Below are 286,516 nucleotides of genomic sequence, written 5' to 3'. Positions count from 1 at the left end.
TCCTTTTGTGTCGTCCCTGGTCTACAAGTAACTGGCTTCATATGTATTAAATGTAATACACAAGCACACACACACATGGACGCATTCCTTGCACGAGGCCATTTCTAAATCTTCCCAGGGTAATTGAAGACTACTTTATTTCCATGCGCCGCCATATCAGTTTAGCTGTTTTGAGTTACACAATGAGTTTACCTTTGAAGTCCAAGGTCAACCATGGGGCAAGGAGCACTTTGCCGTGAAGCTGGAAACTTAAAGAAGTGTGAATAAAACTGCTCATGACCCTCTGAGCCTCTGTGACCGGGTTGAAGGATGTCAAATGCACACTCCTGTCAACAGGCCATTATGGCGGGCGCACCGCCCCCCAGCCTGCGGCGGGACCGGCGACACCGGACCATGGGGAGCCCGGGAAAGTCGGGGATCCCTGCCCTGGCACGGAGGTCTCTGCGGAGGGCACAGCCCGGGTGGATTTCACTCCCAGCCCATCTGCGCCCCCCAAGTGCGTTCTGCCAGATTAGAGAGGGGCGGGGATGGCCGGGTTCACGGACAGAAAGAGGCTGGGAAAGCCGGGCCTCTGACGGAAAGCCCAGAACACTCAGGCCTGCACGCTGGGCATGACCTGTCCCTGCCGCTGCGCCCTCGCTCCTTAATGTGAGCAAACGGCCTCCAGACAGACCCCCCGGGTGGCCTCGGAGAGCATTTCACGCAGCTTTTATCCAGCTTTACAGGCTCTCCGGAGCGGTTCACAAGTTCACGTCGATGACATCAGGAGAAGTTCGCAGGGTCAGGGTGCAGAGGGAAAGAGCACATGGAATGGAAGCTGTGGCTCCCCCCACTGAGAACCTCTCTGCGCCTCCAGGGACAAAGGGAAGTGCAGGGCGAGCTCTGCTGAGGAGCCTTCCCCTTTCCTCTCACGGGCCTCGGCGGAGGGAGGACAGAAATAGGAAAGTGGGCGAATACACACACACACACACACACACACAAGCAGGTGGCACAGGGGAGCGAAAATACTGCCCGGACTCGGTTAGCCTTGGGTGTGAAGCTGGAAGGAGAAGGCCCAGGGCCCCAGGGCCCCGAATGCCCTTTGCTGACGCCAACCTCCTCTCCTGGGAGAGCCATCCCTTCTCCAGGGGAGTGTGTGGCTTTGTGTCCGCCAGGCCGACATTTGGGTTCGGACACTCCCAGGTGTGCCCGTCCCCGCTCTGTGGATTCCTATGTCAACACGGGCACAATGGCCAGCGTCAAGGGAATGGAATTTACTGGCCAACCTCACTTTCCCACTTCACAAACACGAGAGCATCAGTGACATGCACACACTTACACTCTGTGGAGTACTTTTTGATCAAACCGAAATGCAGGCAGGCCTCTGAGTGACTCAGAACCTGAAGAACGATGCTGTGATGGACTTCAGTCCGGAAATGCCGCACAGAGGAGAAGTGGAGTCAGCCTCAGGCGATAAGACGGAAATTTCCATTTGGAGAGCGCACTAACTGTATGTAACGCTATCCTCTGAACAGAGAACTCCATTTCTACAGCATCTCCATTCCCAACTTTCAAAATTCAGAATGTGAGATGAAGCCTATGGCCCAGACACTAGCAATGAGCGGGTTCACGGGCAGAGGCGGGGCTCTGTCATAGCGACACTGCGCTGACTCTGGGATTTGCCCTGGGAAGGGCATGGATTGGATCGGAAATGATTTCACGTGGTCATAGAGCCCATGTCTGTACCTGGAGAGGCCCTCTCTCCTCAAAGCCTCATCCGCAGTTATAGAATGTAGGGCGTCATTGTCCAGGCTAGGCTTCTGTGAAATGTGGATGAATTCTATGAGTCCTTTAGCAATATATGTAAAAGTGTGTGTGTGTGTGTGTGTGTGTGTGTGTGTGTGTGTGTGTGTGAGTTTCTTTGTACAAAAAAACACACATAGCCTTTCTGAAGATTTTCAAGAAAATTTACCTTGAAACCAAAGGAAGGCCAAGTGGGTGTGTTTGCCGGGAGGCAGCATGGGCCAGCAGAGCTGAGTGCCTCCAAGGTGGTGAGAACTGTGTACCCTCGTCCCGGTCTACCACGAAGCAATCGTTTGACCTCAGGCAAGTTACCTAATCTCTTCGTGGCTCGGTTTTCTCAGCCATGAAATAGGTGGACTAATACCCTGCACCTGCCTGTCTGAGCTCATAGGGCCGTGGTGAGGATCATAGAAGAACATGTAAGGAAACGCTTTTCAGCAATGCGCGCTACAAATGCATGGATCATAGGGACCAGTTCCTCATGCTCCTTCCTGCACCCCCTTTCCTCTACCCCATCATAAACTCACTGTGAAAAGCCTGTCCTTGCTTACAGAGAATTCCCCATCTAGCACTAAATGGCACTGCCTTTCGCATGCCAAATTCAAATTTTATCACATTTCGAATTGCTTCACGATGGAGACTCTCAGTAGGCTCCGCCCTCCTCATCAATGACTGAGCCTCCTCGTCTCTTTTCTATTTAGTAAATGTCATCTGCCACCCAGGACCAGCTCCGGGCATTTCCCAGGTGAGTCCTCTCCAAGGCCACGCCCTCTCCACGTGCTTCCTCAGAGCCCTGTCTGGGATCTGTACTCTGGAGCTTACCAGGTTGTATACATTGGCATTAGTAGACGGTCAGTAGTCTTGTCTGAATTCCTCTCCAAATGAATCGCAACAATTGCAGAGGGCCACACAGGTAGTAACCACAAAGTAACGTGATTGTTGAATATGAAAACTAACATTAACTGCACATCTATGAAAAAATGTACATAAAATCTACTTCAATTTCAGCAGAAAACATAAAAGGTTTCTGCAGATTTGCTATGTGAGGTCAAATGCATATGCTACTAAATGGCAATTAGTTTTCCAATAGGCACCGTGAGTGCCTTATTTTAACTATATTTTAGTAACCTCTATAGCCAATTTGTGTTTTTCTTTTTCTAGGCAAAGTGGTTCCTTAAATTCATCAGGTGCACCTTACTTCTGAACGGGTCCTTCCTATTCCATATGTATATTTACTTTCGTTTGACGGCATTGTGTTCAGCCCTAGCACCAAAGCACCCGTTATACCTACTCAACACATTACATCCATTACAATGTAAATAAAAATCTATTCAAGGGCCTATCAAGCCTTTGAAACAAAACAAAAGGCAGATCACTTATATTGATCACTCAACCCACCTGAAGTTGTCTAGTAGGGCCTAATTATGATGTTGTTCTCTCCAAGGAATCTTTGGACTGGCGAGAGGAAATAGAGTAAAATTGCCTCAGTGGGAGCTGGCAGTGCTGAAAGCAATCCTCTGGTCACCCCCAGTCGTATGCTGCCTAAGGCCCTATCCAGGCCCCTCTACTCCTAGTCTGCTACAGGCCAAGGGGGGATGGGCAGTGTCTCCAGCAAGGCTAGACTTTTTATTCTCCCAATACCGAAAGCCTACTCAGGAACCAGACCACTCTGTAGCCATGCTGGACAGGAAAAGAGAGAAATATTTACACACACATGCTGTTTTTACCTGGGTATCTGGTGTCTTTGCTCATACTGTCTCTATTGCATGTTATTTGTGGAATAACAAGAATATCTGCTCCCATCCCATTACTTAGCATGAAGACAATCTTCATTTGACCAATCTAAGTATAAGTAGGAGTGGGAATTCATAATCATTTTTTTGTTGTTGTTGTTGCAGAAATACCAAGACCCAATACTACCAATTTAGAAAATATATCTCGATAATGAACATGTATAATTTTTTTCTAAATTCCATATTAAGGTTGATCAGAACATGTAATGTTAATATTATGTAGGTTACTCTTGTGTACATAGCATTGTTTTGTCATCATGCATTGAAAGCTTTGTGACTTCTCTCCCCCACCTCCCAATTAGTTTGTGAACCTCTGAAGAACACAGAACCTCTGAAGACCTCTGACAAGCTCAGAAAACTGTACAGGTTTTCTAGTCTTGCCTTTTTATATAGTATAGTTATGCATCCTCTGCAGCCTGAAAAAGCTATGGTTTCAAACCTAGTGGCAAAAGAGAAAAAAAAAAAAATCTTCTGATGATCTCTATCTCAATGTTATTTTATATCTTACAAGAAGTGGGATTGGAAAGGTAAGAATAGTAAATTCTGCCGAAACCGGTTTGGCTCATTGGATAGAGCATCGGCCTGCAGAATGAAAGGTGCCGGGTTTGATTACGGTCAAGGGCATGTACCTTGGTTGCGGGCACATCCCCAGTAGGGGGTGTGCAAGAGGCAGCTGGTTGATGATTCTCTCTCATTGACGTTTCTAACTCTCTATCCCTCTCAATTCCTCTCTGTGTAAAATCAATAAAATATATTAAAAAAAAAAGAATAGTAAATTGTGGGTGACCTTAAAATACTGGCAAATATTCTTAGGATTTATCCTGTCTAGAAATAGGTATTGCATATTTACCACAGAAGCATACATGATTGCTTCCTTCATGGAGCCTAAAATTGAGTGAAAGGTGAAGTAACCACATAAATAAATACAAAATTATAATTATGACAAATAAAGAAGAGGTATGTAGTCACATAAGAGCAAATAATAGAAATTTGACTTTCATCAGATGTTTGGAGAAAGCATCCTTAAGGAATTAACATTTGGGATGGTATCTGAAAGATGACCCATATTTACCTAAATAAAAAAGGGACTAAAAAGAGTTCATGGGCGGTGAAAAGACAAATAGGGTTAGAGAAAATAGACTAAAAACATGATTCAAGATGAATTTGTAAAATAGAGAAATAGGCCTTATACTTTGTGCCTTGTAGGTCAAACTTAGAATTTAGTGTTTATCCCAAGAGCTATAAGGACTTCAGTGAAAGGGAAAGATGGAGCACTGGGTGGGAGGGAGAAGAATAACTATATGAATAGATTTGACTTCAAAAGACTTTTTGAGTTGTATGTAAAGAATAGATTAAAGAAACAAAAGGCAAGAGTAAGTGAGGTAGACCAGTTACCTGGCTTTTGTAGAATATAAAAACCAGGAATAATTACAGTGTGCATTAGCATTCTATGTATTGCAGTGACATTGGAGAAAAATGAATAGATTTAAAATATACTTGGGTGACAAAGCCAACAGGAATTGTGAATGAATGGCTAGTCAATTCCATTTAAGGAGATGCTTTAAAAAGACCCAAGTTTCTGACTTGAGCTATATTTGTGTTTCATTTCCTGAGATAGAAAACATTGGAAGAGGAACCAGTTTTCAGGAGAAAAACCCTGAATTAGGAGGTATCCTATGTGAGTTTGAAGAGTCACTGAGAGTAGTAGCAGCACAGAAATAATGGTCTCTTAAGAAGATTAATGAAGCATTGGTTTGCTGGGTGAATTGGGTATGGTAATTATGGAAATAATAAAAGCAGATAGAAGACTGTTATAACAAGTAACCTATGCACCATATTTCAAACAGAAAGAGCAGACTAAATAAATAAGAAAAATTAATGGGGGGAAAATTCATTATAAATTAAAATGCGAATGCATTTAGCAGATGATTTGCAAAGGGGAAGTGGGAATGGACTATTTAGACAAAGATCAATTGAAAATTAATTCTTTCTTTTTCTTTGAAATAGAAATATCTCATGGAAGAAATGGGATTCTAAAGTGCTTTACTGGATAATAGCCAATTTAAATTTTAACAAATTAAAATGTAAAGAATATTTTAAACATAGGGTGTGGTTTGAAGGCCATGACAGAGAAAAACTCGACCAAGACAGTAAAATTTGTTTTTGTTGCTTCTACCTCCTAGGTTATCACTTACTCATCTTTCCTGTTCTCTTTCCCTTCTTCCTTTCCCTTACTAGTCACTTCTGATAGAGGAATGCTGCCTTATAACAAAACATGGTCGCCTGGGAACAGAAACAAACAAGATGTGTTTGTATGGTGTATCTGGTAAAGGTCCACGGAGTATTTGCTATTCTATGAAATTACAGGACGCTGTTTGATTTTAGAAAGAAACGTGTGACCTGTAGGAAACGTGTAGGAAAGGCATTCCTATCCGATTACAAATAACAGAACATGAGAAATTGCCTTTTCCTAACCTTTATGAGTCCGTGTGAAGTGGCGCTGCTCCAGCCCATGGCAGCCACATGTAGACATGGCAGCCACAGGTAGACATGGCAGCCACAGGTAGACATGGCAGCCACAGGTAGACATGGCAGCCACACGCAGACACGGCAGCCACACGCAGACACAGGGCAGGGCTGCTGTCACGGCGGGGATGCTGAAGGGGACAAGAAAGACAGAAAGAACGCGGTGCTTCGGACGTGGTTGTGACATCCAGTTTCTGAACTCTGGAATGTCTGATCTCCAACTTCCTTCGCTTGTGAGGGGAATCTCTTTCTTATTGTGTGACGCCATGCTGCTGCTTCTGAAAAAATCCTGATACAAAGAGATGAAATGGAAGAGGTGGGGTGATAAAAACTCTGCAATCCAGATTTTCAACAATTCCCAATTTCATGAAATGCTTTAAATAAAATTGAATCCTCAAATACATGACCAAAGATATATATTATGTGATTATTCAAAGTATTGTTGGATACTTAAAACCTCCCACTGTTTTATCTTTAAAAAAAATTAGGTCAACCTGCAATCATGTCAACATTGCAATTTTTAAATAAATAAATAAATAAATAAATAAATAAATAAATAAATAAAATAGGCCAGCCTGAAAATATTTCAATCTAAAATGTGTCAGGTTTTTGGAAAATGTGGTATTACAGATAGATAAATAAATGACTGGTTCATGTGGTTCCATTGGATTATGTTTTAGGACTACAGCGGCTAAGCAGGGGCTGTACACTGTTGGCCTGTTTCCGGGTATTGGAATTAAAGAGAATGAATCGCAGTGGGGAGAATTCACGTTTTGAGAAGCATGCCGTTGCATGAATATAACTCAGCTTCATTCCTCATATAAAAATGTTAAGACTTTCGAAACTAATTGAACAAAACAGCTTCTGTTTTTTAATAAGTATTGACATTTATGAATAAAAAGCAAAGCGTAATCATTAATGTACCTGTAGAATGTACTTTTAGTAACAGCAATGACATATGTCAATATATGTTTAATCCCTAACATGCTTTTTCTACAGAAGTTTAACTCTGCTGTTTAAAAATGGACTTTTCTGTCCTTTGAGTGAATTCTTTTCATTAAAGACAATGCTGCCCTTACCAGTTTGGCTCAGTGGATAGAGCATCAGCCTGCGGACTCAAGGGTTCCAGGTTCAATTCCAGCCAAGGGCATGTACCTTGGTTGTGGGCACATCCCCAGTAGGGTGTGTGCAGGAGGCTACTCTCATTATTGTTTCTAATACTCTCTCCCTCTCTCTTCCTCTCTGAAAAAAAAAAAATCAATAAAATATATATTTTTTTAAATAAAAGACAATCCTGTTCCAGCGTCACTGTGCCCATGGGCAAGCGCAGCCGGAAATCACATCCTGAAGCAAATGTGCCTTTTCTGTAAGGACAGCTGTCTGCAGTGCTTCTAGTGTTATTGAGTAGGACCCTGTGACTCAGAGAAAATGGTTACTTGCAAACAGATGACAAACCCGTGTCAGCTGAATGGAAGGACCCGGGGCGTTCCACGGTGGCGGGCCATGTCCCCGTCAGTAGACTCTTTGTGCCCTGCCCAGACCCCCTCGGGTCTGATCAGTGCGGTGCACAGCCGCTCAGAGCAGCAGCCCGGGTCCAAGGGCCTTCCCAGTGGGCCCAGCCTGTGTGCCCTGTGCAGGGCAGGACAGAGGTGCGGGGAAGGAATGTCCGTTAAGAGCGGCCCGCACCCAGGGGGCCACAGGAGTCGGCACTTAAGCACCTCAGAGGAGTAATCCTGGGACCACGCTCTGTGCAGATCACGGCCATCGGGGCAGAATTCAGGCCCAGGCTCCGCAATGGCCCTGGTTGGATCATTCACCTTCCTCGCCTCTCTTCCCCAATCACCTCCCAGCGTGTCCTGGGGTCCCCACCACAGAAACTATTTACAGCGGTTTCCTTCTCTCCTTGTGTGCGTCTGGGCAAGCCAACCAAAAGCGTCACATAATTTGGCCAGAAAGGAAGTCTAACTTGAAGTTTAAAGGATGGCCGTTAAGTGGATCAGCCTCTAAAACAGCCATTATGAGAAGAGACAAAAATGGAAGGAGGTTACTGGTGGGGAAGGAGGCACTGCAGCACTGGAGGGAAATTGAGCAAAAAATAAACTTCAACTGAATTTAAGAAAGAAAGCGTTCCAATGAGCAAGTCCTTTAGACAATGAGAGAAAATGCTCCTGGCACAGCGGTAGAAGTCCTATTGTTCGAGGCATTTAACTCTCCTGCAACAATGCGTTGTCAATGACAATGACAAATAGCCATGGATAGACGTGATAACCTAATAGGTCTGTTCTGGCTCTAATACCTATGATTGCATGATTCGATTCAAATACAGCCGTTTACCGTATCTCGAGTGCGTAATACACTTCAATTGTGAAGTGCTACAATTTCAATACTAATACGTTTGAAGTGACAGAGCTGTCACCTAAGTACCCAGTAGGGTTGTCTGAAATGCTGCAGAAAACAAGCCTTCCCTCGGTGGGTATGTTTATACACACCCCTGCCTCGCCAATGGCAGACTTTGTGCCCGTGAGCAGTTGTCACTCATTAACAAAGACCCACAGGAAGTTCTCTAAAAGCTGATGCGTGTGAAATTATGTCACAAAGAAGGAAAGGGGGCCTTGCTAGTTTCCTGCAAAATAATACTCGCCTGCACCGAACACACACTGATCCAGAGGGAGGCATGCAGATCACTGCCCTTTCAAGCGAAGTCTGTCTCCATCAACATCAAAGTCACTGAGCTGAGAAATCGACAGTGTCTAAATGATGTTGGGAATTTTGATGTTATGTCTCTATTTAGTGATACAACGCATATGGCTGGCTTCTGAAACATGGCAAGCATGTCAACCCCAGTTGAAGTATAGACAGAAAGTTTTCCAGCAATCCTATCTTTGATATTCAGTTCATATATTTTTGTGTGTTTTTTTCAGTTATGAAATATAATTCTTGAACTTACAGGTCGTCTCTTGATTACTAAGGAAGAGGAACAGAAAGGAACAGTGGCCAATGCCATGGCCTCCATTTCCATGCCTGGAGCTTTCTTTTAAGGAAGTAGGACCTCCCTGTGCCAATCAGGAGAAATGATGCCCATTGGCTAAGCAGCTTCTGAGAAGCAGGACAGAGAGAGATAGCACAGGCTCAGAGCAGTGCTTACCTACTAATGCCACCCGGTTTTCATGCTGCCCAGGTTCACTGCTCACATCCCAGAACACTGGAGAGGAATAACATTTAAATGTACCATGTTTCTCGGATCAATAGGTGTCTTTATCAACCCTTCAGTGGACTGAGATCTTTCACAGAAATGAACGAGGTAAGGGTCTCCGTTCAGTGGAGGAATGCTGGTTCGGACTTTGCTGAATGTGTTGTCCTGGCCCATTCACATGGGCAGGCAGATGTGAACAGTAGGCTCCATGTCCCCTTCGAAGGAAGGAAGGGCGGCAGCTGTGAAGTATGGCTGGGGTTTCCCTGACCGGTCTTTCCTAGAGAGGTGAGGCCCTTACCCCTCCCCGTGAATCCAGGGGAGCTGTGACTGAAGGCGTGAGAAGTGACGCTCCTATTTCTGCAGAAAGGTCAGAGCAGTGTGTTCACCTGCCATCACAATGGCTGGAACGCTCCCTCTTCCCGTCCGGAGACACCGAGCACAGAGTCTGACACCCTGAGGTCTCCATGCTGTGAGGAAGCCCAAGCCACAGCGAGAGGCCACATGGTAGGTGTTCAATCCCAGCTGTGGCCACGAGAATCATACACATACAGATGCTGGACATGGGAGCTGACAGATCTCTCAGTTATTCTAGCTTCCAGTCATGTGAGTCTGTCCAGCTTAGGCCCCAGATATTGTAACAAAGCATCTCTATTAGGCCCCGTCTGAATTCCTGACAGAAGAATAGTGAGCATAAAGAAATGATTGTTGTTTGATACCGCTAGATTTGAGGAAGTTAGCTATGCAGCAATAAAAAGAAATATTAAAAAAAAAAAAAAAAAAAAAAACAGGATTGGAAGAGAAATGGGAATCAGGGAAGAAGGGAGAAAACCAGAAAGAATGAAAGGGGAAAGAAAGAAGGAAGGAAGGAAGGAAAAAAGGAGAGTGAGGAGGGGAGGGACTAATGGAAGAGAAGAGGAAATGAAGAACGGGAGGAGGAAGAGGAGGAGCCTGTCTCTAAGTGAGATTAAGACAGGCTTCTTCATGTTTTGCCCAGATACACTCAGAATTTCTATCACCTGATTTAGTCTGGTCTTCTCAGAGAGAATTGTGTAACTATGGATTAATTGGCCCTAGCCAGTTGTGCTAAGTGGATAGAGCGTTGGCTCACAGACTGAAGGGTCCCAAATTCAATTCCGGTCAAGGGCAAGTACTTCAGTTACAGCTTAATCCTGAGCCCAGATCAGGGTGTGTGCTGGAGGAAACCAATCGATGTGTCTCTCTCACATGGATGTTTCTCTTTCTGTCTCTCCCCTTCCCTTCCACTCTCTCAAAAAATCAATAGAAAAATATTCTCGGGTGAGTTTTAACAAAAAATAAAAATAAATAAATAAATAAATAAATAAATAAATAAATAAAATAGATTAATTGATTAAACATGGATTCTAAGAAATGGGGGGAGCAGGAGAATTCCCTTTCTTTTAGGAAAATCTATATTGAAAAATGTATATTAATTATAGAGCAATTAAAAAAAGATGGTAGAACAACAACAAAAAAAAAAAATGAGGAAAGACAGCCACAAATTATTTCTTCTCTAAAAGACGCATCCTGGTTAAAACTTAAACTTCTCAGGAGGTTTGCACCGCTGGCCAGTGAGCCTGCACGCAGGACGTGTGACAGGAAACGTTTCTTCTGAGCAAGCCCATCAGCACACACTTAATTTGCCTAAAGACGCACGTGTCTAGATTTACCTTCCTCCTGCCAAAATATTTCTAGACCTCTGACATATTTTTTTTCATCACTAACTATTTCAAGCCATTGTAGGCCATAGTCATACAATTTTTCTTATAGGAAATTTCAAACATTTCAAGGAAGGGAGACTTGTGTGAACTCCCTACTACCCACCACCCATCTCTAAGAGTTATTAATGTTAGCCAGCCATTTCAGTTTTAACTCTCTTAAGGCAGTAGAATTTTTGAGTTTAAGAGAACCTTAGTTATAGTAAGTCACTTCTGATGACCCATTATTTAGGTGGGGTGGGGGGGGAGAGAAATACTGTAATCCTCTAAATTCAGGTTTTTCAACCATCTCTAACTCATGGTCACTTTGGAAGATTAAACAAACAAATAACAACTTATACCTACCTTCATACCTAATTGGAATGTTACTGGTATTTTAAAATAAATTTAACTTTAATCATAATAAAATAATGGTATAAAATATGCTACTTCAAACTGTGTGTAACTCTCCTTCCCAGATGCTCCTCACTTCATTCTTATGTTCTTTCCTGACAGCCGCTCACCTCCACTCCTACTTGCAATTGGGAATTACTATCCTAAACATTTATTTTAAATAGTTTTTAAAAATGAAATAACAACATTTTAATCCTCCCTGAATGGAAACTCCCAGTGGCTCCAAGAGGGATGAGAGTGGGCATCTGGAAATGTAGCTAGTCTGAGAACACAAGTCACATGACCAACCCACACTGGCATTTCTAGGGTTTTTAATTGTGAACCAGCATTTTAAAGTTCAATACACATTGCCGACATCAATCATTGTTCTTTTCTCAGTGAATCGTTTTTCCTCCCTGACTTGATTTTTGCATGAAACAAAAGATCAACTTGCAATCCCAGCCACAGGGGGGAAAAAATGAAATAATGTAGGATATTTCTTGACCAAAATAAATAAGGGTCAAGGGCAATTTATTCCACAAGAGTCTCCTGTAATTACTTGGAGCTTAAGTACCTCCTTGCTTCCCTTCAAAAGCGCTGGTGCTAGGATGACCTCTCGGGCGTGTGTGAAAGGGGCCGTGGCCTTCTTTTCGATAAGCTGGCCTTCTAAGCCGAGACTTGCCATTAAAGAGGAGATTGCAAAATGGGACTTTCCACATTCCCACAAATATGCCACTCAAAGGATTGGTTGAAAGTTTATAAACATTGAAATAAAAGTAGTGGTATACAAGCAAAGAAACTTTACTTCAGATTTCTTCCTATCAAATCAGACCTATGTTTGAAGATGGCTGACTATCAAGCATAAAACATTTGACAAATGTTTAGGGTGGAAAATTGTACCTTCCAATGGAGGTTGATTTGGAGGTCAAAATCACAACAATTAACTTCAATTTGCCCATAATGGTTTTTAGTGATATCTTTGATTCAGCACAATATCAAGGGATTTATAAGGTAACCCTTTTAGATCATCTACACTAATAAAAGAGTAAGATGCAAATTGACCATACCTTCATGATGCCCACCAGCCAATCAGGAGTGAGTATATAAATTAACCCAACAAAGATAGTGAGTTAATTTGCATACACAGGAGCTAAGTGGCTGTGGCTGGGGTGGGACACTTGTGTTGTTGCCAAGGCAACAATGCAGGTGTTCCACACCGCCCCAGCTGCTCTGGGCCTCTGGGCAGCAAGGGAAGGTGGAAAGGCGGTTCTGGGTCAGAGTGAAAAGGTGGCTCCAGCCAGAGTGAAGGCGGTGCCAGCAGCCAGGGAAAGGCAGGCCATTCTTACATCGGGCCTCTAGTGTAAAATAGTTTGGTCACTGTTCAAGTCTAAAGGGTTTTTATTACCTCAATAAAGTGCCTACTACCTTACAGTTTTCAATAGCTCTAATGCCTGACAATCTCCTAGGTGCAGTTTAAACTGAAGGGTACCATGTCAATTACTAATGGGAGCCAGGCCTTTGCTGCCTTAGTCTAAGCACAATGGAGAATCTAAATGGGAGGTCCAGCGAGGAACAGCAATGCATGCTCAGCTGAGGTGTGCTATTCCAGCATCCAAACTCTTTTTTTTTTTTTTTTCTTTTGGAGAACATTCTGTCTCTGGCCATGAGAAGGATTGGCCACAGAATCTATCTTCCCTTGTTCACAGAAAGCCAGGGCACCACAGTGATTTAACGTTGGCTAGCTGGATGGTTCCTTCCAGAATCCTGAACATAAGGGGAGATGAAGGAACTGTTAGAATTATTTTTAACATTGATCCTGGGAGAGGGTCTGCCAGCAACATCGATTATTTCTATCTAACTCATACGATAACAGCTCAGTTCATCTTATTTTAGAAAGAATTGGTGCATTCCCATGGACTAAATTTCATGAATTCTTCACCTAGATTCCATAATTTAATGGTACCCATGCTGTCTATACGTTCCTTCCGCATAGTTATATCAGTTACTAAGCCAGCAGTCTCAAAGTGTGATCTTGTGGCCCTTTGAGGGACCATCAGATCTTTCTATAATGTCTATAGTGTCAAAATTGTTGTCATAATAATAGTAAAGTATTATTTTCCTTTTTTTATTTGTATTCTCTCACAGAGGTACAATAGATTTTTTGCCAGTTTACAGAAGCATGTACAAATATCCTACAGTCTTCTATTAGTCAGACAGTACGAAGATTAGCATATATCTTTTTTAAGATTTTCTAATTAATTTTTAGAGAGAAAGGAAGAAAGAGGGGGAGAGAGAGAGGAACATCTGTGTGAGAAACATCCATCTGTTTCTCCCATATGCGCCCTGATCAGGGATCAAACCCACAACCTGGGCATGTGCCCTGACCCGGACTCCAGCTGGAGACCGTTAGGAATATGGGATGGCTCTCCAACCAACGAAGCCCCAGGGGCCGGAGCAAGAGGGGGCACTTTTACCTTTGATGTTTAAATTACCTAAAGTAACTTTAACATGGTCCATGTAAATTAAAGTTAAATATGGTCACTTGGCAAGAGGAATATGTTATCGGATGGCTCTTTCAAGTGATTACAAACTTATTTGTCAACTGGATTTGTAAGCGTTGTGCTTTGTGAATTGTCTTCTCCTCTGCCCAGGTAGGGACACTGTTTTACTGCTGAGTGCTTCATCAGCTAAAGCTGTCCCAGCTGGTCTTCGTAATCGCTAATGGCTTCCATTTTGGTATTTCCCCTCTGAATTTGGCTTACAGTTTTAGCATTATATTCATTTTCTACAAATATGATTAATTCCATTTCCCTTTATTTGCATTAATTTTATGTTGAGAATATAGTTTTCTTTACCAATATTAGTTTATAACCTCTATTTTCTTCCCATTTTGTTTTTTTGTATTTATTTTATATCTACTTCCATAATCCACTAGAATTCATATACTATGAGCTAGAAGACTACAAAGCCATTATGATTTTTCATTCAACTGGTTATTTCAGCAGCTTTATTAAACAATTGTTTCAATTACTTAACTACACACTTTGTGGTCATATATGCCAGTGCGAGGCTGTTCTCTTCTGAAGTATCTGTTCATTCAAACAGCAGTTGTGAAGTGTTTTCAATATTTTAGATTTCATAGCATATTTTGTATTACAGTAAAATCCCTTGTTTGTCCCACTTATCTGGAAGAGTCTTACTAATTTAGACATTCTTATAATTTTCAATTGGTTATCCATTACTACCCCAATCTTCTCCCAGATCCCAGACAATCCCCCCAAAAAAATCGTGTTGTGGTTTTGTTTTAAATCTCCAGATCTCAAGACATCCAAAGTTAATACGCTTACCTCCCTTTCTTTGTCAATTGAGAATGAACTGACTGACATCTTAAATATAGTCAGCCTTCCAAAATCTAAACCTAGCAAATATGTCTAGTGCATATTGCACAGGTTAGGGTCTTCATATGTTTGTTTGATTTAAACTAGATATTTAAGGAATTTAAATTGTGATATGAATATACAAGTAATGATTATTGATTGCCTAAAACACCCTAATTTACTGTATTCTTGCATATGTTATTTTAAGCAATCCTCATAAAACGGGAGTTTTTACCCTATTTTTTTTTTTTTATAAAGAAATAAGCTCTGAGGAATTAAATAACTTGTGGATATAACAGATAATTTACCAACCTGCAAAAATCACTAATTCTGACTTCAAACTTCATTTTCATAAAACACGGTGCGCTAAAGAGATGTTCAATTACAAAGCCTCCTCCTTCCTTCAAACAAGACCCTCCACCAAACACTCAGGTCCCATTGACCCGTCCGGCTCCTGTTTGACTGGAAATGGACCCGGGAGAGCGGGTGGGACTGCGCTCAGCTTACTGGACGCAAACACGGCGCCTGGAAAACCACACCAGCCGCAGCGGAAATGTCTGCCAGGCGGGAAGCACCATAGAAACCGCCTCTTTATTGCCGGTTGGAATTAAGTGTCACACCCTGATGGCCACTGTCCCCGGCCCAGCGATTTCATAAAAGACTCGTCTATCTGCTCATGATTAATTTGCTTTTAAGGTACCCCTGCCAGGTGGCATCGGGGGCATGGCAGAGGCCCTCCAGGACAACAGAGTGCGGGGGGCTGGCCAGTGTGAGCCACCGGTCCCCGGCAACGGGCCCCTGGTCAATTAAACCCCAACCGCCCTGCTCACTGAGCATCCAGCCGGGATGCCAAGCAAACAGCGGCCCATTAGGAACGGTTGCCAGCACTAAATGAATAAAACGCCCAAGGGGCCGCGGGCCAATCTGTGCGGGTGGCTGAGCCCGGCCGGGCTGCTGTGAGACACAGGAATGCGCTGGGGATGCCGCCTGTTGGGGGCCGCGGCCAGCCCGTCACTTAACGGCATCCTGCAGGCAGCTGGCACCCACGCCTCCGATGTTGACTCAGTGTTTACAAACCTGCCCCGGGTTCGGGCAAACAGCTTAGGCAAACACGGGGCCCATCTGGCTGCAGGCGGTGGGTGTCAGCGCCCACTCCCAGGCGGGGATCAGGTGGGAAGCAGGATTCAGGGGGCCGCTGGACTGCCCCTTGGCTTATTGGGGGGGGGGGGGGGGGGGGGGGGAGGAGTGGTCCGTGCTACAGACAGGCTGGGGTCTGGGGGCATGCAATCCCTCAGTGAGAGGTTGCCAGCCAGGACAGGAGCCCCGGCCCATGCCCTCCTGAGCAGAAGCCTGCGGGCAGACAGGGAGGGGGGGGCGGGGAAGTGGACCCGGGTGGGGGGAGACAGCCATATGCCCTCATGCTGCCACATTTGCCAGGCGGGACCCCAGGCAAACACGGAGAGGGGCTGACCTTCTGCACCGGCCGTAGCCAGGCAGAGCCTGATGGGCGTGGGGGACGGTGTGGAATTCAGGCAGTAAATTCCTCCCTCACCAGTCTGGCCCGGCTTCTCCAGGTGGCCGCCCTGCCATTCGCTGGTGGCTGTGCTGCCTGAGCCCAGGCCCTCGGCTGTGGGAGACCATGGCCCCTGGAGCAGGTCACCTTGTTACTCAAATACATGCTCCTGCCAGGCGTAAGCAAGAAAGTACAACTTGGGGTGCCGCCGGGCTTTAGGGGCTCCTTACAGAACCACCTCTCCCAGCGCATTAGGATTTCACTTCTCTCTCTGACCAGTTTTTCCACCTAAATTTAATTTGTCATTTATCATGCCCTGGATGCAAAGCATCCCATAAGAAGGTCCTATGTACTTACTGGAGAAACACACACAAATAAAACTCACGACTGGACCCGCACAGGTCACACCCGTGTTGTTGAAGGCTCAGCTGTACAGTTAACCACACAGACCCTCTCCGACCTCAGACGCCATCCCTGGTACTCAAAGAGGAGGAAACAGGGAATTAGGAAAGTAATGTTGTTCGAAAGTGCAGGTAGAAGGTAGGATTGCAGAGTCCAGACGCTTAGGCCACGGGCTGCCTGAGCTCAGTCTTCTCTCACCCCCCTCCCTGCTCCCCACAGATCTCCCTGAGCGAGCAGCGGCCGGCGGTGGAGGAGGTGGTGGTCTCGTGGTTAAACAGCTGGCCTCATCGTCTCTGAATGTAAGTCCTGACTCTGTCATAACAAATGTCTGTCAGTGACCTGGCTTTGGGCCTCAGTTTCCTCATCTCTGAAATGGGAGAGTCTTAGTATCAGCCGGCAGCTGCCAGGGAGAGTAAACCAGCCGATGTGCCTGAAGACCCCGTGTTGGCATGCAGGGAGCACCCAGGCGTGGGAGGCATCACCGTGTGTCTTCACAAAGCCATTTCTGATGGGCTTTGCTTACAACTGCACTCCTTAGATGAATACCCTCCTTTCGAAACCTTACTCCATGGGCAGTAGCAGACTCTCCCTTCGGAGGTGATTTGCATTTCCCTGTTCCCCTCCCGCAGGGAGCGTGGGTGCCGTACTCCCTGCCCCGGGTCAGGTCGGACCCTCCGCCCGGTTCCTTCACCTCCTCCTCCTCCAGGTGAAAGTGGTTCCACGCTCCCTCCCTGAACTCCCCTCCCCAGAGCGGCCTGCCCGCGGGGAGCACCCTCCTGGTGCCCGGCCTGCATGGCGGCCACCCGGCCTCCCCCTGCGCATGGGCTGCCTCTGCACCCTCCGGCCAAGGCACCCATCCAACAACCGAAACTCCAGAGGGAACCATTGAAGAGAGCAGTGTGAGCTTCTCCTGGAAGCCCAGTTCCCAAGGCTTCCTTCTCCCTTCGGGGCCCACAGCCCCCTCCTCTCCAGGCCAGCGCCTCCGGCCCAGCACCCGGCAGGTGTGGCCGCGGCTCCGGAGGGGGGACTCAGCTGCAGCCCAGCAGCCCCACAGGAGGGCACCCTGCTCAGTGGAGAGCTCCAGGCGGAGCAGCTCTGATGCCAGCAGGCAGGCCCCAGCGCTCCCTTAAAAGCGGGCATGAAGCAGCAAAGGCGTGGGTAGGGCAGGGCAGAGGGGGGGAGGGGGGAGAGCAGGCTCCTGACCCCCTCCCAGGCCTCTGCGCACACAGGCCCCACCTCCTGCTGCTTCTCCCGCACAGACACACGGCCACTGTGCTCCACTCAGTCTCAGCAACGCGGCGTGCACATTATACACACGTGAACGCACCCATGGCTCTGGTTTCCTCTAAATCACGTTGGTTAAGTCGCCGGGGTCAGAGCACAGATGCTGAGTCTGTCTAAAACGGCCTGGAAAGCAAAGCGCAGGCTCTAATCTGATGTCTGGGAGGCATTTTAAAAAATTGGATTGGGAGGGATTAGATTAGGTGAAATCCTCCGGATTTAAATGTGAAAGCTCCATTTGTGCTTCCCATCATCTCTGCTCTGGGAGCCATCAGGCGGGCGCGTCTTGGGGAGCTTTCCTTGTTATTAGATTTCAGGGCTTTTTTTTAGCATCTGCTTCCATGTTTGTAACGGAGAAGTCCTCGGAGACGGAGCTGAGTGGTCTTCGGAGCCAGTGCTCAGGGGCAGGATGGCGGAGATGCCTTCTGACCTGCAGTGGCTGTTATGTGTCTGCACACACGGAGCCGCACAGACACACGTGGGGGTCCGGACAATGAGTGTTTGAACCCAAAGGCAGTGAATGCTCCTAAGACCATGCATTTTGTGATGTTATCCCGGCTAGGAAATAAAACAAAAAGCCTGTACCCCAACTGGGCACGCTCATTGACTCCAAGCTCTACACTGAAAATACGCTATTTCCAAACTCCGGAGGCTCTGGACACAGACGGCGTGTTCTGCGGGGTTCCTGTCCATGGATCACGGACCAGAGCAGACAGTGGCCCTGCAGCTGTGCAGGGGCTGCAGGGCGGGGAGCAGACACATGAGCAATAAACGGTCCTGCTGCCGGTCGCTCTCTGAGTGCTTAATGATCACGTCCTGAATGCACACACGCAGGAAACCTGACTCTGACTGAGAGTCTCGTCCCCACTGCAGGTGGGTCACGTGTCTCAGCATTAATATAAACACACAGGATCAATTCTGTTCCTGGAACATGGGAGCTGTAAGATCTACGGCTTCTCCAACATATCCTGCCACCGTGCCTCCAAAGCCCTCAGGCTATCAATAAACTATTTTAAACTAAAAATAAAATATTTAACTGCATTTTTAAAACTGGACTCTGGCTGTCTTAGCCCAAGAACTGTCACTTGCCTCGTTGTCCCTGGTGTGGGGTTTGCTAGCCGCCAGGGGTGGGGCCACGGTGCTGCCTCGTCTGCAGACCGGAAGCAGCCGACCTCCTGACAGAAGCATCAGTAACGGGGACGCTGAGAACGGAAAGGCATTTGCTCTTTCAGAGGACGATAAAATCTATTTGGTTTTACTTTATAAGGTCTGTCCTGCCTTTGAGATTTTTGGTCAAACTCTTCCTATTCAATCTTTTCTTTTCAATTAAAAAAATTCATTGGTATGTCAATCAGTGAAACTTCGATTTTATATATATATATATATATATATATATATATATATATATGAGACAGAGTCTACTGCTTATTTTTTCTTTTCCATAAAATGTGTGCCGAGGGTAATGAAGTAGTGAATGAAGCAAGATTCTCTTTAAAGAGTTGTTCCCGCCACTGAATGGGAAAGAAGATACAGAATGACAGTGTCTCCGCTCCACAGCCCCTGACGTATGCATGTCCTGACCTCTCCTGGCTGCTACCGTCTCACACACACACACACACACACACACACACACACATGCACACACACCCATTTACACTCTGTGGGCCTTCTGATAAAATTCCACGATAAAACTTCTTGCCTTTTTAAAAACTCCAATCGGAATCTGATCGAGCACAATCCATCAATTACAGCAAAGGCATGGGCAACACAGCTTGTTTGTTAACCAGTACAACTGGATGGAGCCAGCAAAAGGTTGACTCTAGGGAGCCATATAACAAACAATCCAGTTTCTTCAACAAATAAATTGCTAGGGAGAAAGAGAAAGCAACAGGGGAGGCTGGGGGTGGGGAGGAGAGAAAGAGAGAGAGAGAACACCTATAGATAGAAGAAACTTAAAAGCTAAGTCAACCAATTGCACAGTAAGAACCTATCTCTGACACAGACACTGGAAACACAAGTCAGACGAGGTACAAGAGTGCTCTATTGCAGTCTACATCACAGAGCTCCAAGGGGTTTTCCCAGAAGTCCTCTTGCCTCTAGAAAAACAAAAATGGCGATGCGTTGGGTGGGGTCTCCAATACAGCCAAGGTCATCTTTGCCAGCTTCAGAGAACGGTACAGTAGCTCTAATGTGAGTGTGTGGTTGTTGCTTTCATAACCAAACCCTAACAACTTAGCAAACTTGAGCCAAAAGAAAGCATTATGCCAGCTACCAGTACTATTTCATCTAGATGCCAACGGTGCCCGCACATAGCTTACTTTTTGAGACAGCTGACCAGCCTTTCCTATGGTATAAGCTCTGTTATTTTACACTAATAGAAGGATGAGGATCTAATACTAAAAATGAGAGCAGGTTCTAACTCCTGAACAAAAATATATAAAACAGGAAGGGACAAGAAAGAAAACGAAAACACTGAATCTAAACTAAGCAAACATGAAAGCTTTAAGAAATACGCTGAAAAGAAAAATAAAGTATTAATCAGAAACAATCTGTACAAAATGCAAAAAGAGAAGTCTCACAACGAAAACAAGGGAAAGAATTCAGAGCAATGGGAAGCGAAATTCTCCAACACATTATGCTAAAATGTACTTATTTCATTCACAACTTGTATTTGTATTTTTTAATGCGTAAAAGGACCAGCAAGCAACACATTATGTTAAAAGATACTTATTTCTTGGTTACTTCTATTTAAAGAAGTAAGAGCCTTACTTGAGTTACAGATAGATCAAATGGGAATTTAAATTATTAAATTGTACTATTTTTTTTTTTAGCTCAGTGACATATAACTTAAAAAAAAAACAGGTAGAAGGACTGTAATGATTTTCAGTATTTTTTATTTCTAACAGGTTGAGTTTTAATACCAAACTCCCCAAATCCCTGCCTCCACCTATTCAAGGTCTTTGAATTTCTAACGAGTTATCACAGGGATGTACTTCTTGCATTTTTCCACAGTGAAACAAGACAATATTGTAAACTGATAAACATGCACGTTTAGTAAATGTTGTAATATAACCGATATGTCAGAATAAACTTCCTCTCCATCAGCATTAGAATCATCTGAGTGTGAGGGTGTTGTTAGCGTGAGCTTACACCCATCTATTAGCAAGTTAGAATGGGATTTTCCCAATAGCAATGCCACTCCGAAGGGGCATTTCAAGTCCCCTGGATGGGAAAACAGTAGGAACAACGTGTTCTCAGCCCCAAAAACTTTTTTTAAAATCCTCTCCCCTTGTCATCATCACAGCAGGCTGGCAGATGTTCTACCTAATACTGTGGGCTCTAAACGCCAGCAATGTTTTCTCGGCTTGAACTCTTTTATTTCTAGAAACTACATCAGAGCAACAAATGCAAAGCCCTTCTGAGCGGTCTCTCGGTATGAGATAGAAAACTGTTTTAAGACAGAACTGCCACTTTGCAAAAATTCTTATTCTCCCTTTGTTGGGGAAAGCCCCGAACGACTAAATTCAGGGTCAATTCCAAGAGCTGACGCGCAGCCTTATTCACGGTCCTTAGAGCTTTACTAGGAGACACGCACAGACAAAGGAAAGCAGCCCTCCCGGTGGTGGGGCCAGGAGAAACCCACCCCAAGCGGGACAGGGATCATGGTCAACCACATGGTGGGGAGCCATGTAGGCTGCCAGGGAGAACAGGGCCACCTCAGGAGCAGAGAACATGGGACAGGGATCACCCTGCGGTTCCTCAACCTCCCTCCTGGGGGGCCTTCCTCTTGGGCGGGATTGCCGCTTCGGAGCAGTCAGCCGAGCCTGAGGCTGCAGAGAGTTCTACAGTCACAGAGAGATAACTAGTCGAGTCCAACATTTCCCAGATGCCTTTGCTGCTGGAGCCATATTGTATCTACAGTGAGTCCATCCCCCCAACCCTAGCCAGTTTGGCTCAGTGGATAGAGCTTCATTCAGCTTATAAACTAAAGGGTCCCAGGTTTGATTCTAGCCAAGGGCACATGCTCTGGTTGCAGACTTGATGCCTCCATTAGGGGCATGCAGGAGGCAGCCAATCAATGATTCTCTCTCATCATTGATGTTTCGATCTCTCTATCTCTCTCCCTTCCCCTCCAAAATCAATAAAAAAAATATTTAAAAAAAAATAAAGTGAGTTCCCCTATTGTTCATAGATTAGCACAATTTTAACTCTTTGTTCTTATCCACATTAAAGATATTTTCATGTCCGTGTTTTAATTTCCTTTTAGTCAATATCAGCATTTTAATATTGTGATTTTTATTACCCTTTATAAATGCATACTACTTAATGATACTTTGTTATAGACAAACATTACTATACTAGAGGCCTGGTGCACAGGATCTGTGCACTGGTGGGAGGCATGGCCTGCAGGAATCAGCCTGCCATGGGAGCACTGCTAATCCTAGTCAGCCGGGCAGTGCTCCCACTGTGGAGCACACTGACCACTGGGGGTCAGCTCCTGAGTTGGGCATCTGCCCCCTGGTGGTTAGTGTGCATCATAGAGACTGGTTGATTGGTCATTCTGGTCGATCCACCATTCAGTCACTGGACTTTTATTATATAAGATTTCTCAGACATTTTCTGTACTCTTCTTCTTGCCTTCCAGAATGTTCTTATTTCTATTTATATAATGTCTAGGGTTGTTAGCAATTCTTTGTAGGAGGAATAAATAAAAGTATATTGACTCCATGTTCCTGAAAATAGAAGTCCCTGACAATATTTTCATAGCTAATATTTTATTGTATGGTATTTTAATAGCATATCAAGGCATTAACCAACCAACCCTTGTAGAATAGTAAAATTGTTTTGATCATTTCTTATACCATGGATAAATAACTGGTTGTTACCAATGATAATGGTGCAAAATAATGAAATACAGAGTTTTGAGACAAGGATCTCTGAATTTGAATCTTTGATCTACATAATAAGATATATGGCATTCATAAAATTCTTTAACACTTCTAGAACTCATTTTCCACACCTAATAGTAATAGCTGCCTAATATTGTTATAAATTCAATGTAACAATATAAGTGGACAGTGCCTTGTACACTAAGTAAGAGCCTTTATAATCTTAGCATATGTGTATCTTTTAAGCATACTTACATGAAATAATAAATTACTTCCTTCCAGAGTACTGATTGGTGCTTTGCTGTCTTGAAGTGGTAAAGAGGAATAAAAATTTTTTAAGCAGTATTTTCTTCTCCCAGTGCATTCTGGGACCAGGTTATGGAAAGCATCTGAATTGTTTAACAACCAAGGGTTACCACTGATGAACACACTGCAAGCTCAGAAAACACATTTGAAAGTATCTTATATTTTGTCCCATGACTCACTCCTTGACATTAATTCCTCTCTATAAGGGATTAATGTACTCAGGAATCAATATGCTTTCAGACGGATCCTACATCAATGAGTTTCTTTGCTGGTCAGTATTTTCATTATTAACAACTTATGTCAGCAATATTCCCTATTCGTCTAGTGAGCGGTATTTGAATTTATTCTCTCAGTTTAGTCCCGATAGTTGAGCATTACTTTAAAGGTCTTTTATAACTTGATTTACCAAGAAAGCAGATTAGAAATCCATATGAAGACTCAGAGGCTGAAAAGGGGAGCAGTTAGGAAGGCTGTGCTATTCAGCTCTGATTCCTAAACTCAGGGTGAATACGCTGTACCTCTTAAGGGCTAAATCCTGCAATACCCCCAGTTAGTCCACCCACAGTTATGTTTTAGTCTTTCTCATCATGATAGACTTCTGTTATCATTTTCCTTTTTGGATCCCATGTTTCAAAAAATTTGGCCATATTATAACCTGTTGTCTAATCAGTATTTAATTATTTTTTGAGCCAATCCAATGTTGTATGTTTGACATTCCATTGTTTTCATATAAGGCCTAAGAATGTATGTTCTAGCCCAGCCCTGGATTTATCCATGTCATTGACCTCTAAACAGAATCAGGATTTCCCAGAGACATGGCTGGTTCTAGGGCTAGTGCAGGGGAAGTATGAGATGATTCTAGAATATATGTTCATTCCAGAAAGTAAGGAATGGCTCAACAAATTAGGAGGTCAAATAAAAATGACACTGGAGTCAGTTTGAAAGTCTCCCCACATGCCAATTCTGGAACAATTAATTAAGCAAGAAATGAATGAGAAGAATGGATGATAATCCACCAATTTAAAAAGAATCTATGAATCTATACCAGAGTATATACATATATACACTGAGTGCCAGATTATTATGATCTCTGAACGCACCTTATAATCTGGCCACTCAGTGTATGTGTGTGTGTATGTGTGTATGTGTGTGTGTGTGTTATATGTATGTGTGTAATAATATATATATTAGAGGCCCAGTGCATGAATTCATGCAGGAGTGGGGTTCAGCCAGCCTAGCCAGGGGGAGGGGACATAGGCAGTTGGCTGGCCTGATTGCTGGTCGAACTCCTGGTGGAGGGGACAATTTGCATATTAGCCTTTTATTATGTAGGATAGACACTGAGTGGCCACATTATTATGCGTTCAGAGATCATAATTATCTGGCCACTCAGTGTGTGTGTGTGTGTGTGTGTGTGTGTGTGTGTGTGTAATATATATAAAGTTAGGGGAAATGTGTTAAAGTAGACTGCTACCTAATAAATATGGGGTAAATAATAGGTGTTATGGGCTGAATCATACACTCCCCCCAAAAAAAATCATCTTAAATCCCAAACCCTAACACGTAATCCAGATGTGAATGTATTTCAAAAGAGGACCTTTAAAGAGGTAATTCCATCAAAATAAGTTCATTAGGTGGGTCCTAATTCAGTATGACTGTTGTTTTTAAGAGACAGGATTAGAACACAGACCACACGGACAAAGGGACCATTATGTGACTCCATTGGAAGGCATTTGTCTGCAAGCCGAGGAGAGAGGCCTCAGGAAAAACCAGCTCTGCCTCTAGAACTGGGAGAAAGTATGTTTCTGTTGGTCAGGCCTCCCCTCCCCCCAGGTTGTGGCATTTTGTGGCATTCTGCCTTGAGAAACAAATGCAGTGGGTTTTATAAAATCACTGTTATACACACATTATAGCAATAATAGATTTCGCAAGAACTGTCAGTGGATGTGTTAGATTAAACTTTGATGGTGGGCACTATATTCCCGTGTGTTATTGTATGTCGTACACATTACTTATTAGTTACAAAGGAAGAAAGGGTCACTCGACAGTGGAGAGACCTGGCGGACACCTGAGCGACGTGGTCAGTGATGAGACAGATGGTGCGGGTGCCGCCGGACACGAGGCTCTGAGAAGGACCTGGTCAGTAGGCACTCTGCTGATAACTCGAGTTGGAGCAGAAGGAAATAACCAGATAAGCCTAAACTGAGGGTCACTGTTGAAAGACAACAGGCCTGTGCTCTCCTAAACTCAATGTCAGAGACATCTGAAATGGTCTTACAGATTAAAGGTTTAGCCTAGCATCTACAAAGAACATTTTGATGAATCAATAACAGATTTGAATTTGTGCATTAGATGATATATCAATGTTATAATTTCTGATATGATCATCATACAATGATCACATAAGAAAATGTCCTTCTTAAGAAATGCCTGCTTAATATTTAGGGGTAATGGGGCATAATGTCTATAATTGCTCTCAAATTGGTCAATAATAAGATATAACATCTCATTTTATATATAAAATATACAGAAATATGTAATTGATAAAATAATATCGCTGATGTAGAGGGAAGAGAAGCAAAAGAATGATCATTTAAATGAGGCAAAATTTTAGCAACTGGAGAGTCTATGCAAAATATATTTGTGATTTTATTGCATTGACTTGTAACTGTTCTGTATGCGTTCTCCTTTTTTTCTAAAGTACACACTTACAATAAGATATTTGAGTCTAATTGTTGGTTTTGTCATTTATGGTGTGACATGGGCAAGTTATTTAAATTATTTAAACCTCAAATTTCTAATCTGTAAAATAAAATAATATACTATTTCTACAGTATTGTTAGGATTAATTAGATACTACTAATAAACTTCTTATGATATCTATAATTGAATAGCCTCTCAAAAATATTAGGTGTTATTATGCCACCTTGGTATTAATCCATTATAAAATGTAACCCATCAACATTTTAAAGAAAAATTGCAGTTTCTTAAAAATTTTAGTAATTATTACATATACAAGCACCGAAGTATTCCCTTCATTCTAACTATATCATTTTATTCTGTTCTCTATTCAGAAATGTAAACTTACATAATCTCAACAAAACATGTACTATGATTTCGGAAGGCCTGGGTTTACCTCCAATGACATTCTAATGGATACAGTTCTCAAGGGAAGACCTGTACCTCAAAACCAAATGGAAGAGGGTGCTGACATAGCACTGCACAGAAATCTATGCCTGCTCCCAATGCTAGCCATGTGTGAATAATGCATTTATAAATGTAGCTGTAAAGTACTAAAATTAGTGTTCTTTCCTTTCATATAAATAACGTGTCATACTTATTCCAAGGATGTTTTTGAATTTAGTGGAGTTCGGCACATATATTTTAAAAGTGAGAATTCTTTCTCTGATTTAGACAACTCGCTTTGTATTTATAATATTCCCTTAAGTATTTTGATACCATTCATAATAATTTATGACTTTCATTTCTGCATTTGAAGCCTACTTCATTATTTTATACAGAGTAACTTTCAAATAAATGTAGATTATTTTATTTATTGTGTGCAATTGATCTAGTTTTAATGCTTTTTAGTTTTCCATTTATACAATGTTTTAAAAGCTAAGAAGCTACTTTGTATTAATTCACATTGTCTTTGAATATACACATGCAAATGATAAAATAATGCATATGTGTGTATGAGTGCATATGTGTGTACACACACACACACACACACACACACACACACACACACTGAGTGGCCAGATTATTATGATCTCTGAATGCATAACAATCTGTCCACTCAGTGTATATCCTATATAATAAAAAGCTAATATGCAAATTGTCCCCTCAACCAAGAATTTGACCAGCAGGCAGGCTGGCCAACCACCCATGTCCCCTCTCCCTGGCCAGGCTGGCCAGACTCACCCATGCACAAATTCATGCACCAGGCCTCTAATAATATTATATATATATATTAGAATGGTGCGTCAGGCATACCACTCTCTGAGGAGGGTTCTGCTCTCACACTTCCTTAGATGGTTGGCGAGAGGAAGCCATGTTCATCTTTCAGACAGCTAATGACGGCAGTGCAGGGTGGGAAAGCAGCAAAGCTGGCAACCAGTTAGATGAAGAAGCAGCGGCCAGGAGCATAAAGAGTTCCAGATAGCACTGACCTTTCAGTCTGAGGGTCTGTGATATGGTGGTTACACCAAACTCCGGATAGAAAAAGATGCTAACCCAAGAGACTAGTTATGGTCTAGAATAGGGGTGTCGAACTCAATCAGAGAAGGGGCCAAAATCTAAAATCCAGCCTAAATCGCGGGCCGAATGGTTTACTGAACAGTCATAAACTGTCATTGTGATGGAAACGCAGCGGAGTGCAGTGATGACAGCGCGGTGCGGGCCACATTGCAAGGCCTGGTGGGACGGATTTGGCCCGCGGGCCTTGTGTTTGACACATGTGGTCTAGAAGCTCACTTAATCCTTGTGATCCCATCTAACAAAGAAGGAATAAAGACTCTCGTGCCATCGCAAAGATGGGGGTGCCCACACAGCCAGTAAGGAGGGGATATGCTAATTGAATGTCATACCCTCAAAAATGGCAGCACCCAGGCCCCTCAGCACCACCAGGTTGGCAGGAGCGCAGCAAGGCTGGGCCTGCCTGGGGTGGGCGGGGCCTTGCCTCGCACCTGCCTCAGGAGTCCCCCAGCCTCCTCAGTCCCCCAGATCCCGAGGACCAGCCTGAGGCACAGTTAAGCCTTGGATGGCAGCTGCCCAGCTTCCCAGGGCCACCCGAGGCTCAGGTAACCAGGGCCAGCGAGGCTTGCACTGCCCACAGTGGCAGCAGCAGAGGTTTGATGGGGGTGTCACCTTCCTCGGATTGCCGGATTGCCTTCTGCCCCTCAGGGCTCCTGGACTGTGAGAAGGGGCAGACCAGCTGAGGGATGCCGTCTCCAGTGCATGAATTTTCATGCACCGGGCCTCTGGTATTTTAATAACGCTTCTTCCTCTCAGGCAATTAAAAGGATACAATCATGATTGTAAACTCTTCTCCATTAACCCAAATCTCTGCGCACCTGCCTTGAAATTCAGTGTTGCTAATAAAAATCCTTGCTACCGCCCATGAAAATTGTAATTTTCCCTTAAATTACCCTGGAAAACATTATTTTTGAAAACTGTTGGCTTGTTCATTAATACAACTTTTAAAAGACATAGAAAAGCTAGCTCATTAAACTAGCCCAAAGGGCGGTCACCAATGCCCGGGGAAGTGGCCAGCTGGCATGAAGGTCTCTGTGCTCTTCAAGGTGAACTGGGTGGAAGCGAAACTCAGGTCAATGCTTATCCTCGAAAGCGGAGACCCAGCCTGCTCGGTCTTTGAAAAGAATTGACGTCCATACGGATGAGTGTTGACCTTAAACAGAAAGACAGCTACATGTTCCTCCCACACAAAGGGTTTATTCAGGGACGGGGCATTGCAGTCTGGACCTCACAGCGATGGTGAGCCACGTGCGAACTCTCTAGCACAGAGGAACTTTCTTTTTCTAGAAGATGGTCAGGGGGAGGGAGAACCGTTACAGCCAAAGACTTCCTCCTGGGGCTCTGCTGTAGATGTGGGCATGAGAGCTCCCGCGACAGACATGCCCTCCTCATTCCCATCTCGGGCTCCTCTTTCCTAATTTTGTTTTAACCCAAGAAAGATAAAACCATTAGCTTAGCACCTCAGAGCTGTACAATATTGTTTTGAGTCGTAATTAAGAAGAAGTAGAATAATCGTTTTGACTCGTGTCTAGATCGCTCAGCATACCATACTTGCTGCCTTGTTGCTCAGAGAGTCACCTCTGATTTTTGGCAAGAACCTTGGCAGATGACCAGTTCCGTTTTGGAAACAGTGCATCTGACTTATATGATTTAAGACAGACACTTTCCACGCTAACACGTTTAACACGCTGCACAGATACTCTTAGCGCCATGAAACCTATGCTCACTGGGAGTAATCGGCTCCAAATTACAGAGACAATAAGTGTCACCTGATTTTTGTTAAGTATCTAAACTCATTAGCTGCTTAAATAATGGGTATCAGATGAGGGTCATCTAGCTCTGAGGGAAAGGTCACGGAGCGTACTTGTTTGGCAGTGTGCGAAAATGGAAACATAACACAAGCAATCCTTCTCATTGCAGACGTCCTATGAACGCATTGCTAAATTCTTGTTCAAAGGTGTAATCCATGTGGCTTCAGTATGTGTTTATAAAAAAAAAAAAAAAAACTATACATTCATTCTAATGCTGCCATTTGTCTGTGGAAACTACCTTGATTCAAATTTAGCTACCATTAAAAATATGTGTCAGGGGATTGTTTCCCTAGCAACGGTTACCATGTAGTAGACAGACCCTTCCTGTTCATTCAGCTCCTTTTCCCATCTGACAATTGGCATAAATGTTCACAGGTGGCAGTGAGGTTGAAAATTCAAATTCAATACAGAGTGACAAGCTCAAAGCAAAGATATGGCCAGAATTAAATCAATGTTTATACTAACACACTGACTAGGGCAATTGAGGAGACCATAAGGCAAAGTTAGGAAAGCGTGCAAGTGTCATTTGAGGAAGAAGAAAATGACAAGAGAAGATTTATAAAGGCTAATAGCACGGCGGGTCCACTGTGGTAGAAAATAGAAATGCCATCTAAGTTTGGGAACTGTCACACTTTCCTCATTTTTCTGATGGTAAAAAACAACAATTCTCAAGAAAATGCATATAGCAGCAGCTCAAGAGAGAGATGGGGAGCTGGCTGACGTACTCTTTGCAAATTTCAGAGGTTTTCTTTAATTTTTTTTGGGCAGATTTCTCACACAAAACGAGAAGGAGAACGCAACCACACATCACTTTGGCATTCACGGTCTGTTCATCCTCATGGGATATTAGGCTTCTAAGATGAAGCATACGAACATCTCCCCCCAAAAAGAAAAGTAACAACAATCCACAACTGAGAGCTTGGAAAATTATAGAATCAAAGAGACAAAGTCAGGTCTACACTAGCATCTTCAGGAGCAAGACTCACATGTCTGCTGTGTTCGTGCCATATGAAGGGGCTGCCTGTGACCACCACGTAGGAAAGCTCCTTGTTGCTGCGTGACCCCAATCTGGTCCACAGAAAATGTCATGGTTCCTTTCTTTCTTTCATCCTCACCTGAGGATACTTTTCCCATTGATTTTTGTAGAGAGATTGGATGGGAAGGATGAGGAGGGAGGGAGACAGAGAGAGACACATTGATGTAAAACGCATTGATGGGTTGCCTCCTGTATGTGCCCCAACCTAGGCACTTGCCCTTGACCAGGAATTGAACTCAAGACCCTTCAGTCCACAGGCCTACACTCCAACCATGGAGCCAAACCAGCCAGGAGCCAGGGCTCATGCTTGCTTTGCTACCACAAGCTCCAGGGTTGTAAGCATTCCCAATCGGTTCTCTCACCTTCCAAGCCCAGGCCAGCCTGCCCTCACGACCTTTGGCTCATGGGATATCCCATCCATCGTGTCTGTGCTGTAGATGGTGTGGAACTTTCCTGAAAGCAATGGTGACCCATGGCCTGGCCCTGAACTCCCTGACGGCAGCTCATCAGCCAGGCCAGTTCTGCTGCCAATCAGCTGCTTATGGCAAAGCACTACAGCCGGGTCTGAACATGTTTCTTCCTGAAATACAACCTGGCATTCTAACAGTAAAGGAGTTCCGGTGGTGATATTATTGGATGAAATACTAAATTTTTACATTTTAAAGACAGGAATGCAATGACCCCTCATTGTTTGCCTGATTCCATGTTGCAACAAGGATTAGAAGATTTGGGCTTTGTTTTGAACTGGTGCATGTTCCCTCTTAAACACACACACACACACACACACACACACAAAACAAAACAAAACAAAACAAAACAAAACAAAACAAAACAAAACATAAAAAAACAGAAAGCCTAATTTCCAGTAGCAACTTTGCTGGGCTCACCCAGCACATAAAAGCCGTAGCAGTAATGACATTGAAATCCAATGTGGCACCGCTAAAACCAAAGCAGGCTTGCCCGCTGCGGGCTGGATTCTGTGCTGTCAGCTCTCCTTTAATGAAATGAAGGCATCGCGTAGGGCTTTGCTCTATCTCCATGTTAATCTCAGTTCCGCTAAACCAGAAAAGCTAACATAGATTTGATTCAGGAAATAAAACCCACCGCTTTTATAGAGCTTTCAAGAGGTTTTCGTAATGCTAGTTTTTCAAAATGAAAAGCAGCCTGATACAATACTAATAACCCTGAGCCATTTTTTACAAGAAAACGGACATTGGGAGATCCGCCATTGTGTTTCAGCGCATCCTTTATGGAACAAAAGTAAATATGCAAAGAAAGCAAGAAGTTCCGAGCCTTTCATTTGAACCACAATAAACAGAGGTGCCCTCACCCCACAAGAACTGCCTGAAAGGTGGGAGCACTTCACGCTGCTCCAGATGATCAAAGATGTTGACAATTATGCCCTGCCTCTTTGTAACCAAAAGGCTCTATTCACTCAGAGAGGATGAGAGTGAATGCATCTTAGATGCTTTTTTAAGTGTCATCTTCTACTTGGGCCTGCTTGTCTTAGTCCGACTGCATATGATATAGGTTCATTGAATCTTGACATGCAAAGCCTAAGTCAGCATCCAAACCTCACACTGAGATTTTGTTTATTACATAACTAGAGGCCAGGTGCACAAATTTATGCATGAGGGGGTCTGGTCTGCCCACCCTGATGGGGGCCCATGTGGCCAGCCCAGCTGGGGGAGGGGAGGGAGGAAGGGCCGTGGGCAGTTGGCGGTCCCAACCCCAATCCTGGCCCAGATCAGGCTAGTTGGCTGTTACAGTGCATGTCATAGCCACCGGTCATTCTGGTTGTCCCACCATTCCAGTCACTAGGCTTTTATATATATAGATATTTGGTCAGGTATATTGCAACCCCATGAAAAGTGACTATTTGTGGTAGATCTTTCAAATGTCACTGGAAAGATTACTTTCTAACTGAACAATCTGCTTGCCAGGGTAACTTGCTGCCCAAATCTCTCTGGGGTTGAATCGTAGGTCAAACCATATCTTACTAAGGAGTTGCCATTTTTCAACAAATTAACACCCACTGAGCTGATTTTGTACTCTAACCATTCATTTAAACCTGGAGGTCATTTCACTACCTCAGAAATCCGGCTAAATTAGAAACATTTTTGCCTTTCATTTTTTTTCTCCAATAGATAATATCATATGTACTATACACATATACATATATAATATATCATTTTCATGGTAATAAGAAATTATAACGACCAGATCCCTGAGAGGTAATGCATGTCTCCATTCCATCCACACATCATGAAATCAAAGTAAGAGGGAGCCTGACCTTCTGTAGGATAATCAACTTCCCGGGAGATGAGGTCCAAGGCAGCTCACAGCATCCCGTCAGCTCATCGACCTGGACCCAAGTCCATCGTCCTGGAACTGGAGAAAGAAGGAGGAAAAGGTCGTAGACACATGTGGAAAAAAGTTATCCAAATAATCTTAACAAGCAATTGTAGAGTGGTTTCAACAACAAAAATTTCCTCTGTTTTTTTCAAATCATTTTTGTGTGATTCCTAAGACTCCTTGTTGTTTGACCACAGCTGTCACTAACAAAAGACTCAAAGGAATCACAAGTAAATAAAACAGTCTCTTTCCTCAAGACACTCCCAGGCTTGGTGGAAGATTTAGATGCAGAAGAGAGACTATGCTGAGACGCAGATAAAGAAGCTAACCTTTAAAAAGCCACAATACGTGGTTTTAGAAAAATTACCGAATACATCATAAAAAGGTAATGTACAAAATATTTATTCTGAGCAAGTATCACATTAACTAAATAATCTGGAATTCAAATGCAACTTTCCTTATAAAAGTAACCATCACTAGATACCTATCTTTAAATGTTCACTTTGTGATTTTTTAAATGTAAATTCAAAAAAAAAAAAAAAAAGAATGGAAGGTTCTCATTAGAAAAACAATGGTTTGAACTTGTACCAATTCATAAGTAAATTTAAAAAATGAAAAGAAAAGAAAGAAAAAGTGGGGAAGATCCACCCCTGGCTCAACCTGAGACCCCCCTTGTCCTGCGGCTCCCAGAGAAAGGCCAGCCCCAAACAGTGCAGAAAACACCCCAGACTAGAAATATAGTGTAACCGGGCAGCCTGTGGGCCCCCAGCTTTTTTGAAAATTTAAAACCAAAGACCTATCTCCAGGCATATGAAGTAAATAGAGAAATGAATACAAAACATTTAGCCAAACAAAATCATGACTCAGCATCATCCTAAGAAAGAAAGAACACTTAAATCTCTATTCCTGGTGAGAATGAGTCAGCAGAATGGCCCGGAGTGCGGCAGAGATATATTCTATATACGAGACTCACCTTACTTACACACATATGTACTTACATACACTCTGTGTACACTAATACACGTGAAGGCTCTTCATAAACTACAGGGCACAAGGAAAAACAACCTCTAAGCACCACCTGTAGGACACATGGGCTTGCTGGAGTGACTTGGTCATCTCTAACAGCTGTCTTCCTCTTCAGGAACAAGAAGTGTGGAACAGTGACCTTGAACTCAAGAAAGGAGAAAACAGGGGGGTGTTGAACAAAAGACCAGGATGCAGTGGGTGGGCCTTCCTCACGGTGGGGACAGGAGCTCGGAGGAAACAAGGAGCCGGGCTCTTCGGGGATCTTCCTGCCTCTGCCCAGGGGTGGATGTGTTCCCCCAGGGAGGCGGGCAACCCCATCTCCATTCCATTCAGTCAAACAACAAGAACCTGGGAGTTTAAATAGCACGTGAAGCTCCTCGTCAGCCTCCCCACCCCCATCCAGTGGCCCATCCGTCCCTGCAGGAGACACAGGGTGCTCAGGGGACACACTTGTCTGCGATTATTTTCTGTCAGACGCCACGGAAGGCTTTTCACGCCTGAAGAAAAGCCTTTTTCTGGGCTCCTGGACAGAGTGTGGCTAGAGTCCCTTCGTTCACACACCTGCTCAGGTCTGTGATGCCCTGGCCCCAAGTCACCTCTTCCTTCCTGCCAGCCTCAAAGCTCTGTTCTTCTCCAGTGACTGAGACAGAAGCAAAAAATAATAATAATAATTTAAAAAAAAAATAGGAGACAACTCCACACAATGTGAGGGAAGCCTTTGTTATTGAAAAACCATAATCGGGGGTGGCTCGCTGGGGGAGAGAAAGGGAAAGATGCATGGTGTTTGGTAATGTATCTTTAATATGAGCCAATGGCCATCGGAGTCTCCTCTGCTAATCCCAGGAGTGGGGCCCTGGGCAGAGAGAAAAAAAGTAATAATCACGGAGTTGACGGTGTCAGACAGTTGGCAGAATCTGTGACCCCTGAGCTGGCCCCCACGTGCCATTCGCCCTCAGCAGCCTGGTTCCTGCGCCCCTGGCAGCAGCCAGCTCAGTACACCCTCCACATTCAAGGTATCCCCTTCGCTCCGGCCCCCCCCTCTTCCCATCTTCCCCAGAAGTGCCGGTTGCTTTCTATCACCTTATGCTGCTGCCACCAGGTGTATTTATAGCTAGAGGTCCAGTGCATGAAATTTTGCATGGGAAGGGGGTCCCTGAGCCCATCTTGCACCCTCTCCAATCCGGGATCCCTTGGAGGACATCCCTCTCACAATCTGGGACTGCTGGCTCCTGCCTGCCTGATTGCCCCCTAACCGCTCCCCTGCCAGCCCAATCGCCCCCAACTGCCCTCCCCTGCTGGCCATCTTGTGGCAGCCATCTTGTGACAACATGGGGGTAGCCATCTTGTGTGAAAGTGTGACAGTAAATTTCCATATTACCTCTTTATTATATAGGATGGGAGGAAACTGGTTGGCGTTAAATATATTCGGAACAAATTTTAAACTCCAAGTGTTTAAATAGGTCCCTACAGATCTTAAAAGCAGCTTGGAAAAAGGCACTTTATGATGACACTGTAGATACCATTTTTTAAAGTAGGGTGAGGGCTCCCTGATTGGAAACAAACACGGCTCTCGGCCTCAGAGTTTTCCAGATGTCAGTGTGTTCTCCTCTGTCCAAATCCCTGGAATATTCTTCCCAGACAGTCCTCTTAATATGATTGTGTAGCGTGACTGCCTCCTGTGCCTCCAGCCACTGAGCAGGGATGGAAGATTCCGAGTTATTGCTAATGACCTGTGTCTGTGGACCACAGGGACGGTGCAGTGACGTTTAGGGAGCAGTGAGCGGGGGCAGATGCACAGTCCGCCTCGGTGAGCATCCTGTGCCCAGGAGCCCGGGCACCCGTCCAGTCCCGGCATTGCTGCAGCTCGGCTTCCTGGCCCAGGAAAGAGGGGGAAAGGCCAGGGTGAAGGAACTGAAGACACCGCAGTGGCTCCCGCAGCATTACAATGAGAAAGGGGTTCTGGGAGGCTCCGTGGCTGCAGTGCTCCTCCCTGGTAAGCAGGGGCCACTCTGACTCTCCGTCTGAACGTTGTGACCAGTTTACGACCCCAAATAGAGAGGTGCCGCTTTTCTGTTTCTTCCCTCACTGTGTTGCCAAAATACGCCCCCAGAAAGCTTCTTTCCGGCAAACAGTAGAAAAGATCAAACGGCAGAGGAACAAATGTCACGGAAGGGTAACCACAGGCCGCCTGGCACTGCCTCCTGTTAGGGGAACAGCAACGTCCTGGTCAGCAGAACCACGTCAGGTGGTTGCCAAAGCAGGTTTCAGAAGGCAAGGCGGAGGCAGGTAACAATGTGCATTGCTCGGGGGTGGCTGAGGAAGGGACACACAGGGCTCCCAGCAGAAATGTCAGTAACTCACACCAGCTGAGAGCATCCGCCAACGGCTCCACCCAGAGTTCCTTCCCGGGCGTAGGTGTGGTCCTCATCAGCCAGCCTGGGAACAACGTGAGGGCAAGAAGGAGTCCTTATGGATGACGGCCTCTGTGTCCCAGCTAGTGCCCAGTGTTTATTGACTTGGTTTAAATGCATCCATTTAATTGACTAGATAAGGTAAGACTGTTGTTACTGTCTAACTAGCGTTGTAAGTCTCAGGGGATGCGCAGGGTCGAATAGCCCCTTTTCATAGAGAGAAGAAGGTACTGCAGCGGGAAGGGGGCGGGGGGGGGGGGAGTTCAGGCACGACCCAGCCAGCCTTCCACTCTACCCTTCCTAAAATGGTCAACCGTGCAATGCTCTGTTTTCCAGCTAGAAGACTAATTTAGCCACTTGGGGGATTTCTGAAACTTGCATTAATTAATAGAAAGCCTCTCCATTAAGTATTCCAGTACACAGTGAGCGGGGATCAGTACATTTGCATTAAGGTAATGGGAGGAGGGTGAGCGAATGGCACAGTTGGCTTAGGCATTTCCTGATGTTAGAACTGAAAGCTCATGTCCCAGCAAACCCTCAGACCTGAGCAAACAAGAATAGCTGATCCCCCTAAAAACTCAAAGACAACGGCTAATAAAATCAGAGCAATTTCAGTTCCAGTTGAATCTGATAGTAAGTCATTTGAGTGCCCAGTTGTTGCTTAGTGTTTATGTTTATTTCTTTCTTTGTTTGTATGAGGACTGGGTGGCTTTTCTACTCGTAAGGCCTCTGAAGACTGTAGGCAAAATAAATTCATACCAACATCAACTATTTATATGGTCACTTGAAAGGAACTTGGTGAGTTGAAGTTTGAAAGCAAGCTGACTTCATGGGAGCAGTGTGGTCTAAGCCAGGGAAGAAGTAGAACTGATTAAACAAGAAAACATGATTTAAATTCAGCAAGAGAGAATTTGAAGAGGGTGCCGAGTGCAGTGGTTTTCAGACTGGGGAGCAGTGAGAAACTACCCACACCTGCCCCTCCCCGCAGACTCTAATTCCTTCGTCCTGGGATGGGGTCCAGGCCTGGGTATTTTTACATCGTTCTCCAGGTAAATTTACTATTTCGTATATTCCCTGGAAATACTGTATTCTTATAAAAATAAATTTAACAAGAAAGAGAATAATCAGAGTTGAAATGTGCCTTTTCTTTCACAATTGATTAAAATTTGTCTTTTTATATTATTACAAAAACTAGAGGCCCGGTGCATGGATTGGTGCACCGGTGGAGTCCCTCAGCCTGGCTTGTGAGATGGAGCCTGAACCGGCTCTCCGACATCCCCCTCAGGGTCCCAGATTGTAAGAGGGTGCAGACCAGGCTGAGGGACCCCACCGGTGCACTCTGGGACCACAGGAGGGCTCCAAGGCATAACCAGCCCATCTCACCCAGTCCCAATTGGCCAGACCCCAGCAGCAAGCTAACCTACTGGTTGAAGCATCTGCCCCCAGGTGGTCAGTGCATGTCATAGTGACTGATCAAAAGGTCAACAATCAGACACTCAGCATATTAGGCTTTTATTATATGGAATAAAGAAATGTCTAACATAGATATAGGGGGGTTTTAGTATGGTTAGGAATTAAGCATTTTTAACTTAGAAAACTTATGTGATAGTGAATTACTCACATGCCAATAACATCTAATGGAGAATGCTAATGTCCCATGTGTTTTTTGCAAAGCATATACTATAACTTATCTACGTGTGTGCATGCATGCATGCATGAAACAGTGTATCACTATTGATTTTTTAATCAGATAAGGAAAGGGAACAGATTGTCATCAGTAAAGTCCTTCCCTATAATGAAACCCAAGGACATACATAAAGAGAAATGGACATTTGGAATCAGTAATAGGATATGAACACAATGACCTCTTAAATGCTATTTTTAAATTTCTTCAGGTCACTAATAGCCAAATGTTCTCATAGACTGATTTCTCAGTGACCCATGTCAGTTAACTAGATAATGTGAGTCTTATACTAGTGAAAAAAAATCAATATTGTAGTTACTAAATTGTATACTTATGTTGTAAAATTTCTTCAAAGAAAACCAATAGAAATAATTATATGTGTAAAATAAAATCAAAATATATCATTTCAAAAAATACGTGACCAGTAAAAATGATGAATATTTGGAAATTAATTGACAACACTTTAAGAACTACCGTATTTTTCGGACCATAAGACGCACCGGACCATAAGACGCACCAGTTTTTAGAGAAGGGAAATGAAGAAAAAAAGATTCTGAAACAAATAGTGTCCCAAAATATTTTATGTGCATTAAAACCCAACATCACAGTCATAAACACATGTAATCAACCCTGTAAAGTAAACAGCAGCATTTAGAACCATTTTAGAGCCGGGCAAGCACATAGAGACCACACAGAGCCAGGCAAGTAAAAAAACTTTTTTTTTAAAGTATATGTGTAGGCTATATTTGGACCATAAGACGCAGGGACTTTTTCCCCCCACTTCTGGGGGGGAAAAAGTGCGTCTTATGGTCCGAAAAATACGGTAATTTGTACCCAAATCTCCGCTGTGGACGTAGACATTAACCAGAGAGATCACACAGGGATGGAGCTCTATGTTTTCTCAAAACAGGTTCCATTTTTCTTCTTTCCACGTAAGGGTCCATTTCAAGAGTCCAAATGTTTGAAAATGTATCTGAATCAGCACTGTGGTTAGTGAAAATGTATTGGGCCGGTCAAGCCTGTATCTATTTCTGTGGCAAACTTTGTACTGACTCAACAATTATCTAAACCATTAAAATGCTTTATGAAACATTATAAGTTGGTTCTCAATAAAAGCATACCATCTATAAAATAAATACAACATCAAGTTTTATGTATGAGAATCCTCCATATCATGGGTCACATGTATAATGTACATGTTACATAAAGATGAACTAGAATCATGCTGTGATTTGTAAAAAGTGTGCATTAAGGATATGGAGCATTTACAAGAAAAGTCAAATGATCACAAATTGATCTCAACTCTCTTTTTAGAGTCAAGTTTTGTACACCCTGGGAAAATACATAGACGCTAAGGTTCTGACCAGACTTGGAGAGAGAGAAAGTGAGATAACCTTCATAGAAACATTTAGGGAAGGACTGGAGAGTCATTTAATCTTAAATAATGGGCCAACATGCTGGAAAGTATACAGAACTCACTGGAAAGCCACCCCTTACACTTTTCTATCAAGTTTACATTTAACACTTCTTAAAGTTGTTTAATGATTTACCACCTGCCTTTTGCTCGCCCAGAGAGTTTGGGCAGGGGGTGGTGACCCAATGGGTGAGGAGGAGGAAAGAGCTGGAGGGAAGTGAATCTTGTATTGTACTATGAGGTAGAATTCTCTGAAATAAATCTTTGTCTTTGTTATCACAGTGCCAAAAACATGCAGTGAGGTTACAACACGAGAAGCATCAGGGAGGGAAAAACCCGAATGGTTGGTGATATGGAACAGACTATATTATGAAACAGTTTAGTGTATGGAATATTTTGGATTTCATTAAAAATTAAGACATAAAAAAAATAAGCTGGAAAGAAAGTTACAAGGAAAAAATCCATTCATGAGTTAATTTTGACTGCAGCTGTTCTATAAATTGCACACATGTTTATATTAGCACACATATCTACACAAGTATGATGCATATTACACCTATGATGACAGTAGATGATCATCAATGAACTGTTTTCTTCCCGTGACCAAAATTGTTTCAAAGCTTAGTTACATTTTTATTAAAAAGAAGAAATTGTGACTATTCAAGTGACTATTTTTAGGGAAAATAAACACCAAACCAGAGCATGAAAGAGTCAACAGAGCCAATACTCCTGTGCATTGCGGGGAAGGTTAGCAGGCTGGAGAAGCGACTAAAGCAAGGGGCCCCGAAAACCACTGGTGCCCACGGGGCTAGGAGGCAGGCGGAGCGGGATCACACACCGCTGTCCGCCTTGGTGGTTCCTTCAACGTCAGCAAACCCTAGGCTGCTCAGATGTCACTGCAGCCCTTCCACTCAGTCAGCGTGGTCAGGTCCCACCTCTCATCGGCCCACCCTCCCTCTGTGCCCCCCTCTCAGGCCTGGTGCTGACGGAGCAGAAACACCATGTGGCCTGGCCTGGCGACTTCCACCCGAACCCGGGCACTTCCCTGCGGCCCCTCGGGGCTTGCTTCCCAGGCCTTGCATCCCGGGCCGGCCGCAGCTTGCTCCCTGATTACCAGCCTGATCCCATTAGACCCTGAGCTTTGAAACAGCACGGGAACCATCTCTGCACACATTAAAAGTGTCCTGTGTTCGAAGCACTCGGGTCCTGTCAGCGAGTAAGCTTGGGGTGTATGTGTATTTAACGATTTGTCAAAGACAACTGCAAGTGAGCGCTGCAAAGACTCGGGGGAGAGCCTTAAGAAAGAAAACCCTGGGGGACAGGGTGAGGCTTGGTGCGACGAGCTGGCCTCTCTCCCACTTGGGGCGCTGAGGGCAGGGGCACCCGCAGCACTGGGTGCAGAACTGGCAGATGGTCTAAACCCCGACTCCCAGCCCATTCCCGCCGCATGGGGTGTAGCTGGCTTCCCGCGTTCTCAGTTATGCATACTGGTAGAATGGTGTCAGTAAATAATCAGATACGCAGGCAGGAACTAAAATATCTGTGGATGTCTAGGAACTCAAAACACCAAGAAAAGGGGACTCGGAATCTATAGAGGTCAGAGGGATACTTTTGAAAATATATATAGTTTTATTTATTTCAGAGATGAAGGGAGAGGGGGAGAAAGAGAGAAAAACATCAATGATGAGAGAATCATGGATCGGCTGCCTCCTGCACGCCCCACACTGGGGATCCAGCCCCCAACCTGGGCACGTGCCCTGGCCGGGAATTGAACTGCAACCTACTGGTTCGTAGGCCCACGCTCAAGCCCTGAGCCACGCGGTCCGGGCCATAGGGGTACTTTCCGAATAAACAAAAACAGGTTACAGTCAATCTGTAAAACAGTGAACTGTGTGCAGAGGGGCGGCCGGTAACGGAGTGACTAGGAGCTCCTGGGAGAGCCTTCACAGGGAAAGCAGTAACAGGTCTTCTTGGGTGACCCATACCTGTAGGGAGCCAGACCCGCTTTCTCTCCGCCTTTAAAGGGATATAAGCTAAATGTGAAATAGACTGACCGTGCAAGGCAGTGCAGCTGTGAAAATAAATTACCCGTGGCCAGCGGCCACCCCGGGGAAGAGAATCAGAAGTACAGCACCAGGCAGGCAAACCTGCATGAAGACTGCCTGCCGGGTGAGCCATTCTAATGCCACTCAAAGCAAGAATGTATAGCATCACATGTGGCACCCAGGCCGGGTCACCTTATACGGAAAGGAAAGAAAGAGGAGCCCTAGACTCTGCCCAGCGGCCGCACGGCCCGGAGGCAGGGCGGGCCTGTGAGTCCGTCCAGCGGCTCCATGGGAGGGCCACCGCTTAGCCCAGCGATTGGCAAATTGCGGCTCGTGAGCCACATGTGGCTCTTTGGCCCCTTGAGTGCGCCTCTTCCACAAAACACCATGGCCTGGGCGAGCCTATTTTTGAAGAAGTGGCATTAGAAGAAGTTTAAGTTTAAAAATTTTGACTCTCCAAAGAGATTTTAATCGTTGTCCTATTGATATCTGGCTCTGTGGACCAATGAGTTTGCCGACCACTGCCCTAGCCATGGCTGTCCGGAGGACTCGCCGTTCAATGTATTGTTGTCGTGCTTCGGAGGATCTTACGGGTTATTGTGCATCAGGTTCCCAGGAGGAAAGTTAGTCAGCGGGAAGAAGAATTCCAATGATGTGTCACCCCACTAACTGCCGGAGGCGCAGGGAGAGGAGCCAGGGCGGCATCAGGAGGCGTGAGGAGCCAGAGGAAGGAGAGAGCAGGCGCCGGCCTTGGGGGGACATGGCAGAGCACAGAGGGAGGAGAGGAAGGTGGGGGCTGCGGCAGGGGACCCTGGGGCCAGGGGGCTGGTGCTGACAGAGGCGCCTGCTCCTGTGGAGGCCTGGACGCTGCAGAAGGTCAGGTTTACCTCCAGGCGATGGGATGAGGTCCACACCGTGGTCTGCAGCCGGTGGTCCAGCCCAGCCTCCCCCGAGATGACGGATGCTCTGCGGATGGCGGAAGGTGGCCCGTGGGGGGGAAGGGAGATCATGGCTCTAACGGGATGATGACAGTGATGGTCAGCTGGGCACACGTTTCATGCAATTCTTGGCATGGAAGTATGTGGTCTCTGGATCACCTTTTCCATTACCACGTTTTACAGCCTAGTTTGGGCTGGGGAGGCAGTTCCTAAGGAAGGATAGGTTGCTCGGAAAAGCTGTAACGTGCCCAGTGCAGACATTACATGGACCAGAGAGCGGCTGTGGAGGAAGCCATCATTTCCTGAACGCTCCAGGGACGCTGCGTGGGCGCCGCCACGGGGGAGGGCACACCTCGGGACCACCCTCCTGTCCCTCTGGATCTGCGCCTGTCCCTCTGGGCAGCCTGGCCCTGGCTGTGAGACTCGTGTTGCAGCTCTCCATCTACTTCCCAAGACCTGAGATGTGTCTAATTGCATGCCTGATGTTTTATTGGTTTTAAATCTTTATTGTTGAAAGTATTCCTTTGGTGCCCTTTTCCCCCCATTCACCTCTCCCAGCCCACCCCTGTCTCACCACCCCCAGGCCCTCACCGCCCCATGGGCAATGCATACAAATTCATTGGTTGATCTCTTCCCACCCATCCACCTTCTCCCTGACATTTTTTAAATTCGCCATTTTATAATAAAACCAGAGGTCCGGTGCACAAAATTCTTGCAAGAGTAGGCCTTCCTTCCCCCAGCTGCTGACACAGGCTTCCTTCCGGCACCCGGGACTTGGGCTGCCCTCGCAGCCCCGGCTTCGTCTGGAAGGATGTCCAGTCTAATTAGCATATTATGCTTTTATGATTATAGATGAAAACACAATTGTTAAAGGGCTAAGTCATAGAAATTTGAATTCAAAATACAGCGTGGACGATGTTGGATAATAAAAAGAAGCAGCCTGCTGCTTCCTGAGAGGGTGCCATGTCAAGACGGACCTTCTCTGAAGAGGAACTCATTAAGGAACGGACGGAGATGTCCTTGTAGTTCAGGGACCGAATTTGGTTAAAGATGATATCACCTCTTGTAGAAATCTAACATCATTTTATAACAGAAGGCCGAGGATCAGAATGGCAAGAGCATAGAACCAATGAAGGAGCAGACAGCTCATTCTGGTTTTAAGCGGCTTCCGTGAGCGGGACACAAAGAACACCAGGCAGTCAGCGACTCTCCTGCTCCTGCATCCGGCAGCACCTGCTCCAGGAAAAACCGTGTTTCCTCGTTCCCTCTGGCTATCTCCCCCAGGAAGCCTGTTTCTCTGAGTCGGGTCTTTCCTTGCCTTTTCCGTGTTGAGGGGAGGGATATGTGATTTGAGGAATATCTGGCTGTACAGCTGAGTGGGTTACTTGGCCTCTGCCCAGGAGACAGCAGCCGGCCGGGCTGATGTGAGACGGACGTCTGCTGCCCTCTTTTGGAGGAAGTGGGTGGACGACGGCCCTCGCAGCCTGTGCTTTGCTATTGTCTGTTCCCACCACTGCCTCGCTGCTCAGGAGACAAAGAGCTAGAATGCAACTGCCAAGCACCTGTTATTTAAAAACTGGAGATTTATTTTAATTTATGAATACAAAAAAAAGTGTTATTTAACTAACATAGGATCAGTTAACAACATGCTGAATAAAATCATAGTCACATGGACTACAACAAATCCAGATTACAAGCTAACTACAAACTGAAATAGTAATGTTTGAATCCCAGTATGTGGGGTTTCATGAAACCTTGTAAATGGTGACAATTACATAAATGGAAATTTTAGGTATAAAATGGCAATAGATTCAATTATTAAAACATTAGAAAATCTTTTAATCTACCGCAATGAAGAATCACTGCATTTATTTTAGTTTCTTACGTATGTCTTCCCATTTTGGTCATAACCCTGGTACTATTCCTGTTATTCACAGGCAGTACACCAACGTTTGGTGAGCCGGCAGAGGTTTTAAAAGCAGGAAGTTTTAGACAAAACTTAGATCTGCCCGACCAGTTATTATGCTCCCCTTCCTCCACCAGAAAAAAAAAAAAAAATTGTCAACAAAAATGTATGATTCCAGATATTAAACTTTATAATAATAACTACAAACTACAGCCGACACCAAACAGAACAAAACCAGGTGGGAAAAAATCAAATATATGCATGCACTTTTGCTGAGAGGATCCAGGTCATGTGAGAGGTGAAATCTGGTTATCTCCCTCGGTGCATGGAACCCTGTGGAGGGACGTGTGTTGAAGACATGATCAAACCAAGGCCTGCACATGGTTCGAGGGAGAAAGAACCTCATGTTTCAGGAGGCTAGACCATACCGCCCACAAGGAGAACCCAAACAACAGCAAGCAAAGCAATTAAGCGGACAAATGTGGCCCCAAGCCTCATAATCAAGAAGAGCCGTCGTCTCTGTGAGAAAAGCCTGGTGTTGAGCATATTTAAAAAGTGGAGTTTTAGAAAAAATGTGTTTATAACATGAAAATCTTCCACTGGGCAGATCTTCCAATGGTTTACAAGTTGTGGACAGAGGCCCTGTTATCGTCATTTCACATAAAGAGGAAATCGCAAAACTCCTGGCTACCTCACCGAGAGAGCTGGCACCCACAGGTTCAGATGTCAGCAGGCATTCCTGTATTTCAGTATGTAAGTGCAGTGTAAGCCATAAAATATCTATGCAGCATATAGAATTTTATAATCCATAGTCTTCATTCCCTTTTAGGTATTTTGGCAACTCTCCTCACTCATATTGCATGATGCTTAGATCCCTAAATCAAAATTCTTGTTAACTGGATTTGTATTAATAATTATACATTTGTATTGGCCTTCAAACCTCCAGCTCATTTTAAAATTGCATAAATGTGAATTCTTATTCTTCTTCCATCGTGACAAGATATTTCAGCACTGATGCCAGACAAAAATGATGAGCTGATGGAGAAGATGGCATTTCTGGAAGTAAAACTTCTGGGTAACCTTGGGGCTGGGAGGTCATCGAGGCAATGAGGTACCGATGGAGCAGAAGGACGTGGGCTGTCTCGGAGGCCACACGTCCAGGTGCATCTCCCCGTACTGAACGCTGTGAGGGAGCCTAGATCTACAGATAAGCAGCTTGTTTGGTTCGGGGTAAGCAAATTAAATAGACTTCGTCTAGACAGAATGACCTCACTGCATACATTTGCTCCCACAGAAGCCAGAATCTAATGAAAATCCCAAATTACTTTATTAGATAAATGTCCTTAGCTATGCATATATGTTGCTTCTTCCTGCAGTCCTAGCAATGCTACCGTGGTGGCCGGAGCTTTCATTCTGCATAAAAAAATGCAGGAAAATCCTGCGGTTGGAACATACCAAACTGTCTAGAAGTCACCACACTCTTATTTGTCACTTTCTTGTGGCTGCTGGTTTTGTTTGAACTCACTGCTGTCTGTGAGGTACCTGCAGGCTAAATTGGTGATTTGGGGACAGATGGTATCATGGTTAACCAAGAATTGGCAAAAATAAGAACATGGAAAAAAAATCCCAATTTGCTTTGGTCTCTTTCTAATATGTGCACATGTGTGGAGTGTTGCCTGGTTTTAGATTTAATTCAGCTCTTGGTTGCTGTGTTGCTGTCCTCCTGTTGTGTTGCTGTTGGGTTGGAAAATTATCACTTCAATGAAGTACAAGGAATGGTATGGGGGGTGAGGGGTGGTCTTTAGAGTTAGGACTGAAACTCCACCTTGAATGGCCTACAGCAGTGGTCGGCAAACTCGTTAGTCAACAGAGCCAAATATCAACAGTACTACGATTGAAATTTCTTTTGAGAGCCAAATTTTTTAAACTTAAATTTCTTCTAACTCCACTACTTCAAAATAGACTCACCCAGACTACGGTATTTTTGTAGAAGAGCCACACTCAAGGGGCCAAAGAGCCACATGTGGCTCGAAAGCTGCAATTTGCCGACCACTGGCCTAAGGTGTTAATAACACACCTGTGAGAGAGTTTAGCAATTTCGGAGGAGGCCCACAGGCAGCAACACTACCCCTTAGTGATAACAATTTCCTCAGGTTGGGGCCACTCCTACTATCTTTTCGCGATAGGAAGCTAAGTGCTCGGGCAGCCTTGGACACAGGCTCTGTCATACGCAAAGCTGTAGTGATGGCGCATGAGGAAGCCGCGGTGTAAGGTGAACCCTACTCTTCTGATGAGGAAGTCCACCATCACCTACTGACAGGTCCTCTGGAGAGGAGGTCAGCCAGAGGAGGTCCACTACTTTCTCATACTTCAGTCCTTGGAAATAATAATGGGAACAAAAAGAAACATGGGAACCACAGCCACTACTATTTGTTAAAGCAATTAGCATATGCCAGGCAGTAGACTAAATATGATTCTAACTAATCATAATAACAACTCATACCCAGGAGAGCACCAGGCAGATAAATTCTTAAATAAATTTATGTGCATTGTCAAAATTAACATACTAACAAATGGCATAACTTTTATTAATTCCATTGAGGAAATTAGGACTCAGAAAGGTTGAGCAAATTGTCTAAGACTAAGCAGGTAGAAAGTGGAAAGGCTAGGAATTAACACAAGTCGTCCTCCTCTCAAAACCCATCCCCTAAAGAAGGCTGGCCCAGGTGTTGCTCCCTAGGCTTTCAGTGGATGACCAATGTTAACATTTCAAAGAATCGATGCGCCCATCCTGTGTGACCCACGCCGGCTAGTCTCTGATGTCCTCAGCATCCAGTGACCCAGGTAGCCGATGACTAAATATTGGACACCTCCATTCTCTCAAAGTATTCTTCTATTTTCCACCCAGTGAGGTGGTTCCTTGAAGGACATGGTCTACAGAAAAGGTGGGATGTGCCCACTGCCATATGATGGACATGAAGTGGCCTGGAGAGACCACTGAGATTCTTGAAATTAGAGCTTCAAATTGGGAGCAAAAGTCAGCCAAGCCAAGTTCCTTAGAGATGGAAGATGCCTCCCTGTTCCACCCCACAAGTCATGGCCAACGCATTAGGAGTGAAATTATACTAGTAGAGCTTTGTGGGCCAATTTGTCCCCTGATATCCCGGCCACTTGAATGGGTCCCCACAAGAGTTAACATCAACTCTGGCCTGAAAGCCACTTTCACAGGGGACAATGCCACCTTGATATACCCAGGTCACCTGGGCTTCGGTCTGCTCTAAGGCGCTTATTAAGAATATCTACTTATAAGCAGCTTCCTTTAATAACTAAACAATGACACCGATCACTGGGAACAGCTAACATGTGAATAAGACAAAAAACACTGACCTAGCTCCTTAATATGGAATCCATCTGACGTAGGTGCTGATAAATGGGTACGGAAATTCATTCAGTCTTGGAGATTTGCAGTATATAAATTGTCTTTCGCATGACATATCTCCAGGAAAGTCTCATTTTGTTTGAGAAAAAATCATATTCATTATCAAATAACATCAATTAACCTCTGTCACTTAGTATTGTTGGTTAATTAATCATTGACTAATTTTAATAAAAACACTATTAATGATGACCAATGCCCCACTATTAACAGTTGGTATGGAAAACAGCAGTAACTAATAATTCTTAGTTACTTAATGTGAAATACATTGGGCACAATTGCTGATAAACATTTCCTGGAACAATTATATGATCTTTGATTTCTTTATGGCATTAATTGCCTCCTCGTGGCATAGTATGTCTTCATAAAACCATTCTATTCTGAAAGAAAATTGTCCTGATCATCAAATAGTAATCAACCAGTTTTTTTTCATGGAGTATAAACTGTGTGTGCCTTGAACTTACTTATTACATTAGCACTGGACTCGGGTCTATTTATCTACCTAAAGACTCTGGAAAACCCCTTTCATCCAGAATTGCTGAAAATGCAGAATTTGATAACAATTTCCAATTCCATAAAATTATGAGGTGGGCTGACCCATTTATTTATCACAGGTTGAAGAATTACTCTTTTAACAGACTCAAATTGATGTCATGGTGCCAATTCAGTGCTAAACAATGCTTTTATTTTAAAATTAAATCATGTTTATTGGGAACCTTCTATGTACCAGCCACTGTGCCAGGTCCTAGACACTCGAGGACAATCACGGAGCCTGGGACAGAGCTGGAAGGCTAAGTGGTATTTAGAAGCTTTTAAGGTTTATTTTTTGAAAGTAAAAATAACATACATATAAAAATGCAAAACTCCTATGCATAGCTCCGCGAATTTTTACCAAGTGAACACACTCTTTGATCAGCACTTGGGACATAAAAAGCATCATTTCCAGCCCCTGACACACCTCTCATGCTCCCTGAAACTCACTAGTTGACCAAACCCTAGATGGTTTTCCCTCATTTTCACCTCTGTAGGGTGCATGCTGCGGGGGAGGGGAAAGGGAAGAGACCAGGCCTGCAGGGGAGGGCAGTTGGGGACAACCAGGATGGTAGGGGAGAGCAGTTAGGATTGACTGGGCTGGCAGGAGAGGGCAGTTGGGGGCGACCAGACCTGCAGGGGAGGGTAGTTAGGGGCAACCAGGCTAGCAGGGGAGGGAGGGCAGTTGGGGACAACATCTTACTATAGAGATACATCATGTTTTTGCATGTACTTGTAATCCATTCATTCTTACTGTTGTATAGTATTCCATTTAATGAATAGTTTGTATATACTTTTCACTGTAGACAGAAATTTGGGTTGTTTCAAGTTTGGGGTCATTATGAACTGTTAGGCTATGAATATGCTTGTTTTCCACTTCTGATGCATGTGGTATGTATTTCATGTATATGGAGATTTACCAGAAGTCCATACATGCTTAGCTGTATGAAATACTGCCAAACACTTTTCTAAAGCAGTTGTTATCAACTTACAATTCCAAGTGCTTATGGATGTTTCCCTAACTTCAAATCCCCAACAATACTTGTGATTATTGACTGTTCCATCATAGGCATGCTGGTGTGTAGTAGTGTCTCATCGGAGGTTTGCGTGTGCATCTCCCAGGTGATTAATGACTTCAAGCATGATTAAGATGTGCTTGGGCCACTTGGCTAGCCTCTCTGTATCTGTTCAAGTCCTTTGCCCATGTTTTGTCTTCTTGTGTTTTTAAATAATTCTTTATTGTTGAAAGTGTTACATGTCTCCCTTTTCCCGCACTGACCCCCTCCAGCCTGCCCCCCCCTCCGCCCCAGGCCTTTACCATCCTCTTGTCTGTGTCCATGGTGATGCATACATGCATAAGGTCTTTGATCACATCTCAGCCACCCACCCTCCACCTGACCTCGGTCCTACTGATTTTCAAGAGTTCCTTGTATTTTGTGGATATGTGTCTTCATGAAATACATACTTCAGACCCACCCTCAATGTGAAAGCTTGCTGTTTTACTCTCTTAATAACAAACTACTATCTTGTGATAATAGATTATCCATTACAAAATTCTTAATTTGTAATAGTCTAATTTTTCAAAACTTCATTCATGATTGGCACTCTTTGAGTCTGCAAATATTTGTCCATCCCCAAGATCATAGAAATCTTTTTTTTTCCTCCTAAAAATCTTTATTTTTCTAGTTTTGCATATTTAGGTCTGGAATGGACTTAGAACATCGTTTAAGGTTCATGTATTTACTAATAGATATTCAATTGGCCAAATACTGCTGCCTGGAAAGACCACTCTTGCCCTCTGCCCTGCAGTGTCCTCCTTGGCACGGGTCCACAGCAGGTGAGAGGGGGAAGGGCCTGACGAGAAGTGGGAGGCAGAGGGAGGGCGTGGCCATTGGCTGGAGTTGTGACTCTGGAAGTCACCTGGTTCAATAGCAGACTCTGCAGAACTTTAAAAGCCACCTTCTGCCATTGAGATGTGGGGCTTGTCTGAGAAGGCAGCACAATTGAGTGCCTTCTGTAGCAGCCATCGTACGAAATGACTTACAATATTTTTAAACAAATGAATTCAATTCAGGACCAGATGAAGCCATCTGGGCCATTTCTGGTTATGTGCCGTTTACTCAGCCAAGCTACACCAATTTTTAAAATATGAGTGAATTGATCCTATGCAAATTCTAAAACATAACTTTAACTCAAAAATAGGATTTTAGAAAATTCTGAATGTCCCTTCTAATTCTGTACATAGTGTCAAAGTAGTTACTATTTTATGTCACCATTTCACAGAGCAGAAAATGAGCAGTATTTTCCATTTTCTAAAACACTTTTTATAAGGGATGAAGTACTTCCTTCATAAAGAGGAGAATGCAAGAAAGGGTGGCATGTATCATATTGAAAGGTATGACAGGTTTTTTATCTGGGCAAACTCCAAGCTCAAATATTCACCTGCACCTTTCTACCAGGGTTGCCAAATGCCGGTGACGTCAAGACAGTGTGTGAGGCACGCCGGGGTTTCTCCTATGACACTCAAGGAGCCACAGGGCAGAAAGGTGGGGAGGTGATCCAGGGCCAGCCGCTATTTTACCAGATTCCTGAAGAACTAAGAGTCCTGAATACTGTTTCCCAGTTATTTGCTAAATAATTGGCCTTTGAAAGAAATAAAAAGTATGTGACTTGGTTTCTGCACATGGCAATAGCCATTCTCTACTACCTCATTCACGGACCCTGTGGACTAAAGCGAAGTGTCTTCCTTAAGAGCAAAGAACGTTACATGCCTTGGTCATACTAAACAGCAACCACCATTTGTTGAAATGAATGAAGGCACTATCATTCATCCTGCAAATTAACAGTAGTTGGTAAATTACCGGGAGAGGTGCTCCGCCCCCACAGAACCAGAACCAGAACCAGTCATTGGAACAAACGAGTCCTTATTCCAGAGCAAGAAGGGGTATGAGCTGTCCCAGACTCACGTGTCCAAAAAAATCGCAACATATTCAACTTCGAAAAAACACACAGAACCTTCCCTGGTGCATGTCTACAGAGAAAAACGCCGGTTGCTTTGGAGATGGGAGTAGAGAGGAGAGGAAATTTTCCTCGGGGCCAGATGGGTGAGACCAGCGCTCAGGAGCCCCTGTGACCAGCCACCGTAAAAGCCTCGGGGAGATGCTCAGAGGTGAGCGGCCCCAGCCCTCCCCCAGGCGGGCGGGGGAGGGGGAGGCTGCGGGAAAGCTGGGGGAGTCATGTGGTCCAGCTGGAACACAGGAAAATGGCCTGTAATTATCTTCCAAGCAGCGCGCGACGCTGTGAGAGGAAGAACTAATGACGGTGCACTCAGCCTGTTAGAGCCTTTCCGTCAGGGAGCTCCAGGTTACAGAAGTGCTGCTCACGGAGTTCTGTTCTCTCCCCCGGCCGCCGCCGGTGCGGGAGCCCTGCACAGAGGGGGTTAACGCCATGAGGATGTTTTTAAATAATTCCTGCGACCAAAGCCGGAGACAGAAGCCTGGCCATAATTCTCCCTGACTCCCAGCATCCTGTATTGATTGATTAATTATTCCACCAATGAACTAACAGGTATTGACCTTATCTGGTTGAGTAGCATTTAGCCAAAAGTCAGTAATCTACATCGATCACTTAATGGAACATCAAAGCTCGGCCTTCTGACAGGTTTATGTCATTCAGCAAAAACCCGTCTATGTTCGGCTGATACCTTGACCTTTTGTATCAAGCAGTCTTGACAGGAAACAAGAAGCAATGACAAAATTAAATCTTGGAAATAGTGCTTTGTTATGCAAAAGGGAGTTCTTCTCCTCGGACGATTGCAGAGGCTTCTGCTCAGGCCCACCGAGGGCTTCTCGCCGGTCCGGGGTGCTGGCCGCACAGGGCCTTCCGCGGAAGCACGTGAGGCCTGGGAGAAGCGACACGCCAGCAGAGCTCCACAGCGGGCATCGAACAGCCGGCTCCTCCGGGAGAGGTCCCTGGAGATAGGACGTGGGCCAATGGGTCTGAATGGGAGGACCCTGTGCTGTCTGTCCTTGTCCATTCTGAGTACCAGAACCCTGACTCCAATATGCAGACAGATCTACTGATCCAACCAAATACCTCTGAATCTAGCCCGAAGACCAGAAGAGTTTGTCACAGAAACAACAGAGGGACCAGGTGAAAATATCGAAGTCACCTTTGCAATGATAATGATATCCTTTGAGGTCAGATGTGTGCACAGTGAATAGGAAAAATGCCCGGTAGATTCTTCCTGTGGTCTGTCTCCTCCTCACGAAGGAATGGGTGACGGGACCCGGCACAAGCAGGGCTCAGGGAACGGCCTCTAGAACAGTCCCTGTTGACTCCTCTTCTGTGGCTCTAAGGATGCTTCGGTCCCACGAGGCCTGGCTGCAGAAGGATGCCCACCTCTTCCTCTTCCTCCTGAGTTTTGGCCGTGGCTCGTGCACTTGGCTCGAGTACCTAAGCTTGCCTTCCTGAGGTCCCGCTGCCTTCCCACAGGGTGAGATGACGGCTCTCCCCAGGCAAGGCTTTGCCACATGCAGTGCCCCCTGCACCTCTGCCTCTGAGGCTGCCTTTCCCGGGAGGACCCTCCTCCTAACACGCCACGGAGCCAAGTGGCACTGCTTGGCCTTGGAGCCTTTGTGAGAAGCAGCTTCTCCTGCGTGGAGTCTCACTGAGCCCGCCTCTCCCCGCCGCCCAGCCCCGTTCGCAGCGGTCCTGGGCAGTGCCCGGCGTGCCTGGGGCTCTGCTTTTGAAGACAAGCCGTGAGCTGGGTCCCCAGACAGTGCGGAAAGCTTGCCCATTCCGAGACAGCCTAAACGCCAGGTCTGCACCCGGGGCTTCCTGTTTATTAATTAAAACTCAAATCCCCTTTTGCCAATAATGCTGTTCAATAATGGTTGAATATTTTCCACAACTAATGGAAAAATCAGTCTATAATAAAAATAGTGAACAGATTTCAGCCTTGGTTCTCATGCTTCCGTTGTTATTTCCTTGGTGCTAAGTCATATTTGATCAGTTCCCTTGTCAGCAAAATATGGAGGTTGGCCTAAGAGAAATGTTAAGGACTATTCCATCACTCCTGTTCTATCATGCTCTGTGACTGTTAATCAGTAACATATTGTACAATATGTTGGTAGAAAAGTTCACCAGAAAAAAGAAAAATACCCAGCCGGTGTGGCTCAGTGGTTGAGCATTGACCTATGAACCAAGAGGTTATGATTTGATTCCCGGTCAGGGCACTTGCTTGTGTTGCAGGCTTGATCAGAATCGGGGGGTGGGGGGTGCAGAAGGCAGCTGATCAATGTTTCTTTCTCATAAATGATGTTACTTTCTCTTTCTCCCTTCCTCTCTGAAATCAATAAAAAATATTTAAATAATAATAATAATAATAATAATATGCTAGAGTAAAATGAAATCAGCAGGCGCATGAAGTAGGGCAGACACTCCACACTAGCCTCAGATGGACACACAGAGTATCGGATGGATTGCCTCAAGGTCAATGTGTTCTGAGCTCAAATCTGGTTTCTGGGGGAACCTGTCCCAACAGGAACAGCTCACACGCTGTCACAGCCATGAGGGGAAACAAAACCCAAACACTCCGTCACCCGGCACCTGAGGAAGGACAGAGCTTGGGTTTCCCCCGGCCTTCCGTGCGCCTCGGCTCAGGGGCCGTGACCAGGGTCAGAGAACGAGCGAAAACCTTTTATGGGCAGTTTTCACATTTGATTGCTCTTCCCTTGGAATTTGAAGTGATTAAAGCAAGGTAGCCAGGGGGAAAATGGGCAACGATTTTTTTGTTATGATTTTGTAGTGTGTATAGTTTGGTCTGAAGTTGGTTCTTATTTTTGGCCAAGGTATAGATATTAATAATGACTGTTGAGGGACATGTTAGTCACTTGTTTGGATTTTGTGTCCATTCTGTATAAACCAGAGAATTTTGTCTCCATATACATTTTGCTCCACAGTATAAACAAGTCCATTGAATTTACATTAATGCTTATTTATCTTCATAATATGCATAGAGACCCTGCATGCAAAGTAGAAGGTACATATTCCTCCTGGAGAAATAAAGATGAGATTTATGTTCCATAAACACTAACCCTTGAATTTCATCATTTGAAGAAGAAGAATATGTATCTTCCTAGAAAAACAAGTTAGCAGAATAAGTAGCCATAGAATTGGGCAGACCTTCTGCCAAGCAGCTTGGAAAACGAGTGCATAAAACACTTGTGAGTAAAAATAAACTAAGTAAACTCATTCTAGTGGAGAAATTTCTAGAAGTCAAGTTATTGAAGAGCATGGGGACCCAGGCATCTAAATTCATGAAGTCCAGGCTCCCAGCCTCCAAAGCATCTCCACCATCTGCATCCCCACAGCAATGACTGAGAGTTCCCATTGCTCCCCCAGCCCGTCAGCCCTCGGTGGCACCAGTATTGTGGGTTCTCACAGTCTAACAGTGTGTGGTGGTGCCTGGCATTTTAACTCGCAATTCTCTGATACCACGTGACATAGGCTCTTTCCCTGGGCTGACTTGCCATCTCTGTATCTTCTTTAATGAGGCACAAAAGTGGCTTTTCTCATCGTGAATTCGTCCTTTGGAAGCTATTGGTTCCCTGCGTCATGCAGATCTTTAAAATGTTGGCATATTCCCTTTTACCATCTGAAAAATTCATGTCTGTTAACATCCCTCCCAGTCTTCTCAGACAAATGTCAAGCTGGTCATGGCAAATGCAAGGCTCTCAAAATCCTCGCTTCCTCTTCAATGCTTACATTTTATTCTTGGAAACTTATACTGTCCATTGTTTACCATTGACAGGATTTTTCCATCTACTTTCCAGGAAATAGGTATCAAAACCCCATTGTGAATAACCATAGTTTGTCATTTTTTAAAATTTAAAAAATATTAATTTTTAGAGAGAGGAAGAGCGGTGGGGGAGAGAGAGAGAGAAAGAGAGAGATTAATTGGTTGCCTAGCACATATTTCTCTGACTAGGGACCAACCTGGGTATGTGCCCTGACCAGGAATCAAACCTGCAACCTTTTGGTGTACGGGACAACACTCCACCCACTGAGCCACCGACCAGGGCTCATTTGCTCTTTAAAGTAGAACTAGGGCGTGGTGAAGCCTTCTTGTGCACAACTGTGCTCACACATATCGCCAGGATCTGTGCACACATTCCATCTCAGCAGGAGAACATGCAAAGGGCAGCTGACGGTCCAGATTCAATAGCATTAATGCTTATGCCACATCGCTGGCAAGTTACAATGGCTTTTAACTTTCCCCGTGCGGGGATGGCAGAGAGAAACACGGGGTGATGAAATGTTCACGCAAACACTTGGTTTCTGTGCTGAGGGCGGTCAGGTTTACCCACCCTCGATGTGCACAGCGACAGGCTGGCCATGGCTCAGAACTATGACGTAAGTAGCTTGGAGCTTTACACCCTGTAGAAGCCTCTCCAGGATTCCTCCGATTTAAGAACCAGCCTGAGAACCGCTGCTCCTCTGTGCTTTCTCCTACTGGCTACGGAGGCCGTGAGGAGCTGCGGAAGGGCATCCCCCTCATTCTAGACAAAGGCACACACACACACACACACACACACACACACACACACACAAGCTTTACATACGGTCTTCCAGGTCCGTGGACCGTCATGAAGCCGCCCTCAGACACCTGGGCATAGTCAGCCCACCTGAGACCCATGGGCCTCACTGGCTGATCAGGTGGAATTTTCTGCCATAAAATGAAGAGGAGCTTTACAGTGCAGAGCCTGCTTTAAAACATAAGATTCTAGTGTGGAAATATGTGGGTTTATTAGCAGTAAAAACTACACAACCTCATATATAACTAAGATAAAAATCATTTAAATCATAAAGATACAACCAAGGTTTAGAATTTTAGAATTTCTCAGAATTCTTCTTTCTGTCCCTTTCATTTCTTCCCAGTTGGGAAAACTGGAATAATGGTGTATAAAGATGGTTCTAATGTGGGGGTGCGGGACCTGACCTGGACGGGTGGGCGCTCCTTTCCTGGTGAGCTCAGTGTGGCGTTGCCGTCACACTCAATGGCGGGGAGTATGCATGTGGGTTTTGTACAGTCTGTGTCGCCGCCGGAGCCCTGGGGCGTATCCCAGGCGATAGCAGCCCAGAGTCAGCCTCCAGCGTGCCCTCGGGTTGGGGTGGCGCCGGGCTGGTGCGGGAGCCCCGGGCCCACTGAACCCCCAGACCATTATCGGGGTCCGCAGTCCCACAACACTACCAGCGTGGCCCAGGTTTACTCCCACCTAGAGGCCGCTCACACCTCAGAGGAGCGTTTTCGCAGGAAGGAAAGGAGCTTTTTAGCGCCTTGTTATGCATGCACTGGGTTCCCATTCAGAAAGTTCCTTCCGTGGCTAACAAACCACGCAGAGCAGGCATCTCCGGCAGCCGCTCTGCCTATGGAGTGCATGGAGGTGCCCTCCTCCTAATGGCGCCTTCTGATTCTCCTCTCCCCGGGTTCAGTGGCCAGCGTCAATTACTGCTGGTTGCCATAGAAATGCGACAACTAATGGTTTTTAAATCTTCATTCATGGGCTAGTGTTACAAATAATGTAGACTTTGGAAGGACTGCTTGCCAAAGACATAATGCTAGCAACAGATGACAAAAAGTTAACCCTTCAAACGATGTTCAGAGTTTGTCATGTACTTTTCATGTCTAATGAAACCACATATTTCAGACCAGGGACCTGGAGTTCAAACACAGGGAGACTACGGGGTGCTGGGTGGAGAGGGTGCGGGGGACGCAGCTGCCAGCAGCCCCACACCGGCCTGGGCAGGCCCACGGCTACCGCATACCGGGAGCCCATTGCTCTTCTCAGCATAACGGAAAAACCCGGCTCTCCCTTAAAATAGAACGGGACATTTAGGAAAATTTTTGTTTTTACACACCAATCTGCCTCCAAAACGTAGGCAGAAACACTAGCCAGGCTGCACTAATACTGCTAATGGCTTTAAAAGGCAGGCGTGCTCTAAGTACGCTTGAGAAGTAATTGCTTCTTGAGCTATTTCAGAACTTTCTGTGTTTCTAACATAAATCTAACGGGGGGAGCTCTTTCCCTGCTTACGTTCCTTCTGCGCGCTATGGTCATACGTGCATGATGCACTGGCGACCCATTTACTGTGCTGATTAATTACCCTGCCGATTACATACCACCCGTGAGAGCCACGCAAACCAGGGGCCCTTTCTCCAGTTCTAGGCCCTGTGACCAGCTGCCAAGTTCTAACTGGTTTGGGCAGCATTCCTCCCGGGCTGGGATGACGCCCACAGCGGGGATTTTCACAGCATCTCCCCACCAACGGGACGGAACAGGAGAGCACCCCGCTTCGCGTCCAACAGGCCAGGCGAGCGTGGGCCAGGTGGCACGCGGGGGGGGGGGGGGGGGGGGAGACCAGGGTTAACTGGACAACCAGCAGTCATGGACACTGGCAGGAAGGCAGAGGGGCGCTGGCTTCCCGAGAGCACTAGGGCTCTTTGAGGCCCATCACATTTCCACTGGAGTTCACCATGAAGCTCATGTTCCTCCTCCTGTTGGAACCCAATCTGCTGGGCGCCCTCGGGCAGGGGGCGCCTCGGGGTGCCAGGGGGACAGACTCTGCAGGCATCAGGGTGCCGGACCTGTGACACTGAGGTTGATCCAAACCTCGCTCACCCTGCCAGCAGACGATGCCTCTCCCCGTGGGTTTGGTCTTGGCAGGGCCTTTGCGTGGGGTGCCGGGCCTCCGTGGGGGGCCTTGCCCGCCATGGTTAAGGTCAGGAGTCTGCCAGCTCCCTGTTATGGAGCGTTTCAAAGGCAAGTCAAGAGCAGGCAGCAGGCCCAGAGGCAATATTTCCTTTCAATGCCGCCAAGCTGCAGGCATCACACACAATGGGAGCGGCACAATGGGACGAAGTGAAAGGCCTTCGGATGAGATCTTTGTCGCGCCGCTGCATGTATTTCATAACCTCGGCCACGTCTCTCCATTGACATCAGCGAGGCCCCGGTTAATGAGAAGAGACACGAAGCAGACTGCGCCCCGCAGATGCCGGGCAGGAGCAGAAAGTGGGTCGGCGATGCGGGCCTCTGAATAGCAGAAGGGCAGACAGACGTGTGTTCCTGTCCTCCCTTCCAGCCATCCGCCCGGAGCAGCACAGAAAGTGCTTTCTTTCTCCGCTAGGTGCTCCCCCCGCCGCTGCCCCCACCCTCCGCCCCACTGCCCCCCACTCCGCCGTGAAGGCCAGTCAACAAGGATCAAAAACATTTCCTTTTAAATGCACCCTGGCAAGCCAATAAAGATGCAACACGCAGATTATGTGCAAATCAATGGCGGGAGCTGGATCAGCAGGCCTCGAGGAATAAAACTGCTCACAGTAGGGGGGTGTCTGTCCATAATGAGCTAAGGTCAGCACAGAGCGGCTTCCTTAAGCAACGAGGCCCGGCGGTAGCTATCGGCTGCGCCCTCCCCAGATGGGCCGAGGCAGCTTAGCCGGCTCTCCGGAGGGCCTGCCGGTCACAGCTAATATCCGGGAAGCAGACCGACAACTGTCACACTAATGTCTAGTCATCCTCACACAGACCGGGGGCAGGATTGATTTTAAAGAGTCGATTCCTCTGCGTGATCACTTATTAAACGGAAAGCAACAAACGAACACACAGGAAAAGCAGAAACTCACAGACTCAGATAGCAGTGGGGTGGCCACCAGAGGGAAGGGGGTTGGGAAGAAATAAAGGGGTCAGATCCGTGTGGGGTCAGCAGTAGGTTTGACTTTGGGCACTGAGCATACACTTAATAAACAGGTGATGTATCAGAATTACACACTTGGAACCTATGTCCTTTATTAACCAATCTTACTCCAATAAATTCAACTAAAAAAGAGAATTCTGCCAAAACCGGTTTGGTTCAGTGGACAGAGCATCAGCCTGCAGACTGAAAGGTCCCGGGTTCGATTCCGGTCAAGGGCATGTACCTGCTTGCGGGCACATCCCCAGTGGAGGGCGTGCAGAAGGCAGCTCATCTATGTTTCTCTCTCATTGATGTTTCTAACTCTCTCTCTCTCTCCTTTCCTCTCTGTAAAAAAAAATCAATAATATATATATATATTTTAAAGAGAATTTTGAAAAATAAATACAAAGAAGATTCTTAGATGTCTGCTTGCCAGCAATTACCCATCAGGCATCGCTGTGTTTCCATTGCTGCACCTTGCGCAGAGCTGAGGGGCCAGGAGATAGTTTTCTGGTGGGAAGACAAAGGGGTGGGGTGCTCCTTGTGTGCTGTGTCCACCACGCGCGCTCATTCTTTGGGAATACTGAGCAGCGACAGCAGCTCTGAGGTCCTCTCCTGCCTGGCGCTCAGTTTTGTTCTTTTCACGTTCACTGCCACGGCCCGGGGAAAGGATCACATTGCGCCCCGGATGCTCAGGGGGGACGGGCAGAGAAAGGGTCGGCCCGGCCCCCAGGAGCCGAGTCACAGCATCGGTTCCCAAGGCCCAGGCTGGTTCCCGAGCTCGCCCAGCCGGCCTGAGGCTGCGGACCGCCGTCCTCCCTCCCAGGGCGCCAGGGTCTTCCTCAGACACGTCCTCTCAGCTCTGTTTTCATCCTCAGATCTGAGAGTGCGAGTCAGCGGAGGGAACAGCCACCCCAGGCCTTTCATGTTTAATCAGGAGAACGGCCATGGCTCTCAGACCCCGTGGAGCACTGCGTGTGCTCCGAAGAGACTTGGCCACAGTTGCCAACCACGGGCTATTTTCCTTCTTGCATATTAAAGAGATTTTATTAATGGGAGCCGCCTTATTTAATCCATTACCTGCTAACAGCCTCCTTTCTGATTAACCCAGAGGGCTACCGTAATCGCTGCTATTAGAAAACTCTCTGCTCTGAGAGCACTCCGGTTCCCTCCAGTCCTCCAGCCGCTGCGCTCCTGTCCGTGCTCCCAGGCCCGCTGCTCTCTGTGACCCGAGGGGCATATGGCGCTGTCATCCTCTCTGCGAGGAGAGAACCAATTTGTCCCAAATGGAGGGAGCTTATCAGATGCAGACGGATCTCGGCCGCACCTGTAAGATAATGTGGGGCCCGGCAGGAATCAGCAGCACACAAGCCTCCCTCTCCTGCGGATGACGGATGACGGATGACTGCGCTCCCTCGAGCAGACCTTTCCTTATCTGATTGTTTTAAAAATGATAAATATATCTCCATAAATCTGAGGGCGAGCCAGGAGTGCCCATCTACCTAATTGAATCAGAGCTTATACGATTCCGAGAGATAAGGACACATTAAACAAATGAGGGATCTTCATGGCGGACGCGGACGGAGCGCGCCTCGGAAGAGAACGGGGAAACATTAGTGCCCAGAGCAGTCGGAGGACCCACCCTGAAACCAAGTAGCGGGCTCTGCATTGGGGGACAAAGCTTCGCCCGGAGCCCCCGGTTCACATCCGGGGCCAGTGGTGTACGATTTCCTTCCATGTTCACTTGTCGCTTAGAAAGAAGCCCTGTCACTGAGCTGTGCCTTCTGCTCGGGCCTGTGCATTTCCGCTCCCACCGCCAATGTCCCGGGCGCTGGTCCTCTTTTCAGGGGCCACACGGCCAGGCCCCTGAGTGTCTCCGGTCTTCCCTCCCCGCCAGCTCTGCCTCAGTGGGTCCCCTCTCCTCCCCCCCCCTGCCCACCACCCACCCCCAGCTCCGCCTCTGCCCCTGGCAGCCTGTGTTTGGTTCTGTCGGTCATCATTTCTGAGTTTCCACTTTTTAGTCAATTCTGCTCAAAGTCAGACGCCGGCTCCTTCCCGGCCGTCTCTGCCCGAGCGTTCGCTTGGGAGTCTTCTCCGGCCGTCACTCCCGACAGGCGGGAGCCCCCGGGGCACGGGCACTTAGGAGGCTCCTCTCTCTGGACAAGCAAGGAGGGTCCGGCTGGCTTCCACAGACAGCGATGCGAATGCCACTTGAGTCCCGGGGCCTGCAGAAACCTCTTGGGACAGAGAAGCAGGCGCTGTCCTGGCATCAGCGTGGGGGCCATCGCCTCGTCCTCTCCCCGGAGACCTTCCAGAGCAGAAGTCCGTCTGCGACAGCTCAAGTTCACCATGGGGCACGGGACTCCCTTCAGCTGACAGGTGTGTCCCCTGCACCTTTCCTGTCCCGGGAGTAACGGGCTGCAGAGAAGAAATGAGGAGACGAGGAAAGGTAGGTCTGAGTCAGCTCAGGCCCGGGGACGTCCTAGAAGCGGGAGTGACCACAGAGCAGCCAGAGAAGGTTCTAGAGAATGAGGAGATCACAACCCTTCCCACGCCAAACTCTCCGATGGCCTTCCACATGCTGAGAGTAAAACCCAGACTCCTCACGAACATCCATGAGGCCATGAGGCCCCCATGATCTGGGCCTCACCCACATCTCCAACATGCAAATTCCCTGGGCCAGACGGAGGCCTGGAATCCCCCCAAGGGTGGGGGGGGGGCGCTCTGTGAGCGCGGATGCTGGGCCGTGGGTGCCTCCACCGTACAGCCCAGCACAGAGAGGAGGCTTGCCCGATGGCAGGGTGGTAGCTGCTGGGCGGGACTGGGCATCGGGAGGAAAACCCGGGGAGCGGAGATAGTGGATCCACAGGGCCTGGAGCTACAGTCCCATACACTGGCCCCTGCCCCCTGCCCCCTGCCCCCTGCCCCGGGGGCGCCGCAGTCAGCCATGGGCACAGGACTGTGTGCGTTAACGGGAACGCACACGCGCTCGTGCTGATGGGATGTGTGGGTTAATCAGTTCACACCAGAGTCTGGCTGCTCTGAGGGACCAGGAGCCCCCAGCACCAAGCGCACCTTCGAGGCCTGGGTAGCCAGCCGAGTGCGGCGGCCACTTCAGACAGGACATGGCTCCCTCTTTGTCACAGGCCCCACCACTCCCTCTTGTGTCTCTGGGGCTGGGATGCAGGGCTGTGTCTGTGCTGTTCCCCATGCTGGGCTTCTTTCGGGCATTTACACAACAATCAGGTCCCTGGAGACCTGCAAATGGGAGTCGCCAGTCCGGTGTAACGTAGTCCAGACTCTCCCTACACGGAGGGGGTCCGCACTGGCACTGTCTGGGGAAGGGTGGGTCCTCTGGGACCTGCCCCTCCACACGGAGGGTGGGCCTCCACTGTGAGTCTCTGCTCACAGCCCCGCCATGGCACGGCGGGCTGGCAGTCAGCAAACACTCAGCCTCTGCATGGCCCGCTCCCCAGGGCTCCTGTGCCAACAAAGTCCTGGCCACAAAGACCTCCATAGCTGCGGTAATGGCCGTGGAGGGCCGGGGACCAATAGGAGTCCAGCCCTTCCTTCCTCACATCGCCTTTCAGCTGAGTCGCTCCCTAACTTTTGTTCAAGAACTCCACGAACATGGAAAGACCTCTGGAGCACCCGGAAAGAGAGTAGCAGGAACACAAGTGGGCAAAGTAGGCTTACATTGTGCATATGTGGAAGTTTATGTTTGCATTACTATTAATCACAGTATTGTTTATTGGTATTTTTTTAAATATATTTTATTCATTTTTTACAGAGAGGAAGAGAGAGGGATAGAGAGTTAGAAACATCGATGAGAGAGAGACATCCATCAGCTGCCTCTTGCACACCCCCTATTGGGGATGTGCCCGCAACCGAGGCACATGTCCTTGCCTGGAACCTTTCAGTCCGCAGGCCGACGCTCTATCCACTGAGCCACACCGGTTTTGGCTATTGGTATTATTTGTCTTATCATTATTGTTACTAGAGGTTGATTCGTGCAAGAATGGGCCTTCCCCCAAGACCAGTGTGGCTTAGTGGATAGAGCGTCGGCCTGCAGACTGAAAGGTCCTGGGTTCGATTCTGGTCAAGGGCATGTACATTGGTTGCAGGCACATCTCCAGAGGGGGTGTGCAGGAGGCAGCTGGTCGATGATTCTCCCTCATTGATGTTGCCAGCTCTCTATCCCTCTCCCTTCCTCTCTGTAAAAAATCAATAAAAATAAAAAAAAATGGGCCTTCCTTCCTCTGGCTGCTGGCACCGCCTTCGGAGCCATCTTTCTGCCTTCCCACGCTGCCCAAAGGCCCTGAGCAGCTGGGGTGGTACAAAACGCCATGGCGGTGACACAAGCATCCTACCCCCAGCTGCTGGGTGCCTACATATGCAAATTAACCCACCATCCTTGTTGGGTTATTTTGCATACTCACCCCTGATTGGCTGGTGGTGTCACAAAGGTACTGTCAGTTGGCATCTTACTTTTTTATTAGTGTAGATTATTGTGTTATCAGTGTTTATGATTTATCTCTTAGGTAATGATGCTGGCAGTTTAACCACTTTGCCGCCCCTCATCCTTACCGTGTCTTCATGTGAAATTGGCTGTCATCTGAGGAAGGCCAAGCCCAGGTCCTTTGGGCAGATCAGGTGGGAGCGCATTTTAGGCTTTTGCAAACTTTGAAAAATCGGACAGGATTGATCTGTTTGCAATACAATATCTCAAGCTGACTAAGAATTTCATAGACAGAAAACAAACCAAATCAATGTTTAGCTGTTCCTTAGCTACATCTTGCTAGTAGCAGGCTTTTCATACATTTGTCAGCTCCCTGGGTTGCTTTTGAGGTCTTCCCATGCAGAGCAGAGGAAAGGTAAGGGCAAAATCCCAGAATCACACTCAGGGACGCCCACTCCCATCCCCACAGGAGAGAAACCAGGCCTGGGGGTATGGGATGCTGGGATAACCGGATGCAAGAGCATCAGCTTTTCACAAACTGACCGGGTTATCAAAGGAATGACGCTTCCCTGCTCTGTGGGGACATTAGCAGGTGCTCAGAATGGTGAACGCGTCGTAGAAGTTAGAAGCTTACAGGGCAGTAGCAATAGTGGAGCCACAGAACCTCACGCAGACAGGTGGTACAGTGCAGAGGCAGTTGTGTGAATGTGCCATCGTAATGATCTGTGCAGTGTGCTCTTCAACCGATGGAGAGGATGTTCGTTTATAACCCAACAGCGGCCCAGGTCACAAACTGGACAGGCCTCAAACCACTGCGCTGGGCCTGACTTCATCAAGACACCCTTAACCTTTGCGGGGAGAGCTGCAGGATCCATCACAATCTGGAGTTTCCATGGTGATCGGCCCTTACCTCGAGACTCAGACTCCTGAGCGAGCCTGGCTTCTCTCCCGTCGATTCTAAATGAGCTGTGCTACTCACGGGTTGTAGAGGGGATGTCTGCTTGCCATTGCAGTCAGAAGTTTCATCTCGGTCTCCAAACTCCCGACTCAAATGCCAGTGGTGAACAGTAGCTTCCCATTGGTTAAACTCTCATTGGGTAAACTGTCATCATTCTGTGTGTCAGACTCCAAACACAAAGCAGGATTTATTTATTTTAAAACTCTAGTCGATGGTGTGTGTGCAGAAGTGCTCACGGGTGACGGATAGGAACATCAAAAAATAAGATGGATTGATGAATGGCTAGTGGGAGGGTAGATATATGTGTAATAACGCAAATACAGAAAGATATTGATCTCAGAATGTAGGGAGTGGATATATGGATGGACGATGGACAATTCTTTCAACTTTTTGTATTTTATTACCATAATAAAATCTGAAAGAAAAAATTTCACTTGAGGTAATATGTTAAAGTATCTAATAATCAAAAGAATATGGGCACTGACCCATCAGAGCAAATGTAGGCAGCTTAAACCAGCAGAAACAGGCCAGTTATCTACATTGAATCACCCCTTTATTCGGTCTGAAACCCAGGAACTCTCGGGGATGCAAGAGGTATCATTACAAGGTGCCTGGCCCTACCGCTGAGGGCCAACACTGCTAGGGCGTATCAAGCTCGACATACAAATACGGTCAAAAATAAAACTGACCCCCATGAGTGTCCTAGACAGAGAAATGGGAGGAGTAGTATATACACAGGGAGCCCCCAAAAATGTATACATACTTTAACTGCTGATGGCTCAACTGGTGCTTCTTTCTTTCAGACTGAAGGCACTGGAATTCATAACTGTTCACAGTGTATGTGCATCTTTGGGACGCCCTGTACAGACAGGCCTACAAGCAGATGTCCATTTCAGGAATCGCTCACTGGTGACGGGGGCCAGGCAGTCCCCCCACCTGCTGTCTGCAGGCTGGGGAGCCCAGCCAGGCTGCGTGGGGTCTGGTCTGGGGCAAAGGCCTGAAAACTGAGGGGCCCGCGGTGCTGAGTCTGCCCTGAGCCTGGAAGCCGAGAGCCGAGAGCACTCACGTCCGAGGTCAGGAGGAGACGGTGCCAGCTCCCACTGAGCGAGCAGGCCCCCCTCCCCACCCCTCGGGCTCCCCTCGGGGCCCCAGCCGGCTGGATGGCCCCCACATAGGGGAGGGGCCTCCCTGACTGGGTCCGCCGGCTCAGGTCTCATGTCTTCCAGAGGCATCCCGCCAGGCCCGCCCGAAGTCCTGTTTCACCAGCTGCTGGGCACCCCTTCCGCCAGGCCAGTGGCCACATGCGGTTTGCTGTCACAGTGAGAAGACACAATTCCCCCCGTCAGTCTTTCCTCCCGAGCGCCCGTTGTTGGAAGCGGAAGAGAAACAGCTCCAGCCAGGGCTTTAGCTTCCCCGGGGTCGGATTACTCCAACGCTCCCTCGAAGGAAGGAACCTGAAAGGTCTCCGTCTGAGCGGAGCAGAAACACGAAAGGCGCAGCGAGAAGGGAAAGAAGTCCTCACAGCCAAGGCAGGGGGGTTCGTAGCACGTCCAGCCGCTTGCCCCCGGGTCCCCTCCCTCAGCGAGGCGTGCCGTCCACCAGGGAGACTGGGTTCTAGTCTCTCTCTCCCAGCCCGTCCCCGGCATCCCATCCGAGGAGCCGGGCCGCAGGGAGAAAAACGGCGCCCATTACGCAGTGCGCACCGAGGTGCCGTTCGCTCTCGTTTACTATAATCGGGATTTAAAAGGACGCTCATGAGCCAGTTAGGCCTTTCAGTTAGCTGAGCAGAACGAGTGGCTTTGCATACGATCTCCCCTTAAATCAGTTAGCGCCCGCCCGCGACACCATGAGAAGCAGATGCACATACAGACGCCCATAGACGTGTTTATTTAACTGTGAGGACTGAACAATCAGCCTCTCAGGAAGGCAATGCCCATCATACCACTGGCCCACAGGGGGCAGGGGGCCCGCTGGCGTCCCATGTGCCAGCCCTGGGCGATGCCTCCAGCTTGTGCCCGGCGAGGCGACAGGGAATGGGACCTGCCCCCGCCTCCCGCCTCCTGGTCACCGTCTCTGGTTACAGTGTTCACCAGCTCTGGGCACAGAAGCTGCCCACGGCCACGCCTGAGACAAGACCACGGGCCACAGAGCAATGGGGAAGGGGCAGCTGCATGCAGGGGGCTGGGCGCCTGCAAGCCAGCACTGGCGGCTGCTCAGGGCATCATCCCTTCCTGGGGAGGAGCATCCAATAAAAAGGCACTCCGTCTCCCCCACACGCCCGGGCACATCAGGACCACAGCCTGGGGTCCCTTTTTGGCTCATGAACGAAGGACCTTCTGTGGACACAACACCGGAGGGAAGAGACTATGGTGCACACCAAGCAGCCAGCGGACCCCCTGCTCAGAGCCATGGGGTCCCAGCCCACCCTCCACCCCCAGAACCCAGGGCTCCCGTTATGGGCCCCGTGTGCAGAGGACATCACGGGGCATGAGAATGCCCACTGGACTGCATCGCAGCTGCCATCGCTTTGGTCACACAAGTCAAATTGTCTGTTTAACTAACAATGGCAGTCCGTTAGCCCTGGCCAGTGTGGCTCAGTAAGTTGGCATCGTCCCCATGCACTAAAATGCCGCCTGTTCAGCTCCTCGTCAGGGCACATGCCTGGGTTGTGAGCTCGGTCTCCAGCAGGGGGCGTGCATGGGGCAGCCTGTAGAGCACATGTGTCAAACACAAGGCCCGCGGGCCAAATCCGTCCCGCCAGGCCTTGCAATGTGGCCCGCACCGCGCTGTCATCACTGCACTCCGCTGCGTTTCCATCACAATGACAGTTTATGACTGTTCAGTAAACTATTCGGCCCGCGATTTAGGCTGGATTTTAGATTTTGGCCCCTTCTCTGATTGAGTTCGACACCCCTACTGTAGAGGGAGGTGTTGCTCTCACATGTCTTCTCACATCAGTGTTTCCTCTCTCCCCCTCGCCCTTCCTCTCTCTCTAAAAAAAAGTAAAAATATTTTTAGAAAATAATGAATAGAATAAGTTAAATCTTCTGTGTATGTCAGCCAGTCCACACAGTGATCTGAAGAAGGGGCGCCACGGTTGTCCTGTGACAGGCAGGGGACTGAGCAGTGCTGAGGTCCGTCATTTCTCCGGGATCATACACAGCTGCTCGCCCAGGTCACTCCCAGAGCCTCAGCCGAGAAGGATGTGCTCACAGCACCTGCAGCGGCCCGGCCTCCTGCCCGCTCCTCCCCCCGCACCCCCAGCGACTGACAGAGCAGCTGCTCAGAAGACGGCGAACACAGGTCACATGACTAGTCCCACATCTCGCCCAACCCACTCCACGGGTCCTTCTGTCTTCGGGTGACAGACAAACACTCATTCTTAGAAGAAGCAGGTTAAGAAGCCGGTAAGCAGAGTCAGGTCACATGCCTGGAACGCTGCTTGAACTGGTGGAGGTATGCTGGGTACCTGTCCTCACCAAGCTCTTGGAGGCCAGGCTGGCACACTCGTTTGGCAAACTCTCCTGATTCAGTATGTTCTAATAGATCAGAAAACCCAACCAAAGTCGGTGATTTCTGATGCGGAGCAGGCGGTGCTGTCTCTGTGGGCAGCGAGAGGGAAGATGGCATTGCACTGTCAAACCGAGTCTCGGGCGCCCAGGAGCTGCCGCGCGGCCAGGCCTGTCCATCGCCTTCTCAGCGCCTTCCCACTGAGCACTGGGGCTCAGACGGCCGAGAGTTCCTGGCTCAGGAGTGGAGGCTCAGCCGGCTGTGTCAGAGTGGCTGACACGGAAGTCATGGACTCAAACAACACGTGACATTGACTGCAAAGGTGCATCAGCTCACAGATGGAACAGAGACAGGATGTGCCAAGTATGGGCGGTGAAGGACAGTGACTGCCATGAAGGTTGGTGACCGAGGTGGGAGGTGGGGCCAGGTCTGCGAGATTCCAGAGAGTCAGTGAGGTGTTAGGAACAGAAGGAAAGCTACCAAAGCAGAGTTTTTCTTTTCTCCATAGCATAGGGGATGGCAGCCTAGAGCCCCTTCGTGTGCATATCTCTGCTTGGATGAAAGCCCTTACCTTTAATGTTGTCCAGGAGTAACCTTCACTATAAACCCTGCATCGTTCCACCACAGACCAATGTACACCCACAGCCTTCCACCGGAGGCAGAGATGAGTGACATCCGCTTCCCAATAATGGCATGTATCATGTATGCAGGAAACATGTTTCACTGGCACACGTTTCCCCCGAACCCAAGGGGCTCCTGCCCACGCAAAGGAATCCACCGCGGACATGGCACCGATTTAAAGAATGCAGTAACGAGCTCTAGCCGGTTTGGCTCAGTGGATAGAGCGTCAGCCTGCAGACTGAAGGGTTCCGGGTTCGATTCCATCAAGGGCACTTCCCTTGGCTACAGGCTCGTGCTTGAAACAACCAATGGATGTTTCTCTCTCACATTGATGTTTCTGTCTCTCCCCTGCCCTCTCTCTCCCTCTCTCTCTCTCTCTCTCTCTCTCTCTCTCTCTCTCTCTCAAAATAAATAGAAAAAAATACCCTCGGTTGAGGAGTAACAAAAATGAAAATAAATGACACAGCGATGAACTCAGGAGTCCCAGCTCCACTCCATGTCTTTGGACAACTGTGTCCAACACACACACAGGGTTCAGGGCCCCCGTGCAGATTCCCTTCCATCTTAAGCAGCACTCCTCCCACACGAGTCTTTAAGCTGAGATTGTAATTGGTCGCTAGTTCCCTTTTATTTTACCCAAAAAATAGAATGATTTAGAAAGGTATACTGAAGTCCTGGATTGTGTGATAGACTATTCCAATCATGCCCATTATTTCACCAGCCGAAGCACACGTTAAACTGATGTTTCTCCCTTTCAGCCTCATTGCAGTGTGAAGCCTGGAGGGAAATCTGTCAGTTAGAGACAGGGGTCCAACCTGCCTCAGAATTTTTCAGAAACAAAAAAAAACATAGACAATAAAGTTGCCAAGATATGTAACCTTTAAAGCGGCATTAAGAACTGGTGTCTGTTGACTCTTGTTTGAGGTTTTAAAAAAAATCACTTCTCCATTGTTCTACAAGGAAGTAGCTAAAGCAAAATACTCAGTTCCTTCCATGGTGCAGGATAAAAGAAAGAAAAAAAACGGAGAAATTTAACTAGGACATCTGAAGGGAAATACTCCCACCTTGTGGCCGCTGCTGGAATGACATGCTTTAGACATTTTCATCCCACACACCATCACAAAGGCCGCTCACTGCTCTTGAGGGATGCACCTGTGTGCCAGGCACCATGTTGGCACCCAGTGTGAGCTACCTTCCTTAAAACTCGGAACGTGCCACCTGCATCTGGAGGAAAATTGAAGTAACTTGGTGCTCCTGAAACCTCACTTTTAATTTCACTGATGAAAACAGCTGAGGTCCTCCTGGGACTCATAGTCTTAATTCGTCGTTTATTCTAACAGAGCTCGGACCTCTTAGTTTTCGGGTTTGTATCCAGATATCCCATTTCCTCATAAATTCCATTCATCTCAGTCAGCTTGAACGGAAAACACCGACTTCAATATGAAAACCACCATACCGTATTTTTCCATGTATAAGATGCTATTTTTTTTCTAAAATCATTAAACTGAAAACTGAGGGGTTATACATGGAAATCAGCCAAGGAGGGAGCCATGATGGTGTGCAGCTGCCCACACCTTGTCAAACAGGCTTCCTCCAATCACGAGCCTGTTACTGACGGCAGCTGATGCTGTAATTGGAGGTGGAGGTGGAGAGTGCACAGATGCAACAGTGACCCGAGCATTCTGAGCCCAGAAAGATATCAAAAAATAAAAAGATAAATACAGGTAAGTGATTGTCTTCCTCTGCAAAATTCAAACTGAATGTAATCAGCTGTGCAGAAGAGCATGGAAACAATTGACACATGGACCTCCTCCCACTGAGTGGACCTCCTCCCGCTGATCAGACAGGGAGAAAACAGGAAGAACAGGTCCTTAAGATGCCAGAAAGAAGAAGGCCTTCAGAGGAGAACCAGCAAAATGGGCAGACTTGGAGCAGAGGAGCAGAGCCAGAGTGGCTTATGTGTGTCAACCGTGTTTATTCAATGTCAGGGAAGAATGTTTGCAAGAGAAATGGACATGGTTGATTTTACAGGAAAGGCAAAATGCTGCTTCAATTTTGTGAGAAGAGAAGGGTTGGACATGAGAACATGAACAAAGTTAGCTCAGAAAATGCCACCAGTTTATGATCTCACATATATAGACAGTGACTCAGAAGTCAGCAGTGACACAATAGAAGTTGTAGAAATGGATGTCTGGAACTGACAGTGATGAAGAAGAGAGCAGTGATGCAATAGAGGCTGAAGAGAGCGATATCATTGCCCTGGTGTGTACACATTACCTGCAGTAATTAGTAAATAAAAATGCGTTCTAGTCTGTCTACCAGGGGTCCTCAAACTGTTTAAAGTGGGGGCCAGATCACGGTCCCTCAGAGAGCTGGAGGGCCGGACTATATGAACTACTAATTCCTACTGTAACATTTCGGCTGCGCTCACTGCCCAAAAAACCTGGCGGGCCGGATCAGACTCCTCTGCGGGCCGCATGTGGCCCGCGGGCCGTAGTTTGAAGACGCCTGAAACCTTTGATTTCTTAATTTTGGGTTGGAAAAGTGTGGGGGGAGGGGGGAGGCGTCTTATACATGAAGTCTTCTTCCCAGTGGAGACATCAACTGCACGCCAGCCTCCAGGATGCTAACTGTGGGGTGTTTCTCTCTTCCGTGTCCAGCACAAAAAAAGAAGGGGGCTGGTTCCTGAGTGGAGGAGCTGGGGGTCTAAGAATAAAAGAAAGAAAGAAAGAAAGAGAGAGAGAGAGAGAGAGAGAGAGAGAGAGAGAGAGAGAGAGGAAGGAAGGAAGGCAGGAAGGAAAGAAGGAAGGAAGGAAGGAAGGAAGGAAGGAGGAGGAAGGAGAAGGAAGGAGTAGGAAGAAAGGAGGGAGGACAAGGTATGGGGCGGTTCTGAGCTCTAGAGCTAGCTCTCGACTCTCTCTCACTAGCTTCGCTCTATCTCTCTACCTTACTTCCTTCTTAAGGCCTTTAATGCCCAGACAGAAAGAAGAAGAAAGAAAAGAAAGAAAGAAAAGAAAAGAAAGAAAGAAAGAAAGAAAGGAAGGAAGAAAGAAAGAAAGAAAGAAAGACACAGAAGCAGATTTATAAAGCTGGGAGCTGGGTGGAACTGCTGCCACCTCTGATGGAGAGGCAGGGACCCCAAGCCCACATTGTGCATTTATTTATATATCCCTAAATACCAGGAAGTACCACCAAAACTTAGGATCAACGGAGCTTATTTACATTCTTTAGTAGGCCCCAGCATTCCTGGTGCTTGCCTGGATTTACATATCTAAGTGACACCTGGGCCGAAATGAAGGCCAAGCTGGTAACACTCTTTTCTTCTTGGCAAAGCCTGTTCCCAGGGCCTGGCTCTGCCTGTTGCCCTGAGTTCAGCTGAGAAATGCCCATGTGCCTTCAGGGGCCCTCTGCAGCTAACGGAGCTGGGGCAGCTGCAGGCAGCGGGCACGTAGGGTCAGTGTGGTCCTGATGAAAGGTGTGGCCACCAGGTGATGCATTGGAGGAGCGCCAGGTGTCTGCAGAGCTGTACCCTTCCTCCTCAAAGGAGTGCAGCCTCCAGACTCACCGCTTCCATTTCAAAGCCAGAAGCTCTGGCTTTTGGAGCTTCCTTGTTAAAGGGAAAATAGCCTCTACAAGCGAACACCGAAGGGAGGGTTAGCTGACCCTTTGCTGAAAGGAAGTTGAAGATAGGAGCTGGTTGCCTAGCAGCAGAGAGAGCAAGGGAAGATGGCATGGATATTACTAAAATGCACTTGGTCTAACATCTCTCCTTTTTCCTGGGGCTGACCCTCTGCTTCCTCTCTGCTTTTGGTGGCCCTTTCAGAAGTAAACAGCCAAGATCCATGCCTCTCAAATAAACACGAAGGCTGTGGGGGAATCTTACTTCCCAATCTGCAGGCGCAGGGTGTGTTTTGTAGGAAAACCTATAGTCTGATTCCACCTCTGAGACTTCGGCTAGGCTGGCTCTCAGGAGTGTCCCAGAATGAGTTGTTTTATTATAAAGGAGAGACGTGACTGATGGATCCAGATCTATTGATTCTCACTGCACAGACCTACGCCTCCATCCTATTAAAATTATTTCTGAAACATTCATATTTTCACTCATTGGGAAACCACTGTCCTCTGGGATTCACACGTCACAAGACATAGCCCAACTGTCTCCCCTCTGGTTAGAACATGTCTTCTACATTCAGGGCAGAGGTCCTTGGAGGGAGTGGGAGTAAAAGCCAGTCTGGAGAGCGGCCCAGGAAAGGAGGAGCTAGAGGTCCCCGTAGACTTCCTGTCCCCAGGCGCCCATTCTCCAGGGTCACCCTCACTTCCTGTGACAGCATGGTCCCTGTCCTTAGCACCTCATGCTCTAGGGCAGTGGTCAGAAAACTCATCAGTCCACAGAGCCAAATATCAACAGGACAACGATTGACATTTCTTTGGAGAGCCACATTTTTAAACTTAAACTTCTTCTAATGCCACTTCTTCAAAACAGACTCGCCCAGGCTGTGGTATTTTGTGGAAGAGCCACACTCAAGGGGCCAAAGAGCCGCAGTTTGCTGACCACAGCTCTAGGGAAACACTGACACTGAGCTGGTTTCAGGATGACCCACCAGCTCTAACAGGGCCTGCAGGTCTCTCTTTGGGCCCCAAAGTGGGACCAATAGTCAGTGAAGCAGACACTTGTTTTCCTGTCACACTGATGCCCTTTCTGCCTCCACCACCCTGACCCCTCCTCAAAACTAGTTTGAAATAAAGCCAATACTCATTTTAAATATATTGTTATTGATTTCAGAGAGGAAAGGAGAGAGAGATGGAAACATCAATGATGAAGAATCATTGATCCTCTGCCTCCTGCAACAGCCCTCACTGGGAATCAAGCCTGCAATACAGGCACGTGCCCCAACCAGGAATCCAGCTGTGACCTGCTGGTTCATAGTCAATGCTCAACCACTGAGCCACACCAGCTGGGCCAAGGAAGCCAATAACCTTAACATGAGGAAGAAAATCAGCTCTCGTTTGACTGGATTTTAGCTATCAGCTCGCACCTTCCCACCAGTCACGTTGGCTCTGTCACTGCCCCCCTCTGGCTGGTGGGAGTCATTGGACAGGACTCTTTCTTCTCCTAAAACTCCTAGATTTGATTTTAACCATCGACTTCCTTCATCAGATCCAAATAAGGAAAAAAAAAATAGATATGAAAACTCCTGAAATTTAGTTCATACTTCTTTCTTTTCCACTCTCGATTAAAATGTCTGCTCTAGTTCGCATCGACTGAACCAGGGTTTTGCTGTCATTTCAGTTTCAGATGAATTCTAGATTGTATTCTTTAGGTTAGGAACAAAAGCCATCAACATTAGTGTACAATATGTTACATTTCTGGAACTTTTTTAATAGGAGGCTGATCATACTAAGGTGGGGAGAAATGTTGGACACTCAAAGTTTAGAGTGCTTTGTAGGTTCTTGTCTAAAGGTAAACCAGAAAATAGGAAATGGATATTGAACATTAGACTGAGTTGATAAATATTTATCATATTCTTTCATCTTAGCCATGTGATGCTGTTCACGTAAGAAGCAGTCAAACCTGTAAAGAATTGTGAGTTTACTTGAGCCAACTGTAGACAATTGCCGGGAAGCAGAATCTCAACAGATTGGGATAGTGATCCAGAGAATAGCAGCTTTTCACTTGGTTTTACATATTACAACCAGAGGAGGAAAAACAGTGAGTTACATGAACTCCAATGGTGACAGATTAGGGAGGGGGGAGAGAGCAAGGGGACGAAACCTCTGGGATTGGATAAGAGGTAAAATGGTAGACACACACTTCCTTTACTTAGTTAACAGTCAACAATTAACTTAATGACAAGGAGGGGGTTTGTGGTCTGGGCAGAGTGGTGCCTGTGATTTGAGGGGCGGGGGGAAAGGAAAATGACTTTGGCATTCCAAGGACATGTTATCACAGAGGCAAAAGGACAACAGGCTCAGTGAAGGCAAAGACTGACCTTTGTCAGGGAAGATACCAGCCGAGGACGTGACTACCCAACATCACTGCTTTCAGTTCGAGTTTTAATTTCAGACCAGCCTTTGTGGTTACCAGGTGCACCAGTTAATAATGCGGATTTTTTTCAATAAATGGAGTTACACACATGTTGATACATATGCGATTTGATATGTATGCTATTTGGTTGCATTGACAGCAAGCTTCAAAACTTCATATGTCAAATTTTCTGAAGGTGCTAACATCATAGATATTTTTATGCTTAAAAATGTCAAATTTGGTGCCAAAGACAGAGAGAGAGAGAGAGAGAGAGAGCGCATTTGCGGGAAGTTTCAATTCATTACTTAATTTTGAAGAAAAAGTTATTGTTTACATCAGGAAGCTTATGGTGAACATGCTCCATTTCAAGATATTTGCGAACACTGGTTTAAACATTTTATAAGTGCTGATTTCCATGTGAAAGACAAAGAATATCCAGGTCAATCAAAAAAGTTTGAATACCAACAATTACAAACATTGAATGAAGATGCGTGTCAAACTCAAAAACAACTTGCAAAAAGATTAAACATTGTTCAGCAAATAATTTCTGATCGTTTACAAGCAATGGGAAAGATTTGAAAGGAAGGAAATGGGTGCCACATCAACTGAACAAAAAACAAATGGAAACCCAAAAAGTCATCAGTAAAATGTTGCTTCAATGGCATGGAAGAAAGTCTTTTTTGGATCGAATTGTAGCTAGCGATGAAAAGTGGATTTATGTTGAGAATCCCAAATGCACAAAATCATGGGTTGATTCAGGTCAACCATCAACATCAACTGCAAGGCCAAATTACTTCGGAAAGAAGACAATGCTCTGCATTTGGTGGGGTCAGGAAGGTGTGGTATATTATGAGCTTCTAGCACCAGGTGAAACTGTTAATTCTGATCACTACTGACAACAAATAATCAATGTGAACTATGCTTTGAACATGAAACGACCAGAATGGGCCAGAAGACATGGCAAAGTAATTTTGCTTTATGATGATACACCATCACACACTACAAAACCAGTTGAAGACACGTTAAAAGATCTTGCCTGGGAAGCATTAACCCACCCGCTGTATTCACCAGACCTTGCTCCTTCAGATGACCACTCGCTCAATCAATGGCATGCTCCTTCCAATCAATGGCAAACGCACTTTCTGAATAGCACTTCAAAACATGTGAAGAAGTGGACAATTGGGTCCCCATAATTTTGGAAGGCATTTTGGAGAGCCAGAGCAGACTTAGCTAAAGAAACCAAGTCCTCCTGTCTCTCTGGACCCAGAGCTTTTTATTAACTCAAATTGTCCTAAGGCAAGGTAGATATACACATCAAAGGCCAAGGTTTAGTATACAGAGCCATTGTTAGATTGGGGGAACTGCCTACAGCTATTCAGGTGTTTGGCCAGCAGGAGGTAGTAACATGTAGATTGAAATGCCCTCAGCTGTCTGGCAGCAAGCAATCATCTCAGGATCCTTTTCAGGTTTGGGGAAATGTCCTCAGCTGTTTCCAACAGGCAGTAACATGTGATTCTCCAGCCTTGCTGAAGGCTCAAGGTCCACCAACCTTTGGGTGAACTTTTGCATTTCTGATTGTTGGAATTAGCTCCCGGCATTACATCGCTGAGATCCCCATCAGCCCTGAGAGAGCAGCAGGAGTCAAAGAAATCCCTTAAACGCAAGTTCAGGAAGCTCTCAGCGTAACGGGAGAGGGAATTCTGGGACGCTGAACAGCAAGATCTCCACTCTCCATTCACCGCAAGGATTGGTGATTCCTGCTCCACGGATGAAACGACATCTAAAACCCGCAGCCATTTGGGTTCAGCCTTAAAATGAAAGACTAGCATGTCCCCCAAAGGTGTTGTTTTTTCCTTAACCTCCCAGCAGAACATCCAGCATGGCACTCTAGCCGGACCAGCACCAAGCCCCCTGGACCCAGCAGACCCTGGGAAGGGACTGCAGAGACACAGGGAAGATCAGACACGGAAGCTGCATCCAAGGTGATTGTCCTTTCTTACCCCCAAAGCTAATGCAGAAGCATGTGGAATGTGAACTGTAATTTTAAACAACAGGAGTCATCTCTAGGGGAGAGGAAACCTCTTCCTCCCTCCTCCTCCCCCACTACCTCACCCCAGGGCCACAGATGATGCCAAATCTGAAAGGCGTGAGTGAAGTGGCTCACCTGAGCGCCGCCCTGGCCCCAGAACAGGAAGGTCGTCTCGAAGGCAGTCAAGGTCAAGGTCAAGGTCAAGGAGTGTAAGTTCACTTCTGTCACAGGGTACTCCCTGGGAGACGGAGAGCCATGGGCGGGACATGCTCCCAGGCAGGGAGAGTAGTGGGGTGCAGGGGAGGCAACGAATCCCAGGATCCGGACCACACCTGCCCCTCGGGGGACAGCCTTGTGGGCACCATTCGCACTCCCCGCCTCTGCCGGAGGAAGAGAGGCCCTGGCAAAGGATAGGTGCCTTTATTTTATTTGTTTATTTTATTTATTTTATTTTATTTTATTTTATTTTTACAGAGAGAAAGAGAGAGGGATAGAGAGTTAGAAACATCGATGAGAGAGAAACATCGATCATCCGCCTCCTGCACCCCCCACTGGGGATGTGCCCACAACCAAGGTCCATGCCCTTGACTGGAATCGAACCGGGACCTTTCAGTCCGCAGGCCGACACTCTATCCACTGAGCCAAACCGGTTTCAGCAAGGACAGGCACCTTTAAAGGTGGTGGGAGCACTGGGCAGGGTGGGAGCAATGGGCAGGGTGGGAGCACTGAGCAGGGGTGGGAGCACTGGGCAGGGTGGGAGCACTAGACAGGGTGTATCTTCGTTGATGCCACAGCTGTGGATTCGGTGGGTGAGGGGTTCATCATTAAGCTGCAGCATAAACAACAGACCGAACGCGATTTACCATTGGGTCTCTGCATGTTCGCCTCAGAGCCAGCGGAGTGCTCCTGGGCAGCACCCACGATTACCCGGAAGATGGGGAATGCGTAGCTAGCGATGGACATCACTTTGAATAAAGAACTTCTGGTGTTTCTCTTAAAGTTTTCGTGTTTTCTTTGATTACAAAAGCCGTGTTATTAACCGGTACTCCTGGAATCTAAGAACCTGCAGTCAATGCCATGGGAGAGCCGGTCCCAGGACCCTCTGTGCAGTGACCGTGTGACGGAACTTACTAACTCTGGACCCTTCAGGTTCAATCCCAGTTAAGGGCATGTATGATACCTCAGTTGCAGGCTCGATCCCTCGTGTCCGGCACATGCAGAAGGCAACTCATGGATGTGTCTCTCTCAGATCGATGTTTCTGTCTGTCTGTCTCTCCCCCTCCCTTCCACTCTCTCTAAAAATCAATGGGAAAAAATATCCTCAGGTGAGGATTATCGACAACAACAAAGGTAATCAGGAGGAAACCTGAGCATAGGGAATGGCCTAGAGAGCACACGGGGAGGAAGCAGATAGGAAGAAGCTGGAAGGACTTGGCAGAGCGATTTCTATATTCTCACTGTCGGGGGACAGGTGCATTGTCTGTCCAAGATGGTGTCACCTATCAGCGAGGGAAGTGGCTAGGGCCGTGGTCAGCAAACTGCAGCCCGCAAGCCACATGCAGCTCTTTGGCCCCTTGAGTGTGGCTCTTCCACAAAATACCACAGCCCGGGCGAGTCTATTTTGAAAAAGTGGTGTTAGAATGTTTAAATTTAAGAAGTTTGGCTCTCAAAAGAAATTTCCGTCGTTGTACTGTTGATATTGGCTCTGTTGACTAATGAGTTTGCCGATCACTGGTCTAGGGGCATCTCTATGGGGAAGAAAAGGAAATCAGAATAAGAGCCAGCTGCCTCTCCATGGCCCTGCAATCCCACTATTGCTAGGGCAGGGACTTCCTTAGCTCTAATGCCCAAGTCTGACTGTTGACAGTTGCTGCCTGAAGCCCTGGGTGGAACAGGATTCTGAGGCTGCATTTGACCTCATTGGGAAAGAGGATGAATAAATAGAGTGACGGCACAGAGAAGCCGCTGTTTAAACGTGACCCTTTCTCCTCTCTGCCCGTACACGCCCTTTCCGGATCATTAAACCCTAGGACATCAGGTTCTGGTCAGCCTCAAGCTGTCTCAAGAGCATGGCCTCGGGTCTGTTGACTCACAAAGCAGGGGTGCGGGACTTCCGGCTCTCTGGCTGCATAGGGCCCCAGAACTCATTGGGTCTGGCCCTGCCGAGGCATCAGGGGTGAGCGCACTCAATGTTTGACCAACTGTAGCAGACTACTTTATAAGCTCTGAGTAGCTACCCATCATCAGCCAATACATTTAGCAATAGTGGTTCAGTGAGATGTCATTCTTGACTTAAGGGCAACTAAGATCTAAAACATAGTAGGTGCGCACTGATTTCTGGCCTTTTAACGTGAATCAGGAAAGACAATGAGGGTTTTCTTTGATCACGTATCAGGACATCGATTTCAGCCTTCATGTGTCCTTTTCCATACCATGTGCCTAGCACTCCCGAGAGCAACAGTGGTCAGTCTCTTGACCATTAGATGGGTCAAGAAAGAATAACTTGCTTGTGAGATTTCTTTGATTAAAGGTATGAATTCCACAGAATCCCTTCATAATTTTTAATCATAGCCCAGTATCCTTCATACGTGAAAAAAAAAATAGAGGCTATTTCTCACGTCCCAGTTCTCAATCAATTAAAATCCCACATGCTTGTTTCTGCCTTCCTCCTACTTACCCTCACCAACAAAAACACTCCGTTTTGGAAGAGCTGTAAATTCCTGGGTTAGATCAAGTTTTGCCAAAAAATATAGTGGCCAGACATGACCACATGTTTCACTGCTCTGCGTTAGCGCCATTTTTCTTCCTTAAATTAAATCCCTTGTGACAGGTTTATGGAGGACTCGGAGAAATGGAAGAATTGGTTTGAATTGCCCTCTTCCTTAGGAAGGGGCAACGGGGAAGGAGTCAGTTTTCCCTTTTACCCAGAGTACAGTTAATCCTTAAGGTGTTATTCCCCTGCTCAAAGGACTGAGAAGGTGAAGAGCTTAGGCTAACACGAGGGCCTCTCACAAGTCCGCTGAGCTGTAGGAAAAGACAAAACAGGCCGTGTGGAGTGGAGAGACGCTGGCTCTTTCCCTCCGGCGCGCTCACCGGGAACGCCGGGCCGTGGCCCAATGGAGCCTGTCAGTCCTCCCGGCCGGCTCGGTGGCCACGGGCCCGTAAATCACCGCGCCCACAGCCCGCCTGGCCCTGTCTGTGTACGTACACTAAGCATGTGCTTCCTGCGACCACTTCAAAAGAAAAGTGACTTTTTAAATATTATTTAAGTGCCTCTCGGAGGCTGTGAGCGAGGACGTAGGCCGGCCTGTGAGGCCTCCGCTGCCAGGTGGGGAGAGAGGGCGGGTTGCCGGCCAGGGTACATTGGCCAGGGGGGCAAGGGCAGTGACGTGTGATTAACTGCAGATGGGGGCCTGAAAACCCAGTTAATCACAGGTATTAACGCGCCCGGGAGCGATAAAAGGCGGAGCGTAAACCACTGAATAACCAACCTTTCACTGAAGGGGGCGGGGGTGGAAATAAGGGACCAAGTTTAAATTACTTCATCTTTTCCATCTTGTGTAAATGTTTATGTACAGATGAACAGGCCATTAACTAGACTAGGAACCAGGGGACGTTGGCAAATGGAATAAATCAGCCCGGAGCAGAAAGAGCCGTGAGTGACAGGTGTGTAAGTAGCGCTTGGAAAGGAGCAGGCTGCAGAAGGTTCCGTCTGAGTCAGCACGCACCACACCAGGAGCCCTAGAAAGAGGGCTGGGAACCCAGAAAGCCAGTCACCCCCACAGGCAGCGCCACGCTCTGGGAAGAGGCCCTGACTGGCCAGAGGTGCTGGGAGCTTGCACCTCCACCCCCACTCCCCGTCCTCCCAGCCCACAGGGCGGCACAGAGCGGACCCCATCAGCGCTGGGCCTGGTGTATTGCTGGTGGTGCTCCACGAAATAAAACCTTTACAAAGTGCATCTGTACTAAGAAGAGGGCCGCAAATAGAATTCAAATAAGTGAGCGTAATGGCTGCTGTCTGTGTTCCTACCCTCAGCAGCAGCCACCACCCTGTCCCCGTTTCTAGTCGCCCACCTTCCATGACTGAAAAGCTCCTCTGTTTCCTCTGGCTCCGGTGAGCCCCTCATTCGTCACCGTCAGCTGCTGACTCACGGCTTTCCGCAGCCAGTTCTTCAAAGCCAAGTTGAACAGGCAGTCAGGAGTTTGGTGATGGGCTAGGGCAGTGGTCGGCAAACTCATTAGTCCACAGAGCCAAATATCAACAGGACAATGATTGAAATTTCTTTGGAGAGCCACATTTTTTTAAACTTAAACTTAGCTTCTAACACCACTTCTTCAAAATAGACTCGCCCAGGCCATGGTATTTTGTGGAAGAGCCACACTCAAGGGGCCAAAGAGCCGCATGTGGCTCACGAGCCGCAGTTTGCCTACCACGGAGCTAGGAGAGCCACAGGTTACAGAGTGGCCTTTCGGAAAACAAGGCTGAACTATTTCCTGCCACTTGTTTCCCAACACAGCTTCCAAGATCTGTCCTTGCGAAGTGTGGGGCCCACCCAGACTTATGTATCCAGAACAGGAGCCCTGAGACCCACAGCATGGACCGGTCACATTGGGAAGCTGGGAGGGGAATCCCAAAGTTTTCACAGTGAACAAGCAAAGGCAAAAGGCTGGTGTTGAAAAACCCCGGAGCCTAAGGTCTGAATCGCTGGTTCCTCGATGTCCATGTTTCCTTCCCCGGATCAGAGATTCCCGCGGTGGCGCTGGTCTAGAGGGAGTTTCTGTTGAAAGACAAAGGAAAAGGATGTTGATGGAATTGCTAACAAAAATAGCATCCGCCAACACGAAGTCCAGGATAGAAAAGGAGGAAGCAGGTCCATGCAGAAGCTGCAAACTGAACAAAGTGAGAGAGGAGGAAAGAGTCTAGGGCGGGACCAGCAGGGGCCGTGCCAGTCAGAGGCGGCAGCTCAGATCCTGCCATGACACACGTGTGGGTGAAGCATGAACAAGGAATCCACAGTCTCCGGAGGCAGAAGGGAGAGATGGAGGCAGGAAAGTTGGCAAGTCACCTCATCTCACACCTACAGTCCTCCACCATAACCACAGACGTTCTAACGATGAAGCAAGAGACGCCACCAAATGTCGTCTCTGCCCCCATACAACCCCACTCGTTTGTAAGAGAGTGTTTCTGGGTGAATCTCAGAAGTAGAAAAGTGATTCCTAGAAGGAATGGGCTCAGGAAACAAGGTACAGAGGTACAGGAAGGGCCCTGGAGCGTGGGAGGGAGGAAGCTAACGCACCAGGCGGTGGGGTGAGTGAGGGGAGGGGAAGAGAGGGGAGGGCAAGGAGGGGGTTCCCAGGAGGGAGGGCCTCGGCCTCCCCAGTCCTAAGGGTTTAGGGTTGGGATCTCAGGGGAGACCCCAGGGGAAGCTCTCAGTAGCACAGTCAGCAGCTTCCCAGGTGTCTGCTCTCAGGGCGTGGGCTCCACTGCCTGACGGGCCAGCCCCGGGGCAGGTAGGGGGTCCTTATCCAACGCCCTCGGACGGGCCAGTGATCGCAGCTATTGATGCCGTCGCTGTGTCTCCAAGATCTGTCTTCCTCATCCTGGGAAAAATGCTCTACAGACAGAGGCTGGGAAAACACACACAACACAGCCCCAGCCCATTTCCTGTGTGGGATTGGGAAAATAAGGAAAGTGTTCAATTAGAGAGAAACTCTTCTGACATTTTTCTTCCTTTGTATTCCCCCATGCATACTCCTGAAATAAAAATAGAATTAATCCTATCTCCCATCATCCGACTCCAGTTTAAAATAGGGTTGCCTCTATCCAGAGATGAAGTAATGAGTGTGCCAGTACTTGAGGCTAGGAATAGAGTCTGTAACTTAAGAACCTTAAGAATTTAGTAAGTGGGTGGTGAACGCATAACACAATATACAAATGATGTATTATAGAATCGTACACCTGCAGCTTATATAATTTTATTAACCAGTGTCACTCCAATAAATTCAGTACATTTTTATAAAAGGAAAAAAATAATAGTTTAACGAGAGTCCACAGAATAGCATCCAAACCTACAAAAAAGTTTTATAAGAGTTTATTTGAGCCATGTTTGTGAGAAAATGCTACAGTGATGGAAGATTTGCAGTTTCTTTCAGGCACTTAGAGTCAACAGAGAAAACATAAGGAAGGCACATGAACTCCACTGATGGTAGATTAAGGAGGGGGGAGAAAGCAAAGCGGGGAAACCGGGGGTTGGATAATGTGGAGCGGGAGGTACTGCTTTCCCGTTGGTGGTGCTGTTAGCTCATGCTGACCATTCCCAGCCCACGAGACGGCATGCGGGCAAGCAGGCAGCATGAGCATGGCTTCTGCGGCTGGAGGTCTGGTGGGCTTGCCCTCTGCAGCCTGCGGGTCTGGCCTGAAGGATCCAGAAAAAAAGACTGACCTTTCCATGGCATCTTATCCTCGATGCGCAAAACAATGGACAGAGGGCACTGAGGAGGAAGGTCAGCCTCTGCTAAGCAAGCTGTGGGCCCGGGCGTGTGGCCATGCCTGTGCACCAGCACCTGCCCAGCTACAAGTCTGAGACCAGACCACCCTCGGTGCTGACGGTCGGTCACTGTGCTCCTCAGGCCTGCCATGGGTGCCCTGGGCCTCGTCAGATGCATAGATATCCCTCCTCGTTTTTGCTCACCATGAGTCTTACGTTAAGTGAAATAAGTCAGACGGAGAAAGACACATACGATCCGTCTTATATGCAGAATCTTAATAACAAAAGCAACCAAAGGAAACAGAAACAAACTCAACATCCCGAGATCAAGCGGATGGCCCCGGAGCGGAGGTGGCTGAGAGGATGACAGACAAGGGGGTGAGAAGCACAAAGTCGGCTATGAAATGTGCTGAGGAGGCGGCCCAGCCAGGGAGCAGCGTGGTAACAGCAGGGTGACAGGTGTCCCCTGGGCTGATGGTGATCACTCTGTGAGACATAAACATGCAGAGTCACTATGTTGTTTACCGGAAACTAATATAACACCGTCTGTCAGCTACAATGAAAGTGAATTAAAGAGGCGAGGCTGGCGTGGCTCAGAGGTCGAGTGTCAATCTATGAACCAGCAGGTCAGGGTTTGACCCCCTGTCAGGGCACAGGCCCAGGTTGCAGGCTTGATCCCCAGTGTGGGGCGTGCAGGAGGCAGCCAATCCATGGTTATCTCTCATCATTGATGTTTCCATCTCTCTCTCCCTCTCCCCTCCTCTCAGAAATCAATAAAAATATATTTTTTAACCCTGTCTGGTTTGGCTCAGTGGATAGAGTGTCGGCCTGTGGACTGAAAGGTCCCGAGTTCGATTCCTCGTCAAGGGCATAGGCCTGGGTTGTGGGTTCGCTCCCCAGTGAGGGGCGTGCAGGAGGCGGCCAATCCATGATTCTCTCTCATCACTGATGTTACTAGTTCTCTCTCTCCCTTCCTCTCTGAAATCAATAAAAATATTTTTAAAAATAAATAAAAATATATATTTTTTAAAATGAATTTAAGAGCAAAAAGACATTAGTGAGATTTCCTCTCTTGTCAGTGATGGCTTATCCGAGCAGCTTATCCTGACACCCTCCTCCCTGTAAGGAGGTGAGCACTTTGCTGACCACGGGCCTTTGCAAAGGAAACACTCTCCTTGGCTCCTGGACACTGGCTCCATCCCACAGTAGCTCGTGTGCTTCTCTACTTCCTGGAATCTTGGTGGGGTTTGCTGTTTATTTTTAAACTTGACAGTTCTCTACCTGAAGACTCGGGTTCTGTCTAAAGCCATTGGAGTCCACTTGGATGTATCCCAACACAAAATGAGAAGATAGCGAGGAAGCAGCCCGTTTATGTGAGTGGAAAACCAGCCAGGAAAACCAGCTCCAGGAAAACGCATGTCCACCACTCAGGGCCTCCAGGATAGTTGGTCATAGCACGTGTTCGTAAGGATTTATTGGCGGACAGAGTAAAGGAGTGAAAAATAGTTCAGCATTGACAGTAAGTGTAGTGGAAGGACCCTAATGCATGTAGCATTTAATTTGCTTTACTCACAACCAGGGAGCTGTGAGGGGCAGCATGGTTAGTCCAAGATTACTCACTCAGGGGAAGACAAGCGGAACCCAGACTCTCAATTATGTTCACACTAACACGTCTTCTCTTCACTTTTCCTTTTGAGATAATTGTGGACGCACATGCTTGTGGAAGAAATAACAGGGATTCTGTGAACACTTCATTTGGTGTTCTCCCACAATAATGCCGTGTGGAACCAGGTACAATATCCCAGTCAGGAGAGTTACACTGACACACTCCATCAGCCTTAAAATGCATGCACTGTAACCAACACACTTATAGAAATATGCACTTCTCTGTGTGTGCATTCAGTTCTACACAATTTTATCACATGTGTAGATGCCTGTGGTCCACTTAGATGTCTTTCATTTGTTATAATTCCATCTTGTTTCAAAGAATGTCTGCCAGAGAGCAGGTGAAGTGGGCTGCAAGAGGCAGAATGGCTGGACCCAGGGGTCTACTCCAGGGTCTGCATGTAGGAGCAACATAACCAACAAAGAGGGCCTCGGTGTCCCACAGCGCACACAGTGAGGGCGGCACAAACAGGAAGAAGGAGATGCATCACGCAAACAAATGAGGACCAAGTAAGGGGCACCTGAAGGAGCCTGGGAAATGGCAGAGACACAGAAGATACACACTGAAGTCTGTTACCGTGAAAAAGGCAGCCATGATGGGAACAAATGCAGATGCGGGCTAAACCATCCTTCTTTGTTGTCCACGGTTATCTCCCTTGTTCCTAATAGCCCTCCTAATTCCACAGAACAGCCATTAGCAAAGTCCTGCCTAGCAAAACCCTTGGGCCCATTAAAATAGGTAAGCATAGCAGTGCATACACTATGCAAGATGGCAGGTTTTTCATTTTATTTCATTTTGCAGGCACACACATGCTCGCACGTGCGCGCGCGCACACACACACACACACACACACACTAGACACTGACATCTGCTCTTTCAGGTAGAACAGCATATTAGGTCAATTTTTTAAAGTTATTGACAAGTCTTATGAATGTTTCTCCTTTGTTTTCACATCAGAGGCCCCAGTGCATGAAATTCATGCACTGGGTAAGGTCCCTGTGGCTGCTGCCCGCCAGCGAGGGCCTCCCTTCCCTGGCTACTGGCTACCAGCTGCCAGCAAGGCCTTCCTTTATTCACAACACCCCCTGGTGGTGAGCGCACATCAGAGTGAGCGGTCGAACGTCGATCGAACTCCCGAGGGGACACTTTGCATATCAGGCTTTTATATATATATATATAGATGCTTGAGAGGTTCCAAAGACAATTTGTACCCTATCACCCATGAAAGGGTACAAGAACCTGGAAAAGTGGTATACTTCTAGAAAAACACTCCAAAGCACTCCCGTTCCCCATGCTCAACGTGAAGCTAAATAGTAGTGATGCCTCTTGAAATCTTGGCAAAAACAAGCACTCGCCCTTTTGATCTACAGTTTTCTTCATGAAACTGCAGATTTATCTCTAAGGTTTTGCTTACACTGTTGGTCACATCAATTAGAACTCAGAAGCCGTGCCTTTCCCTGGAGTCTCTGCAATGTTTAGACATCCAACTTCCTTTTCAACCTTGCATACTGGTGTGTGAGAACTTTCAAAACCCTTTCCCAGAAGATCTGTGGGTTTTCTGTCCATTCCATTATCTCCATGGTAACTGACTTAAAGAATTTATTAGACATTTTATCAATGTCTTCATTTTTTCTTTATTATGTTCCCTTTTTTATAGTAGCCATATCCCTTCCATACTTCTGATCTCCAATGATATTTATAATTATTCACATTCTGAAAGGACTAGGTCTACAAATTCTTTAGAAACTGGTAAACAGTGTTCTCTTTATATTCCTAATTGCATTATTAATAAAAATTCTTATAAAAAATAAGATTTGGCCTGGGCTTAGAAAAAACTAAGGTAGACAAGATGCCATTCAAAGAGTAGGCCCCCTATAAAAACAATCCGCTATTGATAACTTCGGCTCTTAGGATTCTACACACAAAGGAAGTGTGCCCATGTATGTATAACCTTAAGCTCTCTACATGTAAGAAAAAGAGATAAAAGTTGACACTAAAACAAGATGGTATTCAGATCATATCTATAAATTTGAAGTAAATGATAAAAACTTATTTTAAAAATATATTGGACTCCCGAGACAAGTAAATGTCCTTGTGATTCAGGCAGCTGAACCAAGAAGACAGTGGCTCATGGCAGTTATTTCCGGACAATAAGCACTAAAGCACGATTGAGCATGGAAAGAGGTGATGAGATTTTATATTATTTCCCAACTTTCATTAATCCTATGAAACAAAAATTGGAGAAAACTTTAAGTGCCACCCACTAACCTGGAAATGAGGTAAAAGTGCTTGCTGAAACCAAGGGCAGGGAACAGGGGGAAGATTTGAATAAAACAATAGTGGAACCCCAATCCTATTCTCTCTGTGCGTTTAAAATCTAATTTACGTTCTGGTCCAGAGCCAGAGAAACTCCTGGGGTCCTGATGTAAATTGGCCGGTAAGGTAAACTTAACTCGGCCGTTAGAAATGTCCCCACAGCCTGGCATCAGCGCCATGGAGTCTTCAGGTGCTGCAGAGGCAGCCGACTGCTAAGTGACTGAGTGCTAGACACACTTAGGTGAGAACCAGTAAGCTTTAACAAGTGGAAATATTTGCAGACCAAACCCAAAAAAGGTACATTTTAAAAATCAGAAAGAAGCTTCAAGTAAGTTTAAAATGTTCTAAGAAATAAAGAAATAGAAATAAAATGTCTCCATACTGATAGAAGACTGTGAACAATGTCTGCTTAGAAAATGACCGTGATGGAATATGAGGAGAGAGAAATGTATTTGTGTGTCAGTGATTTGCTGGGAGGATTCACGGGTCGCAGAATGGTGTTAAACTCCTGGTTGCAGAGAGAGGCTACTGATTAAAGTCAGGAGGGAAAAGACACGTGAGTGAATTCCAAGAGAAACCAGATCACACCTCCAAGTGTCCTCCACCAGTAGAGACACTCAAATGTGCATAATTATACAAACAACTAGTAGCTCAGAGCACGAAATTCATGCAGGGGGTGACCCTCAGCCCGGCCTGCATCTCTCTCCAATCTGGAACCCCTCGGGGGATAGCTGACCAGCAGTCGGACAAGCAGTAGGAAATCCTCTCACAATCCGGGACCGCTGGCTCCCAGCTACTTGCCTGCCTGCCAACCTGATCACCCCCTAACCACTCCCCTGCGAGACTGATCGATGCCTAACTATTCCTCTGCCAGCCTGATGGCCCCCAACTGCCCTTCCCTGCAGGCCTGGTCTCCCACAAATGCCTTCCCTTCCCTGCCAACCTGGTTTCCCCCAACTGCCCTCCCCAGACAGCCTGCTTGCCCCTAACTGCCTCTGCCTCGGCCCTGCCACCCTGGCTTTGTCCAGGAGGACATCTGCAAGGTCTCCTGGAAGGTCTCTGGTCTAATTAGCATATTACCCTTTTATTAGCATAGAAGATGAAGTGTAATGACACCTGTGATGCGTTGTCACTCAGGGAAGCTCACTTGTTCACGTTTTTTATTGGGGTCAACCAAGTAGGCAAGCGGGACTTAGCCTCCTCAGAGTCCAAACAGGCTCCCCATGAGCCACCTTTGAGAACACAAGCCATCGGTCACACTGGCACTGTGTGGCCCAAGAAGAAGGGTCCAAAGACTCAGAGCTCACCTTCCAGGAGCTCCCTAGCCCAGGTCAGAACACAGGCCTTCGCTGGACACCTTCCTAGAGTGTGAGCTGCTCACCTCTGAAGACTTAACTCATCCCGCACCTATCTACAAAATTGAAAGACAAAATCAGAATGTTGAACACAAGAATAAACACAAAGAAGACATAAACAAATACATTGAAAGACCAATCCAAGGAAGTCTCCCAGAATTCAATACAAATTGACGAAGAGAGAGAAAGAGAGAGAGAGAGAGAGAGAGAGAGAGAGAGAGAGAGAGAGAGAGAGAAAGGATGAGATGGGAAGGCCCAGTGTCCCACTAGGAAGGGTTACTGAAAGAGAAAATAGAATTAAAGAAGAGTTTCATTATTCCCAGGTGTGGATGCCTTACAGAACATTTGAAGTACATGCGTGGCCTCTTTCAGTGGACAGGACTGCCCCATTGCTGCAAAGAAGTCCAGCATCCGGGCCCTGGGCACAGACAGGCAGGGGTTGGCCTCATGTGCCGGTGCAGGTTTGCATGCACACGTGTTCTAGGAGAGAGGCCGTGGAAGCTGTGGGTCTCCCACATCTGGGCCAGGAACGGGCCCTGGCATTGTCTGGGTCTTGTCAACCAGCCAGTACACTGACTGCGTGAGAAATGGAATGTGAAGTTTTTGTTGTTTTTTAAAAAAACAGATTAATTTCTTAAAGCCAAACCCAGAGGAGGCATTTCCATAACGTCCCAGGCGGTCACTGGGATTGTGTGGCGCCTGGGAACCGCGGCATGCCCGCTGAGCCGGGGAGAGATGGCCTGGCAGGGCCTGTCTCTGTGCGGGTCGCGTTACCAGGCTCCTCCGCGGCGACGCGGGTCCCCAGGGTGCGTGTACAGTACCGCGGCAGTGAGAAAAGGGGAAGAAATGCTGAGCTGGTCAAATGCCATGTCCTCTTCCGAGGGGTCAGCCAGCAGGGCTTGTCACAGCTCATATCCTAGACAGTGGGAATGCAGGCGAGGGACTTTTCCCTTCTCTCCCAGGAGAAAAAATAAATATCCAGGCAGGAGTTTTGAAATCCAGAAAATTCACAGCTGGAAACCCAAAATAACCCATCCGATTCCTCAGATTCTGTCTTTGATCTATCACCTCCGGGAGAGGACAGCAAAGTGGGACGTGAACTTCACAGGGGCTCCTCCCGACTTCTACCAGGGCCCAGTGACTGGAGGGAACCTGCTGCTTGGGCTGAGGCTCCTTGTACCCCTTTACTTAATCTCACTTATAACTATTTAACATAAAAGATTCCCCTGGTTTCGGTCTCCCTCGGCAGCTGATTTCCATCCTGCTCTCCGCGTGTCCCAGAAGCCATGTGCAGGGACCTGGACGGGCGCCCCGGAGTACACATGTCCCGCCCACACGTGCCCCGCACACGGGCCCGTTCCCGCTGCTCCCACTTGGAAAGGCTTCCTCCTGCCTGATGGGGGGGGGTGGGGGGGATGGGACGTTGGATCCTTCCAAATTATTTCACAATCAGCCGTCCTCTCCACAGCTGCTGGGCTGCCGTGTTGCCTCACTCTCATTTGGAAGCAAAAGGAAGTGACGAGAACAAGGCCCCGGGGGCTGCCTGCCCAGCCTTCTGCATGGCTGCTTGCAGCGTGACAGCCAGGCCCCTCGCCCACGTGGGCGGTGCCAGCGAGGCTGCCTCAGGGCGGACCAGGCCGTGAAGGGCAAGGGCAGGACCAGCCGGCCGCTCGGCCCGCTCACCCTATGCTCACACACCTGACACCCGCTCTTATGTCCCCGAGGAGTCTTCCGGGTGCAGCAACTTCTGCTGAGAATCTTCTAACGCGTTGCTAGCAGCTGACAGACAGTCCTGTGCACTCAGGTTAATAAAATATTCTCCCCGCAATGATTGCACGCCATTATGTGGCACGTCCCCGTCTGAGCACTAGCCTAGTACTTCACAGACAGACCTCTCTGTGCCCCACCACGCCCTGGGGGGCAGGCATGATCGCTCCTCACCTCAGGGAAGAGGCGAGGAAACCGAATACGCAGAGGCCAAGTAATGGGCCCACAGTCACCATGGGCTTGAACTAGACCAGTGGTCGGCAAACTCATTAGTCAACGGAGCTAAATATAAACAGCACAACGATTAAAGTTTCTATGGAGAGCCACATTTTTTAAACTTAAACTTCTTCTAACGCCACTTCTTCAACACAGACTCGCCCAGGCCATGGTATTCTGTGGAAGAGCCACACGCAAAGGGCCAAAGAGCCGCCTGTGGCTCGAGAGCCGCAGTTTGCTGACCACGGAGCTAGAGACCTCTGACCTTCACTCTGAGGGTCTCCAGCCTCTCTGGCCCCCAACAGCAGCTGAGCTGTGATGCTTCCCCCGAGGATGCTGAGGCCGGGGAGTCCTGCAGTGTTTTCAGGGTCTGGGTTCCACACCCAAAGAGGGCGCTGGCTGCGGATGGGACCGCACAGGTGCCCCGGTTCAGAAGTCTGCTGCTGCCCAGCTCTCGGAGGCTCACTTGTGCTACTCGGAAGCGTAAAGCATTGCTGGAAATAACACCCAGTAAGGCATGAGGGCTGATGAGGACCATCACACTGCTGCTCATTGCATTAACTTCCCAAACACTCTCTCAGCATCTGCTTCCCATAAAGCACCAGGCGCGCTATGGGCACCCGGCCACCTGGGCGGCTCCAGTGACACATGTCAGCGGGGAGACCCCCGAAGACCCCAATGACCTCGATGACCCCAGCGAGGAAATGAGAACCTCCAGGGCGGGAGGAGGCCTGAGGAGGGTGTGGAGCCCCCGCTGTCCCGCTGTGCAGCCAACGCTGAGAATGCCGAGCCCGGATTGGGGTCCCGAGCGTGCGAGCCTGCTGCCCTCGGCACAGCACCTTCCTGCCCCCGTGTGTCTTCCTTCCCGGCCAGGTGAGCTGGGTTCTACTTAAGCAACTCCAACGCCTTCACCTGGAGCTCGTCTTTGCTTCTAACAAACTGGCCGCGGCAGGGCATTGTGGGTGGCGGTGGTCACCGTGAGGTTTCCATCGGACTCGGGGTCCGGGGGCCAGCGAGGCAGGAAGCAGCCTGAGGTGGTGGAGAGGCCTGGGCTCGAGGGCTGGCCCGCGTCGCTCACTTCTCAGTTGCCAGGTGAGGACCCTGGGTGAGCCCCGCATTTTGTCTGTTTCCCTGTGTGTGAAACGATGCCTGTCTGTGAGAACCATGCGTCGTAACCCAAACAAAGGCCTGGTACAAGGTAGATGGCGAATGGATGGCATCTTCTACCCGACTGCATTTCTCCTGCTACCTGAAATGAGCCCTGTTCTGCCCTGGCCAGTGTGGCTCAGTTGATTGGGCTTCATCCCATCCACGAGGGTAACTGGTCCGATTCCCAGCCAGGGCACACGCCCAGTTTGCAGGCTCCATCCCTGAGTGGAAGCCCCCAGCTGTTTCACTATCATGTCGATGTTTCTCTCACTCCCTCTCTCCTCCTCTTCTCTCTCTCTAAAAACATCAATTAAAATATTTTAAAAGTTAAAAGTGAAATGAACCCTGTCCCCTCTAGAGGCCCTCATTGCTGGATTCTTTCAGGACTGCCAGCCGCTCGGGCTCCTGGCCCCCATTCAGACACAAGTCGTGGCCACCCATTCCTCTCACAGCATTTCCCACACTGGACACTGAAGTCACGTTCTGGCTGCTCCTGACCGTTTCCCATTCTTCAGATTCTTTGGTCGCTTTCATTTTTTTCCCACATCCTCAGACTTCCACTCTGAAGTGATCTCTGCTCCCAAGGTCTTTCCATGCAGTTCCTGCCTGTCCGCTTTCCTCTCTGCTGACTCTGCCTCTTCCTCCCACCGCCTCCAAATGCACAAAACAGGTGCTGGCCCTGTGTACCCGCTCTCTCCTGCAGCCGGTCCTGTTAGGAGTCAGGCTGCAGCCCCAATGGAGACTGCCTGTGGGTCCCTACTCAGCCTTCCTCTGCTGAGTGTGATAACCAGCAAAAAACCTGTAAGAAAATAAACTCCATGAGAGAACCAGACAGGACGTATTAAGGGCCCCCAATAGGATGGCCTGGTGAGTCACATGTTCTAGAAGACTTGTTACACCGCCTGCTGGTCTCACCTGCCTTAGCCTCTCAGTGCAGCTGAGCTTCATCCTTGCACGTAACCGTTACAGGCTCCCTTTTTCAAACCCAGACATTTGTTATTCCCCCTTCGCAGTCCTTTGCCAGCGTTCTTATCAGCCGGGGAATAGCCTGAAGCCATGACTCAGGGACCCGCTATCTTATCTCTGCAAGCAGGGCCTGGCCCACTGGATGCATCAGAGCCGCTGCTGTCATTTCTGTTTCCCACAGTGTTCGCCAGACGATAGATGGACGAGCCCCTAGCAGAGCAGTCTGCCCTGGGAATGCCACTCACTCCGAGGCCCTTCTCTCTCCATCACCCCCCCCCCCCCGCCCCACTCGGAGAGGCCAGGCGTGGACCTGTGAGGTGTGGTGGGTGATGGAAAGCAATGAGCTCACATCCACTGTTTGCAGGCCGGCTCATCAATCTTCCCATTTCTAACCCAGCCATCTGCTCCTGTTTTCCCAGCCTCTTAATGCGGTTACACCTCCCTCTGGTCACGTACACCTGTGCCCCTCACCGCCGTTGTTTTTGCCAAATTTCTTCTCCCTCATCAGCTGTGAGGTGACAGCGCCCATCCCCGCTGTCATACACAGAGCCCAGGGGCTTTCTCTGGCAGATGATTGTTCTTAAAGGCTCTTTCTGACTCGGACACATTATCGCTTAGTCGTTCAAAATCTTCCGTGTTGTTCTCCATGCTTTTTGGTCTTTCTTTCTTTGTGTGTGTGTATATATGATATACATGTATATAACATATATATATTCTAAAAGCAGACTACCTTCAAGGTAATGTCGTTGATAGCTGTTTTCAAATAGGTACTAGCCTATCAGTGTTCACAAATCTTCATATGTGAAATTTGTTAGTCTTTAAAAGGTGTGGGTAAATGTGGATGAAGTATCATTTTCAAGAGCCAGAGGTTACTTAGTTCACCCAAGGCTACCTGTTCTCTCCAGGAGTTTTATGAAAGTCGCTGTTCCTAACGCACCCCCACCACTAACCACGTGCTTTGTCTCGGGGCGGCACTAGGACCCAGAAGAGCAACTCAGGGTCTCTGAGCAGGGAAGCCCATGTGCGCAAGGAGCACCCGTGGGAAATCATGGCATCCACATGCTATGTGACATGTGAAGTCACCACGCTCAGACACTGAAAATTGGAATACACAGAACAGAGGTGCTCTTTCTCCTGGAAAAGCATCTCGGGAGGTGAGCACAGAAGTGGGTGTGAAACCACAGAATATAGCTCTCAGCCACCTTATCGTCCTCACTGCCACTGAGACGATGCGAACACTTGTGACCTAGTTTAACGTGTTTACTGGTGAGGACATAGGTCTGAGCAGGCAGTTACCTGACCCAAGGAGCAGACCCTGTCAGGGACACAGCAATAAAAACAGAAGCCTTGCCGAAACCGGTGTGGCTCAGTGGATAGAGTGTCGGCCTGCGGACTGAGGGGTCCCAGGTTCGGTTCTGGTCAAGGGCATGTGCCTTGGTTGTGGGCATGTCCCTGGTGGGGGGCGTGCAGGGGGCAGCTGATAGATGTTTCTCTCTCATTGATGTTTCTGACTCTCTATCCCTCTCTCTTCCTCTCTGTGAAAAATCAATAAATTATATATTTTTTTAAAAAAAAAACAGAAGCCTCCCAATCTCTGGCCTTGGGGTCATGCCGCCTCCCCCTCAGAGAGGTGCTTTGTGGAAATCACACTCTGACCACGAAAGCAGTGGTGGAAGGTCTTGAGATTCTGCTTAGACTGTGGAGTGTGCATCTCAAGGGAAAGAAGCAGATAAGGTTGGTCCCTCTCTGCATGTGCCCTGTGCCTGCTGAGCTCTTGCATTGGTATCTTTGACCTTGGCACCAGCAGATGGGCTGACGGCGGCTTCCTGCTGAGAACTCTGTGTCTCCCACATGTGGCGCCCATGGCGATCGCTGTGACCACAGGGACTGGGCTCTGTAAACATTTGCCGCGGGCCAATCAGCTGTGTTTAAGCTCAGGCAAGCTTTAATGAGTTGGAGTAAGCAATATTTTCAGATGTGTTCTATACTGATCACTGTCCTATAGACCTGACAACTGGTGCTATAAATCAGCCAACAAGTAAACAGATTTCTGCAAACTGCATCTTTCTTGGAAGCTAGATGTTATCCCAAAGCCTCAGGAAGACATGGACGGGACAAACCGTGTTTATAAAAGATGATGGGAACGTCTGTAGACCATTCATAAGGATGAAGAGAGTAAGCTGACTAACCGGAGCCTCACTGACCTCAGAACCTATGAAACTTACAATCAGTGTACGTTTTCTTACCCAGCGTGGGTCACCATAATAGAATATCCTAGGCTGGGGGGTTGAAACAACAGAAATTTATTTTCTCGTAGTTCTAGAATCTGCAAAGCCAAGATCAATATGGCAGCGGGGTTTGGTTTGAGTGAACGCTCTCCTCCTAGTTTTGGGATCCTGCCTTTTCACGATGCCCTCAGGCCTCATATGGAAGTTGGGGGGGGGGAGATATTCTAGTTTTACTTCTTGCAGGGGTCTTCAAACTTTTTAAAGTAGGGGCCAGATCACGGTCCCTCAGAGAGCTGGAGAGCCGGACTATATGAACTACTAATTTCTACTGTAACACCTCGGCTGCGCTCACTGCCCAAAACACCTGGCGGGCCGGATCAGACTCCTCTGCAGGCCGCATGTGGCCCGCGGGCCGTAGTTTGAAGACGCCTGAAGGATACTAATAATGCTATTGGGCAAGGGCCCCATCCTTATGATCTGCTTTAACCTTAATTTCTTCCATAAAGACCCTGTCTCCAAATATCATCATGGTGAGCATCAGGACTTTGACTTCAACATATAAATTTGGGGGATACACAATTCAGTTCATGGTATGCATGATTCTCATCTAATATAGTACTTGGAATAAATGCTATAACATAGGCCTTTGATATTTCTAGCACATGTTATAAAATACTTTATGTATTACACAATTGTATTGAAATCTATATATATCTATATTTAAAATATGTATAACACAGAGAGAAAGCCACTTTTAAAACAGCATATGAAAATGAAATATTTAGTCTCATGGATTTTCCAGATAAGTAGAAAGTACCATTGTAAGCAATGCATCTTTGATATTACAGCTATTTAACGGAATTATTTGCAGCATGTTCACAAGTCTTCCCCTTTAAATATAGACATGCGTAATTAAAAATTTTAAAGTATTTTCTTGACAATGCAAGGTAGTCATTTGGAAGACCAAGTTTTATCCTCTGACAGTGCAGGATACAGATGTGCAAAACTGTCTCCTTTGACTGTGAGAGATGCATATTTAACATCTCCACACTCAGAAATCAAACCAATGCAGGAACACACAATCCCAGACATGTCAGAGGCAGGCCTAGTGTGCTGTGTACACTGTTATTTATTGTGTAATCTGTTATTTTAAAGTAGAGGCCCGATGCATGAAATTCACCCAAAGGGGCTTGGCTCTTGCCACCTTGGCTTCATCAGAATTTCATCCAGAAGGACGGCCGGTCTAATTAGCATATGATGCTTTTATTATTATAGATGGCAGTGTTTCCTTTTACCTTTCATTCTGAGTCAACAGAATGTGGGCTAAGGGGCCTCAAGTTTCATACCAGGGAAAAGGGTGCAAGTTCTATAAATGTTGTTTGTTATGAGATGTTTCTTATTTATTTGTGTACGTGTTTAGATATGTGTGTGTTTAGTTTCTCTTAATAATTAAAGTTGCTAAAAGTTCAAAGACATTCAAAGACATTATTTGAAATTAACCAAACTGCATTTAATTGAAATATTCTACAATTTAGGCTTTTCACTAAATATATTGTCTTTAGAAGCATAAGTAGGAAGCAGCAGATTGACTTGATGGTTTTTAATGAAACTTACTCCTGTAAATATTTCCCAGTCCCACTGGGAGTAGCTTAAGTACTATTTTTTATGTATGTACTTCCTTTCCTCAAAGGCTCTACATATTTAAGCAATTTGAACTGAATAAAAACAAATGTTTTGGTGGTCACAAGAACTTAACTCGGCTTTCTCATTACAATAATGCTGTTTTACATATTTTTCAACTTTGTTTCATTCCAACTGAAATGAACCATGATTCTCCCAACAATTTTTAAAGTTGTGTTGATAGATTTTTATTACTATTGGTGAAACTAAACCCTAAATTGTATTTTGCATATACAACATTCATTAATGTAAGTGACATTCAAGTGTATACTAAGCATAAAGTATGTCTGTACGCATTTGGGAGTTTTAGGACATATTTGCTTTGTTTCAAAATTTAATACACACAACTAACTCCATGGGTACATAAATAAACACTATTGGTTGTTACTATTAATGAAAAAATTAGTTCTAGATAAGAATTTATTTTTTTAAAAGGAGATTTGGCAAATAGTCTATGTTTGAATTTGACTAAAATTCCTGATTTGTTTTCTCTTAAGATTATACTAGTGCTTCCCTAAAATGTTATTCTCCTTGAACAAATTTGACCTTTACTTTCCATCTGCCCACCCCAACCTGGGGGGTCACGGCACTTAAACCCCAAGATCACGAAGTAAGCTGCCACCCAGACTGCATGGACAGTGGTTTAGTAACAAGATCGTTCCTGTAGGACCCGTTTGTGTCACAATCGCTGGCGGAAGCAATGTGGGACAGCAGAAAGATTTAAATTTAGATTCAACATTTTGTTTCCAAGAAATAGGGGAATATGTATTAAGAAACCAAACTACTCAGACCCATTGACTTCGTACAGAGTATTTTCCTCTTGGGGGCCTCCTATTAAATATTAAAATATTAATCAGAAAACTATGCACAGAGACGCTCTGATGCATCATTTGCGATAAACATGGAAAACATTTTGACATATATGACAGAATAGTATGATGGTCTAAATATGTGGACTGAGGTCTACAATGAAGGCCCAAGGCCATGTGCTGCCTGAGCACTGGTGACATCGGGAGGACCCGGAATGGTCCGACCAGAAGTGTCTCTCCCCATTCTATTCCAACCCATGAGGCACAGGCCCTGAATGGCCCTTTCTTTTTTGTTTTCTTTATTTTTATTGTTGGAAGTTTGACAGATGTCCCTCTTTTTTTCCTCATTGACCTCCTCCACCACGCTCCCCACCCTGCTTCTCCACACTATTGTCTGTGTCCATGGATTATGCATATTTGCATAGAAGTTCTTCATCTGAATGGCCCTTTCTAATGCTATCAGCAATGGTATTTCACTCATTACAATAGAAGCCAAATACATTACAATACTGACATTCAGATGCTTATACTCTGCTGTAATTATGGAATGGGCTGGGGTTTGGGCTATTTTTTTTTTTTAACTACGGATGATCAAAAGACCACATCTACAATAATTTTGAACATTTTAAAAGGCCTGTTTACATCTGGCCATTTGATATGGTGAGATTACAGGCTAATGCTCTCTTTCAAAAGGCTTCTGCAGCTGCCGTTTGAAGCATCCCCAGATGTGTGTGATGCGTCAGAGCTTAGTTCTGGGAAAGCGAGATTCATAATGACAGAAGATGGAGTGATAAAAAGGCGCTGCTGAAAACGAGTGAGTCCGGGGAAGAAGCAAACAACTTCTGAGACCTGTTCTGAAGTCAGCTACCTCTAAATAGATTGTGTATTTCACTGGAAAATTAAAAAATAAAATAAAAAGGAGTATCAGAACTGGGAGACAAATACCATCAGATAGGATTCTTTCTGATTTTCTCCCCTGAATGGGCGTTTGCTTTTTTTTTTTTTTTAATCAATCTTTATTTTTCATATTATTACAAAGGTTCCTCATGTCTTCCTCCCTCCACCAAGTTCCCACCCCACCCTCCGCCCCTTCCATACCCCCCATTGTCCTCAGCCATAGGTGCACAGTTTATGTTCAGTCTCTTCCCCCATCCACCACTCCCCTTTTCCTCGAGAATTGTCAGTCCACTCCCCTCCCGTATCTCTGATTCTATTATAATCAACGGTTAATATTGTTCATCAGGTTTTTTAATTTCCTTGTTTTTTTTTTCTTGTTTTTTTTTTTATTAATAACCTTTTATATTTTTAAGAATAAATTTTAAAATCTAATAATTTTAAACCTTGTTTTTTCTGCCCTGGGAACTGAGAAGCAAACTTGTTTACATGTAAACTTGCCCATAAGTTATCAAAAGGTGTAGCCATTCAAATGTAAATGAACACATTGTTTAAAGATGGCTGCTGGCTGGAATTGGATTACCTGTTCTGGGTGGGAAGGGCTTGTCCTCCCCTTTCTCCATTGAAATTAAGGTGTTAGCTTTAAAACCTCTTTTTGGCAAGAGACCTTAAACTTTCAGAACTTTAAATTTTTCAGGTGGTAAATCAATTACTTAGCATTTTCTCAAATCAATAATACCTCCACATGCCCAAGGATACACTTCACACAAAAGACACTTCCAAATAGATCAACCAACCTCATCCAAAACCCCACACAAAGCACTCACAGATCAACACCCCAGCGCTACAACAACTCAACACATCCAGATCTAAGCCTTCATTACTTGATTCAGCGGATCCTCAAGTTCCCCCAAAAGTTTCCAGCCATGTCTGAGAAGTAGCCCTGGGTCACGGGCTGGCGAGGAGCAAGCTGTTCCGGGCCGGCTGCTCTGGGCCTGGCTTCTGTTGCTCCCGTCCGCTCCACAACCAGCTGCTCAGGGTCTGGCCGCTGCTGCCTGGGGCCCAGCTGCTGCAGCTCCGGGCCTGGATGTTGCTGCTCCGGGCCTGGCCGTTCCCAACCCGGCTGTTCTGTGCCCAGCTGCTCCGGGCCCGGCTGCTTCGGGCCTGGCCGCTCCTGGCCTGGCTGCTGCTGCTCTGGGCCTGGCTCGTCCCGGGCCTGGAGCAGCCAGATCGGGAGCAGCCAGGCCCAGAGCAGCAGCAGCCGGGCCCGGAGCAGCCAGGCGTTTGCTTTTGTCCAGAGCTTTCAAATCCGTTCCTGTCTGTCTGTCTGTCTAGCTGTGGTTGGGAATGGAGTCCCTTTCCCACATGAACAACTCTAATTATAAAGTACATAGGCAAAGAGTGCAGTGACTACTTTTTTAAATATATTTTATTGATTTTTCACAGAGAGGATGGGAGAGGGATAGAGAGTTAGAAACATTGATGAGAGAGAAACATCTACCAGCTGCCTCCTGCACACCCCCTACTGGGGATGTGCCTGCAACCAAGGTACATGCTCTTGACCAGAATTGAACCTGGGACCTTTCAATCTGCAGACTGACGCTCTATGAGCCAAACCAGTTTCGGCTGTAGTGACTACTTTTAAGAATATTTTGGCTGATTTTCTTTTGTGAACTATTAGAGAATGTATCTAAAAAAATCATTAAATATATATATATATATATATATATATATATATATATATATATATATATATAGTATTGGTTTCAGAAAGGGAAAGGGAGAGAGAAACATCAGTGATGAGAGAGAATCATTGATCGGCTGCCTCCTGAACACCTCACAATGGGGATCAAGCCCAGAACCCAGGCATGTGCCCTTGACTGGAATTGAACTCAGGACCCTTCAGTTCACAGGCCAATGCTCTATCCACTGAGCAACCGGGTAGAGCCGCAGAAGCCATTTCGAAAGGCATGCAAATGCATAATTCTTACTGAGAGCATCCTCTAGCTGCCCATGTGACCTGATTAACAGGGACCAGGACTCGTAATACGCGGCTTCAAAATACCAAACCCACCACTTGGCCTTCCATGGAAGGCTTTCTAGGGTGGCTTCCCTAATGTTAATGACGTAAAGCTTTACCTGCCTCAGAGAAAGGAGCACGTCCCTGATAAGGAGAAGGACTGGGGCCTAGAAATGGGAGACTTACTGTGTCATTTACTTTGCAAAGGTACCAGTGTCATTTATACAAGTCCAAAAATATACATTAAACCACACACACACACAAGAACATGCATACATGCAAACATCTTTGCCATTAATGAAATGTATTTTCTTATCACTAATACCATACCTATTGGGTCAACCTTTAATTATAGACTCACTTTAGAATTCAGCTGTAAGCACAGTACTTATTAAATTAAGGCACAAAGACCCATTACTCTTTCCCAGTCTCAGGACCAAAGACTAAGTTGAAAGTGTTTCACAGGCAGAAATCAGGCAATTTGGACTCATGAGATAAAGAAATCAATAAAAAACCTGAACAACTGCTTTCTTGTTATTTTCTTTGACCCACAATAGCTTTGAGACTTGATTTTGCTTCACTAAGTACATATAGGTACATCTAGTTGAGTATTTCTTGAGAAAAATACCAATAATACCCTTTTGCTACAATACCACTTGTTAAATATTCTCATAAAAATTGTCAGTACTATCATATATTTTTAAATTCTTTTTCAAATTTAAATTCTCTATTGTTGAAAGTATTACATATGACGACTAGATATTTTTTATATAAACAATCTCTAGGGAAACTTTAAGTCTCTGTGAACAGGAACTCAGTAGTTTCAATTAAATTAAATTTCCACGAATTTAGATGACAGAGCAACTGACTAAACTCAAGAAGAGAGGCTCTCAGTGGGACCATGTGTAAAATTTGAGTATCAAAGACAAAGCCCGGAGTTTACAAATCCCAAACCCCAGCTCCTACCCACACTTCGATGGAAACCCTGCATTTTCTCACACCTCCGCGCGCCCGGTTATCGGGGAGGCCGAGCAGGGAAATGCTCAGATACCAAAGGCATGACTTGTGTATTTGCGGCCAGACCCGCAGGAAATATCAGAACCCTCGGGAGGATTCCCTCCCTGGTGCTATTTCCAGCGCTATGTTTCATGTTTTCCAAGGTCAGCACAGTTCAAAGGGCTTCCTCAAAGGCAATGAACCTGAATCTTTTTCAAAAGCGAGTCCTGCTGAAACCGGTTTGGCTCAGTGGATAGAGCATCGGTCTGCGGACTGAAAGGTCCCGGGTTCGATTCCGGTCAAGGGCATGTACATTGGTTGCGGGCACATCCCCGGTAGGGGGTGTGCAAGAGGCAGCTGGTCAATGTTTCTCTCTCATCGACATTTCTAGCTCTCTATCTCTCTCCTTTCCTCTCTGTAAAAAATCAATAAAAATATATATATTAAAAAAAAACAACAAAAAAACACCCGCATGTCCTACAGAACTGTGTTTTTCAAGTTTCATGAGAGCAAGGAGAAATGAGTCCCAGAAAGCTGTTTCCTGGCCTAGGCTCTAGATTCTATAACAAGCAAGAGTTCCCATCTACTTAAAAGGTTAGATCTAGCCCTAGCCAGTTTCCCTCAGTGGTTAGAACATCAGCCCGCAGACTGAAGGGTTCGAATCTGGTCAAGGGCACATGTCTGGGTTGCAGACTCAATCCCCAGGAGGCGGGCGTGCAGAAGGCAGCCAATCAGTGATTCTCTCTCATCATTGAAGTTTTTCTCTCTCCTCCCTTCCTCTCTGACATCAATAAAAATATATTTAAAAAAATAAAATAAAATAAAAGGTTTAAGCTAAATCTTACTCAAAGTAGTTACACATCTCTCATGGTTATACATAAGCCCAAGGACATGGCATATTCAGTATCTGTATCCCTGTTTCTCTTTGGCTTCTAGCAAGTTCCTTTGATTCTATTACAAACGCCAAACCAGGAGGCTGTCAGTGGAAGGAGAGCCAGGCATCAGGGATGCTCGGGCGTTTTCTCCGGGTGGGATGGCTGTATTCCGAGGAGGCCATCAGAAGAAGAGACCAGGAGAGAGGCCTGGAAGCGTGTTTTATGGAGGGTTGGGGGGAACTGGGTGATTGTGTGGGCCAAACACCACTTTTCCAGGCACACTGACTTCCAGAAGCTATTTGCAGGCATGGGCAGCCAATCAATGATTCTCTTTCCTCAGTGATATTTCTGTCTCTCCTTCTCCCTTCCTCTCTGACATCAATAAAAATATATTTTAAAAAATAAAAGGCTTCAGCCGAGACCGGTTTGGCTCAATGGATAGAGCGTCGGCTTGGGGACTGAAGGGACCCGGGTTCGATTCCGGTCAAGGTCATGTACCTTGGTTGCGGGCATATCCCCAGTAGGGGGTGTGCAAGAGGCAGCTGATCAATGACTCTCTCTCATTGATGTTTCTAGCTTTCTATCTCTCTCCCTTCCTCTCTGTACAAAATCAATAAAATATATTTAAAAAATAAATAAATAAATAAAAATAAAAGGCTTCATCTAAATCTTAGATTAGGTGAAGAGAAGCTGCAAACCTCAATAGGAGGGGGCGCATGACAGCAGCCAGCAAGGACCCTCGGGATTGCGGGCAGAGGCGGTGGAGATGCTGGGGGGTGAGGAGGGGGAAGTGCCAGGAACTGAGACTGGCTGCGAGGGAGGGAGGGAGGGAGGGCAGAATTGGAGAAGGAGGCGTTTTCTGGCGTAAGCGAGTGAGAGCTGGTGTCACTGTGGGCATTTGAGGTCCCGGGAGACCCTCTCCAAAGCGTTTGGTAGGCAGTTGAGCCTGTGCGTCCCTCCAAGTCCAAATGGCTGCTCTGCCTCAGGGCTCCACTCCAGCTGCTCGCATAAGTGAAGCGGGGCGGGAGCGGGCGTCCTGCCCCACAGCATCCTGTTCCGTTTTCTGGCCCTGCCGCCCGGAGCCCGGAGCCAGTGCAGCGCCTTGAGCCTTGAACCTGGATGCAAACGGGAGGGGCCTCCAGCACCTGCTGGAGTGGCTTCTGCTGAGCCACCAGCCTGGTGTCCTGGGGGGACGGATGCCCACGGGCGTTCCTGTGACTTCTGTGCTCACATGCTACGTCATCATACACAGCAGGCACATGGGTGGCCGGGACGCCGTGTGGCTCAGGAGCCGGGTGAACAGACTCCTCGGGGTTGGGGCTCCCCCCTCCACTTCCTGACAGCTGGTGTCCATCACCAGGGCCTCTCTCAGAGGAAGCTGCCTCAGTCAAGCAGCTCCTCCTTGTGCACCAGGAAGGCTGCTGTGGTTGTAAAACCTTCCTTCACACCAAGACCTGCAGGGGCCGGTGGACAGAGGAGGTTAGGGAGCTGAGCTCGGGCTTGGGAGAGAGCACCTTGTGCCTTGGGCTCTTTGCAAACCATGGATTAGTGGATCTGACTAGATGTTGCTGTGGATTCCCTATCCCCCTCCTTCCAGCATAGCGTGGCTCCCAGCGACATTTTTTCAAAAATATTTTTTATCGATTTTTCACAGAAAGGAAGAGAGAGAGATAGTTAGATACATCGATGAGAGAGAATCATCGATCAGCTGCCTCTTGCACACCCCCTACTGGGGATGTGCCTGAAACCAAGGTACATGCCCTTGACCAGAATCGAGCCTGAGACCTTTCAGTCTGCAGGCTGATGCTCTATCCACTGAGCCAAACCGGTTTTGGCCCTAGTGACATTTTATCTGCTGGTGCCTCCGCATCACCTTCTCCCTGTAAGCTCTCCCTGAACCTGAGGCCTAAGGCCTGGAAACTACATTTCCCAGCATCCCTGCCTCCAGTTTCCACTCTAGACCAGAGGCACAGCAGGTGAAATGAATTTGGAAGGAGAAGTGCAAAGGGGCCAAGGCTGGAGTGGAGGCTCCTGGGCATCAGCAGAGGCTGGGCGGGGTGGGGGGTAGGGGGTGGGGGGGACCAATCTCCAGGCGTATTTCCTGGAAGGTACCCCCTTTGGTGCTGGAAGCAGCCAGGTCATTGTCAGCCACTTCCTGCCATTCCCTGGCTTCCAGGCAGCAAACCTGAGCCCGGAGGTGCCCTGGCTTCCTGCTCTACAGACTCCGCAGGCGCTCGCCCTGTCTGAAACCCTCTGATGCCTGGCAGAGGCCCTGCTTTCCCATCCTTCCCTGTGAGGACAGCCGGCTGACTTCCTTCTAGACTTTTCCGTCAGAGGCTTCCTTTCAGCGGCTCAGGGAAGTCACTTCTCATCTACTGTGTCTCTGCCTGAGCCCTGGGGCTGATCACATCAGACGTGGACCAGACAGTAGGGCTGGTCAGGAGGGAATGAGAGCAGCTGTTTGTATAAAGAGGGTGGGGAGATGTCACAGATTGATTTCATTAGCAGTGATGGTGATGATTCCATTCAGTCTTTCAAAGGCCAAGCAAACATGACATTTAGGAAAAGTCTCTTTTTCTCAAAATCTGGACATAGGTGACGCAGAGGGAAGGCACCCTGCCAGGTTCTGCCTAAAATGCCAAATTCCCTGGAGAACGGTGAGCGGGTGCCCAGGCCCCTGGCGGCCACTTCTCTGCGTGTCAGGCTGGCGTCTCCATTTGGTTCTTGGGAGCCTGAGAGGACGGGGATGTCACAGTCAGGGGCAGGCGACTCCCTGCCCATCCGTTTCGATTTCCAGTCTAATTCCCATCTTTAACCTGTTAACCGGGGAGTTCCCTTTTTAATTACGCAACGTACAATGGGCGCATACTCTTTCATTAGGACTTGTCAGTACGTCACGCCCAGTGGACGTAATTTTATGTTATTATTTTTTATTTATTTATACTTAATTAAAATAAATGAGATATATATTTTTTGTTTATTTATATATAAAGCACAAAGGAAAATACAAAATTACAAATAGAAAAGAATACCAACAAAAAAATGGAAACATCGAATTAAAAAATTATAAATTTTACAAACAATTATAAAGATTAGAAAAAATATATATTTTTTATTTCAATACACAATAAAAAAAATATAAAAAAGTTAACAATTACAGAACAATAAACAAAAGCACACAAATAAAATAGAAATATTGAGTTTAAAAAATTGAAATATAGATGAAAAATTCAAAACTCAACTTCTGTGTGATATATTTTAAAACAATTGTTGATACATAGTGCTACCTTACAATCCGAACACCACTATGTAGATTCTTTCCTAACACCTTTTTTGTAGCAAACTCGGAATTTCCTGGATTTAGTTTTTCCTATATCGTTTTTCATTTGTTCTGGAAAATGCTTTTCAACTAAGCATGATGGTTTAGATGTAGAGCTGCTTATTGATGTCTTTGGGTAGGTTTTCACTATGTTGTTATCTACCAATTTCTCTACACACTCTATCAAGAAGTGTAATCGATCCAAATGACCTTTATCTTTTTTGTATATAATATATGCATTGAAGCAGCACATATCAATTAATCGTAGAAAAAAATTTTTTACCCTATAACGGGCAGCCGTGTAGGCCACCATAACTCCATCTCCCAAATCTACGCCTCCCATATTCTTGTTATAATCCAGGACAACATCCGGTTTTTCTTGCCTTCTTCCTCTCTTTTCAATCATTGTCTTTTCGTCATTATGAATAGAACTGAGCATCAATACGTCTTTTTTATCCTTCCATTTTAAAACCATAAGTTTGTCTTTGATTCTTACATATGTTCATTTTTCTGTAATTTTTTTGTTTTTATTTCACTGGGGATTCCGACTCTGTTTATCCTAATTGTTCCAACAATGTCTGTATTATTTTGACACAAGAGTTCAGCCAAATGAATTGAAGTATAGAAATTATCTAAGTAAATCCTATACCCTTTATTCAGTAAGTCATGTGTTAACTCCAAAACAATTCTTGTTGATTGTTTTTTTTTTGTGGGTAGTTTGAACCATAATTTGTGTCCTTGCCTGTGTATAAAATTATATTTTGTACGTATCCAGATTGGCTTTCACTCAAAATAAACAACTTCATTCCAAATCTAGCTCTTTTTGTAGATATATATTGTTTCCAAGATAAATTCCCTTTCCATAATAAAACAGATTCATCTACGCATATTTCTCGTTCACATACATAAAAACTTTTAAACTTTTCTGACAAATTATTGATGATTGGATCAATTTTATATGTTTTTCTATTATATAAAGGTTGGAGATATAAAAAATATAAGTAAATAATATATAATACGAAAATAGGTAGGTAAGTGTAAGTACGTACCCGTCACTGCTCACCCAGAACACGTCCACCACTCTCAATAGCGAAATTATACTGATTCCCTCCGTGTCTTAAATTCATGTCGAGACATGTATGGATGATTAATACCTTTGTTGTTCGGAAATATATGTCCCGCCCATTTCAGGGTGCAATGTATATTTCAAGGACGTATTCATACGTCCTACCTGTACCCGATAGTTTACGTTTGACGTATTTATACGGCCCGCTGGGTTAACAGGTCAAAGGGCACAGCCGGGTGCAGGCTGGTGTCTGGCTTCCCCATGTCTCCCAGCTTTGGCCCAGTGAGACCAGGAAAGCTGCACACCAGGCAGGCACAGCTGCCAATGTGCAGGCAGCAGGGTGGTTTGGTTCAGAAGCACGTGGTGGGTTCTGCGGTTTGGTTTGTTGGTGCTCATTTCCTCCTGACGTGCCATTTCCTACTCGTCTTCTTGCACGTTCTGTGGAAAAAAAAAAAAAAAAAAAAAAAAAAGTTTCTTTTTTCGGGAAGAGAAAATGAATGCTAAGAATTGAAAGCACCCAGGAAGGAAACTTGCAATTTGGTCATTTATTTTAATCCTAATCCCAAATTCAATGGAAGATACTCTAGCAGAGTAGGTTTGCTTGGTTATTTTATACCAAAAGTTATGGTTGCTGAATTCCATACTCGTTTGGGCTAACGGGTCTGATATCGGTTTTGTGTGTCCATTGTTCCTAAAGGGGTCAGGTGCAGAAACCCCACTTATTCCGCTTGCAGCCGATACTTACCGCCTCCCTCTGGGACTCGGGTGCTGCATGTGGTTATTCACGTGGCTGACGCTGGGCTGGGCACAGATATGAATTAGCCTCCATCCCTGTCTGTCCCTCCTCAGTTTGGGGAACTGGGTTTGTAGATCCAGGCGATAGATCTTACCCTCCCTGGCTCTTGGGCCTTTCCTCCCGCAGCCTGGGAGACAGAGACCTCTGGGCCAGACGTAAGCGTTCTGGCCTAAAAGCACACACACGGGTGTGTGAAGAAAAGGCAGGGGAAACATTGGACTTATTTTCTTTTTGGATATTTTTCTATATTTTTATTGATTTCAGAAAGAAAGCGAGAGGGAGAGGAAAATAGGAAACATCCATGATGAGAGAGAAGCACAGATCAGCTGCCTCCTGGACGCTCCCTGCTGGGGTGGAGCCCTCGCCTGGGCCTGAGCCGGAGCAGGAAGCAGACCTGGTTTGTAGGTCAGCGCTCACAGGTCAGGCAGGGCCGGCCTCCTTAAAGCCCCGGAGACGCCCAGGGCACACACTGCGTGACCCAGCAGCCGACGTGACTCATGGACGGAGCCGGCAGGGCCCTGGCCACCCCGCCAGCATTTCCTTTTTAGGAACGTTGGCTGCAGGCCGCACAGGAATGCAGCTGGTGTCCCAGCCGGCCGGTGCGTCCCTGGGAGCCGCTCCATCCTGCGCCCCAGCCAGAGGGAGGGCTGTCCTGCACCCATCCCCCCCACCCTCCCCCACCCCCCCACCCCCCCTACCCCCCTCCCCCGCAGCCCAAAGGGTGCGAGGCGCTGGGCCTTCAGTGCGATGAGCAGTCCCGGGACCAGGCACGAACTTCCCGTTTGGCCTTCCACGTTCCATGCACTGCATTCCTGGCAGGCCCTGTCCAGCATGGGCCAGGGTTAAACCTCTCCGAGCAGTGCAGCAGCTTGTACTGTTCTGAGGGGCTTCTGTGAGATTCCCTGAGCTTTCCAGGCAGGGCTGGTGGGACATTCGAGTTCACCTGATCAAAGAGCAGGTGACCTCAAACTCCACCTTTCCATGGGGCCTCCCCGTCCCAATTTAAAGCTCTCCCCCAGCCTTCCCACCCCTCCTTCCTGCGGTCCTCCCCGTTTCCTTACGGTCTGCATTGCTTCCTGGCGGCCTGTGGAAGTGTCCTTCTCTCTGCTGACTGTTTCTCTCCACTAGGATGTGAGTGGGATGTGGGCGTCTTATCTGTTTCGTTCGTGCTGCTTCCCCAGCCGCAGACTAGTGCCTGGTCTACAGACGGCTCCATCGGTATTTGCTCAGTGACTCCAGTAGATAATCTTACTCTGAAAATCGCTGCAGACATGCAGCGTGCGGGCCAGGAACCCGAGGAAGAGCAGGTGACACTGAGTCCCTTTCCTGAACCGGCCTGTCTGAGGAGGGGCCCGGGCTCACTGCAACCGCCCGGTGCAGGAACCGGGGCTGTGTTCAGGTCTCAGTTCCTCCTCTAACTTCAGGAGTCTGTTTCTCTCTGAGCGCCTCCCCGTAGGGTTGTTGTGAAGGTTAAATGCCATATCCATTGCATGTATGACGGTGTAGCCACTCTTTCTGCTTATTTTAAAAGAGAGATTAAATACGAATAACCCCCTAATTTTAGAAAGGGCGTATTTAAGCCCTGTAGGTGTTAAGGAAATTACCGAAGGTCATGGAGCCAATAAGTAATAGAATCTAAACTCTAAATCGTCCACGCCCCAGCCTAAGCTTCCTCCATTACCACATGTAATTATAGGAAAGCATTACTAAATAAAAGGAAAACATGTATGTGTATGTACATTTACATACTATGCTAGTGGCCAGGTGCACGGAATTTGTAGGGTCCCGAGGCCTGGCTGGTGATCAGGGCTGATCTGTGGGGCAACTGGCAGGTGATCAGGGGGCCCCCACTGGCACCCTCCTCGGCTGGCCTGGGACCTGCAGGCTGGGGGAAGCACCTGCATTGATCGTCTGCCCCTGGTGGTCAGTGAACATCATAGCAACCAGTCGTTCTGCTGGTCATTCTGCCATTCAGTTGATTTGCATATTAGGCTTGTATTATATAGGATATAAATGAGTATGTAAATGTAATGCATGCATGTCTTGCATGTCTTAAAACTTACATTGCTTTATTTAATATGAGTTTATCCAGAAGATCTTAGACATTGCTAGCTGACCATGGACATAGCTAAAAACGTGGCAGCTGATAAAGGGCTGGAAATAAAGTCTCCTCGTCGATGTAGTGGAATGGCCCTCTTTGTGCTTTGCAACTGAGGGCCTGATCATTGCACACTTCAAAGGAAAACCTGTGCTTGACAGATCAAAGGAACTCAGACCAAAGGAGTCCTTAAATAGCCAGCCCTGTTTACTTGTGCATAGGGTCCCCAGAGCTGAGAAATACAAGAACAGGCATCTTGTGGTTTTAAGTCAAGGTAGCGGTCTTTCTACTGGGAACATGTGAACAGCAGTCCTGTAGTATTTGCGTTTTATTAATTTAACAAGTATGGTTCAGCAAGTAGGTGAATGAATTTTGTGTTTCTTCATTTTATTCTCATACTGGTTTGAGTTTTTAAGTTGTATATTACATTTTATTATTATAAATCTGATGTTTCTGTTACCCACTTTGAAAATCATAAGCACCAATCATAGTATTTAATGATAATGAAGTATTGTTGTTTAAAATACTAGGTGACAATATCACTTAAGAAAATACGTCTCAGAAATGACTCATAGAAATATGCAATATTTGCCCTGACTGGTTTGGTTCAGTGGATAGAGAGTCAGCCTGTGGACTGAAGGGTCACATATTCGATTCCAGTCAAGGGCATGTACCTTGGCTGCGGGCACATCCCCAGTAGGATTTGTCCAGGAGACAGCTGATCGATGTTTCTCTCTCATCGTTGTTTCTGACTCTCTGTCCCTCTCTCTTCCTCTCTGTAAAAATCAATAAAATATATTTTTAAAAAGAAATATACGGTATTTGATTTGGGAAGGTATGGATAGATATTTTACTGTAGCCCCTTCTTTCATACATGAGATCAAAGAAATAATATGACCCAACTTCTTAGGTTACAATAAAATTAGCACCAACAGTGAAATGGAAGACCAGGTGAAGTCCAGAACTAGAATAACTCCAGCACTGGTAGCCCATTAGGTCGTTCAGGCTGAACCTTAAGGGATAAAAATGATAGTATTGAAAGAAGCTGTGAGATATGTATATCGTGAAATACTGCTTAGCCATAAAAACTATGAGCATGGATGGATCTTATGCAAAGTGAAATGAGTCAGATGGAAAAGGACAAAAACCATATGCTTCCACTCATTTGTGGGATATAAAATAAAAACAAATGAACACACACACACACACACACACAAAAATAGCTATAACAGATTGGTGGTAACAGAGGAAGGGGCTGGGGGAGGGTAAAAAGGTGAAATAGAAAGTCCATTTTTGGTAGTGACTGTGCTGTACTGTGACCAGATATTGAGTTATAATGTGGTACACCTGAAAATAAGGGAATAAGTCATCGGTATTTATCTTATCTCAGTCCTTCGTTATTTTAGGGAGATCTGAACTACCCGTCCTGAAGAAGGGCTTCGTTTCGGAAGGAAGGAGCACTGCAAACAGTCCATGTGCAGTCCTTTTGATGTCGCCTCGCGCATCTGTGCGAAGTGTCTGAGCTGTGAGTAATCTGCGATCATATGGAGACTCATGCGTTACCAGCAGCGGAAAGAATGCCAGCGATCGGTCATCCAAACCCAGGGTTTCGCTTCCAGATGTGGCAGCTGGAATGTGCCCGCCGAAGTGGCTGGAAGTCACCGTGGGCGGCCCCGCTCACGGTCACTCCCAGCAGTTTGTCTGGAGGATCTGCACTTCCTGACCCGGCAAATATGGGCTCCGCAGGAAGAGGTTCATCCAAACGAACGCTACAGCCTCCGGCCACTCCGCCTCGGGTTCCGAGACGCCAGGAAGCGGGGAGAGGAGTCAGCCTCGGGGGCCCTGTGATGCGATGGCCATCTCTGGGAGCGGCCGTTGCACAAGGAGGGCGGGGACGGTGCTGTCACCAGCAGCTCCCAGGCCCCTCCGAGCGCCATGACCGATGCTGCAGATAACGGACAGATGTGTTAGCGATGGCCTGCAAAGGGCCTGTGACCTGGGCTTACACTGCTCAGGTGACCAGGGTCTGGGTCACCCTGCCAGTTAGACCACTGGGACAAGCAGAGACCCAGGCCAAAGGTGAGGCGAACCCAGAGCCCTCAGGGAGGGGGGGAAGGAAGGCCTGGGGGCCTGGAGCATTCCCCAGCACCCAAAGGTGCCCCCAGAGCTCCTGGGAGCCAGCACTCTGAGCGGCTTGAGGTCGGCGGGCACGAACCGCACAGATGTATGTTCAGGGCTGAAGCTCTCCTTTCTCAGCTTCTGGACCTGCAAGTGAGGCCCCCTCCAGAGAGGGACCTTAGCGGGCGGGCACCCACCTTGTCCAGCATGATCCCCGCTTCTCAGGGGCAGCACACACTCCACCAGGGCTCGTGCAGGAGCGGGAAGGCCTGCTCCCCGCTCTCCCAGGCCTGCTCCCCACTCTCCAGGCCGGAAGTGCGCTGTGGGGCCACCCCAGCTCGGAGTGCCCCAGGGGATTGACGAGGCGCTGCTGAGATCTCATGGCAGCCTTCTCTTCTGCCCCAGCCCCTTCCTCCATTCCCACTGACCAGTCCCGTCCCCCAACCCAGCCTCCTTTCTGGGGACACTGACTACCAGCACCCCTTGGTGAGTGTGGAAAAGCGCTGACCATCCAGGCCAGTCAGCACAGGGCCCTTCTCACTGCACCGTCTCTCAAATGGCATCTGGAACGTTGTGCTCATGCGTGCAGGAGGAGGTTCCTCGTCGGATCATTTATCAGAGGCCCGTGTGGCCTGAGTGTCTCAGTGAGCCGTACGGTGACCACCCTGCTGACCACTCCCAATGGGAGCGCAGGGAGGGTGCTACGCCTCGGAGATGAGGAGAGGCAGCGAGGAGACAAGGGCATCTGCAGGGAGCACGCAACCCTGCTCAGGCCTCCGCCATCCCGCCAATGAGACACATCTGCTAAAAATGGAAAGCCAAAGGACCAACTTCTGAATAAATTCATCTAAAAGCCTCCGAGGGCTCAGTTGTCTAATGAGCGTGTTTACTTCTGCATCCAATCAAAGAACACGCACCCCAAATGTCGTGAGCATACATTGGTCATATTATTTTCACTTATTCTGGACAACAGCAAACAAAACCGTGTCTATACTTTATATGTGCATATATAGACTGTATTAAATGTGTGATGTTTTAAAGTATGTGCTCTTGGTTCTGTTTCTCTGGAGAACCCTGGCGGAGGAAACGAGGTGAGAGATAAAGAGGTGATTGGGGGATGGGGGGGGGAGGAAATACACACGGGAGGGAGCCTGCTGGAACCGAGGCCCGGCCCAGCGTCAGATCACAGGCCCCTCAGCGAACGGAGAGCAGGTGCGCCCGAGCTCAGGAGAGTGTAACCCTCCCCCAACCAAAACCCGCGGGGAGAGGTGATGGCTTCAAATAACGGGGATTCCCATCTTTATTGGCACCTCTCAAAACATTTACACACATTCTAGTGAGCCGTCCATTCACAGCAGTTTCTATTTAATATCTGGTCCCCAGCTTTCTTGAGTCCCCATGGGTCCACACTCTGCCTTCCAGACAACTGCTTTCCTGCCTTATTGCTGACCACCTTCAGCAGCATCTCCCCCATGAACTATCACCAATCTGCCCAACAGCAGGAGGTATTTCTCTTAAGAGAACCTACAGACTCACTCCTGTCCTTTCTCTCCTCCGGGCCAGTGGCGTGGGGTGGTGGGGGTTGTGGGTCTCCTGATCATTAATGCCGTGTCTCCTCAGACCAGATTGGCCGAGGTTGTCCTGGGGGGTCTAGGAAGATGGGGCCTTGTTCCCGTTGAGAAACTCTCATCAAGATAAGTTAAACCCTAATGGCCTAAGCCTTCCCTTGTTCAGGATGAATGAACTTATCTCCTGTGCATCTGGAATTAAGCCAATTACTTCCGTCTTTGCTTCCAAGTTAAGAATAGTCACTCACATTGTTGTCTGTACACTTAATTTTCCTATATAACTGGTAGAGAAAGGCTGATTTAGAGAGAAGACTGAGGTTAAAAGCAATAGACTCTCTATGAATTCATATCACCAGAAATTGTGACTATCAAGTTTTCAGTCCTGAGTCCTGGTATGCAATATTGAGTGCACAGCATTCAATAAGGATTTGTTGAATGAATGAATTTGATGAATGAGTGTTAGGTTATCGGTAGTTCCATCCAGATAGATCTAAGCCCTAACAGGCCAAAGTGAGGGAACGCAGAGAGCACCTGTCAAGGCGCTATTGGTGCTTTGACCTGTGCCTGGAAATGTGTTAGTGACAACCACATGGAATTTCATCCTTCTCTCTCTGGAGAAGGGTTAGCTGTGCCCCTGGACGGTATGACTGAAACACAATGCACCATGTCAGACAAGGCATGCTCTCCAAAGACTGCAGCACAAGCAAAACCCAAACCAAGGCTTTGCTTTTAGAACATACTTGTCTTATTCTTATCCTCGAACCTTCCACATTGTGGTAGAGGCAAGGTCAACACTTAAACCACACTGTCTCTCCCCCTCGGCCTGCCACCCCCTCCAGCCATTAACAGCTTCCAGCAAAGCTTCCTGTTGCTTATTCTGTCAGATGCTGTTTGATAAGAGCAAGGTGGGGAGGCAGGGTGGGCCATGTTCTGCTTCTCATCTTTGATGAAGAAGGATCCATCTTCCCACTGGAGACCATCGTCAGTAAAACAAATCAGGATGGCACTCACTGGTTTGGCTCAATGGACAAAGCGTTGGACTGTGAAGCAAAGAGTCCTGGGTTCAATTCCAGTCAAAGGCACGTGCCTGGTACCTCAGTTGCAGGCTCCTCCCCAGCCTGGGCCCTGGTCCAGGCTCGTGCAGGAGGCAACCAATGGATGTGTTTCTCTCACATGGATTTTCTCTCTGTCTTTCCCTCCCTCTTCCACTCTCCCTTAAATTCAGTGGGGACCCAGGCTGCCCGGCCTGCTCAGAGGTGGGAAGACGCCTCTGGCGCAGTAGGTGTGAAATGAGAGAGGAGGCCGAGGACAGAGCCCAGTCACTCTGAGAAAGTCTGTGGGAAGAAGAGCCGGCCCCCAGGGCCTGGGCTCTGACCAGCTCTTCCCGGCCTGGCCTTGCTCCCACTCCCACAGGAAGGAGGGGCGAGCCATGCTGCCACCAGAGGAGATCAGTCAGGACCCTTGGGCAGGGCTGGCCAGCCCACCACAGAGGAAGGATGCATTTCAAAGGGACTGATATGGCAAGGCACCAGCCAACCCACCCACGTGTGTTTTCACAGGGAAAATAGCTTGATTTCATTACATTAAAAAACTGCCACATGCTTATTATACAAAATGGTAAATGCACAAGGGAGAAAGAAGGAGAAAATCACCTGAAATAGGCATGGAGCTTCTTGCCGACCTGCCAGGCTAGCAGTAAGGAAGACACCGATGCTCTCGGTGGGAACGTGGCGTAGGAAGCACCCCATGGGATGGCAGAGATCTCCAGCCTTACCCACACGAGCCCACACGGTGTTTGTCCAGTCCCCAGGACACGGGGCCCGCGGGGCCTTGCTTGCTCCCCTCAGAGAGAGCAAGGCGAGCGGAGGACCATGGGGGAGAGGGCAGCCCAGGGCCTCTCCTCTGCCTGAAGTGTTGTTGATTGATTGACTGATTGATTGATTGATTTTTGTTTGTTGGTTGGTTTTAGAGAGAGAGAAGACGGGAGGTGGGTTGGGGAGAGAAACACTGATCTGTCATCCCGCTTACTTGTGCTTGCTTTGGGCGCGTGCCCTGGCAGGGACTGTTTGCAATGTCACTGAGAAACACAGTGAAGGAATCCTGACTGAGTTCAGAGCGGCTCTAGACAAACCGTTGACTTCAGATAAACTCGGTAAATCATCTTAGCCTTGATTACTTAAAACAAGCCAAACAATCTCTACATGGCGGAGCTGTGGCCACACAGATGAAATAATTCAATCATCATCACAGCGCTAAGAGGTGGCTGGTTGATGCCGCCGTTCTGTGTGAGGAAACCCAGCACAGGTTGAGAACCAGCAATCTATTACCTGCTGCTCCCGTGGAGGATCCAGAGCACAGACTCTGGCGATTGGCTCATGGCCATGTCATTCATTAGTGGGTGACAGCATCCGCTCCCAGGCAGTAAGGGTCACCGCCAGTCACTACCACACACAGTCAGCAAGAGGACCTGCCATTTGTCCTTTCTTCTCTGTACCGAGTCTCCTCCTTATAGAGCCTGCCTACCATGTGGACTCTCAGATCCATGCCAAGCTTTGAGAGGTTGGTCGCACAGACCCCGATCCTAATATCAGTATCACCGTGTTTTCACTTCTGTCATGGGTGTTAGGGTTGCCGAAGGAGGAACACGGGATGCCAAAAGGGGTGAAGAATTTATTAGGTCATTTGGAAAACCAGATTGGCTGAGCACCAGCTACCTGGGACAGGGAGTCAAGAGATCTTACAGGACTGAAGGCGGTTTTTCCGGGCGGACAGTTCTCTGGGTGGGAGAGAGAATGGTTTCAGCAAGCAGAATGAGGCCTAAGCAACAGGGAATGCTAGTTGTGAAGTGGCTTCAAGGTCAATACCCAAGGGAGAGGGAATCCATTCAATTATTTGGTCAGATCCAATAGGAAGCAAACCTGAATCTATTTTCTAGAAAAACGGACTTAGCAGCACACCACGTAACTCTCCAAGCCAGCGATTTCTGAAATCAGGGTCATCACCGTAGAGGAGGCACCCAGACTGCGGGGTTCTCAGAGGGAATGAGCTGAAGTGGAGGGGACAAAGAGAAAAGAAGGAAATCAGATCTACTTGTAAACTACACTTATGAGAAAAACCTAAAACTATTGAGTACAATGAAGTTTCAGGATTCTTCATTCAGTTTAATTCTTTGTCTGTAATTACCCCCTTTCATTGCAGACACGGGGGGGGGCGTCTACCCCAGGAAGGGTAAATACGAGTGTTCTGTTCAGACTTCACCCTGTATCTCCCCAGGGAAATGCCGTGCATAGTCGAGCTCAGACTGTAAAATTATTAACCGCTTTTATGGGCCTGTGCTACCAAGTGTTGAGAAAAGCAGTGGCCCAGAGTTCCTTCCTAACCTCCACTCCTGCTTCTCTGATCTCCCGGAGTCATGGAAAATTCTGGGGAAACTGGATACAATTACTTTCTTAAAAGGAAAAGTCCAAGATGAGATTATTTTTTTCATGGAGGGAAGAGCCGCAGGCACCAGGAGGTTCTGTTCTGAATCCTGGGTGAGAGGAGAGGAAGTGCGGGGAAGCCGGCACCTGCAGAAGCAGGAGCCGAGCCACGGCACCTGGGGCAGGATGCCCTCTCAGCTCATCTCCCGGCGTCGAAGGAACCGCGCCAGGGTCCCCGCCTCAGCACGGCCCGCTGGACAGGAGAGGCGGGGCCTGCAGGAAGGTTAACACTGGTCCTGCCCGAGCAAAGCTTCCCTGCGCTCACTGTTCTTGGTGGGTTTTATTTTGTTTGTTTTTAAGTCTCCAAACTACCCAAGCACGCACGGAGAAAGAGGAGAGGGTGAGAAACACCCAGGCAAAAAATTAAAAATTAAATATACTTATTCCTCCACTGATAGTGAAATTACTGAGGCGCAGAACGAAAGGGAAAGACAGAAATAAGGCATAAAAACGAAACGCACCATGAAGTCTCTCCCCACAACCAAAAGGGAAAACCCTTAAAGAGGAAACCGCTAAGCCAAGGACTCACAACAAGGAAACGGCAAAACCACCTCCTCTGGAAACTGCACGGCTGGCGGCCGCACCTCAGATCCAGGCCTTGGGAGCAGGCGGCAGTGTTCGCTCAGATAAGATAAGAAGCCCGGGAAGTCCGCTCTTCCCCCGGATCTGGGTGGTCAAGGCAACAGGCAATGCCTCTGCATTGTGGGAACAGCGAGCAGAGGCCCAAACCCCGTCCCTGGCACATGGAGGCCGTGGCCGCCTGGCAGCGGGCAGGGCGCTCTGGCTCCGGGATGCCTCCCCAGGAATGCGATGTCAGCATCTGAGAATGAGGCCCAGGGCCCCACTTTTTAAAATTCATATCTTTTTTATTGATGTCAGAGAGGAAGCGGGAGGGAGAGATAGGAACATCAGTGATGAGAGAAAACCATGGATCGGCTGCCTCCTGCACGCCCCTCATTGGGGATCGAGCCCACAACCCGGGCCTGTGCCCTGACAAGGAATGGGATCGTGACCTCCTGGCTCCTAGGGCAGCTCTCACCCACTGAGCCACACTGGCCAGGCTCACAGACCTTCCCTGGCGCCCTCGATCTTGAGCGCCATGGCTCTCGTTCAAAGAGCCCTTCCGTGACTTGAAAACGACGGGATCCCAGTTAACCCTGTGTCACCTGACTCTCTTCCCTCCCACAGTTGTCCTCCGCCTCTGCATGTCCTTCAACGTGGACATGAGGAATTTGATGACCTTCAGCGGCCCCCTGGAGGACCTGTTCGGCTACCCTGTGCAGCAGTATGCAAACGAGGAAGAAGCATGGTAAGCCAGGCGCGGTGTATAGTCATGGATCGCGCCCACAACCTGTGCCCTGACTGGGAATCGAACCATGACCTCCTGGTTCATAGGTCAGTGCTCAGCCACTGAGCCACGCCGGCTGGGAGCAGGGCCCCCACGTTGCACCAGCATCGAAGGTGACTCAGACCAGCGGGCCCTTCTGAGCAGGCTGTGTGAGTGATCGCGAGATCTTGTCTCCCGCGAGGAAAGGGGACGCTGGTCTAGTTCCTAGCTGCGGTCAGAGATACAATTCAAGGTGTTTCCTGGAAATCTGTGCAACTCCAGCAGGACCTCCTGCTGGTAAACCAGAAATACTGCAGAATTCACCGATGTGGTCAGCCTTCAGGAGCACATCTCAGCGCCGGCTTCAGAGGGAAGGCCCGTGCCACTAGTTTCCGTCACCAGGTGGGTGGCTGTCAGATCACTGACTGGATTGGAACGGGAGTTTTATAAATGGAATGTTTTAAAGTTATTCCCAAATAATCAAGATCACAAAGAAAACAATGGGCGTGCCTGTGTCTTGTTTCTGATAACATCCATCTTCCTGGATTTCCTCCCTGCTCCGTGACCCCATAAGGAAACTCCCCTGAGGCACAGGGCTGCACAGGGTTCCCTGTGTCTGTGTGTGTGAGAATCCAAGCACGTTACTGACAGTAGTTCAACACCCCTCCTCCCCAGAAAGCCATCTGCCGTCCCCCTTTGACAGGAGCTTGGGACGGGGTTTCTTTCTAAAGGGCCTCGAATTCCCTTGCTTTGCCAGAGAGTTCAGAGACATTATTGGCCTCAGACTAATCTCCCTTTACAGGAGTCATGTGACTTTCTCACTCTCTGTGCTTTCTCCATTGCGAAATCTTACATGGCCCACTGAGCACTCCATGACTGATATTGTCTACAAAATGATGATGTATACAGGATTCCTAGGCTGAGAGTCTTTTCTGGTGGTGGTGGTGGGGGGGGGGGGGGGGGGGGGGGGTTGAAGTCCTATCCAAGCACCTCATCTCTGTTTAATGTAAGATGGGTTCCCTTTCTGTGTTCTTGTTGTAGCCATGAACCATATCAGTCTCTTTCGTGGGAGGCTGAGGGTTATATTGATATGATCATTCTCTTATGCTGTGTGAAGTCACCTTCTCATTCTTGTCCAGAGCCTAGGGTAACTGCAGCAATTGCTGGGTCTGGGTATTCAGAGAGAGTCCCAATATGAAATATTTTTCTCCCGTTGTCAGACTCTATCTCATGATGTCAACCCACCCAGGACAGATTTTTCTTCAGAAATACCATTACAAAGTCCATACAAATGGCTGCCTTCACTGAGCACCTTGGCGGCTCTGCCCATCCCTCACCCCCTCTCAGGGTCTGTTTGATGGGAATTTGTTGAGGGTGACATTGACCTGACCCTCAAGGCCATGGGACACTTGCTCTATAAATTACATAATCTGTTTCCTGCTTCTGTAAGAATAGAGATTTCCTGCTGAGCAGACTGGCCTTGGTGTTAGCGCTCTCTTATCTGTTGGGCACGTGTCTGCTGCTATTCTCCTGGTGATTTTTCTAACTGTGACCTGGTCTTGACCTCTGGTTTTCACCTAGTCTCTCGTTCCTCTTGCTCAGCTGCAGCCTCTTGTTTTTGACCGTCAGTGCTATCAGCCCCCATCACTGTGGCTCCGCTGGCCCAAGCCTTTTGTTTTAAATACCTGTCACATCCACATCTGGAACTCAGCGTCACTCCCTCCGCCTGCTTTCAAATTCTCCACAATGCTGGCTCCCACCAGAAATTCTCCTGCCGTCTCTTCCCAGCCCACAATACCCATGCCCTCTGGCCTAAACTTCTGTTTTCTCTTCCCTGCCCCTTTCCCAGTATTTCCCTGGTAAATTTCTGACTATTGAGGCTACTAGGAATGAAAGCAGAGACCCACTAAGAGGTAACTTCCAAGGGAAATGGATGTAAACTCGGGGAAATGTTTGCAATGCAACAGAAACGCCACTTCCGTAATGTGACCCTTCCTCCTGTCTACCTGTCCTGTGTCCTGTCCACTCCCTTTCTGAGTCATCAGGCTCCGGTGAGCAGCACTCTGTCTGAGGAACAGGCCGCAGGTCTGCTGACCTCAGAGACCGAGCTAACATCTTGACCTCGGTGTGTTCGCCGCAAGCCCACGATTGCTGAAGGACCTCAAGAACCACACCCTCAGGAAACCAAACAGAACGAGACGAAGGCTGGCGTCAGGGCCTGATATAACAACCGCCTCCCCCTCCCCTGGCCCCGCCATCAGGGGAGCCCAGACCCCAACCCCCTTAGCCCCACGATTAACGATCTTCCCCCTGCGGAACCTGCTCCTGGCAGCCATCGGCTCAGGCCTCGGAGCACCAGCTCACCTGTGGTCCTGGGTGGTGTCACGTCCTCACTAGTGAACGCTCCCTCTCCTGGCTGCAGACTCCTCGGTGCCTGCGTGGGCTTGGATCCACGCGGGCAGATGGACCCTTCAGTCAGTAACATGTTGACAATGAAGACATTGGAATTCAGCTTCCAAAAAGGGAGGCTATTCGTGAATATAAATTGAGAGGTGTTCTTTTCAAACACAAACCAGTTTAATGGCTTGATTTGTTTTTAGGGGGGGGAAATATCAAATTGGTAAGAAGATAGTAAAGTTAATTATTCAACTGACTTAAGGAGGTTTTTGAACCAAATTTCTGCAGGCAATTTTGATCAGAAGTCAAACTTGTTTGTACATGTGGTTCGTTCTAAATATACATCTACCTGGCCACCAAGAGCCTGGTCGAAGGGTGTCTTCAAACTATTCAATGTGAGACAGGATTGTCAGCCGGCGATGGGAGCCCAGGCACTTTGCAGCTTCTCTAACTATAGAGACATTCCTCTGTGCGCGTGCTGCTTATTGCTGCCCGTCCCTTCCCTGGCGATGTCTAGCCTGACCTGCAATCCACGCCCAGCACACAGATGCCGACCCCGTGGCCGTGTCACCCTCCGCCGTGGCTTCCCTGAGCGTCCGCCGGAGCCGGGACTGCACGAGGGAAGATGCATTTCCAAAGGACAGAACTCCGCGCTGCACGGAGCGAGCCCAGTGCCCTCAGAACCGGCCTCACTGCCCCGGCTGCACTGGAAACAGGTGTCTTGGGGCCAGGACTCCTCCAGAGGCAGAGAGACGGCGCAGGGGGCTGGTGTGCAGGTGGCAGCTGAAGTCACGGGGTTCACACTCTTTCTAACAGACACCCGTTATACGGCACCGAAGAAGACCCACCTCAGGTTAGGAGGAGACGCATTGGCACAAGCAGGACCTTCTGTGGTCTCCTTCCAGTCAGCCACTCTTCGAGTCCAAGAGTCTGTCTCTAGCACGCGCACGCGCACACACACACACACACACACACACACACACAACTGTGCTCTTAGCTCCTAGAAGATCTGTAATAACCTCACCCCTTAGTCAAATGACAATATGGCTATCACATGTCCCTGGCAGTTCCAAAACATAAAATTAAAACTACTCGGAAGTCACGTCATCTAAAATGTTAATTTAGAGATGGGGACGCTGAGGGTAAAAATGAAGCAAGCTCTGAAGTCTCACCCACACTGTGTCTCCCTCGGCCCCAGGACAGCTCGGCTACCCTGCCGGGAAGCAGCTGGGGAGGGGTTTTCCTCAGAGGAAGGCCCATCTGCGTGTGACGTGTGTCCCTCTGGCCCGGAGCCCTGGCTCGTGTGAAGCCCAGACTCGGTCTCCATGGTGCCAGGGCGCCGAGGGCTGCCATTCTCCTCCCGGCTGCGGTGCGCTCACGGCCATCCCTGCGCCGGGCACCACGTGGGCGCCTGGCTCAGACCATTCACTGCCTCCTGTCACGGCCTTGTGTGCGGGGTGTCGCCACCCTCATTTCACATGTGAGGACAGGAAGCGGAGACAATAGAAGTTATTCCTCACGCAGTGAGCAGATAAAGTCATCGTTTCAGCCCAGGTCCTCTGATCGCCAACCTTCTCCAGGCTTCTTCCCTGGATTCTATTGCCAGGGCCCAGGGAGGAGATGGGGGGACAGGGGGCCCCCACGTGCTGGAGGAGGAAACCCCCAGAGCGCCAACCCGCCGCTAGCCGGCTGACAGTCAGACTGGCGGCCACGAACCAAGGTTTGGGGAAGTGACAGAATTTGGTCATATTCCAGGGTGTATTTTTGAGTTATTGGCACTAGCAGCCCAGGCCTGGTGGCCAAGAGGGAAAGTTCTCTGTCAAAGACGCTCCTCACAGAGCCACCAGGTTCCGTGTTGCCGGGCAGACTTCCGGGGCCTCCTTCACCCCCCGGGTGGGCAGACCCCAATGCCCTGCCCCCGAGTCCTGGTGCTCCTGGAGAAGCAGGGATGCGAGTGTGGCATTTTACCTCCTTAAAACGATGTCTTCTAATTTGGATATTACGTCTAGTCCAGCATGGATTTTTGAAACAAATGCTCAAACCACAGAAGATTAAGAAATGTTATCCAAAAGTCGTTGGGGAGACAGCCAGATAGAAATAACTTGAGCAACCCCTTCAACTTGCCCTGACTTCCGGCAGTTTTGAGAAATGGATTCCACCTTAATAAATACCAGGTGTCAATTGCACACAGAATCTGGGAAGTAATTAAGAATAGGCAGGATTCGATCCGAGACGTTATTTTGGTTTGTGTGGGAGTTATGAAGTTCAGTTTGCCAATAACTCAAAAATATACCCTGGAATATGGCCAAGGAGAGGAACACTGCTTGCAATCAGCCTTCCCACTGAAGCCCAAGAATTCAAGTCCTCCAGGGAACATGGGTCCGGCTGACATGCGAGGTTCAGTCACTCGCTGGTTAAAACCCCTCGATGGGCACTTATTCCACACTCTTCCCAGTACATTTTTATGGCTCTTCCTTCTTGCCTCATCTTCTTTATTTTTAGCCACTCCACTCACCCTACTGTGCAGTCACAGTCAAATTTTTTCCAAATTCTGTCACTTCTCCAAGCCTTGGTTCGTGCTCTTCCCTCTTTCTGGAACATTCCCTCCTGCAATGTTACCCTCCTCCACCCCCATTCCCACACAGCCACCTCTTCCAGTTCTCACTCCCACATCCTTTCTTCCGGGAGCTCCTGCCTGACTCCCCAAGTCTGGCCTCAGTGCCTCCCCGGAAAGCCCCCGCAACCTTCTGTACTCATGACGGTTCATTAGAATTGCTTGTTATGTGGTTTCCTCTGCCAGCTGTAAGTCTATAAAATGGCAAAGGCCTGCTGCCAATTAGCAAATGTTGGTTTTGTGTCCATGCTGTGCTAGACATTTGGGATACTGTGTTAAACTAGACATTTACGATCCTATGTCTGCCTTGCCCAACATAGCATCCTAATTTGAAATATGTGCTTTTGTTCTCAGATAGGATGTATTTATGACAGAAGGTGCCTCTAGGGACATCCTGGATGTTTGCAGTCCTTGCCACTCAGTGAGGCAGGGCACCTTCCGGAAGGGGGAAGCTGCGCTCCGGGAAGGTGGAATCAGAGTGGCCCGGAGGGCAGCCTCTGGAGGCTTCCTCCTGCCTGGGCTGGGTCAGGTGGGGTCAATGGCCGTCTGGGCATATCAACCACCGAAGGCTGTCATTCCTACTCAATACACTTGCATTTTGCTCAAGCTGCCCAATTTAGTTAGACTCCATCTCTCTGATCCTGTAACCCCTGGACTAGGGCAGGCACCTCCTTCAGTTATCAGAGACATGAGACATGTGAGTTTGGGGCATCGGGAAGAACGGAGTGAGGTGATAAGTGAACCCCTCCACCCTGTGGGCTTGGAAAGCCCCCTTCTCTCTCCGATAAACAGTGCAGCGCCATCAATTCCCAGAAGCTTTCATTCGTCATGGATGACCCGGAGTCAGGGGAGTCATTACATCCTGGATGACCGAGTCTCCAATTTTCTGCTACAGTGGCTACAACTCATATATGTGAGCATCTTTACCCAGGAAGCTGATTGTAGCTTTTGCTTCTTCCCCTCCATTTAAGGGCCACTGGTAACGTGGAAGGTTGGGAGCAGGAAGGAGATGAAGAAAGGAAATAGGATATTATATCAGAATAGAGGCCCAGGGCATGAAAATTCATGCGCTGGAGGGAAGTCCCTCAGCCCTCTATGCGCCTCTCACAGTCCCTCAGGAGCAGGAGGCAACCCAGCGATCAGGGGTAGGTGATGCCCATTACTCCTCTGCTGCTGCCACTGCCAACAGCGCAAGCCTCGGCCGGCCCTGGTTACCTGAACATCAGGTGGCCGCCGTCTGAGGCTTCCCTGTGCCTTGGGCTGGCCCCTGGGCAGCTAGGGGGGAGGGGGGCACTGAGGAGACTGGGCACCGCCATCTTTGAGGGTGGGGCAGTCCATTAGTGTATTCCCTTTTTATTAGATAGGATGTTTTAGGTGAGAAGGAATGAACCCGCCTCTGGGGTGGCCTGGGGAGAAAGAGATGCCTGTTAGTCCTGAGTCCACACCGATAAATAAATGATTCGTTAAGAGAAGAATTTTGAGTGTCCTTTTCTCCTCAAATCTCTTTAAAAGGATATCATAAGGAAGCAGTATCGGTGTCTCTAAGTCGATGCAGGTCTGGTGACCGGCTGAGCAGAGCAGAGGAAGTGAGTAAGTACCTGCGGGGAGAAGCCCCCAGGAGAGTGAGTCATTGCACTTCGCAGAGCACTCTGCAAGGCATCTCGGATGTGGGCCACCAGCCCCCGGGGCAGGTGAGGGCCTGGGGAGGCCCCTGCTGAAAACGAAGGCCGTTCAAAATGAATACTGGAGGCAATAATTAATCACAGGCGACAGTCATCTGAGAAAAGAACTTAGAGCAGCGATGTTATTATTTACATAACCATAACAATATTAGCATGCCTGTTTAACCAAAATGTGTGGGAGGACTGCTGTGGGAGGCTGACAACAAGGAACCGGGGGTGTAGTGATGGCAAGGGAGGAGGAAATACTCAACAACTGCAAGAGGAAGTCCATAAATCAAACTTGAAATTGATACTTCAAGAAGTATCAGTTAGAAGTCGTATTTCTAAATATGGAGAAAACAGCAGGGGGGGAAGCTGTAGGAGTTGAAAGTTGTTGCCTCTGACTGATATGTAAGCCTGACCAATGGACCCAGACAAAGGGGGGTAAGGGTATGAGTGGGAAGGGGAGTGTTTTGGGGCAATGGGGAGATAGGGACACATATGTGATACTTTAACCAATAAAATAAAAGATAATATTTTTTTTTTTTAAAGGAAGTTGTTGCCTCTGTAGGCTAGGAGAAGGAACAGCTTTTCAACAACAGACTTTTAGCTTTGTATGATTTCTTAAATTATGTGTATATGTTACTTAGATTAAAAAAAAAAAAAAAGTTAACAAAAAAGAGAAGTGACCTTCACGTTTCATAGTACTGGGGATATGGGGCTGGAAGAAGTCTTGATTCCGTCATTCCACACGCCCCCGGTGCCAGCTGTGCGCCTAGGAGCTGCCTGGTCCTGTCTGGATAGGGCTGTCTCTACGGCCAAGCTTCTGCCTTGTTCCCTGCTGTGTTCCCACGGCCCAGTGTGGGGCCTGGCTAACATGGGCGCCTCAGAAGCGGCTGTTGAGAAGAACATGGATGGAGATGATAGAAATGGCAGCTAACAAGCTATTGCTGACTTAGGTGGAGGGGGTGGGAGGAAGGAAGGAAGCTCCAAGGAAGACGCAACTTGCAAAAGACCAAATATAGCTGGGAGCCATGCCAATCATTGCCCGAATAAGGAACGGAAATCAGAGTGAAATCGGGGTCAAACTACTGGTAAAGGGAAATGAGAATAGCACAGATTCAGCGTGGTATGTCTGTGAATTTAATTTGCACCGTTGTATACGGACGGGGTGGAGCTTATGAACCAAGAGGGCGATTCTTACCTCTTATATGCTGAACTGGTTGATATTTTAGAATTTAGAAAAATCAGGAAGGATTCATCAACCAGTTTGGATGGTCAAGAAAATGTATAAAAGTCTATGTCATATATGACACAGCCAATCAAATTCAAAACAATTTTGAAAAGGTTTTCCATCTAAGTAGGAATATCAATTTAGGCCTAGCCGGTTTGGCTCAGTGGATGGAAAATGTCCCAGGTTGGATTCTAGTCAAGGTCACCCAGATTGCAGGCTCCTCCCTGGCCCCGGGGCAAGTGCAGGAGGCAACCAACCAATGTGTTTCTCTCACATCAATATTTCTCTGCTGTCTTACCCTCTCTCTTCCACTCTTTCTAAAAAAAAATAAAAATAAATAAATAAAAAATCAATGGGAAAATATTCCTGGGTGAGGATTTTTAAAAAATCAATAAACATATCTTAAAAAAAAAAAAAAGAATGCCAATTTTATGTTTAGGAGCATCTGGGTGCCATTACAGTGTATCGCAGATGCAGTAAGTGACCGAGGTGCATTGCCTCACAGTCTGGAGGCTGAGAGTCTGGGATAAAGGTGTCCTCAGGGCTTGTTCCTGTGCTCAGCAAGGAAGATTGCCCAGGTTCTCCCCCAGCATCCTGGGGAGCTGGCATGGCTGGCATCCCTTGCCTTACAGATGCATCACCCCAGTCTCTGCCATCATGGTCATGTGGCATTCTCACTACCTGAATGTCTATGTCCAAATGTCCTCTTTCTGTGAAGACACCTGACTATTGGGTTAGGGGCCCCGTTCTCCCCGACAATGACTCATCTTAATGCATCACATCTATAAGAACCCTATTTCCAAATAAGATCTCATTCTTATTTAATGGATGACATATGAATTTGGGGGACACAAGTCAATCTACAGCAGAGAAATTGTTTCTCTAGTCTCTTTTCTGGAATCATAATCCCCCATTCTGTCCCTAGTAGAAAATTCTATGGCTTTTGTACATTTTATTATAAATTCCCAAAGTTTCGTTGGAAATAAACAGACAATACAGTAGGGTGGGTGGTATGGCTGGGCAAATGAATATGTCTGGTTGTGATGGTCACGCGGGGGTCCGCCCTGACTGTGGGTCAGACCTGGCGGACCAAAGCTAGCTGAGTGGGTATCTGTCAACTGAACAACAGCGCTCTCAGCTGGAAAAATGCAAAATTCTGAATCGGGTCCATTGGGAAAGGCAGAGAGTCCAGCGGCACAGAATCCAACTCACCCCGCAGAGGCCACAGCATCGGAGAGGGTCTCACGCTGCTACATGGAGCAAAACGGGAAAGCGAAGGCACTCCACACAATGGACGGCCCTGGGCTGTTATGCTCAGTGAGGTGAGTCAGACCGAGAGAGACAAGTACCATGTGCCTCCACTTACGTGTGAAACCTAAGGAGCAACACGAATGAACAAACAAAGCAGAAAGGAACTGGAAGATACCGAGAACAGACTGACGGTTGCCAGAGGGAAGGGAGCTGGGTGAAAAGGTGAAGGGATTGAGAAATACAGAGTGGCAGTTACAGAATAGTCCCGGGGATGTAAAGTGCAGCGCAGGGAATAGAGCCAATGATATGTAATAACTGTGTATGCTGCCCGCTGGGCACAGGGAATATCAGGGGGACAACTGGTAAAAGTATGTGATGGTCTAACCACTGCACACACCAAATCTCAACTGGAATTGGAAAAAAGAAAAATGAAGAAACCCAAGGCCCTGAAGAGTCCTTGAGGAGAAAACAGAACTCAGCAGGTTGAGCAGGCAAGTCTGGAGCCGGTGGGAAGGGCAGGGTCTTGCTCTGACCTGCCGCTGTCCTCTGTGGGCGTTCTGTGGGGTGAGGTGTGGACAGATGAGGTAGCTTTCCACGGCCAGAATAATAAAAAGAATTATCAGAGAGGACTTAGCCAATTCCCTGTGTCAGTTTCAGGGAGCAGATTGTGGGTCCTACATCCTCCTTGCCGCCCCCCCTTCCCTCTTTCCTACCCCCGGTCCCCCCAAAATCTAAGGTTTTATTTCATTCCCTAGTCTGGGGTCACTTGTTACTTTGAGTCCTTCTAGTTTTTCTTTCTGCCTCTTCACCGCCAGCAACCTTTAATGTCATTAAAATATAAACATTCCAAAGCTAGGAAGAGAGTCTGCCTACAGGAAAACTTGTTCAAGGAAGAAACAATAGTTTTCCCTAAGAAAAAAGAAGAGACTACCTACTCTCTAGGAACTTGGAAGGAAAATATACCTCTAAAACTAACCATTCATTAATATGTGGACGGAAAGAGCCACATGCAACCTGACAGCTCAGGGGAGGCCTGCGTGCCAGTCTTGCAAACTCAGAGACCTAAGATAACCACAAATGATGGTTTGGAAATTAAATATCTAACTACAAACAGGTTATAGTGGGTAGTCATGTCATAGGCTGATGTTTTTCCTGACAAAAATCAACTCAGATCTTTACTGAGCCCATTTGCCTTTTTGCCTCTAAGATAACATATCTGTGAGGTGTCTGGGTAACTTATAATTTCCTTTTTATGGACCCCTCAGGGCACAACAAATGGCACCTGGACATTCCCTCACTGTTGTCAAGTTAATTGTCAACTGTTAATTACGTTGGAGTATCCTGTATCCATCTCTGTAAAGGAAGCTCATGTCCATCATTTCACCTTTTACCCTGTCCCAGAGGTTTCCACGCTTTGCTCTGTCCCCCCTCCATAATCTATCACCAATGAATTTCATGTAACTCACCTACGTCCCTTTCCTTTGATTGCAGTGAATAAATATAGATGTAACCCGCCATTCTCCGGAGCATTAACTCAATTCATTGAAGTTCTGCTTCCCAGCATATATCGACAGTTTAGCTCAAATAAACTCACAAAAATTCTTTACAGATATTTCAGTAAATTGTCACTACATCAGTTTTCAACCTCCAGAAAGCACCTTTATTACATTAAAATTGCATCTCCCTTCTTTTAATAGTGTAGCAATGATCTTCAAAAGACACCAGCACCACGCGAACATTCTTAGGACTCTGCCACGATCCCAGGTGCAACAGGTTTATCAATTATTTGAGGAATGGTGGAGATCATCATTGACTTTAACTTTCAAGCATAATTTTGTAAGAAAAAAAAAAAAGTGGTTATTGCTTCAAAAACTAGGTTACTTTCAAGTGCTTGACCTTGTCATGTGTTATTGGTTCATGAACTAGTTAAGTTCCATCCACCATAAATGGAATTTCTTTTCCTATCTCTTGGTTTTTACCTGAAATTTTCTTTCTTTCTTTTTCTTTCTCTTTTACCATTCCTCTGATCAACCCCTCAATGCCTGCATTCTCCCACCTCTACTTCTTTTAGACCCCAACACTCATTACTACACCCAACCCCCGGACAGAGCGGCAGGCTCTGAGGTTGGCCACCTGGACTGTGGTAATGAAGAATAGAGAGAAACCACAGAGCATTGTTGAAAGTAATTAGAGAAGATCTAAAAAAAAAAATTTTTTTTTTAAATGGAGAGACATCCTGTGTTGATGAATTGGAAGGCTTCCTATTGTTCAAATGGCAATATTATTCAAATTGACCTACAAATGCAGTAATTTGTACCAAATTCAACTGATTTTTTTTTTTTTTAACATAAATGAGCAGGCTGATCCTAAAATTAATGTGAAAAGACAGGGATCTTGGATAGCTGAACTAATCCTGAAAAAGAACACAGGTGGAGGAGTTGTGAGAAATGTCCTGATTTTTGAACTTACTACAAGACTACAGTAATCAAGGTGGAATGGGACAGACCAGTGAAATGAAATCGAGAGTTAAAAAAAAAAACCCATACATCTGTGGACAATTGATTTTCAACAAAAGTGCAAATTGAATGGGGAAAGAATAGTCTTTTCCACAAACAGTGCTGGGAGAATTGGACATCCATATTTGAAAGAATAAACTTGGGCCCTGACTCACACCACATACAGAAATTAACTCAAAATAGATCAGAGACCAAGATGTAAGATTTAAAATAATAAGACTCTTAGAATAAAGCACAGTTGTAAATTTACATGACCTTGGGTTAGCATTTTCTTAGAAATGCCACTAAAAGCCCAACAACCAAAGGCAAATAAAAAATTTTTAAAAAATTGTTCTTCATCAAAACTGCAAATGTTTGCACTTCAAAGGATATTATCAGAAAAGTGAAAAGACAACTCATCAAATGGGAAAAATAATTGCAAATCATATATATGATAAGGTCTATTATTCTGAATATACACTGAGTAGCCAGATTAATATGATCTCTGAATGCATAATAATCTGGCCACTCAATGTATATCCTATATAATAAAAAGCTAATTGCAAATTGTCCCCTCAACCAGGAGTTCAACCAGCAGGCAGGCCAGCCAACCACCCAAGTCCCCTCCCCCTGGCCAGGCTGGCCGAACCCCTTCCATGCACGAATTCATGCACTGGGCCTCTAATATATATATATATATATATATATACTGAATGGCCAGATTATTATGTGTTCAGAGATCATCATAATCTGGTCACTCAGTGTATATCCTATCCAAAATTCTTACAGCTCAACAATAATATTTTTAAAAATTTAAAGATGTGCAAAGCTTTCAAAGAGACATTTCTCTAAACGAGGTATATTGGTGACCATCGAGCACACAATTTGATGATGCTCACCATCTTTAATCATCGGGAAAAGCCAAATCAGAACCACCACAGTGAGATGCTGCGTTATCTCCACTAGGATGGCCATGACCCAAATAGAGGATAACAACCATTAGCCTCAGCTGGGAGAGGATTGAGCTCTTCGGCTGTCCAGGGAACAGAAGATACAAAGAGGATGGGAGATCTGTCTCATCCTTTGTCTTATGGACGCCTCTGGGACGTCCCGGGCCAGGCCCCTGTGCCCAGCGTGTCAGCACGAAGCACGCATCCCGCCAGCCTGCCTGCTCACAGCGCCGGGTATGCAGCCCGGCAAGCAGCTGCCTGGGGAAGCACTTGGCGCAGGAACTCGAAGGAAGGGAGCAGGAAACGAGGCCCAAAGTGCAACTTCTCTCTCTGACCCAGTTTCAACGGAGGAAGAGGGTGGGGCGAGGAGGCCCGAAAATAGCCCTGGGCCCTCCTGGCTGGCTCAATGGGCTTCATTTTATGGAAAGAAATGGGCTCGTTGCTATGCAGAGTCCCTTCTCTGATCCTTTCTGTCACTTTTTAAAAAATGTATTATTATTATTTTTTTAATCTTTTTTCCTGCCACAGTCTTTTAAAATGTACAAGATCAGAAAATCATAGGAACGTATTTCCCACTGCCCTGTCATTTCCTGTTGACTCCAGAAATGTTTGCCTACTGGTAGAGGTTATTTTTGCTCTCCTCATTTACAATATTTACTTCATCAAACACATGTTCCACATTCATCGCTTTCCAGCCTCTGAAAGGCACCAGTGTAGTTTGAGCTCTCAGCAATGACCTTTGAAATAATTCATAATTGAACTAGTGAATGCTGCTCCCTCATTTTCCAACCTCAGAGCTAGCAGGCAACTGCTGGAATAGTCTGTGACCTATGAGAAAGAATTCTAAGAAGCTTATAATCATTAGAGAATGGCACTGTTTAGGGAAAGAGCTAGACACGGAATGTCTTGTTCTGGAGGAAGTAAATAATAGGAATAAAAACATAATGTCTCTATATGTCTCCCTATGGTCCACCACTGAAGAGAAACTTTAACTCAAATGGAAAATAGTTCATTATTTTTTTATATTTAAAATAGTCCCACTATCTTCCAGATAATCTGCTCAACACAGAGATTCAGAAAGCACCCCACAGCTTAGATGGAGATCTATAATAATAAAAGCATAATATGCTAATTAGACTGCACATCCGAACATCCTTCTGGACGACCTTCCAGACCAAACCAGGGCTGCGAGGGCCGAGTTCCTTGCACAAATTTCATGCACCGGGCCTCTAGTAGACATATAAACATGGAAATTTACATAACAGAACACGTATACCACACTGAAGGAGTAAATATTTAATTCTGTGGAAATGTCAGGGTTAGGTTTAGGGTTAGGGTTAGGGTTAGGGTTAGGGTTAGGGTTAGGGTTAGATTCACTTGGGGAATCTCCTCCCCAAGGTTGGATGTCCTCACCGCAGGCTCACCCCGCACTGCGACCCTGTCTTCGGTAGAAGTGATACCACAGATGCACGTTCCCGTCTATCCAGCGGCCACTGTGTAATGTCTGTCTCCTCCATGCGTATGGAAGCTCCATCGGGTGCAGAGCATGTCTGTTCTTGCCCAGTAAATTCTGGATTCTCGAGATGGTAGCTGTCCATTGGCATCTTTTCGTGTAGTTGAATGCGGGGGTGAAGGCATTCCTAGAGGAGCACGTCAGGGGTGGGTGGGCTGCTGGGGGTAGGTTAGGTGTCTTGGGCCAAACAGGGAGTGGCAGTTGCAGAGAGGCAGGCCTGCGAGCCGGGTGCGGGGTGAGCCTGAGCCGAAGTTTGCAGGGCGCCTGGTGGAGGGGAGGAGGTGCAGGGCAGGAGGGAAGGCATCCTGAGCGGTTCCAGCTTTTATCTCAGTGGGCCTGAGATCGCAAGTCACCACAGCATCCAGAAAATGCAAGTCATGCCTGCACTTCCCTTAAATCTCAGGAGCCCGTTCCTCACAGTTTTGTGTCCACCAGGAGTTAGGTTGCAAGGGACAGCAGTGCACTTGGGTTAGAAAAGAGAGTGTATTATAAGAATAAGCATGAAAGTAAGGGAACGCTCTGTCAACAAATATGGAGAAATGCAATGCCATCTATGGATGAGGGACGGATGGTAGGATTATACATCCAAATCTAGACTATTTTATTAACCTGTGCAGCCCCCAATAAATGTAGTTAAGCAGAAAAGAAAGAAAGGCTGGACGTCTTCCCGAGATACAGGGCATCTTGACTTTGGCCAGAGCGAGCTCACTGATGCCCGGAGCAGACACTGATTGCAGCAGGATGGTCCAAGTCTGAGGGAGACACTGAAAACGGCACTTTTACAAGAAGCTTGAAGAGCAAGGGGCTTCCCGGCCAACAGGCTGCTGAGAATGTATGCTTCAAACCTTTCCAACATGTAGCAATGAGGGTGAGGTGTTCCACACATACACTCACACACTCACTCACACACATACACACACAAACTCACACACATTCACACACACTCATAAAAACACACACATACACTCACGCACTCACATACACACAAACACACACTCACACACATACACACACACTCACACACATACACACTCACATACACTCACGCACTCACATACACACTGGCAAACACACTCACACATACACTCACACTCACATACACTCACATACACACACTCACAAACATACACACACTCACACACACACATACACACACTCACACACACTCTCACACACACACACACACACACACATACACACACTCACACAAACTCACAAACTCACACACACACACACACACTGCATTCAAATACACTAGAAATACCTATGTGGTTGACAAAGCAGTGAGTGGAGGCTGGAGCCCCCATGCTCCAGCTGTGATTTGGGGAACCCCGCCACTTGCAGAAGGAGCAAGGCTGTGAGAGCGCCCAGCTCGCTGAACAGAGCCGAGGATGTGGAACAATTGTGGGAGGAGGAGGCACTGGGAGAGGGGACCCAGGTTTGTGCTCTGAGCTCACCATGCTGCCTCCGGCTTCAGCTGGTCCTGTCCTGCTGTCAACTGGCCCACGAGGCAGGAGCTTCACACTGATTATAAAACCTAGCCCGTCCTGGAGATCCAAAGTGTGCAGAGGCAACCGCAAACCGGCGGAACAAGAGGGTGAGCAGTGGAGGGTGGCGGAGGCCTAGAGTATGTGTATGAGGAGTGTGTATGTGAGAGAAAGAGAGACAGACAGACAGACAGACAGGCAGACAGAGAGGTCTTCTTATCAAGGTTAACCAGCCTACAAAAGTTACAAACCATATGAAAGAAGCTAACGTGAAGAAAAGATCGACAAAAGAAACAATCAGCTAGTGGAATTCTTCCATATGATACTTATTTTATAGAACACTCAGACAAGGACATGTTTTTCAATGTCAAGAATGTCAAAGGGATAACTGAAGATGTGGTTTTCATTTAAATAGAATAGAAATAGAAACACTGTTGTGCAAAAACAAACATAGTAAGAACAGAGACAGGTGGATAGGTAGATAGATGATAAATAGGCATGCCAAATATAAATCTTGGAAGTGAAAAATAAGTAATGAATTTGAAAATGCAATAGCAAATTTCCAGGCAAAACAACCGAAAGACGAATGAGCAAAATAGAGAACTGAGGAATTCTAGTATGATGAGACAAAGATGAATCAGAAAACACAGCAAAGAAGTTAAGTAGACTGAGATATTCCAAATTTACAAAACAGGAGTTCTTGAAGAAGAAGAAAAAGAGAGAGTAGTGGAAATGCAATATTTAAAGAACTAATTATTGAGACGTTTCCAGAATCACAGAAGGATTAGATGTAGGAGGATTAAATGAAAATTAATCTATACTTGAGCTGAAATCGGTTTGGCTCAGTGGTTGAGCATGGGTCTGCAGACTGAAAGGTCCCAGGTTCGATTCCGGTCAGGGGCATGTACGTTGGTTGAGGGCACATCCCCAGTAGGGCGTGTGCAAGAGGCAGCTGGTTGATGTTTCTCTCTCATCAACATTTCTAGCTCTCTATCTCTCTCCCTTTCTCTCTGTAAAAAATCAATAAAATATATTAAAATAAATAAATAAATAAAATAAATCTATACTTGAAAACATCATAGTGATCGAGGCAAATGATCTTAAAAGCTAGCAGGGGAACAAGTGTGCTTCCCTGGAGACACTGACAGTGAACCTCACAGTAGGTTATTTGTCGGCATAACAGAGGCCAGAGGAATGAGGCAGAACCTTCGAGCAGACTAGGAGCTGGCTAGCCTCAGTGGGCCAGGCCGCACTCTGTCCTGCTGACGCTTTGGTCAAGGGTCAGACAGAGCACCAGGCCTGTGAGCAAACATAGCCACTCCCTGCTCAAGCTCGGGGACCCTCCCTAAGGGCACTGCTGCCCCACTGCTCCCGGGCCCTCCAGGGAGACCTAGAACTTGCCCTGTGGCGAGGGAACTGCTCCTTGGGACAGGGCTGCCCTCCCAGGTCCAAGGGCGACACTCTGCGATGGGCACGATGCTGCATGGTAATGCGAATGATCTGATCCGAGCGCCCAGTTCTGGGGGGCTGAGTGCCCCGGAGGCCAGTCTCAGGTCAGCGGGGCAGTAGGAGATCGCTCCTCCTGAGCCCGGAAGACAGCAGCTGATGGTCAGGCTGAGGTCGGCCATAGAGAAAGGCTCTTCCCCCATCGCACCCATCGCTCTGACTCTGCACTATCCCGGAGGTTGATGACGGCAGCGCTCATGTCCAAGACTCCGAGGAACATACACTAATTCTTACCCATCAATAACTGCTGCTTGGCCGCTCTGCCTTCGAGAAGTTTACAGGAAGATGTCATTAGCGAGAAGGCCTGACAAGGCAATACATTTCTGAGAAGCCTTAGCATTCTGCAATGGCGACAAGAGGTCAGAGGCCAATGGTTTTATCCTCAAATGAACTGCAATAACTTCCCTGAAATGCACGCCCTGGAATTTGCAATCCCTATGAAGGAAAATTTATAATTAAAGGGAAAAACTAGCACAGCGTGGGGACTCGCATGAAAATCAGAAATGCGCCCGCTGGTTCTAACACAAATAAGCACCAGGTGGACGGGAGAGACCCACGTTGTCCGGAAGGCTGTTGATACCTCAGAGTAGATCAGACAGGTGAGTGAGAAAACGTTAGTGTTCTAGTTGAAGGTGGACGCACAATGGCACCATGAAGAATGCTCACCAGCAGCCGGGAGGGTGTATTTATGGAGGAGCAGCGTGTTCCCAGGGACAGGATTTGTCAGAAAGGTTGGAGATGAAAACAGCAAATACTTCCAGCAGCTGGTGGCCGGGCGCCCGGGATGGACCTGAGATACAGCTGCCTGCTCACAGGCAGGCCCCAGGGGCTCAGACTCCTGCTTCCCGCTCGCATGCCCTCTCACATCCTTCGTGGTTCAGGGTTCCGGTTCAGGGTTCGGGTTCTGGAGAAGGCCGCACACAAATGAAGAGAGAATAGGAAAGCATTAATTTGGTGATATTGGGGGCCAGTTGGGAGCCCACATCTAGTGGGACAACTACTGACTGCTCTGGCCTTGCTATCCTTTTATTGAGGCTGAGGGAACACCATGTCCCTTAGGCAGGAAATGGCAGGAATTTACATAAGACAGGTGGAGCTGCTTCAGCTCACAACGCCTCAACTAGACCATGAGCGGTGAGAGCAAGTAAGGTTGTTGACCAGCCTTTCCGACTTCCTGTCTGCATCTCTCTTTTAGTGAAACAGTGGTTGGTTTCCGGCACTATGATCCAAGTAACATTTATTGTAGTTTTAAATGCAAACTCAAGGAAAAGTAGGCAGCAGCATATTCTATTAAAAAGACCTCTGATATAGGAGTCAGTTGCACATGATCCTACATCTAGGTATTATTTCTGATAAACTGAGCGTCAGTTTACTGGCCTAAAAAGGGGATCTATTTATAGGTTTCATGAAAAGTTGTGTAATTGAGGCATAACTTTGTGAACGTTTTTGCAATAGTACAGGGTCCAAGACAAGATTGCAATGTATAGGATCACGTTTTTTCCCCTTTTTTAAATTCTTTATTGTTTAAAGTATTGCATGTGAATCCTTTTCCGTCCCCCCTCCCCCATTGACTTCTCCCCACTCATTGACCGGTCCCCACCCCACACTGCCCTCACCCCCGCTACTGACTGTGTCCAGGCTTAGGCTATCTGCATGCATACAAATCTTTTGGTTGACCTCTCCCCGCCACCCTTCCCCTGAAGTTGATGGTCTGTTCAAAGCTTCTATGTCTCTGGATCTACTTTAGCTCATCAGTTTATGCTGTTCATTACATATCTTATTGCTAGTTTTTGGATCAGGTATTGGCCAAATACCATCTAGCACAAGGTTGAGAGCGCCATACCTGGATGTCTCAGAGTATTGATTGGCAAGTTCTGCGCAAGCAGAGGCCTTCCGTGGTGGTCAGAGCAGGAAGGTCATGGGAAGTGATGCACTAGCAGTGACTATGTGGTTGTGCTGCTCTACAAAGTCCTGGAAGGTTCCAGATTGCGCCCTGATGTGGGCCGGCACCAGCGGGTAGTCTCACCAGCGCGCCGCACCACCCTCCAGGACAGCCGGCGGCCCACTCGCCCAGCTTCCGCGATTCCCTGGCAGGCACTCTGCTTGCACAATAACTCCCAGTTAAATGCTGTTACTGTAAATCTCCCCACACTTTTCTTTCTCTTTGAAAAGAGCTCATTAATGGACGAGGTCCATGAATGAAACGTCCCTTGCCAAGTCTGACACCCACTCTAACTTGGCGAAACTGAGCTTTGAAGGCAGCCTAAAACATTGGAGATTTTGTGACCACGTGCCCGTGACCTAAACCTAACTTCCTATGGTGGACAGGAAAACTCCTGTTAGCCCTCATTTGAAAATCCCCAAAGATTTTTCAGATACCACACTCCTCTTCAAACCAAAAGCTGGAAGAACAAGCAAAAATAGACCAAAATATGCGTTTCCTTTAAAGTGTGCATTTGTTTTTTTAAGTTCAGGCAAAGGTCATTTGAAAAATTCTGAGTTGTACCAGCCAAACACATGTACACTGAGCAGCCAGATTATGATGATCTCTGGATGCATAATAATCTGGCCACTCAGAGTATATCCTATATAATAAAAGGCTAATATGCAAATTGTTCCCTCGGCCAGGAGTTTGACCAGCAGGCAGGCAGGCCAACCATCAATGTCCCCTCCCCTTGGCCAGGCTGGCCAGACCCCACCTATGCACAAATTCATGCACCAGGCCTCACTAGGCTGAGTGGGGCGACCAGGCCTGCAAGGGGATTAGTGAGGGACGACTAAACAACTGAAAAAGCAGGTGCATTGGGGCGACCGTAATAGCAAGGGGGTTACATACATGCACACTGAGTGGCCAGATTATGATGGTGGAGTCCTCTGAAGGGAGGGAAGAAATGCACCATTGCCAATAAGCCCTAAGGACTGTGTAATAATCAATGGGTTTAACAAGCCATTGGGGTTGGGATAGGGAGTGTTTGCAAGTGAGGAAGAGCTTGCCTGTGGTGACCTTGTGTTCACACTTGACTCCTCTCTTTCTCTCACATTGCTCACCTGACCTCTTCAGCAATGCTCTTGGCTCTATCTTTAAATATCTAGAGTCACTCTAGCCGGTGTGGCTCGCTGGATAGAGCCTCAGCCTGCAGATTGAGGGTCCTGAGTTTGAGTCCAGTCACAGGGCACGTACTTTGGTTGCAGGCTCCTCCCTGGCCTGGGCCCTGGTCGGGGCGCGTGCAGGAGGCAACCAATTGCTGTGTTTCTCTCACGTTGATGTTTCCCTCTGACTTTCCCTCTCTCTTCCACTCTCCCTAAAAATCAATGGAAAAACATCCTCGGGTGAGGATGAACAAATAATGATGATGATGATGATGATGATGATGATAAGAAGAAGAAGAAGAAGAAGAAGAAGAAGAAGAAGAAGAAGAAGAAGAAGAAGAAGAATTAAAGTAAAATAAAATACATCCAGAGTCTCACCATCTCTCATCACCACCATTGGTCTGAGCCACTCTTTCCTCACACTTGGATTATTGCAATTGTCCTCGCTTTCCTCTCGTCCCCATTGCAATTTTATCTCAGAAGAGCGAACAGAGTGATTCTCTAAAGAGATAAGTCCGATGACGCCACTCTGCTCAAAACCCATCACTGGCTTCCATTTCTGGATAACAGCCAGGTCCTCTGACGGGGCAATACAACCTGTCCCCAGACGATCTGACCTCGCCTTCCTCCACCCTGAACCTCCCAGAATGCTCCTGCCTCTGAGCCTTCCAGCTGACCTCTGACCCTGCATCCAGCACACACCTGCCTCCCGCCTTTGCTCTCAAGTGGACCTCATGGGAGGCCTTTCCTGGTTCCCTTCCTCCAATTCACCACCCAAACCCCTGCCACCCACTTCCTCCTCCTCAGCTCTATCTTTCCCAGAAAACTTACATCATCTAACATATTATTTCACATATCTGTTCAAATTTCCTAAACCTTTCCATTAATAAAAGCTTCGCTAATATGCTTCTTTTGATCTGTTCATTGTTGTATTCACAACACACGGAGAATTTCCCAGCAGGCAGTAGCCACTGCAATAAATTAATACAACGAACTATTGAAACTTTCGGGATGGAGATGTGATTAAAGAGAAGCTGGTAAACCTCCAAAGGTTTATTGTTGGGACAGAGTTTGCAGGCAGTTTAGCTAATTTACTTGTCTTCAAATGCAATTTTCCAATTTTGATTCCTAAGTTGGCCCACAGCTAAGTATTGTTTTTAAGAGAATTTCTCTCAACTGAGAAGCATGGATCTGGCTTGGCCGCACTTGAAAAATGTAGAAGCAAGGAATGTTACAGCTGGACAGGCCACTGGGAACCCATGCCAGGGGTCAAAACGACATTCCCTCAACAGGGGACCAAGATTCCCCACCATAACACTGAAAATGCAATGTTTCTTCCCATTTGCAGAAACGGGAAGTTAATAACAATAATTTTCTCAAATAATTTTTTTTTCTCTAACAAATTTCTCTTAAGGTATTGGTATTGTGCTCGTTTGTCAACTAATGAGTACTAACAGACATCAAAAACTAGTCAGTCAGAAGCAAACAGATCAAAGGGGAACAGTCCAGGAAGGTTTTCTGCAGCTGCTGGGTTTGTCTTGGGCACACCCAGATGGCGCTGACTCTCTTGTGCCTCTGTGTGACCGCATTTTCTACGATGCCACTTCCCCTCCTGTCAGTCAATCTGAAGATTGTATTTCCATGGTTCCTCTAGATACGTGTGGGTCTGCAAACCAGGATTTGAACTACAGGGTCTCCCTGTCTTACAAGTTTGACAGCTTCTGGTCAAGTCCCTTAAATCCACAGATTTGGCAATTTATACCCAAAAGCCGTGCCCAGGCTCACGTAGTGGGTGACAAGGCTAGCTGACTTATAACTGTTTTCTGCTTACCTCTTTCTTCCTCATTTCATGCCTCAAGGATTCCATCCACCTTGCTCAAGCTCCCACTGTTTATTTTGTGGTGTGGGAATGAGCTACTCGAGCATCTGCCGGCTGCGTGGGGTGGAAGTTCCCTGGCACCACCTCCCTCTCTATCCCCCAAACAAGCTCATTTTCTAATCCCTGTGTAAGTCCCGATGACTTAAAAATAAAGTCACAGAACGACTCAGAAACATACAGAGAAGGGGAGATGTCTACCTAATTTTCTCTCAGACGTGGTCGCAGGTCAGAGACCCGTGAACTCTTCCCAACCTCCTTGAGGAATTTGGGAGAGAGGGGAGGGCCAACGTATAAAAATTAGATGATTTCCAGTTTGATAAAATTGCAGATTTCTGGATTCCTTTAAAACACGGGAAGCTATTGCTACCCGAGGCCCACACCTTGGATAACAGCCACCACCAGGATCAGGTAGCGACCGTTCCCTCGGTACAGGACCTAGCGTCTCCTGTTCCCCCATTCTCTCCGCCCTGTTCGCCAGCAATGGCCGTGTCCCTCTGCTGTCTGGTTTTACGTGTGTTTTTATTTTATTGTCCTAAAATCTCTCTCGGTCCCCATGTCGCCATCAAAGTGAGAAAGTAAATAAATACACTGAGATGGTAAGGAATGGTTTTCAGTGAGAAGAATCACATTCATTTTGTGGAAAGAAAGCATGCTCCTGTATGTGTTTTAATGTGCACATGATGGGTGTGCAAACAACTTAAGATGGCTTTCTTTCCAACTCCAGCCCACGCTGTGTTTGCGTTTGTGTGGTCTGTTTCATAGTCATGGTTACCAGCTCACTGCGGCGACAGTCACTGAAAGCCACTGCTTCCTGTTTGCGTGGCTCCTGAAGAACAGTTAGTGCTCCGGCTGCGCACCAAGGTGGGCCTATGTGTCAGGCCTCATGTCTCAGAAACTCCCTTGCTCACCGCCTACCCACCTCACAGGCACACACAAACCCGTGTAAACTTCACGTTCGCGGAAATAGCTCCAAATCCTTCTGGGCAGAGGCGTCAGCCTTTGTGACATTCCTGAGCATGTGCCCACGGGCCCTGGGACCTGGAGACCTCCAGGCCCTGAGGAGGCCTGGCTTCTCACTCACCAGACTTCGGATTGGGGTTGTATATGATATGCATTGTTATATTTGTAACATTTCAAATTTTCTTATTTTATGAGAATGGCCAGGTAGAAGTGGGCCATGAGAAAAGGGGTCGTTCCATTGCAAAATAGATGCATCAGCCTAAATTAAATTACATTATAATCAAAAGAGTTTTATTTACATGTTTTACATTTCAGGGAACTGCCTTCTGCTCAGCAGCTCCATTGTCCCCCTTGGCCTCCCTTGGTTGTTCATGAAACCAGAAGTCCCCATGGTGGTTGCATGAGTCTCTAAGTGATAATCTTGGTAAAGGATAAGACAATAAATGAGGAAAACTTGCCAAAGTAACCCAAACATGGTTTAATCGATTTTTTAAAATAAATGGTACTAGAGGCCTAGTGCACAAATTCATGCGCCAGTGGGGTCCCTCAGCATGGCATGCAGGATTGGGCTGGAACTGGCTCTCTGACATGCTCCTAGCAGCACCGGATTGCAAGAGGGCACAGGCCAGGCCGAGGGACCCCACCAGTGCAGTCAGGGCCAGGAGGGACTACAGAGGGCTCCAGGGTGTATCTGGCCCATCTCGCTCAGTCCCAATTGGCTGGATCCCAGCAGCAAGCTAATCTACCAGTTGGAGCATCTGCCCCTGGTGGTGAGTGCACATCATAGTGAGTGGCCTTAGCATATCATTAGCATATCACCCTTTGATTGGTTGAATGGACCACTGGACACTTAGCATATTAACCTTTTATTATGTTCATCAGTCATGAACAAATAATGAGAATGCAGTGCTAGCATTTTTTTAAAAAAGTCACAGAACTTTTTCTAGGGCTCATCCCAATTCAGAATCCAGGTAACCACCATCAACTATGACTTCAGGTGGTGTATTTGGTAGTTTCTGCTGGTTTTTGCCCAGTTTTGTCACAACCTCCTATTTCACTGATTTTTAGACACATGAGCAAGTCCAGAACTCCAGGGGAGGGGGGGGTGGCGGGCAGCCTGTGAAGAGAAGCTCCCTCCTAGCCTCGCCCATTCCTGGGAGACTGAGGCATGCGAGCGGCCAGACCTGAGATGACCCAGGAAGATCATGGGCTGATCTCCCAAGGTTTGCTGCCAGGACTTCACGGGGCTCCGTGTTTTCTGGAACTTGAGCACTTCCTGTAAATCTGGACTCCCATTTATACCAACAGACGGAGAGTATGGGCATTCCATGGTGTTACCAACCTTGGAAGTAGATGGGAAACAGGAACTGAGTCTCCATTCACTCAGCTTCCGAGCTCGGTCCGAGTCAGAATATCTCACTTCCTCAGAGACAGAGGGGCCCTCCTTGTCTAGTTTGGTTTTTCCCTTGTGATGGGTTAATCTCTGCTGTCACTTCCTAATATCAGCCAGGAGCTCCTGAGCTACGATCTGAGGGGTCTGACAAATTGGTTCCACAGCTCTCTCCCTCAACATTGTGATATCAACAGGCAGTTTGATCTCTTCAACATGTGTTCACGTCTTCTCCAGCTGACAGAAGAGAAATAAGCAGATTGTTCATGTTCTGCTTGGAATTCCTACCTACCCTGTAGGTATAGCCATGAGTGTGCAACCGTTTCTGCTGTCGGTCACTCCCTTTGTCCTCCCATGGATTGAACCCACCTTGGCAAGCTCCTAGCAAGCCTCACCTGATAACTTGGACACAGGGTGCTCACATTTTGGGGAACATGTGAGCACACCGTTGAAATCATATTTGGTCTCATTACCATGCTCCATCTCAAGGAAGTAAATCAATGTTCCAAGGTTTGCTGGCAAACACTTACTTCATGATCCAATCTTACAACATTGCTAAAGCTTTCAGATGGTCTGCACTGGGAGGCAAGTGGCCACAGCCGATCTAACTGAGAATATTTCTTTACAGCCCAGCCAGGCTGGCTCAGTGGCTGAGCATCAACATATGAACCAGGAGGTCAATGGTTGGATTCCCAGTCAGGACACATACCTAAATTGTGGGCTCGTTCCCCAGTAGGGGCTGTGCAGGGGGCAGCTGATCAATGATTCCCTCTCATCGTTGACGTTCCATCTCTCTCTCCCTCTCCCTTCCTCTATGAAATCAATAAAAATAAAAAATAAAAAATGTTAAGAGTATTTCTTTACAGCCTCTATTCCTCTTGTTTCCCCCAAGCGTGTGGGCCAGTTCCTTGCAGGCTGTGTCCTTGTTCACCTGAAACAGAAGCAGCAGACAGAGTGCTGCCTCAGAGGCCGGTCGCTTCCTATCACTGCTCCAAGCCAGCTCCTGCATCCGAGGGACCTCCGTTAACCGATGTCAATGCGGCGGTGCCCACAGTCCCTGTCTGATTCATGGCTGAAGTGACACCAGGCAGAGACACGGTTAAAGCAGCTCAGCTGGCATGTTGCTCTGTGTGACCTGGGAATCCTCTCTTTTTGTATCTCCTCTCGCTCGGCCCTATCCACAGCCGTGTCTCGTGGAGACATTTACCTTCCAAACTGGATTCTGTCTCGGGCTTCACGTGTCTTCCTGGCACGAGCTTAAACATAATGTTTCATTCTCATCCCGTGAACTTCTTTACTCTTTGCCTCATGTTCACTATTCCACGGTTCCCCTAACTCCCCAGCCCCTCTCGAGGGGCCCGGTTAAAACTCGCCTCGCCCACGAGCACAGCTTGAGAGCCTGGGAGCAGGGGACCCTGGAAGAGGACTGGAGGGCGGTGAAGAGTCAGATGAGAGAAGCGGGAGCAAATGTGCGCTGGCTTTGCTGTTTTCACGATTCACCCGAACGCGCAGGCCCTGGGACGCAGGAAGTGGCTGCCCCTCACCGGTCACGCCGCCTGGGCACCGGGCACCCAGAGCTGCCCACGTTCCTGAAAGGACCCTGTGGGCATCGGTGCACATCTGAGGGCAGCCTCACCCAGGAAGGAGGACCTGGCGGGGCCTGACCAGGAGGAACCACTGTCACAGGCGCACCCAGAGAACGCCAGCAGCGCGGCTGGATAATCAGGTTGCTCAGTGATGTCCTGAGAAAGGGAGGACGGTGCTGGCTGTACTACAGATAGCTACACGGCTATTCATCTGGCAGGGACTGGAGCAAAGGCAGAGGAAAGCCATTGTATCGGAACCCTGAGGATCAGTGAGCAGAGGAAAGCATTTCAAGAATGTTCTGCGGGGTTACTGATTAAAGGAGATTAAGGAGAAGACCGGGGTGTTCGCTGTGGGTCTTATCTCTCGCCATCGCCTACAGCTGGGCTCCTCGGGTCTCAGCGGGCAGGTGTCAGCTCCGAGGTTTCCGCTGCTGACGAGCCTTCCCTGACCTCCTGCCCCCTTCATGTGTGCGTCACGTGTGCTGCCATTGCCGCCTTGCCCTCCACAGGTGTGTAAAGACATTGTGTATAATAACCAAGATTGGAGGTGACTTCAGTGGCCAATGCAAGAGGGTAAGGCAAGTCTGTGCCATGAAACAGAGTCATTGAAAGTCATGGGTATGCCATTTCCCATGACATACAAGCATGTCAGAGAAAGTGGTGAACTGCACACCTACCCAGTGAATATGTTTGTTGTTTTTTTCAATCAAGCTGCTCCTGGTACCTATGAGCTATTCATCTCTGTGCTGGGTGTGTTCCTAACGAAACCGAAAATGTTCTCCTCTGACATCAACACGTCCTACCTCCGACCGGTCCCTGGATTTCCTGTCAACGGAGCCCACGGCGACCACACCGCCAGCACAGCCAGCCCCGGCCAGCCCCTCATTGTCACCCGCATTCCGGCACAGGCCGGCATCCGGTGTGACAGGAAGGGGGTGGAGGCCTGGGGAGCGGACTTCCAGGCCCTGTTTACGGCCGCTCCGGCCTGTTGGGCGGCTGCCCAGCGCTCCGCCGCCAGATCACGGCTTCGTTCTGGCGTTATCTTCACGCAGCACACGGGTCACGCTTCCCCCTTATGTAACACATGCCTGGAACACGCACAGGCTCCCCCATCGGCCCCTTGCCCGGATTCTGTCCCAAAGCCAGGCTGCTGGTAACGTCTATTACATTCTGGGTCATGGCTGACAAACCAGGAGGCAAATGCATGCACAACTGCAAACATACATGCACCTATATGTGTATGCGTATGACTCAAGAGGTCTCATTCCTAGTGAGGGAACTTGGACTTCTACAGAAACAATGACCTAAAAGCTGCAGACACTTTCCCTCCAGGGAAGTGAGGAGAGAAGGGAGGGAGGAAATGAGACAGAGGCAGCGTGCTCTCCGCCTGAAAACAATTGTTCCCTCCCGCCTGCTGTCACCCACAGATTCTGGAGCAGAGAAAACAGAGGTAGGCATGCTGCTTTCACCAAAGGAATTCTCACTCCCAAACCCTCCGTCAATATTTTTTAAGATTTAAACGAAGATTTCTTAATCTAGCAAGTTAAAAACAAAGGGCAAACGTCAGTACATTTTTCCAGCCGAAAGTGAGCCACCTGACTGACATAACCCGCCACTCCGAAGCTGTGCGCCCGGACAGGTAGTGGCCATGGCCTCCCAGCACAGGTGTGGCCGGAACGCAGAGCCCATGCCCTGCACACACGCCAGCATCGCCAGGAGAGCGTCCTGCGTGAGCCAGCTCTGCTGGGTGAGGCCCTGAGAGCTGTTGGTATTTAAAAGTCACTGCGCTCTTTGCTGAGACCCTTATTTGTTTCCCTTGGAAAGCGTGTCATTTCCAGGTCGCCTTCCTCCCTGATGACATTCCAATGTTGGCTTTATTCTGTGAGAGCTTTGAGAGGGATAACCGGCCCCACAGCCCCAGCGCCGAGACAAACATCCTCGCGGCTGCTATTGTCATTTCTTGAGGTTTTCAAAAGCCAATTTCATTCCCGAGCCGCTACCTGATGCGCACAATGAGCAGGAAACAGATGTGTCCTAGAGATTTATTTCCTAATATTTTGTGTATATTTACCACAAGCAGACACAAATTAAAACACAAGCCTAACGTAAAACAAATTCTCCTGACAGTGTTCCCGGACACAGAACTTTAAAACAAAGGCCACACCCTCCAGAGTTCGGTTCCGGGGCCAGTCCTGGCAGCCGTGCAGTGGTGGCTCTGAATTCCCGCAAACCAAGGAAATTAGAGATACTGCCCAGCCTCCCTGCTAGGGAACGTGTGGAATCAAATGCAATGATAATGAAACAATCCTCAAGGATTATAAAAGGTCATGCAAATAACACTTACTGCAGTGTTCTTCTGCGAATAGTTACGAAGTGAAAGGAATGTTGAACTCCTCTTAAGTTTGGAAAAACACTACATCTTTGAAAACAACGGTGAAAGACAAGGTCACGGTTAAGTTCTAACGCAAGGGCGAAAGAGGAAGCGAAAGGGTGGAATACCACAAAGAGCCACCCACACGGCTACGTGGAGGAGCGGTCCTCGCCCTGGCCTGGGTCTCTGTGTTGCCAGTGTCATAGTGTGGATGATGTTCTGGGATCTGTGTGTATGTGTGTGTGCGCGTGTGTGTGTGTATGTGTGTGTGTGTGTGTGTGTGTAAGGGCTTGTAAGCAGGCTCACAGATCCTACATGCGTTTTCAATGTTAAGACCCAACCAGACTCAATTTTCTGACTTTATTAGTTTTTGACTGAAGAACAGTCAAGCCTTCTATTTTTTTAAGCTATTGCAATAAAGTCTTAAGATTGCCCTGGAATACAGTCATTTCAAGTCTCTGTTTTGTCCGCTTTTAATTCCATTTCATCCTATGTAATAAAGAGGTAATAATGCAAATTGGCTCCCACACCCTTGCACAAGACGGTCACCCCCACGTGGTAAAAGATGGCCACCACAAGATGTCTGGCAGGGAGAGCAGTTGTGGGAAATCAGACCTGCAGGGGAGGGCAGCTGGGGGGCACTGGGGTGGCAGGGGAGCAGTTAGGCGTTGATCAGGTTGGCAGGGGAGTGGTTAGGGGTGATCAGGCAGGCATGCAGGCAGGCAAGTGGTTGGGAGCCAGCAGTCTCGGATTGTGAGAGGGATGTCCCCCAAGGGGTCCTAGATTAGAGTGGGGGCAGGCTGGCTGAGGGACACCTTCCCCCCCAGTGCATGAATTTCATGCACTGGGCCTCTATGTGGTTTATAAAGAAGAGTTAGGCTAATTCCTAAAATCAGCCACTGGAGTCAAGTGCAGACCCCTGGCAGTTGCTTACCTGCTGGGGTTTTATTTCCAGTGTGTCTTCCTGTTCTCGCTGTCGGGAAATCTGATTTATTGGGAGAGTTGTCATGGCGATTGGGTGGCAGACTGGAAGCCATGGGAGCTCTCCTGTGCCACGTGGCCCTAGGTCCAAGTTGCTCTCTGGTCTTTCCCCCTGAATGGACTTCTAGGTCTTTCTTATCTGTTTCATGCAGGTGCTTCACAGTTTGGTGATGAGCAGAGATACTCTGCGTGAATTTTACTGTCTCACACTTTCTCCTATTCAGTAGCTACTATTGAATCAGTGCCTCGGCCATTGACGACCGTTTAAATGGCCCACATTCGTCTCAAAGGAATCTGGGGGTTTGTGTGTGTTTTTGTAATTACTGTCAGGATGGTACTGAACGTTATTCTCCAGAATTTTCACTCACATCAACTTGAGAACTGACACAGGACGTATTATTTTCCACTTGTTCCCTTCTTATTTCTTTTACATAAATATTTTTAGTTATTTTCTTTATAGTTACCCTGGGGGTTATAGTTAACTTAAAATAATCTGATTGGAATTAATTTTAATTGTATATAAAAAATTTGCTCCAATGTTGCCCAATCCCACCCCCCTTTTTTGTATTATTATTGTTATGCAAAATGACACCTTAATAATTATAAGCTCACCAACATAGTTTTATAACTATTGTTCTGTGCAATGCAGTTACTTTTAAATATGATCAAAGAAAAGAAACAAAATCCACATGAAAGATCCCCCCATTACATACATAGTTACCTTCATTGGTGTTCTTTAATTCTTTTCTTCTTTTAAACCTTCACCTGAAAATGTTTTGCATTGGTTTGGAGAGAGAAGGAGAGAGAGAGAGAGAGAAATGTTAATTGGTTGCTTTGCATACTCATCACAACTAGGAATCAAACCCACAACCTAGGTATGTGCCCTGACCAGGAATCAAACCATCACGCCTGCAACCTTTAGGTGTACAGAACAACACAACAACCAACTGAGCCCCCAGCCAGGGCTGTTCTTTATCTCTTCATGTGAATTTGAGTTTCTGTCTAGTGTCTTCATTTCAGAATCAAGGACTGCTTTGGTATTTGTTTTTTGTAAGGCTGGTCTGCTAGCAATGACTTAACTCTGTATGTGGGAATGTGTACATCTCTCTTTCTCTTTTCAAAAAGAGCTTTGCTGGGTATAATTAATAGCCAATTTCTTTCAAAACTCTGCCCTGTGGGTGTGGCTCAGCAGTTGAGTGTCAGCTTATAAACCAGGAGATCAGGATTCCATTCCCGGTCAGGGCACATGCCCGGTTTTCCTCTCTGAGATCAGTAAAAAATATATTTTTAAAAATGTAAATGTCATCCTACTCCATTCTGGTGTTTTTGATTTCTGCAGAGGAGCCAACAGTCCATCATATGAGGAATCCCTTGTGCATGGTGAGGGCTTTCATTATTCTCTCTGTGCTTCCATTTTCTTCATTCAACAGATTGACTATGATGAGTCCAGGCGTGGCTCTCTTCAGATTTTTGTTTTTCCCGTTAGTCATTAAGCTTCTTGGGTATGAATATTTAAACGAAGATTTAAGCTGAAAATGAGTAACCTGACAACCCTGGGGATGTTCAGACATTATTTCTTCAAACGTGCTTCCTGGGACATCCGTCGTGCACACGGTGGTGTGTGTGGTGGTGTCCCCAGGTCTCTGAGGCTTGTGCGTTTTTGTTGTTTGTTACTGTTCTGTCCCTCAGACAGGACAACCTCTTCGCGTTCACTGACTCTCTTCTGCCAGCTCACATCTGCTGTTGAGCCCCTCCTGGTGAATTTCTATGTCAGCTGTTGTATTTCCCAGCATTATAATTCCTATTTTTTACTGACATATATCCTTAATTGACATTCTGTAATTGGTTAGGCACCATCTCATACTTTTTTTTTTCTTTTTTTTTTTTTAGTTCTTTAGATATAATTTTAGTTCTTTGAATATATTTATTACTGATTTAAAGTTTTCTCTAGTAAGCCCACCATTTTGGATTCCTGGGGGCAGTTTTCCTTGCTGCTGTTTTCTTGTAGTTAGGCTATACTTTTCCTTATTTCTCTACGTGTCTTTTTCGTGTTGAAACTGGACATTTAAAATGTAAAGTGACAATTCTGCAAGTCAGATTCCACACTCCCTGGGGTTTGCAGGCACGGCTGTCTGTTTTGCTGCTGCTTCTGCTGCTACAGGCTTAGTAAGTGGCTTCCTGGCCTAATGCTGTGAAGCCTTTATGCTTTACTTGTTATGGCTGCTGGAGTCTCTGAATGATTAGCTTAATGGTCACTTAATGATTAAACAAAGATTTTTTTTTTTTAATGCCTTGAAACACCGAGCCTCCCAGCCTTGGCCATGGGCTCTCTCTGCCTGGGCGGGCTCCTCTCAGGCCAGCAGGCAGCTTAACCTCTGCCTTCGCCTTGACTTCCTGACTGCTTCAAGGTCGGCCAGAGGTGAGAGATGGGGGTCTTCTCAGGGCTTCTCAGAGAAGGCACACAGCCCTGCACTTGCACACGTCCTGCTGGATTCTCCTGAACATGTGGGACCTTTCCAGGTGTCCTACGGCATCTGACTGTCCAGTATGCTCCCGGGGCGTGGTTTTGGTTCACTTCACCTCAGGCTGTTGTGCTACACAGTGGCCAGGGATTTCTAGTTTCTTTACAGATGTTCTTGGAAAAGGGCTGCTTGCACAGGGCTCCTAGCTCCAACTCAGCCCAAATAAAGAGAAACCTTGAGAAGGAGCGTTTCAGGGAGCTGCCAGTCAGGACAGGGAGCGATGAGTCCCAGGGCCCAGGACCGGGAGGTGGGAAGCTCTGGGACCTGTGGCGTCTGCAGTGGCTGCCCGGCGCCATGGTCACACCCGCTGTGCGAGGCACTTTGGTCTCCAGGTAGCACAGAGTTAAGAGGAAGGGGTGGAAATAGAGCAGATTACAAGGCCAGTTTGTTGAGATTCAGCTGTGGTTTTGTGTTGTTTTGTTTTTTTAACTTTAAAAAAATGTTTACAACTCCCTGTTTAATCCCAGCGTTGTGAAAGGTCTGGTTCTGGCAAACATTTGCCAATGTTCTCATGGCTTTTTTGGAGGACCCGAGTTTTCAGGTATTTCCTTCGTAATCCCAGGAATACTTCGCCCCTCTCGTTTATTTTAATAACGCAAAGCATGCCTATTATTGTCATCCACACAAAACGATCTCTCTTTTCTTTTCTTTTTTCTTTTTCTTTTGTTAATCCTCACCCGAGGATGTTTTTCCATTGATTTTTAGAGAGAGTGGAAGAGACAGGGAGAGACAGAGAGAAACATCGATGTGAGCGAGACACATAGATTGGTTGCTCCTGCACAAGCCCTGACCACAGCCCACGCCAGGGGAGGAGCCTGCAACTAGGCACATGCCCTGGACCGGAATCGAACCCAGGACCCTTGGTCCACAGGCCGACACTCTATCCACTGAGCCAAACCCGCTAGGGCCAAAATGAGACTTTTGTTAACACATTTCATAAAATAAGAATGCCACATTTACTCAGAAGAGTTAACTTTGATCTCCAGAAAGCAGAAAATTCTAATTCACCTCCCCTAACTCTTAGAAATATAAAATATGAAACAATCTCAACACTGAGTATTGTGGAGATAATAAGAAAAATCTAAATATTTGTACTCTAGCTAGATGGAATGTATGTCAAAAACATATATTCTACTTGTACTTTGTGTGTTTTGGCAGGATGGCCATCATAAAAGTGAGTTATAAGATTTTATAAGACAGAATCATAAATACCCAGTTATGACATAGTTAGGTGATAGCTATATATAGTTTGCAACTTCCCAGGCCTGTGTCTGAGCAGTTTTTTATTGGGTTTATTGAAGTGACACATTGGTCAATGAAATTACATGGGTTCCAGGTGTACAGTCTATACTACATCATCTGTATTGTGTGTTCACCATCCCAAGTCAAGTCTCCTGCCCTCCTCATGTGCCCCCTTTATCCTCTCACCTCCTCCACACGCCCCCTTCCCTCTGGCAATCACCAAGACGTTCTTCTTTGCTTAATCCCTTCATCACCTTCCAAGCACCTTAATGTCTCATTTTGCTAAGCACTGGTAATGATTCCTAGGCTAACTTAATATAACTTAGTTTTCATAAATGTCCTAGAGGCCTGGTGCACAGATTCGTGCACACTGAAAGGAAATTAAGTAGAAGGTGGGCGGCAGGGTGGGATGGGCAAGACAGGCCAGACATGCCCTGGAGCCAACCTCCCGAGATCCCTCCTGGACCAGCCGCACCTGGGGTGGCGCCGGGGCTTGAAGGGCATCTGTGAAGTGAGCGGGTCCCTCTGGCAGGTGTGGCCCCTCAGCTCCGAGCCTACTCGCAGGCATACAGGCTCAGAGCGGCCTGGCTCCCGAGGATGCCTGTCTCACATGTGGGGTGGGAACATCATGGCGATGTGGTGGACGTTCCCACCCTGCCCCCAGCTGCTCTGTGCCTGCATGCGGGGATCCACTCCAGGCCTATGTGAGGGCCTACAGGCTCAGAGCACCTGGGTCCTGAGGACACGCAAGTGGTCACCCCACCCCCAGCCCCTCCGCACCTGAAAATGCAAAATAACCCACCACCTTCGTTGGGTTAATTTGCATCCCCACTCCTGATTGGCTGGTGGGTATCACAGAGGTAAAGTCAATTTGCATATTTCTCTTTTATTAATGTAGATAATGGATGCATTTTTTATGTCCAAACTCAAATAAAAATTTAATCTCCTTCCAGTCAGCCCCCCAGAAAGCCAGGTATGATGGATGGAAGGCTGTTTCCTTCTGACATGACCACCTCTCCTCTGGGCACACAGAGACCACCTTAGGGTGCTATAAGTGCCTAGATTCTTGACCGTTATGTTGTCTTCATGGGTGCAGTGACTTAGGCCATGCCCAGGACAGTGCAGAAGCTGGCCACGCCGATGGGGGACTTTATGTCACTGTGTCCTCCCACGGTGATACTTTCCGCTTACACAAAGCATCTGGTGGGCCTGTGAATGAAGGCAGGCGCTGAACAGGCTCTGAGCCAGCTGTGGGTGCCAGTACGTGCTCGTGTTTAGATGCTCTCCACCTCCGTCCTGCAGTCTCTCTAGGTCTGGACTCCCCCAACCTCAGGATCCCCAATGCCTCTCCAATCTTATCACTTTTAAGATTCTTTTTCATCCAAAGAGTCCAACAACTTTCTGTAGCTCTTTGAAAAGGAAAACTCATTCTCTTGGTTATATTTTCTTCCATTTTCCTTTTTCTTCTCAGCGGGACTTAAGATAAAGGGTGAGGGGGGAATAAAAATAGTCAAGCTCAGAGAAAGGAAAGGGAAGGGGAACACTAAGTGAACTCTCAGCACAGTAGACCCGGGGCTTGAGAGAGAAACATGTTCTCAGAAGAACAGCCTCCTTTCTCCCTTTCGTGGCTGTGAAATTTTTCCCTGCTATGGAAACACGATTGTTTAATATTTCCATTTGATTAGCCTTACTAATGCACTTGATATTATAATTACTTGTCCTGTTACGTTTCATGGCTGGGATAAATCTAGCCAGAGCTCCATGGGAGGTCCGTAAAACCCTCCTCTTATTCCTCTGAGACCCGTCGGAGCCACCGGAACAAAACCCCAGTCAGAGCCTGGTATTTGAGGCCATGGTTCTGAATTTCACACCTTGGTCCGCTCTCATTGCCACTGCCTACTCACCCAGGGCTTCGCCTTCTTGGCACCTGGCACCCAGGGGGGCCTTTACCTCACAATCTCTGGCTCTCCTCTCAGCTGCCGCACGTCCCTGCCCAGGAGACAGAGCAACCAGCTGTGGCCTGTCCCACAAAAAGTCCAAGGTCCCCTGTTAGTGGCTCCGGCCCACACAGCAGACTTGGAGGACTGTGAGCTCATGGCTCCCTTCACTCTAGGAATTCACTTTGGGGTCCAAACGCTTACAGTGTCCAATATTCATCATATATTGTATCTTTACTAATTTTTAATAAGTTTGTACTGACTTGAGAGAGAAAGGAAGGGAGAGAAAAGAGAGAGAGGAAGAGAGAGAGAGAGAGAGAGAGAGAGAGAGAGAGAGAGAGAGAAACACTGATGAGAGAGAGAAACCTCAATGGCTGGCCTCCTACCCACCCCTTACTGGGTACTGAGCCTGGGCTTGTGCCCTGACTGGGAACTGAACCAGAGACCTCTCAGTGCATGGGACGAAGCTCAATCAACAGAGCCACAAGGGCCAGGCCTTGACTAATTTTTAAATACCTGTTGTGTGGTGTCCAACTGGAGTATCTAAACTTTCTGTGGGCATCACAGCAAGTGGCTTTATTATGTCTGTCCTCTGCAGTGTTCATGGAGGAAAGGGGCTGCCTCTGAGGAGGGGCCAGGCCAGGCCACATGTCCATCTTGAGTTCTGGCTAAGGTGATGGTCCTCACCCTAAGATGCCTTCTAACAGGTGATGGACCCAGGACTGACTCCTGCCGCCACCACGACTGGGACCCAGGACTGACTACGGCCTGCATAGCCTGCTATTCAGTTGTCCATCCAGCCATTTAGGTCGTGACAGACCCTGGCTCTTTATATATTAGGATTCTATGCTTCTGAGGAGTCCACGTTCCTTGGCATCCTCCTTCCAAATCCGGCCCCAACTCCACTTGCCTACCCTCACTTCCATCCCATCCTGCTCATCCCCGCCCTGCTGCTCTGCCTAGAATGCCCGGCACCCTTTTCCTCTGCCGTGTCCACATCCCGTGAAGCTAAATTCCAGTGCCACCATCTCTGTGGAATGTGCTGCTTTCCTCCTGCTGACTTTGCCTTCTTGTCTATAGATCGTCAGTCCCGATTAGAAAGACCATCCCTGCCTGTCTCTGGGTGCTCCTCATGTCCTCATGGACCGGGTCAAGCACATCAACATCTTCGAATCCCTAGGACCGAGGTCAGCAAATTGCAGCTCGCAAGCCACATGAGGGTCCTTGGCCCCTTGAACGTGGCTCTTCCACAAAACACCACGGCCTGGACGAGTCTGTTTTTGAAGAAGCGGCATTAGAAGAAGTTTAAGTTTAAAAAAGTTGGCTCTCAAAAGAAATTTCAATCGTACTGTTGATATTTGCCTCTGTGGACTAATGAGTTTGCCAACCGCTGGGTTAAAAAAAAATAACTAAACCAACCTGCTCAATTGTCCTAGAACCGCCTGACGGCTACCGCAGAATTCATTCCCATTTGACGTGCGTGGTGGCTCCTCTGAGTCAGGCAGTGCCACGCCTGGAGCAGCCTTGCCAGGCACCCCCACCCCAGCCGCCTCCCCACGGGGCCGGAGCATGTCACCCACGCCGGAGTCTGCCCAGAGCTTTGGGAAGTCTCCTACACCGTTACACGGCGCCTCGCCAGGATTCAAAGCTCATTTTTGTCCTCAGTGCCCGTTGCCCAGACGTCTCCGGACCAGGCTCTGGCACAGACATGCTCAGGAAACAGGGTGGAGAAACACCTATTTGACATTCTAAGTGAAAAAACACTCACAGGGACATTACGCAATGATGCTTTTTAATAAGTCAGCTGGTGGCGAAGCTCAGCTCCACATCTGGTGCCTGAGCTCTGGTTATGGAAGCAGCAGCCTGAGGTGCCCGCAGTGCGAGGAACGGGGTGCTGTCCCTAGGCGGCCCACCGAACAGGTGGAAACGGGCGCCGGTGCTGGACGTGTGCACAAAGCTGCTTTTTTCTGGTCCTACCTTCACGTGAAAGAAACTAATGGGCAGCAGACTTCCAGGAGAAAATCAACTGTCCTATTCATTTTGTCCCTGCAGTCCCATGCATTTGCCTCGATTTGACATGAAGATCAATAAAGGTTGCCACAGGATTCATACCCCACCTGCAGATTAACGTTAGCTGGCATAGTGGTGGTGGCCAGCATTAGTTTGTAAGTCGAAGACGAGGTAAAATATTTATTAAACCCCCCCCCCCCAAAAAAAAGGGAACATACCCAATAACTAAAGTCTTGATCATAGTATAAGTGTGTTTTAACCCTACTGTATTTCAATAAGATATAACTTTACAATGTCTCTTTTACTATTTCCTTCAATATATTTCAATTTTCTACAAGCCCATGTAGGTATATGCATGTGTAAATATATATATACACACAGATACATGCACACTAATATCTGTCTTGAAAACAGCAAATTAGATAAATTTCTCTGGAATAAAAAACAATAATTTAGAATCAAATATTTGTTATAATTTTAAATGTCTAAGCATTAGTCAATTAATCCAATCCTTATTTTTTTAATCTTTATTGTTGAAAGCATTACATATGTCCCCCTTTTTCCCCATTGACCCCTTCTAGCCTGTCCCGCCCCCTACCTCCACCCCCACCCCAGCCCTCACCACTCCATTGTCTGTGTCCATGGATGACACACATGTGCATGCAAGTTCTTTGGTGGATCTCTTCCCACCCGCCCAGCCCCGCCTTCCCTCTGAGATTCCTCCGTCTGCCCCATGCTTCTGTGTCTCAGGATCTGTTTGGCTTATCAGTTTATGTTGTTCATTAGGTTCCACATACTAGTAGGAGTGAGACCATGTGATCCTTGTCTTGCTCTGACTGGCTTACTTCACTCAGCATGATACTCTCCAGGCGCCTCCATGCTGCCTGGAAGGGTAAGGGGTTAACTCCTAGAGGCCCGGAGCACAGATGTGTGCACCGCTGGGTCCCCCAGCCTGGCCTGTCCCTCTCGCAGCCCGGGACCCCTTCGGGGGATGCAGCAGTGCGCGGAGTGGCAGGCGGCCGGGAAGGACCCCGAGCCGGGGCCTGGCACCACTCCCGCCCATCCCGGCCCGCTGTGCCTGCCGCTGCCGCCTGGTAGCGCTGCCTCAGAGGCCGGGGCGGCTCCCGCAGCAGCTGTGCTTGCCGGCCGCGGGCCCAGTGTCTGTTGCCCATCGGTCAAGGGAGCGGTGCTCCACTGTGGCAGCGCACTGACCACCGTGAGCATCTGCCCCCTGGTGATCAGTGCACGTCACAGCAACTGGGCCGCTGGCTGCTCCATGGCTTTGGCTTTCATGTATAGACGAGAGGCCTGGTGCACGAAATTCTGCATGGGTACGGCCCCTGGGCCTGGCCGGTGATCAGGGCTGACCTGTGGGGTGACTGGTGGGGTGATTGGGGGAGCCCCTACTAGCAGCTGTCTTGGCTGGCCTGGCGCCTCCCGCTTGCCGGCTCCTCCCCCTTCCCCCCCCCTGCCATAGGCGGGGGAAGCTCCTGTGTTGAGCGTCTGCCCCTGGTGGTCAGTGTGCGTCATGGTGACTGGTAGTTCTGGAGGTCGGTCACTTTGCATTTAGGATTTTATTATTCAGGGTTGTGCAGAGCCCCGAGGGTCTCACTGAGAGGCATGGGACAGGGGAGACTGTAGACGGGGAGGTGAGATGTGCCCAAGAAAGGCCTTCCCCGAAGCTTTCCCAAGGGGCACGGCAGGAGGCAGGTGGTGACACCGAGGGAGAGAGGACGCCGGGCTGGAAAACCAAGCCGGGTCCGGACACGCTGCGGACAGAGATGCCGGAGGCCGCGCGGCGGGACCAGGGGAAGCTGAGGCCTGGAACGGTGAGCGGCACCTGCGGCTTTTCTCGAGGCTTCTCTGCGCGGTTCTGAAGGCGGTGCTAAGAAGTGAAAAGGAAGTGGACGCTGGAGACCGGGAAAGAGGACTCTGGACATGCTTCCCCGGAGTGAGCCACCTCCACAGGCACAGGAGAGGATGGCTGTGATGCTGCCATCCGATGGCCTCAGCCTCTCCCCCCAGCACCCCCCACCCCCCCTTCTGGTTGCCCGAACCCCCTGACTTGGGCCCTGTACCCAGTCCTCCCTGCGGGCCTCCCCTTCCCTCCTGCGTCACCTGCACCCGCACCTGAATTCCTCTAGGCCACCGTCCGCCTGCGGGTGGCGCCCTCGCCCCGCCAGCCCGGCCCTGCCAGCAGGCTGGGTCCTGGGAGGAGGGGGACTGACTGAAGGGAGCTGAATGCAGCCGTGACCTCCGCCGCCTGTAAACACCATCCACGCACCCACGCCTTCACTTTCTTTGAAATTCTAGAAAACACAGTCTGCGCGGCTTCAAGAAGAGCAGTTTCCGTGACGCCAGCACCTGCCTGGGGCTCCGGGCTCCTCCGGGAGGTTGTCCCGCCCGCCAGACGGGGTGCCCGTCTCCGGGGAGGGCAGGACCCAGCCCAGGACCGGGTCCGAGAGCAGTGGGCGCGCGGGACCAGGTCCCAGAGCAGGAGGCGCGGGGGACCCGACCCGGGCAGGGACAGGAACGTGGCTGCAGGCGCCCTCCCTTAGGACAGTCCAGAGGAGGATCAGCCCAGCCCGGCGCCCCGTTCTGTATCAGGTCCCTGTCCGCGTCCCCCAGCCGTCCCCCAGCCCGCCCCGCTCCCAGAGCCCAGCGCATCCCTCTCCAGGGGCTGCTCCCTCCTCCTCCTCCCCCTCCTCCCCCCTTCGTTCTTCTCCTCCTCCTCCTCATCATCATCATCCTCCTCCTCCCCTCCTCCTCCTCCTGCCTCCTCCTCCCCTCCTCCTCCTCCCCCTACTCCCCTCTTCCTTCTCCTCCATCTCCCCCTCCTCCTCCTCCCCCTCCTCTTACTCCTCCTCCCCCTCCTCCTACTCCTCCTCCCCATCCTCCTCCTCTTCCTTCTCCTTCTTCTCCTCCTCCACCTCCTCTTCCTCCTCATCCTCCTCCTCCTCCTCCTCCTCCTCCTCCCCCCCCCCCTCCCCCTCCCCCTCCCCCTCTCCTCCTCCCCCCCCTCCCCTCTCTCCTCTCCTCCCGGTCACCCCGTCCTCCCCAGGAGAGCGAGCCCCTGTCACCCGGCTCCTCTAGGAGCGCGGCGAGCCCCGGGGGGTGGAAGCGAGGCCCGGGGGGCGTGTCTGGGTTGCGCCCCCGGGTTGCGCCCCAGCCGCTCGCCCGGCGGCCGCGGCCAAGTCCAAGTGCGCGCCGGGCGCCGGGTCAGAGCCAGCCCGCCCCCGAGCCCGCCCCCCACCCCCGGCCGGGCCCCGGGGCCTAAGAAGGCGGAGCCTCCGGGGGCGCGTCCTCCGCCGGCCTCGCCCATCCCGGGCCCTGGGGCGGCGGGATCCCCTCTCGGAGCAGATGTCCCTTTAAGGTCCGCTCCCGGACTTCAGCCCCGCGGGCCGTTTGGCTTTATTTGTCCACGTCTGGCCGCTGGGCGGCCGCCAGGCTCCGGGCCGGGGCGAGGGGCGGCGCTGCGAGCGACACGCGTGGGGCGCACGGCAGCCTCCCTCTCGGGACGCGCGGGGGACCCTCTGCGGCTCAGACAGCCGCCGGGACAGACCCCCAGCCGCCGGGACAGACCCACAGCCGCCGGGACAGACTCACAGCCGCCGGGACCGACAGACTGACAGCCGCTGGGACAGACTCAGAGCCGCCAGGACCGACAGACCGACAGCCGCCGGGACCCGCGCGGAGGGAGGCGGCGGCGGAGTGTCCGGCGCGCGGCTCCCGCTCCTCCCGGTCCCGCGGCTCCTGCCCGCGCCCCGCGCCCGGCCATGGCCCCCCGGCGCCCGGGGCTCGGCGTCCCGCGCTGCGGGCTGCTGTCCGGTGAGTGGCCCCTCGGCGGGCGGGGAGAAAGGGGGAGGCGCGGGGCCGGGGACCGGCGCGGCCGGGCGGGCGGCTGGCGGGCGGCGCGGAGGGAGTCGGCGCCCGGCCGTGGGCTTCGCAGGCGGTTCGGGCCGGAGCCGCTCCGGCCGGTGTCTGGCGCGGAGCGCGGGCCGCCGCCCCCTCCGGCGGAGGTGACCGGAGGGCGCCCGCCGCCGCCGCCGGGAGCCTGCGCTCCCGATGCTCCGGGCGGGCGGCCGCCTCCTCCCGCCGCTGAGCGTGCGGCTTCCCGGGCGCCAGGACCCGGAGCGCGGGGGGCAGGCGGCTCGCCCCGATCGCGCCCTCCTGCGGCCCCGGACCGGCTGCGAGGGGCCCAGGGGCGCCCACACACCGGCGTGGGGTGCGCTGTGGGCGGTGCAGAAAGGGGCGCTCTGAGGAGGGACTCTGAGGAGGGACTCAGCAACTCAGTGAATGCCAAGTGCCCTCCAACTTAGGGAAAGCGGACCCCTCGTATTTCCCCAGATTTCCCCCAAGATTAACCGGCGGTCGGAGCTTTCTTGCTTTCTTTTTTAGTTACCAGACACTGACTGGAGAGGGAAAGTAGCAATGGTCAAAACGGGAAGGCAGATGGAGCAGTTTTGTGTGTTTTTTAAAATGACCTGCTGAAGGGCTTAGTGACTGGCTGGCTTTGGCATATCCTCAGAGTTCAGTTGTCCAGCGTCCTCCCAGCCGGGGCCCATAGCATTTTTCCACGCAAAACAGGGGGAGCCGGCCCTGTGGCCTGGGTGGAGGGCCCGGGATTAGCCTGCATGCAGTTCCCTTGGAAACGGGGACCATCGAGCAGAGCTTCCTCTTTGCCACAGAGGCTGGTGCAGAGTTAGGATGAGCTGCTGTGGTTCCTCAGAAGGGTCTCCGCTCAGGAAACGTCCGTAACCCACACAGAAACCACCAGCGGCAGCTTCTGGCCGCTTAGGAGCCGGCGGAGGGTTTAACTTATCGGCTCCTGTCACTGCTCTTTATACTCTGGTGCTTTTTCCGGCTCAGATTGTTTGGGGGTGACTGGCCTGTGTTCGTTGTGCAAAATCAGAACTGCTTACTGACTGTTCACATAGTGCCTTTCCCGTCACCAAGCGAGCAGCCACCGAGGCAGCATGGTCAGAGGACACTTGCATAGCCTCCGAAAAGACAAGGACAGGACTTGAGAAAATATTGGCTTAGAAGGTACGGTCTCATCTGTGTGTAGCTTCATTGATGTGTAACTTTATTAGTCATGTGGATAACTATGTCTGCATCCACCTGCCTAGAGAAGCATTTTGGGTTCCGCTGCTTTTCTCTCTCCGCGTCGAGCCGCAGGTTGCGCAGTTGTTGGGATAACGGGCCTGGCTAAGTACAAAAGGGGACTGAAAGGGAAATGGTGCATAGATGTTTCAAATTTCATAATTACATTTACTTCCCTTTTGTGTGTGTGTGTGTGTGTGTGTGTGTGCATACATCTACTTGCTCCTCAATCACATTGGAATGTAGGATGTGAAAAGTTTCTGTGTCTGAATCAGCAGCTTCGGCACGGGCCATACTTAAGCCCATTTCCCAAGGCCAGGACCTGAGGTTGGACTTCCCTTCCTTTTCTGTCCTGGCTTCTTGTCAGTCCTCAGGTTGTCAGTCCTCAGGCTGTCAGTCCTCAGGCTGTCAGTCCTCAGGTTGTCAGTCCTCAGGTTGTCAATCCTCAGGTTGTCAGGTTGCTTGGAAACTTCTCATCCAGGCATGGAGTCCACACCCAACCTGGGTCCCAGCCCCAGGCCCCTCCCCGCAGCATGCACTCCTGCAGGGCCCACTTCCTGTCTCCAGTCTAACCCAGCCTCTACCCCATCCTGCTCACAATTCTCATTATACCTCCGTGTTTAGCCAGAACGCTCAGGTGGTTCCTTGTCGTCTTCAGATAAAGTAGAACGTTCTCGACTGGCCATGCAGGTGTGGCCTCACCTAGCTCTCTGTAGCCCCTTCCAGCTCCCTGTAGCCCCTTCCACCCTGTCCATCTCCTGCCGCTGCTAGAACAGAGTGCTGCGGGTTTGATGGTTTAAACAAGACATATGCCCCGCCTTCCAGCTCTGCAGGTCAGCCATCCCGGGGCCGGGGCCGGGACCAGGCTCAGCACAGTGGTGATTGGTCGGAGGCTCCAGGGGCATCTGTGTCCCGCTGCGGGGCCCCTGCAGACCGGGCTTCTGGCCCCTCACTGCCTCCCAATCTGGCAGAGTGGCCGCGTCAGATCTTTCCTCCCCTCTGAAGCTATTGCCCTTCCCACGGGCCCCTCCTCAGTGCCTCGGCCCCTGGTGGTCCAGGTCCCCTCCCATCCCAAGGTGCTCCGCGGAGTCACATCTGCAGTCCCTCTTGTCCTGTGAGGAAACATTCTCAGGCTCCCAGGATCGGACATGGGCATCTTTGGGGCATTGTTTTGCGTGTTAAAATCTCTAACATAGCCCAGCCAGGTGTGGCTCAGCTGGTCGGAGCCTCGTCCTGTCCTGTAGGCCCCAGGTGGTGGGCTCTACTCTGGTCAGGACACATACCCAGGCTGCCAGTTCAGTCCCCTGGTTGACCCCAATAGGGCACATGTGGGAGGCAACCAATGTCTGTCTCTCTCTCTCTCTCTCTCTCTCCTTTCACTCTCTAAAACTCAATTCTTTTAAAAACCAACCAACCCTGAACAACCACTTCCCACGGCAGCAGCCCCGTTTCCTTACTTCCCCAGCACCCTCCTGCTCGTGCTGCTCCCGTGGCTGTGGCCTCCTTGTTGCACGCGTCTAGAAAAGCACTCCGCCCTTTCTCCCCCGCCGCTGCCCTCTGAGCACGCTCCCTCCCCAGCCTTCCCAGCCCGGCTCCATCACAGCCAGCTGCCACCATCCTGATACAAGAGTTTCCTTTGGGTGTAGAACCGCCTCACACTGGCAGTTTCCAGCATTGAGAAACGATTCATTTGGAAAGATGTCCTCCCTTGTGTCCAAGTAAAGTCTTCACGGTTATTTCACGTGTGTCAGTCCCGGCCGAAGGCCAGCAGCACGCAGGAAGGGTTCAGCAGAAGGGAGTTGATTAGCGGGACTGTTGACAGAGACACTGAGGAGATGGGGAGCCCCCGAGGATGGACAATGGTGGGAAGAAGAGCCACTGCCTTCCAGTCCGGAGGCCGGCACCCTGTCCGCCCCACCGGGAACTCCAGCTCTGGGAGGGGGTCCCAGGACCGGAGCTGTGGCTCTGGGAGGAGGCACACAGCGGGGGCCGGACTGAGGTGCGACAGGGAGGGGGCAGGGGGTACCCCCTTTCCTCCCACTCCCTCTGTTTGTGCCCACCCCTCCCACCGGCCATGGCCAAATAGACTTCGACCTCCCAGAGGTCAAAGGTCCAGCATACGCCGGAGGAGAAATAACACGACCTCAGATGCGAAGCACATACTCGGTGGCATGTTATGCGTGAGCCCCCGCAGCAGGAACTTTGCAGGTATGACTTCATTTCAGTCTTACGAAAAGGGAAACACGCGGAACTGTTACCCATATTTTAGACACGAAGGAACCAGAAGAGGTTAAATTAGTTTATCCAAAGTCACACAAGTTTAAAGGGCAAGTCCTGCGCTCCGCTCAGGTCTCTGCCTCGCAGCTCCTGCCCAGAAACCTGCCATCCGCCTCTGACTGTCAGTCCTTCTCCTTCTCGCTCAGCCTCCACGTGTCAGACCAGGAATCGGGGGAAGACTGATAGGATCTGAGTGATGACTGAGTGAGTCTGTCCTCGTGGCTTCCAGGGTCATGGTGACATCAGAGGATGTCTTCCTCTTGCCCTCCGCTGAGTATAACCCAACGAGAGTGCTCTCTCTGGTCATTAAGGATATGACTATAGCCGTGGTCGGCAAACTGCGGCTCGCGAGCCACATGCGGCTCTTTGGCCCCTTGAGTGTGGCTCTTCCACAAAACACCACGGCCTGGGCGAGTCTGTGTTGAAGAAGTGGCGTTAGAAGAAGTTTAAGTTTTCAAAAATGTGGCTCTCCGAAGAAATGTCAATGGTTGTGCTGTTGATATTTGGCTCTGATGACTGAAGAGTTTGCCGACCGACCGGTGGCCCCTCGGGAGATTACAGGCCTCTCCTTCCCAGAAGAGTTCCGTTAGCCTGAGGGAAGGGTCTTCTCCTGGGACTGTCCTGGGCCAGCTCTCCCGCTCAGAATGAAGCCAGAGGGCGGTGGCTGCACGGGAGGAAGTCAGCCATCGCCTGGAGCAAGCAGGCGGCTCCCTGGGCTCCCAGTGGACGGCCGGGAGTCACAGAAGACGGGGAGCCTTTTCAGTCATTGTAACATCTGTAAAGACAGCGGCAAACTCACAGGGTTTGTGCTGCTAGTTTCCATAGGAACAACTGTAAACCTACTTTTGCCCCACCCTGTATATTCAGAAAATTGAGGATCAAAATGCTTATCTCCCCACCCCCCCCAAAGACACTGTTCTTCTGTTGTATGAAGCACCAAATAGAGTATTTGAATTCGCGTTAAAACCTTGAGAAGAAAGCTATTTGGCGTTGTAGCCACAATGCTACTGTCAGAATACACTGCCCATTCAGAGCGTCTGACTGGAGAACTGTATTCGCTCTCAAAGCAAGTGCAGAATCGAGACACGGCAAGGAGCCAAATAGCCGGGCCGGTGGCTCAGCGGTTGGGCGTTGACCTATGGACCAGGAGGTCACGTTTTGATTCCTGGTCAGGGCACAGGCCCGGGTTGCTGGCTCGATCCCCATTAGGGAGGCTGTGCAAGAGGCAGCAGATCAGTGATTCTCTCTCATCATTGATGTCTCTCTCTCTCTCTCTCTCTCTCTCTCTCTCTCTCTCCCTCTCTCTCTGACATCAATATAAAGAAATGAGCCGAATATATTCCCGTCGGTGAGATGCTGAGCTTCGTTCCGCTCCTGGCTTGTGCTAGCATCTCCGGTGCCGCTGGGCCTTTGTGTGGAGCCACTCACACTGCAGTGAGGCTCAAGCCCCATGGGAATGTCATTTCCAAGAAACCCACTGGACTAAATCGCACCCCCTCCCCAGAGACCATGGGCCTTGCTTCTGTAACACACCACGCATGTTGTAATTAGATGAGAGGCCTGGTGCACGGCGAGTAGGGTGCTCGTGCATGGCTAGGGTCCCTAGGCCTGGCTGGTGATCAGGGCCAATCTGCAGGGCAACCAGCGGGGTGATCCAGGGGCCCCCGCTGGTGCCCACCTTGGCTGGCCTGGCGCTGCCCACTTGCCGGCCCCGCCTTCTGCCGCTGCCTCTGCCGGTCCAGGGCCTGCGGGCTGGGGGCAGCTCTTGCTTTGAGCGTCTACCCCTTGGTGGTCAGTGCATGTCATAGCGACCGGTCGTTCCGCCGGCTGTTCCGCCGTTCGGTGATTTGCATGTTAGGCTTTCATTACCCAGGACCTCTGGCTGTCTCCCCAGCTGGCTGTGTGTTCTGTGAGGGCAGGATCTCTGTTACTTAGCCTTGGCCTCTAAGAATAACGTGTTGAATGATTCATGAAAGAATGTAGACAAACTCATAAAATACTTAAGGAATCACATTGTCTCCTTTAATTATATCCCCACCCTATTTATACCTAATTGCATGGAAAGTGAATTGAATAATGCGCCATCGTTTAACCACCACTGAGGAAGGGCAGAGCTGCCAGCCCAGTTACAACTGCACGGCAGTCGGAGTCCCCGGCTCCAGGGGGCTGTGCATCTGATCATCACCGTCAATAACACGCAGAGGCTGCCTGGCCGTCTTCCTTGTGTCCAGAAATGGCGGCGTTAAGGATGAAGCACACTCTGTCTGGATACAAACCGCATTGCTTCTGGATGCTCAGAGGTGAGCACTGTCGCTCTCCGTTCTCCCCGGAGCCAGGCTTGTCTCTGCCTCGGGGCTAATTGCTCCTCTGGCACAGCAGCCTCGCCAGACCCTGACAGAGCTTCCTCTCAGTCCCTGCAGAAGGCAGGCCCGGGAGAGAGGGGATGGAAAATAACCACACCCCGACTTTCTGTCCTGGAGGAGGGTCGGAGGGCACTGCGAAGGGGCCTAGTTCTCACCCAACGTCCTCTCTCATTTACAAGGACGACTGGAAGTCGGCGAAGTCTTAGGAGGAGGAGAAAGTGTGTGCTGCTGGGTGTTAATTCTCTTTAGCCCAGCTGGCATGGCTCAGCGGTTGAGCGTCAACCTATGAACCAGGAGGTCACAGTTGGATTCCGGTCAAGGGCACAGGCCTGGGTTGCTGGCTCCATTCCCAGTAAGCAGGGCATGCAGGAGGCAGCAGATTCATGATTCTCTCTCATCATTGATGTGTCTGTCTCTCTCTCCCCCCTTCCTCTCTGAAATCGATAAAATAATTTATTTTTAAAAATTCACTCTAGTGCTAAAACATTAATATGGCTTTCTCTAAAGAGTAGATATCCATCAACAGAGCAAGTGAGAAATATGAACTGAGAAGCCACTGTACTTCAGCTATTCCAGGGAGGGGAGACCATGGCTTGTCGGTACGGTTTTATTTGGTAAGAGGCTTTGTACTGTCTGCTGACAACTGCACGTCCGTATTGTTAACCGCAGGAAGTGTAGGCAGTGAGCACACGTTCCTTAAACAAAGTAAACTTTCCCTTTCCCTTTCCCCTCGGACTGAATTTGCCGAATAATGCTGCCATCGCCCCTGAGCGTGGCTGTGGGGCCCACACGGGCACCTTCTTACAGCCTGAGGTTAAACGATGGCACTCACTGCTGGGTTTTCATGACCGGAGCTCTCCCTGTAAAGACCACTTTCCAATCGTGTATCATGAAAGCAACTATTGTTACACACCGTTCTAAGAGATTTTAAAGGGCTTCCCTTCAGTAAGATGCTTAAAATAATCATTTTACTTGTCTGACCATGGGTCTCTCAAACATTGCAACAGATTTATAGAAACTTACCTTAAGAGTAATCTTTTCAAAAGTCAGTAACTTTGTAAAGCAGCCTGTGACTTCCTAGTTGTAAGATGTCTGTGACGGACAGGCTAGCAGCTCTGAACCAGAGGCAGCTAACACCCACCCGTTCTTTCATGCCTCATGCCATAACGGTGAGGTGTGTTGCTTCGCTGGGCTTCAGGAGCACAAAGATGAATAGAGGCGCTCTGTGCCCTTAAAAGGAGAGAAGCCATAGAGGAGCAAGGAAGCGCTGGGGGCCGGCCTTCCAGGTGCTCTGAGAGCGGAAGGTGAGTCTAGTGCAGCGGGGGAAGCGGTGCAGAAACAGACCGGGGACAGCCCAGAACACGCACGCAGCCCCGCCTGTGCGAAGCCCTAGGTGTCTGGACAGGAGTTCCACCCTCCGGAGCCCCGCGCCCTGCTGCTGTCACACAGGCCGCGCGGAGCCCGTTGCTCAGGAAGCAGGAGGGTAACCCCATGCGTGTGCCACTTTGTGCAGCAGCACTGGCCTCAGGCCGCCTGGAGGAGGGTGCTGGTGTAAACGAATGCACCCACCAGCCTTGCTGAGCCACGTTTTCCACGGCCGAAGGGTGATGCCGTGTTAGAGGGAGCACTCACCCTTTGCTATGCCTAATCCGGGTATCTAGCTCCAAGCCAGGCACTGAGAGACGTTCCCCGGTACAGAGCGCTGCAGTGTTCCCAGGGGCTCCTCTCATCAGGACCCCAAAAAAGTGTCAAATGAGGAAGGCAGGACCGATAACCTTATTTACACTTTCGAGTGAAAAACATCCGGTTTGCAGAGGTTAGGAGAATTGACCTCAAGTTGCTGGAATCGAACTCAAAAAGACCAGAACTCAGGTCTGCTGACTCTTGGTGTGCAAGTATTAAACTCAGTACCGGTGTTTTACAGCTCACGTGGGCCTTAGCAGGAATGCAATTCAAAAGGTAACATGCAGGACTGAAAATAAAATGTTAGGGTGAGGTTATGGCTATTGTGTTACTTTCTTAAATACTGTTGCAGCATACTTTTTTACAATTAAAACAGTTGTTAGTTACTGAATTCAACTCTTAAGGAAAAGAAGCCGAGTTCCAGAGAGCCTGAGCACTGCCAGAAGTTACCGGAAAACAGGAAAACAACTGACAGGGCTAGAGTTTCAACCCAGGAAGCCTGACTTCTAGCTCGTCTTTTTTATTTTATTTATTTTTTATTTTTTGAGACACTAGAAGTATATCAACAGCAACAAATTGAAAACTTTTGGAGGTAATAACACCACTAATATATTTTTTCTTCTGAAGAAATTAACAGAAATAAGATATTATAGAAAAAATAGATATAAAGTTACTGACGTAAAGGTTTTCAAAGAGCCAATAAATTACTATAAAATTAGAATTTAAAGGAACAGAGCGAAATCGCGGTCTTTGCCTCGTGTCCTCACGTTTTTGCTGACTTCAGTAAAGAATGAGCGTACCATAGACTGCTATAGAATTATAGCAGTTTTAAAGGAAAAGGAATCACTTTTTAGGCTAAATTGTTAAATTGAATGAACCATGGTTGAGAAAGTATCGGTGCCTTATCGCATTGCCTGAGACGGTGTCCATAGAGCTGCCTCGGTGACCTCTGATCCGCTCAGCTTGTCATTCTGGCATCCAGACAGGAGTGCCCGCTGTGTGGCTGTGTGCAGGGACTCTGCCAGGGCCCCTGGGGGGATCCACTCAGAGTTGAATAAAACAAACACACTTGGAAGGTCGCTGAGACTTGTGTACTAAGATGTGTGTCCAAGGCAGTCCTCCTTTCAGCCCTGCCTCCCAGGGTCAGGTGGCAAGCTTCCTTCAGTGCCACTCGCCATAAGCCAGGCTGAGGATGTTGGGGAGGATGCTGAGGGGTGTGTGCACTGGACGCCTCCGCCCTCCCCGCCCTGCCCTTAACTCAGGGGGAGCTTGCGGGGCGTTTTCCACTCGCTGGGCTTTCTAAGAGGCGATCCCCAACTCTCCAGCCGCCCCACCCCCAGCAAAGGTTGAGGGACTTGAGGGTTCACTTTAAAACCAATTCTGTAGCTGTCAGATCCGGGTCCTAGTGGGTCCGGCTCCTCACTTCCCAAACCTGGGCTCTCAGCGGTGACCCAACCCCCACCCGAAAGCCCTCACCCGCGCAGAGCAGCGGGCTGAGGCCGCCACCCTGGGCTCTGGGTGCTGGGACCCTGGTCCCTGGGCTCTGGGCTCTGGGTGCCGGGTCCCTGGGTGCTGGGTCCCTGGGCTCTGGGCTCTGGGTGCCGGGACCCTGGGTGCTGGGTCCCTGGTCCCTGGGCTCTGGGTGCTGGGACCCTGGGTGCTGGGTCCCTGGTCCCTGGGCTCCGGGTGTCGGGATCCTGGGTTCCGGGGAACCTGAGTGCTGGGTCCCTGGGCTTCGGGTTCCGGGACACTGGGTGCTGGGTCCCTGGGTGCTGGAACCCTGGGTTCTTTGTGCTGGGTCCTGGGGTTCCCTCCGTCCCGGGACCTGCTCTGACCCCGGGCTGATCAGGCCCCGGCGGCGGACAGGGCAGCATCCCAAGTGAGGCGAGCGCAGGGCCAGTCCGCACGCTGAGACCCCTTTCCGTTTTAGGGAAGCTTTGACGGAGGCTCCGCGGGGAGCAGGCGGAGCGCGGCAGCTCTCGCCGCTTTAACCGGCGCCCACTCCCCCTCGCGCCCCCAGACTCCCCGCAAACGGGAGGGGCGCCCCCAGACTCCCCGCAAACGGGAGGGGCGCCCCCAGACTCCCCGCAAACGGGAGGGGCGCCCCCAGACTCCCCGCAAACGGGAGGGGCGCCCCCAGACTCCCCGCAAACGGGAGGGGCGCCCCCAGACTCCCCGCAAACGGGAGGGGCGCCCCCAGACTCGCCGCAAACGGGAGGGGCGCCCCCAGACTCGCCGCAAACGGGAGGGGCGCCCCCAGACTCGCCGCAAACGGGAGGGGCGCCCCCAGACTCCCCGCAAACAGGAAGAGGGGAGGCGTGGGAAGGGCCGCTGGAGCCTTAAAACCAAGGACTCGCGGGAAAGCACTGCGTCCGCCCGCCCCGGAGGCTCCCTGGCCGCTGCGCCTCCCCGCGCACTGCGCCTGCGCGCGCCGCCAGCTGAGGCCCCGCCCCCCGGCGGACGTCAGACGTGCGCGGGGGCGGGGCTGCGGGCGGCGCGGCTGCGCATGCGCCCTCATTGCATCAGCCCCGGGCGGCGCCGCGGCGGGGACGCGCACGGGCCGTGTTCCTGGGGGGCCTCTCGCGCCGGGGGTGGCGGCGCCCCGGACCGAGGATGGCGGGGCCGGAGTGAGTGTGCCCGCCGGCTGCGCCTGTGGAACCCGGCCTCCCTGCCCGCCGGCCGCGCCTGGGGAGCCCGGCCTCCCTGCCCGCCGGCCGCGCCTGGGGAGCCCGGCCTCCCTGCCCGCCGGCCGCGCCTGGGGAGCCCTAGGCGGGCCCGCCCCCCCCCAGACCCCGCGCCCCGGCCCCCAGGCCCGCGCCATGAAGCTGCTGCGGAAGGACATCGAGAAGGACAACGCGGGCCAGGTGACGCTGGTGCCCGAGGAGCCGGAGGACATGTGGCACACCTACAACCTGGTGCAGGTGGGCGACAGCCTGCGCGCCTCCACCATCCGCAAGGTGCAGACCGAGTCGGCCACGGGCAGCGTGGGCAGCAGCCGCGTGCGCACCACGCTCACGCTGTGCGTGGAGGCCGTGGACTTCGACTCGCAGGCCTGCCAGCTGCGCGTGAAGGGCACCAACCTGCAGGAGAACGAGTACGTCAAGATGGGCGCCTACCACACCATCGAGCTGGAGCCCAACCGCCAGTTCACGCTGGCCAAGAAGCAGTGGGACAGCGTGGTGCTGGAGCGCATCGAGCAGGCCTGCGACCCGGCCTGGAGCGCCGACGTGGCGGCCGTGGTCATGCAGGAGGGGCTGGCGCACGTGTGCCTGGTCACGCCCAGCATGACGCTCACGCGCGCCAAGGTGGAGGTCACCATCCCGCGCAAGCGCCGCGGCCACTGCGGCCAGCACGACCGCGCGCTGGAGCGCTTCTACGACCAGGTGGTGCAGGCCATCCAGCGCCACGTCCACTTCGACGTGGTCAAGTGCGTCCTGGTGGCCAGCCCGGGCTTCGTGCGCGAGCAGTTCTGCGACTACATGTTCCAGCAGGCGGTGAAGACGGACAACAAGGTGCTGCTGGAGAACCGGGCCAAGTTCCTGCAGGTGAGCCCTCCTCCGGGGGCTGAGCGTGCGCAGCGGGGGGAGGACAGGGGCTGTAGGTAGGAACTGTTCTGGGGCACCGGCCTGTGTGCTTCAGTGGGTAGAGCGTCGGCCTGCGGACCGAAGGGTCCCAGGTTCCATTCCCGTCAATCAAGGGCAGGTACCAGGAGAGGCAGCCAATCCATGTGCCTCTCACATCGATGTTTCTCTCTGTCTCTCCCTCTCCCACTCTTTCAAAATAAATAAATAAATAAATAAATAAATAAATAAAACACAATGGAAACAGTATCTTCTGGTGAGGATTAAAATAAGTAACAACAAAGAAACTATTCCTGAAGCTTTAGACCTGGGGCACGTGTCAGGGGGGAGAGGCTTCGTTTGACGGGGATGGTCAGTGAGACAGTGAGAAAAGCTGGCAAATGTGTCCAGTCACCGAGGCCCAGGGCCCTGAGCGTGTAGAGCCGGCCCCGCGCTGGGCGCTGGGCGCTGGGCGCTGGGCGCCGGGCCCCGGGCCGCGGGCTGCGGATGGCGCTGCGGCGGGCCTCTGTCTGACGTCCTTGCGGTTGCAGGTGCACGCCTCCTCCGGACACAAGTACTCCCTGAAGGAGGCGCTGTGCGACCCCGCGGTGGCCAGCCGCCTGGCGGACACCAGAGCCGCCGGGGAGGTGAAGGCCCTGGACGACTTCTACAAGATGCTGCAGCACGAGCCCGACCGCGCCTGCTACGGCCTCAGGCACGTGGAGAAGGCCAACGAGGCGCTGGCCATCGACACGCTGCTCATCAGCGACGAGCTCTTCCGGCACCAGGACGTGGCCGCCCGCAGCCGCTACGTGCGGCTGGTGGACAGCGTGCGGGAGAGCGCGGGCACCGTGCGCATCTTCTCCAGCCTGCACGTGTCCGGCGAGCAGCTCAGCCAGCTCACCGGCCTGGCCGCCGTCCTCCGCTTCCCCGTCCCCGAGCTCTCGGACCAGGAGGACTCCAGCTCCGAGGAGGATTGACGGCGGGGCCGGCACTCGGAGAGCCCTGTGCCCCTGCCCGGCACCTGCCCGGCACCTGCCCGGCAGCCGGAGCAGAAGCCGCCGGAGCAGTCTGTGCGGTGCCCGCGGGCCGGCCACGCACCCGTCACGCGGGTGGTCTGTGGCTGGCGGGACGGGTATTTAAAGCGGAACAATAAATTAAAGGAATAATCTCCACGCACTTCCGCTTTCATTGATTAGGATGATTTGACCTCGGAATCATGAGTTGGCTGTACTGGGAAACGCTGTGTGTATTTATAAGAATCCTGTGTGTCCTTGGGGTGGATCGTGAAGCCCATGCTTCCTGCCTGGAAATCGTTTTCCTCAGGAAACGCTCCTCATGCTTCCTTATCCTCATTCACACTCTTTATTTGGCTTCTGCCTGGTGGTCCCGCTCCATGTGTGTTGGATCGCTTCCTCCCCACTTGCCCGACCGTCCTTTAAAAAAAAAAAAAAAAGGCTATTTCCAATGATAGCCAAATAGTAGCCCTTTTTGAAGGCAAATTTAACATGTTTTTTTCCTTAAAGAAAACCCCAGAGTTGTTTCAACATGATTGGCTTAACAAGTCTCTTAGTTAGGGTTCACTGTAGTCGCTTCAGAGGGCCTCTGAACCAGTTTTTTATACGGCGCGAAGCATGGTCTGCGAGGGCCTCTCAGTCATCTGTCCAGGCGCCCTCTTTTCCACATGAGACCGTCGGTCTGATTGGCTGGCGAGGGCTAATGAGTGGCGATAGGAAGGAGTCCCCCAGTCTGGACCCATTTGCTTGCACTGCCACACTGTCTTTTTTGGCCTGTCATAGTGATACTTAACGCTGTGTCTGTGTGTTTTCACATTATTACTGGACTTCCTCTACATCCTGTTACTTTTTTTTTTTTTAATGTGCAATTCTAATCACTAAGAAGGGAGCCTTGTTGTACTTGCAGCTTGACCCTTTATAATCCTCAGTTTAGCAATAATGAGGAAAAGCCTTATGAGGAAAGAGTGATAATTCATTTGTAACCCAGGATCAACTTGCCTACCTCAAGTAGGGACTGACACTAAGTAAACTTTTTCATCCTCCTTCTTGAGCCTGGGTCTTCCTGCTGGTGTGAGGACCGGGTTTGGGAATTATTTCCTAAAACTTCCCAGCTAATCTGAGCTTTTTATTTGTAATTAGGAATAGATATCTCCATAGACCTTAAATTCACATTTTTACACACCTACGTCCTTTAAAATAAATCAGATTGTCATTTCATTACAACTCCTTGAATATTTAACTTTCAAATACGTTTTTAAGTCCTGTGATAGAGGTATATAAATGAAGACACCCAGATTATGAATTTAAAAACTCGACTGACAATGAGTCATACTCTCAGGTTTTGGAGATTTGGGGCACCTGTTACTCTCATAATCTATGCAGAATGCTCATTCTGGGCTCTTCTCCCCAGAAATAGAAGTTAGGGAAAAGAAAGCCTGCTGGTAATCTAACCCAGTGGTCGGCAAACTAATTAGTCAACAGAGCCAAATATCAACAGGAGATTAGAATTTCTTTGGAGAGCCAAATTTTTTAAACTTCTAATGCCACTTCTTCAAAATAGACTCACCCAGGCCATGGTATTTTGTGGAAGAGCCATACTCAAGGTGCCAAAGAGCCACATGTGGCTCATGAGCCGCAGTTTGTCGACCACGGATCTAACCGGTCCATCTTGGGCCACAGCTTCTCAAATTTAGCTGCTTGGGAGTCAGAAACTCAGTACCCAGACTGGACCTTTTACCACTAGAAATGCTATGTTTTGGGTTTTGTTTTTTTTTTTAAGCTTTCCAGGTGATCCCAATAGACCTCAGGGCTAAGAACCACTGACTCAGGCCTTATATTCAAGTGTGGTCCATGGGCCAGCTGCATCTGCTGAGGAAGTTCCAGAAATTAGAATCCAGGTCTCTACCTACACCTACCTCTACTGAGTTGCAGTCCAGTTTAAGGCTATCTCCAGTTGATTACTATATGTAACTATAAAACTTCTTTAAAAGAAAGCATGTTTTTATGTCTATAAAGTACTTAAAATATCCATAAGGATTCCTATTTTTAAAACTCCATTTTATACCGTTACCAAAGGATATGAATTTTCCTAGATGCATAGGTAGAAATGTCAGAATAGTGATAGGAGCATAGAAAATAAAAAGCTTAATTTTTAAATCATATTCTGAAGAGCAGAATGGACCATAATTCTTTGGAAACTGCTCTGTAGTCTAATTCCATCTGCTGCTCATGAATGGGGAAAGACCATGTGGAGCAGATGGAAGCCCTGCCGTGACATACCTCTCCACACAGCGTGTGCTCTGTCCATTTCCACTGGCCACCGGCTCCTGTGAAGGAGGATTGGGAACCCCACTGGGCACAGCAGCGAGGCGCTGGCAAGTTTGTTTCATCTCACTGGGTCTGACACGTGTCAGATGGCATTTTGCTGTTTCTGCCCGGCTATTAAGTGTTAGACGTTTTTCTCATCTCATGCCTGGGTTCCAGACTCTGGGTGTCACTCCCATTACTCCGTTAGAGACAGGTCGGACCTTCCTCCTCTCCGGGGCCGTTTCCTTTTCTAAGCCTCTGCTCAGTTCTGTCCACCCCAGTTTCTCTGTACCAGACGTTGAGTCATCGTTTCCACAGTTCAGGTATTCTGGAACTGAAACCCTCTTGGTTGCTAACAATAAAAGTCCACAGATGAGCCGAGACCGGTTTGGCTCAATGGATAGAGCGTTGGCTTGGGGACTGAAGGGACCCGGGTTCGATTCCGATCAAGGGCATGTACCTTGGTGGCGGGCATATCCCCAATAGGGGGTGTGCAAGAGGCAGCTGATTGATCACACTCTCTCATTGATGTTTCTAGCTTTCTATCTCTCTCCCTTCCTCTCTGTACAAAATCAATAAAATATATTAAAAAAAAAAAAAAAGTCCACAGATGAAACAGCGTATGCAGTCGTGGGATGGAGTGTGTGGGTTTGGCCGTTGGGAGAAACCAGGGGAATTGGAGCAGGAGGAGGCGATAAACTGCACTCACAGCCTCCCGGCCTGGCTGCAGGGGGCGGGCTGGAGGCAGGAGGTTGGCTCTGGGAGTGCCGGCTAGAGCGATCCAGGGTGCAGTGGTGCCCTGACAGACAGGGACTGCCGTCCTCAGTGGGAATGAATGGCACCAGGGGGTCAGAGGCGCCTGGGCTGCGGAGCATCAGTCACTGAAAGAGTCCAGTTGCGGGTGCCCCCTCCCCCATGTCCCTCGTGGTTCAGAGTTCAGGTTCAAGGTTTGGGTTCTGGAGGAGGCTGCACGCAAATGAAAGAGACTAGGAAATATTAACTTGGAAATACTGGGGGCCGGGCGGGAGCCCAACTCCAGGGGAAGGACTCCACGCCGCTCTGGCCTCGCCGTTCCTTTTATTGAGACTATGGGATCCACCCACAGCCTCTAGACAGGCAATGCCAGTAACAGCCCATCAGCAAGGATCGACTTAAGACTGACAGGTGGAGGCTGCTTCAGCTGCCCTTGTCTCCACTAGACTGTGGGTGCTGGCTCTGGCCTCTCAGAGCTGCAAGGCTGACCAGCCTTCCGGCTTCCTCGTCCACACCTCTGTGCTAGAGAAGGCAACGGGCTGCTTCCAACATCCAGTGTAGGGATCTTGATTTATTGTTAGTTAGTTATTTGGATGCCGGGATAGATGAGGCACCCTTCGGAGACGGGAAACAGGAGAGCTGGCTTGCCAGGAAAACGGCCTCTCTGGTTTGAGGTCTCCGACAGACCTCGCGTCCTCCCTGCCTCCCTCCCTCCAGGCTGGTGCGCGGTGTCCTCTCTTCTCCGCGCGGCCTTCCCAAAGCAGCTTTAGGACACTGTCCCTTCTCCCAGGAGCCCTTCCCCGGCCTCAGCTTAACCTGTGATCTTGGTGGTTTGGCTTTGCGTCTCTGTAACATGAGCAGAGAGTGGAGACGGAGGCCTGTTAGGTTCCTGGCTCTGAGAATTAATTCCCAGCTCCGAACAGATGCTCAAAAAACCGTTAGGCAGGATGAATAAATCCATAGGAGAAGGTCCCTTAGGCACTGAGCTTGCAGATTGAAGTTCAGGAACAAGCTGGGGATGATGTACAAGAGCTGCTAGCACATAAGTAGAACTGAGGTCCCGGAGGGGAAAGGATCTACCAAGAATTAGTACAACTAGAAAGGAAGGGCCAGGCCCAGAGCAGAGGGAAGGGGGAGTATGTGGTCCCTGTAAATACAACGTGACTCCATTGTCGGTATATAGTCGTTCACCGCGGGGGTGCTTCTGTAGCTCAGCAATGGACACAGCTGGATACTTATTCCTCACAGATCCCCAGGCGCCAGAGGTACGCATGTAAAAAAGTGAAAACAGCGACTGCCTAGAAGCTGAACTTTTAAAAGTTGTTAGGATAAAAAATTTCTAGCTTTCGGAGCAAACGCCAAATTACTTCTGTATGTGGTTTTTAATGTGGGTCTTAACATCCGTGTACATTTACCAATTTAGTGTGTGAAGAGTTCCAGTTTTTAAAAAAATAGGCATATTAGGGGTGATGGCTGAATTTATTAGGGAACGTCCTCAGGGCTCCCATAGTCAGGAGTCTCACTCATTCCCAGGGTTCCTGGCACTGGCACCACAGCCTCCTGCTCCCTGCCCCCCACTCCCCTCCGGCCTCCCTCATGGCCCTCACCACTTCCGATTTCCCTCCCTGCAGACCACAAGGCTCGGAATCCTGGCATACGTTCTGCAAAGCTCAATTTGTGTTCGTGTGATAAGTTGATCTGGATCGGCCGTAGCCTTGTTGATGCACATTTTTTAGGAGATGAGTTCCCCGCTAGGGAAGGGCAGCTGAAAGAGGCACCGAGGCTGCAGATCAAGGGTCTCAAACCCTCGAAAAATGCTTTCCTTCACGCTGATGCGAGTCTCCTGCCGCTCTGCCACTCAGCTTGCGTGTCCCGGGAGGTTTTGTGATTGGGAAACAGGCCGTTCTGAGTTTTCTAGGGGGCTGTGTGGGCTGTGTGGGTTGCTGACAGATTGACAGTTTAGATGTCTGAATGTGTTTCTGACCAGCCCACGTGGCCTCTCAGGAGCTGAGATGCAAGTACAGGGTTTTGTGTGTGGAGGTGCCTCATTAGGAAAGACTCAGAAGGCAGCAATGCAGCTAATGAGGAGTTGGCAGATAAGATCTATGCTCTGGTCTGGGAATTCAGCAAGGAGAACAATCGGAGGTGTTACCTAACATAGCCAGCAAGTAGCTGGCAAACCAGCTAGGCCTAAAAAGGCACCGTCCAAGTTGGGGAAGGTCTCAGGTCTGAGAGGCGGTGAGAAAACCTTGGCCGGAGGCACTTAGGGAGCAGACTCAGGGGGTGATGGCATCGCACTCAGCATTTTCTTTACATCGCGAGGGAGCAGTCTTCCTCATGGGGGCGTGTTCTGCAGAGTCTCTCCTCATCCTCACCCACGTTGTAGAGGGTACTTTATAGACTTCCCAGTATAATGACTTGTAAGGCAGCCAGCCCATTTATGGAGCAGTACTTATTTATTTTTAATATGCTTTTATTGATTTCGGAGAGGAAGCGGGGGAGGGGGTGAGAGAAACATCAATGGTGAGAGGGGACCACTGATGGCCTGCCTCCGCACACTCCGCTCTGGGGATGGAGCCCACAACCTCAGTCAGGGCATGTGTCCCGGGTGAGGGGTAGATCCCCAGTGGGGGGCGTGCAGGAGGCAGCGGATCCATGATGCTCTCGCATCATTGATGGTTCTCTCTCTCCCTCTTTCTTCCTCTCTGAAATCAATCAAAATATATTTAAAAACAAACAAAAAGCAGTGCTACTGTGATCACTCTTCAGCTGCCGTGCTGGAGGGACGGCCGGTTCCTGGCCCTCCCCGGGGGGAAACTCAGATCATCGCTGCAACAGGAATTCTCTTTAAGGAAAAAAATCCCGGGTGAGTTTTTCTCGGAGGTGGCAGGTCCTCTGAGTTCCAGTCTGAGTTCCAGAAGCTTCCCATCTGGAATTTTTCGTTGAGCCCTCCTGTAAACATCCACGGGAACGTTCTGTCTGACATCACGGTGATGAATCGCTCTGCGGACATGAAACATCTTAGTCTGAGCTGCGGCTCGCTGCTCTTGTGACCCTCCTTGTGCTTTTTCTCCCTCCGCGAGAAGAGGGAGGGACCGTGGCCGTGGGGGCATCGCTGCTGGTCTGGGCGAGGGGGGAGTCTGAGAGCACACGGCCCGCGTGGCTGGTCACTGGGGACCAGCAGGACGGAGCTGTCGGGGCCTCACAGAGCGTGTGACTCTCTCTTCGCGGGGCTCACACGGGGCCCCGCGGGAGGGCCACTTTCCTATCTGACCCACCCCGGGCTTCTTACCCACTTTCTCACCCAGGGCACAGTGGGGGGGGCGGGGGGACAGGGAAATCGGGAGCCAGAGGGGACCCTAAGCCTTCCCTGAGGCCGAGCCCAGCTGTGGCCTCCTTCCTCGGAGGAGAGCCTCTTCTGCCCCCAAAGCCCGCCTCGGCCTCCACTCCCCCGACAGCCACTGCCCAGGGCTGCGCTGTGCCCGCACCACTGCCCAGGGCCGCGCTGTGCCCGCACTGCCACACACAGGTGACAGAGAAGGCCACGGGCAGGCGGGCACGCAGCCACGGGACCAGGGGAAGGGGAGGGCTGCCGGGCCCTGGGGGCTGAGGCAGTGGGAGCATCTGCCCCCCTCTCTCTGCAGAGCAGAGGCCCGGGGCTGAGCAGTCCCTGCAGCCCCACGTGACTCGGAGGCTCCTTGCTCTGCGCCTGGGCCCGGCAGCCCTCAGCGGTGCCCCTGTCCACAGGGAGAGCCAGCACCTCAGGGAGGAGGGCGAGCACATGGCTCCCGCCTCTGCCCCGATACAAAGCTTCAGTGGAATAGAAATGTGGTCCAGGGACCAGGGCTGAGGTGGCTGGAAGATTCTGGAACCTTCCTATTTCTCACATTTTGGGTAACCCTGGTTTCCCTCTCAAGACAAACAGCAAAACAAATGAGGAAAGAGAGTGAGGAAGTCGCAGTGAGAGGGAGGGTTAGGGACGTGGTGTCCTCCTCCATTGCATCCTTGGAAATGAGGACGCCAGGGTAGAGGTGGGACACCTCAGAGTGAGGAAGCGCCCACTGGGGAGGGGAGCACCCACTGAGGGGGGGAGCACCCATTGGGGAGGAGGAGTGCCCACTGGGGAGAGGGAGTGCCCATTGGGGAGGGGAGCACCCACTGGGAAGGGGGAGTGCCCATTGGGGAGGGGAAGTGCCCATTGGGGAGGGGAGCACCCATGGGGGGGGAGCACCCATTGGGGAGGAGGAGTGCCCATTGGGGAGGGGAGCACCCACTGGGAAGGGGGAGAACCCATTGGGGAGGAGGAGTGCCCATTGGGGAGGGGGAGCGCCCACTGGGGAGGGGAGCACTCATTGGGGAAGGGGAGTGCCCACTGGGGAGGGGAGCGCCCATTGGGGAGGGGGAGTGCCCACTGGGGAGGGGAGCACCCATGGGGGGTGAGCACCCATTGGGGAGGAGGAGTGCCCATTGGGGAGGAGGAGTGCCCACTGGGGAGGGGAGCACCCATTGGGGAGGAGGAGTGCCCATTGGGGAGGGGGAGCGCCCACTGGGGAGGGGAGCACCCACTGGGGAGAGGGAGTGCCCACTGGGGAGGGGACGGGCTCACTGAGCAGGACTGCTCCGGTGCTGCAGTGCAGCCAGTGTGGGGCGGGGCGGGGGGCGGGGCAGGAAGGACTCTGGAGAAGGGAGGGGACATGTCTTTTCCGGGAGGACTCCCTGTGGGGCGCACCCCCCTCAGCCTGAGTGCCAGGAGGCGGGCGTGTGGACTGTGGGCGCAGGGAGGAGCGGAGGCTCTGTTGTCCTCAGTGAGCTAGGTGTGTGCTGGGCTTTTCGCGGTGAACCTGTGAGCACCTGAACCCTCGCTGGGCGCCTGCCTGGGGCTCAGGGTCCGAGGCCTTCCTCGCCTTCTCCGCTCCTGCCTCTCCCTCGGCGCAGCCGGTGGCGTGGGCAGTGGAGCCGCCGAGGGAAACGCAGGCCGCAGGTGTGGGGGGTCAGAGGATGAGGCACAGTGTGTCCGAGGCCGGCACGGTCGGTGCACCCCCACTGAATGTGCCACGGGGCCGCTCGCTGCGGCTCCTGAGGCTCCTGTAAGCCTGGCAAGGTCATGGCACGTGGGTAACAGGTGGGCACCAGGCAGGAGCCGTGGGGGCTGTTCTCCGAGGCCGCTGTGGCCCGGCAGGCAGACGTGAGGCCTGGGCGGGGCAGGAGAGCAGGAGAGCGGGGTGCCCCCCCCCCCCCCCCCCCCCCCCGCTCTCCTCCACGCCTCGTGGTAGCAGCCAGGCCTGCTGTCTTAGAAGCCGTGTCTTCCCTGCAGAATAACCAGCGGTGACGGTGACGCGGTTTGAAAAGGAATCTGTTTTGCACCAGGCCCCTCCGCTGCCAAGCCTCCGGGCTGGCCGGGCCGGCCGCGGGGGAGGGGAGGGGAGGGGAGGGGAGGGGCGGGGCGCATTCCACGGCAGGTCATGTGTGTGGAGTGCCGGCCAGGTCCTGCCATGTCTCAGCGGGGTTGGCGACCTCCGCAGGTGGGCGTGGGGGGAGGCCGTTCACACCGCTCTGGCTCTGGCGGGGGTGCCAGGAGCCCGAAGACCCCACACTCCACAGGCGGGCCAAGATCAGGGCCTGCCACCTCCCTCCCCTAGGGACCTGGCTTGCAGTCCCAAAGAAGCAGGCAAGGGGACAGCACCGGTCTTTATTTTTTCTAGAATGTTCTTTCAGCTTAGGCAGCGGTTCTCAACCCAGGCAGCACACTGAAATCAGCCAGGGCGTTCTGGCATCACACCGACGAAACCATGCCTGGGCCGACTGCCAAGCAAGTGAGCGCCCTGGGAGGGCCGGGCACCGTGCGTGGGCAGAGGGGAGCTGCAGCCAGTGAGGCCCAGCGCCAGCGCCCAGGGCCTAGGGGCCCCGAGGCACTCTCTGGCCTCTGTGCCCGGCATCTGTCTGGTGAGGGGAGAGGAATGGGCTGAGGGGGACTCCGGGATGGGCCCTCGCCCCGTTCGGGCACCATCCCTGAGGGAGGCGAGGGAGGGGGGCGATGGGAAGAGGCAGGAGACACCTCTGGCATCCCGCTCTGCAGGGTGCGTCTGGGCAGAGGGCGCATCAGGAAAAGGGGGTAAAAGCAGGTGTAACCGGGTCTCAGTACTGCCCTTGGCCGCTGTGAGGAGGCCTCGTCCTCTCCCCGCTGTGCAGGCCGGAGCCCTTACCTCTGAGGTCACAGGGTTGGCGGGTCAGGGCGCCCGTGGGGCGGGGCGGAGACTCTCCTGGTCAGCCCCCTCTGCCCACGCTGCCCGGCGAGAGGCCCGAGGAGGCCGGAGGTGCCCGCGGCCAGGGCCAGCCTCACCGAGGCTCAGCCCGGCGGGTCCCAGCACAGCAGTCTCAGCGCTGCCTCTGCCCCCCTGTCCCCCCCCCATGTGCCCCCTCCGCCTCCGCCCCCTGTGCCCAGGAGTCTCCATCGCCCCTGGGAGAAGCCGCTGTGGGCCCAGCCGGCGCAGGGCCTCCCTCCACGGGGCGTGTCCAGCTCCCCTTTCTCCCCGGAGCAGGGCTGCCCGTCGGTCAGGAGCACCTGCGCCCGCTGCCTTCTCAGGCTTCCTGCGGCTGTGGAAACAGGTGCCCGACCATGTCCGGTCAACGCGTGGCATCAGTACCTTTTCCTTGTGCTTGACTTTCTTTTCTGAGTCCTCACCTCGGGGCCCTGAGGCTGGAACGGGTCTGATTCGCCGTCCAGAGCTGCAGGGCGGCCTGCTGGGAGCTGGGCAGAGGGACTCACTGAGACGCTCGGCTCTGCCCGCCTGGGACCCCCGCCCTCCCGGGAGCCAGGGTTCCCGGGAGCTGAGCTGAGGGAAGGGCTGGGGTGGGGTCTTCCTGAGTTGCCTGGCCCCCGGCCTCTGACCTCTGCTATCCCCAGCTGACCTTTGCTTCTGGAAGGACGGAGAAGCCGGGAGAGAGGAAGGTGGTGTGCACCGCCCGCACACACCGGGCCTTGGCGGAAACGTTGTTGTTGTTTTAATACAGTTTAATTGATTTCAGAGAGGAAGGGAGAGGGGTAGAGAGAGAGAAACCTCGATGATGAGAGTGAATCATTGATTGGCTGCCTCCTGCGCGCACTCACTGGGAGGAGCCTGCAACCTTGGCTTGTGCCCTTAATCAGAATCAAATCCCGGACCCTTCAACCCATCGGCTGATGCTCTGTCCACTGAGCAACACCGGCCAGGGCTCAACCCTGTGTTTCCATGCAGCCGTCAGATGTGCAGCCGGAGGAGAGCTGGAGACCACGCAGGGGTCCGGTGGGCAGGCTGAGCAGGGCAGGGCGGCCACGGCATTTACAAGGACCCGGCCCAGAGGGTGCCTGCTCTCTCACAGGGACCCCGAGTTTCACATAAGCCGCCGCTCACACTGTGGCCACAGAGCAGCTTCTCTCCGCCTCCCTCAGGTGTCCCCTGCAAGCTTTAGGGGGGCGGGGTGGCAGGGAATGGGGCGCACCTCTTCTGAAGCAAGGTCCCGTTGTTTATCACATTCACGTTTGATCAGCTTGTGGCGTCCCCACCCCTCACGGCCACCCCTTGGCACCGTGGCCTCGCCTGGCTAAGGGAGTCCTCTGCTCGGTGGATGTCGGAAGCATCGCTGGTGAGCGGGCTCCCACTCAGGACTGGCCTGGCCCCTGGCTTTGGCCTTGTCCGGCTGAGCTTCCTGAGGCTCCTGGGGTCTCCGGGGTCCAGGAGCCGCTGCAGGAGCTGTAGGTGGTGTGTGTAGGGGGGAGGGGCCCTCCCAGGGCTGCACACAGTCTGAAGGATGGAAATGGGAGCCCCATTCCTGCTAAGTACTTAGATTTTAAACGGTCGTGCATTCTTAAAGGCATTGCCAGAACTGGGGAAGGTGCAGGGCTATTAATACAGAACATAAACAGGTTTGAGACCAGTTCTCATTCTTCCTGATGAATGAAATAGTGGAGAAGATGATCATTTTCAAAATTAGTGAGGAAGCCCATGATATTCCTATTGCTATCAAGTTCAGTGCGTGATTGAAGATACTTCATCCCAGACATTTGATTGGGTGTGTTTCCGGTGAGGGACAGCGAGGGCTCTGATCCTTCTGGCTCTTTATGCCCGTGGGGCTGGAGGTGCCTCCTCCTGAGCTCTCTCCTCCTGGGAGTCTGATCCCATGATCCCGCTGGAGGCAGAGCCCACGGCCAGTTACATGTTTATTTATTTGGTCAATGTTTAGCCTGCGGTTGGGCATTTCATGTCCCCGTGGAGACAGAGAGCAGCACAGAGTGGTGAAACATGGGAGGGGACAAGAGGTCTTTGGAAACGAGGAGAAAATCAGGAAAAAGGAAGAGGAAAGGGGTGGATGGCGCCTTAAACGTTCCCTTTTAATGTTTCTCACACATTTGGAAAAGAGAGTAAGTTCTTATATGCCTGAAGGAGCCGTTCAAACACACGGAACATATCGTCAGCACGTGCGGGTTATTTCACATGGAAAAAAGTATCATTAGCTTGTTCTGCACCCCGGAGAGACGGGAGGCCAGATATTTGAAGGACGTGTCCCCTAACTTAAAAGTGGTGTTTGCTTTATGGCCTCCGACTTAATGGCCTGTGACTGAATTTCTTTCAGCCCTGACCATGCCTGTGCTACAGGTTAAAATAAATAAATGAATATATATATATAACCTTCAAAGTCATTCACTAGAACACAAACATTAAAATGTTGTGATTAAATATCTTTAATCAAGCATTGAACTTGATAGTAATATGAATATTATAGACTTTCTCACTAATTTTGAAAATCATTATCTTCTCCAGTATTCATCGAAAACAATTAGAACTGGTCTCAAACATATTTATGTTCTTTATTTATTTTTATTTTTTTAAATATATATTTATTGATGTCAGAGAGGAAAGGAGAGGGAGAGAGAGAGAGATAGGTACATCAATGATGAGAGAGAATCATTGATTGGCTGCCTCCTGCATTCCCCCTACTGGGGATCAAGCCCACAACCCGGGCCTGTGCCCTTGACCTGGGACCCTTCAGTCTGCAGGCCGGTGCTTTATCCACTGAGCCAAACCAGCTAGGGTTTCTTCTTTATATATATGACATCACTTATCAAAATTAATTTGAGTATGTACATGCATTATCCAGACTTCAATGTCTTGACTTATGTGTGTTTCCTTTTATATCCCACTAAAGATAAAATACTTGGGAAGGTTGTTCTCTCAGTGGGCTGATGAGTAACCAAGTAAAGCATGCTGCCTGTTACCCAGTGTTAGTGACGGGAAGCCCTGATACACAGTCCTATACTAGCCACGAGGGCCAGGTGTTTGTTTGTATATTTTTTATTTTACTGTTTTAAGTAGAATAAAGTGAGGACTACATGGGAATCTACACGTGCCTCAAAATAAAAAGTTTAATTTTTTAAAAGCATATTACTGAATGATTAGAGTAATTCATGTTTTGTATTTTTCATTGTGGCAAAATATACATTAAAATGTTTCCATTTGTTTGGCCAGTGTGGCTCAGTGGTTGAGCATTGACCTATGAACCAGGAGGTTACAGTTCAAATTCTAGTCAGGGCACATAACTGTGTTGTGGGCTCCATCCTCAGTGGGGGACATACAGGAGGCAGCTGATCACTGACTCTCATCATTGATGTTTCTGTCTCTCCCTCCCCCTTCATCTTTGAAATATATATTTAAATTTTTTATTTATTTATTTATTTATTTTACCAGTTAACCATTTTAAAGATGCAATTCAGTGGCACTAAGTACATTCACACTGTTTTGCAACCATCTAGTTCGGAATGAAATTTTCTCCGCCCTCAATGCAAACCCCACAGCCAGCAGCAAGCGCTTCCACTCCTCTTTGCCCACAAGCTGGAGACCACAGGCCGCTTTCCGTTTCCATAAACATGCGGCTCTTTACACTTCATAGCGACGGGATCCTGCAATAGGCCACTTTGTGTCACGTAGCATTATGCTTCCACGTTCGTTCACACTGTGGCATGTAGCCGTACTTCATTCCTTTTTACCGCTGCATAATATCCCACGGTGTGGCTGTGTCCCGTTTTGTCTGTCCATTCACCAATGGATGGACTTTGGGGCTGTTTCCCCTTGGGGCTAAGTGGACAGGGCTGTGAACAATCAAGTACACATTTTTATGTGAACGTGTGTTTTCAAATGGTTGGGGTATTGTAGTCTCTGTAGGAGGAGTTATGGGGTCACGCAGTAGCTTTGTGTTTAACTTGTTGTTGTTGTTGTTGTTGTTGGTAATCCTCACCTGAGCATATTTTCCCCATTGGTTTTGAGAGTGGAAGGGAGGGAGGGAGGAGGGCAGACGGAGAGAGAGAAACACAGAGGTGAGAGAAACACATTGATCAATTGTGTTTGGATCTGCAACCCAGGTATATGCCCTTGACTGGGAATTAAACCCGAGACACTTTGGTTCGCAGTTCAGTGCTCTGACCACTGACCACATGGACTGGAGTTCTGTTTAACTTCTCAGGAACCGCCAGGCTGGTTCCCACGGTGGCTATACCATGGGAATGCCATCAGCCATGTGTGCGGTCCCGTCACCACAGATCCTCACCACAGATCCTCACCACAGTTCGGTTTCTTTTCCTTTTCTGATCCTATCCTTCCCACTGGGTGTGAGGCGGCATCTCATTGCGGTTTGATTTACTTTTTCCTAATAATTAGTGGCGCTGAGCATCTTCTTATGCGTTTATTGGCCACTGGTGTAACTTATTTGAAGAAATGTCCGTTGCAATTCTCTGCCCACTTTTTATTTGAGTTGTTGGCCTCTTTGTTGTTGAGTTTCTTCTTATTTTAAAAGGAGACGTGCCCATGGGGGCCTCCGTTTGCTGGAAGTGTTCTTTTTCTAGACGTGGGGGGTCCTGGCGGTGGTGTAAAGAGTTTGGTGGGTTTTTTCATTGTTTGTTTTTATTGCCACAAAGAGGACTCTATGAAAATGTCCAGAAAGCACTTTTCCGCACACAGTTCCCATGACGAACTCTTGTTTCTGCTCTCCTCCTCAGCTGGGAGCCGAGGTTCCCATCCTTCGGCCTCCGAGACCTAAGTTTGGCCTGGGCCGGCCTGGGCCAGAACCCAGGGGCGAGAAGGACTGTTGTACCTGACACTCGGCCCCGCGCCTCTGGGTGTTCGGTGACTGGGAGCTCACCGCCAGTTCTGCCGGGATGTCATTCCATGCATGGGCGGAGTAAACATGCAAATGAAGTGGCCCTTTCTACTCCGGAATGACATTTAATTCAGCATATTAAATCAAGTCCTCTGAGCTCCTAAATATAAAGAGGCAGCAGGGAGTAGCCGCCCCGTGAAAAGCTGTCTCCCTGTGAGCACATACAGACTGAGGCGTCCGCACAATGGCCTCATTCAGACGGAAAGCTTAGAAGCCAGTTTTCTAGACACTGGTGCTATTCTGGAACCTTCTTTCTTCTGCTCCTTCCTGGACAGCGCTGTGAAGAAGCAGACGACAAGGCTTTGATTCACCACATCCTCCGACTGTCCCCAGTGCTCCACACGTCTTTACAGTCTGGCAGCTTCCACATGCAAGATTGTAGGAACGTTTAAAATGAGTCCTGATTTCCACCAGGGAGCACATCTTTACAGATTTTGTTTTTCCTTATTTGATGGCTATTTTTTTTTTTAAATCTTATAGTCATTTTTCAGTAGGTCGGACTTTACCCAGAAAATCATGACTAGTTGGTAAAGGTTGCACATAAGGAAACCCAAGGTGTGAAAATGTCCACAACGCTCTTTTGATACCTTTCAAGTCGTAAAGGCCACCCAAGTCGCGGTCCTGGACTTTCACCCTCGTGGGTAGAAATAGCAGCCGCCCCAGGGCCCGGGGGAGCCGCCCCAGGGCAGGCTGTGGAGGGGGGCAGAGCACACACCCCACCCAGGCGCCAGGCAGGGGTCACCGTGGCCGGTGGGCCGCCAGGCGGGGTCAGCCCTGTGTCCTCCCAGGCCAGTGGCCACAGAGCCCCTTGCTCCCGCTGGCTCACCCCGGCCCCCCGCTCGGCAGGACCCGGCCGAGGCTCCCCTTGCACAATGGCAGAGGCCAGCGTCTGACCCGCTGGGACAGTGACTGTCATTCCGGTGTCTGCTCCTCCTCGCCCTGGCCGTGCTCCCCACAGACAGCCATTGGGAAAGCCTTGCCCAGCTGGCAGGCAGAGTCCTCTCAGAGGTGTAAAAAGTATTTACTCTCCCTGAGCTGAAAGCAGCGTCACCCTCTTCCTGGCGCAGAGAGGGCACCACGCTGTGTCCCACTCTCCCCATGATCTCCTTGTGTTCCCTTAGCCCAGGGCTCCCAGGGCTTAAACCGGAGCGGGGAGCCTAGGACTGGTGGGTTCGGGGGGCGGACGTCCAGGTGACAGGCATTGGCCATGGTCCTTGAGCGTTTGCTTGTTTGTTCACCTCGTAGCGTATTCTGCGGTTGCACTTGCGGCTCACCAGTGACTGAGCTCTTTGAGGGAAGGCTGCTGTTGGTCTCACCTGTCAGTCTTCATGGCTCTGCCCATGGGTGGACTTCTGCTAGTGTGTGCTGAATCAGCACCACGCATTCATAGTGCTGTCACATGTAGACACTCATGTACGTACTGGTAAATTACATACACTGCAGGCCTGCTCCATTTTCCTTTCTTACTGTCTTTCTCAACTTTGTCGGGGGACAAAAGAGGGGAACATTGAGCCAAGTCAGCATTCTGTCTGTCTGCTCAGCTCGCTCGCCTCAGTGGCAGGAACAGGAAAATCCCTGGGCACCTTCTGAGAAGCAGAGTAAGGCGGGTGCCAACAGGGAGTGGCTGACCCCTGATGAGAGAGGAGGGCCCGACTACACTCCAGGTGAGCGGTCCTAACCTAGACCTTCCTGCTCTGAGATCCAGTGACTTATTCTTACACCAGTGAAATACTGGGAAGTCATAATTAATTAAATGCGGGCTCTTTCAATATATTTTTATTGATTTCAGAGCGGAAGAGAGAAATATAGAAACAGCAATGATGAGAGAGAATCATTGATCAACTGTCTACTGAGAATCGAGCCCACAACCCAGTCATGTGCCCTGATTGGGAATCGAACCGTGACCTCCTTGTTCATAGGTTGACACTCAACCACTGAGCCACGCCTGCTGGACTCCCTCTTTCTTAATGTAACTGCGTTTCATGCTTCGGATTGTCTGCTCTTCTTCAAAGAGGCACTGATCCACCCATATACATAGCACCGCCCTGAGATATGAAACAAGAAGTTAGAATGTGATTTGTCTTGGTTTTGGCGGTGGAAATTATGGGAAGGAACCAGTGGAAATTCTAGCAGGCAGTAAATTCTCAGGCCAATATATTTGTTTAAGCAAATTGTGAACCTTGGCTAATCGTGATGTTAATCTTATTTCCAAAATTTTTGCCCTTTGACATTTTTGCCCTTGGAGTTCACCCTTTGTGACGCTGACCCAAGTGCAAGCCTGAGATTGCAGCCCCTGTAGCAAAGGTCTCCACCAGGCTGTTCACATTGCCTGCCCGGAAATCGTCAGATCTCCCCCTCGTCTGAGTCTGCTTCCTTATCCCCTGCTGCCCCTGCCCCTTGCTCTCAATGTCAATGAAGTCAGAGGACTGTGGTCCATAGGAAGTGGGCAAAGATCATCCCAGCTGTTCTTTTATTCTGGGCCCCCCCGCATGCTGTGTGCTCTAACGTGCTAGTGGAGGATTATAAAAACAGTGCAAGCATTAATGAAATTAAAAAGGATTCTACAAGTTATAGCTGTCCATTCACTTTCAAACATCTTTATACATATAAAGAGCCAGGGTCCGTAATGTCCAAAATGACCGAATGGAAATCAGTCCTGCAGATCAGACCTGGAAAGAGGCCCAGAGAGAGAAGCAGAGTATTATCTGCTTCCTCCGTGGCAGCTGTTGATCATCCCTTGCCTCTCTTTCTCTCCAGGCCTCCCCAGCAGCTGTGGGGGCTGCTGATCAGCTGTGCCTCTCTGATCAGGCCCAGAGATAGACCTGGAGATGGTGACTGGCATAGAAACTGACCAATCAGAACCAAATCTGGGTGAACTGCGAGGAGCCAATGGCTTCCTAGGAGGCAGACCTTTTGACACTGACTGGCATAGAAACCGACTAATCAGAACGTAATCTGTGAAGGCGGAACATAACATGGGGCTGAGGAGGAGTTTTAAGGGCAACAGCTCTTTGGTGTAAGGTGTAAGAAAGTGGTTCAATTTTTTATTGACCAGTTTGTCAGTATAGTGCGAATGGCTGGCTATCAGACCACATATAGGGATCATGTATTTTTGTTTGCCAAAAGCATCTCCTTCTGAAAAAGGTTCTCTCCCCCATTTAAGCAATCTTATCCAATATAATCTATCTATACTAATAAAAGGGTAATATGCTAATTAGACCAGGTAGACTGGCCATCTTCTGGATGTCCAACTTCCTTCCAGACAAAGCCATGGTGGTGGGGCCTGAGGCAGAGGCAGTTAGGAGTGATCAGGCCAGCAGGGGAGGGCAGTTGGGGGCGATCAGGCAGGCAGGCAGGCAGAGGCAGTTAGGGGAAATCAGGCAGGCAGGCAGGTGAGAAATGAGGAGCCAGCAGTCTCATATTGCGAGAGGAATGTCTGGGATCGGCCTAAACCGGCAATTAGACATCCCCTAGGGATCCCCAATTGGAGAGGGTGCAGGCTGGGCTGATTTTGTGCACAGATTTTGTGCCCTGGGCTACTAGTATAGTAATAATTAAATAACCCATTTAATCTTTTTCATCATGAAAAACTTTAAGCTAACGAGAACATTAAAGGAACTACAAAGCAAACATGAATGTGTCCAATACTCAGTTTTCTGAAGTCTAAGCATTTCCCCACAATTGTTTCTTTTTCATAAGAAAGAAAACACCATGAGGATTATTGAGAAAGCCAAATAATGAGCAAATTTCCCCCTCTCTTGTGGTCAGAACCAGCTGGGAAATGACAAAACCATCCTGGAGCCCAGGTGACCACGGACACGCCCCCTGTTGACCCCAGGGTGGGCCTGACTTGCTCCCCAGCACCTGCTCGGAGGCCCCCAAGAGAAAGTGAGTGAGAGAGAAGACCAGGCGGCTCCACAGCTTCTCCTCATCTGGCCAATAGGTCAAGTGTGAAATCAGGGCAGAGAGAGAAAAGAGCAAGGCGTGTTTCAGCATGCAGCCCCCCTGTCAGGGAGCAGCAGGACCGGGAAGGAGCTTGGTCCTCCAAAAAGCTTACAGAGTTAAAGCCACACTTTCTAAATCTCCTTCTGGGACCGATCACCTTCCCTCCCCTGCCCAGTCCTGAGGTAACCTCTGCCTGGGTCTTAAGATCCTTGTCTATGACAAGCACTTCGTCACTAGCGTACTTGTTCAGTACAAGAATGCTTCCATTTAAGAAAAACATTGGCTGCCAGTGTGGGGGATATTAACTATAACATCTGTATGTACTTCCATTTCAAGATACCCTCGTAGACTAATGGAAAGAATGCGAAAGATGCTGCTACCGGAGAGAAATGCAGTGCGGAGCCAAGGACATCCCTGCCCAACTTCTGTTCTAAGCACGAGGAGACCAGAATGGCCTCAGCGGCCGCGAGAGCTCAGGAAACAGGGTTCAGAGCTTCCCCCAAGAGAAAGAGAGCCTCAGAGACCGTCTCCTCACCCAGAAAGGAAAACAAGCATGCTCTGACCCCTGCCTTCGGAGACATTTCAACATTCCAGGCTACTGAGATTTTTCTGCATCTCTTATAAACAAACCCCAGTGTCCTCTAAAACACTTTCTGATTTATTTTCCAATGTTTTTTTCTCCTTGTGAATAACAAATCATATTCATTTAGTGAACATTGTTTCCTCTTGATAAACTGGACAAGTTTTAAACTGGGCAGAGGCACCAGAGCTTTGGAGTGAAGGAGAATGTTTGGTAGTGAATGAGGCAATGGAAAATTTCTACCCCCAGTAGCTAGGCAGGGAGAAGTACTTATACAAAAGTCATTCTTAAGTGGCAGTGTATTATTAGGGGCAGTACTAAGCCATCCAGAAAGACTAGCCTGATGAATGTTATGGTACAGGGCCCTGGTCAGCAAACTGCGGCTTGCAAGTCACATACAGCTCTTTGGCCCCTTAGGTATGGCTCTTCCACACAATTAGGAGTACCCTAATTAAGTTAATAACAATGTAGTTTACGTTTTAAAGAATGTGGCTCTTAAAAGAAATGTCATTCCTTGTACTGTTGGCATTTGGCTCTGTTGACTAATGAGTTTGCCGGCCACTGGCCTAGAGGAATCAATAGTGACACCATTTGAAATGGCCAGTGAAAGCCAGTGAAAGCTCTAGGATGAGCAGATTTGTTACAGGTTTTGTTTTTGGTTGTGGTTGGCACAGTATTTAATTTTGTAAGCTTCATGAAGCCCTTGTGGTTCTAATGTTAATGATCGACCACTTGCATGTTAAAACAGAAAGTATTTAGATAATCGTATATCATCCAAAAGGAATGTTATAAGTCTGTATACTTTGCCTCCGGCTTCTGAGCTATCTGGCAGATAAAAATAAAAAAGAGAGAGGTCAAGGCCCAAGGAATCAACTATCTCTATAAGGTCCATGGCAAAATAAAATGTAGATGGACTTCATTGTATGGGTTGACTAGAGGCCTGGTGCACAAAATGGTGCACTCAGAGTGGTGGGGGTCCCTCAGCCTGGCCCTCTCACAGTCTGGGAATTCTTGGGGGCTCTCCCCATGTGGGCCTAAGCCGGCAGTTGGATGTCCAGAGGCAGGAGAGGCTCCCACCACCGCCACTGCAGTCACCGGCCGTGGGTCCAGTTTCTGGCTGAGCGACATTCTCCCCATTGGAGTGCACTGACCACCAGGGGGGAGCTCCTGTGTTGAGTGTCTGCCCCCTGGTGGTCAGTGCACAACATAGCAACTGGTCATTCCGCCGTTTGGTCAATTTGCATAATAGCATTTTATTATATTTTATTGTTTCTAAGCCCTTGCCTACAAATCATAACATTAACAAATGTTTAGGCACATCCCTCTTTGCAAAAATACTGTAGCTGACTCAAAATGACAGCAACCATTTTCAATCTGAATAATCACAACCTAATTTAACAGATATCTTTTTCACTTGTTGGAATTTCACTAAAAGAGGAATATCTAATATATTTTATAGGTGATATAGTTCAGTACACAGGACCACATTTTTAAAAGCTTTAAACTTTTACTCCTCAAATTTCAATAATTAAATGGTCCTATGTAATAAAGGCCTAATATACTAAGTGTCCAGTCGTCCAGTCAACCAATCAAAGCATAATATGCTAATGATATGCTAAGGCTGCTCAACTGCTCACTATGATGTGCACTGACCACCAGGGGGAAGACACTGTAGTAGTTTAGCTTGCTGCTGGGATCCAGCCAATCAGGACTGAGCAAAATGGGCCAGACACGCCCTGGAGCCCTACTGTGGTCCCTCCCCAGCTGGCCAACTTCCCGTGTCCCTCCCGGCCCTGATCATACACCAGTGGAGTCCCTCAGCCTGGCCTGCACCTCTTGCAATCCTGAGGGACCACCATCCCCCAAGTGCACAAAGTTCGAGCACTGGGCCTCTAGTTTCAAATAAAATACATATTTGGAATTTTTTTGATTTTTTAAAATTTCCATTTATTTTTTTGTTACACCTAAAGGTAATATCACGTAAACAATTTTAACTCCAAATTTTACAATGAGAATGGCTAAGGGCTCCTTTTGTACTATTGGTTCAGCAGGTACTAGACAATCCCTTTTCTCCCATTTTTGAGATGTCAGTGGTTCAATCTCAGAGTGAAATCCCAGCCAGCTGCCATATGCACTATGTCTGTTGGTGTCTTACGGTGAAGGACCTGAATAAAAAGCGGTACCTTCAGTAACGATCTTGTCAGTTAACTCACAAATTTACATGTAATTTCTCCGCAGTGACATAGAGGAGGGGTAGGGTAGCAGGTTGCCCGTCCTGAGGTTCTCTCTTCAGTGTGCACAGCAGGTCATTCCCAGGAAAGCAGAGAGCCACACACAGCTATAGGAAAGCTTTCCAACGTCCTCATTCGCTTTGGGCGCACTCAACATGGCCACCGGCCAACCAACAGAAAGGAAGCAGGGTTGGCAGGGTGCATGCCAGGCTGAGGGACTCCACTGGTGTATGATCAGGGCCGGAAGTTGGCCAGCTGAGGAAGGACCACAAGAGGGCTCCAGGGTTTGTCTGGCCCGTTTTGCTCAGTCCTGATTGGCTGGATCCCCAGGTCCAAGGAGTCGGGGAAGCGCCAGGTCGCAGCCGTGTCTCCTGCACTTGGACACGTGTGTGGCCTTCGAACGCTGACGCTCAAGCCACACGGAAACGTGGTTTACTAACTACGGTGTAAAAGCTTCAAGAATGGAATCTCCTAGTGCTAGGAACTGGAAATGGCGGTGAAGGCCATGGGTAGATTAGAAATCACCTGTTTCCATCGCCCGCCGTGTCTTTGGTTTCCTGGCTCCTGGTCCTGTGTGCCTGCTAACAGAAATATCCCTAACACGGTCAGTGTCTTCCTGTCTCACCGAGCAGAGATCACATGTAAACCAATAAACCTCAGGAAACATTTGTATGAACAACAATACAGCTTTTGCCTGGCCAGCATGGCTCAGTGGTTGAGCATCATGGTTCGATTCTTGGTCAGGGCACAGGCCCGGGCTGTGGGCTCCATCCCCAGTAGGAGGCAGTTGATCAATGATTCTCTCATCACTGATGTTTCCATCTCTCTTCCTCTCCCTGCCTCTCTGAAATCAATAAAAAAGTTTTTAAAAATAATAATAAAAAATTAAAACAAACAAAACAATAATACAGCTTTCGTTAGAGCCTCATCCACCAAGGACAGCGCGTCCGGGTGCCCGGAAACCCAGGGGCGCAGGCCTGCTCTCTGCAAAGTGCCTCCCGCCTCCCAGTGCCGCCCCCGCGGCCGCGCAAGGTTGGTGAGCTCAGCGCCCGGGTGCCAGCCGCGGGGAGCATCTGCACAAACACACAGGCGTGGGAGCCCGGGCCCCCGCGGTTCTCAGCTGTTCCGTCCTGTAAAGCGGGGGTGGCGCCTGGGCTCTGAGACCAGGATTCTCAGGAGAGGGGTCCGAGGGAGCGGCCGGGCCGGCAGAGATCTCTGGGGGAGGAAGTGGGAAACCACAGGGGAAGACAGAGGCTGGCAGGGCCCCTGGTGCAGAGCGCGTCCAGGGGTTTGCACGGAGGGTGTTTGAGAAACACGCCTTTGGGTTTGGTGTCTGGGCAGCTCCAGCCGGGGGCACGTCCTTACAGCCAGGGTGACCTCCGTGCTGAGACCTTCATTTCCCTGCCTGTTCCCTCCAGGCCCACAGCGCAGACTTGTATTCAGCACCTACTGTGCGCCAGGAACGAGGGTCCCGGCCCCTCCGGCCCCTCCGGCCCCCAGCGCCAGGTACCCCCAGGGGCGCCCTCCCGGTGAACTTCAGGTGCCGCTTGTGAGAGCCGGGCTGGGGCATCGGCATTGGCAGTCCAAACTGTGGGCCCCTCACGCCGCGGGCCCGGTGACAGCGCGGCCCAGGCCCAGGCGGGACGCTGGCACCCCGAGGTGTTTGTTTGGGTTGGCTGCCCGGACCTGCTGGTGGAGGCGATAGCTCGCTGACACATGACGTCACTGCAGATGAAAGGCCCGCAGGGCGAGAGGGATGGAGCCGGCTGCTCCTTACATAACGGGAAGCGCCCATTGTTTGCAGGAGACCCAGCCTGGGGTGGTGCTTTTCCCAGAAAGTGAGAACGCCTGAGGGGGGTGGTGATGTCATTTCCAACTCCGTGCTGCCTCGGGCTCCTCGCTCCAGGCTCTGCATGGTCTCCCCTCCCTCCTGTGTTTATTCCCGAGCCCCCCCAGCTGCAGACCTCCGGCTCCTCCGGCTCCTCTGGCTCCGGCTCGCAGTTCTGGTAAAATAATCATCTGGGAACTCCAGTCAACAAGAATGCCGCCGTCCCGCCGTGTTCTTGGCCAGATTCCGTTACGCTTTTGTTCAGATTTTATCCATGAAGGCAGACACGGAGATCCCACTCAGCCCAGTAAGAGGCCTCCAGCCAATGGGGATTCCAGGCCCGCAGGCCGCTGCTCCAAGGGCTCCCTCGTGTGTGACAGGGGAGGGAACGTGCTTCCGACGTGCACCAGCTCCCATCATCAAAGTGTTTCTTCCAGCTCCTCCGAGGTAAATGTGCCTCACCGAAGTTCCAGGAGAGAACAGTAAATGTGGAGTTACTGATGGCTTTCCTGAGCTTGCTGGTGGAGGTCAGAGCTGTGGACCGTGAGAATGACGGAGCCAGACTTTTTCTTACCTCCAGTCTGGAATACCGGATGCATCGCAACATGCAATGAGAGTGCACACACGGGTGATTGGGCATTTCTCTCCCTCCGAGCTGCAGGGGGCGGGCTCTCCCAGGTCTGGGGACACGGGCCCACCTCGGGGCTCCCCACCTCGGGGTCACTGCCCAGGCATGCTCTCTGACTCTCAGGTGGCTGAGGACGGTGACCCTGTTAGTGAGGCCTGGATATATGATAGAAGAGTCTGGAAGGGCCTCTGCAGGTGGGCATCCTGTCCTTGGACCAGACGTTAGATCTTTATGGTCCCTGGGGGGAGTAGCCTGGACTCGCTATGACCGGAGCATTGAGATGGTATCATAAACACGCATCGCTCTCAGGGCATGCGGTGGGACTCAAGGCCTGTGGCCACAAGAACTGGGCCTCACCTCAGACCTTCTTCATACATATCACTCCTTCTTCATACATGCCAGGCCTTCATACATGTCAGACCTTCATACATGTCAGACCTTCATACACGTCAAACCTTCATACACCTCAGACCTTCATACACATCAGTCCTTCATACACCTCAGACGTTCATACACATCAGTCCTTCATATACCTCAGACCTTCTTCATACATATCACTCCTTTTTCATACATGTCAGACCTTTATACATGTCAGACCTTCATACACGTCAAACCTTCATACACCTCAGACCTTCTTCATACATATCACTCCTTTTTCATACATGTCAGACCTTTATACATGTCAGACCTTCATACACGTCAAACCTTCATACACCTCAGACCTTCATACACATCAGACCTTCATACACCTCAGACCTTCTTCATACATATCACTCCTTTTTCATACATGTCAGACCTTTATACATGTCAGACCTTCATACACATCAAACCTTCATACACCTCAGACCTTCTTCATACATATCACTCCTTTTTCATACATGTCAGACCTTCATACACCTCAGACCTTCATACACATCAGACCTTCATACACCTCAGACCTTCATACACATCAGACCTGCTTCATACACCTCAGACCTTCTTCATACACACGGTTGTGGCCGCTGTAGGTGCGGGACGTGTGCTGTGGAAATGAGTCCTGAACCCGCTGACGTCACACTTCTGAGTCGCTGTTTAAGATCCGAAAGCCCTCAGAATGGGGGAACCCTCTCCCACAATGAAACTCCGCCGCCGTCTGGTACGCTGGCGCCTTGGATTTGCCCGTGGAACCTGTGAGCGTGTGCGGGGCATGCTCTGTGGGCAGCGCAGCTTTGTGCTGCTCAGGGCAGCCAGGCCTGGGGCGTCTGTAAGCTCATCATGCTGTCAGCAAAGCCGTGTGCAGTGACCGCCGGCTGAGCCGGATGCTCTGACTCCGAGGGAGGCTCTTGGAAAGCGTTCCGAGCTACACCGGGCGGAGTCCTCTGCCGCTTCACAGACACTGAAAGGGCCAGCTCCATGCAGAACCCTGTGGAGGAATCTCACTCATAAAGCGTTTCCTTACCTGAACTACAAGGGCCTGGGGGAGGCTCCGCCCTCGGTGCCCGCCTAGTGTGCTCAGGTGGCCTAGATGTACCACCTGTCATCTCCACCGCGGCCCGTGGGCACCCAGCCCGCACGTGAGGAGCCTGGTGCACCTGCTGAGCGTCCCCCACTGCGTCGCCGGGAGAAGGACCCGGCAAGCCCCAGGCCTGGGCAGGGACCACCTCCGGTGGGATCGCCGGGCTGTCCCTCGGGGAACGCCTCCTCTCCGGGTGATGGCTGGTGATTCGTGCCTCCCCGGTGCCAGGAGGGGCCTGGAGCTGTGCGCATCGCCCTGGTGCCCCGGGTTGCTGGGGGCTCGCTCTTCGGAAGCCCCCTGCCCCCGCAGTAGCCCTCTGTGAGCCGCGTTTCTGCTCGCTTCCCCTCGCGTAGTGAAATCCCACCCTCTGGGCGTGATCAGACGCTACCGTACTGTGGGGCCGTGCTCGAATGTCGGTGGGTGTACTCTTCACAGCCATTACATTGACCTCTGGTCCGTGGTACAGTTCACATCATAGGCCTTTCCTTTTCCGTATATGTATTTTTTAAAATTGGTTTCAGAGAGGAAGGGAGAGGGAGACAGAAACATCAGTGATGAGAGAGCATCATGGATGGACTGCCTCCTGCACGTCCCCCCGCTGCGGACCGAGCCTGCAACCCCAGCATGTGCCCGGATGGGGAATGGAGCTGTCACCTCCTGGTTCCTAGGAGGCACCCACCCGCTGAGCCACACTGGCCAGGCTCACAGACCTTCCTTGGCCCCTCGATCTTGAGCGCCATGGCTCTTGTTCCTAAAAGCCCTTCTGTGACTCGAAACGACAGGGTCCCAGTTAACCCTGTGTCACCTGACTCTCTTCCCTCCCACAGTTGTCCTCCGCCTCTGCCTGTCCTTCAACGTGGACGTGAAGAATTCGATGACCTTCAGCGGCCCCGTGGAGGACCTGTTTGGCTACACCGTGCAGCAGTATGAAAACGAGGAAGGAAAGTGGTAAGCCAGGCGCGGTGTGCTGTTGTGGTGGAGTTTCCCAACAAGGTCATGAGAACCGTCACTGGGCTCCAGTTTTGTTGGTGCCCCTCGTTCGGGCGTCATAATGTCGGGGTTCTTTTCCCAGCCTTACAAAGGGCTCAGCGTTCTGGAGAAAGGGGCTGTGCATAGATTCAATAAGGAGTCCAAAGGCGAAAGATTAATTTTGAAAGGCATTGGGGATCAGAGGAGCTTCAGCTAAAGGGAGCTGAAGAACTCTCCCTTGACCAAGGACCTGTGCTTTTGTTAAACATTATTTTTCCCGAGGTAAGGTGGAGATATACACTTCAAAGGGTACTGTATCAAAAGGTAGAATACAGAAGCATTGTCAGATTGGGGAATAGCCTACTGCTGTTCAGGTGCTTGGCCAACAAATGCCCTGAGCCATCTGGCAGTTAACAATCCTATTCAGGTTTGGGGGAAGTGCCATTTAGCCATTTCCAACAGGTGAACTACATGTGGCTCACCCTTGTTGAGCCACCTAGCTTCACCAACCTTTTGGTAAAACTCTTTGAAAATTATTACATGCTGGAGTAGGTTCTCAGCACAGTTTGATGACTGAGAGTTCGGCAGATGAATCGCTCACAGCCAGAAATGCGGTTGAGTCGATTGGTAATGGAAACTGACAAAGTGAAGCAAGAAAATGGTTATTGGCGACATTAAAGGAAGTGAGGGGATCTTTTTTCTTTTTTCCTTCTTAGAGAGAGAGGGAGAAAACGCAACTGGGTTGACATCCGGAAAGGTCCTTGTCCGAAACAATCTTAGTCATGTAACGATGGGGTTACACTTCCACTGTCCCCTTTTAGAGGTGTTGGCACCCAGCAGAGAGACCTGGAGGCAGAGGAGGTGACGTCCTTGGAGGTGAAGGTTGTTTCCACGATAGAACGTCGGGCCCATGCTTTGGGTGCTTTGTGGAACTGCTGAGTTCAGTCTAACTGTAATGAGCCTTCCTGCATTTCTGTCACGTGCTTTTAAACACCGTGAGATTGGTGGCATTCACTGCAGGCATGATTTGTAGGACCTTGTTAAAGTGATGTCACTTTCAGGTGTGCAACATCTGTAAACGCCACAGAATCGTCGCCTCTCCCAGCCCGTGTGCTCAGGGCGTTAGGTGTTGTCCCTGCACCGGGAGGTTCCCGTTCCATTCCAGATCCGGCCCAGACCCAGGGTGAGGGCTGGATCCCCAGTGGGAGAGCTTGCTGAAGGCAGCCCATGGGCGTTGCACACTCGAAAGGACATTTCTCTCTCTCCCGCTCTCTCCTTCTCTCTCTAAAAAGAAAAAAAATGATAGCCTCCAAAAGTCCAGTTACCGTCCATGGCCATGCAGTTGACCTCCCACCCCTTTCCCCACCCCAAACGCTCTTCCCTCTAGTAAACACAGATATGTTCTTCTCCTGCTCTTATCCTATATAATGAAAGGGTAATATACAAATTGACCCTAATGGCGGGATGACCAGGAACGACTGGTCGCTATGACATGCACTGACCACCAGGGAGCAGGCACTCAATGCAGGAGCTGCCCCCGAGGTCTGTGTGCCCCCACAGGGGAGCTCCACTCAGCCAGAAGCTGGGCTGACAGTGAGTGCAGCAGTGGTGGCAGGAGCCTCTCCCGCCTCCTCCGTAGCACTGAGGATGTCCTACTGTGGCTTAGGCCCACTCCCCTAAGGGCTCCCAGGCTCCAGAGGGATGTCTGACTGCCAGCTTAGGCCTGATCCCCCAGGAAGCAGTCCTAAGCCGGCAGGTGGACATCCCCTGAGGGGTCTCAGACTGCGAGAGATTGCAGGCTGGACTGAGGGACCCCCTCACCCCTCAAGTGCATGCATTTTCATGCACTAGGCCTCTAGCTACATAATAATAATAACAATGAATAATAATAATAATAACTAAAGAGGGCAGGAGGAAACCTTTAGAGGGGATGGACATGTTTATGGCATAGACTGCGATGGTTTTATCTCCAAGCTCATCCAGTGGTACATATACGTTAAGGATATACAGCTTTGTATATTTATTATTATTATTTCAATGAAGTGCTTCTAATAAAAAAAAGTGGCTCCCCCAGGGAAATGCAGTCACTGAGGGCCAGAACGGAAAAGTCTCCACAGCCAGCGGGCGCCCTTCCTCTACCAGAACTTTATTGAGAAGTGACAGTTGACAACGCTGCCTTCGCACAATCGCACGCTCCTTATGGGTGTGCGTGAGGCTTTGTGAGCACGTGGCTGGGTGCGGGCGTCAGACATGTGATTCCACGCGGATATCCCATGCTCCCACTGGTTTTATGGGGAAGGCGTGAGACGCCAGGGCAGCAACAACACTGTGGGCAACGAACGGAACAGCGAGCCAAGTGCAGACTCTCCGTGCCCAGCCTCCAGGGGGCCGTGGTGGCCGCGTGTCGTTCCGAAGAGGCCGGGCACGGGCGGTAACACAAAGCACACACATTTCAGAAGCGTGTTTGGGTGTCCCGCCGGGGCCTGTACAACATGTGGGACAGCGGGCAGGCTTGGGAGAACACGGACTCTGATTTCTCTCCAGAGGGGGGGCTGGAGGGGGGGCTTCCTCAATCCCGTTTGCTGCCCACGTTCTGGACGGTCACCACCTCTGGCTTTTTAAAGCCTCCTGACCCGTCGCCCGTCATGGCGCATCGGCCTGGAGCAGGAGGCCTCGCTGCCCAGGCCTGTGAGCAAAGGCTTTCTTTAATCATTTAGAAAGAACTAGAAGGTAGCAGGGAGGCGGCCGGCGCCTGTTCCTGTGGGAGTTGATGGGAGTGTGACTTCCCTCCTCTCTCTGACTCGGGACCCGCTTCTCAGCTCAGAGCCGGCTGCGCCTCCACCTCCGATGGGGACCAGCTGCGGCTCATGGGGGCAGGAGAGCTGATGCGGGCGGAGGAAAGCCCCGGAGAGCAGGGCTGGCCAATCCCATGCTCTGACGAGAAGAAACTGACGTGTGTTGCGCTGGAAGCCTCCGGGTTCCGGGAACCAGGTCCGGTCGCCGGGCAGCCAGGGTGCTGTGGGCTCTCCCTCCGTTGCTCTCACTCCGCGCCCCCCAACAGGTGCACCCCTCTTCTCGTTGCCACACCCACAGCCCCCCTGAGGCCCAGTGACCTCACGGCCTGGATTCTCACCGTAGGTTTTCATGCCGCGAATGCAGTCCTGGCCCCGTGTCCCTCTCAGACCCTGCCTCCCCCATAGGCCTGCTGCCGGCCAGGTAAGGCCCTGAGGGCCCAGTGACTCCGTCCTGGTCCCAGGAGCCCATGTTTTAAACAAAGCCCAGCCCGGCTCTGAACACAAAGACTTTTCTTTATTATTTCTCTCTAATCCTCACCTAAGGGCATGTTTTATTGACTTTTAGAGAGAAAGGAAAAGAGAGGGAGAGAAAGAGAAACAAATGTGAGCAAGAAACAGCTATTGGTTGCCTCCCGTACGCACCCCAACCGGGGATGAACCCGCAAGCTGGGCATTGCTCTGACTGGAAATCGAACCCAAGACCCTCCGGTGCACAGGACCACACGCAGCCGAGCCCCTCCGGCCAGCGCTAAAAACTTTACAGCGTCTGGCAAATGCGCTCACATGTGAGCACAGCGCCCAGCTCATATGCTTGCAGCACCTTTCGGAGTTGACAGGTTCTCTTTGCCAAGCTTATCACTCCTTCGGCTCACCTCCCCAACTCTGCCTGCCATGACCCTGACCGTGACCGTGATGGAGCACAGCAGTTAGCAGCCCACTGCCCAGCTCCGCCCGGAGGGCCACCCGCCTCATTACTCGCTAACGCCCGGCAGCCGGGTCTGGGCCGCGGGCAGTGACGGCGTGGCCATCGGGAGAGGGTTAGGGAGAAGAGTGTCCGGAAACAATGTGAACACGAGGCCCCAGCCTCCAGGATCTGGCTTTTACAGAGAAAAGACCCACAGACGTGCCACGCGGGAGTCGGAGACCTGCTTCTCTGCTAGTGAACAGAATGGTCACAATGACACTATGATCAGCCACGTTCTCCGTTACCACCGCTTAGTATGCGTGGAGCTCCGTGTGGAGATGCTCTGCTCACTTCTGAACTCAGTGGGTGCTTCTCTAGAAAACATTCTGTAATCTTGATCTGCTGACGAACCATTATAGTAAGTCAGAGTTGATCATGTCGCATCCCCCTTGGAGAGCTTCAGCAGTAACCACGCCGTCTCCATGAGGAACCTCAAGCTCTTGGACTATAGAACCAGCACCAGACCCTCAGCATCAGAACCCACAGCACCAGACCCTCAGCACCAGACCCCACAGCACCAGACCCCACAGCACCAGACCCACAGCACCAGACCCTCAGCACCAGACCCCACAGCACCAGACCCCACAGCACCAGACCCTCAGCATCAGAACCCACAGCACCAGACCCTCAGCACCAGACCCTCAGCACCAGACCCACAGCACCAGACCCTCAGCATCAGACCCTCAGCACCAGAACCCACAGCACCAGACCCTCAGCATCAGACCCTCAGCACCAGACCCTCAGCACCAGACCCTCAGCACCAGACCCCACAGCATCAGACCCCACAGCACCAGACCCCACAGCACCAGACCCCACAGCACCAGACCCACAGCACCAGACCCTCAGCACCAGACCCCACAGCACCAGAACCCACAGCATCAGAACCCACAGCACCAGACCCTCAGCACCAGACCCTCAGCACCAGACCCTCAGCACCAGAACCCACAGCACCAGACCCTCAGCACCAGACCCTCAGCACCAGACCCTCAGCACCAGAACCCACAGCACCAGACCCTCAGCACCAGACCCTCAGCATCAGACCCCAGCACCAGACCCTCAGCACCAGACCCTCAGCACCAGAACCCAGCACAGACCCTCAGCACCAGAACCCTCAGCACCCAGACCCACAGCACCAGACCCTCAGCATCAGACCCTCAGCACCAGACCCACAGCACCAGACCCTCAGCACCAGACCCTCAGCACCAGACCCTCAGCACCAGACCCACAGCACCAGACCCTCAGCACCAGACCCTCAGCACCAGACCCTCAGCACCAGAACCCACAGCACCAGACCCTCAGCACCAGACCCTCAGCACCATCAGCACAACCCTCAGCACCAGACCCTCAGCACCAGGACCCTCAGCATCAGACCCTCAGCATCAGGACCCTCAGCATCCAGACCCCACAGCACCAGACCCACAGCACCAGACCCCACAGCACCAGACCCCACAGCACCAGACCCACAGCACCAGACCCTCAGCACCAGACCCTCAGCATCAGAACCCACAGCACCAGACCCTCAGCACCAGACCCTCAGCACCAGAACCGGCTCCAGCTACAGGAGCTCCTTGAACTTGTTCAAAGAGCCCTGTTCTTTCTCGCTTCTGAGACTTTGCCAAAGTTCAGGCCTCGTCAGTGCCGTGTGGTGTGTGTATAGTTCTGCTTCCCCTCTAAGCTTAGACAGCCTGAACATCGAGTTTTATCCACTTTCTATCCCCAGGGCCTGGCAAGACGCCGAGCCTGTCGAATGTTCTTCATAAACACTAATCCATCTCTGATAGCCTCGACGTAGAGACTTTTTCACTGTAAAAGTGATGTCATCAATCACATTATCAAGGGCTTGGAAAGCATTGGGGGGGAGGGGGGAGGGCAGGATAAAACCTAACCATAACCTTCTTGATGTAATTTATGCTTTTCGTGAGCTTCCTTCCAATCTATGTTTTACATAGAGGTGGCTGTTCCATCATTTGGGGAAAAAAAAAAAAAAGATTATAATAATAACAATAAAGAACTAACATGTAGACAGCACATCCTGCGAGCCAAACACTTTTCTAGGCATTTTACATGCGTTAGCATTTTCTTTCCAAGGGGAACCTGTGAGGTAGCTACTCTGATTGTTCCCATTTCACAGGTGAAGTAACGAGGCACTGAAGGAAATTCACTTGTCCTAAACCACACAGCTGAGCACATGGGAAAGCCATGTTTGAACTCAGGAAGTCCAGCATCGAGGCTCCTGCTTATTTCCTATGTGCATACTACATACTCTTTGTATAATGTGATGTGTCACGTTACATCCTACGTAGAAAACACTTAGACCAGTGTCTGGGCCGTGCCATGAAGTCATTAAATGCTAGCGATGATCGACATTGCTGTTATAACGAATGTGATTTGTTACACTTCACTTTAAGTCTTAGGTTGTCACTAAACGAGGTAGGCTTACTTTACATTAGGTCAAAAGGAACTTTTGATCCCACCAACCTATCTTATTACCCATTATTATTATTTTTTTAATCCTCACCTGAGGATATTTTTCCAGTGATTTTCCAAGAGAGTGGAAGAAAGACAGAGAGATATCGATGTGAAAGAAACACATCGATTGGTTGCCTCCTGCACATGCCCCATCCGGGACTTGGGCCAGGGAAGAGCCTGCAACCAGATATGTGCCCTTGACCGGAATCCAGCTCTGGACCCTTCCGTCCGCAGGCCAACGCTCTATCCACTGACCCACACTGGCTAGGGCTTATTACCCATTATTTTTATGACTGCACAATGTCCTATAGAATGACCCTGCAATAATTAATTCACTGTGGCTGTTGGTTACTTTAGTCTTTTTTTTTTAATTATAGGTAACACTTGGGCGTTATCTTTATGCATTACACGTTCCCCCTTCATGTAGGTCATTTTTTTAAAGGAGAATTCCCCAGAAGTAAGAATTATGTGTTAAAGGGCTTGAACATTGTTATGATTATTTATTCTTATCAGAAGGGCCTTTGCAAAGGCCTTATGTCATAACTATGTTTTATGGAGTCTGGTCAACAATTCAGCCTTTCCAGTTGTTATTAAACATCTTTCCATTCATACCAGCTTCTTCCAGAGGGCCCATGCAAAATACGTCCCATCCCTTTTCAATATGATAGACTTTCAAATATTTAAACTGTTTAAAATGTGTGCCTTATCCACCTGCCCCCCATAGGCCCTCTCAGGTCCCCTTTAGCCATTCTTTCTTGGTGCTGAACACCCCCCACCACCACCACCACCCACTCCTGCCAGCCTCTCTGGTCTGGTCTGACGCGGTTCCCAGCCTGCAGCCGTCTGAGTCACCGTGTCCCCGGACATTCCGTGGCCTCCGGCCTGTGAGCTCAGAGGTTCCGGGCAGCGAGCAGGCGGGCTATCGCTTCCTCGCCCGCCCGGGCATCTATTTCCCGCCTCGCAGCCTCGGGCCACACTCACATTCCTGGCCTGAAGGACGCGCTGGGCGCTGGCCCACGGGCTCTTTCTGTGGGCGGGACCCCCTCGGGCATTTTCTCAGGGACGGCCCAGTCCGGTTTCCCACTTCCTGTGCAGATGGCGGGGACAGAGTCCAGGTCAGCGGAGTTACTGACATCGGTTTCCACATCAGTGTTAACTGGTCTGTTTAAGTCTCTTCTCCCAGGAAGTGGCGATACTTCCAAGTGCCCGCGGGGGCAGACTGATGTCCTTGACGGTGCTCTGTGCTCTCTGGGTCTTCGTTCAGACCCGAGCAGAGACACGGGCCGAGACCCCCGAGAACAGCCGATGGCCCGGACAGGGTCCCCGACAGTCAGCGTCTGTGGGCGGATTGTCACCAGCAAAGAATCCGCAGCTGGGAGGTCCCCCTGGGCCTCACAATCGGCCACATCCACCCGCCCCGTTTCTGAACACATCTCAGGAGACAGGTCACAGCTTGCTGGGGCTAAAGCGCATCATGATTATATTGTAAGGTGACCAGACGTCCCGCTTTTGGCGGGACAGTCCCGATTTTTAACAATTTGTCCCATGTCCCCTGGTGTTTTTAAAAAGTCCTGATATTTGGAAAGAATCTTTTAACTCCTTTGGACTTTTTAAAAATGCCGCAGGACGTGGGACAAATTGTTAAAAATCGGGACTGTCTGGTCACCTTATTATATTGTGTCCATTAATTTTTATCTGAGTGATCTTTTCATCACCTATAAAGACATAAATGATTTTGCCTGGGTCTCCTAGCTGTCCTTGCTTTCTAAGGACTCACTCACCGCACCAGCTGCTATGACATCTGTGCCGGACCACAGTCTGTGGTTCCTACCGTCCATTAGGTTCTCAGTCCCGGTGAGAAAAAGCTCGTCTGCGCTTCCTTGTGCTTTTTAAAAACTGACACAGCAGCAGGCTGGACCAGTACTTACCATTTCCACCCCCATGAAAAGTATGCTAAGTCATATCCACTAAAATGAAATATTCTGAGCCCTCTCGCCTGCGCACTTTCTGGGAAATGTGACTCAGATGGGCCTGCAGCTGGGAGAAGACGCCCTGCTCACCTGGGTAACAGGGCATTGACCCTTGTGGAGCGCTCTCTGGTGGTGTCTGTGGGAACTGCTCTCCGGTGTCTTAGAACAGTGGTCTGCAAACTGCGGCTCGCGAGCCACATGTGGCTTCTTGGTCCCTTGAGTGTGGCTCTTTCACAAAATACCACGGCCTGGGTGAGTCTATTTGGAAGAAGTGGTGTTAGAAGAAGTTGAAGTTTAAAAAATTTGGCTCTCCAAAGAAATTTCAATCGTGGTACTGCTGATATTTGGCTCTGTGGACTGAGGAGTTTGCCGACCACTGTCTCAGAAGAGTCTCAGGACAACTGACATACAGAGTTTCTTATTGCCGGAAGGTTCACCGAGCTGCTTCCCTTCCAGGGTGCTCATCGGCTCCCCCCTGGCGGGCCAGCCCAGGAACAGGACGGGTGACGTCTACAAGTGTCCGGTGGGCCGTGGGGAGGCCCTGCCCTGCGTCAAGCTGGACCTGCCGGGTACGTAAGGTCCGATGGTGAGGTCCGGTCCCCGTGTTCTCACCGAAAACAAATGTCAGCAGCCCGAGAAGTATTCCAACAGCCCCCCCCTCCCCCCGCACACATCCTTCTTCCCTGGCAGCGTCAGGTCGCAGGCATGCTGACCCCCTCTGCTCGCATTGGCAGTAGAAATCCACTAGAGAACAGCCACAGGGTTAGACAGACACTGGGGCAATGTCCCCATAACGCTTCTGGGACGGAGCCAGTTCGGGGCCTTCGCGCTCACAGTGTCCCCGATGGCGGTGGAGACTGTTCCCTGAGCGAAGAGCACGTGCTCGGACAGGCGGGGCACGGAGGACATCTTCACGAGAAGCCGTGTCCCTGTGTTTCCCTCCTTCACCCGCTTCTGTTCCGTTTCCAGTCAACACGTCCATCCCCAACGTCACGGAGGTGAAGGAGAACATGACCTTCGGAGCCACGCTGGTCACCAACCCCAAGGGGGGCTTCCTGGTAAGAGGGCCCGAGGGGTGGTAGTCAACGGACTAGGACCGTGGTCGGCAAACCAAGGCTCCCAAGCCATGTGCGGCTCTCGGGCCCCTTGAGTGTGGCTCTTCCACAAAATACCACGGCCTGGGCAAGACTATGTTAAAGAAGTGGCGTTAGAAGAAGTTTAAGTTTAAGAATTTGGCTCTGAAAAGAAACCTCAGTCGTTGTGCTGTTGTCTGACTCTGTGGTCTGATGAGTTTGCCGACCACTGGGCCAGGAGGCTGCCGCTGTGCCGTCACTTCTGTTGGACACTGCGTGACCTCTGCTCTTTCCCTTTTCGTTTCTCCAGGCGTGCGGGCCCCTCTACGCCTACCGGTGCGGGCACCTGCACTACACGACCGGCATCTGCGCTGACGTCAGCCCCGCGTTCCAGGTGGTGAACTCCATCGCCCCCGTGCAAGGTACCGGCCGGGCCGCGCTCCCTGTCCGACGGCCGGGCTGGCGGGACACGCGTGCCTGCAGGCGCGTGCCTGAGAGCTCCGCTACCCGCACGGCCAATTTAGGGAAAGGCTGGCTTTGCCAACATATAGCCGAACCGCGGCTATTTTTGGAGCTGATATTAGTGTACATAACGCTCCACAGAGCCGTGTTTCAGCACCGGGAGAGCTGTCACTGGTTTATGTAAAGGCTGAGCCTGTGGGGCTGGGCCTCCTGTGAGACCCGCCCAGAAGGGCACCGGCCTGGGGCGCTCCCCCGGGGCAGGCTCAGGGGGGCCGGGGGGGTGGGTTTGCCCGGTCAGACTCTGACCCCGCGGTGCCGGACGGAATGCAGTGGGCGTCCCTCCTGCTTCTCCTCACTGTTGTTTCTGGTCTGAGAGCCTCGCCTCCGCCCTGTGCACGGTCGGCGAGGGCGAGGGCTGGGGCGCCCCGGGCAGGAGCCCCCCTGCACCAGGAGCCCCCCCGCCTGAGGCCGGGTGCTGCTGTCGTGCAGAGTGCGGCACGCAGCTGGACATCGTCATCGTGCTGGACGGCTCCAACAGCATCTACCCCTGGGACAGCGTCACCGCCTTCCTCAACAACCTGCTGGAGCGCATGGACATCGGCCCCAAGCAGACGCAGGTGCGGCCGGGCGTGTGCACCCACCCACATGCATCAACACACATGAAACATGCATGAAACACACATGGCCCCAAACAGATGGAGGCGGAGGATTGCGAGCTGGCCTCAGCCCTCCGGGGGACACCACCTGGCTGTCCCAGAGAGCAGGCGCCGGGGGCTGGGTGAGGGAGGGCCTGTGTGCCCTTCAGCAGAAGGGAGAGCTCGAGCTCGGTGAAGTCACTCAAAGCAAGTGGCATTTTGGTTGGCCGGTGTGGCTCAGTGGCTGAGTGCTGACCTCTGAACCAGGAGGTCACGGTTGGATTCCTGGTCAGGGCACAGGCCCTGGTTGTGGGCTCGGGCCCCAGGAGGGGGCATTCAGGAGGCAGCCGATCCATGACTCCCTCTCATCATTGATGTTTCTCTCTCTCTCTCCCTCTCCCTTCCTCTCTAACATCAATTTTTTAAAAAAAAAAGAAGAAGAAAATGGCATTTTCACATAAAAAAGCGTTCCTTCTCCCGGATGCAGCAGGTTTCTCCTCGGCATTGAGCTTGGAGAAGCTGCTGAGCCTTCTCGTGGAGTGGCCGGTGGCTCTTGAGACACTTTTAAATTCCTAATGTTTTGGGTCTTTGGGACATTGGACTTGGCGTTGACATCCCCTTATCTGTTTTACTGTGAAACACGCGTCCGTGGGCAGCTCTGGGCCGGAGCCAGTGGGCTGAGCCCCCTTGGCAGCCACTCCCCCACCTCCGGGGGCAAGCCCTCGGGCTCGGAGCTGTGGGTCCCTCTGTGGGCGGGCCGGGGCGGGGCGGACAGGGCGGGCCGTGCAGAGGGACACACAGCCCCAGCCTCCGGGCTCAGCCTGGGCCGTCCCTGTTCCTAGCGGTCAGGCAGTGAGCGTGCCTGTCGGCAGAGACGCACAGAGGAGCCATTCTCCTCGGAGGAATTCCAGCGCCAGGGTGGGCCCTGGATCCCGTCTTTCCTGAGGGAACAACACCTTCATTCACAGGGACTGGGGTGCCACCAGCGAGGCGGGGCTGGGCTGATGGGCTGACCCCTGAGCAGACAGTGAGGTCACAGTCCCAGGCTCCCAGCCCCTTTCCACAGGGAGGGAGACCCCGGGGCCCTCGGCACCCACCGTTCACCCAGGCGCCTCTCCCTGGAGAGCAGGGCGCTGTGTGTGCCGCGGGGTCTGCCTCCCGGGGACTCGGCTGCCCTGTGGCATTCGTTCTGTTTTCCCCAAGGGTCCCCCCACCGCGCTGGGTGGCCCCGGGTGATCATGGAGAATGGTTTGCTCACCTGTGATGCCGTGTTTCCGCGCCAGGGCTCCCGCACCCTTCCTCAGAGCCCCGGTGCTGGGCCGTCCCCCAGCCTCCAGCACCGGGAGCTCCGGGGGTGAGCACGGGCCTGCATCTGAAGGGAAGCAGCCTCGGAGTTCTCGCCCAGGCTGACTAGTGCAGTGTTACCACAGAGGCAGGTGCAGAATTCATGCACGACGAATTGGGCTCCGTGGCCTTTGCTCTGCCGTCAGGATGTCCCTTAGTGACGCAGGTCCCCACAGGCCAGGCTGCTCCATGGAGTGGGGCATCCCTGCACCTGCCTGTCCCCCAGCAAGGAAGGCAGGAAGGCGGGAGGGAGGCGGGAGGGAGGGAGGCGGCAGGCCAGCGAGCACAGAGGCTTGGGCAGGACGGTCAGTGCACATTTTGGGGTGCAGCGCCAGGGACAGGAACGTGCATTCTGAAGGCAGTAGCCCCCCCTTATCTGCATTTTGATTACTGTGGCTTCAGTAACCGTGGTCAGCCACGGTCCGAAATATTAAATGGAAAATCCCAGAAATAAACAGAAAATCCCATAAATTGTAAAGTGCGAGCCGTTCTGGGCAGAGAGATAAAATCTGCCCATCCTGCTCCCTCCTTCCCTCCCTGGGGCGTGAATCACCCCTTTGTCCCGCGTCTCACACGGAGGTATTTGGGGAGAGGCCGCGTTCACGTAACTCTCTTTACGTAAACTGTTTTAATCGCTCTGTGTTGTTAGTATTGTCAATCTCCTGCCATGCCTAACAGATAAATTAAACCTTCCCAGCGGTGTGTACATAAAGGAGAAACAACCTGTATGCAGGGTTTGACACCCTCTGGGTCAGCATCCATGGGGGTCTGGGACGTGTCCCCCCGGAAAAGGAGGGGGCAGCCATGGTTACTCAGAGTCTCCTCCGAGTCTCTGTGTGGTCCCATTAAAACTTCTACAAACAGTCGGGGAATTTCTGTAAACCAGTTTTAACCCACGGCAGAGAGAAGGCCATAAAACTGCCTTCCACCAAGGCGAACCCAGGCACTCCGAGCTTGCCATGGACGATACGGTGGCGTAAGCGTGACAGGGGTCGGATTGGCCCCCAATACCCGCCCAGTGCATGCTCTCCTGGACAAACGAGATGACATAAGTACGCCACGTCAGTGCGTTGCCCTGAACAAGGCCGTGACTCCGGAGGCGGATGTGAGAGTGAACTGTGCTAACGGGACCGTGTGCAGTGCTCCCACCCAGAGGTGGAGGACACGGAGCCAGGCAGGGCGAGGGAGAGACGCCATTTCGCTCTGGGACTGCCATTGATCTGTCTCCCTGCACACTCCATGGCCGTTCCCCAGAGGCCGCCAGTACGAGGCCCGATTCATCCTGTGAGTCTGCAGCCCAGCCCTGCCCTGGGCCGCCTCCCCCCCCCCCCCCCCCCCCCGCCCCACGGCCACTCCCGGAGCTCCCTGTCCACGGTGCCGGTGACGTTTGCCTCCCGGCCTTGCCCTGGATGAAGACCCGCTGTGACTGCCTGCCGAATGGCGTCCGCGCTCTCCAGGGGCCCCGAAGGCTCTTGTCACCGTCACCCCGCTGCCTCCCTGAGCCCGCCTGTCTTCCCACAGCCTCCTGCGCGCTCTCTGAGTACACAGCTCTGTGCCCACGGGCTCTGCCTCGGCCTGCTCCCGCCCAGCCCGGCGCTGGGGGCCTTCTTAGATGCAGTTCAGGCGTCATTCCTGCATGAGGCAGACGAAGCACCGTCTTCTTTAAACTCCCGGTCGCTCTGTGTGCCTGTGCATTCCCGGAGAGGAAGACAGGAGAGCATCCCCCGCTGATTCCCACGGGCCCTCCCTCCCAGCCTCCACCCCGGACCGGCCTCTGGCCCCACAGCACCAGTGAGGTCTCTCCCTGAGCCTCTGGCCCCACAGCACCAGTGAGGTCTCTCCCTGAGCCTCTGGCCCCACAGCACCAGTGAGGTCTCTCCCTGTGAGCTTTCTTCCCCGAGCCCCATTTTAACTCAGGGCCGGAGGCTGAGCTCGCTAATGACAGGTTTTGCATTCCAGGCCTGGGCCTGGTTGGCAGTCGGGCGTGTGTCTGAGCGGTGGTGTGGTGGGTCTCCGTCTTGTAGCCTATACGCTCCATGGGAGCAAAGGCAAAGCCTGGGGTGGAGGGAGGTGAGGTCCCAATGAACACCCCTCCCCGGGCCCACTCGAGTCTGCAGTGGAAACTGCCCAAGGGACAGATGGATCATTTGGGAAGTTTAATAACCTTCGTTGTCCTCTGGGCTCAGGCTGCCCGTACACAGACACTGCTGCTGTGGAAGTGGCAGGGTGTGCGTTCTCAGAGATGCTTACTCTCGGCTGGGACGCAGAGGGGCCGCCTCTGATGCACACGTTGAAGCACACGTGTCTCTGACCCCCAGCTGGAGCTGGGGCACGTGGCTGATGGACGACTCTTGGGCTTGCTCTTCCAGGTGGGGATCGTGCAGTACGGAGAGAACGTGACCCACGAGTTCAACCTCAACACCTACGCCTCCACCGAGGACGTGCTCCTGGCTGCCAACAGGATCGTCCAGCGGGGCGGCCGCCAGACCATGACCGCCCTGGGCATTGACACGGCCAGGTACTCGACCCAGACCCGCCAGCCCGCGTCTGCGGCGGCCATGCCAGCGCCGTGCGCGTCCACCTGGCGGCGCTGCATCTGAGCATGTGTTTGATGCAGGGCCAGAGCCAGACTCTGCTTTTGGTTTTGTAAGAACCCTTTACGTCCCTGTCCAGTGTCTCCCAGTTCTAAATGCGTGTATCTCCTATCCCTACCCCAAGCTTCCTTCCTTCACGTCTAGTCACAAGGCCTGGATACTCCTGTCCCAGTGGTCAGCAAACTCATCAGTCCACAGAGCCAAACATCAACAGGACAACGATTGAAATGTCTTCGGAGAGCCAAATTTTTAAAACCTAAACTTCTTCTAATGACACTTCTTCAACACAGACTCGCCCAGGCCGTGGTATTGTGTGGAAGAGCCACACTCAAGGGGCCAAAGAGCCGCCTGTGGCTTGTGAGCCGCAGTTTGCTGACCACTGTCCTATGCCAAGGAGAGGATCCTGAGATGTTTCCATGTTTGCAGGCGTGCAGGGGGGTGGGGGTTAATTCACAGAAAGAACCTGGGACAAGTCTCGGGGGTCCAGGGCGCCGTGCTGACGGTGCCGTCACACGGAGCCACTGGTCTCAGAGCCGCCGGCGGGCTCCAGGGAAGGGCTGCCGTCACCCCCTCGGCGGGGTCTGCCCTCGGGCAGTGGGCAGCGTGGTGACCCTCCCGGCGTAGGGCTGTATGGAGGCTGGGCTCCGGAGGCGGCCATGAGCTTCGCTTACGTACCAGCCTCTCGCACCCGTTCCCCTTTGCTCGTGCACGAGGAGAAGCCAGAAACCTATGGCCCAGCGTAGCCGGCAGAGGCACACAGGCCCCGATGGCCGGTGTTTTCTCCTCTTCTTCCTCTTCCTCCACCTCCTCCTCCTCCTCCTCCTCCTCCTCCTCTTCCTTCTTCTTCTCCTCCTCCTCCTCCTCCTCCTCCTCCTCCTCCTCCTCTTCCTCCTCCTCCTCTTCCTCCTTCTTCTCCTCCTCCTCCACTTTCTCCTCCTTTTCCTCCTCCTCCTCCTCCTCCTCCTCCTTCTTTTTGTACATTTTAAGAAAAATTTACTGTGAAAGTCTAAGTGCAGCAGAGTGCTGTGTGCCTGCGCGGCGTGAAGGTGGGAGGAGGTAGCTGCCGGGCTTGCTCCAGCCCTTTCCAGGAGAAGGATCCCCGGCCAGTTCCCTCCATCCCTCCCCACAAGTCCCTGGCCCCCGCTCCCTGCTGGTGACCGGGAGGGCGGGAGGGCGGCGCCTGGGGCTCCCTGGGGGCCCCTCGCCTCCTGCCGGGCCTTAGCTCCTCTCACTGCTCTCCTCCGCCCTCAGGAAGGAGGCGTTCATGGAGGCCCGGGGCGCCCGCAGGGGCGTCAAGAAGGTGATGGTGATCGTGACGGACGGGGAGTCGCACGATAACCACCGGCTGCCCGAGGTCATCCAGGACTGCGAGGGCGACGGCATCCAGCGCTTCTCCATCGCGGTGCGTACCGGGCCTGGGCGGGGCTCTCTGCCATGGCCGTGGGCTGCTCTGCCTGCCCCCGCGCGACGGGAGGGCGGGCAGGCATCGGAGAGGCGCCCCGTGGCCTGTGCCCGGCTGCAGAGCCCGGCCACTCACACCCCCACGGCCGAGCCAAGGGGCGCCCACAGCTACGGAAATGTCCCCGTTAGTGCACTCCGGCCGGCAGGAGGCCAAGGACCGGAGCAGGGGCAGTCCCTCGGCTCCCGGGAAACCTCTGGCCCGCAGTGATGATGGGATGTTACCTGCAGAGCCCCCACTCCCGTGAGCACACTGTGGCCATGCAGAGAGTCACCGTGCACACACACACACACACACACACACACAGCACACAGCACATGCCTCCCCCAGGCCGGAGCTCCTGTGAGCACACTGTGGCCATGCAGAGGAGTCACCGCGCACACACACACACACATACACACACACTCACACACTCACACACACACACAGCACACACACAGCACATGCCTCCCCCAGGCCGGAGCTCCTGTGAGCACACTGTGGCCATGCAGAGGAGTCACCGCACACACACACACACACACACACACACACACACACACACTCACACACACTCACCACACACACACACACGCACGCACGCGCACACACACACACACACACACACACACACTCACACACTCACACACACACACACACACACACACACAGCACATGCCTCCCCCAGGCCGGAGCTCCTGTGAGCACACTGTGGCCATGCAGAGGAGTCACCGCACACACACACACACACACGCACACACACACACACACACTCACACACACTCACACACACACACACACACACACGCACAGCACATGCCTCCCCCAGGCCGCCAGAGCCCTGAGCACTCACACCTCTTCCGGTGACTGGCTCCAACCCCCAGCAGCTCCGTGCAGTCAGCTGGCTTTGTGGTCCCGGCGCCCTCGTGGGGAGGGACGTCAGAACGTGAGGCTTTGCAAACAGGACAGTCGCTGAAGTGACCTTACCTGCATGCTGTCACGCACACGGCTTTTCATACCTGCGTCCACAGCCCCCCTGCCCTCTGGCGCCCCCAGAGGAGGGCAGCTGGCCTTTCCCCACGCTCCAGGCGGCAGGCCCATGGCTGTGGGCGGCAGGCCCAGTCTCCACGTCTCCCGGTTTCTCACCCCTCCACTCATGCCACAGCTTCCCAAAGGGCACCCCAGCCCCCCCTCACCCCCCCAATCCTCCTCCCCGCCCCCCCACGCCTTGTGCAGGGCACAGAGACACCAGCCTGGAGACACAGCTGCGTCACCATCCGAGCAGAAAGGCTCCGATGAGCAGGAGGGCGGGCGGGGAGAGGCAGAGGACACTGACTTGGAGTCAGAAAGACCTTTGTTCAAATCCCGCCTCTGACAGCGGTCAGTTACTCAACCCTGTGAGCTCCAGCTTCTTCTTTTTTAAAAACATATATGTCTTTATTGATGTCGGAGAGGAAGAGAGAGGGATAGAGAGATGGCAACCTCAACGATGAGAGAGAATCATCAACCAACGATGAGAGAGAGAATTGGCTGCCCCCTGCACGCCCCCTACTGGGGATGGAGCCTGCATCCAGGGCCTGTGCCCTGACCGGGAATCGAACTGTGACCTCCTGAGCCACGCCGGCCCGGCTGGCAATTCCTGCTGACGCCAAACACAGACCGGAGGCCCCCGGCGCGGCCTCGCCGGGTCTGTCCTCGGGAGGAAGGGAGCTTGTGCACAGAGGCCGGGCGGGCTGTCCTAGCAGCTCCCTCATTGTCGCTGGGAACTGGGAGCAGCCAGACGCCCCCGCCATCGCACCCTGGGCCCCAGCCGGGAGGCTGCGGGCGGGAAGGACGGCTGCCCCATGGCGGGCGGCCTCGAGGGCTGTCAGAGCCTCACGCAGAGTGACAGGAGCCAGGCCCGCGGCGCATACCGCTGATGCCTGGCCGCTGACGTCCTGGAGAGCCGGCCGGGAGGGCAGAAACAGACCCGTGTCCCGAGGGGCGGGGGGTGGATGGGGGGGCGGCCGACCAAGGAGCCAGAGGGAGCTGGGGGCGACAGGAACATCCCATGGCTCCACGTGGGGGGGGGGGGGGGGCTGATGGCATAGAACCCAGATTGTCCACCTAAAGAGAGTGGCTTTTACCGCCTATGAATTATACCCATAAACCCTTCTCTTAAAAGGGAACCGCATGTCCAAGAACACCTCCTGGAACATCTAAACAATTACAGTTCACAACACAGCCAGCCCCGCCCCTTCTCAGAGAAAGAATGTCCCCGTCCTGGGCCTTTGGTTTCAAACAGGAAGTCCTAATTGTTTATTTCCCACACTTCCAAGTGAGAGAGCTCCTGGTCCAATATCTGTTTGAAATGGACATACAGCCCTGGCCGGTGTGGCCCAGTGGGTAGAACACTGGCCTGTGGACTGAAGGGTCCCAGGTTTGATTCTGGCCAAGGGCTCATGCCTGGGTTTTGGGCTTGATCCCCAGTAGGGGGCGTGCAGGGGGCAGCCGATCCATGATTCTCTCTCATCACTGATGTTCCTCTCTCTCTACCTCTCCCTCTCTAAAAAATCAATTAAATAAATTAAATAAATTTAAAAAAAATAAAATGTACATGCAGCCCTAGTCGCCTTGGCTCAGTGGGTAGAGCATGGACCCAAGGACTGAAGGGTCCCAGGTTCGATTCCGGTCAAGGGCATGTACATTGGTTGCGGGCACATCCCCAGTAGGGGGTGTGCAGTAGGCAGCTGACCAATGTTTCCTCTCATCGATGTTTCTAACTCTATCCTTTTCCCTTTCTCTCTGTGAAGTCAATAAAGTATATTTAATAAAGAAATGAACACATAAGACGTAGGTGGGTTGGCCTGCCCCTGGGCGCGTTTTCGGAAAGAACCACGGGTTCACGGTCAAGCAGCCCCCTTGCTTGGCCAGCCGGCGGGGCAGCCCCGGCCAGCGTCACCTCAGGGGCCGGCAGGACCGGAGCGTTCCTGTGGAGCCGCCTTATTTCTAAGATTCAGCGTTAATGGACAGGCCCACGAGCGCAGCACAGGGACCGTCCACGCACACGCCGCCCGCCCCTGCACCCATCTCCCCGCCCCGATGGCAGCGTGGGCCAGCTCCCTTAGGGAGCTTCTGTGTCCGGCCGCTCCTCTCCGAGCAGGCGACGCTCACGGAACCGCCTGGCCCCGACGCCGCACCGCCTCCGGTCCTGGCGGGGCCCGGGTCCTGTCCCCCCCGGGCCTGGGTCCCCCCCCCCGGGCCTGGGTCCCTCCCCCGGGGCCTGTCCCCCCCGGGCCTGGGTCCCTCCCCCGGGGCCTGGGGCCATCCCCCAGGGCCTCGGGTCCGGGTGAGGCCTGGGTCCTGTCCGCACAGCGGGTGAGGCCCCTCCCACCTCTGTCCTCAGATCCTCGGCAGCTACAACCGCGGGAACCTGAGCACCGAGAAGTTCGTGGAGGAGATCAAGTCCATCGCCAGCGCGCCCACCGAGAAGCACTTCTTCAACGTGTCAGACGAGCTGGCCCTGGTCACCATCGTGGAGGCGCTGGGCGAGCGCATCTTCGCCCTGGAAGGTGGGCGGGGTCCGTGGCTGGGCAGTCACTGTGGGGGGTCCGTGGCTGGGCACTCACTGGGGGGGTCCGTGGCTGGGCACTCACTGCGGGGGGTCCGTGGCTGGGCACTCACTGTGGGGGGTCCGTGGCTGGGCACTCACTGTGGGGGGTCCGTGGCTGGGGGTCACTGTGGGGGTCCGTGGCTGGGCACTCACTGTGGGGGGTCCGTGGCTGGGCAGTCACTGTGGGGGGTCAGTGGCTGGGGGTCACTGTGGGGGTCCGTGGCTGGGCACTCACTGTGGGGGTCCGTGGCTGGGCACTCACTGTGGGGGTCCGTGGCTGGGGGGTCACTGTGGGGGTCCATGGCTGGGCACTCACTGTGGGGGTCCGTGGCTGGGCACTCACTGTGGGGGTCCGTGGCTGGGGGTCACTGTGGGGGTCCGTGGCTGGGCACTCACTGTGGGGGTCCGTGGCTGGGGGTCACTGTGGGGGTCCATGGCTGGGCACTCACTGTGGGGGTCCATGGCTGGGCAGTCACTGTGGGGGTCCGTGGCTGGGCACTCACTGTGGGGGGTCCGTGGCTGGGCACTCACTGTGGGGGGTCGGGGGCGGGGCACTCACTGTGGGGGGTCCGTGGCTGGGCACTCACTGTGGGGGGTCAGTGGCTGGGGTTCACTGTGGGGGTCCGTGGCTGGGCACTCACTGTGGGGGTCCGTGGCTGGGGGTCACTGTGGGGGTCCGTGGCTGGGCACTCACTGTGGGGGGTCCGTGCTGGGCAGTCACTGTGGGGGGTCAGTGGCTGGGGGTCACTGTGGGGGTCCGTGCTGGGCACTCACTGTGGGGGTCCGTGGCTGGGCAGTCACTGTGGGGGTCAGTGGCTGGGGGTCACTGTGGGGGTCCGTGGCTGGGCACTCACTGTTGGGGGTCCGTGCTGGGCACTCACTGTGGGGGGTCCGTGGCTGGGCACTCACTGTGGGGGTCCGTGGCTGGGCACTCACTGTGGGGGGTCCGTGGCTGGGCACTCACTGTGGGGGTCCGTGGCTGGGCACTCACTGTGGGGGTCCGTGGCTGGGCAGTCACTGTGGGGGGTCCGTGGCTGGGCACTCACTGTGGGGGTCCGTGGCTGGGCAGTCACTGTGGGGGTCCGTGGCTGGGCACTCACTGTGGGGGTCCGTGGCTGGGGGGTCACTGTGGGGGTCCGTGGCTGGGCACTCACTGTGGGGGTCCATGGCTGGGCAGTCACTGTGGGGGTCCGTGGCTGGGCACTCACTGTGGGGGGTCCGTGGCTGGGCACTCACTGTGGGGGGTCCGTGGCTGGGCACTCACTGTGGGGGGTCCGTGGCTGGGCACTCACTGTGGGGGGTCAGTGGCTGGGGGTCACTGTGGGGGTCCGTGGCTGGGCACTCACTGTGGGGGGTCCGTGGCTGGGCACTCACTGTGCTCGGTGGTCCTTCCTGTGAGTCTGACCTGCTGCGTGGCGAGGCCCGTGGCCCAGGGCGGGGCTGGCTGTGTGGGGACACGTGGGGCCGTTCAGGACCAGATGTGTCCGCGCGTCTGTTCCTCTCCCGGGCCCGGGCTGAGGGGGCGCTGGCGGGTGTGTTTCTCGGGTTTGTTGCCCAGCGAGGGGCCTGTCCTCAGGCAGCTGCTCCCTGTTCATTCCCTTCCCACCCCTCCCCCCACCCAGCCCCAGCCCTCCTCCCCTCCCTCCCCCCTCAGTGCCAGTGTGGCAGTGACGTCACTTCTCTCTGGTTCTTTCTTGGCTTTTTCACGGCCACTGGCTGGGGGCACAGAGCGGCCTGAGGGAGAAGAGGCGGGAGGACACTGGGCAGCCAGGCCTCCCTGCCCCCCGCTCCGGGACCAGCCACCCTGACCCCCGGCTGCCCCTCCGGGAGCCAGTGAGGCCCTCCAGGGCCCGGTGGGCCTGCCATCTCACGAACGTGCGTCCGGACGCGATGAGCAGACCGTGAAGAGCGTTTAGGAGGAAAACCCTGAGCTGCAGGCGGGAGCAGAGCACAGGGCAGTCCTGTTTCTCACCTCGAGTCAGTGACCGCGGCCCAAGGCTCACAGGAATGAAGCCGCACCAGAGATGGGGGGAGGAGCCCCTTTGCTGGTGACCTTTCCAGTGACCTTTCCTTCTAGCCTGGGTGCCCCCTCCAAGGCCGAGCATGGGAGCGCTCAGACACCCCTGGAGGCCTCTGTGTCAGGAGAGGAATCACTTTACAAGGGGCTCCTCAGGTTAACAATGCCCCCTGTGGGCTAACCAGAAGAGGGTTTTGAGAGCCTGCTTCTGCTTCTCTTTCATCATGTGATCGAAAGGGCTTCGTGTCCTCGGCCACCTGGGAAGTCCGCATTCCCTGTAACGTTCACCTTTCCACAGTCACTAGCAATTCTGAGGTCCCTGCGGGCTGCGACAGCGCCACCTGGTGGGGGCGGGTGCCAGCAGCGTGCCCGGTGAAATCAGAAAGTGGTCTCAGGTCCCCTTTCCCATCAGACCTTGGAGACCCCCGGATCCCCCAGCCAGAGGCACCTGGCAGCCAGGGAGGCGCTGGCGGCGAGAGGTCAGGGAGGCACAGCGCCTCCGGCTCTGTCCTCAGATCCACGCAGAGCAGCAGTGCGGGGGAGGCAGGTCTCCGCCGCCGTTCCTGTCGCTGACCGGGCAAAGGGAGCGGGAAGCACCTCAGTGAAGGTTACAGGGCATCTCGGTCAGTTGGCGAGAGGGTCATGGGTGAGATCGAAGCGATCGATTTGGGTTCTTGGTGGATGTCCCATCGAATCCGGCCCTATCAAAAGGAGTTGCTGGTGGACTTGTGAGCAGATGTATGCCAGGAAATAACGAGGAAATAAGTGTGATTCCACAGATGGGATTATTCCCATGCCTCCATGAAAGGGCAGGCTGACATTCTTAACATCTGCTCTATGTTTACGTCCCTGCGAGGCCAATAGATCAGCAGCCGCCCCTCCCCCCCCCCGCCCCCGGAAGCCAGTGAGTCAGCGTCGCCTCCGTGCCCTCGGGCTGTGGCTCAGGGCTGGTGCGGGTTTGAGAGGAGCACATTCCCACAGGGCGCTCTGCACTGGGCACAGGATGGTGTGTGCATGTGTGCGCGTGTGCGTGTGCGTGTATGATTGAATGGCACATGGCCCAGAGCCTGTCAAAAACTCCCCTCCACCCTAACCGGTTTGGCTCAGTGGCTAGAGCATCGGCCTGCGGACTGAAAGGTCCCAGGTTCGATTCCGGTCAAGGGCGTGTACCTTGGTTGTGGACACATCCCCAGTGGGAGGTGTGCAGGAGGCAGCTGATCGATGTTTCTCTTTCATCGATGTTCCTAACTCTCTATCCCTCTCTCTTCCTCTCTGTAAAAAGTCAATGAAATATATTTTTTTAAATTAAATTAAAAGCCCCCCCTGGTCTGTGAGTGACACCCACAGCCAGAGATCAGAGCAAATACAAACGCAGCACGCCTGCCGCCTCACCAGCACGGGGCTCGGAGGGTCTCAGCCAGACGTGGGGGCGGGGTGGGAGTGCCTTTTCTCAGGCTGGAAGGCTCGGGGAGCGGGGTCCGGTACCTCAGCAGAAATCCCGGCGAGCGGCCGGCCAGAGGCCCCATGCGGGACTCCGGCTGCAGCCTGTGGACAGAGAGCCCGAGGCCTGTCCGCGGCGGGTGTGGAGGACGGGGCACGCGTGGCGATGCCGCACCACACGCCAGGACGGCAGCCCGGCCTCTGCCAGCGTGCCCTGCCCGCCCGGCGTTGGCACTCCGATGGGGACACGGGCGTTGAGGTTCGGGCGGGCGCCCTCAGTCCGAGGTGCTAAGGGCTCTCTCCCTGCAGCCACCGCCGACCAGGCCGCCGCCTCCTTCGAGATGGAGATGTCGCAGACCGGCTTCAGCGCGCACTACTCCCAGGTACGGCTCCCTGGACGGCTCTCTTCTTCCAGGAAAGTGAGTTAGTTCAAGGTCATAGTTCAAGAACGTGAGTTTTTTTGAGGTTTCCTCCCCAAACCAGCACCCAGCGTGGGCGCACGGCACCGGTGCGGCTGGTGTCTGAGCCGTTCGCCACGCCCTGGTGACATTTCTCACCCACAGGGAGGGCACTCACGGCTCCTCCTGGGCACGCGTCCCCTCGCAGCTCACTGCACCGCACGACCGCTGTGAACCCGTGACGTGAGCGCCCCCTTGGTGGTCCTGCACGGGCCATGGGAAGTGCTGATTTGGAAGAGCTGCCGATGCTGTGGGAGGGGCTCCAGGGCTCTGCTAGGGCTCCACGTTCAAGGAAGGCCCAGGGTTCTTGGCACCGAGAACACAGCATCAGAAATGGCATCGTTTGCAGCTGATGGAGGAGGAGGCAGCGCGGCCCGGACAGGCAGGCTGGCACTCCTGTGTGCCGTGTGCCATAGAGCCAATCTGGGTCATCCCGGACCCCGGGAATGGAGACAGTGCTCTGAGCGGCCGGGCCCCGGGCACTGTGAGGCACCGTGAGGGCCCCGGGCACTGTGAGGCCCCGGGCACTGTGAGGCCCCGGGCACTGTGAGGCCCCGGTCACTGAGGGGGCCCCGGGCACTGAGGGGGCCCCAGGCACTGTGAGGCCCTGGGCACCGTGAGGGCCCCGGGCACCGTGAGGCCCCGGGCACCGTGAGGCCACTGGCACTGAGGGCCCCGGGCACCGTGAGGCCCCGGGCACCGTGAGGCCCCGGGCACTGTGAGGCCCCGGGCACTGAGGGCCCCGGGCACCGAGGGCCCCGGGCACCGTGAGGCCACGGGGTCCGTGGTGGGACGCCCGTGGAAGGCGCCTGCCGCACTGTGGGCTGCGTGTCCGCTCCTGAGAACCGGCCCGTTTTCCCTCCGGTGCCAGGACTGGGTCATGCTCGGGGCCGTGGGCGCCTACGACTGGAACGGCACAGTCGTCATGCAGAAGGGCACCCAGATCCTCATCCCCCGGAACACCACCTTCAACGTGGAGTCCTCCAGGAAGAACGAGCCCCTGGCCTCCTACCTGGGTGAGTGGGGTGTCGCTAGCAGGATGGGATGGCTTTTAGTCGTGTTTCTGTGTCTTGTCTTTAGCATCGTCTGCCGATGTGTCTGTGGCTCCCTGACAGCTATGCGGAGGTTATGGCCAAGGTCGCTGTTGGACGGGGCCCGGGGGAGTTCCTGGGCTCTGAGCGGCCCTCGCCGGAACACGGAACGAGGAAGGCATGCGTCCTCGGAGGGCTGGCGAGGCAGGGCTGGGTTAGGCCCATGTGTGTGCGCTTTCCGAGGTCTCCCTGTGTCTGCCACTCTTTAACCTCAAGGCCGGAAATGAGGCAAGAAAGAGACACTGTGACCCGGCTGATATCCCTCAGATCAGAATCCTACTTAATTTTATTGTGAGAAAAACCACTCACCACTTACTCCTTTAGCCATTTTTTTTTTATGTTCTTATAGTTGTTTTTTTTTTAATAGAGTGAGAGAGAGGAAGGAAGAGGGAGAGAGAGAGACAGAAACATTGATGAGAGAGAAGCATCCATCAGCTGCCTCCTGCACGACCCAACTGGGGACCCAGCCCAGCCTGGCATGTGCCCTCTCTGGGGATCAAACCAGTGACAACCCCCGAGCCACACTGACTGGGTTAGCCATTTCTAAGTGTTTATTATTGTTGACTACTCCTAGTCTCTTAGATATCTCCTATCCTTAGTCTTTTTATGGGCTCTGGTTTTGGAGAAGAAACGTTTCTTTTGCTTGGTCATGCAGCTTCCTCTTTCACAGCTCTGTTCAGTGAGAGGAACATGGGACTTAGACACAGTGATCAGCATCTGCTCTTCCCCAGAGGCGTGTCTGGAATGAGGAGGAGCGTGTCTGATGCCACCTTTCCCCAGATCAGTTCCAGGAGGGCTGTCCAGGGGCGTCTGGGAATGCCCCTATCTATCATCTCATCTCAGTCACGGCTGGAGGGCCCCGGATGGGAAGGGCCCCCGGGGTATGGCTTCCCAGCCCCTAGCACTCAGCACGTCTAGGAAGTCCTCTGTCGCCCGAGGCGTGCCTCCCGGGGCTGGGCTGCTGGGTGAGGAGCAGGGATGCCTCGCCGGGCTCCTAGGTCAGCACGCTGGCATTCCTTCCTGCCGTCTTCTGTCCTAGAGGCGGTCTGTCCCTCTCTCCTTTCCTCCTGTTTCAGGGAGAGGGGAGCAGGCCCTGGCATCTCCTTTCAGGCACTCTGTGAGTCCACGTGCAATGTGGAAATGCTGCTCCCCTCGGAGCGGGGTCTCGGGGGCCCGGTGCAGGTCGAGGGGAGCATGCGTGCGGCCTCTCCTTTGCAGGCTACACGGTGAACTCGGCCACGGTGCCCGGGGGCGACGTGCTGTACATCGCGGGCCAGCCGCGCTACAACCACACGGGGCAGGTCATCGTGTACCGGATGGAGGGCGGGGACGTCCGGATCCTGCAGGCGCTGCGCGGGGAGCAGGTGAGCTATGGCCGCAGGTCCCACTCAGCCGCCGGCTGTCCGCAGCTTCAGGAACACAGAGCCGCCTCGGCCCCGCGGCTGGGCCGGGCCTGTGCTGGGCGCTCGGAGGCCTGGAAGGGCTGAGTTTGGCAGGGGTGGTCCCTGCACCCATGTCCCCGCAGCGGCTGGGACAGACCACACCCCGTGCTGGGGGGCAGTGTGGAGACTCTCGGGTAAAATCGCCGCCCCGAATCCTGCCCAGTCAGCTCCTCAGAGGTACCTCAGTGTGTGCGCTCCCATCGCTGCATCTCAGCACACGCTGATGCCTTCCCGAGTGCCTTCCATTGTTCATCTCGAGGCCTTTCTTTCTGTAAAAGTAATCTCTGCAGTGTCACTGGTCTCTTCTGACTGGTGGAGAGGACGAGGTTGGGAGAAAGCTACAGGAAGCCCTTACGGGACCTGTAGCAGCCGCCCTACTCGGGGGGGGGGGGGGGGGGGGGGTGCCTGCTACTCAGCAGCCTGGGCAGAGCCGGGGGCCGAGTGAGCGGTTTCTGCAGCTCAGCCCCTGCCCTCTGGCCTCGCCCACGCCTCGGGCTGGTGTGAGCCGGGCCAGGCTGGACGGTGTGCGCACCGCCAGGCATAGGCCCTCGGCTTCCGGTGCCCAGGCTCCTCTGACGGCGCTCTGCCCTGTGCTGTGTCCCAGATCGGCTCCTACTTCGGCAGCGTGCTCACCACCGTGGACGTCGACAAAGACTCCCACACGGACCTGCTCCTGGTCGGGGCGCCCATGTTCATGGGGCCCGAGAAGGAGGAGCAGGGCAAGGTGTACGTCTACGCCCTGAACCAGGTAACGGGAACGGGGAACCGGGCGGCCGGGGCATCCTCTTCCTCCCTGTTCATCCCAAACCAACAATGAACAGCTTCTCCTTCCCCTTCATCCCAAACCAACAATGAACAGCTTCTCCTTCCCCTTCATCCCAAACCAACAATGAACAGCTTCTCCTTCCCCTTCATTTCAAACCGATCACGTGGCTCCCCTTCCGAACTCACTGCGGGGAAAGGAGCAGAAACAGTGTGCCGGCCGCTGCCACCTCTTCTCTGCATGAGGCTGCAATTCCAACGATGCTGTTCAAACCACTAAGTGTTTTCTGCCTCGAACATGTGAACTATTCCTTTCAAACAGAACACGTAGGATAAAGATAAAATACAGCTCACAGCCAGCCATTCAGGAGCTCTGGCCTGGGGTGTGGGTGGCCTGGGGGTATGGGTCGCTTCAGGGGTGGGGTGGGGGAGGGTGTCAGGAATTGCAGTCAATGACACCAGATCTTTGCAGCAAACGGCACTTGTGGTTTTTGGAAAACCTCACTGGGCTGGAGTGAGATTCTGACTTTAGACATTATTTGTAGGTGAAATAACTATTGATTGATTTATCAGAAGAGTTGGTTTTTACTTTTTGTTTGTTTTTGTTGTTTCTTGCTGCTTACAGCAAAGTCGGTATTTATTTGTTTGTTTTTTAATTTTCAGTCTCCCCATATTAATTATTTAATTCACCAATGATTTCTTTTCCTTTCTACCATTTTTTTCTTTTCCTTGTCCTCCCAACATTTTGGGATCCTCTACTGTTTTCCCCATTTCCCCAAGAACACGTGCTCCTCTCTGTCCTTTGTCACTCGCACCCTGAGGCTTTGGCTGCTTCTCTCCGGGGGGGGGGGGGGGGGGGGGGGGGAGCTTGCGTTTGAACAGAGGGGCCTCTGTGAGGGAACCCTATGGGGACTTTGCACAGGAGCGCAGTATTGGGGGGAGGAGGGATGGAGACATGGATGGAGGGTTTCAAAAGTCAGTTCTTTTGCTTTAAGAACACACACTGGGCAGTCCCCTCACCCTGTGGCATTGAGAGAGGACCCACTCCCACCCCAGCCGCTTCTTCCGCACCGTCTGTCTGTCTGTCTGTCTGTCCGTCTATCATCTCTATCTATCCATTTACCATCTATCTCTCTATCTATCTATTTATCTATCATCTATCATCTATATCTATCTATCTACCTATCTATTTATCTATCATCTATCATCTCTATCTATCTATCTATCTATCATCTATATCTATCTATCCATTTACCATCTATCTCTATATCTATCTATCTATCCATTTACCATCTATCTCTCTATCTATCTATCACCTATCATCTATATCTATCTATCTATCCATTTACCATCTATCTCTATATCTAACTATCTATCTATTTATCTATCATCTATCTCTATATCTATCTATCTATCTATCACCTATCATCTATATCTATCTATCTATCCATTTACCATCTATCTCTATATCTAACTATCTATCTATTTATCTATCATCTATCTCTATATCTATCTATCTATCCATCTATCATCTATCTCTATCATCTATCTCTATATCTATCTGACTGAACACGCTGGTCTCGGACACCTCCACTCGGCTCTCTGGCCTGGGTTTAAGGGATGTTGCAGCCTGCCCGGGGGATGCACACATGGCGTTCCCAGTGGCACTTCCCTGTGGAGCCCCCTCCTCCCGCCCAGCCCGGGGTCCCTGCAGACACCTCCTGTCCTGTCTCCCGCCAGACCAGGTTTGAGTTCCAGATGAGCCTGGAGCCCGAGGCGCAGGTGTGCTGCTCGGCCCGGAAGCACGCCGCCTGCACCAAGAGGAACAAGCACGAGCCGTGCGGCGCCCGCTTCGGCACGGCCATCGCCGCCGTCCGCGACCTCAACCTGGACGGCTTCCACGACGTGGTGGTCGGCGCGCCCCTGGAGGACGACCACGCGGGCGCCGTGTACATCTTCCACGGCCGCGGCCGGTCGCTGCGCAGGCAGCACGCCCAGGTGGGCCCGCCGCCCTCTCCCGTGCCCCACCTGCCCCGCCAGCACCGCTCCATCTCTTCCTTCTGAGCCGGGAGTCAGGGTTCTCTTCTCTTCCCAGCTGTCTTTGTGTTGTTGTTGTTGTTGACTCCAGAGAGGCAGGGAGAGGGAGAGAGAAGCATCCATGAGGAGAGGGAATCAGGGACCGGCTGCCTCCTGCACGCCCCACACGGGGGAGCGAGCCCGCCCCCCGGGCAGGTGCCCGACCGGGACTCGGACCGGACCGTGACCTCCTAGTTCCTAGGTCACGCTCAGCCCCTGAGCCAGGCCGGCCGGGGTCCTCTAAGTTGCCTTTATAGCAGAATTACTCTGTATTTCGTTCTTTTACCTGGTTTTTGTTGTTGTTATTTGCCAGTCTCCACAATCTGATCTTTTAAATGGTACAAAACAAAACAAAAGCAGCACTAACAAAACGAAAGAGCACTTTTTAAAAATCCGTGATTTTGTTGATAGGATGGAGAGATAGAACACTGAGAGAGAGAGCGGGTGGCTGCCTCCTGCATGCCCGCCACCGGGGATCGAACCCACAACCCTGATGTGTGCTCTGACTGGGAATCGGACCCGTGTCCTCTTGGTTCATGGGTTGATGCTCAGCCCCGGAGCCACACAGGCTGGGCAGACGAGTCCTCTGCACAGCTGCTTGGCAGCTGCAGGGTGCCTGTCCCCGGAGGAGAGAATGGTGCTGGTGGATTTTTCCGTAGGAAATGGGAGGACGAGGAGACCCCACGTTAGGAAGGGTCTGCCTGTCCTGTCACCTTCCACCGGGTCCCTCCAGAGCTAAGTCAGGGGGTCCACACGGCCAGTGTTATGTGGGGACGCGCACAGGCCGGCCTTGGAGAACTCCCCGCATTCGTCCTCATTCCCCCCGCCCCGCGCCGCCCCCTGTGGGCACCCAGGAGTGGACGTGAGCTGCTGAGACGGATGCGGCACAGTGAGGGTGTGTCCTTGGCCCCCAGCCCCAAGTTTAGTGAACAGACCAACCCCGAGACCGGGTCCCACTCCCTCCTGCCTGGGCGAGCCGTGTTTTCAAGGTGCCCAGCGCCTCTCCGCTCCCGGGCCCGGGATTGGCAGCAGCTGGGAAGCAGCCCCGTGGCAGGTGTCCCTGCTGCTGGACAAGGCGACGCCCTGTTGCTTTCCCTCCTCTGGTGTCAGGAGCCCGAGTTGCCTGCATGGACGGAGCATCCTTCGGGGGCGCGGAGAGAGGGCTCTGCGCCCAGGAGGGGCCGCGGGCGGGTCCCTGAAGTCCCCGCAGTCCCCGCAGTCCCCGCAGCGGGAGTGTGTCCGCCCGGCCACGTCCTCCGCGTGTTCCAAATGCTCTGAAGAGGCTCCTCTGACATCGCCTCTCGCCGGGCTTTCCGCAGCGCATCCCGTCCGGCGGGGACGGCGAGACCCTGAAGTTCTTCGGCCAGTCCATCCACGGGGAGATGGACCTCAACGGCGACGGCCTCACCGACGTGACCATCGGCGGCCTCGGCGGCGCCGCGCTCTTCTGGTGCGTATGCGGACCGCGCGCCCCGAGTCGCGGGCCACACGCCTTCCAGAGCCGAGGTGGTCGGGCCGTATCCGGCCAAGTGTTTGTTTCCTCCTGCGCCATTGCTCCGATAAAAAGCACGCGGTCCGGTGGCTGGAGAAGTCAATGAGTCACAGTAAAGGAACAAGGAGAATCAGCCTTGATTTGCTCAGCCTTTAAAATGCCTTCGTCCCCAATTAACTATAGAACTTTAATTAACTATGCATTCTGGCTTATGGTCAAATACATATAATAGTGTCATTGTATTTGTTTATTACTAAAATAACTTACCAATAGCATTAATAACCCTAGTTTTAATTAGTTAAAAACAATTTCAAAAAGGGCTCTATTTGAAAAAAAAAAAACACACCAAAAACCTGGTTAAACTATATAAAGAATAACTTTAATGAGAATTTTGTATGAACATTTTTAAAAAAGACTTTATTAAGAAATATAAAGAAAAGATTTAATGAATAAAATTATACTTAGGATATGAGCCTTGCTGGAAAGTTCACATGTTGATACTTCCAAATTGGCCCCTGGCTTAATGCAATTCAGGTGAAAGCAATCCTTAATGGCCATTTCCCTAAAATGTACCTGGAAGAGCAGCAAAGAAAACCGAGAGAGACCCCGTGCAGATGGAGACCTAAAAATCGATGAGTTTGTCGTAATTTAAGATACAACTAATGGTCAAATAAGAAATGTATGCTAAATCACACACAGATAATAACCATCATGAAAGAAATGTTTTAGCTATACATGTTACTACATATGCAGTTACTATATGTATAACTGTATACAGGTGCTAGCCCTAGAGCTATGTACAGTTGTTACACACAGAACTATATGTGCAGGTGCTAGCCATAGAGCTACATACAATTGTTATACATATAACTATATACAGGTGCTATGCATAGAGTTACATGCAGTTGTACATATAACTATATACAGGTGCTAGCCATAGAACTCTGTATAATTGTACATAGGACTACATGCAGGAGTTACACATAGAACTATGCACGGGTGTCACACACAGCTCTGTGCACAGGTGTGAAGCACCTCGCTGTAGGCGGGTGACAGTGATACAGACTGCGCGGCCAGATTTTGGTGCATTCGGAGATCATAATGTCTGGCCACTCGATGTATAACCAGGGTAGCCTGGAAGGCGGTGCCTGGGAGGGCCGGGCGCCGGCTGGGCCCCCAGAGGTGTGCCTCGGGCCGCCTCCCTGAAGCCGGGAGTCCCCAGCTGGGGGCAGAGAGAACATGCATTTGTTTTTGTTGACCTGTCAGTGCTGGGTTAAGGGGACGTGTCAGCCAGTGGAGCTGGGGGACCCGGAGATGAGGCACTCCGGGGCTCAGAGTCCAGGCGCAGTGCCCGGCGGCAGGGGGAGTGTTGGCCCTCCGGACGAAGGGGAGGGCAGAGGGCCTGGGTGTTTAAGGCAGGGCTCCCTGGTCATGCTGGGTGCCCTGTCCCCTCTCCCGGGGAGTCCCTGCTCCTGCTGGGGCCTCCGGGAGGGGTCTCTGAGGAGTGTCTCAGGCAGGGGCTCTGGGAAGCTGCCCTGCGGAGCTGTTTCCCGGCTGGCAGCTCCAGGAACCCACGAGTCACGAGATGTCTGGATGGCGCGCCCTGAACCCCCAAGGTCATGTCGGGCTGGCGTCTCTGCTGCCCTTGGCAGACAAAGGCCCAAGGCGGTTCCCAAGCCACCCCATGTCCTCGGAGCATCAGCCGCCTGGTCTGGCCTAGGTCCTCCAGGGAAACGGGCGGTGGGGCGTTTCTGAGTCCCCGCGTGTGGCGTCCGTCACCCGGGGGGACGTGGGGTGATCACCGCGGTCTGTGTCTGCCCAGGGCCCGAGACGTGGCTGTGGTGAAAGTGACCATGAACTTTGAGCCGAACAAAGTGAATATCCAGAAGAAAAACTGCCGCATGGAGGGGAAGGAGACCGTGTGCATCAACGCGACCGTGTGCTTCCACGCGAAGCTCAAGTCCAAGGAGGATGCCGTCTACGAGGCTGGTGAGCGCCGCTCACGGCGGGGGAGGGGGCGGGACGGGGGGGGGGGGGGCGCCCCGTCCAGCATAAAGGCTTCCCGCGGGTCCCCCGGGCAGGGGCCTGTGCAGCCCGTGTGCCCCTGGGAACGTGTGGGTCCTGAGAAACCTGCCGAAGGAACGGGCAGTGGGACCCCAAAAGTGTGGAGCAGATACGCTATGTGACGGGTTTCTCCCGTAGCTCTGCACTTACCATAGACAATCAGACAATCAGGTGCTTATAAAATAAAGCAAATAAACGAGAGAGAGAGAGAGAGAGAGAGAGAGAGAGAGAGAGAGAGAGAGAGAGAGATTGGCTCAGTCCTGTGGGTTTGCCCTAAAAGGCTTCCCTTCCCCTCCTGCCCTCTGCCCTCTGCCCTCTGCTGGCGGGGAGGGGTATGGGGAGGGGCTGGGGTTGCAGAGGACAGAGCTGTGCCACCTGCTCCCCGGGGCCCTTGGCTCCACTGGAGCGACCCTCACTGCTGAGTCAGACATGTGGGGACCCCTCTCCAGCCTGTTTCCCCTCCCAGCACCCAGCACTCCGATGGCCCCCAGGTCCCCCCCCCCGCCCCTGCAGGAGGCCAGCCCCTCCCCCCCCTGCAGGAGGCCCCCCCCAAGTGCCCCTGCGGGAGGCCAGCCCCCCCAGTGCCCCTGCAGGAGGCCACCCCCCCGCCCCTGCAGGAGGCCACCCCCCCCCGCCCCTGCAGGAGGCCCCCCCCAGTGCCCCTGCAGGAGGCCCCCCCCCGCCCCTGCAGGAGGCCCCCCCCTCCACCCCTGCAGGAGGCCCCCCCCAGTGCCCCTGCAGGAGGCCCCCCCAGTGCCCCTGCAGGAGGCCAGCCCCCCTCCGCCCCTGCAGGAGGCCCCCCCCCAGTGCCCCTGCAGGAGGCCCCCCCCCCGCCCCTGCAGGAGGCCAGCCCCCCTCCGCCCCTGCAGGAGGCCAGCCCCCCAGTGCCCCTGCAGGAGGCCAGCCACCCCCCCCAGTGCCCCTGCAGGAAGCCATTCCCCCCCCAGTGCCCCTGCAGGAGGCCCCCCCCAGTGCCCCTGCAGGAGGCCACCCCCCCCAGTGCCCCTGCAGGAAGCCATTCCCCCCCAGTGCCCCTGCAGGAGGCCCCCCCCAGTGCCCCTGCAGGAGGCCAGCCCCCCCCTGCCCCTGCAGGAGGCCCCCCCCTCCGCCCCTGCAGGAGGCCCCCCCCAGTGCCCCTGCAGGAGGCCCCCCCCAGTGCCCCTGCAGGAGGCCAGCCCCCCAGTGCCCCTGCAGGAGGCCCCCCCAACGCCCCTGCAGGAGGCCCCCCCCAGTGCCCCTGCAGGAGGCCCCCCCCAGTGCCCCTGCAGGAGGCCAGCCCCCCAGTGCCCCTGCAGGAGGCCCCCCCCCCGCCCCTGCAGGAGGCCAGCCCCCCAGTGCCCCTGCAGGAGGCCAGCCCCCCAGTGCCCCTGCGGGAGGCCAGCCCCCCCCCTCGCCGGAGCGCCCTGTGGAACCCCCACCCCTGTCCGCAGACCTGCAGTACCGTGTCACGCTGGACTCGCAGCGGCAGCTGTCCCGCAGCTTCTTCGCGGGCACCCAGGAGCGGAGGACGCAGAGGAGCCTGCGTGTGCGCGGGGCCCGGTGCGCCCAGCACTTCTTCTACATGTTGGCAAGTAAATCCTAGAGCAAAGTGTCCCCCCTCAGAGCTCAGGGAGCCAGCCTCGTCTCCGGTGTCCACTCCCACACCCGCTGACGGCTATTCCTTCATAAGCCGTCCTCCCTCTTCCCCGGGCGTCACCCCCTCCCCTCAGAGCTCAGGGAGGCAGCCTCGTCTCCGGTGTCCACTCCGCACACCCGCTGACGGCTATTCCTTCATAAGCCGTCCTCCTTCTTCCCCGGTGGGCGGCGGCCATGTCCCACGGAGCAGGCGCAGGCACAGGGCATGGGTCAGTAGGACGCCTGTCTCTTCCTTCTTCCCTTCCTTCCCTCCTTCTCTCCCTCCTTCCCTCCCTTCTTTCCTTTCTTCTTTCCTTCCTTCCTTTCTTCCTTCTTTCCCTCCCTCTTTCCCGCCTTCCCTCCTTCCCTCTCTTTTGCCCTCCCGTCCCCCCTCCCACCCTTCCTCCTTCCTTTGTTCCTTCCTTCCTTTCCTCCACGTGGAAACCACGTGCCTCCATTGGCCTTGTCTGTGGATGTGGATGGCAGTGATGGGTGCCCGGGGGACGGTTGGGCCATTGCTTTCTGAGGTCCCTGCTTGTCCCGAACTATGATGTTCATCCCTTGACGTGAAGTGTTTGCTGTCCTCTGTGGGCTTGGTGCTGCTGGTCTCTATCGTAGTGGAGGGGCGGGGCCATGGAGAGCTCAGTATTCATCTCTGGAAACAGCTGGCCAGCTAGTGTGAACCACCTGGGCAGGGAGCATTCCCAACGAAGGGCAAGAGTTTTCGGAATATTTTCTGAAAACACAAGCGAGCAGAGCGGGAGGGATGCCATGAGAACACAGCGTGGAGTAACCGATACTGAAACCTAGACTTTTCCTCCGTGACTCTCACGTCCATATTCCCATGACGTTTATCAAACAAGCATGTCCTGTCAGTCCAAAGATCACCCCTGGCCGGTGGGAGGCTGCCAGGACGGAGCGCTGGGGGCGGGGGCCGGGGGCGAGGGGGCAGGCGTGAGGCCGGCGCCTCCAGCCCCTGAGAGGCAGGCGCGTGTGTTTCTCTGAAGCTGAGCGCCCGGCAGGGGGTAACCCGCCTGAACTACAATAGCTCCCTGGCGCCCGGAATTCTGGAGGCTCTCATGGGTGCTCGGACGTTGCTCTGCACTCAGCCGGGACGGGGTTTGCATCCGGTGATTTGGGCAAAGTAGTTGAGTGCCCTCGAGGTTCAGTGTTTCCTCTGTAAACTGTTGGCCCGGGCTCGGCACGCTCACCATTGTGGACAGGCCATGAGTGCTGCTGCTCCTGACGGGAGTCCCAGGGGTATTGATCATATCAGCACTGTTACTGATCAGTCACACTGTACCATCCTACAGCTCAGGGTGCACGTGGGACTCCTGGGGGTTTGCCACTCTGTTCGGGGAGACTTTCCTGCAAGTCTCATTGCATAGTGGCCTCTGGCTCATGGCCGCAAGAGGAACGGCCTTACTATGAAGTAGCTCCGAGGGGTAGGTCCCCACATGGTGAGGTTCAACACGCCAGCTGGTCACCCCCGAGGCCTCTGCCTGCCCACTGTGGCCTGGTCCAGAGAGAGGGCACCCGTCTCCAGCAAAGCAATGTGAGGCCCTGACTGGTGTGTCACAGTGGATAGAGCATAGCCTGCGGACTGAGGGGACCCAGGTTCAATTCCAATCAAGGGCATGTACCTTGGTTGCGGGCACATCCCCAGTAGGAGGTGTGCAGGAGGCGGCTGATCAGTGTTTTTCTCTCATCAATGTTTCTAACTCTCCCTCTCCCTTTCTCTCTGTAAAAAAAAAAAAAAGCAGCGTGAGGAGGTTGTGCGTCAGAGCGGGGGCAGGAGGACGCCTGGCCAGGCTGGCCGGACAGGAGAAGCCGCCACGCCAAGGCCAGGACACCCCAGAGGTTTGATGCCAATGACCCGTGTTCTGTTTCGCTCTCCAGGACAAGCATGACTTCCGGGACTCGGTGAGAATAACCGTGGACTTCAATCTTTCCGACCCGGAAAACGGGCCCATTCTGGATGACTCGCTGCCAAACTCAGTGCATGAATCTGTAAGTCGTTTCTTAAAAATGTGGAATACCTATTGGTGGGAATATAAAGGAAAACTTGAAAGACATAAACACACACACACTTGATTTAGGGTTACATGTATGTGTGCATGGCAAGGTACGGTGTATTCCGTCATTCCAGCAGGTGCTTATACACACACACACACACACACACACACACACAAAGTCAATTATATATTTCTTAAAATCTACACTGCTGTAGACTATTCCCAACTCTTTAGAACGTCCTCTTGCTGGGGACTGAGGGAATTTGTGTGGCACCTGTGTTATCTCCTGAGTTCGGGACGAATTGGAAGGACATGGGTTGGCCGATGGGAGCTCCCCTTTAGGACCAATAAACATTAAAACACTTGGCCCTGGTTCTTTGAAACCATTTTGGTCTGATGGGTGTCCTCCTACTGCACGGACTTAGGCCCCGGTAACCAGAGGGTCGACCCCCCTCCCCTCCTCGCTCAGCCATGGCCGCCTTCTCCCGGGCCCTCCTAGCCCGTGCAGGATGGAGGCTAAGGCTGAGAGAGTGCTTCCCATGGGCACATCCCGCCCGACAGGAGGCGGGAGGCGCTGACCTGTGTCCCCGCAGTCCTGCCCCACACCCAGCGTCCCAGCCCCACCCTGAGAAAGAGCGTGCAGAGGGGCCCTGCCTGGGGCTGAGCAGAGACGCGGGGGAGGGCCTGGCCCTCCGGCCTCCTGTCCTCCTCACTCTCCCCACTCCATCCACATCGATGACTGAGTGTCGCACACACGCCAGGCTCAGAAACGAGGGGCGGGGTCAGCAGAGTGTGTGCCATGGAGGGGACTTCTGCCTCATTTGGGGGGCCAGGGCACCCCCCGGGGTTGAGAGCTGTGGGACAGGATGTCTGTCTGTCCGGGCGAGTGAGAGAGCAGTGCTCCGGGCAGAGGGGTGTGCAGAGGTCCTGGGGCAGCGAGGGAACTACACTCACCTCGGCCCCAATCTGCAGCTGCAGAGGAAGGGCGGGGCGGCCACGGGCGAAGGCGAGAGGCGCAGGGGGAGCCGGGTCCTCACACCTGTGCCCCCCTCGGGGCGCGGAGACCGGTCGGGAAGCTGTTGGTTTGGTTCAGGGAGGACATGAGGCTGGACCCCGGGCCGGGGTGGGTGGAGGACAGACTCCGGCGGCCGGCAGGCAGGAAGGGCTGTCCTGGTGATGTGGGACAGCGAGGATGGGCTGTGTGGGGTCAGGAGACTCCCACGCACACGGCGTGACCAGTGCCCACCCCCACTGGGCTCTGTCATCTCCTAAGGACATGGCTCTTCTTCTTCTTTTTTTAAAAAATAAATATATTTTATTGATTTTTTATTGAGAGGAAGAGAGAGGGATAGAGTTAGAAACATCAATGAGAGAGAAACATCGACTAGCTGCCTCCTGCACGCCCCCTATTGGGGATGTGCCCGCAAGCAACATATGTGCCCTTGACGGCTATGGAACCTGGGACCCTTCAGTCTGCAGGCTGACGCTCTACCACTGAGCCAAACCGGTTTTGGCCAGACATGGTTCTTTCTAACAAGACTCTCCCGGCCGCAGCTGAGTGTGACACTGCTCTCACAGTCTTAGCCCTCAGTGTACGTGGTTTGGTTTTCTGAAACTTTTCTATTCCAGCCGGTTCGGGGAAACCGTCCGAACACCGTGTGCTATCAATACAAAGGGTGGGAGACTCGGTACCCACAGCAGAAGCTTCCCACTCCCCCTGCACCTTCTAGAACCAGCAGACACGCAGGGAGCCTGCCTGTGGGGCCGCTGTGTCAGCAGGCACGCCCCTTTGTCGGGGGGGTCCCTGATGCTGAGGGCGCCCCATGGCCGTTGCAGATCCCCTTCGCCAAGGACTGTGGGAACAAGGACAGGTGCATCTCGGACGTGGCCCTGGACGTGTCCACGCTGGAGAAGGACCTGCTGGTGGTCCGGTCCCACAGCGACAAGTTCAACATCAGCCTCACGGTCCGAAACAAGGGGGACAGCGCCTACAACACGCGGACCACGGTGCACTACTCCCCGAACCTCGTCTTCTCAGGGATCGAGGTAATGCTCAGGTCCTCCTTCGCTGGTTCTCAGAACATGATTGATTGAACCCCCTTTGCATACCGCTGAACTGATTTTGTTTTTTATCCTCGCCCGAGGGTACGTTTATTGATTTGAGAGAGAGAGAGAGAGAGAGAGAGGGGGGGAGAGAGAGAGAAAACATGATGTGAGAGAGAAACCTCAGTCAGCTGCCTCCTGTAGGTGCCCTGACCAGGATCGAACCTGCAACCTTTTGGTGCATGAGACGACACTCCAACCAACTGAGCCTGCTTGTGCTCTGACCAGGAATGAAAGCATGACCTCCTGGTTCATAGGTCAAAGCTCAACCACTGAGCAGCACTGGCCAGACAGATGTCACGAATTGAATGACATTTTATATTTGATGGGATAGAGTTAACTGGTCCCACCTGACAGCTGGGAAAAGTCCTCCTGTGCGTCTGCTCTAATTCTCTCCCTTCCTTCCCAGGCGATCCCAAAAGACAGCTGTGAATCCAACCATAACCTCACCTGCAAGGTGGGCTACCCGTTCCTGAGGAGAGGAGAGATGGTAAGCAGATCGTACCAATGCACGTGGCAACAGGACGTGAAGAGCACACTCACAGCGAGAGATCCTTCCTGCTCCTGGTGCCCAGGGTGCTGGCGACGAGGGCTGAGTTCCCATGTTGAGCTCTTGAGTTATGGCACGAGTCAAACTCACCAGGACAAACCACAGACGCATGGGGGTGGCGTGCCTGGCACCACGGAGCTGGACAGCCCTCGGGTTGCAGTCCCGTGTGGCAGGCTTTCCTGACCTGTGGGACCAGTCATCTCTCCAACGGGGGGTTTAGAACTTTATACTGAAACACTTCTGTCCTCTCTCTCTTTAATAACGGCCTCATTGAGACATAATTCATATACCATACGATTCAGTCCGTTAAAGTGGACAAGTCAAAGGCTTTTAGGATATTCCCAGATTGCAACTGTGCAACCATCACCACAATCCATCTTAGAACATTCCCTCTCTCTCTCTCTCTCTCTCTAACACACACACACACACACACACACACACACACACACACACACCAACAACAACAACCCTGTACACGTTACCTGTTGCCATTCTTTTTTCCTCAACAGCCCTTCTCAAAACCTGGGCACCCACTAATCTATTTTCTTTCTCTATGGATGTGCCTATTCTGACATTTTATATAGATGTGGTCTTTTGTGACTGGCTTCTTTCACTTACATACTGTTTTCAAGGTTCATTGATGTGAGAGAGAAATAGTTCATTCCCTTTTATTTATAAACTAGAGGCCCGATGCAGGAAATTGGTGCCCGGGTAAGGTCCCCAGGCCTGGACAGTGATCAGGGCCAACCTTTGGGGTGACCAGCAGGGCAATCGGGTTGTGGGGAGGCTTCTGCCAGCACCCCCCTTGACTGCCACCATCACAAGTCACCTCCCTCTGCAGGGCAACCAGCGGGGCAATTGGGGGGGCCCTGATGGCACCCACCTCTGCCGGCTTAGGGCCTGCAGGCTAGGGGCAGCTCCTGTGTTGAGCATCTGCCCTCTGCTGGTCAGTGCACGTCATAGCGACTGGTCATTCCACCGTTCAGTTGACTCATATACTAGGCTTTTATTCTATAGGATAATATTCCATTGTTTATGGGCATTGAGGTTGTTGCTATTTTCGACTGCTATTAATATTACTGCTGGGAATAGCTGTGTACGGTTTTGGTGTGGACACATGATTTTGATTCTCCTGGGTGTGAGTCTAGGGGTGGAATTGCTGAGTTGTATGGCCACTATGTTAACCTAGCTTTTGGTCCTTCCTTTTGGTGTTTATGAAGAATCACGCATCACATACTCCGTTTGCGCAGGCACAATTTCTAACAGTAAGTTCCTCTCTCTGAGTGTCAGCATAGCAAGACATTTTCCATTTTTCCTGAGGTGATATTTTAACTGCAAACTTTTGAAAGCACAGCTCACTGGTTTTTAATAGCTTACTCTAAATTGCCACGTCTTTTATTCGGTTTTCCCGTCGTTGTTATGCCTTAAAGGGTCAGAACCTTTTTACTCTATGGAACTACAGGAACCAAGTGTCTTTCCCTCTGTTTTACAGTACGCGTGCGTAGGTAATTGCTGATATTTGAAGATTTATATTGAAGAGACTTTAATTGTGATCATCTCATAATTCCATTGTGTGTGATTGTGATCTTGTAGACTATGGTACTATAGTAAAACAAATAGGCTGTCCCTTCAAGGTATAATGCTTTATGGGTGGTATACATTATATTTATTAATATAATTGTAATAAAGCGTTTAAAGTCAATATCAACAGGTAAAGCACATTGCATTTCATGTTGAAAGTACGTGCACATCATATCTTGTTCCATTTTTTGAGATGTGATGTGTTTTTATTTTGGAAGATAATACGTCTTAAGTAGCTTCACGATCTGTGTGTAGGTAATATCGTTTATGTAACTGGATATTCTAATCAAAGTAAACGCTTTCTTTATCTGGCCCTAAACTGAAGATGTATCTTTTATTTCATAGGTAACTTTCAAAATACTATTTCAATTTAACACGACCTATCTCCTGGAGAATGTGACCCTGCACTTAAGTGCAACAAGGTTGGTGTGTGTGTGCGTGCAGACTAAGGCCGCTTTAGAAAAAGTAAATAAGGGCACTTTTATTTGGCAGGAACAACTGAATCCTCTAACTGGGTCAAACCGTTTGTTTAGCAAAACATGGTGTCATCACGTCACTCACCTCTGCCCAACTGTGGCGACATCTGCTTACAAGTCCACGGGCTCCACTCACTTAACCTCCCACTGGCTGCCCGTCACAGTCAACGGAATCCCTCCTTTTTTAAAAAATATATTTTATTAATTTTTTACAGAGAGGCAAGGAGAGAGATAGAGAGTTAGAAACATCGATGAGAGAGAATCATCGATCAGCTGCCTCTTGCACACCCCTAATGGGGATGTGCCTGCAACCAAGATACATGCCCTTGACCGGAATTGAACCTGGGACTCTTCAGTCCACTGGCCGACGCTCTATCCGCTGAGCCAAACCGGTTCAGCGGAATCCCTCCTTTTATGGCCCCTTCCCTCAGGTTAATAGATTTCCTCCAAATCAGAACTTTACACTGGTCACTCCTCAGTCATCAATTGTTTAATAAAATCTCCGTCGTATAGGTCAGTGGTCAGCAAACTGCTGCTCGCGAGCCACATGTGGCTCTTTGGCCCCTTGAGGGTGGCTCTTCCACAAAACACCACGGCCTGGGCGAGTCTGTTTGGAAGAAGTGGTGTTAGAAGAAGTTTAAGTTTAACAACGTGGCTCTCAGAAGACACTTCAATTGTTGTCCTGCTGATATTTGGCTCTGGACCGATGAGTTTGCCGACCACGAGTCTAGGTGAACAAACGCAGGCGCAGAGTCAGTGACTTGCCCCGGGTGTGTCCATGTGCAAGGACAGTCCCACGGAGCCAGCCCAGAGCCAGCGGTGGGCACTGTGAAATCGCTCGCCCCTGCTTTTTTAATACAAGGGGTTGTGAGGTGTATGTGTGTATACATGTGTATACACTCAGTCTGCATGTGTTTACCTAGCCTGTCATTGACATGATAACTAAATCCAGGGAATGATAAGCTTTTAGCAGATAATTCAAGCATCGAGGCTGGTGTGGAAGGACTATGAGGTGAAGGCAGGTTCTAGATTCGCTCTGTGAGGCCTCATCTCTGATAAACAAGAACCACCTGCGAAAACAGCAGTTCTGGGCCCTGACTTGACCCGAGGAAGCCATATTCCCAGGAGAGAGGCCCCTGACCTCGAATCTAAGGACTGACCCGGGTTCTGGCCGGTACCCTCCCGGGAGCGTGAGAAGCAGGACAAACCAGGGTGGCTGTCACCCCGGCTGCTCTGCGGTCACCTCTGCCCCCTCCTCGCCCGTTGGAAATTCGGGAATTGAGCTCCTTGTGCTTCTGTTGTTACCACCTCGGGCTGCTCTCCCAGGCGCTCGGCGGGCAGGGGGCCGGGGGGGTCTGTCTGACGCGCCTTGTTGATAATTGGGGGATTGAGCCCCTTGTGCTTGTATTGTTACCACCTCGGGCGCTCGGAGGGCAGGGGCGGGGGGGGGGGGGGCGGTCTGTCTGACGCGCCGTGTCTTCCAGTGACAGCGAGGAGCCCCCGGAGACGCTCTGGGACAACGAGGCCAGCATCGCTCTCCCCGTCAAGTACGAGGCGGGACTCCAGTTCTCCAGGTGGGAGACTCCGCCTTTGTGACGTGCAGTGAGCTGAGGTCAGAGGGAGGGACAGAGAGGCATCCACCATGAGAGGATAACCAGGCGGCTGCCTCCGCACGCCCCGCACGGGGATCAAGCCCGAAACCCGGCCTGTGCCCTGACCGGGAATCTAACCATGACCTCCTGGTTCCTGGTCCCGTGCTCCACCACTGAGCCACACTGGCCGGATGCACTGCCTTTTTATGTTGATGCCTATCTACTGACCCAGGTCTTCTGAGCCTGTGGCCATGGCCCCGGCCAAGGGCATCGGACTCCTAGTAAGTTATAGAGAGGCAAACTTACACGCCCCCTCCCCGCAATCCCACCCCAGACCTTCCCACTCAGAACCCTGGGCAGGCCCAGACATCTACCTGAATCAGCCTCCAGACTCTTTTCCCAAGAATGTTTCCACTTATTTAAAAACAAATGTGGGCAAATACTTGCAAATGTTTTTTATTTGTCTCCTTTAAACGGACGTGCTACTTCAGCTCTGTATTATGCTTTACCCTCCGTTCACCCAGAGATCGTGAAGAGGCTGCATGGAGACCATCGCATGTTTAAGCTTAGCAGTGAATATAGAATTTGAAACTTTTTAAAACCTACTTAAAAGTCACAAAACACCAAAAACACCATGGTTCAGCCTGGCTAGCCACTGAACGTGCCATCAGTGAATTCATGAACAAGTTTCATTTGATAACGAGATTTTGATTGGAAACACTATAGACATTTTTTAGTACTTTAAGGCCATTGACGTATCAGTGACTCTTGAACTAGAGTAATATGACCCCTCTGACCCCTCAAAGATTCCATTTTGGGGTTTGGGGCGAACGCGCTTGCCTCTGATTTGAAGTCGCCGTCAGTAACCATTTTGGGTGAGGTTCCCGGATCAGAGAAAGAGGCAGAATGCGGCCAGATAGAAGCCAACCTTCGCTGTGTCTACTCCCTCCCTCCAGCTCGGCCAGTGAGTACCACATCTCCATCACGGCCAACGAGACTGTGCCCGAAGTTGTCAATTCCACTGAGGACGTTGGAAGTGAAGTTAATATCTTCTACGTGGTAAGAAGTCAGGCTCCCATTGGTATTGTCAGGAGTTACTTGTACATTTGTACATTAAATGCAAGTATTAACAGACACACAGGAACATTTTGGCTCACCAAATGTTCTATCTATCATTGTTTCTACATATCAACATACTTTTATTTATAATTTCAGTACTTTAAAATACTTTTCCTCAAATTGATCATTATCGCTGAGGCAGTCTTAAAGACCTAACTCTTTAATTTTCTGATAAGACGCAATTAATTAGAAAGACTTCCTAGAAAAAAATAGACTATGAAACCAAATAGATACTACCTCCAATATTTACTTTTTTAAAAAAAAACAACAACTATGACTGAGTAAAGCACTTTCTAAAAAATAACCGTAGCTATTTCAGAAAGTGATTATTTGACATTGTCTTGGTCGAATTTCCATTTACGCAACAAATAAATGTTTATCTCGGTGTGCTCATTGCTGCTCTTTCTATGTATTATATTGTCACTTATGTTCTCACTGACACCTCTGTAAGTTATGTTCTCTATTTCAGCAATGCTCTTCCGGGGTTGTTCATAGCCTTGGAAAAGGACAAAGGAAAAGTGAATGCTGGCTTTCCTTGAGTCCGGGTCCTGTTAGGGGCAGGGAGGGTGCGGACAGAGTGCGGCTGTGTCTGGCGTACAGCTCGCCGGCCATCGGGCGCCCCGCTGTGGGCTCGCCGAAGGATGCAGCTCTCTGTGCAGCGTCATAACCGACCTCCTTCCTTCCGGGACTCAGCACCGCACACGGACGGCCGGGAGAGGGCGCCGTCCACGGGGCTGGCTGGGGCGCGCGCTGTGGGAGGGAAGGTCACGCCTCTGCTCCCTGCAGGTCCGGAGAAGCGGGCACTTCCCCATGCCAGAGCTGACGCTGTCCATCTCCTTCCCCAACCTGACGGCCGACGGCTACCCCGTGCTGTACCCACGCGCCTGGGCCTCCTCCGACGTAAGTCCGGCCGCGGGCGCCCTCCTCGCTGCCGCCCTCCCCGGTGTGCACGCCCTCTGCCCCACGGGCACGGGGACGGGGACGGGGACGGGGACGGTGACGGAGGGCTTTCCGGAGGAGCCAGGGGAGGCACTGGGGCCATTTTAAATAACAGTAACTCCCCCCAACCCACCTCCGTGAGCAGCTGCTGGGGTGACAGACCGCCCTGAACTGGGGGCTCAGGACAGCAGAACGTGTCCCCTCCCCACGGGAGGCCTGGCTCTGCCATCGGGGTGTGGGCAGCGTTGGTCTCCCGGAGGCAGGGTGGGGGTCCTTCCTGACGCCCCTAGATGCTGGCCGCTGCTGCCGACCCCGGCGTCCCTCCCCTGTCTCCGCACAAGCACGCTCGCCGGAGGGCTTGGGGCCCCCAATCCAGGCGATGGAGCTGAGGTCACTATTCACCCGTCAGCCTGTTCCCAGGAGGTCACCTCCCAGTGTCCAGCGGCCGGGGCGGGCGTGTCTTCTGGGGTCACCGGCCAGTGGGTCAGAGAGGGTTTTGGATAACGCCTCTTCCTACACCTCTCATTTACTGGAGGTGCTCAAGCAAAGAGAGACTTCTTTTTAAATATATGTATGTTTTGGAGTTCGGAGAGCAAGGGAGAGGGAGAGACAGACCATCCATGATGAGAGGGAATCATGGACGGGCTGCCTCCTGCACGCCCCCACTGGGGATGGAGCCCGAACCCGGGCCTGTGTCCCGGTTCCTAGGTCCACACTCGCCCTCGGAGCCACGCCCGCCGGGCGGGTATTGTACGTTTAACGGTTCTTGCAGCACACGGGTGTGCCGGCCGTGGCACCCCGGCTGAGAACCGCAGGCGTATGTGACAGTAATTCTGCCAGCACCGGCCTTTTCCGTGACGTCCTCGCCGCTGTCTGTGACAACTCAGAAGCGGCTGGGAAACGGCGCCGCTCCCGTGCGCAGGGACTCACTGGCCGCCGCGCCACGCGGCCTCTGCGTGTCACAGCGCGATGGCGCGTCCCTCCGCCCGCGCGGTGCCCGCAAAGCCCGTCTTCCTCCCCCAGAACGCGAACTGCAGGCCCGCGCACCTCCAGGACCCGCTGGGCATCGGCTCTGGGAGGAAGACCATCACGCTCACGTCGGAAGACTTCAAGCGAGGCACGATGCAGGTAAATCCGCAAACCCAGACAGGCGCTCCCCGCCCCCTCCGCCCCGCGGGAGGGTCCGTGCGCACTAAAACACCGCCCGACGGCTGGCACACCCGGCTCTTTCCCAACGTGCAAGCACTGACGCAGCCCCTCCCCTCAGGACTGCAGCACCTGCAGGCTGGCCACCGTCACCTGCAGCCTGGCGCCCGCGGACCTGAGCCAGGTCAACGTGTCCCTGGTCCTGTGGAAGCCGACCTTCCTCAAGGTGAGCCCCACCATGCCCTGACACGCCTGGGCCTTCCTGAGCGTGTGCACGGCGGGCCTTCCTGAGCGTGTGCACGGTGGGCCTTCCTTAGCGTGTGCACGGCGGGGCTTCCTTAGCGTGTGCACGGCGGGCCTTCCTGAGCGTGTGCACAGCGGGGCTTCCTTAGCGTGTGTACAGCGGGCCCTCCTGAGCGTGTGCACGGTGGGCCTTCCTGAGCATGTGCACGGCGGGCCTTCCTGAGCGTGTGCACGGCGGGCCTTCCTGAGCGTGTGCACGGTGGGCCTTCCTGAGCATGTGCACGGTGGGCCTTCCTTAGCGTGTGCACGGCGGGGCTTCTGTGAAAAGCCCTCAGGTGGGGGAGTTTAAGCACGTGGCCCGGCTGGGCTCTCCTCGTCTGTGACTTCCTGCAGGGCCCTGTCCGTGTGTGCGTTTCCCAGCCCCCCCCCTCCCCCTTCTCTGCATCTCAGAAGACGAGCGCCTTGTAACACCGTTTCTCAGCAGTTTAGAAGGCAGCTCAGGTCAAAGGGTTCTCGAGAGACAGTCCTTGACATGTTATCAAAGAATAGCGCTACATACACTGAGCGGCCAGATGATGATGATCTCTGAACCCATAACAATCTGGCCACTCAATGTGTGTGTGTGTGTGTGTGTGTGTGTGTGTGTGTGTGTGTGTGTTAGAGGCCCGGTGCATGAATCCGTGCATGGGTGGGGTCCGGCCAGCCTGGCCAGCGGGAGGGGTCATGGGCAGTTGGCTGGCCTGCCTGCTGGTCGAACTCCCGGTCGAGGGGACAATTTGCATATTAGCCTTTTATTCTATAGGATAGACGCTGAGTGGCCAGATTATTATGTGTTGAGAGATCACCAGAATCTGGCCAGTCAGAGATCACCAGAATCTGGCCACACGTCGGTTGTATTAAATCAGGCCATCTCCCTGTCTGTAGCGATACCTAAATAAGTAGGCATGCCCCCCCAGCCCGACGAGCATAACACGCGTGCTGCATGGAGCCCGTCTCTTTGCAGATGGGCTTCTCCAGCCTGAACCTCACCGTGCGGGCGGAGCTGCGGAGCGAGAACGCGTCGCTGGTGCTGAGCCCCGGCAGCCGGCAGAGAGAGGTGAGGCCTGGGCTGGGCACTGTCCTCCCGCCAGCGTGGGGGCCTGGGGCCTGGTTGCTCAGAGCCCGTCAGTGACTAGTCCTGCCCCCAGGAGGCGACCGACACTATTGCTTCAAATTGTACAATACTTGATCCGCCCTAAGTGTGAGTGGGGGCAGGGAGGGCGGGGAGGGGGCAGGAGGGGCCATGTGCAGAGCACGCCCTGCGGAGCGAGCGGAAGGACCGCGGGGACTCGGCGTCGGGGTCCGGGAGGGTCCCCGCGCCCACACCCCGTGCCGCCCCTCCAGCTCGCCATCCAGGTGTCCAAGGACGGGGTGCCGGGCCGCGTGCCGCTCTGGGTCATCCTGCTGAGCGCCTTCGCCGGGCTGCTGCTGCTGCTGCTGCTCATCCTGGGCCTGTGGAAGGTGAGCACCCCCCCGCCGCGGCCCCCACACCGAGGCCACCCCCTCGGCCCTCACACCGAGGCCGCCCCCCGGGGCCCCCACGCCGAGGCCGCCCCCCGGGGCCCCCACGCCGAGGCCGCCCCCGCGGCCCCCACACCGAGGCCGCCCCCCGAGGCCCCCACGCCGAGGCCGCCCCCGCGGCCCCCACACCGAGGCCGCCCCCCGAGGCCCCCACGCCGAGGCCGCCCCCGCGGCCCCCACGCCGAGGCCGCCCCCCACGGCCCTCACACCGAGGCCGCCCCCCCCCCCCGCGGCCCCCACGCCGAGGCCGCCCCCGAGGCCCTCACACCGAGGCCGCCCCCGCGGCCCCCACGCCGAGGCCGCCCCCACGGTGCCACGCGGCACGGAAACCCCCGGAGCTCGGCCGGGGCGCGGGAGAGAGTGTGTGTCTCGGACGTCCCGTTTCTGTGAAGGAGAAAAAATAGATCCAAACATCACGGAGGCTCCCTTTGCAGCAGGAGGGACCTCCTCTCTGCCAGGGGCCGTGGGGATGGTCATGCCGTCCCCCGGGGCCGTTCAAAGGATCAGCTTACACATTAGCCCATCCAACGTCCAACATGAGATTAACTCACCCGGCACGGCCAGGCCAAGCGATTTCTCAGGCCTGCTCCAGCGGTTGGGATGGTTGGGATTATGGGGAACGTGTGTGTGTGTGTGTGTGTGTGTGTGTGTGTGTGTGAGAGAGAGAGAGAGAGAGAGAGAGAGAGAGAGAGAGAGAGAGAGAGAGATCCAGCCCTGCTCTGCATGTAATGCCTGGTGTGGCCACAAGGTGGCGCCCAAGGCTCGGCTCAGTGGTGTCAAGGTCACACACTCCTGGAGGGAGAGAGCCAGTTACTCCCCGTTCCCTTCACTGTGCCCCTGGTTCCCGGCTCTGCAGGGGCCTGGGTGGCTTTAGAGGAATTTCTCTGCCGTGTCCATGGGGGAAGGCAGGGCAGACGGAGACCGGGCCCGCGCACTGCAGCGTGCGGTGCCCAGATGCTCCCTAGCCCCGGTCACTTCCTGTCTGCACTGTGCTCACTCGCTGTCCACTCAGGTTACGTGGTGATGGATGTAACCCACAGGAAGTTAGCAAGGACTTAGTCATGTGACTTCGTCTTGTGGCATTCAGTATTTCTCAATAGGTCGATGAGAAAAAGGCCCTCTCAATTACGTTTAATTATTTGAAGGCCCAGAATTGTTAACATAGTATTAAACTAACTTCTACTCAGGGAGATTAGTATTTTATTACTTAAGTTCAAGTTATTAATCGTGTTATGTTGGGTGTTTCCTCGACAGATTGGATTCTTCAAAAGACCACTAAAGAAGAAAATGGAGAAATGAAACATTTTACAAGGAAAAAAAGTAACTATTCAATGATCTATGCTCAGGTTTGCCTCAAATATGTGACAAGAAATTTATAAATATGATTAAAGACAGTCACATAAGTTTATATAATCCATCAGGGTTAATCACTTGGAAAATGAAGAGATCAAGCAAGATCCAGAAGCAATACCATATATATATATATTTTATAAAATGATAAAAAGTATTTTTAAATAATTACTCATTTTTGTTGAGTATTTAAGCAAAATTACAGTGTTTTTTGAAGATGAAGAAAACTTGTAGAAATATGTTTATATATGAAATCACCAAAGTATTTAAGAAATGCATAGAAATATTTTTATGATCATTGAAACATTTACGTTCAGAACATTTAAGCTTTTTTTATTGATTCCTCATCAATATGCATCAGCATGGGTCAGCATCGGTAACTGCTGAGAAAGAAACTGACTGAAGAAGACCCCTCCCCCTGATTCAGATGATGAGAATTTCCCAGGTGGAGGCTGTTGTGGACGAAATGGGACTAAGCCGCCGAGCATCACACGTGACGTGGCTCTGTCTGGGATCCAGCTCCTGGGAGGTTCTCTGTCCAGGGCGTTTGCACACGCGTGCGATTGCGCGGAGATTCCGTGTGGTGGGGAAGGACCGCGGGGACTCGGCGGTGAGTGAGGACTGTGTCACAGCCAGTGCGCCCACGGCCTCCTGGAGCTCCGACCGAACAGCCTCCTCTGGCCTCGAGCTCGAAAGCTCCGCCTTCCACGCCAGCTCCCTGCGGAGTGCCGGGTCCGAGATGCTCCGGAGCCCAGACACACCGCCTGGCTGAGCGCGGGCTCGCAGCCGCCGCAATTCCCCTGGGAAAGCCACGTGTGCGTGGGGCCCGCTGACGTGGATGCTGAGCGGGACGTGGCCCGGGAACGGGCCCTGGGGCATGGCGGGCCTCGCTCCGCACCTGAGGGGCCCGGGGACTCCTGGCATGGCCCCGGAGGAGTATGCCGGCTTGGTTTCCGAGGCCCCTCTGTCCGCGCTCACCGGGGACCCACAGGGGCAGCCCGGGACCCCGAGGGCGGCCGCAGCCTGGCTGTCACCGGGACCCGCGCACGCACACAGGACCCAGACAGGCCTGCGAGGGATCGGGGATCCTCCCCCGAGGAGAGGGGCCGTCCCCCGTGGGGTGAGCGGCTGCTCTCGGGGAGCCTCACGGCGTGGACTCCCGCGGCCCGGCTCCCGGCTGCTGCCGTCTGGGACACGGACGATGCGTGCAGGGCGGCCGGAACCACCGCCAGAGCGTGCGCTGGGCCTCCACAGCCACCCTCCTTCCCTCCGACTGCCGGCCCGGCCCTGGCCCCTTCTCTCCGATCAGCAGAGGCAGGAAGCGCCCTGGGTTCCATTTTTAAAACTGACTTCTGTGGGGTTGCCTGAGGGCTCGGGGCCAGCCTGCCCCATGGCTCTCCACATGGACCTCTCCAATCCTGATGGTCAAGGTCAAAGCCAGGCCCCCAGGGAGGGCCAAGGTCGTCGCAGCCGGGAGAAAGGCAGGAGGCCTCTCCGGACAGGAGAGCTGGCCTCCCCCGCCGCCTGTGGCTGCAGAGCTGTCCACCCGGGAGTTTCCTCCATCCCCCCCTCCGGTGCCCGAACCACCCTCCCGCCCAACACGACTCCTTGGTGGGAAAGCTCGGCCTCGGGCTCAGCGTCACCGGTGCACAGCCCCACGCGCAGCTCCGCCCGGGCTCACGCATCCTCAGAGACTCCGGGCCTGAGACACCGGAGAGCGGCCCCCGCACCGGGAGTGAGCACCCTCAGGCCTCACGCCCTGCACGCCCAGGGCGTGTGGAGAGGGGCGCTGGGCCGGTCAGACACCTGTCCCTTCTGGGCTTTAATAGAGCAGGTCATGGACCTGGCGCCCCATTTCCCAAATGCGATCATTTGTTGAGGTGTATGTGTGTCTCCGTGTGCATGCGTGTTTGTGTGTATGAGTGCACACGCACAGGCACGGATTTCATACGGAATACCTCGGAGCACCCAGGGGCAGCTCGCAGGAGATGAAAGCAGAGGAGCCGCCCACGAAGGCAGGTCTGATCATTTCCGTGGACGTTCACCCGGAGCGCCCAGCGCTGGCCCAGACAAGGCCCCGGGATCCCCCGTGCCTGCCACGAACGTCCCAGCGCAGCCCGACACTGAGAAATGCACTGCACTCCGTCATGTGGTTCTAAGCTCTTTCATCGGGAAAGCAGGTGGACTTGAGCCTATTTATTATAATAACTTCCTAGCCATGGCCAATGGCAGCCTACTTCCTTTTCCGAGCGGATGATCGCTCCCTGTGAAATGAGCTGTGAAGTCCCTTTCTTGGCCGAGCCGTGCCTCTGGTGAATCATTTATCAGCTCCCTCTCCGAAGGGAAAGAGGGTTGCGTTACTGCCCCATTTCCGGGCTCCGGGTGGTCCCGCCGTGGCCACGGTCCAGGTCCCCGCAGGACGCCCTCCGGCTCGCGGAGTCCCTGGTGATGTAACCCCCGTTACTGAGGTTCCGTGACGATGACGGACAGACAGGCGGACAGTCATGGAGACGTGACATGTTGTACATAGACACACATGCAAGCACAATCATCACAGTTCCAATGATGCTTCACCTACTGATCTCAGGCCCGGCAGACACCGTGCTCACAGCTCCCCGGGCGTCCATTTTGGTGTGTACAGTGTTAGCCGAGTGCTCTGACCTGGGGGGACGGGAGGGGAGGGGAGCGGCTGGAGCCGGTGGGTGAGGCTCGGTGTGTACAATGTTAGCCGAGTGCTCTGACCTGGGGGGACGGGAGAGGAGGGGAGCGGCAGGGACGGTCCTCGTTGTCAGCACGTGCCCGCCCGCCCTCAGGGGCTCCGGGGAGCGGCTGGCCGCCGTGCCCGGTGCCTTCCCCGAGCAGGGCTCCCGGCCATGCCATCGCTGAACGTCCCCGTGTGATTGTGGAGGGCCGCTGTGGGCGGAGGGGTGTGTTACAGAACGGGACGCTCGCTGCCCTGAGGATCGAGCCTGTGTGGCGCTGACGTGGACCCTCTCTCTCACGAACCGCGTGTCCGGCTCCCGGAGGCACAGATCCGCCCAGCGCCAGGCCGGCCCGGCGGGAACGCCAGCCTGGGTAAACGCCAGAAGGAAAGGCCCGGGGCCCGCAGCCCTGAGTGGCGGCGTGCCCCTGCGGAGCCCCGGAGCCCTCTGTGAAACCAGGGCAGTGACCGGGGACCGGGACACTCAGAGCCGTGACTGCGTCTGACCCGCCTCGGCTGGGCTGCCTCTTCGTGAGGAAAGACTCGGCGGCGGGAACGCAGGGGCCCCGGGCGGACGGACACTCATGGTCACTCCAGCTGCCCCGCACGGACACGGGGGACTGGGTGCTAACGGCAGGCTGGCCCGTGACTCAGCCCCGAACAGCCCTGCTGATGTCCCTGGCCTCCGTCTGTAGGGTGGAGGGAGGGAAAGGAGGGGGACCGCTCCCCCTTCCCTCCAAGCCAGCCAAGCAGACGGGAGACCCCCTCCCCCCACCCCCCAGGGACCTGGGCTTTGCAGGGGAGGGTCTCAGCACCGGGGGCAGGGCCAGGGGCCAGGCTGCCCCCCGAGCATCGTGCCCGGAGAGGACACAGGAGGCGGAGGGAGACGCTCTGTGGCTCATGTGGACATTCTCTTCCGGAAAGACTGAACCCCAGGACCCCGTCCCTGCCCACAGCGGACACGGCGCCCCCCTGCAGGGGTCTCACTGCGCAGCAGCCACAGCCCAGCCTGCCTCACGCCGGCACCGGCTCCCTCGTGCCCCGACACTCCGCGTCTGTCCCGAGACCCGCCTGCTCGGGTGGGACAGCGCCTCGTCGGAAGCGCCGGTCTCGGGGACGGGTGCGTGTGTGAGCGCCGTGGGCGCACGCTGTCCTGGGCGGGGGGGTGAGGGCTGATGCCCCGGTGTCACAGGGAAGCACGTGTGGGGAACTGCCCGACACGCGTGCTCACACAATAAACGCCTGCATGGCCTACCACGCGAGCACGCCGCCAGATTCTTAAGGTGTTTGTGTCCGTCTTCAGAGCGGGGGGAGGGAGGGGGTAGACAGGGAGACGGGGAGGGAAGTGGAACAGCGCCCACGGGCTGCCCCCTGCACGCTGCCTACGGGGACCGAGCCCGCAGCCCGGGCCTGTGCCCTGACCGGAATCAAACTGGCGACGGCCAGGCTCCTGGGTCAGCGCTCACGGCCGAGCCCCACGGCCGCCCGGTGCTCAGTGCGTGACGTGCCTCAACAACCGCGTTTCCACCAGCCTCTGCGGGGAAGGACCCGTGGGAAGGGGTGTGACCGCGTTCGGGAACAAAGCAGGCGGCGCGGTGACCAGCCCTCGACAGGGAGCTCGATCTCACCCAGGCTCCGGGCCCCGGCTCTGGGCCCCGGCTCTGGGCTCCGGCTCCGGGCCCCGGCTCTGGGTCCCGGCTCTGGGCCCCGGCTCTGGGCCCCGGCTCTGGGCCCCGGCTCTGGGCCCCGGCTCCGAGCCTCGGCTCCGGGCCCCGGCTCCGGGCCCCGGCTCTGGGTCCCGGCTCTGGGCCCCGGCTCTGGGTCCCGGCTCTGGGCCCCGGCTCCGGGTCCCGGCTCTGGGTCCCGGCTCTGGGCCCCGGCTCCGGGCCCCGGCTCTGGGCCCCGGCTCTGGGTCCCGGCTCTGGGCCCCGGCTCTGGGTCCCGGCTCTGGGCCCCGGCTCCGGGCCCCGGCTCTGAGCCCCGGCTCTGGGCCCCGGCTCCGGGCCACAGCGAGGTCACCGGTAACGTTAGAGCGAGCGGGCGAGCGGGCGAGCGGGCGCTGTGAACACGCTGTGTGCCGCATCCTGCGCGCGTCCCTGAGTGAGCCTCTGTCCTCCACGTCCACAGGGCTCCGAGGACGGCGTGGTCTCTGGGACTCTTAAGTTGGAGGAGGCTACTCGGGATTCGTATTTCCTTCACAGCTGCAGCATTTTTTGTTTGTTTGTTTGTTTTAAATATATTTTATTGATTTTTTACAGAGAGGAAGGGAGAGATAGAGAGAGATAGAAACGTCGATGAGAGAGAAACATGGATCAGCTGCCTCTTGCACACGCCCTCCTGGGGATGTGCCCGCAATTCAGGTACATGCCCTTGACCGGAATCGAACCTGGGACCTTTCAGTCCGCAGACCGACGCTCTACCGCTGAGCCAAACCGGTTTGGGCTGCAGCGTTTTATTATCTATTATTTATCTATTCATTTTACTCCTTAGGTGCCGGGGGGCCGGGGGGTGGTTAGTCTGTCTCTGGTGTTCCCTGGGCACAGGTTAGCTTTTCACAAACGTGAGACAAAAGCATGGGACCCATCTCCCCACACACACACACCCCCACCGAGAGCTTTTCACGAAGACCCTCCGCAGGGAGCCGCCGGGACCTCGGGGAAACAGATTCTGAGCGGGAAGAGGAGCGCCGTGCGTGCCGGGCTGCAGCTGAAGTGCTCTCCTCCAGAAGGGCCGGCAGGGATGTTATTGATTTCAGAGAGGAAGAGAGAAGAGAGAGAAAAACAGCAAGGATGAGAGAGAACCACTGACCGGCTGCCTCCTGCACATCCCCTACTGGGGATGGCGCCTGCAGCCGGGGCCTGCGCCCTGGGGCATCTCACCTGCCGCTCCACCCACAGAGCCACACCGGCTGGGCTGTCTGGGTTCTTAATCAGAAACACAAAGTTCCCTGTAAGACACGGACAGGAGCCTCGGCCCCTTGTCTGTCATCAAAGGTGTCCGTCTCTGAGCCATGGCCCTGCTTCCTGTGTCCTCTGCTCCCAGCAAGTGCCCCGACCCTGACCGCAGGGACCCAGCAAATCCCACCCCTCTCCCCGCCCACCCCGTCCCAGACCTGCGGAGTCCAGTCCATGCAGGGCCCGGCCCCCAAGTCCTCCTGACCCAAGGAGACCCCCTCTGCTTCCTGAGCCGAGGCGCCCCCTGGGGGCGGGGGGCAGGGCCTGCTTAGATGATAGCCACCTTCTTCACTGTGGAGCTGGCTGGAGGTACTGGTGGGAACAGACGCACAGTCTCCCCAGAAACGCTGGAGAGGGGCCTTCGAGGGCACTGCCCGGGGCTTCCTGGACCTGCCGGTGGCCACAGGGCAGGGAGAGCCACCGGGAGCCGGGTGCCTTGCTCCCTACAGCCCCTCGCTGTCACACAGGCGGTGTTCTCTCCCCTCCATCTGGAGTTGGGCAGCCAGCGTGCTCATCGGGGAAGTAGTGCCTTTTAAAGCCACCACACATGACTAATCAGTCTCCCTCCTTTCCTGCCCTGCATGCCTGGCAGTGGCATCCTACCAGCATTTGGTCTTCCTACCAGGCCACGCCACCCTCTCCCCCCTGCAGCCCAGTCCCCACCCCGCCCTGCCCTGTCTCCAGATTGTACTTCCTTTTAAGTTTATATTTAACGTTATTATTTAGTTATTTATAAATATGTTCACATTTATATATAAATGTAAACATATTTATAGAGAGATGGGAACATCAGTGATGAGAGAGAATCATTGACTGGCTGCCTCCTGCTCGCTCCCTACTGGGGATCCTGCCTGCAACCTCGCCACGTTCAGCCACGCCAGCTGGGCTGTAGCTCATACTGTTTAGGGTCACGGTGACTGAGGCATGGTTTACACACAGCCACGTTCATCCTTTTCGGATGCAGTCACGTGGGTCCCGAGAAGCATGCAGAGCCCCCAGGGTCGCGGCCTCAAGGATTTCCTCACCATCCCTGTCTCCTCCCGCCCTCACCCCAGCCTCGCCCTGAGCTGCCTCTGTCCCTCCCGCTGTGCTTTTCCCAGAAGCTCACGTCAATGGGTTCATAAATGTGCCGCCTTTTGAACCTGCTTCTTCTCATTTTGCATGATGTGCCGGCAGGGAGTCCCCCCCACACCCCACACCCCACACCCCACACCCACCCCATGCCGCCTGCTGCTGCTCGGTGCTTTCTTCGCTGAGTGGGACTCCGGGACCCCGCCTCATTATCACCTGGTCTCTCCTCTCTTTGAAATGGGGGTTTGCCGCAAGCTGGAGGGAGCTGTGTTCATATGATCGTTGTCCTTCTGTATTTCCCATCAGCTGAGATGAGAGAGAATCATGCCAAGAATTGAACATATTTACACGGTTTGTATTTTTTTTTTTTTAGAAGAAGAAGAAACATTTTAATTAACAAATGTCAAGCCCTGGCTGAAACCAGTTTGGCTCAGTGGATAGAGCATTGGCCTGCGGACTGAAAGGTCCCGGGTTTGATTCCGGTCAAGGGCATGTGCCTTGGTTGCGGGCACATCCCCAGTAGGAGGTGTGCAGGAGGCAGCTGATCGATGATTCTCCCTCATCGATGTTTCTAGCTCTCTATCCCTCTATCTTCCTCTCTGTAAAAAATCAATAAATCTATTTTAAAAAAACAAAAAACAAGTGTCCAGCCCTGAGTGAGCGTGGGAGCCGAGCGTGAACAGCCGGTCCCAGGGTGAGAACGTGAAGAATGCCGGAGCGTCTGGCACCGCGTTCTTTGCAAAATCAATTCCGATGATGTCCGCAAGCTGGGGCGCTGCTCTCTGACCCGCGTCCCTGGCGCTGACGGGACAGTGCGAGCAGCCTCTGCACAGACCTTTCACCCCAGGACGCGTCCATCTCACTCGCCCACCCCTGGACCGCGTGCTTGTATCCCGGACTGTTCTGGTCGCCTGCGAGCTGCCGCCCACCCTCCCACAGGGCCTTTGTGAAAACTCACCCCCGTCTCCCCCCCTGCAGGGTCTAGGATAAGGTGACCAGACGTCCAGCTTTTGGCGGGACAATCCCGATTTTTAACTATTTGTCCCGCGTCTCGCGGCATTTTAAAAAGTCCCAATTTTTTCTTTCCAAAAATCGGGACTTTTTTAAAACGCCGCGGGACATGGGACAAATTGTTAAAAATTGGGACCTCTGGTCACCTCAGTCTAGGAGGGCCCAGGGGACTATTTCACTTTTCGTATCTTCAGGGCACTTCAGTGTTCCCAGAGTCCACACGAGACACGGACACGTCCTCGTCCGATCAGGGAGCCGCGCACGTGGGCGCTGCTCAGCTCGTGGAATTTCCGTCCAGGTCACCAGACTTGGTTCTTGTGGGAGCGAGGAAAAGCCTTCTTCCCCCGCTGCCAGCACCGTCTTCCGGCTGGCAGCTGGGCCCAGGCTTCCCTCACCGCCCGAGCTTCGCCCGGAAGGTCATCCGGTCCAATTGGCATATTACGCTTTTATTATTGCAGCATTGGTGTCAGAGGGGCAGGGGGAGGGAGTGACAGAGACATCAAAGATGAGAGAGAACCATGGGCCGGCTGCCTCCTGCTCGCCCCACACTGGGGACCGAGCCCGCAGCCCGGGCCTGTGCCCTGACCGGGAATCAAACTGTGACCTCCTGGTTCGTAGGTCGACACTCAACCCCTGAGCCACGTCAGCCAGGCAACATTCAAGATTTTAAAAAATTCTTTCATATCATTTTAAAGTTTTTCAAAGGGTAAATATGAAATGTCAAGACATCAAACTGTACAGCTTCTCTGTGTGCGCCTCATCCTATGCCAGCTGCACCTTGAAGCAGCTCCTGAGACAGAACACCCCGGATCGCGATTACAATCTCTCACTTGGAAGCTCTGTGACTCTGGCTGGGCCCGAGCTGGGCCGGAGCCGGGAGCCAGCCATGCGTGTCACGTGGAATCAGGCACTGGGGAAGGAGGAGGCGGGGAATGGAAAAAACCGGAAAAACCCAGACGGAACGTGGGGAAACTCTGAGGCAGACGTGGTCACCCAGCCGGGCCAGGAGGAGCAGGGCTCCGGGTGTCAGGTGGTGACTTGGGTGACCGCTCCGTGGCCTCCGGCTTCCCCGGGAGGGGAGCTGCAGGCAGATCTCAGGGCTCACAGAACAGCAGGCCTCCCCGCCGTCCTCCCTCTGGCTCTGCGGGGCGGGCGGCCTGGTGGCGGGGAGACTCCGGGGGCCCAGCAGCCTGAAGTCTGAGCCTCCAGCTGTGGGTGGCAGGGGTCCCCCGGCCCGGTGTGCGGAGCCGGGCCTTGGGGCTTGGGTTGAGACTCTGAAAGATGGACGTCCCAGAGGCAGCAGTGAGCAGGGAGAAAGGGGCCACCGGACCAGTTTCAGGGGCAAAGAGGGCCCTGAGCTCAGGGGAGGGGAGGGCTCAGGGGAGGGGAGGACTCAGGGGAGGGGAGGGCTCAGGGGAGGGGAGGGCTCAGGGGAGGGGAGGACTCAGGGGAGGGGAGGACTCAGGGGAGGGGAGGGCTCAGGGAGGGGAGGACTCAGGGGAGGAGAGGGCTCAGGGGAGGGGAGGGCTCAGGGGAGGGGAGGTGAGGGCTCAGGAGAGGGGAGGGCTCAGGGGAGGGGAGGGCTCAGGGGAGGGGAGGGCTCAGGGGAGGAGAGGGCTCAGGGGAGGGGAGGGCTCAGGGGAGGAGAAGGCTCAGGGGAGGGGAGGGCTCAGGGGAGGGTGTGCTTAGGGAGGGGAGGGCTCAGGGGAGGGGAGGGCAGGGGAGGGGAGGGCTCAGGGGAGGGGAGGGGAGGGCTCAGGGGAGGGGAGGGGAGTGCTCAGGGGAGGGGAGGGCTCAGGGGAGGGGAGGACTCAGGGGAGGGGAGGGCTCAGGGGAGGGGAGGGCTCAGGGGAGGGGTGTGCTCAGGGGAGGGGAGGGCTCAGGGGAGGGGAGGGCAGGGGAGGGGAGGGCTCAGGGGAGGGGAGGACTCAGGGGAGGGGAGGACTCAGGAGAGGGGAGAGCTCAGGGGGGGGGGTGTGCTCAGGGGAGGGGAGGGCTCAGGGGAGGGGAGGACTCAGGGGAGGGGAGGGGAGGGCTCAGGGAAGGAGAGGGCTCAGGGAAGGAGAGGGCTCAGGGGAGGGGAGGGCTCAGGGGAGGGGAGGGCTCAGGAGAGGGGAGGGGAGGCGGGTGGGGGGTGTGGGGAGCCTGGGCCTGCAGGCCTCTGTCCTGGCGCCTGTGAGGATGGGATCTCAGAGGGGCCCCAGGGGAGGACTTCTAGAAGCTTCATCAGCCGCCAGGTGTGTCCTCTCAGGGTGTGATCTCTGCTGATTGGCAGGCGCCAGGGGTCATAGGTCAAGGCAGCTGGTCCCGAGGCAGCAATGGCAGCCTGGTCCGGTCTGGCTGCTTTTCTGGGCCTGGAGCTGACACTGAAGAATAGTCCCTGCAGGTCAGAACCTCGCAGTGCTGGGAGCTCAATGCCTGCGGCTCCCCTCCCCTCCCAACCTTCCCCACCTCCCCCCATCGCTCCCCTCTGAGAAGGTCTAACCCACAAGCTCAGCAGCATGCCGGCGGGGAAAGGCCAGGGCGGGTCCATACCCCATGACGGAGACAGGAAAGTGTGTGTGAGGGGGGTGGGGGTGGGGGGCTAAGCCGTGTATCCCAGGATGTGCTGCGGGAGGAAAAGCATCCTGGGGGCCAGTCCCGGTCTTTCCAGCTTTGCCAGTTGCTCAGCACCCGGGGCTTCCCGCTCGGTGACCTGTAGCTGGCCCATGGGCCCTGCCCCGGGCTGCCTCCCTGCCCGCCAGGCAGGCCCTGGAACCAGCCCACCAGGCAGGCCCTGGAACCAGCCCACCAGGCAGGCCCTGGAACCAGCCCACCAGGCAGGCCCTGGAACCAGCCCACCAGGCAGGCCCTGGAACCAGCCCGCCAGGCTGGCCCTGGAACCAGCGGCACCTGCGGGGTGAGGTTCTTGTCAGCGGGTGTGAGGCTGAGAGAGGAGGCCGGTCTGCAGGGGGAGGTGAGGGTGAGAGAGGAGGTGGGTCTGTAGTGGGAGGTGAGGGTGAGAGAGGAGATGGGTCTGCTGGGGGAGATGGAGCAGGGGCGCCCGCCCGGGAAGCAGACCGAGCTCCTGCCACGTCTCCCCGCCCCGCAGCGGGACCGCCCCTGCCTCCGCTTAGGTCCCGGGCCAGGCTGTGCTCCCGCCTCGGGGTGCTCTGAGGTCCTCGCAGCCTCCCCGTGAGCCATCTTGGGCCTCGGTAGTTTAAGGACCGGGGTAAGCAGGGCTGGTCTCTACAGAACCATGAATGCTTTCCACAGGAGGAAAGCAGAGAGAGCCTCAGGCTGGCTGATCCATCGCATGACGCGTTTCTCACAGAAATAACATCTAAGCCCCCGGTGAGCCCTAATCGCTTTGGCTCAGTGGATAGAGCGTCAACCTGCAGACTGAAAGGTCCCAGGTTTGACTCCGGTCAAGGGCATGTACCTTGGTTGTGGGCACATCCCCAGTAGGGGGTGTGCAGGAAGCAGCTGATCGATGTTTCTCTCTCATCGATGTTTCTAACTCTCCATCCTTCTCCCTTCCTCTCTGTAAAAAATCAATAAAATATACATATTTTTTAAATCCATGTGAACACTGCTCGCGCTTCCATGAGCTTTCCCTGCTGTAAGAGGCACTTCTCTCTGGCTCCTCCTGCGAAGTGGGGATGTCAGCTGTGAGCGGAATCAGCGGGCTCAGTCATCGCTGCAGCCAGCACCCTGAGCCCCGAGTCCGGGCCAGTCCTGCATGGCAGACCCCAAGGAGGTGTGCTCGCTGTCCCCAGGGTTTCCCGCAGGAGAAACACACTGTCTGAAAGGCAATGCTCATGCAAGGAACGGAAACCTGCGTCAGATGAAAAGAAAAAGGGGAAGTATTAGGAGGAGAAGGGCATCTCTGGAAGGCAAGGTGGAGAAGGTAGCAGGTCCACAAACGGCTGGAAGCAGAACATACAGAAAGAAAAGTGGGGCTCCCTCCCTCCCCCTCTCTCCCTCCTCCTGCCCTTCCACACGCCTGCCTCAGTTTCCCGGTCTCTGTTTTGTCTGAACGGCCGCAGATTGGCGTTTTCTATGCTCATTAAAGCAAGTGGCCCACGTGAACGTGGATTCCTAGTCCCTGTGGCCAGCAAGGACCTGCCCTCGCTGACTTTGAATGCAAACCCCGGGGAGTTTGGGGCCCGGCTCAGGGGTGTATCCACGTGGCCGGGAGGCTGGCCACGCCTCAGGGCCCGGGGGAGGGAATCGGAGCCCAGCCTGGCCTGTGGGCAGATAGGGCAGCTGGGGTGCATGTCTGCCACACACACACTGAGGACAGCAGCGCCAACAGGACAGTGCCCCCTGGCTATTGTGCCAGCAAGGCTGAGTGACACCGGGGTGCCGTGGTAAGTCCAGGGACCTGGGGACCAGGTCTGACATTTGTTTGTTTTGTTGGTGTTTGAGTGGAGACTTCCTCTCATTGTTGGACATTATGCAACTCTGCCGGTGCCCGGAGCCCGGTGAGTCAGGCACAGGGTTCTGAGAGGCACTCAGCCTTTCGGTGACTTACGGTGTGATTTACGGGTGATGGCGGAGGAGTCACCGGTGACCTCACCTCCACAGGCCCAGGACTTATATGGAAGTCCGCAGGCACCACCACTCAGGTCCAGACAGAGGGCTGGGGCCCGGGACACAGCTCATCGCAGTTAGGAACGGTTTGTAGGAACTCATTTCCCAGGTGCAGGTGAGCTCTTGTGACACAAACACCTAAGGTTTCAGATCCAGCATTTGAGTGAGGAGCCAAGTACCCTTCCTGATAAAAGCCTACATGGTCATCATGCCATCACAAGACGGCTGTGTGCACGGCGGGCATGTGCAGGTGGGTGGGGCCGGGATGATACGTGCCCAACTAAGAGCCTGCCTGGGGGTCCCACCTCCTCTGGCTCTGTGTGGTGAGGCCTGCCTGGGGGTTCTGGGGTCTCACCCCCGGCTCCATGCAGTGCGGAGGCGGGACCCCCAGCTCTGGCTACCTCTTTGGGGCAATCCATCGAGGAGCCCCAGATGGGTGGGTGGGGCCTACCTCTTTGGGGTAACCAGTTGCGGGGCTCCGGCACTGTGACAGGGCACAGGCCAGGCTGGGGACCCCCAGCCCTCCCACACACCCGAGTGCAGGAACCTCGGGCAACAGGCCTCTACTATACCTATCATTAAACACGTGCCACACCCTGATACAGACAAAAGAGAGGTTTTCACTGACGGAGGGGAGCCAGGAGCTAAGAAAGAAGAAAAACTGGTTCTGATAGAGGCGATAGGGAAGTCCAGCAGCTGATGTAAAATTCCTCGGGAGCCTGGAGGCAGACTTCCGAGCTGGAGGAGAGGAGAAAGCCTGTTCTGGCATGGAAATGGGTAAGGGATTAGCGGAGAAGAGCGGGAGATGGAGGGGGTGGGGGGTGTGGCCTGAGAGTGGGGTCCAGCAGCGTGAACGGGGAGAGAGCCTGCGGAGCCGGGTCAGGGTGTGAGCTTCGGGTGTGTGGGCTGCAGTCCGTGGACGGGGAGAGATCGGCAGCCGGTGTGTTCTGAGTGTGAGGGAGAGCATGGTGAGGTGTTGGACAGGCGTTTCTCAGCAACAGTCAAAGCAGGATTTTCCTTTAAAGCAAAACAACGGACCCTGTGCGCCGCCAATGCTGCCGTTCAAGGTCTCCCATGGGAATGAGAATTTGGAAAATGTGTGTCCGCCGGCGTGAGTTTGACAGTTTCCCTCGATGGAAAGACTTCCTGGTGAGACGGGCCGCGATGCGGTGATTTAATACTGTGCCGTGGAGCGGGTCGGCCATCGGAAGATCGGTGTCACTCAGTGAAGCGATGTTTCCAGATGACCCTGTGAAAGAAAAGAGCCACATGCTGACCTGACAAGCTCAGGGAAGGCCTGCGTGGCAGTCTTGCAAACCCAGAGACCTAAGATAACCACAAAAGATGGTTTGAAAATTAAATATCTAACAGGTTATAGTAGGTAGTCATGTCCCAGATATTCTCCCAGACTGAGCGCATTTGCCTTCCCATCTCGAAGACAGCACATCTGTGAGATGTCTGGGTAACCTGTAACTTCCCTTTTTCCTGAGCCCCTGGGGAACAACCGAATGTGGTAGGCGCCAGGACAGATGCCTCAAATTCCTTCGTTATCATGTTAATTGTTCCTGCACGCACCTGAGTACACGTCCATCATTTTACTTTTTATCCAATCCCAGGACTTTCCCACCGCTTTGCTTTCTCCCGCCTCCTTACTCCATCACCAATGGATTTCATGTAACCCACCTGTGTCCCTCCTTTGATTTCAGTGTATAAATAGAAATGTAAACCGCCATTATTCGGAGCCTCATCTCAATCCGTTGAGGTTCTGCTTCCTGGCATATGTCGACAGTTTTGGCTCAAATAAACTCATAAAAAAATTCTTTTCAGGTTTCAATGTGTTTTTTTTTTCATTAACAACCCCCACGTGAGGGGACAGAGTCTCGTGGTCAGGGAGCCGGTCACGGCGCTCAATAGGCTGATGGACTGGAACACGCCAGATGCCGGAGGTCCTCCGGGAGCCTGACTGCCGGCCAGGGCTCTCCTGTCTGTGACACGTCCCCCTGCCCACGTCCCCACGCTCGGGGCCACTGCGAGGACTCCGCCCCGAGTGAGGGGTGTGTCATTGGTGACTGAGCCCCAAGGAGAACGCCATGCACACTCTGAAGACTGCGGGGGGGGGGGGGGGGGGGGTGCGGAGATCCAGCTGTGCCCTGTTTCTCCCGCTGCACACCTGTGTCGTACCAGCTTGATCCGTACAATCTCACCGAAACCACACATCACACAGACTGAGTGCAGAAGCAGACGTGAACATCTAAGCACTTACATTAAAAAGATTGGCAGGCCCTGGCTGGATAGCTTAACGGTTACCGTGTCATCCAGATATGTCAAGGTTTTGGGTTCAATCTCCAGTCAGGATACATATAGGAAGCAACCAACGAGTGCATAAATAACTGGTTCAACAAATGAATGTGTTTTCTCTCTCTCTCTCTCTCTCTCTCTCTCTCTCTCTCTCTCTCCCTCCCTCCCTCCCTCAAATAAATAAATAATTTTTTAAAAGATTGGCAAAACTCTGAAACAGTGCAATTCTTCTCATGAATAGTTTTATTTTGGGAAGTAAAATTACGTTACATAAAATATGTGTTTATGTTAACATCTAATGTCCTTATTGTTATTTTATGGAATTAACGCATAAATGTTGGGACATGTATCTGTTTCCATTTTTCATGTACCAGTGGGGTCCCTCGGCCTGGCCTGCCGGATCTGGTTGAAACCAGCTGACATCCCCCAATGGCGAGAGGGTGCAGGCCAGGCTGAGGGACTGGGGAGGGATGCAGGAGGTTGGCCAGCTGGGGAGGGCCCACAGGAGAGTGCCACGGCATGTCCTGCCTGTCTCACTCAGTCTGGATAAGTTTGACCCCAATTGCAAGCTAACCTACTGGTCAGAATGTTTGCCCCCTGGTGGTCAGTGCATGTCATAGGGAACGGTTGAGCGGCCTTAGCATATTACGCGTTGATTGGTTGAACGGAGGACCGGACAACTGGACACTTTTATTATATCGGATATAGAAATACTTTGGGAATCCCTCTTAATCTTGCTATTTCCTGCTCAGATCGCGGAGTCCAGCATAGTTAGGCCAAGGCAGGGCAGTTCCTAAGAATTTTAGAGCGGGTGTTCTCAAACTGGTTTGTCTCAGGAACCCTTCACACTCTTAAAATGAATGCGGAGCAGGAGCCAGCTCTTTCTTTCTTAAAAGTTGAAAATTTTGCCTGTTCTGGAAAAACATAACTTCGGATTTCTTTTGTACTGCCCGGCAGCCTGTTAATTTGTCCAATTCTAAGCAAAATAGGGGGGGACCTTTTCCTGTCCAGCACCCAATACCAAGCAGAAATCCCTGTGCCCCAAGGAGAGACTCTCCTGCCTTGCAAACACGCCCTCACATTGCCGTGAGTCAGGAGGAAACAGACAGACACTCATCCCCCGGCCGCTGGCTTCCTGGGGAGGCTGGGCGGGCGCTGGGGTGAGTGAGAGGCCACACAGGAGCTCACAGGTGGTGCTGGGGTCTTAGTCAGCAGGTGAGCACGCAGACAGCCAGGGAAAGTCCTGCAGTGTGTGTGTCAGGATTAGCAAGTGGCTCTAGTCAGTGGCAGATAAGAAAGCAGGAAAGAGCTGGGGGCTGTGTGTTTTGGGTGCAAAGGTGTGGCATTTATGGCCATGATTACACTCACCACATGTGAGGAACAGCAGTGCAATGCTGTGAAACCCCCAGCCTCCGGCCGGCTACGGGAAAAGGGCGCGTTGAAGTTCAAGTTCTCTCGACCTCGAGTGACTTTGCTGTCCAGGGACAGCGTCCTCAGCACCTGTCCTGCTCCGAGCACCGCTCCATGAGGGAATGGCGACAAGGATCATGATCAGACGCGTGACTTCCCGAGTTTATTCGTTAGAACACGGGCTGATTCGCAGAAGCAGGGAGAATTCTGGTTTCAGCAGGGGGCGGGGGTTTGAGGGGACCCTCTGGGGGGGAACTCAGATCTAAAGAAGGGTGGGTGCTGCCCTGTTTGGTAGGTGGTGAGTGAAAGTGTGGCCTATGGCCACAGAGTGTTCTCCTTCCGGATGGGAGACTGGCCTGATGGGAGGGAAGGGTCAGGGTGGCACCCAGGCAGGAGGAGGTGTGCCAAGTCACACTTCACTCTCCTCTGGGCTTCAACTTAATATTATAATAAAACCAGCTCCTTGTTACCTTGGAGGAGAGGCGTGAAGGAACCACACACACACTCACACTCACACTCATACACACATACACACGCTCACACGCACACGCACACACACACACACACTCAGTGAATGAAGACACGCACTGAGAGGAGTGAATGAACACACATACACACACACTCTCACACATTCACGTGCACACACACACACACAGACTCAGTGTATGAAGGCACACACACACACCCACACACACACACACACTCTCTCACACACACACACGCACATACACACACAGTGAATGAAGGCACACACACTCACACTCACACACGCCCCAGCAGCAGCAGGCGGCTAGCTGTCACTGGTAGTCACCGCCTGGGGCGGGTGTCTCTCCTGTGATGAGTCTCTAACCTGGTCGCTCTGCCTATTTTGGTGGTTTCTCCGCCCCCCACCCGGGAAGGCAGGGCCCGCCAGCCTGGAGCCCTCGGGGCTGGAGGGCCAGGTGGCCCGGGGCTGGGCGGGCCGGTCCGCAGGAGAGCGGACCCTGCGCCCCGCTCGCTCCGCAGGTTCAGGCCCCGGGCGGGCCGGCCGCCAGGCGGGCGGGGCGCGGTTTCCGGGCCGGTGGGGGGGGGGGGGGCGGGGGCGGGGGCAGGTGCGGCCCGGGCGGGGCGGGCGGGGCGGGCGGGGCGGGCACATCCGTGTTCCCGGGGCGGGGGCGGGCGGGGGTGGGCGGGCCGGGGCGGGTCCTGCCCCCGGAGCCGCGCACACTCTCCTGGCTCCCGCCGCAGCCGGACCCGCCGTCCATCCGTCCCGTCCACTCGGTCCCGTCCACTCGGTCCCGGTCCTCTCGTCCCAGAAGCGGCGGGCGGGTCCCTGCAGCCTCCGGTCTCCGGCCGCCCAGCCCGACAGCCAGGATGCGGGCGGCGCTGCTGCTCCTTCCAGGTGAGCCGGGCGGACTGCGCCCCGGGGCCGGGCGGGGGGCCGGGCGGGGGGCCGGGCGGCGGACTGCGCCCCGGGGCCGGGCGGGGGGCCGGGCGGGGGGCCGGGCGGGGGGGCCGGGCGGACTGCGCCCCGGGGCCGGGCGGGGGGCCGGGCGGCGGACTGCGCCCCGGGGCCGGGCGGGGGGACCGGGCGGGGGGACCGGCGGGGGGACCGGGCGGGGACTGCGCCCCGGGGCCGGGCGGGGGGCCGGGCGGGGGGGCCGGGCGGGGGGACCGGGCGGCGGACTGCGCCCCGGGGCCGGGCGGGGGACCGGGCGGCGGACTGCGCCCCGGGGGACCGGGCGGGGGCCGGGCGGGGGGACCGGGCGGCGGACTGCGCCCCGGGCCGGGCGGGGGACCGGGCGGCGGACTGCGCCCCGGGGCCGGGCGGGGGGCCGGGCGGGGGACCGGGCGGCGGACTGCGCCCGGGACCGGGCGCGGGGACCGGGCGGCGGACTGCGCCCCGGGACCGGGCGCGGGACCGGGCGGCGGACTGCGCCCCGGGGGGACCGGGCGGGGGGACCGGGCGGGGACTGCGCCCGGGGGCCGGGCGGGGGGACCGGGCGGGGGGACCGGGCGGGGGACTGCGCCCCGGGGCCGGGCGGGGGGACCGGGCGGCGGACTGCGCCCCGGGGGGACCGGGCGGGGGGACCGGGCGGCGGACTGCGCCCCGGGGCCGGGCGGGGGGACCGGGCGGGGGGGCCGGGCGGGGGGACCGGGCGGAGGACTGCGCCCCGGGGGCCGGGCGGGGGGACGGCGGCGGACTGCGCCCGGGGGGACCGGGCGGGGGGACCGGGCGGAGGACTGCGCCCCGGGGCCGGGCGGGGGGACCGGGCGGGGGGCCGGGCGGGGGGGACGGGCGGAGGACTGCGCCCCGGGGGCCGGGCGGGGGGACCGGGCGGGGGACTGCGCCCCGGGGGCCGGGCGGGGGGACCGGGCGGGGGACTGCGCCCCGGGGGCCGGGCGGGGGGACCGGGCGGGGACTGCGCCCCGGGGGCCGGGCGGGGGGACCGGGCGGCGGACTGCGCCCCGGGGGCCGGGCGGGGGGACCGGGCGGGGGACTGCGCCCCGGGGCCGGGCGGGGGGACCGGGCGGGGGACTGCGCCCCGGGGGGACCGGGCGGGGGACCGGGCGGCGGACTGCGCCCCAGGAGGACCAGGCTTAGGACTGCGCCCCGGGGGGACAGGGCAGGCAGCACCAGGACGGCTCCCACCCGCTCCGAGCCGCGGGGGCCCCCGGACGGCGGTCACCTCTGCCCGGCGCCCCGCGGTGCGGGCGGTGCGGCTCTGGTTCTGGTTCTGGCGCCCGTGCCCAGCGCCCCCGCACGCGGACCGGACACCGCGGGGCCCGAGGGGGGTCAGCCCGGCGCCGACAGGTGCGTGCGCCCCCGCCGGTGTCCGCGGCCCCCGGATCTCGGACCCGGGCCGGTGTGTGTGTGTGTGTGTGTGTGTGTGTGTGTGTGTGAGTGTGTGTGAGTGTGTGTGTGAGTGTGTGAGTGTGTGTGTGTCAGTCTGTGTGTGTGTGTGTGTGTGTGTGTGAGTGTGTGAGTGTGTGTGTGTGTGATCGCCAGGGGAGGCCGTGGTCCCGGGAACGGTCCTGGGCGCCTGCCCCTCCTCGGTGCCCAGGGGTGGCCGTGGGGACCGGGTCCCCAATGCTCTGTGTGCCCCGGGGGGGGGGGGGGCCATGGGGACCGGGTCCCCAATGCTCTGTGTGCCCCGGGGGGGGGGCATGGGGACCGGGTCCCCAATGCTCTGTGTGCCCCGGGGGGGGGGGGGCCATGGGGACCGGGTCCCCAATGCTCTGTGTGCCCGGGGCGGGGGGTGCCAGCCTGCGTCTCCGCGCCGGTGCCTCCGCCTCTGCCTGGGAGGACTGGAGAGCAGCCTCTGAGCCGGGCCAGCCGGGATGCCCCTGCCCCCGCCTTCCTCCCATTGTCCCGCTGCGCCGCCAGGAAACTTCTTCCCCCTCTTGGTCCTGGCGCCCGGCAGCCAGAGAGCCCCAGCTGCCGGCGGGCACCCGGCCTGACTGCTTCTCCCCAAGTGGGGACCTGAGGCTGGGTTGCGGGGTGCAGCGCGACACTCCCGCACCCAGACCCCTGCACCCGGACCCCCTGCACCCAGACCCCTGCACCCACACCCCTGCACCCGGACCCCCTGCACCCACACCCCCTGCACCCACACCCCCTGCACCCACAGCCCTGCACCCACACCCCTGCACCCACACCCCTGCACCCAGACCCCCTGCAGCCACACCCCTGCAGCCACACCCCCTGCACCCACAGCCCTGCACCCAGACCCCCTGCACCCAGAACCCCTGCACACAGACCCCCTGCACCCACAGCCCTGCACCCGGACCCCCTGCACCCACACCCCCTGCACCCGGACCCCCTGCACACACACCCCCTGCACCCAGACCTCCCGCACCCACAGCCCTGCACCCAGACCCCCTGCACCCGGACCCCCTGCACCCACAGCCCTGCACCCAGACCCCCTGCACCCACAGCCCTGCACCCAGACCCCCTGCACCCGGACCCCCTGCACCCACAGCCCTGCACCCAGACCCCCTGCACCCGGACCCCCTGCACCCACACCCCCTGCACCCAGACCTCCCGCACCCACAGACCTGCACCCAGACCCCCTGCACCCACAGCCCTGCACCCAGACCCCCTGCACCCGGACCCCCTGCACCCACAGCCCTGCACCCAGACCCCCTGCACCCGGACCCCGTGCACCCAGACCTCCCGCACCCAGACCCCCTGCACCCACAGCCCCTGCAGCCACACCCCCTGCACCCAGACCCCCTGCAGCCACACCCCCTGCACCCGGACCCCCTGCACCCGGACCCTCTGCACCCACACCCCCTGCACCCAGACCCCCTGCACCCACAGCCCTGCACCCAGACCCTCTGCACCCAGACCCCCTGCACCCAGACCCCCTGCACCCACATCCCTGCACCCAGACCCCCTGCACCCACACCCCCTGCACCCAAACCCCCTGCACCCACAGCCCTGCACCCACACCCCTTGCACCCAGACCTCCTGCACCCACACCCCCTGCACCCAAACCCCCTGCACCCACAGCCCTGCACCCACACCCCTGCACCCAGACCCCCTGCACCCACACCCTCTGCACCCAGACCCCCGCACCCGGACCCCCACACCCACACCCCCTGCACCCACACCTGCCCCCAGACCCCCAGCAGGGCCCCAGGACCTGGCTTCCGGAACTTTCCTTTCGGGGGGGGCGGGGCAGGAGTCACCTTTGTATTGAGTGGTGGTTCAGCCCTCAGAACCCAATCAGGCCCCTGCGTCCCAGGGTTTCCACAGAGATTCGTGTTTCTGAAACTGCCCCCCGCCCCAGGCACTCAGCCCGGCCCCCCTCTATTGGGGAAGCTAACCCACAGGCCCCTGGGCCTCTGGGGGGGGTACATGGCCCATTCCTGGCAGGAACCGGCCTGGCTGCCCTCTGGCCTCTGGCCTGTGTCTGGTGCTCACAGGTCCTCTCTCCTGCCCCCGCCCCCCAGGCCTCACCCTCCCTGGGGCTGTCAGACACCCCGGGCCCTGGAACTCCGCCTCCCCTCTAACTGCGTGATTAGCAGCCGCCATGGAAACACAACATCCCGCCTGCCCGGTGCCGGGCTTGTCCGCGCAGAGCCGGGAGGCTGCGGGAGGAATGCGCGGAGCGGGCGGTGGGGAGGTGACCGCCCGCTCTGCAGGCAGGCGGGGTGGTGCCGGGGGGGGGGGGGTTCTGGGGGAGGGCAGTGCCCGGGGGGGGGGGCCTGGGGGAGGGCAGTGCCCGGGGGGGGGGGTCCTGGGGGAGGGCAGTGCCCGGGGGGGTCCTGGGGGAGGGCAGTGCCAGGGGGGCAGTGCCCGGGGCAGCCCCCTCCTGCCCGGTGTGAGCGTACGCAGGGACAGGCTCCCGATTCGGGGGGGCTGCTCGGAGCTCTGCCCTCTGGGGCAGCATCGGGGTCCCCAGGGGGCACCTCCTGTCGGGGTCCCAGGACCGTCCTGGGTGAGCGTGAAGAGGGGCAGGCGCTGGGTGCATGATGGGTGGCATTTCAGATGGCTCTGCCCAGGTCCTGTCCAGTGGTCGAGGATTCCCCGTCACTCTACACGCACACACAGTGGTCTGTACATACAGACGTACAGCTGTGTCATGTAAACACATCCCCATTAACATGGTAGCGGGATGTGTGTGTACGGTTCACACATGTTGCGTTCTCCCAGCAGACATATCCCCAGCCACTGTGCAAGCGTACGGCCCTCCGACCTCACATGAACACGTAGATCCCAGCTCCGCAGACGCCCGCCCGGGCGTTTAGGAAAAAGCCGGCCCACAGTTCAGCTCCCACCGTCCCCTTTCAGTGGTCGCTCCTCCACTGACGTGCCGGCCGTCCAGGTGGCTGTCGGTGGGTGTGAGGATGGAAAAGAGACCCTCAGAGGCCAGGCAGCCCCTGAGAGCTGGCAGCCCGGAGCAGCCAAGGACAGGCCATGTCCAACGCACACGACCCTCCCTTCTCTCCTCTGACAGCCAGGCCTGGCCAGGCAGTCCCCCCCCCCCCCCGCTCCCCTCACTGCGGCTGCTCCCCACCACCTTCCTCTCCCCGCCCCCCCCCCCCCCTGTGGACATGTGCCAGGCCTCTCCTGCAGGCTGTGGATACTGCGATTGCTCTCTCATCAGCACGCCCTTCCACTCTGCGGTCTGGCAGCGCCCTCCTCTGGAGGCACCCTGCACCTCTACTCCTGTCCTCCCTCCTTTCCCTGCCTCCCTGGGGGTTCTGTCTGCGACCCCCTCCCTTCCGCAGCCCCTGGCACAGTCCCCGCTCCAGGTAGCACCCCCCTCTCCCACCACCTCCGCCGCCCCAGCCTCCTCCTGGCTGCAGGAGCAGGATCCCACCTTGAGGGTGGGCGAGCAGGGCACATACCAACACGTGTCCTCAGCGGAAGCCGCCCGCCCCTGCCCCTGCTCTCCTAGACTCTGCGGAGTTTGAGGGCAATGTCCCCGCAGACTACAGGGCTCCTCCTCCTTGTCCTCAGGCTCACCCCAACCTCCCGCCTCCCAGTCCTGTCCCCCCACCCCCCTCCCCGGCCCCGCGCCCACCCGTGCTTCCCCATCCGGGGCACCACCGGGGCCCTGGGCTCCTTGGTGTCTGGCTCCCACGGTGTTTACAGTTTCCTGGTTCCGTCTCTTCTCCCCGCCGTCCAGTCCCCTCCTCGTCACCCAGCTGTCCTCCCAAGCTCGGGCCTGCGTGGAGGCCTTCCCGGGTTTGGACCCGTGGAGACTCCCATCCGTGTGCAAAGGCCGAGCTTCTGGGCAGCCAGGCAGGCCCCGTGCCACCTGGCCCAGCCACATGTGCAGCCTTCCTCTGCCACACCCGTCCTGCTCACACACAGGCACCCGCCACCCTGTGCACACAGCACACGCCCCGGACAGCCATGTGTGCACCCACACACCCCTTCTGCTCCTACAGCACCCGGTTCGGGCGTGTTGAGTGTTAGCACACTGTCTACGCCCTTCTCTGCGGCCGCTGCCTCGATGCTTTCCCTCCGCTCTCCCGTTCCTGACAAAGCATGTCTTGGCGGGTTTGGCATCCGCCTGGGCACCGAAAGGCTGCGGGTTCCGATCCCAGTCAGGGCACAGGCCCGGGTTCTGGGCTCCATCCCTGGTAGAGGGGTGTGCAGGAGGCAGCCGACCCATGTTTCACTCTCACATCAACGTTTCTCTCTCTCCCTCTCCCTTCCTCTCCATCTTAAAATCAATAAAAATCGCCCTAGCCGGTTTGGCTCGGTGAATGGAGCTTTGGGAAGCCTGCAGATTGTGTGGTCCCTGGTTCGATTCTGCTCAAGAGCACATGCCTGGGTTGCAGGCTTAATCCTCGGGGGTGAGGGGGTATGCAGGAGGCAGCCAGTTGGTGATTCTCTCTCATCATTATGTTTCTGTCTCTTTCCCTTCCTTTCTGAAATCAATAAAATATGTTTTATTAATAAAAGACATTTTTATTAAGTAACAAATAAAAATCAATAAAGTGGGGAAGCTTTTCTTTTATCACAAAAAGGGAAGTTTGAGGCAATCTCTGATTTCAGAAGCCCGCCCCAAACCCCAGCCCCCCCTCTGATAAAGTGAGTGCCTCTCCAGGGCTCCCAGCTTCTGCTGCCCAGCCCCCGGTGTGCTCCAGAGCCTGCCCAGAGCCTCTGCGTGATGTAATGAGCCGACCGGGCTCAGGATTTCGCACTTAGAAACCATTACTCATCCGCCTCCGATGCCCAGCCAAGCCGGGAGTCACTGCTGACAGGCCAGCACCGAGCCCCCGCTCCCGACACATTAAAATTCCGGGGGTGCCCGGTCACCTAATTGGGAGGTGCCCACCGAGACAGCTAGATGTGCCCTCCGGAGGGGGTGCCGACGGCTCCCGTCTCCCTGTGCGAAGGGCCTGGGGCCCGATCCCAGGGCCAAGTCTGTTACTGCAGACAGGAGCTGCTGACGGGGCTGCAGGCACGCCGCAAAGCAAAGACACAGGCAGAGCGTCAAAGACAAGGGATTTCGGGGGAAATGGGGACCAAAGTGTCATCTCGTCATCGGTAAACGCCCCGCTCAAGTCAGAAGCTGCCCCTGGACGCTTGTGTCGCTGAGAGATTCCACTTCTGAGAGGAAGCAACTCTCTTATCGTCACAGCAAAGACGTGGGTTGTGTGTTGTGTGTTTGTGGCTGGTGTGTTGATACCATTTCCTATGGTGACTCATGATTTACCCGACAGTAACACTCAGAAGAAGGGCTGGTGGAGAGAAGGAACTAGAAGAAGGGCTGGTGGAGAGAAGGATCTAGAAGGAGGGCTGGTGGAGAGAAGGATCTAGAAGGAGGGCTGGTGGAGAGAGGATCTAGAAGGGCTGGTGGAGAGAAGGATCTAGAACACATGTGTCAAACACAAGGCCCGCGGGCCAAATCCGTCCCGCCAGGCCTTGCAATGTGGCCCGCACCGCGCTGTCATCACTGCACTCCGCTGCGTTTCCATCACAATGACAGTTTATGACTGTTCAGTAAACCATTCGGCCCGCGATTTAGGCTGGATTTTAGATTTTGGCCCCTTCTCTGATTGAGTTCGACACCCCTAATCTAGAAGGAGGGCTGATGGAGAGAAGGATCTAGAAGAAGGGCTGGTGGAGAGAAGGATCTAGAAGGAGGGCTGGTGGAGAGAAGGATCTAGAAGGAGGGCTGGTGGAGAGAGGATCTAGAAGGAGGGCTGGTGGAGAGAAGGATCTAGAAGGGCTGGTGGAGAGAGGATCTAGAAGAAGAGCTGGTGGAGAGAGGATCTAGAAGGAGGACTGTTGGAGAGAAGGATCTAGAAGGAGGGCTGGTGGAGAGAAGGATCTGATGCCCGGATCTGGACCCTGGTCGCCGGGTGCCTTTGAAAGCACGTCCTCCAGGGGACCAGGTGCCGCTGCTCTGGCCGCAGCCAGTGCCACAGAACACGGCTTCCATCAGTTCCAGCAGCCACGGCCCCGTCCCAGGCAGCGAGGGAGGCCCATGGAGCATGGGCATCGTCCCAGCCCCGAAGGGTTCCTGACCCCGTGGGCGCCCGCCGCCTCCTGACAGACGTGCAGCTCCTGGGGAAGCCCCTCCTCCGTGAGGGACCTTGACCGGGGACTGGGCTGGGCGGGTCGGGGGCAGACCTGGGGCGTGGGATGCAGTCTGGCCGATGAGATGGGAGGAGTCTGCTGGGAGGTGCTCGGGAAGGCAGCTTTCCTTCCTGAGGGAGACCGGTTAGGAGGCACACCCAGGTCTAGGTGGGGGGCTGGGGCGGCTGCCGTCCATTGCAACCGCGATGTGACATCATGAGGGTGTGACATCATGAGGGTGTGACATCATGAGGGTGTGACATCATGAGGGTGTGACATCATGAGGGTGAGGAGCAGGCCTGCCCTCGGGCAAAAAGAGGAAGAATGTGGCCCTTGAGGTGTCCTTGAGTTTTGGACTTTGGGTCTCTGGGTGTCTGAAAGAACTTCCATCTAATTCATGGTTGTGTTTTTATTATGTGGCTGTACTGCCTACGCTTATAACCTGCAGAGCAACCTAAGTTTCTGTAATGTCATAGGTGTCCTAGGGCCGCAGAGAATTAATTGCTGAACAAATGGTACAAAACGGAGCGTTGACCTTGGGATGGAGACAGCTGCAGGGACACGCGGAGGTCGAGGTCGGAAGCGTGGAAGAGACGTCCTGGGAGGGAAGGAGCCAGCAGGACTCCAGCCCCTGCCCAAGGCTCAGGCCACGGCCCAGCCACCCCTGCACCGGGAGCTCCCAGGCCACGGGTGGGACCCACGTGTCTGGTTCCGGGGCCAGGTGGTTGATGCTCACCGAGGAAGGAGCAGGTCCTTGTGCTGGGCTGGGAGGGTAGTGGGCCCGGCCACGAAGGGCCTTGTGAGCCACGGGGAGGACCCGGGTTTCATCCTGAGGACGGTGGGAGGCAGTGAGGGCCTTCTGCGGGCGAGTGACGTGGCCAGACGGCGCCTTGGGCAGGCAGGTCTGGTGGAGGAGGATGGCGGGTGGAATGGCAGGCGGGCAGCAGGCACAGCTCTGACAGAAGAGTGGGCTCTGGGTTGAGTGTTGGCTTAGGGCACCCATGGGAGATGTGGTCGGCACGGAGAGTGGCCACGGGAAGGCTGCAGGGGGCAGAGTGGAAAGACATTAAGGAGGAGCGGGTGGATTTGGCGATGGAGTCACCAGGGTCGCAGCGAGCGAGGGAGGAGTATGACTGAGTGAAGCCCAGGTTTTCCACATGGACGCTCAGTGGGTGGCGGCGGCTTACTGAGACCGGAGCGCTGAGGAGGGCAGGTGAGGGGACAGATGGCCAGGCGAGCTTGACAGGAGAAGGTGAGACATGGGGGGGGGGGGGGCTTCTGGTTAGTGGGCAGTTATCTATGCAGGGACCAGGGGGCAACGTGGCGGGAATGTAGGCGTCCAAGGAGGAACTGAAGAATGGGGTTGGTGGGTCCAGCTCAGAGAGACCAGAAGAGGCCGTGGCCAAACCCTGGAAGCAGGTGCTGGGGGGGCAGGTGCTGGGGAGCAGGTGCTGGGGGAGCAGGTGCTGGGGGGCAGGTGCTGGGGGGGCGGATGCTGGGGAGCAGGTGCTGGGGGAGCAGGTGCTGGGGGGCAGATGCTGGGGAGCAGGTGCTGGGGGAGCAGGTGCTGGGGGGCGGGTGCTGGGGAGCAGGTGCTGGGGAGCAGGTGCTGGGGGGGCAGATGCTGGGGAGCAGGTGCTGGGGAGCAGGTGCTGGGGAGCAGGTGCTGGGGGGGCAGATGCTGGGGAGCAGGTGCTGGGGGGCAGGTGCTGGGGAGCAGGTGCTGGGGGAGCAGGTGCTGGGGGGCAGGTGCTGGGGGCAGGTGCTGGGGGGCAGGTGCTGGGGGAGCAGGTGCTGGGGGGCAGGTGCTGGGGGAACAGGTGCAGGGACACAGGGCAGAGGCCCACCCGCTGCCAGAATGCCAAGCCCAGAACTGGCTGCTCCTTCCCGAACAGGACGTGCAGAAGCCTCTCCCAGCCAGGCTGTGTGACGGCGCTAACCCGTCCTTCCAGCTGATTTCCCCCACTGGACAGGGTGTGTGCGTCTGTCACGTGCCTCCTGTGTCCAGAGGGTCTAGCCAGGGTAGTTGTGTGGCAGAGGACAAGGTGACCAGAAGGACCGGGGCCGTGCAGAGGTATCTCCCCTTCCTCTTCTGATTCCTCTCTGTCCTCATGCTGTGGCCCCATCACTTATCCTCAGCACGACCCCCACCGAGTGCTCCCCAAGACCCCCCCCCCCCTGCCACCGTGTTCCCAGGACCCAGGAGAGAGTGAGCGCCCAGGAAACAATCAGTAAAAAATAAAAATAAAAAAGCTATCATAAAAATAAATGAGAATTCAGATAACTGGGAGGTGAATATAGCCATTGAAACACTAAACTTGGTTAATCATTTCAGTTTTCTTTATATAGCAGGAAGCTTTAATATTTTTCTAGAGAAAAATGATGCACGCTACATATTCATCTTAACAGGGAACCTTTCTGTGTCTGTCTCTGTTATGTGTAAGTGTAACTGTGCTGTTTCACGGACGGACTCACCACGCCCATGGAAGTAAGCGGCGAGCGGGCCCTCACGCGCTATCTGTGTGCGTTTCCTGCGGCCCAGGCCTCAGGCCTGAGCTGCACATCGCTGCATCCTGCCCGCTCAGCCATTGTCTCCGGGCGGATATCTAGGCCGTTTCCGGTGGGTTTTGTCCCCGCTGGACATAAAGGCTATAAATACCCTCCCCAGGAGCCTTTTCCCCCTTCCCTCTCCCCGAGAGGTGCCCCTGGTCCAGGACATAGTCCTCCCAGCCCTGGGTGCTCCCTGTCTCATCCGCAGTGTGTGTACCTCGCTCATCAGTGGGAGATTTTAATTCACTTTTTGTACTTATTTTATTTTTTCACTCTTTGTGCTTGTATGGATGTAAAATGGTGCTTCGTATTTAATTTAATTCTTATTCTTTCTATTGCTTAGCGTACATGTTTTTATGTATCATTTTAAAATGCCTACCTTTCCCGACCAGCGTGGCTCAGTGGCTGAGTGCTGACCTATGAACCAGGAGGTCACGGTTCAATTCCCGGTCAGGGCACACGCATGCAGGACTTGACACGGCTGGACTGGCCAGGTCTGGATCTAGCCTTATTAGGGGAGGGGGGAGGGGGAGGGAGGAAACTGTGTCTGGGTCTCACGCGATTTTGAGGCACATGTGGGTGGATGAAGAACTTGACTCTGGATCCTGCAGCGTGTCCCAAACTCTGACAGGAGGGAGGTTTTCAGATACATTTTACTAATTTTCTTTCATCTCTGATACTTCTATCAATATTATAGGGTAAGGGCAAATAGCAATATTAAAACATTTCCTCTAAGTAATCCCCTTATCATGTGCACGCATTTCATACACCGGGCCTCTAGTATAGGATGGAATGGAGCACGGGGAGTGCCCACGGCTGGCCCAGAGCGGCTGTGAGGACTGCCCTGTGCCAGAGGTTCTGCCCTCCTAACGCCCTGACAGCGTAGTCCAGGCGTGGGGCGGGTCCCTCTCATCGTGCCGTCTTCCCTGTAGCCGGCACTTTCTCAGTGAGGCTGCTCTATTTTGAGAGGCGGGAGGGCCCTTCCACAGGACCTTCTGCTTTATCTGCTCTCCCGTCCTCTCCGTGGAAACAGCCGCTGACGATGGGCTCCTGCGGTCAGTGTGCGAGGGATCGACGGACGGTGACCGCATCCCGCTGCCCGGGGTCTGGGGGAGGATGAGCTGCTGTGCAGAGTTTCCAGGCTGTTTTCTCATTTCAGGGTCTGAGTAACCCCACTTCCTGCCGCTGTGGCTTCCCGGGGGGTCCGTGGCCTGATAATGTTCCTTGGCTTTTGTGGTGTGGGCTCTGGGGGTGACTCAGCAAAGGCCGCAAGGCCGCATCCTCTCGTCCACCCTGCGGTCTCGGGCGCTTCCTGGAAGCTGAACGGGGTGGTGGGGTGTCAAAGGGGCAGGTGCTGCGCCTGTCACACTCCTCAGGAGTCTGCGGCCTCAGGGACCACGGTGATGCTGACAGTAGAGCAAGCAGAGAGAGGGCTTCCTCGCGCCCATCCTCGGCAGGGCACGGGGCTGAGAGTGTTCTGTGCGTGGTCCGAGCACAGTGAGGGGGGCGCCTGGGCAGTCTTCCCGCCGGTGAGAAAGCAGCGGCTCCTGCGGGGTGGGGGTGAGGGGGAGACAGGAGGGGGAGGATGTGCCCAGGCAGGCGATTCTTCACACTGTGATCCCCTGCGGGTCTCGCCCAGTAGGAGGACTTTTTTAGTTTAAAGAAATGCATGCACACACGTACACACACACACACACACACACACACACACACACTCGCACACTATACACTCACAGATACAATGAAATGTGGCTGCTAGCTGATAAAGTGAGCTCCATCGTGGTTCCTTGTCGCTGCCCGCTCTGCCAGGGTCTACTGAGCAGGGAGAATGAGGCCGTTACATACGCAGTCCTGAGTGGTCTTGCCGGCATCAGACAGTTTAAAAGGGGGGAGCGGTTCGATGTCACCCCGAGCTTCTTCCTGTACGTCAGAGCCTCGGGGACACGTTCCACCAGCATTTCCGAGTTTGCACACGGGGTGTCGGTGAGCGGGCTGTGGGAACACCAGTTTTCTGAATGTCCGTTCGGGTTCTCGGATTAATTCGTGACTTCGTTTCCTTTTGCGACTTATTTCCTCAAAAGCACAAATGCTCGGTGGTGCTCTGAGCAGCGGGGTGTGGAGCACGTGGTCGGGCAGGCTGTGTGGCTGCTGCAGAGCATTTCTGGAGTGAGTGCACTCTGAGCGAAAGGCCACGGAACTGGAGAGGCACCGTGGGTGATGGACTGCCTTTCTGCTTTGGAGCGGCTGCTCCCAGAAGGCTCAGGCGCAGTGGGGGGCAGGCTTCCCTCCGTGATGTCTGTACCTGAAACACCAGAAATGAAATGCCACGCACACAGTGTGCCCAGAAACTGGGTATTCCTTTGTGATAGCACCTGTTAATGGAACTTCGATGTCGGTGTTAAATAGTTCAATCTGCCTTTGGTGAGGGACAGGGTGAGGGACAGGATGGAGGACAGGGTGAGGGACAAGGCGAGGGACAGGGTGAGGGACAGGATGGAGGACAGGGTAAAGGACAAGGTGGGTGATAGGATGGAGGACAGGATGGAGTTCAGGGTGAAGGACAGGGTGAGGGTCAGGGTGAGTGATAGGATGGAGGTCAGGATGGAGGACAGAATGGAGGACAGGGTGAGGGACAGGATGGAGGAGAGAGTAAAGGACAGGGTGAGGGACAGGATGGGGGACAAGATGGAGGACAGGGTGAAGGACAGGGTGAGGGACAGGATGGAGGACAGGGTGAGGGACAGGGTGAGGGACAGGATGGAGGACAGGGTTTTCCAGGAGCTGTGGTTTTCTAACCTTCTTCGATGTGTCAGCGTGTTTTCAGTAGACGTTTCATAGACCCCATGTCAAGATCTCCAGGGAGATTCAGCAGAGATAGGAGACAGGCCAGCCCTGCCAGTGGGCCGGAGGCTTCGTCTCTTTCTGTTAGAGGACACCGAGGACTGGGTCACTGAGAAGACCCTGGAGGGACCTGGGTTAGAGGCCAGCCTCCTGTGCTCAAACCCTCTCCTCACGCTCATCACCTTCCACCCTGAGACTCGCTTATCTCCGGAGCATCCCAGATCTCTGGAAAACAAAGGTGCTCTCAGCAGCCACCCCTCAGGGCTGCTTATGAGGATGCATGAGATATTGAATCATGAATACAAAGTGCTAAGCGTGAGGCCACTACCTTCTATTTTCTGAGAGCTGCTACCTCTCAGGGCCCCAAGTCAGTGCCAAAAACGATAGCTGCCGTTTCTTGGCAAGCTCCTGAGGGGAAGAATGTAATCCCCCAGAGGGGCCGTGGGGGATTATATTAGGTTATATTCTCAGTGGCTCCTGGGCCTTGTTCTCCTCGCTAGGCATCCTGGGTTGCTGTGTGGCATACAACGTGGGCCTCCCAGAAGCGAGGGTATTCTCCGGTCCCTCCGATGCCCAGTTTGGCTACGCGGTGCAGCAGCTCATCAACCCAAAGGGCAACTGGTAAGAACACTGTCTTCTTCGTTGTTTCCATAAAAACACAAAATGCGTTTAATTCGGGGAAGCGATTGCTGGTTCTGGTGGGATCACGACTGTTTGTGACGAGGAGGCCTCAGCCATCTCTAAATGAAGGCGTTTTCTTTAAGAGTCGGTAACTCTCAGATTGCTCCTTGATGGAATTGATAGCGCTATTTTCTCAAAACCTGGAGAGAACATTGTCTCTACATATTCCATAGCAAATTCACAAATTTACAATGCCAGTTCCGGCACTTAATAGAAGATGATAGATAGATAGAGGATAGCTAGCTAACTAGCTAGCAGGCTAGATAGCTAGATAGATGATAGATAGATAGATAGAAAGATAGGTAGATAGAAAGATAGATAGATAGATAGATGATAGATTTAGATAGATGGATAGTAGATAGATGATAGGTAGATGATAGATGGATGGTAGATATAGATAGATGATAGATAGATATAGATAGATGATAGATGATAGAGAATAGGTAGATTTATCTCCATTTCTTTGCCTGTGAGCTGGTCTTGAGGTTGTCACTGTTCAGTAGTCGTGGCCACAGGGCCTTCCCAGCGGGTAGTCTAGTTCGCCAAATTGCCTCCTTTGGGGAGGCTCTGGTTCACTGGTTTCCTTCTGGCCCGGCCTCCCTGGCTGGGGAAGAGTCCATCCACCCACAGGTACAGAGTGCTCGCTCTAGTGCACCTGGCATCTTCCATCTTCCCCAGAACTGCCCTCGTGCTCCTAGTGCTGTGCAGTGACTACCTTTGCGAACCATGGACCATGTGCATAGAGCCGCCTTCGCGGATATGGAAATCTGCGGCCCGCTGCTGGTTTCCCTTTCCCCTGGGAACTATGGAAATAGACTCAGGCGATGCAGAAGGTTGTCTAGGCAGTGAGTCCACTCCGGCCCGAGCTGCTGCCCCCTGGTGGACCGGAGTCCTGCAAGGACCCTCACCCGCTGGGGCCCCGGAGGGCTCCCTGGAGCTTCCCAGCCAGGGCCTTTGAAAGCAGTGACCAGAGGGGCTGCTTCGGGCTGTCCTAACAGCTCGGTCCATCCCCTTCTCCCGGGGGCGCCCCCGGGGGTGCTCTGGAAGAGACTGCACAGGGGCATTCGGCAGCCAGTGTTCGCACTTGGGGCCTGGCTGTCTGCCGGGGAGCAGACGAAGCGGTCGCTGGGAGGGCAGTGGGCCTCTGAAGGGCCGGGGAGGAGGTGGATCGTGGAGGTGAAGAGGCTGCGGAAGAGCAGTCCTCGATGCCAGGAGCCTCGGGAAGGAACGCGGTGGCAGAGAGTCTGCCAGCCGCTGCAGGGGCAGAGCAGTCTGGGTGAGCCAATGAGAGCGATGTCTGCATCACTGGGGGCGGGGGGCAGACAGGAGAGAGGAGAGAGAATACCTCCAACAAGTACCTACTTACGCTTTGAGAACCACAAACTGTAGGAAGCTCCAGAGACACACAGACGCTGTGGTTGGTGTAGTTTGACCTTGGGATGCAGAGACACACTTGCTGGCGCCGATGTTACGCTCCATCCCCGCTATGGCCTGAACTGCAGGCGCCTGGCACGCCTCTCTCTAGTGCCTGACAGACAGACACACAGAGCGCCCTGGGCTGAATCCTGCACCAGCCGCCCAGCCGCCGAGGCCCAAGTCCCGACCCCTCTCTCCTCTCCCCTCCCATGTCTCCTTCAGGCAGGTCCTGTCGGCCCGCCCCCCTCCCCCCACACATCCGTGCCCGCCGCCCGCTCCTCCCCAGGGCCTCGGGGTGCTGCCCAGCAGCTTCTCGGCACCTCCTCCCTCTCCTCCCTGGAGCCAGAGGGAACTTTGCAAACACGAGTCCAGTTGGCACTGCCAGGGCAGGTGACCCCGAGCAGAGCCTGAGCGCCCGTCCCCTGTGAGCCTGTGGCCTGCGGGCTCCCTCGGCTCGTCCCCCAGGAAGTTCAAACACAGTGACGCAATCCTTATGGCACACAATGCACAGGGCAGGGCGGGGGCGGGGGGTGGGGAGGGGGGTCAGGGCGCTTCCTGGGCTGCGGGAGACATCCTGGGCTGTTTGTCTGCCCCGAGGCCTCCCCCAGAACAGGCTGAGCTCATGCTGTGACTCAGCAACCGGAGCGGGTGCAGCCGCTGGACGGGGCCTGTCTGGCCAGCCGGGCATTCCCCGCTGCAGGGATGGGCCCTGTTCCTGGGACGCTCCTGCAGAAAAGGCGACAAGAATGAACTTGTGTCCCGGCTCCAAACACCATCTCTGTGCGCTCACATCACGGTTTAACTTAGAATTAAGGAGACACGTAACTGCTTCCTGTGTGCTGTGAACGCAATGGACTGTCTGCGGCAGGTTTTAGACATACCAACGAGGAAGCTTCCAGCTCTGGAGCAGCCCGCAGACTGGCACACAGGATGTTGGCATCACAATGCCCGGTGTTCGTCGGGTTTTCTCTCTTCTCCAGACGCAGAATGCTCCTGATGCTCTGAGCGCTCTGTGCAGTCCCCGCCCCCTTTGCAAACGGGGGGACACGGGTTCAGAAGTTTCCCTGAGCGGACAGAGCTCATATGTAAAGAACAAATCCAGGGTAGATCAGTGTAAATAGAGATAAAATGTTTTACATGCACCTATATGATGAGAGAGAATCACGGATTGGCTGGGGATGGAGCTTGCAACACGGGCAGGTGCCCTGACCTCCTGATTCATGGGACCATGCTCTACCACTGAGCAGCACCAGCCGGGCGTGGCCAGCAGGTGTAGTCTGATGTATCCATCAAGGCCTCCCAGTGGCTGAACCTCCTGGGTGGACACGCCAGGGCACCGGCCATGTAGGGGCAGCACCCCCTGAGCCGTGAACTCAGTCAGCCCCAGGACCACAGTCAGCTTTGCCGAGTCTAAGGGGACACCCTCTGACTCGGTTACCCTTCCCAGGAGCTCGCCAGCAGGGAGGGGACACGGGGAGTGTGGAGGCTCGCAGGCCGGGGGCAGGCTGGGTTCGGGACATCCTGGGCCACCTTAAACGCCGCTCACCGGCCTGTGAGGGATGTGGTGTCCCGGGGGTGGGTGCACCGCTCTGTTTTGGGACTCTCCATAATCACTGCTCTGCCCGAGGTAATTGGCCGGTGAGGGCTATTCTGGGCCTGGAGGGGTGCCAGCTCCCTCCGCTGCTGTTGGTCCGCCCACACTGAGGTGCAGTCCACGCCCCGCAGGGTCCCCCCACCCGCTTTTCCTGTCCCCGCCCCGTCCCGGCCTCTCCCAGCCTGCCTCCTCCTCTCCGGCTGACAATGAGGTACTGGGGTAACTGCTCCAGCCGCCCTCCTCTTCCTGCCCAGGGACTTAGGGATGTCGCGATTCTGTCCAGGACAATCCTATCAGCCCAGGAAGGTGGGGGACTTACCACTGGCCCATGAACGGGCTCTCACAGGCTCCGTGTCTTCCTGTCCCAGGACTGTCCTGTCCCCTCGGCTAAGAATACCGCTGCCCCTCCACACCCTCCAGCGGGAATTGCCCATGTCTTATCACACATGTGTATTATGGGTTTAGTTGTCACGTATTTTGCAGTTTTACTGGATGAAGTAAAGAGAAGTGTGCCTTGGCCTTTTTTTTTAAGCCACGGTGACACTTAGCCGGGGGCACAGCTGTTTCGTTGATAAAGATAAAATGTTTATACAAATGACTTATGAAAGGATTTAAGTTTCCTAGATCCTTTCCAACTTAGACAAAGGAAAAAACCGTGGAATCAAACACTCCTCTTGAGTAGCAGAATGCCGCTGAGTAACTAACGTGCTGCTCTGGTTCCGAAAACTTGGACTGTGGAGCCGGGCAGGCGTGTGCGGCTCAGTGGTGGAGGGTGGACCTGTGAACCAGGAGGCCACACTGCTGTTCAGTCAGGGCACGTGTTGGGTTGTGGACTGGATCCCCAGTTGGGGGCGTGCAGGAGGCAGCCGGTCAGTGATTCTCTCTCATCATTGATGTTTCTCTCTCTCTCCCTCTCCCTTCCTCTCTGAAATCAATAAAGGATATATATATATATATACACACACACACACACACATGTATATGTGCATATATGTATGTATGTGTATATATGTACATATGTATATATGTATGTTCATGTGTGTGCGTGTGTGTATATATATATATTATCAGCTGATAATCATATAAGTGCTCCCCTGTAAGTGACTGAAGGGGTATATATACTTTTAATTAGACTATCGCCGAGACTCCTCGTCCGTCTGTGCGGTGAGAGTGTTGGGTGGGTGAGGGCTCTGCAGGGAGCCCAGTCTCTGGTGGAGAAGCCGTACGGGAAGTGAAACTAACCCGGGGAAGGTGAGCCTCCACATCCTGCTTCCGGCTGTGAGCAGGGCTGCTCCGTGTCTGCCAAAGACCCCCGTGTTCGAACAACACACATAAGGCCACTGAGAGCTGCCTCCGCTCCGCACAGCATGGGGGTTGTTAGTGCAACGAAGGCGCTCAACCAATGTGAGTTTTTGCTTTGGTTTTAATACCACTTCCTTCTTTAAAAATATATTTTTATTGATTTCAGAGAGGAAGGGAAAGGGAGAGGGAGAGATAGAAACATCCATGATGAGAGAGAGTCATGGACCGGCTGCCTCCTGCACACCTCACACTGGGGATCGAGCCTGCAACCCGGGCCTGTGCCCTGACCGGGAACCGAACCCTGACCTCCTGGTTCATTGGTCGATGCTCCACCACGGAGCCACGTGGGCCGGGCACCACTTCCTTCTTTAGAGGCGGGCTGACCAAGGGGCTGGCCACGCCGCCCGTGGCTGCCAGCACTGGAATGTCCCGTGTCCGTGTCTGTGTCGGCATTGACGCGCGCTCCCAGGAGGCAGCACAGGGCGGGTGTCAGACGGGCTGTGGGGACTGGAATGTCCGGCAGCCCAGGGTGTTCACGCACGGAGCTCAGCAAATGGGACGCGGCAGTAATTACATGTGTGGCTCTCTGTGTTACTCACGTGGCCACTAGCAAATTAAACACGTGGTTGACACCGGGGCTGGTGTTGTGTGCCCACGGCTCAGCTCCGCTCAGAGGGCTCCCAGGTGCCAGGGCCAGACGGCCGCCTCACAGGCCCTGCCGGCACCCTGAGGGGCAGAGAGGACAGAGGACCAGTCGGTAGCTGGACACATAGGCCGAGTCACTGGTGGAAAATGGGCATCGAGGTGTTTCTCCCGGCGTGGTGGTCAGGCCTCTGTCGGAAGCGCCGGCTGACGGTGCACAGCCTAACGGAAAGCACTCCCGTCCGCAGGCTGCTGGTCGGCTCGCCATGGAGCGGCTTCCCGGACAACCGCATGGGGGACGTGTACCGCTGCCCTCTGCGCCCGCCCGCAGCCGAGTGCGAGAAGCTCAATCTGCAAGGTGAGCCGGGATGGCGCCACGCCTTTTCACGGGCAGAGCCTGCTCTGTCCACACACACACACACTCACACACACACACACTCATACACACACACACACACACACACACTCACATACACACACACTCTCTCTCACACACACTCACACACCCACTGATACACACACACACACACACACTGATACACACACACTCACACACACACACACACTCACACACACTCACACACACACACTCACACACACACTCACACACACACACTCACACACACACTGATACACACACACACTCACACACACTCACTCACACACACACACTCACACACACACACTCATACACACACACACACTCACATACACACACACTCTCACACACACACACACACACTCACACACACACACACTCACACACACACACACACTCACATACACACACACTCTCACACACTCATACACACACTCACACACACACACTCACACACACACACTCACACACACACACTCTCACACACACACACACTCTCACACACACTCACACACACACTGATACACACACACACTCACACACACTCACACACACACACTCACACACACACACTCACACACACACTGATACACACACACACTCACACACACTCACTCACACACACACACTCACACACACACACTCATACACACACACACACTCACATACACACACACTCTCACACACACACACACACACTCACACACACACACACTCACACACACACACACACTCACATACACACACACTCTCACACACTCATACACACACTCACACACACACACTCACACACACACACTCACACACACACACTCTCACACACACACACACTCTCACACACACTCACACACACACTGATACACACACACACTCACACACACACACTGATACACACACACTCACACACACTCACACACACACACACTCACACACACTCTCACACACACTCACACACACACTCACACACACACACACACTCACACACACACTGATACACACACACACTCACTCACACACACACACTCACACACACACACTCACACACACACACACACTCACACACACACTGATACACACACACACTCACACACACACACACTCACACACACACTCTCACATACACACACACACACACACACACACATGCGACGGGAAAGGACCAGACCAGTCACGGTCCTGTGTTAAAGGACTGCCCACAGCTGCCCCTGCCTCTCTCTTCTCGGCGGTGTTGGCCCAGTGTGGCCAGATTTCCCAGAGTGTAGACCTGGTTCACTGAGACGCGTGGGGAGGGGCTGCCCCCTGCACCAGCCGCCCCGGGATGGGAGCCGGATCCCACCCGCCATGTTCAGGGCCATTTTCCTGACAATTTACAGACGTCTAAGGCTGCCCGAACCCCGCTCCCCAGAATACACCCCTGAAGTAAAGACGTCAGTCCTAAGGCTGATTCAGGGTGCTGTGTCTGAATGACCCCATTCTGATACAAACATTCACGCCTGGGGTGGTCTGGCTGGCTGGGTCGGCTGGGAAGTACTCACATCTCAGATGCCTTCTATTAAGGCACGGAGTTACTGACAGTTACTGGAAGTTACTAGAAGCCTGAATGAGTCACGCTTCCTGAGACAGGTCACACGTTGCTCACTCCCTTCATCGACATCAGCCGAAAGAGCAGCACCCAGGGGTCACGGAGCCTGAGGACCCAGGCCCAGCGGGCTCCGTGCTTGAGCATCTCCCCAGACCCAGCGGGCAGATGGTTTGGTTCCCGGCCAGGGCACAGGTCCGGGCTGTGGGCTGGATTCCCAGGGCAGCCAATCCATGATTCCCTTTCACTATGGATGTTTCTCTCACTCCCTGTCCCTTCCTCTCTGACATCCATAAAAGCACATTTTTATTTTTATTTTTATTTATTTATTTTTAATCAATCTTTACTGTTCATATTATTACAAAGGTTCCTCATTTCTTCCCCCCTCCACCAGGTTCCCACCCCACCCTCCGCCCCCTTTCCCTCCCCCATTGTCCTCATCCATAGGTGCACAGTTTATGTTCAGTCTCTTCCTCCCTCCCTTTCCCTGATAGTAAATCCCTTTTCAGATAGTAAATCAATTACTTAGCATTTTCTCATATCAATAATACCTCCACATTCCCAAAGATACACTTCACACAAAAGATACTTCCAAATAGGTCAACCAACCTCATCCAGGCCCCGCACAAGGCACTCACAGATCAACACCCCAGCGCTATACTAACTCAACACCTCCAGATCTAAGCCTTCATCACTTGATTCAGCAGACCCTCAAGTTCCCCCAAAAGTTTCCAGCCATGTCTGAGAGGCAGCCTTGGGGTGGGGGCAGGCGAGGAGCGAGCTGTTCCGGGCCTGGCTGCTCCGGGCCTGGCCTCTGTTGCTCTGGTCCGTTCCACAACCAGCTGCTCCAGGTCTGGCCACTGCCGCTTCCGACCTGGTTGCTCCGGGCTTGGCTGCTGCTGCTCCGGGCCTGGCCGCACCTGACCCGGCTGCTCTGGGCCCAGCAGCTCCGGGCCTGGCCGCTCCCAGCCTGGCAGCCGCAAAAGCACATTTTTAAAAAGGAAGCTGTGGATCAGGGAAACAGTGCTGAGGAAACCGAGGGAGGGGAGCGATTCACACCACTGGCGAAGGCTTAGCGACGAGGGCGGCCGTTTCCGACCCATCCCTCTCGCCCTGCGCTGTTCCTGGACCTAGCAGCGCTCAGGGACCTGTGTTCAGTGACGGGGAGTGCCCACAGGGCCTTGGCTGGGGCGGAGGGTCACCTAGACCAGTGCTCTCCAGACATCTGCACACACACACCCCCCCCCCCAGCGCAGATCCGTGTAAATGCAAAATTTCTAAAAATAAAAACAGATCCTGGGGTGAGTGCTCAGAAGTATTATTCTATCAGCCCAGTGGTTCATAGTCCCTCTAGCTTTCAAACACTCACCCCTAACGTGTACATTTTATTTTAAAAAATCACATGCATGTGCTGACGTATTGTCTTCCTAAATAAAAATAACACAGTTAACAAGTAAAGCCACACGCACAGAAGCCCTGCTGTTCCTCTTTGGGGGGGCGTGAGACTCCCCTGGCGGGAACCTAAAGCTAAAATGACCAGACATCTCGCTTTTGGCGGGACAGTCCCACCAAAAGAGGGACGTCTGGTCACCTTACATAAAGCACACCCAGCAGTGCGGGAGGGGGCGCAGGTCACCAGGCTCAGGAGCACGTGGCGGGGAGCAGGGTCAGGGAGAGGAGGGGCGCCCCATTTCCAGAGGTGCGGGGTGAGCAGGATTAGGGAAACAGACTTTCTGGCCCAGAGGAGACAGTCCTGCGCGTGGGGAGAGGGGAGGGAGGCGGTCAGAGGCGGGGACGCCAGTCAAGGGCAGAATGGAGCGGGTGGACACTCCCTGGTCCCTGGGCACTGACCCCCTCCTCTCAGAGACAAGGAAAGGGGTTCCTGCAGGGCCTTCGGGGAGCCCCGAGAGGCTGCACTGCACTTCAGGGGTGACGTCTGCTGAGATGTGTTATGTAACCAGCTAGTCTTGGGCTCTCCTGAAGTCAGCTCACTGTTGCTTAAAGCCAGATTCGACTAATGGCATTCTCTTTAAAAATATCTATTTTTAATGATTTCAGAGAGGAAGAGAGAGAGAGAGAGAGAGAGAGAGGAGAGAGAGAGAGAGAGAGAGAGAGAGAGAGAGGGAGAGGGAGAGGGAGAGGGAGAGGGAGAGAGAGATCATTGATCGGCTGCCTCCTGCATGCCCTACACTGGGGATGGAGCCTGCAACCCGGCCTGTGCCCTGACCGGGAATGGAACCCTGACCTCCTGGTTCCCAGGTAGATGCTCAATCTCTGAGCCACGCCGGCCAGGCCATATGGTCATTCTTCGTGATGCTCTAGGATGTTTTCTTTCTGGTGCAGAAGAAGCGTGAGGTGGAGTGTCCGTGGCCTTGGGAAGAGCAGGGATGGCACACTGGAGGCCGCAGGCGGCCTCCGCTGTGCTTTGCGTGGCCAGCGCTGCTCTCAGACTGTTCCATGGGGCGGCCTCTCAGGTTCGCCGCCTCCAGGGCTCCCGACAGCGCCCTCTGCAGCCCCAGGTGCTGAGCTGCCGCTGCCAAGGCCGCTCAAAGCCGTGCTGGTCACACAGATGCACTGACAGTGACACTGAGCTCAGTCCTACAGAGGAACGGGTGTGCCCCGGGCTGTGGAACAGCCAGCTCCTCCGGTTACAGAAACAGAGTGACCGCGCTCTCCCCTCCCTCCGCAGCCGCCGTGAGCATCCCCAACGTGACCGAGATCAAGAGCAACATGAGCCTCGGCCTGACGCTCAGCAGGAACGCGGGCACCGGAGGCTTTCTCGTGAGTGTTCCCTCCTCACACCCGTCCTCACCCCATCCTTCCCCGGGCGCATGTGGTCAGCCCTCCCCAACTCTCCCAGCCCTCCCTGCCCTCCCGGGAAGCAGACCTGGGCTCACTGTCAGCGGTGCTTTCTGCCCAGTCACGCTGTGTGGCTGTCCCCCAGGGAGCCTCCTGTGGATGGGCAGGCTTCTTAAGATCCTCGGCACAAGCATTGTCCAGAACGTTCCGGAAAGGGGAGCAGAGGAGCCGGTTCTGGGCCTGGGCCTGGGCGCCTGGCCTCTGAGATAACAGCAGAAGCGGGCTCCTCCCTGGGACCCCAGCAGGAGCTGCTGATCCCGAACGTAGGTCTCGGCGGAAGGCACTCCTACGTGTCATGTCCTCTGCCCTGGCTGAGCTGGGGCCAGTGAAGGCAGCCCCGCTCGCTTCTCAGTTCCGTTGGTGTTTCCCCGCATCCGGAAGGCGGAGGAGACATCACGGCGGGAGGGGAGGCCTGGCTGGACAGGGCCCTGGCCCGTGGCTGTCCGTGCCACCCACGTCCAGGCACTCTGTGTGTGGCGTGAGGGGTTGGTGGCTGGAGACACGTAAAGAAAGTGGGGCCTTCTGAGAGGGAAGAATTCTCAGCTCAGAACTAAGCCAAGCAATGACATGGGAAATGGTTGAAACGAGTGGGCTATAAAAGGTGAAAAC

At 52.3% G+C, this 286,516-nt stretch overlaps 3 protein-coding genes and 1 long non-coding RNA gene across 5 annotated transcripts in view; 3 read left to right on the top strand and 1 right to left on the bottom strand.

Annotated features, from left to right (window-relative positions):
• Positions 1-80,171: 80,171 nt before the first annotated feature.
• On the bottom strand, positions 80,172-90,377 carry LOC118703270. Its single transcript, XR_004982972.2, has 4 exons — positions 90,195-90,377; positions 88,167-88,170; positions 81,423-81,434; positions 80,172-80,184 (listed from the first exon to the last, which is right to left on the bottom strand). It is a non-coding gene; the product is annotated as an uncharacterized LOC118703270 (long non-coding RNA).
• A 27,038-nt stretch (positions 90,378-117,415) lies between these two features.
• Positions 117,416-244,978, top strand: ITGA1 (integrin subunit alpha 1). 2 transcript variants are annotated; one of them, XM_036409784.2, is made up of 29 exons: positions 157,964-158,456; positions 196,412-196,532; positions 205,208-205,320; positions 205,721-205,809; positions 206,135-206,246; positions 206,776-206,903; positions 210,635-210,783; positions 212,111-212,261; positions 215,680-215,845; positions 219,653-219,726; positions 220,673-220,817; positions 222,111-222,256; positions 222,939-223,082; positions 224,837-225,094; positions 226,492-226,622; positions 228,487-228,653; positions 230,159-230,295; positions 232,242-232,352; positions 234,194-234,403; positions 234,870-234,950; positions 236,937-237,013; positions 238,552-238,641; positions 239,616-239,718; positions 240,565-240,678; positions 241,741-241,845; positions 241,985-242,089; positions 243,110-243,202; positions 243,490-243,606; positions 244,921-244,978. In XM_036409784.2, exons 1-29 carry the CDS (start codon positions 158,405-158,407, stop codon positions 244,963-244,965), a joined length of 3,534 nt encoding a protein of 1,177 aa, XP_036265677.2. In that variant the 5' UTR covers positions 157,964-158,404; the 3' UTR covers positions 244,966-244,978. The 2 variants fall into 2 exon arrangements, with proteins under 2 accessions (XP_036265678.2, XP_036265677.2); XM_036409785.2 differs by lacking the exons at positions 157,964-158,456; positions 196,412-196,532 and adding an exon at positions 117,416-117,534.
• On the top strand, positions 168,482-173,313 carry PELO (pelota mRNA surveillance and ribosome rescue factor). The gene is made up of 2 exons (XM_036409787.2): positions 168,482-169,599; positions 170,166-173,313. Exons 1-2 carry the CDS (start codon positions 168,874-168,876, stop codon positions 170,592-170,594), a joined length of 1,155 nt encoding a protein of 384 aa, XP_036265680.1. The 5' UTR covers positions 168,482-168,873; the 3' UTR covers positions 170,595-173,313.
• A 12,308-nt stretch (positions 244,979-257,286) lies between the features above and the next one.
• The window catches only part of ITGA2 (integrin subunit alpha 2), a 64,636-nt gene continuing 35,406 nt past the window's right edge, over positions 257,287-286,516 (top strand). Inside the window, exons 1-6 of the mRNA XM_036409570.2 lie at positions 257,287-257,363; positions 262,144-262,172; positions 262,391-262,417; positions 275,956-276,076; positions 281,339-281,448; positions 285,738-285,829. Of these exons, the coding sequence (XP_036265463.2) occupies positions 257,287-257,363; positions 262,144-262,172; positions 262,391-262,417; positions 275,956-276,076; positions 281,339-281,448; positions 285,738-285,829 (456 nt within the window). The remainder of the gene's footprint in view (positions 257,364-262,143; positions 262,173-262,390; positions 262,418-275,955; positions 276,077-281,338; positions 281,449-285,737; positions 285,830-286,516) is intronic.

The sequence above is a fragment of the Pipistrellus kuhlii genome, unplaced genomic scaffold, assembly GCF_014108245.1.
Source record: "Pipistrellus kuhlii isolate mPipKuh1 unplaced genomic scaffold, mPipKuh1.p scaffold_m20_p_4, whole genome shotgun sequence".
NCBI classification, from domain to species: domain Eukaryota; kingdom Metazoa; phylum Chordata; class Mammalia; order Chiroptera; family Vespertilionidae; genus Pipistrellus; species Pipistrellus kuhlii.
The sequence above is the reverse complement of the archived record's forward strand: the minus strand, read 5'-3'. Positions and strand labels throughout refer to the sequence as shown.

Bases quoted from the DNA above. Each gene is read 5' to 3' on its own strand.
- PELO (XM_036409787.2), top strand. From the start codon at position 168,874: ATGAAGCTGCTGCGGAAGGACATCGAGAAGGACAACGCGGGCCAGGTG. The intron at 169,600-170,165 runs GTGAGCCCTCCT...TTGCGGTTGCAG, and splicing joins ACCGGGCCAAGTTCCTGCAG to GTGCACGCCTCCTCCGGACA.
- ITGA1 (XM_036409784.2), top strand. From the start codon at position 158,405: ATGGCCCCCCGGCGCCCGGGGCTCGGCGTCCCGCGCTGCGGGCTGCTG. The intron at 226,623-228,486 runs GTGCGTATGCGG...GTGTCTGCCCAG, and splicing joins GGCGGCGCCGCGCTCTTCTG to GGCCCGAGACGTGGCTGTGG. The intron at 234,404-234,869 runs GTAATGCTCAGG...CTTCCTTCCCAG, and splicing joins TCGTCTTCTCAGGGATCGAG to GCGATCCCAAAAGACAGCTG.